Source organism: Larus michahellis, chromosome Z (assembly GCF_964199755.1).
Source record: "Larus michahellis chromosome Z, bLarMic1.1, whole genome shotgun sequence".
In the NCBI taxonomy this organism is placed as follows: domain Eukaryota; kingdom Metazoa; phylum Chordata; class Aves; order Charadriiformes; family Laridae; genus Larus; species Larus michahellis.
The window spans coordinates 18690148-18978505 of record NC_133930.1 but is presented as its reverse complement, the minus strand read 5'-3'; the positions used below and the strand labels follow the sequence as shown (position 1 = coordinate 18978505).

At 39.6% G+C, this 288358-nt stretch overlaps 5 protein-coding genes across 8 annotated transcripts; 2 read left to right on the top strand and 3 right to left on the bottom strand.

The window, feature by feature from the left end:
• Positions 1-60039: 60039 nt before the first annotated feature.
• MOCS2 (molybdenum cofactor synthesis 2) lies at positions 60040-63476 on the top strand. The gene is made up of 4 exons (XM_074569408.1): positions 60040-60169; positions 60496-60617; positions 63093-63239; positions 63339-63476. Exons 1-3 carry the CDS (start codon positions 60158-60160, stop codon positions 63217-63219), a joined length of 261 nt encoding a protein of 86 aa, XP_074425509.1. The 5' UTR covers positions 60040-60157; the 3' UTR covers positions 63220-63239; positions 63339-63476.
• An 845-nt stretch (positions 63477-64321) lies between these two features.
• Positions 64322-70226, top strand: LOC141735925 (molybdopterin synthase catalytic subunit). Its single transcript, XM_074569407.1, has 4 exons — positions 64322-64457; positions 65345-65498; positions 66965-67088; positions 68279-70226. Exons 1-4 carry the CDS (start codon positions 64337-64339, stop codon positions 68345-68347), a joined length of 468 nt encoding a protein of 155 aa, XP_074425508.1. The 5' UTR covers positions 64322-64336; the 3' UTR covers positions 68348-70226.
• Positions 70227-73176: 2950 nt separating this feature from the next.
• ITGA2 (integrin subunit alpha 2) lies at positions 73177-143876 on the bottom strand. The gene is made up of 31 exons (XM_074569406.1): positions 143766-143876; positions 125381-125504; positions 116357-116466; positions 115399-115490; positions 111443-111557; positions 110926-111053; positions 110332-110430; positions 109637-109785; positions 108350-108500; positions 107777-107942; positions 105101-105174; positions 103497-103635; positions 102097-102242; positions 100594-100737; positions 98263-98466; positions 97322-97458; positions 95698-95837; positions 94550-94701; positions 93422-93532; positions 92719-92801; positions 91756-91897; positions 90024-90116; positions 88942-89018; positions 88765-88848; positions 85336-85438; positions 84398-84508; positions 83783-83887; positions 82805-82918; positions 80434-80523; positions 76887-77003; positions 73177-76098 (listed from the first exon to the last, which is right to left on the bottom strand). Exons 1-31 carry the CDS (start codon positions 143809-143811, stop codon positions 76009-76011), a joined length of 3636 nt encoding a protein of 1211 aa, XP_074425507.1. The 5' UTR covers positions 143812-143876; the 3' UTR covers positions 73177-76008.
• A 13020-nt stretch (positions 143877-156896) lies between these two features.
• Positions 156897-232281, bottom strand: ITGA1 (integrin subunit alpha 1). Of its 4 annotated transcripts, none has more exons than XM_074568898.1 (30): positions 231768-232281; positions 202991-203111; positions 199942-200054; positions 198889-198977; positions 198682-198796; positions 197888-198015; positions 191720-191868; positions 189823-189973; positions 188064-188229; positions 183883-183956; positions 181069-181213; positions 179264-179406; positions 177818-177961; positions 176164-176418; positions 175600-175730; positions 174051-174214; positions 173724-173860; positions 172625-172735; positions 171979-172064; positions 171657-171792; positions 170597-170677; positions 168727-168803; positions 167953-168042; positions 166335-166437; positions 164768-164881; positions 163061-163168; positions 161832-161936; positions 160879-160971; positions 159273-159389; positions 156897-158462 (listed from the first exon to the last, which is right to left on the bottom strand). In XM_074568898.1, the coding sequence occupies exons 1-30, from the start codon at positions 231793-231795 to the stop codon at positions 158418-158420; spliced, it is 3519 nt and encodes a 1172-aa protein (XP_074424999.1). In that variant the 5' UTR covers positions 231796-232281; the 3' UTR covers positions 156897-158417. The 4 variants fall into 4 exon arrangements, with proteins under 4 accessions (XP_074424999.1, XP_074425000.1, XP_074424997.1 ...); XM_074568899.1 differs by having other exon boundaries at positions 163061-163165; positions 231768-232264; XM_074568896.1 differs by lacking the exon at positions 231768-232281 and having other exon boundaries at positions 202991-203268.
• On the bottom strand, positions 221473-226337 carry PELO (pelota mRNA surveillance and ribosome rescue factor). The gene is made up of 2 exons (XM_074568900.1): positions 225297-226337; positions 221473-224096 (listed from the first exon to the last, which is right to left on the bottom strand). Exons 1-2 carry the CDS (start codon positions 226020-226022, stop codon positions 223665-223667), a joined length of 1158 nt encoding a protein of 385 aa, XP_074425001.1. The 5' UTR covers positions 226023-226337; the 3' UTR covers positions 221473-223664.
• Positions 232282-288358: the final 56077 nt, after the last annotated feature.

Below are 288358 nucleotides of genomic sequence, written 5' to 3'. Positions count from 1 at the left end.
ATTTCAAGCATTGCCTAACCTAATGGGCCTTGATCGCGGATGGGAGCTTTAGCTCTAGCCACTTTTCTAAAGCAATTAAAAAGTGACATAGGAAAATAGAAGATGACAGGAATCTCACCACACAAAAGGATTAGAGCAATCTGTTTCCACTGCTTGGGAGCACTGAGCACAGCACCATAAGTGTGTAGGTTGTGATGTAAGGGTAGATGACATACCGACCTACCTACACACGTGACAGGGAGGCATAGAGGCACTTGACAAAATGTTCTTCTGGTGGCCAGAATATTCTAATGGGGCAATCAGAACTTCCTGGTAATGGTGAAAATATGTGAAAGCCAACTTTGTGGGATACTATGTCTTGGCAAAGATCTTGTATTGATTGTACAGGGGGGAATTAGCAAAATGCCTAGCTGCGGTTAATGCTTATTCCAGATGACAAAAGTGGTGCATACGACAGTGATTTTGGCAGCTAAGACAATAGAAAGTATACATGCTGTATGTGATTTTGCCTAAGGAGATCATATAGGACTGTGACAATCATTTGGGTCTGGATTTTTTTTTCCTGGGGAATATAAGATTTTCCCCAAAGGTCCCTGCCAGTTTAGCTTATCACTTAGCACCACAGATCGCATAAAGGCATTAGCAGAGAAATACAGATAGAGCCCTTAAAATACTGCACAATTGCTTTAGTTTAAAGGTCAGTATTACAGGTCACTAGACAGAAAACATTGTCAGAGTAGTTTTTAAATTACAGTGCTGCTTTGGTTTTATATGCTAAGACCAGATGCAAATGAAAAAACCCAAACCAGCAACAACAGATAGGGAGCTCACAGACTAAGAAATTCACAGAATAAGCTTCTCAGGGGTAAGTAAAACATTAATACCTTATTGACCTGTTGTTACTGGCTAAAGGATCACTTTCTTACTTGCATCTTAGTCAAAGGCAATTTGTGGTCCAATTCAGGGCTTAATGGCAACTGCTGAGCAGAAATACTGACACCAAGAGCATTGCTCAGGAGTAAATCCTATGGTCAAGGCAAAAATTGTTTAAGAAACATATGAATATTCAGGCAAAAAAAGCCACTACACAGGCATGGACTAGCCTGCAAAGCTCCTAATAAATCAGTCTTGCAGTCTCAGAACTTCATCATCCATCACAATCCAATTAAACAGTCACATCCTTCATGGGGGCTGCACACAAAGCACCAATTTAGAATAGTGGTCTCTAAGGGTAAAGCATTCTTGTTTCAGGAACTTGTTACTGAACTCCTTACTGGAAGTGATCAATCTGAACCCAAACTGACAGTGTTTAGATCAAACCATAACCTGTTCCAGGAACATGTTCCATCCTAGGAAGGATGTCTGTGAATAAATTCCATCAAATTAAAGACTGCGGGATGTAATTGTTCATGCATGACTGTAAGTATTGCTTAAAAATGAAGGTTATTGGTAGCTAATAAATGCCTGAAAGCAGTTTGAAAGCATTCAAACTGAGATAAATTTTTCCCAAGTATTCTTTGATTTAAATGCCCACATAAAAGTGTTTTTTTGTTGTAATTAAATGTAATTAATTTTGTAATTGTTATAATTAAATATTTCTCATACTGCATTAGCTGAATCAGTCCACAAACCTTACAAAGATACTTCATATTCTTCCCATTAATTTTCTTCTTAAAAATAACCCAAACTCATTTATCATTGGGCCAATCCAGGATTACACGCCAAGCCTCGAGTGAAGGCTGTCTGGTGATGTGCTAAGGAAACATGAACCTCCGGCTTCAACAGTCACCAGGCAGGTTTGCAGACAGGCACTCCTTGCAAAGAGGAGTACCTTACTTGGCCTTTTCCTTTTCCTTTCCTCCTGCAGGATTTGGGCTCTGCACCCCCATTAATCACCCCTGGGTAGCTGCATCTTTGGTACAGAATCTCCTTCCTTGTGGCTTGGACTTCCTGAACTCACGCTTTGTTTCTACTGCTTTAGATTACACACTGACTGCTTGTAAGTCAGTGTGGAATGAAGCTGTTATTAGAAAGAGATGCTCTTGTGATTCAGTATTGCTCCAGCAAGTGGCTAAAAGCAGACATTTAAATGTGCAACAGATGAATGAATGTGTCTTGGGATAAATATCTTATGAACTGGAAATCATCATCCTGTCCTTTCCAAACAACATTTCTATCTGCTTATGTGGTGAACTTCTGTGGTTTGTGGGCAGCTGATTTGGTAGGAGTTACGAAAAGCTCACAGATAAAGTTAGCATTTAATCTTCATTGCTTCACAGCCTTTATACAAATGTTCATTCTTACATATTGTGTGGATATATCACCAATGTCCATGCAGCATTTATGACCAAATGTCTACGTAAAGATTGCGTAATGAAGACTATATTTTGAAAACAATTGACACCTTGCAAATGTTAAATGGAAATGTCTTAGACTTGTAAAGATCACAGGGTGTGCAAAGTCAATAGCAGGCATTTTTTTATATTCCAGTATTCTGGAATCTCAGAGATACTTTATTTTTAATAATGTTACTGTTTTGTGGATTTATTTTTTTTTTTTCAAATTAACTAGTTGAAGTTGCAGGTCACCATATGCCTTTGAGATGCTATTTATGCTGTTTATACATGTCCAGATCCTGTTACAAATTTGCTGATGTATATGGACAAATTGCTTAAAATAGAATTTTCAAAGGCTTTTAGATACTTACAATGCAAAGCAGCATCTAATTAGATTTTCAAAAGCTCCAAAGCCAGTTTAGGGGTTAACTCCTGTCAGCCCCATTAGGCTGCACATGCATTTTTAGGTATTTGCTGTTCCCTTGACCATCCGACTCGGCGTGCCTGTGCTCATGGGGGCACCAGGGTTAGCCAGCATGCAGAGACATTAGCATGTACATGGCTGGGAGTCGCACAAATGCTCAGTCCAGTTCTCTGCCCTGGCAGCCAGCTTCATCATGTACTTTCATACATTGTGAGATTCAATTCATTATTGTACGTGAAACTTTCTAGGTGCCCAAAAGGAAAGAGTAAAGAGTAGCAAAGAAAATACAATGCATAATTATTGTATTTACTTAACAGTAAGCTAATTTAACACTAATACTGTTAATCTAAAGTGCATTGTTACGAGACTATAGTATCGATATCACGGTGTATAATGATATTATAATGATTCCAGTTTCCAAAATAAATGAGGAAACTCATTAGCTAGCTTTACCTTTGGCCTACAAAATATACCTTGAGTTGTTTCACATGTTCTTTAATTAACAAAATTTTGGATCTTATCTCTGTGTTAGAGTGATTCATACTTAATACTTTGAATCAATTCTGAGAAATGAATACTTCTCTAGTACTTTGTTATGAGACAAGGTATCAACCACTGTTACATCACATTAGTGATTCATTAGTCAGACTTCTGATGCTGAAGCCAATCTCGTGACATTCGTATGGAAAACTTCTGTTCTTTGTTGGTACAGTAGCTCAAACAGTTCAGTACACTCCAGTTTTCATTTAACATAACATTAGTGACTCATTTGTCTTCTCAGTTTTAAATCTGTTTGTCAGGGATTGAGAAATGGTATTCTTCTTACCTAGTAATTTGGTTTCTCTAACTTGCTTTCTGTCTTCCCAGACAGTGGTTATATTGCAACAGGAATGTCCAACATTATGTTAGAAGGAAACCCACCGTTTACCAACCCGTTTGAAATCAGGGTGCATGAGAGGGCTCAGCAGCTCTAAGGAAGTAGATTTTTATTTAGATGTCTGCAAAGGGGTTCATTGGAGAAGCATTTTGACTACAATTCCACAAATTTTTTAAAACATAGAAGCTGTAGTGACAACAAAGGCAGCCCAGGGAGTCACAAAGATGATAAAAAGAAGATGCATGTTTCTAACCTTCAGAGATATTTTTCATTCGGTCTTCTTCACTTGGAGAGCACAAAGCTGCTTCTCTTTCTGTCTATGCTAAAAAGAAGTCAGGGAACATGCTGTAATGTTGACAAGGATGTGTAGTTTTGGGATAGGCATATTGAAAGCACTAGACAAAGTCAATAGCAGTTCATGGCACTCCATACAAGGCCTCTGCCTTGTAATTTGGACTTTACTAATTAGAAATTGCAGGTGTTAACAATGACAGTGTGCCAACTAATGCAAAGCATTTAACTCTGATCTCTCCAAAGACCACAAAGGAGAAAGGTCTAACATAGGGTAAGTGTCACCTGTGGATTTTACAAGAGAGCAGAGGATATTTATTTTGCTTTAGTTAGATCTTGCTCTGATTTGACTTTTTCAATGGCAGTGTTAGAAAGTGTGATAGCAATATGTATACTATCATTCAGGGTGGACTATTTATTTTGTTCTGACCGAAAATAATTATTGACACAAAGATTCAACAATTCAAAGGTTATTGTGTAAAACTGAAATGGAAAGGACTCAGAACAATTTGAGAAAAACTGAAAATAAGCAGATTTGTCCTCCAAAGTTTTCCAGACATGGAACCCATAAACCTAGAAACTTAAATGCACTTTTTGTGCTTTCTCTGGCATTATATAAAACATAACACCAAATGTATTTTATATTATACAGTTCATCCAAAATATACCCTAAAGCAAGTCATAAAATGGAATGCACTTAGACACACCCAATTACACTATAAAACCAGAATGCTATATAACAATTAATCCAAGGTAATTCATAAATCTAAGCAAAACCACTGAGAATAAAGTAAATTGAACATGATAATTTTGATTTGGCATTTAAAATATAGTAAAAATAAAATATAAAACTCCAGGGCTACATTTTGAAAACTCATCCTTTGACTTGTACTTGTAAATTACAGAACCAAGTTGCTGTAGTAAAAGCGAAATTGCACCAAAATAAGATATGTCACAAACATGTTTCCTTTGAATGTTTAACGACTACACTGTGCTGGCATATCAAATACGTAGATGAGTAAATAGAATACATAGCAGGGGCTTTCTTGTATAGTGATTTCTGTCAGTAGCAAATGTCACCTTTTGACATTTGCTGGCCTGCATGCACCTGCAAATCAGAGACATCTGAAATCCCAGAGAACTGTGTGTTTGGGCCAAAGTCCATCGTAGTCAATGAGCATCTAACCATTGACTTTTACAGGCATCGGATCAAACTGCATCTGACCTGAATGGGAAGAGCAAGTCACTTTGGTGCCAATGTTGCAGCCAGACACAGTGGCTGCACCTAGGCTGCAAAATCTGTGCAAGCTTCAAAACGTTTCCAGGCACCAGGACATGGACACAGCAGTCCTCGGTATGAATGTGGCCTATCCACCTCATGCTCTCCTGAGTAATTCCTAGTCACAGTTTGACAGTTCAGTGATCCAGGGACTGCTTCCAACAGGCAGTTTTCATGCAGCCATCCTGTTTTGGAGGCAAAGGCATAGTCTCAAGCCACTTGATGCCAGTTGGCTTTAGTGCCTGGAAGGCTCCCAGGCATGAGTGTAGATGGAGCTGCTGTGGGTCAAGAAGTGAATTTCACAGAGGGTACAATAAGGTTGCCTTGGCCTAAATGTTCCTGAGGACAATGTATCTCAGGGTCATATGACCAGTGCCTCAGCAATCCTACCTAATAAATAGAGTAGAACTTGCCATGAAAATACTATCCCCCTCGGTACAAAAAACACAGTAAAAAAGTATATTAAGAAACTGAAGAACATAACATTGAAATGTGTAGCCTGCTTGAACAACGAGGGCTGGATATTTCTATATGAAGGATGTGGAAAATTAGCATATAATAGCTTGTTGGTACACACGCAGCATGTAAAGATAAGAAAGTATGCAAAGTATGCAGTGGCTGGGAAAAGCTGATCATCATACATCTGTTCAAAAATGGGGGCGGTCTGGCTGTGTAGTGCTGAATCAGCTATATTTGCACAGTGAGAAACTTGTGATAGCAGCAAGTTGAACTTGCAGTGATCAAGCCTACTTCTTACAAAAACCATGCAGCAATAGCTCTGCAGTACCAGGCAAAAGCTCCATTTGGTAGATATATGAACCACATAGGGCAATCCATAAGTATAATTCATTAGCATATCTTACGTTCATCTCTTTGTGTGTATGAATTAACCTTTTGATCACTATAAGCAAGCAGCAACATGAACAGATTAACACACTGTTTTAAACAGTAGCCAAAGAGACCTTTGTGAAAGACCACTCTGCTCACCTTGACTGGAGGTTGCTCACTGTAACCCCTGGGGAGGAAGCTGCTCTGCTGCAGGTGTCCTGGGTGGTGGAGGGGTTAACCCCATGGCCTGACACCATCAGACCCCACTGAGCTCTGCAAGGGTCAGGACAGTGCTGCCACTCATGGTGGGGTCTATGAGTGCTTTTGGAGAATAACAGGTCTGATGTGGCAAATGCTGGAACTCAATCACTTAAATGGGGCTTAGAGAGCTCAACACTTCCACATGAGAAGGTAAGGACTGGCTAGGCTTGGCCAAAATACAGGGAGCTCTGATATAGGGTCAAATTTACCAAATTAGACATGGAAGGCAAATATTTCATGATTCCCCCTATTTAGATAGGACACCTAATCTTTTTTTACAAATTCATTAGATTATTAGGATATAGGCCTAAAATAAAAACAAAAACGTATTTCTTCCCTTCCCTTCCCTTCCCTTCCCTTCCCTTCCCTTCCCTTCCCTTCCCTTCCCTTCCCTTCCCTTCCCTTCCCTTCCCTTCCCTTCCCTTCCCTTCCCTTCCCTTCCCTTCCCTTCCCTTCCCTTCCCTTCCCTTCCCTTCCCTTCCCTTCCCTTCCCTTCCCTTCCCTTCCCTTCCCTTCCCTTCCCTTCCCTTCCCTTCCCTTCCCTTCCCTTCCCTTCCCTTCCCTTCCCTTCCCTTCCCTTCCCTTCCCTTCCCTTCCCTTCCCTTCCCTTCCCTTCCCTTCCCTTCCCTTCCCTTCCCTTCCCTTCCCTTCCCTTCCCTTCCCTTCCCTTCCCTTCCCTTCCCTTCCCTTCCCTTCCCTTCCCTTCCCTTCCCTTCCCTTCCCTTCCCTTCCCTTCCCTTCCCTTCCCTTCCCTTCCCTTCCCTTCCCTTCCCTTCCCTTATAAACGAAAGGGACAGCAATTTAACCTAAGCTAGGACCAAGGCTTCATGGTGATCCTACATGGTTTTAGCATGGTCTACCCCATTATGCAGGCAAAAATCTGCCTTCGCTAGGCTATGCTGCTCTGGTGTGATTGCCCCCCTTCCTTACACACAGATGTAGCACCAGCCATATGGAGCACCTCTTCACAGTCGCTCTTCTTACAGCTGCTCTTCAGCATAGCTTCTGTTTTAGAAGAAGCAGGTGACCTTATGCTAACTCATTGTACCACGGTGAACATGAAGTTTCTCCATCTCTGAAGTAACTATGAGCGCTGAGGGCTTTGTCAAGATAATAAAATTAGAAGTGAGAGTTGTTCAGAAAGAGAAAAGCTGCATCTCATCTCAGGAAAGAGCCTTTCGTGGCCTGTGGGATCCTCTCTCCAATTTAGCATTGTTATCCACTTTTGTCAGAAGAGGTAAAATAAGGTCATACCTCCCTGCTACTCTTGCTTTCTTCTCTTCCCTCCCTTACCTACTGACAGAGGAGCTTTTGCCAGCCTTAATAGTGACATATTTAGTAAAATGGAAATTATCATCTGGAAAGCAGATAATTGAATTTGACCTATCGTTCCCTTAAATGCTAAAATCAGACCCTGAGTATTTCATTTAGCTTTCTAAATTGTGTTTGCTTTATATTGATTTTGCAGTGTGGCTTCAGGGTTCTTTACACATGTAGATCTCATTAACTAGTCGACCGATATGGAAAGACAGGGAAACACTCACTGTTTTTGTGGTGGCTCTTTTGACAGATACGTACACAAGCTGCTGCAACCATCAACAAGGACAGCAGATCCAGTCAGGTCATGAATCTTTGCTTGTCTGTGGGGGATATCTGTTAATGATTCCAGCAGAGAAAGCTTTTAATTATGCTGTCCCTTCTAAGATAATAAAGTAACAGACATACATTGCAAGGAGGAACTCAAGCGACAGGAAATGGAAGGCAGAAGCGAGCAGGATGCAACACAAGGGTCACCCATCATCTCTCCATGCCATGTAGTGGGAAAGTCCAAGGGCTCAGAAACCCAAACACTGTCAGCAGAGTCCTAACAAATGCTGCAATATGGATTTCACTGGATTACCAGCTCAATACCCAACCGCTAATTACCAAGGGTTTGTTTTCACAGACATGAAGCACACGGGTGTCTGCTGCCTTCGCTGCCCTACATATCTCAAAGCCACAAAGACAAATATTCAATGAATAGGCCAGAAAAGAGGTCAGAGAAAAGGAGGTCACTGTAAAATTACCTTGAAGCACACTGTGATCCAAAGATTACGGCAAATACGTATGTTTGCCATGAGTAGAGGTTAAAGACCTGGACATAGGAACAGAATGTGTAAGAGACAAACTCAAATAAAATAATGGAGTGGGCAACTAGTACCAGCTCCAGGTTTGGTCTAACAGCCAATGTTTCAATTCTACAGAATAATAACTCTGGAGAGAAACTTACAGGTAGCAAGAAGACTTCTGTAGGAAATGTGGGGTCACAGGGGACCAAAGAAGGGGCTTGTCACACCAGCCAGATAGAAATACCTGGCTTGAGCCATATACAAGTTGTGATTTACTCAGACACAAGTTTTTGGGCTTAATACAAAGGTAACCGAGGGAAATTTAATGGCCTGTGACATACAGGAGATGAATCTAGATGATCTAATGGTTCCCTTTGGCCTCCAGGCATTATGAAAGAAAAAAGTGGAAAATTTTACATTCCTATTTTTTTTATCTGGAAGAATATCAGATTTTTTTATTAATCATAGCAACCATCATATTTAACAGTTATGACGTCCTGTGTGTTTTTAAAGAAGCATTTAAAGGTGAACTCTAGAAGTGTGTATGTGTATATCTGTGTGTGTGCCTCTGGAAGTACCAGACTTACAAGTTAACCTAGACTTTAGGCTCAATGCCCAACATTTGATTCTCTTTCAAAGACTGATCTTTAATGACTTCAAAGTAGATGAGACCTCTCTGTTGCGTCTTGTCCAGATGAGATATGGTGCCTCCAGCATGCAATTCTATGAGTGCTATAAGACATCAGTTCAGCACTGGATCACTGACACAGCTTCTCAAATCAAAGATGAACAGATCTGTATGATACAGTCTTCTTGTATTTCATTGCAGTTCATGTAGGCTGGGGGTGGGAATTATTACACATATTTTTCTGGTCCCCACAGTAAGAATGCAAGTTGCACCCTGAGGTGGCAATTAGATGAACAAGTGTGCAAAACAGACCTAGAGTGGATTGAAAGGCAAAGTGGTGTTTGTTTATTTATTTTTGTAATGAAACATAAGCCAAGAAACTTATCAGAGAAAACTTGAAGACCAAATTATGTTGACTTGGATTTCTCTCATGTGTGCAGACAAAACAAACATTCAAATTATGCTCAGTACTCAATCCTCAGTGTTAACAAAACAGGCACTGAAGAACGTTTGTAACTGGACCTATCTACTGAGAGCAGTTTCAGTAAAAGAGTGCAAAACACGTGCCTTTTCCTCATGACATCAACAATACCCTATGGGCCACGAGCCAAAATACATATGTCAACCTGCACCTCTGTAATTGTGACATAAGATACCCAGTCACTTGAAATATAAGAAAAATCTTTGCATTCCTGAATGCAAAGGTTAAAAGGTCTGGGTCTAGGAACAAAGTCCAGGGACATTTCATCTATTACGCAGAAGCATGAGGGAAACAACTTTTAAAGTTACCATGAGAAATGCTTGTCAAATAATGAGTTTTTAGAAAAAGCTCTTACATGTCTTCTTTATTGTGCCAAAGCTAATGCTGCAATTATTGGCTTGCTCTGGCTAGGGTGGGAATTCTGCTACTTCTAGCTAGTTACATACAGTAAAGTATTCCTGTATATAGTTCTTATTACACACTGCTTCAAGTATGAGGAGAAAAGAAGCTAATCCCATCTAATACAATATGGTGCTGCATAATTTGTAGAATCCTTATAAAGAGAGCTGGCCAAAGGACTGCATTATCATGGTAATTAATGAGTGTGAAAATGGGTATTTTAGCTACTTAGCCACTTAACAGGTCATTTTTCTTGGATGTTATGTGCTGGAAAACAAAACTACATTACAGAAAAATCAGTTATATGGGCCCGAGAGCCAAAAATCAGAAGTGAATGTTGAATATCTGCCTATTGGACTGTACATTTGCTTGCTGTGTTTGTTATATCAAAGCATACCGAACAAGTTGGGGATCTTCTTTCAGGGCTATATTGAGTCTTTTCCACTCCTAAATTGTTGTTTTCAATTAAAAAATCTGTGAAGCCTCTCTCTATCTATCCAATCTGTCTGTCTAAAATGGTCCAGTGCTCTTGTAAGAGTAAAGATGACAAACATTAAGTAATCCCTCCAAGGTGATTCCTGACAGGATTTATCTTTTAACTTAGAGCATTCGTACCTAGATCGAGGCAATGCATACAATTGCCTGGGGACTTCAGGAAGGCTGCAGTGGGGGCCTGCAGTGTTTGTGCTAATGTGGGAGGCTCCACAGGCTATGGAAAAGTGACAAAAATCGACCTGCAGTCAGGAATTGCTTCACAGAACCACAGAGCTCAGGGCAGTGACCGGCACCAGTGAGATCCATGCCCAAGGAGGGCACCTGGGGCTGGTCCATTTCCAGCTTGCCCCTGGTTGCCCAGGAGAGGAGGCTGGATTTGGATGAGGACAGCTCATTCACGTCAATGTTTTGCAGTGGTTTGAATGGAAGTGGTTAGTGATGTTCTTAATTAAGACTAAACTAAATTAAAGTAACTAAATTAAGTGGTAGAAACCGTTAAACATCAGACAAGTCTTACTGATCTTGTATTGGTGTGTTAAATTGAGCAGGATGCGTACTCCTTTGGGAAGAGACTTCTTCAAAGGGCAGGTGATAGCTCACCAAAAATTTAATTCTGGACTATGAAAGTGCAAAGTCTAGCACTCCCAGCTACTCCAGCTGTCCAGGACCTTCAGATTTAAGCCACCTGGGATGCAATCCTGTGTCTGTGCAGGTAGCTGGACACAAATTACATAAAGAATTAATTAGGCTGTTGGAAGGAAGAAAGTCATTAGTCTCCTAGCACAATATGAAGAAAAAACGCAGCTTATGGTGGAGAAAAAAACATACTGCATTGTCAAGAACAAAAGTCAACTCAGGGAACGCAAAATACAACTCAAGGTTTAACCCAAAATAGCAGCAAGCTGCTTTGTTACTGACTAACAAAGGAACATGGCCGGGAGTGTTGAGAGCTAATGGTAACACTCTAATGCACACATTTAAAAGGTCAAAATTTAATTAAACAAATCCATAGCATAATTAGAACTCTAAGAGATAGAAAACATAACAATGTTCATCATTATCTTCTTTATTTCAGAGTTGTCCATATTGCAAGTAAAATTTTCATTTAGCTGTCTGGAACAGAATTTAATGTAGCAAATTTGAGCGTCACTGGCTTTCTTAAATGGCAACACAGTGATTCACAGTATTTTAGTTTTAGTGTCTCCGATAGAAAAAAAGTATGGGTACATTCACTTTTTCAAATAATCTGATTCTTAGCTTTCTTTTAAAAAACAATTTCTAATGATTCAAAGATACTCAGACTTAAGTTCAGCATCTGGTCTTGGTGTGGGTTGTCCTCCCCACTATTTCTTCAGGTGTATTATGTTGCCCAGTATTTGCACCAATAGCATCTTTCCAATTTGTCTTGACAGACACTCTTTACGTTATTTATTCCTACCATTAGGAAGACTTATGTTTCTTTACTATGCTGTAAGTCAGGTCCTCGTGACTTTCTGACTTAAATACACCATCAAATCCCATCTTCACTTCTCTTCTAAAGTACCTACAATTGGGCCTGATCCAGCTCTTCACTGAAATAGTATAATGATTTCTACAGATTTCAATATGCTATAGATCATACCTACAGGATGCAACCAAACATGATTTCTCTTCCACAACATAAAGAAGATTAAAGCAGCATTTGCTTTCAGCTGGTGTAACCATATTTTCTTAATATTCTGAGAAAAAACCAAAGCTATCAGATGCTGCATGATGCACAATCTGTGGATGGTATTTTAGGATTTTCATCTTCTATAAATATAAGCATAACATCATTATTTTTCTTGTCACTTCATAACTATTATTGACTTGGTTTCATGTCTCACACATAATTCTATTAAGGAAAAGCAGTTTGGTGCCTTTTTTTGTTTTGTTTACATGTAGTAGGAATGAGAGGATGTGTTATCGGTAGAGATAAAAATAGTGTTGCAATATTTGTGTCCAACAAATTGCTTTTAGACAAGAGGTGTTACTGTCTAGATGGTAGTGTGTATTCTTCATCTGCTGTTGTGTTATAGATGAAATTGAGTGGTCACAGAAAAACTTGGTTGTAAAATGCCATATGCATTCATGCAGGGTATTAGGATCACTCACATCCTGTCTGCATACAGGACAAAAGCTGTTATAGCGCTGCTGTTCTCCATCTGAACAAATACTCTTAAACTGGTTATATTTGGATTTTTTCCCCATAACCACTAGGGCTTCAGAACTAAAATCCATCTTTTTTTCCTTTAAAATGTAAATTGATGTTGTGACAATAACCACAGATAGTACCCAAAACACACGCTAGAGGAAGGAAAGAGAAGGAAAGAGCTATTAAGTAGACAGCTTTGGCCAAAACCCAGATGCATACACATCTGGCATCAAATAATTTAGTGTAAACTACAGAAGAAAGTTTTAAACATTTTGTAATTCCTGTAATTTCTGTGTGACAGTATGGTACTATCCTCTTGCCTGGCCTTGAGGTCTATCCACTCTAAATTGAGATAAATTTTTTCTTGCCTTGCCCAAGCAGAAGATGCTATTTATGATTGCAACACAAAATAACAGTAATAGCATGTGGGGCACATCCATTACACTGGTGCTTACAGACCAAATTCAGTGTTAATGAGATCAAGTACAATTCATTTCAAACAGTTGTGTCTCCTTAGCTGCAGTGAAAGCATTTAAAAAAATATTTGCTGCTGCATAGTTCTCCTTCCCAGCCTGAAATGAAATAACAGAATACTTCTTTTCACTCTTCTAATGACATTTAGAGTGTATGAAGTCATATTATATGTTACATGAACTTCTTCATGTCATTAATTCAGTTACTGTTCTTACCTCTAAAAGGGAATAAGATATTAATGAATATAAATTGCTCCAGTAGCATAGTTATGTATGACAGGTTTGGTGTTTTACTGTATACAGATTTTCACTATTTTTAAAAGTATTTCTGTAGTTGATTTTTTTTTTGGTAGTCATATTTTAAAATCGTTTTAATTCATTGTTAATAACAAGTACTGGCACTTGTCTTTTTCTTGGCTCAATATGTTGATAATGCAGTAATAGATCTATTGAGAAGTTCTAACATCCTTAATGTTTGCTAAGCTGTTTTGCCTCAATAACAACAATATGAAAAGAAAAAAATAGTCCAAGTAGGATAACGTATAACTTTGTTTAAAATAATTAAAATAATTCCTTGGAAATCTTCACCCCAGACATTCTTCATTTAAAGAAAGAACTAGGGAAAAAAAGGGAAAGAGAAAAAGAGAAGTGTCTACACAGGGCGCTCCTGTTCTTAATTTTGGTTGAAACCATGCATACCCCTTTGAAGTATTTGCTCTAGTAATACACACCTTATCCCTCTCTGTGCCAACCATATGAACCTATTTACATTGTAAGATTCAGCCAGAGGCCAGGAAAGAGATATGTACAGTAATTCCAAACACAGTCTATGAGGAAGTGCCTCAAAGATTTTCATAAAAGTCAATGACACCTATCAAATGGCATTAGAAACATGTAAGCAGGCATGGCCATGATTACCTCAAACTGACATGATAGTACCTGTCTCAAAGAAATTGCACTTTATTGAATTGTCTTTAAACATTTATATAAAGTAACAAAGTCAGCAAAGTAGTTTAAACTTCCACCAAAACAGATGTCAAAGAGTGACTATGCTTTGAAATATAAATGAAGTCAAGGGTCTTCTGTTGCTTTTGAGTAAGACAAGCTGACTGAAAAGCAAAACAATTTAAATGAAAAACATTGTTTTTCTGTTGTGGTCCTTTTAGCCATAACTATCTATCTGTCTGTCTGTCTGTCTGTCTGCCTATCTAATAAAAGTAATCTGTGCTCTTAGCGGTAAAGAAAAAAGACCAAAAATGCACTCCAAAGCCAGCCTTAGTACTTTGGAATAACAGGAGATATTATTTTCCATCCCTGGATCCCTCTTCACTACTGGGTACTGCATGCCCTTATAAGGAATTATATACATTTCAGTAAAACTCACCGAGTTACATCAATGCACGTTCTAGGTATGATGCTAAATATTTTGGAGATTACTTCAACTACCTAGCTATGAAGAATGACAGTCTGGTGTATGTCATAAATCTACAGTAAATCATAAATCTGACATAAATTATCATAGTAGAAGGGGAACTGAAATAAAGCCGTACACATTCAGCGGTAACAGCTTTGGATCACCACAGAACATATGCGTGTGCTTGACTTTAAGTACTGAAACCATCTACATTCTTCAAGGGAAATATGTGCTTGGGGGACTTTTTGCTTATATCACCAAACCTTTGGAAAAACTGTGTTTTTCAGAATTTTCCAGGACTGAATTTTCCAGTAGGTTTTTTTCACATTATACAATATTGACAGCATTTGTCACTCTGTCACTGTCAACAACTGATTGGGCATAGATCCCTGGATACTCACACTGCAGCACTTCTCTATCGTGATCTCAGTCTGTGTACGAGCATGTGTTGAACACATTAAAATGAATCATCAAAAGGCACCAGGTGCATGGAGTGAACGAAGCCATATAAAAAAGCAAGAAAGTCGTAAGTGCTATCATGCCCTGTTTTCCATGAAATAAACAAGGGAATACTGCGCCATTCCATATTTATTATGGTTAAGGGTTCATTTAGCTCCCACAGTAATCCAGACCATCCCTAGGCCAAAGAGTTTCATGTACTAAGGTAGGGGAGATGATGGAACTAACTTATAAAGTGCTAAATATCCATTGAGTAATTTTGCTGTGGGCTATGTCCGTACACACTTTTTAACCCATTCTCAAACTCCAGAATTATTTAATAGTGTTTCTGCTTACACTGCAATGTCTCCAATTAGAACAACATTTTTGTTCTGGAGCTTGACCCCCGCTGTTTTGGGATATTTGGCTTCGCCTAGGTTCTGGCCATTAACGAAAATCTGGCATTCCTGAACAACCATACGGACACAAAAATTGCCAGATTTCACATTCCAACTAGGAGCATCTCCTGATCTTGCTCTGCGCACATCTTTGGGTCACAGAGAGATGTGCAAGGTTCTTGGGTCGTTCTCTGGATCTCCAACCCTGTCCATTCAGCCTCAGCTTTGGATTGCGGGCAGTGGTTGTGGCTGGCGGCTGCTCTGTGAATTCTCTGCAGCTCTGGTCAGATCTCCGTCCTTTCACAGATGCCATCCCTCAGGTACCTCACCTGCTGTAACGCTGATGTCCCACGTGGAAGCCAACTAAATTCATAAGCCAAACTTATGGGAAAAAACTGTTTCACCAGGCTCTGGACTAACTTTGCCCCACCTGACAGGGGCACAAGTTCCACAATTTATGTCAGAAGCTCTGGAAGTGTTTTTTGAGTGCTTTCTTAAAAATTTTTTGTTTACTGCCTCTAGCATTACTACGATACCTCAAATGGATAATCGAAGTAAAAACTATAAATGCAAGATTAATTACTTTCTGAACTTTTTCTCCAAGTCTCAATAGTAAACTGTCTGGCAGTGACCAGCAGTTTGACATTTCATTTGCATTACACTGATATGAAAATCTGCTAAAAGTAACCAAAAAAAATCTGCATTTGTCGCTGTCAAAAATGTTCTAACACTAATGATGGAAGGTTAGCATATATATTGTTCACTTTGCTGGAGGCATAGTGAAATTTTCCGTATCTGCATACTGAACAGTGATTCTGAGAATCCTGTTGAAAAAAAATGCTGTTCCTTAGTATTATTACCATCAATTATTCCTGTTACTATTATTACTGTTAATGCAATACGTTATCATAGATGGCTGACATCATGGGCCTACCATCCAAGCTCAGGACATCAATACCAAAATTCAGAAGTAGCCAACACACTCCTGGAAATTCCCTCTGATTCCCGAGACTCAGGCCTTGGTACACATACCACAGAGGAACCGTGTTGCTGGTCTCCAACCTGAGGTCAGCTGGATGCTATGTAAACTTTGCTGGAGAGACGGGCAACAAATGCCAAGCTGGACCATTCAGGTGTCAGTCATTCCTACAAGGAGCTTTTCTGGAGAGTCATGCCTACATCATTCCTTCCTTTCTTTTGAGCTTTACACTGCCAGGTCTTCCTGAAATGTTGTCAGTGTAGTTCATTTGCTGGAAAATGCTTTAAAAACATGTTTTCTTTTCTAAACAATAAAAGTGAACACAGTCGTGCTCTCACAAAATGATAACACAAAGGCAGCAGCTCATGTGAAGATACCTGGAAGGAAAAAAGTTAGAAATCTCGCCTTTCTGTTGGCAGGCAGCTGCTAAGATCCCAGCCCTGGGGCAGGAAGGGCAGGGATCATTGCCCCACTGCTGTGATAGCACAGCCAGCTGCTTGCCAGCCTGCCAAGCTCCATGTGCCTCGTGCAACTGAGGGATTTGGCAGCCCTGCCTTGTCTATCTGCACCTCCAGTGCAATATTGAGAGAGGGTAACCAATAGCCTCAGGGATGAGGCGCTGAGCTGAAAATATAAGGTTTGGGCTTTACCACTTCAAAGGTCTGACAATAATCCTGTGTGCATCGCTAACCGTATTTTTGACACTTTGATATTTTTACATCCCTGCTGGCAGACAGGTATTGTTCTGACCCTTCCCCTTTGCCACGAGTTGCACAAGACCACCTCACCCAGCACAGGGAGCAGGTCCCAGGCGCAACAGATCCAAACCTTGTCCCGGTTTCTTCTCAGAAGGAATCAGCAAATCTAGAGCTCTGCTCATTCCGAGCATGTCAACAGGCAGGGGCTGAACCGAGACACCTGGACACGGACACGACCATGTTGCAAACAGCCCTGTAAACTAGCAGGGCGTGCTGGGTCCAACACCTGGAAGCAGGAGGACACCAAGGAGAAAAGCCACCTTCTGCTGTCATCTGTAGGGTTGTATTCTGTGTTGGGCATCTTCAGATGTGGGGTCTAAGGGGAAAATATTTGTAATCTGATGACGAAAGATGAATAATAATAGACTGCAATTGTAATGGACCACTGTTGCATGGCAGCCTTTCCCCAGGTCTGAATCCATTCTTTTAAAGGCTAAGTGAGTCTGCAATCATAAAAATCAGCTCATTAAAAAATGGCTTAAAAATCAGACAGGGAACTACACAAACCTGTGGCCGCTAGACCCTTTCTCTGCATGACCCCATCAGTTAGCAGGCAAGGCTGAAGCAAGCTTGTTACAGCCCGATATTAAATGAACAAAGAGACAGAGTCTGGTTGCACTATGGTGCACTTTGGAAAGGGAGAATGTGAAAAAGAAATATTCTTTGGCAAATTTAATTTAAACGGGCTTCAATGGAAATTTAAAGAATTCATTGCATGTCAGTAGCAGAAATACGAGTCCTGTATTCAGTCGTACACCTCTCATTATATTTCTATTTCTAACACTTCATTGTTTCTCAGACAAAGCATTAGCATTTCTTTCATTTCTGTAATAATAAAATATGATATTTATTACTAAAGGTAGGGACTAGAGACAGAAGGTGGGGAGCTTTCATCCAGGGGGACAAGACAAGTGCTCTGTAAGAGCATTACTTAATGTGGAGCCATGACTCACATGTAATGTCATTTTAAGAGCTTTCTGTGTTTAATTTCCTTTTCTTTAACCAGTAGCCTAACACAGCAGTGCTCAGACTGTGGTCTATGGACCACCAGTGGTTTGTGGGGCTCTCCCAGGTGGTCTGGAGAATTAAACGTTTTGGGAGCTATGCCATACCCAACAGATCTCAGAGAAGGGAATCAAGCGCTCCAGAAAGAGATATTTTTTTTTATTGTTGTGAGAATGGTCCCTAGAGGAAAAAAAAACCCAAAAAACGGGAAGCCATTGGGTTGGAGAGCCCTTTTACTTTAATTTTTTTTGGGGAAAAAATGCTAACAGTTGGTTTTTGGACACTGTTTTACATTCTCAGTGTCTACAGCAGTCAGAAGGCTTTAAGCCTCTGCAAGGGAAGATAAAACAGCCGCAGAAGATGCAGAGCAACACACCCGAACTGCTGCAGAGGGGGCTGGAAGACATGCAAGTTTTATCTGTCTGACACTTTGGGGAGATTTCAGCCAGTCGGATCTCATTACTTAGGCCAGATTTAATCTTGGCTTTGTGCCTTCCAGCTCCTGTGAGGTCCTGACATCCTCGAGGGAGAGCTTTCCTGGGTTTCTTCTTCCCTGTTTCTGAAGAGGAGGTTTGGCAGGTGGGGGGTGGCAGGCAATGGAGCACGTGGACCTGGTCATCTCCAAGCCCAATGCATCTCCCGCAGAGGGACTGCATGGTGGCATGTCTTGATGATGGACATGCTGCCAGTGGGGCCCATGTGGGGCTCAGCAGCCATGACGTCAACTCTGGGAACGAGAGAGAAGGCATTTGCCGCTCTGCTTGCGAGCCTCCTGGACCTGGTGGGCGACTTGAACTTGGATCACACATGTGGATCTGTCTAGCACCTGGAAGCGGCATTTCGGGGTGAACTCCAAAGGAAAGGGTGCCACCTACTGAACTGCCACCCGTGATTCCCGCAGCACCCAGCTTCTCCTTGGAGATCCTCTCTGGTACACTCTGACCTAGCCTAACCTTGCCATGGCTTCTGTGTTCCAGTGAGCTCATTGCCTAAGGGGGCATGGCTTCAGGCCAGATAGGAGAAATGTAATACTTAAATAATGCCTGTGCTTCAGTGTTCAAAAATGCAACAGTTTGGAGACGGCAAAAAGGATGGGGGAAAAGTGGAAATCTTTGCATGTCCAAAATTATAGTTTGCACCAGAAGCAAGAAAGAGGACAACATAACTAGCTAACAGGGAAAAAAACACTTCCAGTAAGGTTCATTTAGCCTATTTCTAGCAATGAAGTCTGTCCTGGGAAATTTCCATTGCATTATGATGGACTTAATTAGAATTGCTATAATCAAATAAGTGCATTTGGCAGAGCAGTGGACAAGGAGAATGCTACCATTGCAGGGTTAGCTGCATCCCCGTCTTTTGCTCATCCTGTCCAAAGGCACCTGCTCAGATATTGGGCTTGACTTTTCCTCAGGTGAAATTCGACCCATTTCCCAGGCTCAGAATCAATTTTGGGCAATGCTTAGTTCTGAGCATCAACCCCAAATGCCTGGCAAGTCCAAGTAGATCTGGGGCACTCAGGTCTTCTACAGACTCATTTGAAAAAAAAATTAAAATACAGAAACATGTTCTGGTTAAATTATTACGTCACAGAAGTGTTCTGTACAGTCTAAACCCTTTTACTGTCCCTAAAAGTTAGATTGACTTCCGTGGCTTCAGTTTGGACTCTTATGACTTCAGTGAGATTAAATTTAAGCCTCACGTAGTGATGTCAGATCTTGCAGTATTCCTGGGAATCTCATAAATGCCCCAAATTGCTAGATTAGAGTCCAGTGTGACCATTGCTTGCATCCTTACTCTTCGTTTCTCTCTTGACTCAGAGGTATTTGGGGAATGCTGGAGGCCAGAGGGAAGATGAAATGGCAACTGCAGGAGGCTGCCATAAAGAGGCGTAGTCTTTTTGAGCAAAAATTTTCCTACAACTACTATTTAATGGTATTTTGGCCTTTTATGTTATATGGGGTTTGAGAGGAAGACTAAGGTCTCTTTCTCCTCTCATTTAGGGCTCAACTCCACAAGTGTCTTTAGGACCCAACAGGTCCTATCTATATTACTGGTATATCTTGCCTGAAAAAAATAATTGAAATAATAATTCTACTTTCACAAAACAGATTTTTTAGTAAAACTGAATCAATTCTTCAGAACGTTTTTTTCCTCTTTCAAAGTGACTAAAAATTGCTCCATGTGAGAAATGCAAAGACCTCAAGAACAAGAACTAAGGGCCAACATCAGAAAAAAACAATTCAAATGTGTCAATACCAGCAGTTCTAAAAAAAAGTTCTTTGATCCCCAAAGATCAATTGGTAATTTTGATACTTATTCTGATTTGGCACCAAGAACTTTCAAAATTCCTTTTTTTTTCCCCTCCCCATTCTCAGTGGAGAGAAGAATTAACTTTCTTGTGTAGTCTTTCAGTCCGCGTTGAAGGTGTTGAGCATCTTACATGATCATGCTCTGGAACAACTCCACTGCAAGTCAATTGAATGATATTAGAGCAAAACTGGGCTAGAATAAGAGAATCAGGCATGTAATATACCCTGGGGACTCAGAAAGTTCGTTTCCTTTCCATATTCTTCCATTACTCGCACTAGTACCAATGCCATAAATGCCTTCAGAATTTCAATTGTTAACAGTAAGCCATTTTAATACAGAGATCACTTTAAAAAGGCTGTAAAACCAGGTGAGCATGCTGCTCAGCAATCAGGAGATTAGAAGATAACTAGCCAAGAAAACCTAGGAATATTTCACATTCGGCTTCTGGGCTGAGAATTAATATTTTTTGCCAAATTTCAAACAATTTTATTGTAGCTACTAAAACAATACACCAATAAGCCACTGAAATGATATTTTTGGAGTGAAATGAACTTTCAGTAAAATTTGATACTTCCAAAGTACTGTTTGCAATCACTTGAGAGAGAATTTTTTTGCCTCTTTTTTTAATCTTCTTGTGAAGTGAGAGGAATGTGCAAACCAGTATGGGCTAGTAAAGCATATGACACAAAGTTTGGCTCTACTGAAGTCATAATTGGATGAGGCTATGATCCACCCACAGAAATAACACAAATCCTTTAACAAGAGACTTAAGAATAGTTAACTAAAGCCAACATAGCAACAAACTTCCCCTGAAAACACACCTTATCTCAGGAAATGAAAACTATTGACTGCCTAAATTTCAATTAACTTTGTCACGCTTTTCAGAACCACAGCAGTTGGAAGCTTGATTCACGTTATGATGACAGATAATGGCTTTTACAGGTCTGGCTTGGTGGAACTGTGGAAAAAGGCTTGCCAGACTGTATTACATGAGTGAATAACATTAAATAGACAGCTAACATGTCTCATCTCTTCCTCTACCTCTTCTCTCCTTTTTTCCCTACCTTTTCTAACCTCTCATAGAGGTTTATGTGTGTGCATCTGTGTGTGTCTTTGTGTCTGTGTCAGTAAAAGCCCAAACATTAGATCACAAGTTCTTGTTTATATAAGCTTCAATTTACCCTTCAGGCAGAAACTTAGAGATTTCCAAACACACAGATGCTTGCCACTATCCAAATTCAATTTGAAATGCTCTGCACAACATCTCCTTTAACTTAACTAACCTTGTATTGTTCAAATACTTCATAACGTGTTTTGATTGCCAAACATCATTACTAGCTTTGCCATCGTTAACAAAGCTAATTGAAACACAAATAAATGGAATTCCATAAAATGCCAAATCTTCTGAAAAAAAAATTATATTCATTTTATTACGCACATAAATCTGATTTTACAAATATTTATTATGCGAAGTTATTATGGAAAAGCTACCACAAAACCAAGAGAAGATGTTGCTACCTGGTATGATCCAGACCCTGAAAAAGACCCTACAGGAATCTGTAGGAAGGGACCGTCATCTCCCAGGAGCCTCAGGACTATATTCACATAGAGCAAAACCTAAGGAAGGGAGGCAGAAACCCCAGGAAATAAAGCACAGTTTACGTAGGGAATTGCCAAAGAATGCTCCCCTCCAGGGAAGATTTGGAAGTCTGTGGATGACAGAGGGAGAAGCACCGAACCTAGCACGCTCTGGGGAATGTGAAGTCTTCAGACCATGACACCCTGCAGTTTCTTTTCATGGGCACGCTGTGGAGGCAGCCGTTCTACGCTCCAGAAGTAATTGAAATAGGAGAGATTCAGGAAAAGAGAATCAGTGTTGCTAACTTCCAAAAAAGCTCACGCTGCAAATAACACGGAGGAGTCTTCAAGATCTCACCCTTTATGAATTCCTTTCAAGAGAATACACAAAGCAAATGTAACTTAGTTACAGCCAAGGGAAGCAGAAAGTCTGTAATCATTAATCTCCATTTTGCCCCCATGTAGCCAGAAAGCAATGCTGCTTTTAACTGCGCCTTCCCTCCGCCTCCCCACCACCTCCTTCTTTCAGACAGAACATGGTTTAGAATGTGGCTGCACGTAACCCTCCTGAAAATCATGAAAGTCTGAGCCTGTAGCAATGTTAGATCTGCTAGATTATGTGCTGAATCAGGAAGCGATATTCTGCATGGAGGTTCTTCTACAGGATGTCCTCTCCTGCTCCTGCTTCACCCTGGTCCTCCTGCACCTCCTGGAAAAGGGATGTGGGTCCCCAGCCTTGAATATCCACCCTATGCAAGGGACAAGCTGATGCAATTTTACTGTTGTTTATTGTCTCTAATGAGCTATCTGCTGCAGAGTAAATTGGTGGCCGAGCATTTACTCTGTTACAGTGGACAATGACACAGCATTACTCTGCAGTGTCCTCTACCAGAGATGATGTTGTTTACATCTGAATGAACGATTGACAAGATGCCGCGGGTAGACTGCAAGATACAGCAGGTAATAGTGCACGCATGGGACGCTCCTGCAAACAGCTGAAATGCTGGAAGTTCACTTCCTAATTTACCCAAGAGTAACTTGCTCGTCTATCTATATGCGTTTGATGTATACTGAAAATACATTGTTCCATGCCCACAGGATATCCATATATTGTCCCTTTCTGGCACAACATAAATCTATTGCAGGAATTGTTGCATAGCTTGAAAAATGTAAGCACAGTGCGTTCTCCAAGATTCATAGCAACATATGTCTGTGTATCTTGTTCAGAGCTGTGCCTGAAACACGTTAATGTGCATGTACAAGTAACGGCACGTAAAGGGGGTTTTGGTTTAGGCACATTTTACCACTGGATTTATATGGGCATGAGGTAACACATACTTTTTTTTTTCTTCAAAGAGCTAATCCACATGCATAATTGAAACAAGTCCCTATTCTGCTCACTATAAATATGTACCAGATGTATCTCTTATAAATGTTACATTTTGTAGTGTGGTGGGATTTGCTAGTACCTGTGAGTTATGTCAACTTTGATCCGAATGGAAATAAAAAAGAAGAGCATTGCATTGTAGGATACGGTGTGTCCTAGACATGGTCAGAGGCAAGTCTGTAAGTACAGTAAACAGCTACATTATCACCCTATTGATTTACTCTGTGTAACATGATGGCTTCATTGCTGTAAACAGGAATCATGCCACTAAAATAACAAACAAAATTGATTGTACTGAAGCACACACGTTGTAATTTCCACTAGCTTTTAGGCTTGCTGTGGTATATACTCGCACATCATGGGGTTATGCTTAGCTGTTCTTCATGGTCTAACAAGAGCATAAAGACGTGAAAATGTTGTGAATACACTGCATTGCATCTTTAAGAATTAACTTGCAGTATTGGGCTCCTTGCAGTTTGAAGGCATTTTGAAAAGACTCATCATGTGACAGGGCCTTGGCTTTAGCTAAATAAACACTCTGGAACTCCCTTCAAAATCCTTCTGATAGATTATAAGTCGACCCTTTTCAAAATACAGACATACTGCAGAAAAAGTTGCTACCACTTTTGGTTCTCTGAAAATCTTATTTCTCTGAAAAATGCTATCACAGGATGTCAGATATGGACCCTTTTCTCCTGAGGTCCAGGTGACCCAATAAAAAGACTTTACACCCATGTTCACCAGCAGAAAATCCTGTGTGCAGTCCAAGAGATACACCAAACAAACTGGAGAAAAAACATAACACAGCTTCAAAGCTTTCTGAGATGTTTATCCTCTCATTTGTGCATCTGTTAAAAAGTCTCTGTTTTCACTTAATATATTAAAAAAATACAGCAAAAAATAGAAAAGCAACTTGTGAACCAATTACTAACAAGTAAAAGTATAACAGATGCAAACAAAGAGCTGCAGTATTTTTCACCATATGTTTCAAATCAATCTTATTCCTTCATCAGTTGGAAACAAAGCATAATGTTGTGGTTCTAACAGTAACTAACCTTGATCTATCAAACCATAGAAAAACTAGCAGTACTTTGACAAGCCATTTGTTCTATTTATCATAAATGGTCAATAGGATTAACTAAGATTCACCGTTCATTTATAATTTTATTATCTAATTATTCCCATTTCAACTCCTTTTCTAATTGCCCTCTGGTGTTCAAATTCCTCTATTGCTCATTTACTAGTTTTTGCTCTATTCCGCTGGCATTTTGTTTAACAACCTCCCGTTTGCAATTTCACGTATACCGGTCTGGAGGCGAACAGGATGGTGATGGGGAGAAGGACCTGGGGAAGGGGCTGTGCAGGGGCTGCAGCTGCTTTCCCCTCGCACGCCGCAGACGGCAGAGAGCACGGGGGAGCGCCAACGCTGTGGCTACAGTCCCTGAAGCCCTCCTGAGAAATCTACACACACGTACAGGCACCTGCACAACGTGGCATTTTTACTGTCTTTAAAACAAGCCATTCGTCTGGAGCTTAATGACAAAAAAAGCTCCACATACTTTGGTCACAACAAGTCTACCTGGGAACCTCAACGTGCATTTTAAAACTAGACGCTCTTTCCTGACTTCTCTCTTCCCCTCTCCCTTTTATTTTTTCATTTAGGCATTTATTTGGCTTTTGCACCATATAGCCCAAATGGTAGTCCACATCTTTGAGTCTGCCAGCATGCAAATGGCCTGAGAAGATACTAAGACTGAGGCACTGGAGACAAGGCCACGGTTTCAAGCTTCAGGTGTGAGGCACAACCAGATGATCTCTAGAGAGCCCTTCCAACCACGGTTTCTATCCTTCTCCCTTGCAGCTTCCTTGTAAATGCACAGAGACGTGTTAGTAAAAGCTGCAGGTGCATTTTTGTCACTGTGTGCTGCAGTGGCTAATATTGTGCAAAGGTGCTTTTGACGTGGGTGTTAGGGTCTCCTTTACCACCTGTAAGCAATCAGCCAGGGTGCCGGGATATTACCTGCTGTGCTAACAAACATCTCGCAGGTCTGTTGAAGTGCAGCTCCCTGTGCACACAATGGTTTAGGCAGTGCTAGGTCAGACTCTATGCTCCATCCTTCGCTCACGCTGGTGCCTGGTGGGGGGCAAAAATCTTGTTTCGAGTATATATGAGCAGTAGAAACCAAGCATTGTAGGTCTGCTAGATTTGCAGCTCTCTGAACCACCTTAGCTTGTGTTTGCCAAACTTCATGATCATTGGCTTATGTTCATGAACTCAGTGAACTTTTCACCCAAAACTAAGGTGAGAAAGCAGTGACTTTTAATGTAAATGCTGTGTTCAGACCTAACCATGACTTTGGGCCAGCTTCAAAAGAGGACTTAGGCACTTTATGTGGGATCTAGGAGCTTAAGTCCAAAATATGACACTGAAAATACCTGCCTACCTCTGGAGACACCTGGAGTTAACAGCAGTCAACTTTTTTAAATTTAAATTTTCCTCCAAAGCTGCTCAGTTTGCATATCTATATTGACCCATCTTGACATGGACAATCAGGTTTAGTTCCCTCTTCTTTATGAGATGATTCAGAGTCAGACCTCCTCCCTTAAAGGGAATTGTCTTGACACCAGATTATCAACTGATCTGGGCAGACGTACAGTCCACCACTACGACACTGCACTGACAAGACTTGAAGGTTTATGGGGCCAAACATGATCCAGTAGTTTAGTGGTTAAGTAGCTCAACTCAACAGGAAAAGTTCTGAGTTCTGTTTTTTATTCCCAAGACAGCATCTGCATTTTAGGTGAAAGAGCTAAAGTACTGGAACGATCATGGAAACAGGCAACAGAACTGTCCTCCCTTGCTGTAAGCCTAACCACTAGGCTTTACAGTCACGTTCTGCCTCAGTCAGTCTTTTGTATTTTCTGCACAGCAGCCCCATTTTCCTAAGGGGGTGAGAAGAGTCCTTCTACACCTCTTGCACTGGCCTATAAGGATAAGGTAACCTCCTCGTGATCTCCATCTTCTGGAAAGTGGGAAAAGAGGGATTCAAGTATTTTGACATGAGGAAAGAATTGAGTTTTTTTCCCCTGAGCACTCTCCCTACTTTTGAAGGGCACAGCACAAGTTCTGGCTACATTTTAAAAGAAACAAATGAGCCCTGCTTAGCTCTTTAGAGATATATACCTTCCAGAGAGGGTCCTGTCTGTGCATATCAAGTGCATAAAAGCAATTTCTTGCAGCCCTGAGTAAAGGGCAAGATCTAAGACACATGATATCCTTGGGGTTTCTTTTTTGTCTGGCTCCTGGCGGCTGTAAGCTGACTGACATTAAGGTAGCTCCTGGCTTAGCTTGCTCTTAGGTTTTTGCTGCCATTCTAAGCTGCCTAAAATTGCACAGACAATCTATAGACAACTAATTTGGGGTTCTGGTTTTCATGCTGGGGTACCAGATGTCTGAAAGGTTTTGAAAACCCAGGCTGAGTATTTAAAATGGATCAAGCCAACAGTATGGCAATACTAAAGTGTCTCTCCTTTCTCGGTCTCTACAGCCTTTCCTGCCCCTGTCCTGCCATGTGCCAGTGAGAGGGAGAATGTAGGCAAGATCATGGCTCCAGGACAAGTCCCTTGGTCTCTGCCCCGTTATTTTTTCCTTCGTTTTCATACTCATCTCTCTCTTCCCTTCCTCCCAGGGAGGGCAGCTGAGATCGTGCCATCAGAGGCAACGCCCCCTTTCTCCTCTCCTCATTTGCGTTTTTCCTTCCTGTTGGTTAAAACACAATGGTTCCACAATGACGTCACCCAGAGGAGGTGTGTCCAGGCCCCACTGGGCACTTGCATTGGCCAGTGCAGAGCCAGAGGCTTTGTTACATTAAAGATTCACACAAAGATGAATTTGCTGTCTGCCCTTGCAGGCAGCATCAATGCTTCCTGCTGGGTTCTGGTGGCCAAGAGTCACCAGAAAAGCCCTTTGTTGACGGCTGGCTGAGTGGTGAAGGGGAGATAGACAGATGGACTCGGTGTCCTGTATGGAGATGAAACTGGGTAAAACAGGGAGAGATTGGATTACGACCTCTTTTTGTGTTTGGTGTCAAGCCCATATTAGCCAAGCAAAGGTCCAGCAGGTGTTCCATAACCATCTAATTACTGATTATAAAATGGGGTCACACAGAGCACTTTCTGGCTCTACTTGTTGGTGTCTCTACTCAGTCCATCCCTGAACTGAGGCCCAACATCCTACTTTCCAGAAAAACAAACCAGCAGCAGAAGTGAAAACCCTGGTGCCTGGGTTTCTTTTCCTGTGTAGACATAAAGGGGGTGGCATTACAATACTCCCACCGGTGACTGTATGTAACTGCTTACTTAGGCTGAAAATGGACATGCAGTGGTCATTTATTTATATACAGCAGCAGAGAACCTGCTGTATGCAAGGACAGTGGGCTGCCCTCCAACAAGAGAATATTGGAGCTTGACCCCATGCCTTTGGGCGCATACTGTTCTTGTCCAATGGAGTCATTATTTTAGACTCTTTTCTGATTCAGCAAGACGTAACCACGTCTTCAATACTTAAATATTCTTCACAGCTTTGGTTTTCCTGAAATAAAAACCCTAAATACAATACCGTGACTGGAGTTATTGGCCCTTACACCACTTTTGACAGGTACCGTTATAGACAGCTCAGAGGATTGTGGCACTACCTGTGGATGTCTGACCCACCCTTGATCCTGTCATTGATCATTAATTGCAGTCCTTGATGCTGTCTTTAGAAACCGAGACAGAAAGCTCCATAGTCAAAACAAGGACAGTATCATGTCTGAAAGATTAATTTTTTTTCCACGTAGAATGATCTTACACACATAGAGGCTGCCCATCATCACACACTTGAGTTTCTCTCTGATTTGGTGTTCCTACCTACAGCACAAGTCCTGTGGTACCAAAAAGGAGATATGTCCCACTGTGTACTCAGAGGAAAAGTATCGCAGCTAAGTAACATGCACCCTGGCCTGACAGTTTCTCATCCAATCTCTGAGTGGCCAAATCCTGCACAGGACAAAGCTCAGGGTGGTGGCTGCAGGTGAAATTTTACATAGCTGAACATGTCATTTTCAAAGATGTGTCTGGAGTCAAATTATTCCTATTTATCACCTTATCATAACACAATAAAAGCCCTGCTGTATCTTTCACAGTTGAAAACAATGCAGAGGAATGCATAATGAAGCCGGTGAGGGCTTTAGAGCACAAGTCTTATGAGGAGTGACTGAGGGAGCTGGGATTGTTCAGTCTAGAGAAAAGGAGGCTGAGGGGAGACCTTATCTCTCTCTATAACTACCTGAAAGTAGGTTGTAGAGAGGTAGGGGTTGGTCTCTTCTCCTAAGTAACAAGTGATGGGATGAGAGGAAACAGCCTCAAGTTGTGCCAGCAGAGGTTCAGGTTGGATATTAGGAAAAAATTCTTCACCGGAAAGGTTGTCAAGCATTGGAACAGGCTGCCCAGGGAAGTGGTGGAGTCACCATCCCCGCAGGTGTGTAAAAGGTGTGTAAATGTGCTGCTTAGGGACACGGTTTAGTGGTGGACTTGACAGTGCCAGGTTAACATATGGAATTGATGATCTTAAAGGTCTTTTCCAACGTAAACAATTCTATGATTCTATAATTAATTTGTTGGTTTTTGGACACAAAGGGCATCAGAGTCACAAGACCATGCAGTGTCCCCGAGTAATTGCATTTGGATTGCTTTGAATGCTGTCTAAAATTACATGCAGCCAGGAAATTTCCTACTGAATCGGAAGATACTCATTTGTATGGCCCATTCCTTGCAGCCATGTGGGATAACTATACTCATTAAATGTGCTGCTGATAACACACTGCCGGGAAACGCTAGCTGTTGAGTGGGGGTAAAACCCACAAATATTTGATCAGAACATGTCTTTCATCGTGGCAACGTAGTCATGTATCAAAGCAATGTGATGTGGATGCTTTAGAGCAGAAATAGCAGTAGCCAACGCATGGTTTCACTACTAGGACAGACGTAAGAATTAATCTTTACAGTGTTGATCCCAAATAATCTTATAAGCACAAGCCAGAGCAAAGCACAAGCAATGTGAGCCCAGATGGCTCCACTGCAGGTGAGAAGACATAGATTTCCATAAATATTTTTGCTCACCAGGATTCCTCCAAGGTAGAAGTTTGTGATTTCTCTATCCCTTGACCAAGAATCATGTTACTGAAAGATACTTGTGCCCCAACTCAGCAAATAGTAAATACATGCTGGAATTCCTATTCTTGTTGACAAACTCACTAATTTGAAAAATTGGGGGGTTAGGGCTTTAAAAAATCCCCTATATAATAATTTGCACTATTTCAGCGGTATGAAAAGGACAAAAATCTGTATGAAAAGTCTTTGGTGTATACTGCTGCAAAGGTGGAAAACAGATATACAGTGTTTCTTCATAAGGAAAACAGATTTATTCCTAACCAAAACATGACTACTGCAATAGAACATCCTAGTGACAACAAGGCAGCTCATAGTTTTCACACATTTTGGTAGGTTGTACAGACAGCAAGAAAATCTAAGGCTATGGGTAGCCTACGTCACGCTAGAAACAAAAGCTTTATCAGGGTTGTCTTCATCAGGATTTTACCCTACGTTTGTTATTCAGTCCCTGGTGCTTGGCACATGAGCCAGTCACTGCAAGCACGGTGTGGGTACAGGGCTGCTCGTGATAACTATCCTGGTGCCTGTTCATCAGGAAATTCATCCCTTAATGGCAGCAGGAGTAAGTTTGTACTTACTGGAGAGTATGGTGTGTGAGGAACAAGCACAGAGCGGTCAAGCTAACGTGTGCTTCTGTGGTAGCAAGTTAATGGCAAAAAGTCCAGGTACAGGTGAGCTCAGGGAAATCACCTTCTTCCTAATGAAGACAAAAGAATTGCATAAATGTGCAACAGGTCTCTCTATCTTCCAGGGTGATCTCCCTGTTTACACCACAAATCACTCTTTTGACTGAAGTACATACTTATTAAGAAATCAGACACCATCTATTACAAACAACAGCTCATTAAATCAATGCCTGGTATATTGCTTATCTTCCTTTTAACTGTTGAAACTGTAATCTTTAAGAAACTTTCCTTAGCCAGCAAAATCGTCTTATTTGAGGAGATAAAGGTGAGCTCCTTTACAGCTGCTGAGAGTGAGGAGGAGGCAGCAGCTCCACCTCTTCCATTGTTGAGGTCCTCAGTGAAAACTCCCAAGCCTTCTCTGACTTACAGTAACTTGGGCATTCCCAACAGTAGGAATGAGTATTTGCAGGTAGTACTCAAACACTGCAAGTACCACTAATAATGTTAAGTATGCCCAAACCTCTTCAGACAATACTGATCAACTTTCATGGATACCCAGCACCTCTTAGTTCGAATTACGTTATTACTGGAGAAAGCTATGCTTAGAATTAATGTCCAAATCCTGAACTGAATCAGGTGGTGTCCTCAGTATAATATATTATACTAATAGGATGCAAAAGCAAGAAGGATATTGATGATGTGACTCACAAAATCCTGTAGAGTCCCAGACCCAGACTGTTGTTGTTTCTGTATTTCTGACCATTGTATGGCATTGCAATATTTTTAGCAGTTTGGTTCTTTCACTTCCAGAACCCCAAACCCAGGAGCAGTAACACTTGTCTACTGCAGAAAGGTATAGTGAGGTTTTATAAATGTTCTGTACTGAGAAAATGGAAACAGTGTAAAATATAGGAAGCCAGACTGTCACACCAGAGAATTAAATTAAAGTTTATTAAAATTAAATGAATTAAACTACCGGTTCTCTACTCAAGCATGTAGCTACACCAACAGCTACTGGAAACTGGCGTGCACCTGTAGCTCTTGGTGAAAAGTGAGGGACTTCTGAAGCTGAGGCTGTTAGCTTGGGTGCTCATACATTGAATTACATTTTTAAAATTCATAGAGACTTGAAAATACAGAGCTTATATTCTCCTTTTTTTATAGATACGTAGTACCATACACATATAATTTAGATATATATGAGATACATAATTTGCTCATTGTGCTCCTCCATGTCTGTATTTCAGAAATTCTCCTGCTTCCAGGAATGATTTGCAGGTGGCTCCAGCCTGCTTCAGAGCACACAGTAACATTAATACAAGCTGACTACATGTTGTTTAGTTTGAAACTGGACTGTTGTAAAAGTCCTGAAGCCCAGTGTCCTTCTATCCTGCCATTACTCTCACAGGTTCCCTCCTCGGGCCCTTTCTAGGGTCCCTTCCTGGTTTCAGTTTGCACTAATGAGCTTTTTTATACACAAGTTTACTTTAGTGCAGATGGTATTTGTCCACAGCCAGAAACACTTCCCAAGAAGTACCATAGCTCAATAAATAAGTTCAAAAAGCATCTTAGCGAAAATAAACAGTCAGATGAAATACTGCTTGGATCAAAACAGTGACTAGCAAGTATCAACCCCTGTGAGCACCATAGCTGGCCCCTTTTCACCTCGCTCCTCTTAGTTTTAACAATTTGATCTAGTATACAAGCAAAAGAAATAGAAAATTGATTTCATGACTATATATATATATATGATTTAATGAGACTTGGTAACTTGATCTGCCAACACCTGTGCTGCATTAAAAACAGGATATTGTGCGTCTCTCTAAACTGTACCAGATAAAACTGCTCACTCAGGGAGCCGCGTGCCTTGCGCTGCAGGAGTGCGGTAACACTCGCCTGTTACCAAGGACAGCGGAGAATCCACGGAGAAATCCTGGACATGGCCTTTTCCTTCTTTGCGCGCATGCTGTTAGTTTTATTTAATTAGTCTCCATTTTACATTTGCATGTAAAGAAAAAAAGCAATGCAGGCATACCATTGATACTTCATGATACGCATGATCATGAAGTGGTCAAACACTGGAACAGGCTGCCCAGGGAGGTGGTGGAGTCACCATCCCTGAAGGTGTTTAAGAGTTGTTCAGATGTGGTGTTAGGGGATATGGTGCAGGGGAGAACTTTGTCGAGTTGCGTTGATGGTTGGACTCGATGATCCCAAGGGTCTTTTCCAACCTGAACGATTCTATGATTCCTATGAAAATATGTCACAGTACCTTAGAAGGAACGATGATAGGAAGCAAAAATGAACTGTTTTCATTGTAGCTGAAAGACAGGCTATGAGATGTTAATGAACAGCTCATCATGCATTTTCTTCATATGAATGTCCAATTTACCTGTTTGTCTGAGTGGGCTTTAAGAGTAGGCATTCATCCCTTAGCACTGAAGACTTTGTATCAAGATTTGGCTCCTGCATTTGGAATGTTTGAGAGGAACAAAGTTGAGATAAAAATGTAACGAATACCATATCATCCCAAAAGTAAGGGATTGCTGCTAACGTGTACTGCCACCAAATGGTCGATTAAACGAAAAGCACCAGTTTCCTCTATACGCTAGGCAAAATGACCAGTATTCCCAGAAATTACTTCTGTGGCCTGTCAAAAAAACATGTTTTTGTTAATAAAATAATAAATTTGACACAGTACTTAGTATTGTATGAACAGAAAACAGGAAATCAGGTGTTTCAAATCCAAAGGGAATTATTATTGGATTAAATAAAAATGGCGAACCTTTTGAAACCCCTTTCCTCTCCTTCATTCTTTCTGTTCTAGTCTTTTTTACACTGTGCCCTCACCGACAGCTGAACATCTCCTGTCTAAACTGGGATTTCCCCCTTCCTTAATGCACCAGGGAGCCTTTTTTTCCCTTTTAATACTTTTCTACTGTTTGCCAAACCTATCAACATTAACTCGCCAGGGATTTCCTGTCCCTTCATTACAGCAATAAACTAAAAAAACCCACTAACCAAGCTATATGGCTCCCCCTCAGACTGAATGACTTTGTCTAATAAATTCATCTTATCAACTTCAAGTTTTGCTCCAAGACTCCTGGTGCAAAGCCTCCAAGAGACTGACACCGGCTAATGGCTGATGACAGAGCCACAGTGGGCCACTGACCGATGCTCTCCTGTGTCATAGAAGTCCCAGTGCAAGATTCAGCGCTGTTCTTCAGTGAGCAGTGCCAGCCTACAGCAACCAGTCACCCTGATGCCCATCTCACCTTGTTGATGATCCTGCATTTGCTTCCCAAATTAAATATTAAGTTCTGCAAAGCAAAGCCTGTATCTTCTTATAGGCTTGTATGGTGTTAAGCACAGCAGGACCCTCATTGGGACATCTGGGTACTATTACAAAACAAAAAATGAATCATGCCAACAATAACTAGGACTTAAAAAAAGCAGCAAAACTTATGGTCAGATTTTGGCGTTTGCAGCATGGGAATGTAAGAAGTGCATCTCCTTTCTCATGGTCTCACGCACAGACTGTCCTAATTTTGGTACTTGGGCTAAATTGAAAAACACATGGTAACAAAGACTGACTTATCTGGGGTGAGGGCTACTCTCGTACACTATTTATGTACAGTGCACTTAGCGCACAGGAGCTCAGAGGGTCTTGCAGGCTTTGCCCCAGTACAAAAGTGCTACCCCTGGCTCTGACACCCATGCAATGAGACAGAAAGGTCAAGCCTTGCCCGTGACACTCTTCTGCACCAGACATGGAAGAGGATGCTGAGCCGTGGGGAAAAGCAGCACTCTGCCAGCCTGCCACAGACAAAAAAACAGTTAAAACCTTCAGCCTGTGCAGTCCTCTGGGCAGCACCGTGCCTTCCTCTCTGCCTGAACAGGACTTATTTATCAACACTCACAGGTGTGCTAGAGCTAGAGCGGAGGGAGAAAGCTGGCTTGGCAGGAACCAAACTCCAACCAGAGTTTGGACGGGATAAGAAAGAAGTAAAGGGAAAGCAGAAGTGTTGAATGAAGAGAAGATGAAGGGCAAGATAAAGTACCGAGATTGCTGGTAGTTAGAGAAGGCATGTGACCAGCTTGGGATAATATTTTTTTTTATTTCCCAGCACTACTCTTTGCTGTCATTCTAGTCCACGTACAGTGGCCTGGGGGACACAACGGTGAGGACAGATTGAGGTGCAGCTGAGATCTGAGGCAATGTGAAAAACTGTATTTATGAGATGAATGGGGGATAAAAGCTGTCACTGCAGGAAGGATAGAGAGAGATAGCAATGCAAAAAGAGCAAATTTAAGTGCTCGACAGATGATTAAAATGGCAACAGAAGAAGAAAGTATCTATAAATCCCTTTTGTCTTTACACACAGAATAATTTGTAAATATGAAGTTAATTTTTTTATGAAAGGAAATGCCGGAATAGAAATACCTGTGGCCAGAAGACAGGTTCCAGTACGCCAAAAACCAAGCTCTGGTGTGCTGTTCCAGACAGCTTAGTCACAAAACTAGACCTGGGTTAACACAAATGTTAATGCATGTACTTAGGCATCTGAGCACACCTTATATTTTGTAGACTTATAAAGGAAAGTTAATTCCATTCAATTAAAGATAGTTACGAAAAATTATACCCTGGAGGGCAAGACATAACAAATACTGAGATCTTATCCTATACTTGTCTGTGGCAACAACACAGAGTTAAAAAAGAAATCAAGTAAAAGGCAGACTTTACGAAACCATGGAAAAATTAGTCTCAGTTCGCATATCCTCTGGAAAATTTATCACTGTGATGGTTCAGGATTAATTAGAGTTCTGACTCTGCTTTTAAGATAGAAAGCCAAATATCAGTCACAATAAAACAATAACCATTGTATATAATGTGATTACCTCAAATAGTCACAACTACTGTAATGCCCTGAGAGGTCTCTTCCAGATCTTTTGGTGACCATCCTACTACACATATAACACTTCTGCAACTGTAGCTAATAACATAGGCTTGAGCACCAGGAGCTCCTCCATATTGATTTATGGGCCAAAGAAGCATCGCCTAAAAAGTTGGGGAAATAAAGCCTCCCAGAGAGGACAATAGGTTTTCTTTACAAAACATATGTGCTGAATTTCCATGTTGTTACTCTTCTGTATTGGTTTCACCCAAGATGTATTGCAAGTTCTCATTTTTCGCATAGGAATATCACCCATCCTGGAAAATAATCTCTTCTAGGTTTCATGAAATAACAACATGCTTTTGCTTTAATTGAAGAGGGGGAAAAAAGGAGAAGAAAAAACAAGGAGCCTTAGTTGAAAATGAAAGACTTGTGCCAGACAGGCTGGATCTGCATTTGCAATACCCTTGCTTCAGGGTATTTGGATGTATCCACAGTTTTGATTCAGACCATTAGAGAGACAGAACCCAACTGTAAAACTCTAAGTGAGATCTGAGCAATGCTTAGAGTGTATTTGGATATAGAGTTTTGGCTGACCTATTTAAAGGATGATGTTGTGCAAGCGATTACTCCATAATCTAGGCAAGTGCCAAGACATTTAATAGGAAAAAAGTAGCCAAGACCTAAAAGTTTTCTTTTTTTTTTTTTCCATAAAAACTGAAAAAAAGGATTATATACCACACTGTAGAGTTTTGCAGATATCTCTCTGCAGACAAAGTTACCATTTTTCCTAGAAAAAACAGCATTCAAATTAGACGGGGGCAATTTAAGATTATTTCTGTAAAAAATGACAGATTTACTGTGATTCTGAAACAGCCATGATGGTTTCTTTTCCAGTAAGCTGGAAAAGCTTAGTTCACAACTGCCTAGTGATCTGTTTGGGCAACTTCACCTTACGGAGGATCAAAACCATGCCCTGCTCCCACGGCTGTGCTTTATCTCTCTTTCAGTTCTTCTGTTTCTGCACAAAAACCAAGAGGGTTCAGCCATTATTATTGTCGTTGTTAGGTTCCTCTGAAACGCTGGACCAAAACTCAAGTGCTGTAAGAAACACTGTATTGCATTAGCGTGCTGAACAACAGGATAAGTTAACAAGGAAAAGGCACCATCTAAATACCGGACAAGGAATCAGGATTTTAATCTGCCTTCTGCTAATGATTCCTTTGTGGCCTGGAGGAGTATCACATATTCTGTCTGCCTTTACTTCCACATCCTAGCTGCTCAGTAAGAGGATAATGATCTCAAAGCTTGTTGTAAGAATTAGTTAATAACAATAAGCGTGTTGATAAGGTCAACTAGCAGTTTTGTGTAACAAGAAAGTGATCTTGAGCTTGAATGAATCTTTTCCTGATGAAAATCTGTTTTAAAGAAAACATATTTAATCAAGAAAAAAATGCCCTTTTGTCAAACCAGACTGTTGAAAAGATAGAAACTCTATTACTGAAAAAAGAAGCTCCAGATTAGAAATGCAGACATAGTATTCGTTGGTAAAAAGCAAGGTCCTGTTTGTAAATATTTGTAAATGTTTGCACCGAGACCCAAATCCACTCAAACACAGATCCTGCCTAGTCTGAGAAAATAGGTCAAGTTTATAAATGTACTAGCTAACATAGGGATAAGCACTACCACACACAGAGCATCACTGCTAAAATACATTAGGTGGGCTGGCTGACACTGAGATGCTTCTCTTTGTGGTATGACATATTCATTAAATTCCATCCATGTGTGCAACAGCTTGATGGTAATGGGCTCATTTTGGTTTCACTTCTGAGAAAAACATCCCATCGTTCCCACTGGGATCTTCAACTCTCTAGTAAGCCCCAGGGCATACCTGGAGACATCTACAAATGTAAAAAAAAAACAAAAAGGGGGGGGAAAACATTCCAGGAAATGACAGTTGGGATTGAAATTCATATGCAATCAACTGAACAACATATATGTGCAAAACCCACGAGCTGTGGAAGTCAGCGTCGCGCAGGCAGGGGAGAGCTGGGAGGCTGGTGCCGGGGGAGGCTGCGCACCGCGCTGCTCTCCCCGCTGCAGTGCCACAATGCCTGCCTTCTATTAAACTCTCCTCCTGGTGGGGTGGGAATTCTTCTGTTCCTAAACCACTCATGGTCAATTCATAAGCATAATGGAAATTAAATTAATTGAATAAAATATGTGCTGTAAGTTAGGCAATTGTCTCTAGCATGTTCTCTGAAAGCTTTGTCCATTCAATTTCAAATGCTTCCAAGGACAGATATATGGATATAACTTTTGATTTCCTCTGGCCCTCAGGACTCTAATGTCTGAGTACTTTACCATCTGTAGCATATTTATTCTCACAAGACCTCTGTGGTGTAGAGAGGGACTATTAAATCCATCTTAAGGATGAGGAATGAGAGCCAGAACAACGCTGGGATCAAATAGGTGATCTGGGCTTGAGCAGGGTATGAATCGAAGCCTTCCTGATCATAGACCTAAAACCTTAATTACTGCATGTTTCCCCCCCCCGTATTGTCTTTGCTAGGAGCTTTTTCAAGCTCAGGAATTCTGTAGAGTTGGCAAAAATTCTATGAAAAAGATTTATTTCCTTTTTTACAGTCTATAGGGCTTTTTCCCAGAATGGAAGATTGGAAGGAGCTGGAGAGTGAAATCTGAGATAAGGGGAATAGGTTTACAATCATAACGAGAAGGTAACTTCTGTGATATCAGTGAGACAGAAATCCAAGCGAGCTCTCAAGGAGGGAGGGGATAGGAGAATTTCCATATAGCAGTGGGCAAAAAATCCACAGAGTGATGCTTTTCACTTTTCAGATCATATCAAACTTAAGAGCACTACATGGCTATTACCCAGCGCGGTCAGCTCTCCTGTCAGAGCTGCAGACAGGTTACGTTTTTCAACTTGATTTGTAACTCAGCCCTGCTGCCCCTTACTGCCTTCTGTTCTCCTATGAGTGTCTAGCCCTGAAACATACTTTTTATTTAGGCACTAGATCACATTACACATATCTTAACTGCTCTCTGTTGTTATTACCTTTCAGTTTTGCTAATTTCCAGAAATTCTAGATTCTTTAGTTATATTAGGTTGCATTTTTTCAGGCTGAATCACAGTTTCACACTTCCAACCTACATTCCTTACCCCTCAGTGTGGACTTTATTATTACTCCTGGCCTCCTTCATGTTTACTTCACTTTCCAAACCTAATTACTATCGTTTTACTATCCTTTTCCATTGAATCAATATTGGCATTCAATGAGACTAATCCCTGTATGGATAATTCACTGCCAGCTTAAGCTACTGGCATTAAGTGTTACCCTTCTTTTATAAACCTTCAGGTGATGAATACACCGATCACATGCTTATTTACTTCCTAGTCGATTTACACTACTTTTCCAAGTTTTCAAGAAGCAATGAACAAATTCCTTTCTCATATCTGGCTAGATTTGCAATAAGTATCAATAAACAGAGGATGCTATGATCCTTCTATCTCTCCCTAACTATTCTCATATGATCATTTTTATTTTTCAATAATTCTTTGCAGCAAGAGCACATCATCACATCAAATGAGCCCACCAATAGGGAGCATTGTTAGCCCACACCAAATAGACTTCATCTGCAAAGGAAAAAGTTTTTTTCAATGACTTTGCAACTAGTAAAGGCTGAGTGAACATACACAGTCAATTACCATGGCTTGGATGACTTATGGCAACTTAATTGTATTTTTGAATCAAGAGTGATAAATCTATACTGTAAATGCTTATAGCTCACGGTTCTGTTGGCTCTGACATTCACATGCCAATGTATACCTATGCATCACAAGCCATTGAGAGCAAATATAACAAGAGTTTTGCCACTGCCAGCATTGTATTGCACTGAATGACGCCCTCACTCAGATTCTAATGTGACAAGATTCTACCTGGACATACTCAAAATGCCTTTTTGTTTGAATTACACCAGATAGAAGAGTTAGAATTGTCCAGTACATTGTGAGAAAATGTGAGCATTTTGAAGATAGCTTTTAGTGACTAAGTGACATTTTCTCCTTTGAGTAAATTTTGAAATAATCCTTAAAAAGATTTTTTTCTTTTCTGCTGCTTAAGGTGCTGTTTCCGAGAAAAGGCAAAATGAAGTTGTAAGAACTTGTGGCAAATGAAATATTTATGGATACCCATATCCCTATTACTGATTCATGTATTTACAAGAAATCCTTTAAACACGTTGACCAAATGCAAATGCTAGCAATTAGATCAGGCCTCCCTAAATATTCCCATTATTGTTTCAGACGAAGACATTTTTCTTAACTTCCCTTACTCAAAAAAGCTGTTATTCCTGGCATGGTATGGTTACCCTATTCTTCTCCAGCAGTAACTGCATTCAGTGGTGGGTGAAGAATGATTTTTATATGTACAGTCTGTAAAACTCCTTGGGATCTGTCATGATGAAAGGTGCTCTGTGTACAACACTATTATTAACTTATTGTATTTCATCAGGTTATTCTATTTCACGTCATGTCACTCTACTGAAAAAGCCTTGCCAAAAATAAAAGCCATGCAATGTCATCAATTGAGAAAACAGACTCCTTCAAAAGGCAATGTAGCATGCAGATAGCACGGAAGTCCCCAAGGGTTCAGGCTGGCACTGCTTTAGCATGTAGGGACATCTGTGGTTTCAGAGTGCGTTAGGTGTAAAATGCTGTGTTTTCTAATGTACAGTAGAGATGAAGGATAAAAACTGAATTAGATTGTGAAGAATGCTTAATATATCAACTTTTGAATTAATACCTCTACAGAACTACTGGAAATGATCATTTATATTTTATTAGTTTATGCAGATGGATGTAATTTGGCAAATTCTGAAACAGTTTGTTAAGCTTTTTAGCAGTCCTAATAAAAAACATCTGAGTCTTCTTAAATGGAAAACTTCTATTCAATTATTCATTACTTTAAGAGATAAAATAAAACCATTTGTTATTTCCATTTATTTTATTGGAAAGTCAGTGCCTATTATCTTAATAATCTTCTTTTTTTTTTTCCTTGCTAGTTCTTTGTAACGCTATAAATTGTATCATGTAGTATTTGTAAAATTTATGGAAGACTGTTGCAGTTAAAGAACAAATACACTGAAGACCAAACTTAGGATCCGAATGATTTTTGAGAAGACTTGTGACTGTGACTCCTGAAATCCTAGTCACATTCAACCAACTCCTGGCTTCCTAGATGTATTCCAGAATAGCTCATTTTAAAGAAGGAAACTAGACCCAGAACAAGATCTAATGGACTTCCAAGTAAAAAAAAATCACATCAACGCTTTATTGCTTGTTTTGCAAATCTTTACACAAACAAACAAGTACTACTGTGATTAATTTATATTGTATTCCCAAGGCCTCATAAATCTACAGGCATTCTGTGAAAATATAATAAGTTTTGTTTTGAAGGTCGTAGCTAATATTCTAGCTAACAGACTTTCCTTTCCTTGAGGCCGAGTGGCAGATTTGTTCTAAGCCCTAAGCAAGAGGCCGTGCGTTTTGCTGCACTGCCACCAGCAAAGACCAGGGCTGTGCTTGCCATTGCAGGAACCACCTTCTGCTTTGGCCACCATGGCGCAATGTGAGGAGGCAGTGATTACACCAGGTCTCTGCCCTTAAAGGTTGTGTTTCATGGGAGGCCGGGCAGCACAGCACGCTGTCCCATCTTCACTTTGCACTTCCACACTTCCAGTCTATCAGATGCCCCTAAATTATTATCCTTATTTTAACTGCAAGGAAAAGAAAAACTGTCAGAGACGGATCAGATTCTCTGGTAAATCATGCTGTTCTGGGCACAGGGGAGTTTGAACAAAGGTGGTTCTTCTCCTCACCTTCCTAATTCTGGCCTATGCCTGAAAGTGGTCTTTCCTTAGTCCAACATAGGACAGTCTGAAAATTGCTCAAAATTAGACTAGACTGAAATAACCCTTTCATAGGCCGCTTTCTGGGGAAAGAACTAGCTAGTAAATACACCATGGCCACAGCCTCCGTGGCTGCACTGCAGCCTCCCTGCCAGCAGCTCAACACCTGCATTGCAATAAAAGTGGTACCCGAGTTAAAGTTGTTAATGTTGCTGCATGCTACGGGCAGGCTGCGCTCCCTTCACAGCTCTTCTTTAAATGCATAATAATTCAGTGTTAACATAGAAATAAAAACCTATGTTAAAGTAACATAGTATAGGTTAAATTAAAAACTAAGGTTTCCGATTTCAGAAACAGAGGCAGCTATACAAGAATACTTTTACCACACTTTTGTTAAAATCTCATAGGGTATTATTCTCAGCCCCCTGTGGCTGTAAGCACAATGGGTGGACTGAGCATTCACTCTGCATATGCTGCTTGGCTTTAAGTCAGACTTCTTACACAGTATCTCAGTGGCATTTTCCCCAGGCCAATTCCCTTTGTTGTGTTTTTTGGTTTTTTTTTTTTTTTTTTTTTTTACAGGAAAAAAATATATGTCACTGAAGAACCACATGAGAAACAGTCTTAAAATTGTGACATATCCTTCATCTCAATGGAAATGCCCCCAGTGTTAATCTTAATGAAAATATTGTAGGGCTGCATTGAAATGTAACTTCTTATAAGTAAATGCAAGCAAAACCCGAAAAAATATACTCGCTACCCTAGAGTGAAGTATATTAAATTCCACTGCTTCACTTTGTTAGAAATGACTGATGAAAAAGAAGAAGACCAGCAAATGCACAGCAATAAGGAAGAAGGTGAGGAGGTTTCAGCAGGAGGGAGAAGGGAATGCTGGGCAGAGGATGCTGAACAGACACCTGCCCCAGTGCCCTGTATGGAGGGAATAAAGGTGGTTTTGAGACATCTGTCCATTCAACACCAATAAAAGAAGAATCATGTATGACATGCTTTATTCTCCAAAAGTTGGGTTAAGCTAACCCACCACAAGCTTTTGCAAATAGCACTGACTGGGATCTTTTTGGTAAAAATTTGGGTTCTACTACTTTACAGAACTGACATAAAGAATTAACAATTATTTTACCTTTAAATCAAATAAATCTGCTAGTAACTGACACTTAATAAATATAACTGACAAGAAAACACAGTGCATAATGGTAATAATAAAATCAATAAACTCCATATATTCATATCCATAGAGCCCCCTTTCAGACCTTAAACCTCCTGGCTTAAGGGTTGATTACTCCACGCTACTTCTTACAAAGTTTTAATCTTCTACTAATGGTCAGAAGTTTATTTTTTGTTTATGACAATTACATGGTTTTTATGGGTCAAGCAAGAGGCTTTAGGAAAAATGCTGGGATGGAAGGGAGGGGGAAGTGCTTTGAAAGTCGATGAAGAATTAATTCAGAACTCAGTTCTTCCAGGCTTTTAATGATGTTTTCTTTCTGGAAAGACATTAGAGTTATTTAATTCTTGTGACCTCTATGGCATTGAGGACAATGCTTTTGTTGTTTTTTTTTTTTCTTTACTATGCTTTCTGTTTTGTCTTTTTTATCTGTTATATTTAGTGGTCTTTGTTACTTATCAGATGTGATGTTTAAACTCTGCTGTAATTATCAACTTTTCTTCTTTCTCACATTTAGTTTATTAATGTTGTTACTCACATCGGATTGTTTAAATATTTTGAGAACTCTTCAGGGATTGATAGAGGGCAATTTATATCAACTGTTGATATTCTCTTTTCTTTTTCCCGTGCTCCCAAGATTTTATCTTTAATCTAGATTAAAGGAATAGGAGAAGGAGAGGAATTCAAGTCATTTGGACCAGGATTTAGAATCTAAAGGTCTTCAAAGTTGTGCTCAGCTGTTTTGGTTTAGCCTTCTGCAGTGACAGGGACCATCTGAGGACTTTGGATTTGGATCCAGGTTTAGATTCCTTGGAAATGAGCCTTATACACAGAGGCAAAGATAAACACACAAACGTACACACAAATGTTCAGGCTGGACTGGGCCCACCTCTAGTTGCATATTTATAAAATTAATCTGGTATCATAACAAGGTTAATAGTGGAATAATCATAGACAAAAATAGATGGTCAGAGACAAACTAGGAAACCTCTAAGACAAAAACTTAACAAACACTGTTGCTAGAACTCATTCCCTCTTCCATTAGCCCCTCTGGCATATAAAGCCAGGATATTAATTTCACAGCATTTTATGGATGAAGCAAAATGTCTTCCAGAAAACACTGAAATTTAAAATGCTAAAAGATGCTGTCTATCTCTAATGAGATACATGATGGCCCCAATTGTGGGCTCAGCAGTTAAAAGGAGTGCAGCAGATCCACTTCACTTGTTCATGCACACAAGCTTCAGTGGGACAGAAAGAGTCCCAAACCACTGCAGAACTTGCTTTGCAGCAGACTGAAGTCTTTGCCTAGAAAAAATGTGGGCAAGACCTGATAAAGGAGCTAGAGGAAGCTCTCTTTGACCTCAAAAGTGTGGGAGGCTAGCAAGATGCACCTGGTATTCACTGATGGACAATTATTAAATATTGACAAAATGACAGCTAGGTACATGATCTGGAAATACTTAACCAAGAGGGAAAAAATAAATTCCTACAGAATCTGGGGCACGTCGGCTGTATTTCACCTCTGCTCTTCAGGCAACTTTGCATTTCTTCCTTCTTTTTATCTTCTTCATATTCCACCTTTTCTGTACTTCTAAATTAGTTTATTACTCAGTGTTTGGGGGTGGCAGGATCTGATCCAAATCAGGATCTGAATCTCGTGGATCATTTCTGAGCTACTCCATTCTGTAACAGGTGGAGGGGCTGGAGCGCAGGGCAGTGTGCACTGAAGCAGACCTCACACAGCTCCGGCCCCCACCAGGAGTTAGCGGTTCTACATTCCTCCCAAAAGCCCAGATGCATAATTTTCCCAACCCTAGACCTTCCACCATCCCCTCGTCTTCCTCTCTTCCTCTCATCGTCTTCCTGTCTTTCATCTCCTCAGCTCAACACCTCATTTTCTCTCCCCTCTGCCCACCGCTGTTCTGCCTCTCAAACCCACTCCATGCCTCTGCTCCCATCCTCTCTGGTCTGTGAACCTCCTTGTGGGCAGGCTTGGACCTTGGGACATGCCAGGTAGCTTGCTGTTGCCAACCCCTCTATAAAAGAAGAATGCAGTATTGTTGGGTAGGAGCCCGCACATTGCTAGTAAGGGCAGTGACACTGGCATATGATAACTGATGAACAGAAGAAAGGCTAAACAGGATGGGCTGGAGGGGTTGCTAGGAAAATAAGATTGTTGCTTGGACTGTCTGGGATTGGGCCTGGCCTTGTTCGCATTTGTACTCTGGCTGGTTTCAGCTCACCTAACCCCAGGCAGCTGGCCAGGTATCTTAATCTGGAATGTTCACTGTTAGCTCCCTTGAAAGAGAAGGGGAAATCTTTCCAGAGTGTTGTTCAGCTCACCTCTAACTTCCCCCTGAAAACATCTCTCTTAACAGACTATTAAGGTAGCCTAGAGCAAATATGCTCTTAATTTAAGTTCCTCAGTTAAACTGGGTGAATCAGACCTTTGCATTCAGCTCATGCCCCGCAAACCTTAACTCTACATGCACAAAACTGAGGAAGAATGAGAGGAAAAATTGTAGATCTGCAGGTAAGAAAGTGATGCAGCTGAATTCTGTGTGACACTTTTATTCAGCCAGTAGCATAGTGCATGTCGTTGCATGAGCTGGCACCATGCATTTCATAGAATCATAGAATGGCATTTTTATGGATGAAGGGTTTGCGTGTTGGGACATATGGTAACCAGAGAAGCCACTGCGCAGCTCGGCGCTGCAGGCAAAAAACGTGCCGGTCTTTGTTTCTTGCATCCCCAGAGACTCAGCCAGCAAGAAGGAAATGTTGAGAGGTCTGAAAGAAACCCAGACAAATGGGTCAAATAGTGGCACTAGGTCTCCTGCTCTCTGAGGAAGATACACAAATAATGACATTTTCTGCAACCGAACAGTTTGCAACCTAATGGGTTGAGAAAAAATCTGGGTAGGAAGAGCCCTGAATGTTGGGCTAGTTCCAGCTGTGGATCAGCGTTTTGTGGTCCAAACCCAATACCTGGACAGAAAGTCAAAATCTAGGCTGTGCCTCAGCTGAAGAAAAATATGAACTTGCTGTTTTTTTCTGTCTCAGGGCTGATTGCAAACATTTAACACCGCTGACCATGTGAAACTGCAGTCAGAACAGCAAGCATACAAGAGTATTTTGGCATCCAGGTTATTACGAAAAAATGACCTGGTTCTGATCTCAAGAATATCTAGATCAGTGTTAAACCCATCCAAGAAAGCAGTGTTAGACTGTTATAAGGGTAGTTTTTGTGAAAAGAAACTTACCTTCTATTATTGGTGACCAAGATTATTCAGTTCTTACCTAAGTTCCTATGAAAAGTGTCCCACTTTTTAAATACCCATTTAATTTGTAAAAATCCTCTGTCTCTCTCATTTTCTCCTCTGCAGTCAGTTCTTTTATTTTACTGATTAATAAGGGCCCATTTGTTGTCTGACAAGTTCAAGTAATCAATAAAAGTCCGGTCCTGAGCACAGGGATCCTTTGAGAACTGAAGTGCAAGAGTTGAAGACATGAGCACTTTTTGTGGAAATCCTCAAAATAACAGACTCATAGAGGAACTGACACTGGAAGGGAGCTCGGGACATCGCCAAGGCTGAGCACCTGCTCAGAGCAGAACTACTTTCAATGCCAGGTCAGGCTGCTCAGTGCCTTGCTCAGACACTTGAGTTTTGAATGGAGACTCCACATCCCTTCTGGGCCACATGTTCCAGTGCTTGCCCAATTCTGTTGTGGAAATATTTCCCTTAGCATCTCCAAGGGCTAATTCACAGAGTAATAGCAAGTGTCCAATTATCTTGAATGGATTCAGAGGTCCAGTGCTTGCTCCCCAAATTTAAAAAAAAAATTAAAAAAAATAATAAAAATCAAGTCTCGCCTACTCCTTTCCTGGAAGGGATGAAAAAAGTAATTTTTTTTCCTGGAAACTTTAAAAATGCATGTTACAGAACTATTATTCTCCCTTTTAACCCCTTGAGAAAGTTGTTTTTGGAAGAGCAGCCTCTTCAGAAACTGGTTTAGCTGAAAACTCTAGAGATGCCAGAGCAAAATGAAAATAAAAGGGGCAGATAACAGAGCTACAAAGATTTTTGTTTTCTTTGCATAAATCTGTTGCAGAGTAACCTACAGTTTTGTGTTTTACACTCAGCATTGTGTATTGGAATCAGGACAACAAACATCAAAAGAGACGTCATTGCCATCAATGGTGTGTCGAAATTCTGGGAATATTTACTCAAAACAACTACACTTCTGGCAGTTCATTCCGTTTCAAGGCTGACAAAGTTTCAGTGTCTCAAAAACAGCAAGGAAAATAAACGACTATTTTAACAGGCCCTGGCTGCAGAGCCTTGTGATGAGACCACTTTGTTGTCAGGGTCAGTTTAAATCAATTCTGCCATTGATCCCTGTTTCCAGAGACTGTTTACAGCAACTATCCCCATGACTATCTTTCCCCATGACTAAGTGTAACACTGATGTAATGGACAATACTGTTGTTACATGTCAACAGTTAAAGGCAAGCGGTATGAGAATTACCCACTTACAAATTTTGCCAAGTAAAGGTACTGAACTTGAAATAGTTGCAAAATTTATAATATGTATAATTGCATATTATCAATACCTACTATATTCCTGTTATATGCTCTGCAAATTTCTCTGTCCCACCAGATGGATCCTAGTCCCCTGGGACTGCTCAGTGAAATGAAGCTGGGCAGTGGCACGTTCATCCCCTGCTCTAGGGAAGGCTAATGAACTCCCAGCACATCAATGCCCAAGGTGTGCAAGTTCTGGGAGAGGTTTGCAATAGATTTCAGTAACAAGCGCGCACCAGCGAATATTCATCAAGATTTCTCACCTACAGACATGGTGTTATACTTCTGTTTCTTCTGCAGAGATACATGCTTTACTTAGAAGTGTGGCCAAAGGCATCTATTTTTCCTCAGAACACCTCTCAGTGTCACACCCTCCATGAATGCTAGCAGGCTGTGTTGCTTGGCACTTTTGTCCTCTCATGCCCTCTTTCCAGCTTGACATGTTTTTAAGCTTTAACATTACGGTTGATCTAGTCCACTTGAGCCTGTGTGGCAATGAAATTATATAAACTGGTCTTAAAAAGCATACTTACTAGCATCATTTTATGTATTTTAATCATATTTAAAGTTTCCTTTTAGGGTAGCAGTACTGTGAAAACCCTCATACACTGGGAAATATTTAATTTAAAAGATTATTATTCTGAAGCACTTCAGTTCCTACAGAATGAAGTACAATCTGTTCTTGATAATTTACATTGAAGGCCCAGTAGTCTGACTTTAACAATAAAACATCTTTGACAGTGGTCAAGACAGAAGTGAAGAAGTTCCAAGATGAATATGTAGGAACAGTGCTAATGCAAAGTCTTTGAAAAGAAGATATTATTCTGCTTTTCCATCCCAGGTTCTACTTGAAATTGTTGCTCAGTCTCATTCCTGTGCTGCTGATAAATGGCATATCTATATACAGTCCTTTAAAATATAGGTCTTTGAATGCAAGGACATGAATTTTCTTTCAGAGCTGCCAAAAGCAGTGTGCTATAATTTGCCCTAGCCTCCTGAAGAGACCAAAGAGAAGAAGGATCCACAGTTGGAAGAGGTAAAAAGACAAATCTCTGTTCAATAACACACAAAGGCAATGCCAAGGTGAAAAGTCTTCACAGCTTTCATATATAGCTAAAGTGGTGCTGTAATTTGTTCAAGCATTACATTTTCTTTATCTCTGCTAGGTCAAAGAGAATTATAAAAAGCTAAAACAGGTAGACATGGTGTACACAGGTGCCACATACCAAGAGAGTAAAAAACTGGACAAGACAGACAGTAGAAGTGATCCCCAAACCACGGTTCCTCATGTACACTATATCCCTTGTCACACATGCTGGTTTGTAAAACTAACTATTTTAACTAACAACTCCTACTCATCTTGCTGCAGAGAAAAAGCATCACTACATTGAACAACAACTTTCTGAAAAAGAAATCACAAACCGCCCCACTCTCTCTGTTTCAATCCAAGGGACAGGTCCAAAGCAAAATCTCAGAGCTACTATAAGCTTGTAAGCTACAGGCTCCCACTGACCATATGAACTTATGTGTGGATGAGTGTGTACATCATTCAGTCTTAGTAAGAAAGAGGTTAAAACTGGACATGACCAGTTTTAAATTGGACTGATGCTGGAGCTACGTGAAAATGAGATGGGCGCTCCGGAGGAGGGTCTAAAAAGAGACATTTTCCCTCAGTCCCAAGAAGCATTCCCAAGATCCTTTTACCAAAGGATAAGTAGCAACAGAAGCACCGAAGAAAAGAATGATTACCTTGGGGTCACTGGAGGAGGCTGTGTAGCATTTGAGCCCCTATTAAGTTTGTTATAGATCACATTCATTTCCCAGGTCTGAGATCTGAATACTGAGCCCAAAGGAAATTCCATATCAATTTCTACTTTGGAGAGTTTACTTTTACAAGGAAAGCTTTCTTCCAGATTAGTTGAGTAATCCATAGGCACTCACTTAATGGTAGGAAGTTACGTGATATTCTAGAGATTTTTCCTCATAACTTCAAATACTGCTTCTATAGTTCAAGTAATCACTTCTGAGTTTTTAATTTGATAAACCAATCACAGGGTCTAGACTTATTTTCAAAATATATGAAAATTTTACTTCCAAAGAACCACCCCTAGGTCTGCCCACAATCATGGCCTGTGTCTGGGGGTACCAGCACCTTGGCCCCAGCTGTATGGGTCAGCTGATGATGTGCAGGGACAGCAGATGAAATGCACCCAACTTCATTAACTTGCACCTTCATTTCTTTGACAACAGCATGCCCATCTTTATGCATGAATTTCTAAACTGTTTCTTTTTTGAATTTAATATTGAGTTAACAATTACATTCTGGTATTGGACACCTGAAGTTCTTCTGAAATCTGGTTTCACTTTTCTGTTCTTAAATTTATGAATGACTAACAACTTTATCAGTGTGTGTTTCCACTTACATATCATTGTTATATTGGCAACCCTTAGCTAGTAGACCCATGAGCAGTTTATTTTGGCATAAACCCCACACTGCTGCTGAAATAAATGATCCCACCTTCCACTGCTTGTTCCCACCCGTACCTTCTCTCCTGAGCTGGCATCAATGTCCCTGCAGCTGCATGGTGAAATGATACAATTTCTTTGCAAAGATTTCTTTTGGCTGGGGCTAGAAGGCTTTCCGTGGTTACCACATTTGATGATGAGGCTGGCTACACTAGATGGAATTGCTTACGGAATTAGAAATGCAACACGTGTACATAGTACAGCAACAAATGCTTTTGTTAATATACAAGGCCAGTAATCATTAGCATCAGGTTGATTGAAGTGTATCTGCTCATTATCAAAAAAGAGGTAATCGCTAACTGGTTATCTGCAAGACTTTAAGGGTATTACGATTTTTGACAAGACATATAAGTGCAAATTCTTCAAAAGAGGCTGTAAATGTACTCATTGCAGAAAGCGCGTAAAGCTGTGTGAAATTCAAGCCTCGATACCACACTGCTTGTATTAAGCAGACATGGTATGCTTCAAACTTTCTGGCTATTTTTACTTCTCACTGTTTAGATACACAGGCTTAAGAGGAAGTGACAATGACTATTCTTAGGATTAGCTATGAATTCTGTCCAGCCAGGAAAACATGAATTTCAGTAGTGGTTTTACCCTTGAGCCCAAAATGGAAAGGCAAAGAGACACGCCCTTGTTTTTATCAATATTTACTTTCCATTTGTATCCGTATCAGTCCTGCAAAATTTGATTGAGGGTCATCAGCTCTCTAAAGAAGACACAGGTTTGCAATTCCCAGAGCCCTATAAAGTTGCTGTACCTCAGTACAAAGTTTGCTTCTCTCAAGCTGCTACGGGCAGTACATGTACCACACTCTTGAAGCATTCTGCTGTGCATCTAGACACATTGCAAGGGGGCGGCGGGGAAAGGGCTGCTGCCATCTGTTCTTCAGAGCAAACCCCAACCAGGAGCAAGCATGTCCGGGTCCTGCTGCTGCCTGGAAAAAGATGTTGCAGTTCCCTGGCTGTGGGTTTATATATTTCTTGAATAACATTGTATAAATATTTTTTAAAAATAAAAATTTCAGGAGGCCAGGAGAGGTCCAGACTAAGAAAGGGGAGGCCAGAGGACTGCCTTCAAGCTGAAAGGTGCTGGGGCAAAACAACTGGGATGTGCCCTGAGCTAAAAAAAAAAAAAAAAAAAAGTAACACCATAATTCTACTCAAATATCATATCATTTACAGTAGAAAATGTTTGCTTTACCTGGCAGCTGAAAAAAAAATTGCCATAACTGAAGTTTGCCCTAATATCTTTACCAACCATACCACTACTTGATCTCCATGGTAGAGATATCTGGTAAGTCATCCAAGGTAATGCATGGAAAAAATGTTACTGCTTCTGCTCATAGAAGGATTATTCTTTTAAGAAACAAATTGTTGGGGTGTTTTTCTGTTAATTTTCATTTTAATTATCAAACAGCTTATTCCAAATACAGCACTGGAAAAGCAGAAGCCTTTTAGGAGACTTTATGGCTTGTATCACACAACTTTCATGTTGGTAACACATTTGGATTCAGTTTGTGAAATGGCCCATTTGAAACAATTTACTCCTTTTCTGAATTGAAAGGCTAAGAAAGTAAACAGGAAGATCCATACTCTCACTGAAAGTCTATTAGCAAGAGAGTGTTGCAGCGGAAAACACCACACGTGACCTCTGTAGTTACAACTTCTCTATTTTTATCCAGAGTCATCACAGAGTCATACAAGGACTCCTGTTGTGTGTTCAAAGCCTGCATTCTTTGTTCACGTATGCACGACTATGCATCTGGATTGCTCGTCTACATCACTGCTTTCTCCTGTCCCAACCCTGGTGGCATTATTTTGGTGTCACTTGTAGTACCTGGGTCTCCAGGTACTAAATACGAGAAAGGTTTCAACTATTAAAACCTTCTTATTTAGAGTTATAAGCCATTATTTGGACATGAGCTGCAAATGCACAGTAACACCCACAACTTGATGGGACTATTTCACTTAACTTCAGCTGTCTAAAAGTTAGGTGTCTAACCTAGTCACGGATGATCCCTCTATAGTCAGTGAAGCTCTGCAGTTGCCTTTAGACAGCAGACACCTTAGCCAGGGTAAGTATCAAAATTAGGCCGGTGTGAAAGACCTGAACCGCTTTCTGAAGATGCCTCTACCTTTCATCAAGTGCAGGAGAAGCCCAGGCAACAAATTAAGGCTGGTTAAATAACCCTTAGACAGCTAAAATTGGGTCAAATGACTCCCATCCTTTCTGACAGACCCCAGCTCAGAAGCTTCCCACAGAAGTCGCTGCTACCTTAGTCAGTGTTGCCACTGCTCTGCGCTACAGCTTCAGTTTATAGCCTTTTATTTTTTTCATCCTTGTCTTAGTTCTTGTAGTTCCTGTGAGGCCTTCGAAATCTCCTCTGAGTTGTCAGTACCACTTAGACTCAAGAGGCTGTGACTCACGCACCGAATGGATCCTGGCACGCAGAGTGTTACCAGCTTCACAATTCCCCTCAGGTATGAACACTCCTATAGTGCTTTGGGCACTGACCCTCTCAGGGTTTTATTCAGCAACAAAGCTACGTTTTTTGGATTATTTCTGTTGTCTCAGTGTGCATGTTGAAGTCTCAGGTTCCCTGTTATGCATCATTAGCTTTGTCATCTTCCTTCAGGACATGGAAATTTTCTTTTCTCCTATATTATCAGCTATCTTGAGCTAAATTGAGGTCTGACCTATGTTAAAATCAGTTATCCAGAATCTTTCGAAAACTTCCAGTGTCTTCAAGGCATCAGGGTTTTCAGTTGATGAATATATATTCACCTATTTCAGCTTTCTAGATAGCTGAACAAGTCCTTTATAGATCAACCAGAACCTCTTTTATTATAACATGTGTAACACTTGCTCTACTGAGTATTTCCCCCTACAAGTGCTTTGGAAAAAAAAAAAACAGTGCAAGAAGACAACGAAACAACTCTCATTCCCCTCCTCCTTTCTCCTGACGTACAGTTATCACTGAGATACCAGAGATACTTGCTGGGGCTTATAACAAACAAGCACCCATTAATCATCTCTTGCATTTGTCTCGGTAGCATCTGAAGAAAGGAAATAATCACTTACCATAGCGCTTGTGCTAAAACAATATCCCAAAATACTGGTCCATATAAACAAATACCTTAACATTTTCTGGCATGCATATTTGCATGCCATACTTGCTTGGAGAACTCTTTTTCAGTGCATAGGTGATGCAGGGAAGGATCTAACAGATATTAAGTTCCTCCTCTTTCTCAAAAACAGTCACTTGAGGATTTTGGACCTTGAGCTCTTTTCTAGATTTTGCAAGACTAAATTACTGTGCTAAAGGGAGAATATTGTCCTTCCAAACTATCATTTATTTCTTAGAAAAAATAACTTAAAGATTCTTTAAAGTCACTATCTTCCATCGGGGTTTCCAGTAGATTCACATCTTTACCACTTTTTAATGTCTCCATGCTCCAATGCTCAGGTGTGTTCTCATATTATGAAACATGTTTCTGCTTATGTATCTGCGTTGCAATGAAGACTGTCCTGAATAAATCCTCAGCTCAATACCTTTTCTGACTTTTCCAACTCTGTGCCTTTCTGCTGAGAAAAAAATTTCCTAGGCTTTCCCCACTCCAAAGGGCTATACCATACCATGATATCTCTAATATTTAAATAATGGAATTTTGTTTCTCTGTCACTAGGAGAGAGTATTCACTGAGACCAAGAGTAGCCCCAAGAGGACAGTTTCTCCAGACCACCCCAACAGTCAATGGAGAAAAAGGGCTTAGCCAGGGGCAAGCAAGAGAAGTTGCTAATTTGGTTCTTCTGAATCACTCTTTGGAAAAGCCTATGGGTTTCCGCTGCTTGGAATCCTAGGGAGATTAGTCTCACTAGGCTAAACCAGCTTTTGTGAATACCCTCTGAAGCGTTTTGGAAGTTCCTGACAAGTTTCTCTTTCCTTCAAAATGCTGTCCAGTTGATTTCAATGAAACAGATCCTTTACACCACTTCATGTTGTGTGTAGCCACCTCTGTCAAATAACCCCCACAGTCTACTTTGTGTAATCTTCCCTATTTAGCTAATATATTGTTATATCCTCCATAGAGATGCAGTCTGCTGGCCTCTGAAGGAAGCCTCTAGCCTTTGCAGTTTCTGTTGCTTGGCACTTTGGGAGCTAGGAGAGGAAATGTGATCATTCCTGTACTCTATTTACATTGGTCAAAGTTCTTGGAGTTCAGTGGGGAAAGGAAGTGGACAATCTTGGTCCTGAATCCTCAGACTAAGAGTAGAGCACCAATTACTCTGCTTTTTTTAAGAGATTGTATAACTTCTACAAATGGAATGGGTGTTGTCTGCATATTTTTGTGGATTTAATAAAAATGAGGCTAAAACCTTGGGATTTTTGTTCTCCTTTCAAAGCTAAGAAATAATAAACTTTACCAATTTTAATGAGTTCACTTACATTCCATTACGGAGCCAGGTTAAAAAAGAATTTTAATTTTATTACTTTTAAAAACTTAACATCCCCACGTCTCTGTATGATTAAGTTTATTTCAAGATTTCTGTTGAATGTAGAGTTTAGGGAAAGTAAAAGAATCAAAAAAGAATAAAAGAAAATTTGCGAACTGTAACATTTAACAGTTCAATCTTTACTCTAGCTCTGTAAGTATAAGGATGGAGTGACCATTGATTGACATGTTAATTTCAGAAACAGATTACACATTGGTCTGAGAATAAGATGTCAGCTGGTGCCCTCATGTGGATATGTGTGCTGTTATATATAACAGAAAATGAAACTTTTAGTCAAAACAAAGCCATAGAAACTTTAGCATCTGAGTTTTGCACACAGAATTTGAACAGTTTGTTTAAGACAGGCTTTCAGACAGGCTTTCATTATTTGCTTGCAGTGCGGGTAATCCCGTATTACTTAGTTGTAAGCAAAATTTCCCAGTTGGGTGCCAGGATATAGCATGGCTCTTAGTGTAAATTTGAAGTACAAAACTGAAACAATTCCCAACTGCACAGACACAATCCATCTCCCTCACGAGTTTTACTAAAAGTTATCAAGTGATTTGCTTTCAGAACTAATCACACAACTTTTTTCCAGGGCTTGGAAAAATTTCAACAGAATATAAACTTTTTTGAAAAAATGCCTTTCGTAGTTACAAAGAAAGCATTCCAGTTGTCAGCCAATACAGAGAAGAGCTGAATATGCACAGGACGTACAGCCTGGTGGAAAGGATTCCAGTCTGATCAGCCTCAGTGGAAGACATTATTAGAAGTCAAGATCCAGCCATGTTTTTCTGGAAATGTGCAAAACAGGTGAGTGAAAAGCATACACACTTCCAATAAGAACACTGATTCAGTTTTATATATTGACTGTATGATGGTGAACATCTGCAAACTGTCGGCAAGGGTCCTATGTATATGGCAAAGAGGTAGGTATGGTAACATGGCATGATGCACGCTGCAGCCAAGCCCTTGGCTAGGGTCAGTGCAGATTGACTCCTAGTGTCTCTTGCACCACCATCTCTTTGGAATGTTTATAAAAGTGTGTGCATTTTTGACTCTATTACTCAAAAAATGCTAAACTTTAAGTGCAGAATTAATCAGGATGTTTAAATACAAGCCCAGCATTCTACAGAATCAGCTAAATGATCTTTACATCTTAAGTGTAAGGAAAAGATTGAAGGCAAACTGACTACAATACTCCAACAGATAGCAAAAGAATTAACCAGAATCTAAACCTAAAATAGACTGCCATTTGCTGAATATCCTGTCACAATTGTGCTGTGTGTGCCCCCAGGGGTAGGTAAAGACACTGATCTGAAATACTGTAAAAACTTCAGAGAAACTTAAATTTTCAAGCTGAGCAAAGTAGCTACAATGATTACAAAGAATTGATAGGCAGGATAGCTGCAATCTGTAATCTGATATGACAAGTGTCTACCTCTAAACCCAAATTCTCAACTGATGGGTAAAAAGGTTGTTTTTATTTTCATCAGGCACCCGCATATCAGAGTAAATCCTGTGAAATTCCATTGGCTTCAGTAAATCCATATTGTGAAATGTTTCTTACCTTGTGCAATATTTCAAATTCTTACACATTATCATAATTAGAGGGCCAACAATTTAATCTGGGAATATAAATGAACACTGCATTTTTTATATGCAGGCATTTCATGTCTCTCTGTGCTAAGTGCGTTAAAAAAGGACGTAAACGCATAAAAGACAAGCAAAATACTAAATACAAGAGAGAAATTCTATCTTTTTAAACATAATATCAGAGACATGACTTGTAGGTTTGATTGATAGCATTCAAAATTCTTTGCCCTTACAACTACTTTGTTACACAAATTTGAGGCTTTTGCAGGAAGCAATGAATTTCTGATGTTACTTTTTTTTTCCATAATGACAGATGACAAATTTGATACTTTAAATATTTAGATTATCCAGATCAAATATTATCCAGGTAGTTCAGTACCAGGCACTTTAAAAAATATGAGGTTCTATGGGATAAAACTTGTGTTTTGCCCTGATATAAAAAATTGCAGACACAGTTTTTACCTTCGCGTCATCACTGAAGGCACGAATGCCCTTCCTCATCATTCTTCAGAGCATGCGTTATACTGCTTAATGATCATCCAAAACTCCATAGCTAGCTTTATTTGAATGACGCTGGTGTGCATGCTGGTTTAATATAACCTTTAGCTATCCTTTGGGCCAAAGGACAGTTTGGAAATGAAAGAGGTCACCTCTTTAGGAATACTGTAGCCATCAACAAAAGGAAAACACTTTATACAAAACCTGAAATAGACTGCCATTTGCTGAATATCCTGTCACAATTGTGCTGTGTGTGCCCCCAGGGCTAGGTAAAGACACTGATCTGAAATCTAAGAAGTTACATATTTCATTTACTGCTGTTGCTCAATGAAAATAAAAAGGAATTTTTGTAGAAAAGACTTGCCCATAAATGAGACAGCTGAACAGAAAGAGTTGTGTGCCTATGAATTATAGTTCCAGACTGCTTATACTCTGCCTTAAAGCTGTGTATTCTTTCTCTGTACTTGTGCAATGCATTTATATTGGAAGGCCCTCTTAAAACTGGGTGATCTATTGGTTTAGGGAGCTAAAGATTAATTCCAGATGTGGTCATGCTCTTCTAGCCCTTCAAAAAGTAACTACTGCACCATCTGTTTTGTAATAGACAATTTCAAAGAGTGCCAAGGGGAATGTTAAAGACATTGGTCAAACGGCCACATATACCTCACACACAGGAATCTTAGAGGTCATAGTGCCTCAGACAGATTCATATTTTCACTTTTTCTCCCCATTCTTCCACCATGGAAACTCAAGGAACAGCTCTCCTTCTTCCCAAAATAGGAAGGAAGTGTTTTTCAGATTATTACCAGCGTTGACAAGTATGAAGCCAAATTCAGACCTGAATTCAGTGGAATGACTGGAATTCATGCTGACATATCTTATACCTGCCCCACTTTTGTATCCTTGTAGATTAGTCCAAACAGCTTTGGTTTTTGTTTTAAATTAACTCAGTAGCAGGAGGTTAATGCTAAACTGACTTCAGATCTGGCTGGTCTCCCAAGACAAATGAAGGGTACAACAGGTAATGAAGGATTATTCCAGATCATGATCATTTTTATTTTTCCTGGTTATTTCAAGAAGCTTGAAGTAAAAGAATTGTGTCTGTTCTTCTAAATACAGTGTTATGCCTCAATATCTACATCTCGGGTGTATAACAAAGATGCACTTGGGTCTAGCACCAACATAACTTAAATTCTTCACAAGAGTCAAACTGGAGTAAAGGAAGTTCTCTGAAGACTTCCTAAGTATAAATCTGAACTTCAGAGCAGCAACTCATGATTTATACCAAATAGTCCTGAGAAAAGGTCTAAAATGAAAACAAAAGGAAACAGAAAACCTACTAGAGGTTAGACAATCACAATCTTGTGCAGTCCCAGAGAGTCGCTTTTGCTGCAGTGACATTAAGTAAATCATTGGTAAAAAGAAATAAAGATTAACAGCGTGTTTCCAGTTCATTCCTCTGGTTTTTTCTAGTGCCTACAGCTATGTTTTATACCAATTCTTGTAATAAGTTATTACAAAAATAGCTTAGGACTAGCAGACTAGTATACCTACTTAAGTTTTTTGACTTTTCTGTGGTTCTCTCCATTCAGGACCACAATGCAAAACCAGTGCCTTAGCATCTAGGTATACTCAGGCTAGATCTTCAAGTTCAAAGTATGCTGCTAGTAAGTAAGAAGTAAATTAATAGGAATAACAGCTCCTCACCATTTGCCCCTCCTTAGTGTTATTAGAACTGAATTTTTGTTAAGCTGTGGTCTGTTTGAGTGGTATAAGGGAATTCCATACAGTAAGATTTTCAGTATTAAACATTATTAAAGAAAGATTGGAAAGCACAATAGGAAATGTCTGCTTTAGTGGGCTTCATCACCGCTTTTAAAATTAAATACATCCAAAAGAAATACATTATGAGAGGCTAATATACTTATTAGTGTGGGAAAGGCCCCACGGCTTAGGACAAGATTTAATTCAAAATAATAGACTCAATGAATAACACTTAGAACTAGATGTTACACATTGCAGCTACTCCACACCAAACCAAAAGCTGCAAGAAGAAAATGGTGTCTGGAGAAAGGATCCAAACCAGAAAATATTATAAAGGAAAATCAAGTGGAGCTAGCCAATAGGAATCATAAAGAAGAGATGGTTTTGAGATCCCAATCTCCACAGAGCTAACATATCTGCTCCAGAGCTACAGAAACTCCACTCATTTCATCTTATGTAGGTATCCGTACTCCCCAAAACCCCATAAAACAAGGCAAACAAACAAAGCAATACGAATAAAACTCACTCTTGCGAACCAAGCAACGTAGTAGTCACACCTCTTGCTGAGGCTAGTGTTCCTGAAGAAAAGACCTCGAGAATGAAGATGTACTTAGAGAGAGTTTTGTTTTAGGTGTTCATATTAAACCTCAGCTTAATTCCTTTTTTTTTTTTTTTGTTTAAGAACTTTTTATCAGTTCTAGAACATAAGTTAATAGATTATTGGAGTCACAAATCTTACTCTATTCCTGTACTTTCTAGGCACAACTTCTGCCTTTAACAAATTCTCCTTTTAATTCATGCAACACAGGGCTGAAGACTGACCCATCCTTTGAAAAATACTCAAGCATTGGCTTAGGTGAGTCATTAGCTAGAGCTCAAATAAACAAAATACAGAAATTCACTAGCAGTAATTCCTCTCTTCTTATTCCATAGTGGACCTAACTCTAAATTCAACCCTAAATGTACAGATAAATCTTTCAAAGCTCATTGTTCTCTGAGCTGAGAGGCTAATTTGCTCCAGCTGAGCCCAGCACTCACCCATTTCACTCTAAGGACAGACACCTGTGGCACATCTCTTGCAGTGGAAAAAAAATACAAGCCTCTTGCTACCTACTGGTTGGGTCATACACACACCTTGTCAAAGTGATCTGTTTAATTTAAGATGTATACATCGAAATTACACAACCCAGAGAAAAAAGAAAGCATCATTTTATTCACTTGACACATGCTGTCTTGAGGAGAGTTCCATTTGTAATAGCAGTTAATCATTCACAAACAAAAGAATACAGTTTTAAAAAATAACTCGTTTGTTCCTCACAGCAGAGGATTAAGACATGGTGTACTGGATAACTGGTACAAAATACATGCTCCATGGAAGCAATTGTATTTCTATTGCACATGTTTTGTAAAACTATCACTTTAACTTTCATTGTCTTTGTACCTCAGAGGCAAGAATTACTACATAGAAAGGTCTGTTTCCTTTCTCAGCCATCTTTTGAAATGACTGGATAGTAGTTCTTTATTTGAGGAACTTTTTATTATTTTTCACTTCTTTTGCTGACAGTGTCACAGGATGGATGTTTTCCACCTGACCTGAACCACAATTACTGACCCCAAACTGCGTGTCACTGGTAATGACTGCAGTGTTCCCCCTGGTTCACTGACTGGAGGAGCTGCTCCTTTATTGATGTGAGGTTACAAGTGTTGCCAGGCAAACAGCGCTGTACAAATAACCCTGGCCACCTATGAGGATATGCTTTTGGAACACAGTTGCACCCTGAGGAACAACTGCTGGGGGTCTCTCCGCAGCTCCTGCTGATACCCTGCACCGCCTTCCCCTCCTCCCCGGCCCCAACCTGCAGGAGGTTTGCCAGTGTTCTTCCACCACGCTCTTTTCCACACAGGCAACTGCTGGAGGCCTCCTGCAGTTGTCCACAGGGAGGAGGGTACCAGGGCGATCTCTGCACTGAAACAGGACCTACCCCAGAAATCCCAGATCAGCATGTTGATGGATTGCTGGCTTTTATGTGCTACGTTATACATACTGTGTGCCCGTCCAGTGGAGGTATAATGCATGCAGGGCAACAGACATGTAATCTTTGCAATTATTTGCAATCCCCATGCACTCAGGACCGAGCCCACGGGAAAATCTGGCTTTCAAGGTGCTGTCCCCAAAATGACAGGCTGCGTTTGAGGGGCAAAGCCAAGCCACGGCGTCCCACCCCCTGCTCCCCAGCACCTTCCGAGGGCCACCTCCCACCTCCGTTATCCATCTGTGCGGGGCAAGGACCCCGGAGCCGGGCTGCGCCACAGCGCTAGGCCCTGCCCGGCGTCACGGTCCCGGAGCCCGGCCTCATCGCTAGGCCCGGCCCGGCCTCGCCTAACACTGCGGAGCGGGGCCGGGCCGCGCTCCCGGCCTAGGCCGCAGGGGGCGGTCCGGGCTCGGCGCTTCTCCTCCGGGCGCAGGCGCCACCGTGAGCCCGCGGCGGAGGGCTGCCCGCCCCGGGGACGGCGGCTCCATGAGCTGCCAGGTAGGTGCAGCCTGGGGAGCGGGCCGCGGCTAGAGGCGAGACGGGGGCCGGGGCCGGGGGCGGCGGGGCTCTCTCACCCCCTCTCCTCGGCGGGCAGAGGCGCCGGGCGGCGGGAGCAGGACGTGGATCCGCGCTTACTTACTCCCCTCGCCCTTTCCCCGCTCTCCTGACAAGCCGAGGCAGGAGGAAGGCGGCGGGGCTTGTCAGCGTGAAGCCAGGGAGCGCTTTTCCTAACGCTGGTTTGGTTTCGGTATTTTGCTGTGGGAGAAGTTAACGTTCCTTTCAGTCGGCCTCGCTCCCCTGACCGGCTTCTGTTCCGCGGGCAGGTCTCGGTGCTGTATTTCGCCCGCAGCGCGGAGCTGGCCGGGCTGCGCTGCGAGACCCTCCGGGTGCCACGGCAGGTCACCTCGCTGCAGCTCTGGGAGGAGATCGTCAGGGTTCACCCCAGGTATTCGGGGAAGCTGCTGCTGAGGGGTACAAAGCTTAACGGATTTGGGTGGTTTGGTTTTTTTTGCTGGGTTTTTTTGTGTTTGGGTTTTTTTTTTATTATTATTTTTTGGTAAATACCCATTCAGCGTTTAGCATAGAGCTAGAAGACGGATCAGTACTTTCACACCGTAAAAACAGTAATGTCACCTTCTTGTAACCTGCGGTGGGTATTTTGGCCAGTTGCAAGTGCTGTAGCTTTATGTACATGGCAAGGAAAGACTAGCTCCAATAAATGCAGCCGAAAGCTGGGCCTGAGGGGTGGTGTGGGACATGTGGCCCCTTGTCCATGGGCCACAGTGAGGGAACCCTACTGCCCATGAAAGCTCCTGAGCTGTGTTACTGACCTGCGGAGAACGTGAGATGTCGTAAGGAGTGATCAAGCACAGGCAGGGCAGTAAATAAGAAATTCGTGATAATGTGCAGGTGTTTCAGTTGCTTATCTTTAACTGCATTGTTAGCTGTTGTTCTGAGTTTATGGCACCCTCTGGAAGGCACGTCAGGAACCTTGCCTTAACCCTTACTTAGGAAATAGGCTCAGCCACTTTCAACCCCCTCTGCTTGGAAAAAAACCGCACCACCATTAATTGCGTTTCATAGGCAGTCTTGTCCCAAGAGAGCACTGTGTGCTGTAAGGACCCATGCGGTGCTAGTGCTCTTTGGGGGTGTCAGCAGAAATCCCCCCTCAGGTTAAGGCTGAGGGAAGGTGCTCAGTCTTGTCAAGAATGAGCCTAATAGACAAAGGTGCAACACCGTTTTGGGGTGGGGAGTAAAAAAAAAAAGTAAGATATAACAGAGGTTGAGGTCCTCAGGATTTAGAGCTGAATGCACCGGAATTTCCATAACTTTGGACTTAGGTGCCAAAGTCTTCCTTTAGGCACCACCCTTCTTTATTAGATCTAGTCTCAAAGGCTATGGAAAAAATTAGCTATTTAGCAAAGACATCTGTTTCCAAATGAGAAGCTCTATCCAAATGTTAGACAAGGGTCTTTTTTCTCACAGAGAATTGAGACCAAGTGTGTTATGGGGAAGGAAGCAGTAGGGAATGAGTGTATTTTCTGAATACTGTATATTCTGAAACCTCATAATACGAAGCAGGAGCAGCACCTTTGGTCAGTTTGCCATAGCTTGTCGACTTTGTCCTTTTGTGAATGATGACTTGGGGCAGTACATTTTGCATGTGCAGTTACTTCACAGTGGCCTTCTTGGAAAATACTTCTGTTCCTAGCTTTTCTGGAAAAACTCAACATAATTGTACGGCATTGACCACAGACTTCTATTCACATTGCTAATGGATATTCAAACTGCAGCTTGAGCGTACTTGACAGTGCTCCTCTGTTCCACCCATTTTCCCCAATGAATTAACTTGCAAGTGACATTAATTAAAGCCCATCCTTCTAATGGGCATTTCAGTTCCATGGTTGTGCTCAGTTCCTCAGTGGCTTGCTTTACTTTCATACGGTCCCTCCCTTCAGTCTGTCCTCTGAGTCAGTGCTACTGTGTTTTGCTCAGCCTCTGCCTTGCCTACTTTTGTCTGTCTGGCTGGTAGGAAATAAGACAATTTTTACTTGTACCCTTTTGGCGTGCCTACTTGTTTCTAGGCAGTACGGCCCTGTCTCTGACAGATTTTGTAGTCTGAAACAATAACAGTTATCATGCCTGCACCTTCTAAAGTAAAATGTTGGCATTCTTCTTCTGCTGTCTTACTGGTGTTGCCCTCATACTCACTGTGTGATTGCACTTAGTCATGAAGGCGACTCCCTGCCTCATGGTACCCAGAGCTGTGGACTCTTACAGCAACACCTCACAGATTTGAAATCCAAAAATATATACAAGATCTGCCAGAAAACCTATCGTATCTACCCTCTTAGTTCTGTTGCTACTCCTTATCAATAGCAAATTTCAGATGTGTAAGTACAAAAGACCCAAAGCCTCATATACTGTGAGGTTACACAACAAAAGCAACTCTGACCACTGAATCTTCATGAGATCTCAGGAACAACATCCCGCAATGCTTCTTGCCATGGAAGAAAATTGCTCCAGTCCAGCCAGACTGAATCGGGGGAACATTTCCTTCTCATCCCAAATTGGATAGTTGCTGCCCTCTTGAGTTACCTACTTGTTTGTTAGAAGCTGCTAAAGTGGGTCTGGTATACATTGGTTCAGCCTAATGTAGGCCTATGACAAAACCAATTCCTGACTTCTGAAAATTATACTGAGTTTGTTTCTCCTTAGCCACCAGAAGAAAATCCAAGAGTAGGAGATGGGTTTTTGTTGAGTTTTTGAAAGTGTATTGGAAGCAGAGTTGCGTAAGTCTCAGTGGTATTTACCTCAGCTGCCCTAGACTGTGCACCAGTTTGTTGTTTAATGAAATCTCATGGTTAAATGCAAACACTCTATTTAGAAACCTATTTGTGCTCCTGCCAATCCCCCTCAGGCTTGCTGTCATCCGGGATCAAGTGGTTTTTGCTGTTCGGCAGGAGTACGTTCTTCTTGGAGATCAGCTCCTGGTCCTGCAGCCTGGAGACGAGGTTGCCATTATCCCACCAATTAGTGGAGGCTGAATCTGCCCGGGTTCTGTTAGGTAGGTATCACTTCTTCCTCCATTTCCTATGGAGTGCCATCCTGTGCTAAAATATCTCACGGATTCTGTATGATGTTCCTATAATCTCTTTTTGTTTAGGTCCAGACATGGGATTGCAGTTCTCTTCCTCCACCCTGACAGTCTTTTGAGAGAGCATAACTTGTGTTTCCTGGTGGAGAGAGCCATTGTGCTGACCTGAAAGCATAAGCTGGTGCACTAATAAATGATTAACACGTATGCAGTAAATGGAAGAAAATTGTCAGAGAGGTCAGGCATTGTTTTGAATTTGGGGTTTGGGTCTTTTTATTCTTTTGTAGTTGTTTCTGTCTGCCGGTAGATACCCAGCTTGCCTAAATAAGATAATAATGAAAAACCTCCTACCACTTTTTAACAGAAAAAGAATTGACTGCTGCTTAACAAAAACTTTTATTTGTTTTGTTGCGGTCAAAGGAACAGGTGTCCTTAGAATAGCTTAATTTCTTTGCATGCTTTCAGATGCCAGTCTGTGTATTTATTACAGCTTGTTCTATTTCTGCTTCTCAAAATACTTCTTTTCCTCCTCATTCTTAGATGAATTGATGACTGGTTTCTACTCAGAGAAACTGAAACAGACCGATACTATGAAGACCTGAATGTCCTGGAGAGCATATTAAACTTTAGAATTAGAACTCTAATATGTGTTTACTAGAAATCTCCTTTTTAAACTGAGTTTGATTTCAGGATAAGATAGGGAGGAGGGGCTGACTGTCTTATCACAGGTACACAAGCACAGTGGTCCATGCTGTTGATTGTACTGTTAAACTGGGGCCTCAGTCTAGTTCTACTTTTGTCCTACTAGACCAGACTTTCCTACCAGGAAGGAACCTGTATGCATCAAAAACAGGGTCATTGCTTGATACTTGCAGTTAATATTCTCTCAGCAAGTCTACTGAGAAATTAATTTGTCATGGAGACTGGTCTCTTGTGGTGAGGAAGTAGATGGTGCACGCTTTCTGCACAAATTGGGGCATCAGCACTGGCTAAAAAGCAGTTGGCCAATGCTAGTATTGCCAAAACCAACAACAGCGTCTGTTTGGTTTCAGCTTTTCTAGTGAGCTATGGATGAAAGCGAAGATGTGCCAAAAGATTTTATCAAGCTCAAGTCTGAAAAGCTCTCTGTAGATGAAGTGTCAGAGCTGGTCGTTTCACCATACTGTGGGGCAGTGTCTGTGTTCATTGGTGAGTTTAATATTTCTGAGCTGGATCTCTGGGTGTGTTAATAGTCTAGTAAATGGAACCTAGATTGTCCACACCCCAAACTCCTGCTTCTCAAATAAATAAATTCCTGGGCTGAACCCAGGATGTTTAGAAAACACATTCTCAACTATTTAGAACAAGACGATGGCAGCTCTTAAGCAGTTGCACTGGGACAAAGTGGTGAGAAGCTTCCGTGCTGGTGTGCCTATCCTAGGGCTGAACGGAACAGCAGCTTTGGAGTACAGGGCTCCTTGGGAGCTATTGTCCCAGACCCTTGGACACAGCTTGTTCAAGGTGGGAAGTGGGATGTTGTAGCTATGCAAGTCACACGTCCACACCTGTATGAAAGCTTCTGCAACTCAGATCTTGGTTGAAAGTAAAATACTGTTTTACCCCTGGGCTGGTGAAGGTCAAGACTGATAGATGTGTCCCGTTGCTTAACATACATGGTACAGATCTTGAAACCCCTTTGTGCTTAAGCCTGAGTGCTCCTAGGCTCCTAAATACTGACCTAATACACTTAAAAGTTGCATGGATAAATGCAATAATAGCATCCTAGCAGTTACCACAGAAGATGTCCCAGGCTTGAGCATTACAGACTGCAGACTTATATAATGTGTAAACTAAATTCTTCCTTGTATATTAAAGATTTCTCTTGTTCGAAGAATCTCTTTACACAGCCGTGATTAGGGGAGGTCATTTATATTTGCACAGTGCTGCCCTTGACCATCGCAGGAGATCCTGAGTTTTACTCAGTATTTATCTATAATATGTTATTATATAATAAATATATAACACAAATGTTATAAATACATAATATATTTATTTGTTTACTCAGTACTTTTGATTGATAAATCATTTGTGTTTAGGTACTACAAGAAATAATTTTGAAGGGAAAAAAGTGATTCACTTAGAATATGAAGCATATACTTCAATGGCAGAGTCTGAAATAAAGAAAATCTGCAGAGATGTTAGACAGAAGTGGCCAACAATCAAACACATTGCAGTGCACCATAGGCTTGGGTATGTATGGCCAGACCTCATCCTTCTGCAAGTGGAATATTAATCCATGTCTGGTGCATGGCTGTGCTTACATAGTTGCTGGATGTGCAGGAGTCTTTATAAATCGTAAAACTGTAATGCAGCAAAGCTGTCTACAGGATCAAGCTCTTTCTGCGGAGCTGTTTCAGAAATCATCTTTTCAAAAATGTGTGTATTGGTAGTGTTTGCTGAGTCCATATTTACCCTGCAGGATCCTTGGTGCTGGTGTGATGGTTCAAAAGTGGGGAGAAGGGACTGAGATTTCCTTTCAGGGAAGTGGTGCCTATTGGTTTATTTTGTTGGTTTTTTTTAAAGACGTGAAGTTGGCAGCACTTTCTTTTTTTCTTCTCTCTTCCATTGAGGTACTGCAGAATGTTCTTATTGTCAGATTTAAGTCAAATTATGTCATAGGGAAGCTGAAAGCTTAGACTATGGGGAGGGGACAGACATGGTAATTGCCCAGGCATGCCTGCCAGAGAACTTCCTGTTGTTCCTTTAATCTTGGATAAGCATTTTCTGTTGGGTTCCAAACATGGAATACAAGTGTCTAACATACTCTTGAGCCTTCATGGTTCATCAGATTTCTCACTGAAACTAGCAGGATTTGCAGAGTCTGTTGCAAATGCCTGTTTCCTTTTCTCTCAGCAAGAAGGAACTTAGGGAGGTGATCGCAAACAGTAGCATTAGCTCTGAGGGGTAATTTCCTCAGATTTCCTCTATAGTCAACAGAGAGCGTGATTCTCTTGAGGGCAGCTCAGAGCATTAAGCTTAGATATTTCCTATGAACTGTTTGCCAGAGTAGTCTTAGTACAGAGGGAGGGTTTGGGAGGCAGCTTTTGGGAATACTATCCTTGTGAAGAGCAAAACAAAACCTTGTGCTACTCTGTTAAGTTTGGAAAATAACATACCAAACAGGAAAAACTTCATTATTTAAAATCAGAATTTGTCAAAAATTTCGTTTAATTGCAAAATCTGCATAGTTTGAGGGACTTAGTTTCTTCTTTCACAAATTTTTGTGCAAACTGAGATGATTTCTTAGGTTTTCAGATAAGAACTGGCTGTTCCTAACTTCTTATTGTTCGTTATTAAGCCAGCTTCCAGTGAGTTTCCTATGCATTGTTGCAAGTTAGCCATTTTCCCCTCTTAATTCCATAGACTTTATTTTAAAAAAAAAAAAAAAAAAAAGAAAAAGAATGGAAGAAAAAAGCCTATGTCTGGTGGGTTTATTTATTCTAAAGCATGGAATTCTCACATCTGGTACTGATTTTGGTTGTGGTTTTTTTCTTCTAAAAAGTGTATAATCTTTTGGACATGGCTTGACACTTGCTCAGTATGAATGAGTCAGGAGAGCGTGTGGCCAGAATACTGACGTGACATGGCCACAAATTTTGGGTGCTCTTGATGTTAAGCATTAGCTAAAGCTGCTGTTTTTCCTCTTCTCTCCCTAGTGTGGTTCCAATAACTGAAGCAAGTGTAATTATTGCAGTGTCCTCTCCGCACAGAGCAGAATCCCTTGAAGCTGTAACGTACTGCATCAATACCTTGAAAGCATCTGTCCCAATATGGAAAAAGGTATGTTTGGGGAGAAAATTGATTTTAGACCTGCGCCAGAGTCTTAGATAGCTGGGCTAAATAAGGGAAGGAGCTGAAGCATTATGGGCAGCAGTTGCTCCTCATGGGATGCCAACGTCTAGGACCAGTGAGTTTCCTCTAATGCAGGCAGCCTCATCTGTGGCAGGTAGGGCACCTGGAAGGCCCTCCCTTGCCTGTACCATCCAGCTCCTCTTCCTCTTAATGCCATCCTGGGGTCAAAGTGAAGGAACCCTGAGCTCTCCACTTTCGAGTGGCAAAACTCAGTTCTGCACAGGCTTGTGGAAGAACTTTGAGTCAGCTTTGCTTTGGACAGCATTGCAGTTTGCAAGTAAAGTGGCATTTCTTGTCTTTCCGTTTTCCCCTCATCCCCGTGGCCTTGAGAAATCACAAAGCATTAAGCAACAGCACACAATGAAGGGAAGAGCAGAGGTCCCAAAGCTAGTATGGGCACACAACAATGTGTGGAGAGACCAGCCCGGCTCTAGGAAGAGCCTTATTGCATAACCACAGTGTTGCATGTGAGTAATGAGCGTTACCTCTGCCTTCTCTCCCAGGCAGAACTTGGCATGTGCTAACAGTGATGTTCTCCACCTTCCTCCCCTTTTCTGGCACCTTTTTCAGGAGACTGGAGTTCTGTGGTCTCAAAAACAGTAATCAAGGGCTCTAAGCCCTGCTGAATTTGCTGCTTGTGACTGGGCTGCTGCTGGGTAGTCCAGTCTGTCCTGAAGATCTAACATTTACTGTATTTTGTCTATTGTTGTCACTTTTATTTTTTTAATATTCCCATTTTGTATACATTTAAATACACTCTTAAAAATGATGGTACAGTAGGTTAACGTGGCAACATGTGAAAGGGCAGTTTCAGATACAAGTGCTCTGTACTCTACAGCTTTTTACATCATTTCTTATAGATCTCTTCGTGAAATGACTTCAGTATAGATGGGTCCTTCTAAATTTAATGGGGCTCAGCCCAGGGTTCAGCATCTGCCCACATATAAGTCAGTGTGTTCTAAGGGTGCTGGCCTTTCTTCTGTTTGCCAGCCAAGTGCTGTGTAGTCCTGTTGTGATCAGTAAATAATAGCAGGATGGCTGTTGAGTTGTTTGGCCTGGCTTGTGGCTGTATGTAGCAGACTCACACAATATTTCCCATTCTTTGTTTATATTTGCAGGAGATTTATGAGGACGAATATTCTTGGAAAGAAAACAAGGAATGCTTTTGGGCAAATTCAGAAAAATAACTGTACTCTTTTAAAAATAAAGTGTTACTGTTCCTAATGAGCACATTGGTTTAGCTTTGAGTTGTTTTTACAGAGACCTATATGTCTTTAAGAAGTTGTAATAGACACTTCAATCTGAATAATTTAATTATGACTGAATGAAATGAATGAGCAGTAATTAGGGTTTTTAAGTGTTCTTGACTCTTCTTTTAAATAATCTCTCTGTGCATTTTAACATGGAGTCTGTTTTTAAAACAATCTTCCCTAAAATTCTTGGTTGTAAGGTGTTTAGTCCTCTGTGATAAATACTGCTTTAATGCCTTTGCACTGGTAGTGTGTGTTCACTGTCTGCATGGGAGGTCACAACAGGACAATTGAAGTTTTTTAATCTTGAAAACGTCCTGAGTAGCTTAATTTTACATGACTAGAATCAGTTTGCAAGCTTTATGCTATTTTGGCATTCTTGTGACATGAAAGCTACTTGAAGTAGATTAAACATTTTGGTACAAACAGAGAAGAAAATATAAACTATACCCCAGAGTTATTAACTTTTTAGTAGTGGTTATGTTCCAGTAGCTGTGTGTCACAGAAACACTTCTGTGTAGCTGATATTACAAGTCCATTGCATTAAAAAAATATGGACAGACCTTGATTCAAAATTACATCTAATACTCTACCAGCAACAAACTTGCATTAGCAATAACACGCAAACCTGTAACTACTTAATGATGTCTAGATGTGATTAATTTTGAAGGAGCTTTTTTTGGCTGTGTAATTGTATGGTGCTGCATAAAAAAACCCCCAGCTATTATTACAAAATAGACAACCATAAGTTTAATTAGTTTTAGTAGTTTGACTTAAGACATGTTATGATTCAAAGTTATCAAAATGGATTAGTTTTTCAAAGGAAAGTGAGTCTCGTGAACTTTTTGCAGTTTATGTATGCATTGATATTCACATTTATTATTTTAATATCATTTTTCTCTTATTAGTGTTTTGAAACCTAATTAAAGAAGAAGACTGATATAGTATGCCTGTGCTTACACTTGAAACAATGGGCCTCTCATCTGAGAAAGATCATTTTATTTGTATTATTGTACTGTGCCATCATGGTGTTTAGATGCTAAGAGCTCAAAGTCCCATTATGTATGGCATTTTTACTAATGCTGAGAGGCAGTTTTATCTGGCCATCATTATCAAAGTAGACCAGATAGATATAAAGGAAGGGAAATAAGGTAAAGAAAAGTAAAATTATTTGCTCAAGTTTATATATTATTACATCACACAACACTTAAGCCTCAGCTGTATAATCCATTTCATTGTGTCTGCGGTAAAAATCTACAAACGGCTGCTAGCTGTGCAAAATAAAATGAAAAAAATAGGCGATAATCTGTTTCCCCCCCAGTGATCTCAATCAGATACGTAGTGATGGTTACTGTATCTGTGTTAAGTTAACCCCAGTGAAACACACGACTTCAGGCAGAAGCATGGTCAAACCGTGCTTATGAACTTACTGGTGCGCTTTTCTCGGTGGAAGTGCGTGAGTGCTTCCTCTGCAGGACAGCAGTTGCTCCTTGTGTGCTTACATGTAGGCAGCCTCCAAACCGTGTGGGCCCTACTATCTAGGCAGAACTGATCAAGTTCAAGGTTGAGTTATCCTTCGCTCTGGAGGTTGGAGAGAAGCCCTCTGCTATTTGAATGTCACTTTCACCAGGAATTGTACAGAATCCTGAGTACAGATCATTTCCTCTGTCAAATGATTCTTTTTGTTTTTAGAAAAGAAAGAAGTACACAAACTTTCCCATTTTTGGTGTTCAGTTTTCCACGTTCATGTTTGCTATTACCATGCAACTAATTAGTGTATTAATTTCTCAAAAATAAATGGGTAGCTTGCTTTGTAGCGGATGGTTTATGAATGAATGAAGTAAAGCCTGTGCGGTGCTTGTGTGCTGGTGCTGTGCTCTGATACAGAAAAGTATTGGTATTTACAACAGTTAAATCATACTTGGGGCCCTGTGATGAGGGACAATTCCTGTGTGGCATTAGTGCCTCCCTAGCACTGCAGCCTCCTGCAGGATTTCTCCAGGGTGACCTTAAGTGCACCTTCCCCATCAGCAATGCAGCTGGGAAGGAGGGTGCAGAAAAGAAGAGAAAGAATAATTGTGTACTTCCCCACAGTGACTAGGAACAATGAATGGAAGAGATGTTGTACTGAGTCACAGCTGAGTGTTACAATGTGTGTACGCTGCCATGGTCAAAACAATGAAATGTCATTTTGTGTCCCTAGCTGTGCGTGAGGCAAGTACTGCTTTGTTCTGGAACAATGATGTATCACTCTTGTGTAACTTTGGGTTCTTCAGCTGGCATCTAAAAGCGAAATGGAAATGCCCTTAGGAAGGATGATGTGCATAATTAGAGGTAAAATGTATCTCACTGAAATTTAAGTCTATACTCCGGGCTTGGTATTCCGGCTCCCTCTGTAAGGCTACCCTCTCTGTTAGGGAGATATTAATCTAGAGGACAAATTACTCTGTTCTAAGATAGCTGCCTAAGGCTATGTCTGGAGTGACCCAGAAGTGCTTCCAAATTTCCAGGCCAGGGGATGAATCACAGCTGTGTTTGTCAGGGAAAGATGTGGCTGCACATGTCCTGCTTTCCACACATGCAGGGACTAGGCTGCTGGATGAGGGCTACCTTGTGTTCTGGTGAGGTCCATGAGTGGGATGATAGGCACCTGCAGATCAATAGACACTGCTGTCCTGGCTTCCTGGGACAAGTCCAGCAGTTTCTCTGCCTTGGCTATAGGGGAGTGTATTCCCACCCCTCCCCGGCTCTTCCAGCTGTGTCACAGTGTGCTGCAGAGGTGGTGTCTCCAGGTACAAACAGATGTTCCCGGGAACAGCTGCCGCAAACCAGAGGGTCATCCTGTGAATCCTGTAGAGATCTGCCAGACAAGGAGCGTTTGTGGAAGGGCAAGAATTTGTCCTGAAAAATGTCTCGGTCTTGGCTGGCAACATTTGAATGCACTGATGCCTTTGTCTGGCAGAACGTCCATATAGCAGCCTTGCTTAATTTTAGGAGTTTGCATTCCCGATTTTCATCTTTCGTTCTGCTTTGTTCTCAAGAGAAGGCGGGCCCGACGCGCACTATGCAAACAGTAACCGATGGATGGCCATGCAGTAGCCGGGGGCGGCGGGGATCGTGCTGTGAGGAGCCGCCCCAGGAGGTGGCAGCCGAGAGACGGCTGTGCGTGCCGCCTGCCCCGCCGCTGGCTCGGCCGGCAAACACGGGCCATCGCTCCCGGTGTCCTTCCTGAAAGCGCCGCTGTCGCTCTCGGGCATGAAGCTTTAGATTGCTCAGCGTTAAACTAGAGGTTTTGGGCTTTTCTCTCAGCTCGCTTTTCCCGCAGCTGTTCCAAGGAATTTGCAATTTTCTAGACTAATGCATTCATTTGCTCCGTCAAAAACATCAAAAAAAAAAAATAATCCCTGCTAAAACTAATTTTTAACAAAGTGATATCGTCTGTGAAAGCAAGACAGTGCTATCCCCCAGTCCCCCCAAAAGCTCTGAAAATTCAGTGTAGAGCTCTTTGATTGACTGTCCTGTGGAGATACTTGAAGAAGGAGAATTAAGAATAAGCTGCTGTCTATAAATCAGCAGTTTCTTTGAGTACCTTAGACCTGTTTTTTAAAAACAAACCAACCATACAATTTGATTTCATCGTTAGAAAAATTAGCATCCTGATGTATCTGTATAGCAGTTGTTAAAAGTTCCAATTTGACTATTTTAAGAGGCAAATACAATTTAAAAACTGCTAGTATGCGAAAGTCTGTGAGTGCCTATGAATAACCGATCATAAATGACGGCAGAAAGGTTGACTTAAAAGATAGGACTCAACTTTTCTGAGGCTGTGAAAATTATGTATATTTTATTACCTTTAAAGGCCATAAAACATTGAGGGAATTAGCTATAGGTTCTGAGATGTATTTTCGTACCTTTGGTTTTTTTAGTCTTTAATTTGCAAGCTTTTGTTGTACCTCAGTTTTGGCTATAAAGGGCAATACATGCAAGTCAGTATATGAGGAATCTGGCTTTCAATTCTGCAGAACTCGGAGACCTCGTGAAAGGTGGAGTTTTGTGCCTTAAGATTACAATAATCTGACTCTGTATTACAGAAGTGTTAAAGTTGGTAGCCTGAATGCTGTTGTGCCATTGTTAAAAGTATGGAGGAGTTGAAAGTGGGGAAAAAAAAGGAAGCTCTGTGAAAGTGGTTAATTTTCAGATGGTTACTGCCATGACTGTCTTCCTATTGTCTTTCTATTCACAGGCAAGTTCCTCCCTCTCTTCCTTTCCCACCATGCTCCTGCTGAAATATTGCATTGTGCTTTTCCGACACATGGTGAGGAGTAGCCAGAGCTGCTGTCAGGAGGTGCTACTGCTGACCAATTCTGTACATAGTATAAAGTGCAGGGCATGAGACCGGCAGAATACAGTGTAATTTTAGATGCCAGTGATGATAACCCCACGTTTATAGGAAGATCTGACCATGGTAAGGTTTTAACACCAACTATTCAACCAGAGCTATTCAAAGATAGATATTTTGCACTAACGTGAACTGAATTCCAGCACACTATAGATCACCAGTAGTGTTATACTCATGACTATAACCTACAAGACTTCGAGTGCAGCTTCTTTGTGTACCCACATCTTTGTGTACCCACATTCCCTTAGAGTTTTCACTGTGTGTGTCTGGAACAAAGACATATTTGGCCCCGTTTTATGAAGGGCTTTTTCAGTAGCATTTCTTCTCTTTAGGGTGCTGTTTAAAAATAAATGATCCTGTGTTCGGCAGTATTGTTTTTATTGTAGTAACGCTGTTAGGCCCTCAGGCAGGCACCACAGTGATACAGTCCCTGCTCCCATAGAGCTTACATGCTAGCTTTCAGAAGTCAGTTTGATTATAAACTCTCTTGTACATCCAGAATCTATACATAGGCTCATATGAAACTAACTCCGATTTTGGACTTGATTCTAGTACTTCAAGAAGTAAGCAGTTAGATTTCAAGACCATAATCGGATATAACTTGAGTTTGCCAAAGATACTCCTGACTTCTCTTGCTGCAAGCACAAACAGAAGCACATGCTGAAGCTCAACATTTCAGAATATTATTTCACCTGTAACGTGCTGTTTTGAAAAGTAAAACTAAAAAAAACACATCCCCTTGCGCATAATACAAAATATACATAATATTTCCAGCATTATTTGCGGCTGTGCCAACTTAAAAGTGCAATAAACTCACCCATTACAAAAACTGAATTAGCCATTTAAGTATTAATTATAGAAGAAAAATAAACTAGTAACTGGAAGTGGTTAGGATACAAAAACCTTACCCATTGCTATGCCTTCCTTTTATTTTGGGAAAAAGTAATATGTCCAGGCACAGGGGAAAAGTCTGTTGTCTGGGACAAAATAAAACCCAGAATTGAATCATTGCTACCTAATCAATAAACTGTTAAATCCCCAAAGAAGTTGTATGTCAGATATTGACCTGTACCTCCCACTGAAGGTGACAGAAGGAAATCTGGCTGAATGCCTAAATTTCCCTTGCAAGCAGCACCAGAAATGGAAGATGCTGCCATCTGCTGCATTGTGAAATTCCCCCTCTGGCCTGGAGTGCATGATCCTGGTTATGTACGAGCTTCCCACACATATGGGTGTAGGGTTTTGTTTTCTTCCTCGCAAGTTTATACAAGAATGGAGGCAGACATATTTTTATCTTTACTTTCAGAGCATTTGCCCTCAGGGTTTATAATTACAAGTCAGGAGCTTATTCTTTAGCTTTATGCAATTGCTACTTTTTTTTTTTCCCCCACTTTTTAAAGAACTGTTTTGGTCGCAAACTCAGCTGATGGCAACAATCTTGTTTGACAGTTGAGATCAGAATCTGGATTGTTTTTCAGAATGTTAAAGGAAAACTCCACCCCAAAACATAACATTTCATAGATACAAAATAAATCCGAAACACATATAAAACTACACTGAGCACAGTCCAGCTGTCACTGCAAATGAAGCTGTTATTTGCCAAAGAGATGATTGGCTCCTCACTGATTAAAAAAGACAGTAAAACTTTCAAATGTGCTCATGTGTAGTTTTTGAAGAGTCTCCTTCAGAAAATAATCTGAAAGGTGCCTAAGCATAATTACAGTCTAGCTTTGGGGGAAAGAAAACATGTTTTACTCTTCAAGTAAATCACCTTGAGTTGGAAACAATCTCACTTGCATGGCATGACCACACACGCATCGTCTCTCACCATTGATTATGAGCATAACTGCCAGCCATGAGAGAGAAAGGCAGCCAAAAGGCCACGTCCCCTGACTTTTACCACTCTTATAGCTTGGGCCTTTTTAAGACTGAGCTTTCATTAAAACCAGGCAGCATAACAGCATGTGATAAACTTGAGGTGTGTAACCAACACAAAGTCACCCAAGTGTTGTGCTCAGAGCTTCTTCCAGAGCACTACAGTACTTTTTACTGTACAAAACATAAGTTAACTTCATCAAGACACGAACACGTGGGACCAAATATAAGGAGGTCATACTGAACTTTGGTCTCCTGGAGGCACTGAGATGCTGAAGAAACAAGTGCAGTAAACAACTTAACAGAGCTTAGATCTTCACTATCCCCTGGCCTAATGTGCATACTTCCTCAGTCATCATCCCCTTTAGATCACTTCATGCTCTTAGTCTTGCAAAATCTTTCAGTACAGAATTAAAGGCAAGATCTTGATCATCTTCCCTATTTCCATGAGAAGCCAAACTGACGCCAGAGGGACTGCAAGCACAAAATGCAGTGTTAACGGTAGTGGTAGTGCTTCCCAAGATAAGATTTGAGAAGCAATCCTAACATTGCAGAGAGCATGCTGTGATTATGAAATTAATATTTTCTTCTCAGAGGGAAAGTATGCAGAAGGCAGTTACACACACCATTTGGTAATATTTCCCCTAAACAATATACTTCAGTAATTTAGTTGTGACCTTAGTGCAAGGAATATAGTGAACTTTTGGAACAGTTTGCCCACCCAGTTGTCCTGTAGCACCCAGACAGGCATCTTTATACACAGTTCCCACTTTATAGATTAGTTAAGACAAAGGTTTGCTGGTGCAAATTATTTCTCTAAAACAATAAGGATGGAGCTAGTCAATGAAGAAATGAGTTTTCTTCCCCCAGTCTGGAAACAGTATTCACCACACATTCATCATCAACTTAATAGAAAATGTCCTTTACACATATGGTACTTGTCAACTGAATTATGAACTGATGCTGTTCCACAATAATCTGAAATAAATTGCTCTGTTTCACTCTGCAGTGGATCAGGAGAAGGGTTGCTGGCACAATATGTTACTGTAAACTCCGGACCTGCCAGTTCTAAGGGCTAAGTCTGTTTGAAAGGAAAAAATTTACAAGAAAAGGCACTATAAATCATTTTTGAAAAAACCAAACTGTCCTGCAGTTACTCTTATAATAGAGTAGAATCTGTAAAATATTTTCATCTATAAAAAGACACTTTCATTAAAAATGTTTAAATGTTACTAAGCTTTAAGGCACTCCAGCTGAAGAACCGACTGGATCACTACTGTTGGTGGCTCAGATCTCCTCTCTTTATCCACGTAACTCATCTTTTTCAGTCTTTGTCCTTTGTGAGTTCTGTAATTTCATCGACATCTTCTATATCCTGTGTCATTTTCTCATACTGTCTCTTGAAGAAGCCAAGCTGTGAGAAGCATTAAAATAACACCAGATCGCAGTCAGTCATCGATAATTACATTTCTCAGCTAAACTAAATAGCGTGATGGAAGAAATGCACATGTGTGCATGCACACACACACACACACAGAGTGTTTTATTTACAGACAATTTGTAACTCCAAAATGGAAGGAGCTGGGCCTTAAATTTCTGCCTGGTGCAACTAAATGACAAAACATTTAGCTTAGTAGCCAGTTGTCCCCCTGCCAAGATACAGGCACCTCCATGCTGCCTTGGTGTGCCAAGGAGCCCTTCAAGCACTAATGCCTTGGCACATAGAAGAACTTTTCTCTCCTCTTCATATAGGTATCCTTTGCAAATGACTTTTTGCCCTCGCCCTGCTCTGTTCTCCTTTTGTCTGTTCAGTGTACATCCTCTCCCTCCTTGCTTATAATCCCCAGCCTTGCCTACTGGGAATACCATGGGAGTTCAGAGCCCAGCTGGGGAATTATGGAAGAAGGCAGGCAGTGTCAAAAGGAAAAACAGTAAATGCCACAGCCCTGGTTTTGAACCATTGGAAACTCTTTTATCATCTCCGTGTTGCCAATTTCTGTAGGGACCCATTTCAGAACTTTAATCTTTGAAGTCCTTCTAAATGCTCCCATCAAGGGCGCAGTGCCAATGCAGTATTATTCATGCCACCAAACTGCATGTGTAGTTTTGTTCAGCTCCAGAGAAGAGAGATTCCAAAGAAAATAGCCCAAACGTGTTTATACTTTTCTGCTTCTCTTTTTAAGAATATAAACACCTACTTACTTTCCACAAAACTGCAACCAATACTAACAGCAAGAGGAGTCCAGCCAATATACTGCCGATCACAACACCAACTGGTATTTCAGCTTTCTCATCCGGCTTGATTATTGTAACTGGGATCTGAAAGCAGAGAGATTGTGCGTTAGGGGTTAATGTTAACTGCATATAAAGTAGGATTTTTAAACTAATTACTTCACAAATCAAGAATAGCTGGACTGCACACATTTCAGGATCAATGACTGGAACACACCATGCAATTGCAGCCCTTTCACTGGTGCCCGCAGGTACCTGGTTGCACCACCGTGGCACACGGCAGTGCTAGCTAAGGATTAGAGGCCCTCACCACTCTTGGCCGTACAGAACAGCCACAGAAGCAATCTCTTCCTGCCAGCTTCCTGCCTCTCCAGCAACAGGAGGTCTTTCAGAGTTGTTCCCATGGTGCATGGACACACCATCATCACTAGGTAATAAACCAGACATGCTTACATGCAGGCAGGCAATAGCCTGGTGTAGAGCCCCATCTGCTCAAAACAGACTTCTGCTGCATCAGCTGGAGGAGAACTACTTCCAACCGAGTGCTGTCAGAGCCTGTTATCGGTGATGGGCAGCTGTAGGAGGCAATACTAATCATGGAGGCCAGACAGCACCATGCGCTCGCTGCGGCTGCTGAAATTTCTCCCCGCCTGCTGAGCAGGTACCTCCGTCTCCTTTGCCTGCTGTTTCTACCTGCTGGGAAACCACTAACAACTTGTTAAATCTTCTCATGTTAGCTGTGCAAATTTGCTGTAAGATGTATGGGTCAAACAGGAGTGTTTCTAGCACACCTATGCTTCCTGAACTACAACCAATACCCGAGAGCTCCCAGAACAGCATACAGTGTCTGGAAGTTAGTTTTCAGGTGATACCCCATCTAGTTGGATTGGGTATACCAACTATATAGTTATGTATAACATAGTTGCTCAGGGCGACATTGCTGCAGTATTTATGAACTGTCAAATCTTTGGATTTAATCTTGGAACAACATGCATTTAGCATGAAGGTTTTTTCCTTCCTGAAACATGGTAAAAGAAGTCACGTTGGTTTACTTTCTCAGGGTTGCTTGCTCAGTGCATTTGTCTGGTGTAATTTAATCTTAAGCTTTCTGGGAAACTTGCACTGGACTGACATGTCAGTGATTTAAGTCATTTCTGCTGGAAGGCTCCAGTGTTGTGCTAGGTGTGGCTGTGTGTATTCATTTCACTGAGGCAGGCTGGCTTTGCCTATTTTCTAACCGAATGGCCATAATGATGGTTATAGCAGGTTAACATTCAGTCCTCCAGCTGGCAGTCCTTTACAAATGGAAAAAATCTGAAAGCTTTTACGCAAAGATACCTAAGCAGCTTCCCCACATAGCATCACAAGGCAATATTAATTCATTTGGCTACACAGCAACCCAGCTCATCCAAACTAAAGAGCCAATCTCATATGTAAGTGCCGTTTGCCTAGTAATGCTTTCTCCATTAGATTAACAGTGAAGTGGCACTGTTGGAGAGGCAAATAAATGCCTAAGAACAAGTATCTTCCCTGAAGTCAAACTGTGGTCAGTAAGACACCACAGCTGGGATTCACCTTATCTAGATTCACCTCATCTATATCTACAGTATAGCTCCTTGGCTTCCAGTGGAGAAATATGGTCTTTTTTAGGGCCTATGTATTTTCAGAATCGTCTTTAAGATGAGATGAATTGCATTTAAGAAATACCTACTGTTTTCTATGGATTAGGGTTTATAGAAGGGCTAACTCTGATGTGGATGACTAATGTAGATATTAAGTTAAGTTGCACGAATCCTACCACCCTCGTCTAAAATAACAGGGTAAGTAGGGAAATAGACTCAAATTGCTTCTGCACTGTCCTATTCCCAACAAAGTGTGAAGGGCAAAGACTGGGTATATCACTGATGGCCTGCCAAGAAGCGTATGCAGTGCTGGGTACTGACTCCATCACTGATGCGTCAAAGGAAACCATCTGCCCTAGGGAGAGTGTACCTCTACCAGCCGGCACATTTTCCAAGACTTCTCACAGGGCAAGAGGCTGTAAGCCTCACCAAAAGCCACCGTGTTTCTTCAGAGCCCCGTGGATAACTTTCAGGGTCCGTTCAGCCACTGCCTTGGAGCTGCAAAGTCCCAGGTGCAGATGTGTCAATGGCTGGCTGAGGGATTACCTTTTATTTGTCAACTGACTTAATCAAGTAATTTGAATAATTAAATTCTTGTTCTCCTGAAATCACCAACAGAACTGTTGGTAATGTAAATTTGGCAGTATCATGCTCCAACTGTGAAAAAATACCCTGTAACACATGGTTTATGAGCTACCTAAAAGCCTGTGCTATTAATTGGAATATTTGTATTGTGTATTAATGACTTCCATCTTCTAGCAGAAATAATACTGTGCCACAAAGCTGAGGCACTCAGCACACTTCAAATATAAGCATGTAATTATTCTACAAAAACATGGCACTATTTCCAGAAGTACACATACATTGCCTTTGCTTCTTCAGACACTGGAGGTTTATTTATTTAGAGGTTCTTCAGAAGAACTGAAGTGACCCATGAGAAAGCAATAACAAAAAATAGTCCTGAATTATGGTCTTATTTTCAGATTGAGACAGATTAATCGATAACTGCCTTCGTACATATTTAAGTGAATTTTCCATTGGCTGTGAATGGGCTATGCTACACATTCTCACAGATATTTGATTCCCTTACTAACTTGCATTTTGGTCTTCAATGGCTTTGGTTATTTTTATGGATAAAACAGGCTGGTAAATCCTGTAAAAATAAATCTAAACTTAGTATTGCAAATGGAAGAGTGTTCCCCCCTAGACAGGCCAAGTGAACAAGGTATATTTTTATTACAACAGCACCACAGCGCAAATACATTCAAGTGTTGTTTATGTTTGTATATAGCAGATGGCGACCTTGGGAGAAGGATTCTACACTAATAAAGAGGTGGAGTCTTTTCTTGAGATTAGCTGTGGCCATATCGTCCATGTGACAGCCATTCCAAATGCAAAAACCACTCCACGATATTTTAGAAATGAGATTATATTTACTGGAGACCTGTGCCAAACATCTGTCTACAAACATCAAACCAAATACACTTACAGAAGTGAGACTATAAATCAGACTTGCAAAAATGTTTCCCAGAGCTTGTTTATCTACAACAATTAGTTCCATTGCAGAAGTCAGTCCAAATTTTGATCTTTTCATGAGCAGGAAGCTGAACAAATTTCCTAAGTTTCTAGCTGAGTTTTACTGATAGTTCTACAATCTATTTCAGGTACACAGATTTTAAATAAGTCTGGTTTATATAGCAGTTGGCTGAAATGAGAACATTTTAGTAACTTAAGGGAGGTTGTATAGAGCCAGGATACCTTAGTTCAACATAATCAAATATCATTAGAGTTTGTAATTTGCTATGTATTCCTAAAGGACACTGGAAATTATATCTTATTACTTTAATACAGTTAAAGATAGAGAAGTTGAAAAAGTATACTTGTCTATCACTTACAGTTAGGGTATTCTCTCCAATTATAAATAACTCAGGGTTATGCGTATCGATTTTTGCCTCTGCAGAGAGTTGTAGCGTCTGGAAAGTTAACTGAAAGAGAAGATTAAAAAAAAAAAAAACTACTGAAAAGCTCTATTATATGGCAAATTGATTAGAACATAAACATCCTAAAATAATTCTCTTGCTTTGAAATGAGGATTTTAGAACCAGAAAAGAATCACAGTATTAAGAAAATTAAAACAATCTTGTTATTTGTCCCAAGCTAACATGTCTATGAAAGTAATAATGTATCAGTAATCCAGACTTAATTTTGCTGTTCTTATTAGCAATGAAACTGGAGAACTGGCCCTTTTTCCTTGAACTGATAGTTCAAGCAGAACAGAAGAATTTGATTATATATCCATTTTTATAATTATTTCAAAGCTGTCACTGCTGCTAGTAGGGTAGACATGGGAGGAAAAATAACTGTGAGAAAGGGAGAAATAGCTCAGCAACAAAAGACAGACAGGGATGTACCTCTGGCCTTTGAAAGAGATGGAAACTGGATGTTCTTTCCCTTTTTCCCCCTCCCCTCTATCCAATGCTTCTGTTTTTCCCCATTTATTTTTTTCCTATCGCTATCTGTTCCTCTCCACTGCTCAAATCCTGACACCGCCCCCTCAGCTTAAACAAAAATGACAAAAATCTTGAGCCAAGTCCCATTTGAAAAGGGTCCTTGTGCCAGATCCCAGTTCCCCCTGCGCATGTGTGGAGAGGCAGAGGAGGGTGGCTGTGCAGACACTGCCAGCTCACTGATGCTCTTCTCCCCACGCGGCGGGCACGGAGAGCCCCCTTTCCGACAGCACCACCGGGAACGGCCTCATGGGAGCACAGGAGCACTTGCCAGCCGTGCTCAATGCAATGCCTGCTCTGTCATTCCGCCTCCTCAGCCACTTCTCTGTGGCGGGGCCAGGTCTGTGGGCTTGACACAGGGAACGTGAGCATCCATGGGTCCGCAGCAGCTGATGCACACCGAATTGGCTGTCCCTGCAGCATGCAGTTATTGCGTGCCTGCACTGTGTCCATCTGCCGAAGTGGTCTGTCCTGCCCTCCTAGATGTTTAGAAACCTGCCTGAGCACTATTCAAAACACCTTGTTAATTCCTGAACACATCTTTCTTTGCTTTGCTTAGCAGGTACCAGCAAGCCTGCTATCCCCTTCTTGGATGATGGCTGATTGCCACTAAATAAAAAGGTTGATTATGTGCATTACTGAGTGCTTGAAAGACTATTTACACTGAACATTGACAATCAAATAGAGAATAACAAAACGGGAGATGAGAGGAAAACTGTGACTCTTTCCTTCTCATCGCCCAGTGGTAAACAAATTATTTCCACTCACTTTCTTGCGAGGGTAGCAACCTTTTGTTCAGGTCTCCACCTTCTGCGTACCTGACAGCACTAACAAGTGGTCTTGACCCAGCTGATTTGAAAAATACAAACTTTAAAGGCAGACAGATGCTTTCCTTCACACGCTTGCATAAGTATGTTACATTATCAACCTGACCTTTTCCTTTTAAGACCCGAATGCTAAAGCGGACAACAGCCCTGCTGTTAAATGTCAATACCTGCCATAAGACTCGCCAGACAAACTAAGGAGACTGCGTCATGTTCCTGACACTGTAGGCAAACTGAGGACTCCAAGACAGTTTGGTTGGTTGCCTAGCTAAGAAGCAAACACGGTCTCATTTCAAAAGTCTGGTAATTCATGATGAGTTATACCCTGGAGGACACACGGCGATTTAAAGTGGGAAAGTCAAAATATTATTGATAGATATTTTTAAGCATCCTGTAGGTCTTTAAGCAAGGACTGTTTCCTTGACACTAACTGTAATAAAAACAAAAATTCAATTAAAAAAATTTTCCACACCTTTTCTAACAAATGTAACTGGCAGCACTAACAGGCTTTTGTTATTTTGATGTTACCTAAAATGATCACTATGTAGGCTGTGTGTTCAAAAGCTAAAAGCAACATTATTTTCCAGGCTATGATGATACTGTATTCTGCTGTCCTATGTTGAGTTTTGTGGAAACTGTAGCTCCCCTCAAATTAATTTAACAGATGCAGAAAATGTTTTTTTCGGCTGCGAAGATTGCATTATCACAGCATTTTCTTAGGTTTTGTGCTGGACTGAAGGTTATCAGCTTCATTTTGCAGCCTTACAACTTACTTACAGGTTCAAGTTTCCAATTTGGAAAAACACACACAGCAATGTAAAGTCAAGAAAGATCTTTCTAGATTGAAAGGTCTCTTTACTGAACTTTGAGAAATATCAGGAGTTAGGCAATTATTTGAGTATTGGATCCTTCATGAAGACGCAGCTGATACTCACAGCAGCAAAGGTTCCGTTCCAGATTCGGGTGGACACGTTCACAAAGTACTCTCCCTTCAGCATAACATCTTCCAGTTTGCATGAGATGGTACTGCACTTCACATTCTTACAGTTCTTCCAGGGGAAACAGCAAGAAGAAGCAACATGCATGGATTAAACATAAACTTTAATAAATGTTCTTTTAACGTCCAGATTTTTTGCCCTTGCCCTTTCCATTCTGTGCGTACAAATTTGATGCTTGCAGGCTGTGAAGAACCTTTTCTTTTATCTAAGGCAGATGCAGTATGCATGAGAATCATAGAATAGAATCATGGAATGGTTTAGGTTGGAAGGGACCTTAAAGATCACCTAGTTTCAACCCCCCTGCCATGGGCAGGGACACCTCCCACTAGACCAGGCTGCTCAAAGCCCCATCCAGCCTGGCCTTGAACATCTCCAGGGATGGGACATCCACAGCTTCCCTGGGCGACCTGTTCCAGTGCCTCACCACCCTCACAGAAAAGAATTTGTTCCTGATATCCAATCTAAATCTCCCCTCTTTCGGTTTGAAACTGTTACCCCTCATCCTATCAATACACTCCCTGATCAAGGGTCCCTCCCCATCTCTCCTGTAGGCTCCCTTTAGGTACTGGAAGGCCGCTATAAGGTCTCCTCAGAGCCTTCTCTTCTCCAGGCTGAACAACCCCAACTCTCTCAGCCTGTCTTCATAGGAGAGGTGCTCCAGCCCTCTGATCATCTTCGTGGCCCTCTGGTGGACTTGCTCCAACAGGTCCATGTCCTTCTTGTGCTGAGGACTCCAGAGCTGGACACAGTACTCCAGGTGGGGTCTCACCAGACAGAGCAGAGGGGCAGAATCGCCTCCCTCGACCTGCTGCCCATGCTTCTTTTGATGCAGCCCAGGATGCAGTTGGCACCCCGCTACAGCAGTGGGCTGATAAGGATCAGCCCTGCGGTACTGCAGCCCTGAGTCTTACTCACCAGTTCTTTGGAAGCTCTGAAGTTCTCTTTCGTGAAAGATGCAGTATAAGGTCTTTTCCCTATTTGCAGTGGGTTTATCTGAGCTTGACAAGTAACACCTCTGGCCTAGGAAAGATGGCAGGAATGAAACTGGATGACATCATACTTGTGAGTTTATAGTCATCGTAATATATATTTCTGGGATGAGATGGTGGCTGTGCAAGGCTAGATTGTGAATTATATAGCACTGCATACCTAGGAAACTGAGACTGTATATGGTTTTGTTCAGAATTAAATGGCTCTTACAGTAATTTTTTTCCCCCTAGACTGACCTGAAGGCTTTGTCCCAATCTAAAAATTCCACTTTTCCTAAAACCTTCCCAGGAACTTGGAGAAGGACCCAGCTGAAGAATTCCACAGACATATGAAAAGTCAGTTACAGATAATCCACATCTACCAAATAATAGTCTAGTGTACTGCTGACATTGTGGTCCTCCCCCTTCCCTTTATGAGGAAGGGACAAGGAGAAAGGACATAGATTCTCTGAGTGTCAGCCACATTGTGAGTGAGATAATTGATATTTATGGTACTGATTAAACCCCAAAACACAGCAGTTGTTGTAATTCTGTTCTTCACCTGATCTGTGGTGACTGCAGTTATGTACAACAGCGGGTTGTCTTTACTGGTCAATTCTGGAAGATAGATTTTTACAGATGCCATCTTTACTGGAATATTTCCTGTTGTTATCTGCAAAGCCAATAACTCACAATTAATTCAGGTATCTATACTTACATATGCACAAATTATTTGGTATAGCAAGAAAATCAGAAATCATGTACGAGTATGGAAGAATTAGACTCCTTTTGCATCAGTGTTTTTTGTACTAAGACACCTACCAGGGTAGTAATTACATTAAGCCAATAGTAAAGTAGAAAGTGTACTGTATAGCTTCAGGTCCCTGTCTGTTTCCTTAGCAAAACTGCTATTAACTGCATGAAATATGTTTTGAAAAGCAAATATTCTGCCACAGCCAATAAGCCTGTTACTTAGTCCTTTAGAGTAGCAGTTACAGGAATGTAAATGGAATATAATTTAAGTCTCTTCCACGTTGCATAGTTGGATCTCAGTTTTTCTGAGTTATGTAGTAAATGCTGTGATCTGGCTAGTTCTTGCATCTGGTTTGAGCACTTAACCCTTGCCAAACTTCAAGTTTCAAAGTCCAAGCCTGCAAAGACTTGTTTTCCTTTATCAAGTTGGCACCAGACAAATAGCTCTGTGAAAAAACAGCATAAATCGGCCTAAAGTTAAGCATTAACTATCTTCTAAATATGTAAACAGCGCAGGACCAATCCCTCTCCCATTCTACTTGTGCAGTAAGTGCAAATTTAATATTTAACCTCAAAAAGACTGTAAGCATTTATCACCTAGCTATTTGCAAATTTTTTTTTCTTAATTGCCTGGTTCAAAAGCAGCAAAATCAGACAGTGAAATCAGGAATGTTTTTTCAACTACGTTTTGGGACCAGGCTACAGGAGGAGGTAAGGCAGCTTCTCGAACCAGAAACATTTACTAACCTTAACCGAGAAGTTGAATGCAGGGCCAATATCTTCAAAATTATTCACGATGGAAGGAATGTTATGACCAGAGTATACTTCATAGAAGTTGATGTTGGCAAGCCTAGTTAACAACCATAAAACAATACATTTCAATTTGGCAGCTGCTTTGAAAACATATGTTACTGGATGTGTCTTCATGAAACAGGTCAGAAGTACAGTGAGAGGAAAAATCAGTCACGTGTACTGCTGTTTGAATTTTACAAAGTTGGTTAAGAAAACACACAGTGTACTGAAGCCCAGACCTGGAGTGAGGACGTGAAGCAAAGACAGGAAGGCTGCGTGAGATGCAGGCTCTGGCTCAGCCTCCTGCACCCTGTGGTGTTTCAGTGCCATACTGCAAACTCCCTTCCTGGCCACAAACTTCGACTTTCAGCCTTGCAGTGGTCTCCCTCCTCCAAAAGGGCCCCCAGTTGTCCCCCTTGGTACATCTATAACAGCAAATACGAACAGACTCTGAGGGAGATCCTGGGCCCTAATGCCACAGGCAGGCTTGTTTTCACACTGCCTGGGTGTAGAGACACACACAGCATCCTGCTCATGTGCATGGTACATACCACGTAGCCCTCTGTCTCCTCTGGGCCATTTTCTTTAATATTTATGGGTTTCAAAATTTCCAAAGTAACATGAGGGTTGCTGCAGCCCACCACAGGGTGAAATTACAGGTGTGTGATGGAAGGATGCGGTGCAAGGGCCTGTGGATGCTTGAGGGGCTCAGCCAGCTGGGGCCACGCTCAAAGACAATGAAAGCATCCCTGTGTAGTGCACCGCATCCCTCTGCTACCTGGGAGCAGCTCCTCTGCTGAACGACCCCAGAACTGTGTCTACTTTTCATCTTATCTTTCATTAGGAGGCTAATTTGAGCAGTCAAAAAGCAAACAGGGGAGTGAGTTAACAAGGCGCAGGGGCTATCGTGATTCCTACATCAGCTTTTCCATTAGCACAAGGTGCAAATCCATCCTCTTTACCAGTGCTGCTCTCCCCATTTAATCTGAGTAACATTTATGTGTACAACCCCAAATTAACACGTGCAGTCTCACAGAGGTGCTTCCTCATCAGTTGTGCTCCTCCATTCTGCATTGTGGATCCTTTTCCATCCTCCATACTTCCTCCCGTGGGCCCTTTCCTTGAAGGGCCTCCTCAGAAGGACTCCTAGGAAAACCCGTGTGATGCCCTTTCTGCTTCCTTATTGCTCAAATCTCCAAACCTTCCAGGATGCACAGTGTCAGCTTCCTGTCCTTGCAGGAGTCACTGGTAAGACTGATTCCCACCTCTTCTCCCGGAGGTTTATTTATATCAGGTTTTGAGGTTATATTATTAGGTTATATTATTTATAGTAGGAGATTTTCCCTAGAAAGCCTTCACTTCAGCAAGACAACACTTTTTTCTCAACCCCTGTATTTTAAGAGGTTGCTCCTTGGCTATATTACCTGCCTCAGAAGGAACTACCTCCAGACAAATATTTCCTAAGTGGGAGAGTATAAAAATGAGCTAACTCCAAGGCAGGCATTTAAAATTGTACCTTGGCTTAATGTGTACTTCCTTTAGTTATTTTAAATTGATTCATCTCCAAGAATAACTAATCCTTTTCTGGCAGCAGGGATTCCTTCATGCCTTGACTTGCATGTGAAATTGCATTTTCTTATACTCAGGAGATGCACCTGAATTCAAACCCCTATTTTTCCTTGAGTAACTCTTTTATAGACTCCATGCCCAGCCTTTTCTGAAGCATTGAGTTTCTGTTAATATTTCTCAGCTAATTAAATTTGCTGATTCAAGTTTGCACCATCTCAATTTCCTAGGAGGCTGCTGAAGTTGCTGTGCTACCCACCGAGTCAGATGCTCCTGTGGTCTCTGTGCCGATGCTAACTTTAGGAACAAATACTCTGTTTCTGCTGAAGTCTCATGTGAGCTGAAAGAACTTGCATCGCTGACTCAAATGCTTCTCCGCAATTGAAATAACCTGAAAAATTCTGCACAACTCCAAAATTGGTGCACCTAGCTGCAGTGAATGCAGGACCTCCCAATGTTATGAAGCTGCCGCTGCAAAGCAGGTTATTATTATAGCTTCTGTGCTGTGGCCCCTATTCCAGCTCAGGTGATACTTTGCAGCCAACAGTTCTTGTAGTTACGGTGGTTTTCGAATTCATTGCTGCTGTGCATTTTTAAGCAGCTTCCTTTTTTTCAAATTTCTGCCATTCTTTGAATAATTGCTGTTTATTTTCTATGAGTTTATGCTTACTACTTTTGGAATGCTTCGGGATGCAAAAGCATTTTTTTCACCAAGAAATGGTGACCAAGTGCATCAAATATAACTACATGTAGTTTATCCTCGAAATTCAGTAATTGGGAAAGATAAACCAATCTTTTCTTTGATGAAAACTAAAATAGGCCGTCTTCACCTGAAAGTCAAACCAGTGCATTTTGTGTCAGTTCTAATTTAAGTTGAACTGTAACTGAAATTATTTTTGTTTGGAACAGTAACAGACTAATTACTGTTACAGTGCATCCCAAACCACTTGGGGTTTCCAGGGCTGAAGATGAGAGGTTTCAAGGGCGTGATATGATCAGTCTTAAAGGGGTTTTTGTCTGTTCCTCTCCCCCTGCCTCTCCAGCTGTCTCTCTTTACAAACTGCCCATCCTGGGGTAAAGGATCCTTCTTGGAACAGCCCTGACCTGGCTTCCATGGGGAGGGGAAAGGGCTGACACCAGAAGGGAAGGTGGCAGGTGTGAGATGAATCTCCAGGCGGGCACGTGGCAAAGCAGGGTGTGCTGCTCCCCATGCCAACACAGCAGCAGCAAGGGGCAATCTGCCATGGGCCACCTCAGGTTTTAGTTCAAATCACTATCTCAAACTGCTAACAAGCGTTTACATTTTTGGTCCAGGTTCAGCAAGTATGTCCATAATTATTCCCCCCGTGTCGTCCATTCCTCCCCCTCCCCCACCTCTTGCTGAGACTTTGAGCTGGAGCATTTTTTTTCTCTTTGTTGTTGTTCTTTTGTTTAGTTTTGATCACTTTTCCTCCAGTTTTGATCCAATGGCACTATGTTTGAGCGCAGAGGCCCAACCTTATTACATAGTGTATACTAATGATATTATCAAAACCACAAGCACTGTTTGGTTTTTATACCACTTCCATTCACGTAAGCATCTGTATCAATTGTGCAGAGGTTATCACGGATCTATGGTTTCTTACTACACATTCCATAATTTTTTACATGCAAGAGTATTGGAAGAACATAAAATTGATGAAATGGGCATTTCTGATGAAATGACAATTCCCCAAATGAAAACAAAGTTTCACTATCTTTTCAGTGGCCTTTCAAGACTGCTACTATATTCAAATGCCTTGGCAAAATGACAGTGACTCTTTACATTATGCAGCATACCTTGTGAAATGAATTTCTGCATCGTATCGCAAAGGAATTGATAAGCTGACCTGGTTGTCCAATTCTTGCTCTTCCTTACTTTCACTGTTCATCAAAACACATTTAAGTCAGGTGTTATTATTTTATACAAATAAGGTATTAATACCTAACTTGCTTTCATACGATTATATACTTTACCTCAACGCATGAAAACTTAGAAGTGCCACATTCTGAAGATTTTTCAGGTTAAAATCAAAACTGATATCAAAAGATACCTACAGAAGAGACAAAGAACAGGCAGTAAATGAGCTGATGGTACAACATCCAAAGGACTTTACAAAAGCAACACAATTATTCATATGTGCAACAATCTAGAATTGCCTTCTGTATCTGAATTCTCCACCAATTTCTGTGTAATATTTCAGTAATTTATAATACTCCAGAATTGCTTTGTTCTCACTTTCCCCTACAAATTGGCATTGTTACGTAAACATGAGCTATTTGCACTTTTAAATTGTCTCTAGCTAGCTATAAGCTGCAACAAAAGGTGTTCAGGATTCACTCCTTTCTTCCATTTGTTCCAATGGGTCCACTTTGGTGCCATTAAAAATTCAGAACAAACTTAGCTTTTCATATGTAATTAATTTTTTTTATTTTGCTCCCCCTGACACAGAACATCATGTTTCTATTCTTTCTAGCAAAAATCTCATTACACCAGTTGATTGTGTTAGAGGCTGGAAGCCTATTTCTCTTCTGCCCTTGAGGGATAAGAGATTAAGTTGCATAAAACCACGGATATCCCGTGGTTATGGTATATGTGAGAAAAAGGATATACCACCTATCATAGGGCTGTGTTGGCCACCCCTCTCCCCTCAAAGCAATGCTGCTTTTTGGAGAGATGAAATTCACAGAGCAGGAGAGGGAGCTGCCGCAGGTTCACGCAGCAGGAGGGGTTTGACAGGAATTGTGCTCAGTTACCAGAAGGCCACGCATGGTGCTCTCTGCTTCTGCCCCCAGCCCTCACCCTCCAAGAGTTACAAAGCTACAGTAGCTTTTCAAAGCTGTGGGTAGGGACAAATGTGCTTCAAGAGCCTTTTTTCCCTTTAATCTAGAAGCTTAGCCCTTAGTTTGCTTCTTTTAATGCCTCTGAAACCCAATGGGAAGTTAACTGTTGCCAAATCTAAGAAATCCTCACCAGCAGTAAACGCAGATTTAGGGTAAAACAACAACAAAAAAGCTTCTGGGTATTATTCAAGGTTATTTAAACACGGTAGCTGTACCTGTTGTCCTGTTCTGAAAACAGGATAGCTTATTTGGCAAATGACAGTACTTTGTGCTGTTCCTGTCTGACACGAGACTTCAGTCCCATCGCTCTGCAGAAGAAACAGACAGAAAAGTCATCCTAGTATCAGGTTTTGGTAAAGCAAGAGAGGAAGTTCCCGGTTTGTATCTTCAACAGGACACGTATTACACTAAGGATTAGTACAGACAGGTGTTATGGCAGTAATTCCTAGAGTTGCAGGGGAATAGGCAGGGCTAGGACAGAGGCAGGAGAAAGGTGGGACAAGGACCAGTCCCGTGAGATTTCTTGTGAGCTGTCATGATCTTGTTAGACTTTTGTGTTGGGCTTGGAAGAAGGAATACAGGCTAAAGAGTACAGGTCACCTCCAGCATTAACTCCTATAGTGCTTTTTACAGCATTTTTACAAAACTTTTGCAGCCATATTTACATGACCTGAGAGCTACTGAAGTACTCTCACTATAGAAGTTAGTGTGCAGAGGGGAACTTTATCGTACTTTTTATAGCAAAATCTACAAGACATAAGAGTTTAATTACTACTTTTCAGAATATGTAGCATGTCATTGTCCTACATCAAAGACAAACTCATAGACCATAGCCAGTTATCATCACTTTGACAAGAATTCATTAAAATGTACTGTCTTTTGTTAAAAGTATCCCTACCGGACATTTACCATTCATGAATTATGCTACCAAAACAAACCCCCAAAAGAACACCCATACATTGCCAGCTTAAGCTTTTCTTCCTGCTTGAAGCAGGCACATTTTTGGTCAAAAGCTTCATACGCAGGCTAAAATACTTCTAAGCAAATGATCTTTTAAAGCAAAAGAATATCCTAGCTCCAGTGTGGTCTTTTGACATGAGCGCAATGAGCAATTCTGCTGCACAACAGGATGGGGAGGTAGAGGGGCACCCTCAGTGCTGTGTGGAGTATTTCTGCCAGTTCATTGTTCAGGAAAATGCTGCTCTGGGGCAGTGATGAATGCTCCTATCCCTCCTCTCCCTTCAGTATAGGGATTGCTCTGGATTTCACCCCTAGGATTATCACGCACCTCTCCAGTAGCAGCCTGACCACATAAGCCAAGCACTGAAGTCTGGATTTCATCCTTCATGAGTTGTTTGGGAGCAACAGTTTAGATTATAGATTTACTGCATTCCCCAAAATAGTATGCATAATTCCCTTCTTTTCCCTTTCCTAAGACAAAATTCATTAGAAGAGAAGCTTCTGGTATAACAATCACTTCAATCTGATTAACTGTCTAGCTGGAACACATGGCCTTGGCAATAACACTATTTCTAGATCCAAAGTCTGTGCTTTAAGGCCGCATCATCAATGCTGCATGCTTGATTTATCAAATACAAATTCCCTGTGTCACAGCAACTTCATTCAGGCATGTTGCTGGGAGTCAAGCAGAAGATGTGGGTGCCAAGGCCTAAAGTGAGGAAAAGATGACTGAAATACTGAGGTGAGGTCAAACTCAACAGTTTGCCAACTTTTATGCTGAGTTGGCAGTGTCTCTTCTTGACCTAAATAAACTGATATGCCGAAGGGAATAATTCTGGTATCCAAGAAAATAAATTGGGAGAGAGGTTTGCACACACATTCTTTCCTGGGACAGGCACTACTAGAAAGAAAAAAAAATAATAATTTCTCTGAGAAACTCAAAAATCAGTGGCAATAACAGAAACAGTGAGGCTGGGTATCACATACCGGCAAAGAAGATGAAGCGAAAAACAAGTTGTCAGAAAATGTAGCCTGGATTCTGGTGTTATATGCATTTTCCTTTTTATTTCCCAATTTCACATTGAACGTTAGTCTTCTGTTTTTGCTGCTGACAACAAACTGCTGTTTGCTGTTGGAAAATAAAGTCCATTGTTGTAAACAGAGGTACTAGAACAGCTGTGGATCATGAAAATGTGTTCACTGTAGTCAACAACAAATAACAAGCACAGCAAGGCATTTCCTACATTCTACGCACTTAAACACTCTGCTTTCTAAACCCTTTGACATAAGAAACGCTCTGATGGTGTTTCTAAAAACCAAATGGAATTAGCATCTTCTTAAAGTGCAGGACCTTGATTATGTATGTTCAAAGTAACTTCGCTGAATTTTCAAGGGCTCTAGACTGATGGTAAGGTGGGCAGTGAGTGGGGAGCGGACTTGGATGGCAGCTTCATGAAAAGCTAGCCCTGTCTCTCTGTGTACTGTACATGTATGCGTATATCTGCACATGGACTTGGAATATGTGCTGCCCAAATGGCTGACCTTGGCTCCCCAGTGGCACAGTCTGCTGCAGGATCCTGACTGCTCCCCGCGGGAGGGACCAAGACGGCTGCTGCAGCCAATGATGCTCCCCCCGCGAGTTCCCGTTCTCCATAGCTAGACACGATTATTCTGAATGGTCACCGCATCTTCAATCCCTAAGGTACCAAAACTTGGGTTTGTCTAAGCTGACAAGAGTCCTACTTCTGTACCTGTGTTCCTGCTATACCTCTTTTTCCTTGATTAGTTATTTAGACAGAAAAGCTATTGCCTTTTTTATCCCTGCTGTTTCTAAGTAGATGTTGAACTAGAGAGTCATTCTCATCTAGAAATTCATCCAAAGCCTACAGACAAACCAATTGGTGAAAACTTAACACCCAATCCCAACAATTCCACAGATTCAGCTCTTACCCATCATCTGCCTTCCGCTGAACATTCAGGACAAGATCACAGATACAAAGTTCATCTTCACCACAGTCTTTAACAAAAGGAATCTATAAAAACCAAAAACATTTCCTGAATGACAGCACTTCAACTTTAAAATTATCTATAGACAGCAGAGTGCAGGCACCTTTGAGATGAAGCGCATTCTTGGTCTGCACATAAGAAAATCCCTCTGAAGGGCATTAAAAACTCTTGACACATGAACAAGTTAACACTGAATGACACGTTACTGTATGTCAACTGATCCATAAGAACAGTGCAGGCAGGTTATTGTTAACCCATAACAAATATGATGTAATCAAAGGGGTTCCATCTCTCTTTTGTGTACTCTTTTATTGTACAATAAACTCACCTAAAATAGTTCATCCTTGCCATCAACTAGAAGTTCACGTCAACAGTGACATGGCTCAACCAACATGTTCCTTATGCCTATGGTGGCTGATGTATGCGTATGTGTGTGTGTGTGAGTAAGCCCACAAAGTACAGACAAAGATATAAAAGGAACCAGGGGACAATCCCCCTAGCCCACCCCAGATGCCTGGTTTCGGCCCAGTGACTTAACTAGAACACCAGTTTTCACATGCATGTACCTCTCTGGTGTTTGTGGGAGCCACATATTATGGATGTGTGTACAGCCATGCATTTTTCAATAGTAAGTCTGCATACTTACACTATAGGCCACAGATGCAGGAGAATATTTATCAAGGACAGGGCTGGAGCCAGGATTTGCAAGGCCAATGTCAATGCGCAAACTAAGGGAATTCACTGCATCGGTAGGTTCCTGCAAAACACATGGTTCAGATGATAGCTGTCAGCACAGCAAACGGGGTAAAATCAGTAATTCTACTGCAAATTGAGAATGCATAGTAAAATCAAACTTGCTCTAAACAAGAAAAAGTAACAGTGCAAAGCTAAATTTCTCAACTGAAATAATTTTATGAGACTGCATAGGGTGGGCTCCTCCTGCCAAACAGCTTTTAGTGCCATTTCCATGATAAAACTTGTTTTCCTAGGATTCTTGGAGACTCTATTCATCACCGTCAGTTCTAGGGCTAAGGAACATGCAGATTCTCTTGCAGCTGCAGAAGCTGGTCCTCAAAACCCACCACCAGGTGACTTTCGTTCTCACCTGGCTGCAGAAGTCAAATTCCTATTCCACTCTGCCTTGCCATCAAAGAGAGCAGTTGGGCCTGAGTGACACTAAAACACACTGTACCTAATGTCTCCTCTGTTTCTCAGTAATGGGTGCTATGGCTCATGGCTCCACAATGGCACTAGATGCGATCAACAAGTCAAAGATATCTGCATTGAAAAGCAGAGCAGGAATTGAAGTCTTCTACCTGACCTAGCATCATGCAGGGGTCTTAAGGCAACTCTCAGAGATATGTTCAGTCTTTGATCCTATAGAAAGATGGGAGACTTTCTTTTTTCCTAAGTGTATTTCCTAGGCCTAGCATACACCAGAAGTCTGCCTGAAATGCTATTTGTTTGTGAGAAAACATGTGCACCTATGTCAGTTCTTACAAAAGAACCTACTCAGAGGGAAATTAAAATCTATTGAAATTATGGTCTATGGGCTCTGTGTTATGTCAGAGATGAAGTACATAATTAAGAACTTCGTCTAAAAAGCTGTGTTGAATTTGAGTTATTAGTTTCTTTGAAATCAGAATCTTACTAAGTATTTTTCAGTTGTTGGGGATTTGAGAAACGTGAATCATTGAGTAAACCATGCATCAAATTCACCAACATCTTCCTGTGATCATTTTTGTTACATAGGACTGCTTGCAATTGCACTTACCTGTACACTGAAGACATCATGAACGCAGTTCTCCTCATGACGTACCACAAGATCCCTCTGCATGTACCTTTCATTATTTTCTTTGAACAATCCTCTAGAAGTCACTCTCGAGGACTGGAGATCTGCATCCAATGTTGCATTGTACTTTATAGCTACAAGAAGAATAACAGTACATTTTTTGCTGGTTATGACTGCCCATGATCTCATTACTACGCTCAACGTTACCAAATGACCAGGCTTTCCAAACCACACTAAATATTTAACTTTTTTCGTAGCTTGCTAAACACAGCGCAGTCTCAAAATGATAAAATTTTCTCTTGTGTTTTCCAAAGCTGTCAAACAGGTTTAAATCCTGACGTAAGTTCTCATCCACAGAGAGCACATTAAATGGCAATCAATCCAGTCTCCACTGCAGCTGTTTGAGCCTGCAGCTCAGGCAAGAAGCCAGTCAGCAGGGCCAGGATTACACTAGATAAAGGGGCCTTGCAACTATATCCCTGAACTCTGAGGAGACTATAAAGAATCTCCATCTTCTCTTCAATCACATAATAATTTCTGTCCTCTTCATCTTATGACTAATACACTGTGGAAGTTCACTGTTATTTTCTACTCACAATCATGAGTTCCTAAAGGCACTACACATAGCACTGACGCAGTCCAACTGGTGTTATCCATGACGTGTACTTTTAACTAAATAGCTTCATGAGAGGCCAGCACTGGTCTCAGAAATATTTGGTGCTCTCCTGTCCTCTGAAAAGAAGAGCTTCTCCCCACTGACATCTGCACTGAGCCTACAGATATATTTTTTTATTATTATTACTTTTTCTGAAGAGAGAAGAAAAATGTGCAGCCCGCTGTTGAAATCAGCAGGTTGGAAAAAAATCAGCTTCTCACCAATGACATTTTCTGGGGTTTGCTGAACAGGAAGGATACAGCTCTCCTTTATACTGTTAATTCCTCACTTTTGAAAGATTATGGAGCTAGTGATGAAAGTAGGTCTTAAAAACACTTTCTCAAGCACTTCAATTTTATACTGATTTTGCCTTTTTTGACATTCAATCTAACACTTCTTTAGAATCTCCACTACTCATTTGAATAATGGACTTTTGCAGAAATTAATATAAGACAAGTTATTGAAATACTCTTACCCACTTGATTATTTCTCTTAACAGGTCTAAATGTAGCCTGAAAACATATTTTGACAGTTATTTCTGTGTTCTTGTTCAGAAGACTGATTTTCTCAGGTTTAAATGAGGCAATTATGGAGACATTTGCAATGCTTCGTGACCTGCAAAGTATTTTAAAAGGTTACATGTGGTTTTCAAGAGCCCTGGGTAATGTACAAGCTGTTGTCTATTACTACCTGTAAGTGTAACATTGATTTGCTTGGTTCCCAATGTAAACATCTTTTAATGGCACTGGTAAAAGTATTTTTCTTTGCATATAAGTGAATTTGTTGATACAGTAGTGTTCAGTAATGACAATAAACAATTCGTCATGTCAAATTAATGGATAATCAATGCCTTTATCCCAATGCTCTAATCTTTCCCTTAGGATAACAGAGCATGAAGCCCTTTTCCTGTTTTCCCAATAAGTAACGTTCTTCTGCTCCTTTAGGGAAGTTACTGAGCTCCTCTGAGAAGGCGAAAAAGGGCAATTCTTCATCTTAATTAATAGTCCTATTTTCCAGAAAAACAACTTTCATGTAATTAATCAAGATTTTGAAGAACAGTTTCAAAAGAACCCTGCATGTAAAAACAAACACTTTAATCAAAAGTGAAACTCATTAATCAGACCAAATGCCAGAGTGAAATAAAAATGAACATCTTCATTAATCAAATCTAAATAAATGCTGGTACTCCAAGGAGCATAATTTTCTTTAATGCAATTCCCACCAGCACCAGCAGCAGTTCTGTTGTGGGTCAAAGGTCCATACTGACCATTCATTTTTAATAATCTTGTTTCATTATGAAATAAGTAGCAATTCAGTCATGTTTTTCTTCTTACAATGGGGAGCCTCAGGCAAGAAGACAGACAACAGATAGAAAAGCAAGCTGCATTTTAATTTAGCTCCTCAAGGAAGCAGTGGAAAATACACAGTACTTAGGGAGGCAGAAGATTTGACTTCTGTGAAGCCTTTCTTCTTTATTTTGTGGAAGTATTCAGACTGCTCTGGCAAAGGCTACATGCCAGAAAAGATAGGTTTCTTGCCAGAAATAGGTGCCAACTCTCTTTCACCACGCTCTGTCTTTTCCCTGCAGGACAACTCTCTCCCACACATCAGCCTACCACCCAGCAAAGGTCACGCAGGTTGTGTGGGAAGTGGTTTCATCTGTCTCATGCTCAGCTATCAAAATTACACTGTAGCTACTGAAGTACAACCTGCTCTGACAAACACTCTCAAGCGAGCCCCACTCCCCCTGGACCAGGTGTCTGCACAGCAGCAGCAGCCATGGGTGTCTCCTGGCCCTCCCCATCCAAGCCCAGATCCTTCCTGGCAGCCCCCGCCACCTGGCTTCCCCCCACATGCCCTGCCTCAGCCCCCCACCACTGCCTTGGCTTCAATAGTTAGATGCTACATGCTTAAAAGAGGTTTAGTCTAATGCTGTTTTTCAGCTAGCTACCATAGCAGCGATGAGGCAATAAGTGTGTTAGCTCTGAACACATGGAATGAAAGAGCTTTTTGGTTTGCTTCTTTTGCTGTTTAATTAACTAAATGCTCAACTTGCATCTGAATTGTTAAGTGCTTCCTTTCTAAAGGAGTTTACCAACCATAGCAGAACCACATTTCCATCAGCACCAACGGATACGTCAGTAATGTCATCGTCATCTAAGTCTCTATGGCCATCTACTGATCTTCCAAAGAACTGGAGCCGTTGTCCAAAAGCAGAATCCAATCCTAAAATTTTCTGTGGAAGAGAGTTTGGTTACTGAGCTTGCCACAAGAGTGCTTAAGTCTGTAGATAGCAGCCTAAGCGATGGATTTTCACTGATATTCCCTGTATACGCAATGTATTGTTTAAACAAAACGCTTTTGTGGATGTTTTCTCAGACGCTTCTAAGCACTTTTCCCTGCCCTGTTGGAGCACACAATGGACTAGATTTTTCTGTCTTGGGAGTAGATCAAGTTACTGACTGTGTATGCCAGCTAGTACTCACTGTAAACTTTTTCCATCTCACACTGAGCAGCTCAAAGAATAGGAAGCTTAACAGGACTTCTAACAAACACTTGTCCAGAAAGTCAGAAAGTCTGAATGGAAAGTGACATTAAAATTACGATTATAGTAGCATATAGGACATGCAAAGGCCCTTGAAAGTCTTTTCCTTTAATACTACATATTTATAATTTACAGAGCTGGGATTTAGCTAATCTCCATTGCTGTACATCAACCCTAAAAACCTGAATAATGGGTGTCAGAAAACATATAGGAAATTAGCTGACTTCATACATGGCCACCAAAAACTCTAAGAAGCTCAGACGGAGCATCTTGCAAGTCCTCTTCCTCTATATGCTTCAGTTATAAGCACCGCAGCATCAGCCAGGGCATGCTGACAGCTGAAGGAGAGGCACAAAACTTGAAATATGCCATGAGAAAAACAGTAATCCTTCACGAGGATGAAACAGTAGCCAATTAAAAGATACAAAATCCTTCTCTTTTCTTCTAGCAGATCTAAAGGCATGGAATACAGCGCTATGCAACAAAGTTAATTACCTGAGAATATTTGGTACGTATAGTCTTTTGAAATCCATTGTAAATGTAAATTGCTCCAGAGTTTTGGTTTTCCAGTGGTGCACCTATTACAACATCATTAAAACCATCCAAATCAATGTCTGCAAGCGTTGCGATCGCTGATCCAAAGCGAGCGTTTTCTGACCCCTGCGGACCTTCCAAGAGTTCTTGTTGATCCAAAATTCCCTTTATAAGAGCAAAGAGAAGAAAACGCAAAAACACAGCAATCACTGCACCAGTTTAGACATAGAAGCAGTATCTATGTGCATTGTTTTTTATTTTTGTTTTCCAGTACATTCCCCTTGGACTGCTCAACCCTGAATTCCTTCCCCATTGTATTGGCCATTCAGTTTGCATTATGTCTCAGAGTCTTGGCAAGCGTTACACAGCAAAATTAAAGCATGCTATGCAAAGCACTAACAGCAAATATAACCATATGTATGAAGCTTAAATGCTCTCACTGTCCTCATCTGACTGTTCTGAAAGTTTCACAATACATTGAAAAATACAGTTTCCAGTTTTGGATTACCAGTTTTTATGCAGAGGGAATGGAAATTATGTAACTGGACATAATTCTTTGAAACAGAAATGGAATTTCCTAACTAAACTAATGCAAAAAACATGTGTCCAAATGCTAAACTCCTGACCTCTCCAGTGCCAATGAAGCAAGAAAGATTGGAGATCTTTACAGTTAAATAATCACATTCACACTAGGTTAAATTCAACTCTCTGGCAAATACTGTTCTCATCTTTAACCTCAGCTATCATGCTGTGCTTAATATTTTAGAAATACCAGCCAAGTTATTTATTAAAAATGACTAGAAAAGTATTATTTGCGCAACATGGGTAAGTTGCACAAATCCAGGTTCTTTAATCAAAAAAAAAAAAAAATTATTTCATTATTCTTACTTTTTAAATAATTTTAAACCTAACATTTGACAAAGAATAAATGTTGTAAGGATAGTCTTCCAATTTATTCAGTTTTCAAAACATGAAAAAAAAAATTCCTTCATTTTTACTTCCGTATTTCATGTCTAATTCCACAGTCACAAAGACCAATATCAGCTGCCGGCAGGACTACTTCCAGCACCTCCATCTACTTTGAAATTGCCTTAGGGTACAGTTTCCTGTTGCTCCAGGATGATCTGACTGTGAGCTGCTGCTGAAAGGGTGGTCCTTCCTCTCTATTTATTTGATTGCAATTTACCTAGTAAAAAGGACATGTTCTGTTTTCTCTGATGGATGGCAGGTATTAATTTACTTTGCATATCCACACACCCAATGATTGATTGAGAGACTGTTCAAAAGTGCCACAGGCTTCAGGACTGTTAATACCGGTATTCTGAAAACACCTACTACAAGTCTAAATAAAAAACGCTGTCAGTCAACCATTAAACAAATAACATAGCTTCACTGAACAAAGGAGACAACATGAGTAGTAGTAACCATCCAGCATGAAAGTCTACAAAACAATGCAGAAAACTGGCAGAGGAGCGTTTATTAGAACTGTTTTGGGAATACTGTTAGGTGTTGAACAGATTTGCCAAAATCTAGTGGCAAACAATTAATTAGCAACAGCCTCCAGCTAAGTTTCTTAGAGAAATGTTCAACTTCGTGTTCTACTTGTGTACAATGCCTAGCACAGTGCCTAAAACCAGGACCAGGGACCCACCTAGAGCAGCAGGTCCCTGGTCACTAATAGTCCTTAACTATTGACTGCATTTTGATGTGTTCCAGCTGGCTTATTCCCAGATTACATGCACAGGCAGTTCTGGGGAAAGTTTGCAGCCGCTCCTGAAAAGCAGAATGGGCATGATTGCACTGGGCAGGGCTCCCGGCTCCATCTGCAGTCCTCTGACCAGGCAGGCTTGGCACCATTTACCCCTGCCCTTATGCCACACCACACAGGGCACATCCCCTGTTTCTCGTTACAAAAACACCGCTCGCAATATTTTTAACACTTTGAAAAAGACACACTAAATGGTGACTTAGAGGTCTGGAAAAGATCCAGGGCCAAAGGCTTTTTAGCATGCATGTGGCCAGTGTACTTTGAAAGAACTTAGCAATGCCGGCTTGAGCGAGTCTGCTGCACCAGCTGGCTGTGGGGCCCAGATCGCTCTTCTGATCACCCTCTGATTTAACAGAACAGACACTGCCACTAAGTACTACGGCAGTTTGGACTGCTTTTTCTTTGATAAAACTGTAGTCCAGGAACAACAGTAAATCCCTACAGCTGCAAATGAAAATATCAGCACTTATCATGGATGGAGAGGCAGGAAGCCGATTCCAGCTGTGCTACAGCGCCATTCTTACCTTTGTGATGGAAAACATGTATACTCTCCCTTCCTCTTTCTTCAGGTCATTCATAAACATGGGTGCACCCACAAGCAGCACATCTGTCACAGAATCCCTGTCAACATCCACTGAACACACCACACTGCCAAAGTAGGAGCCAATCTGAAATCAGCAGTAAGAGAGTCGTGTTTGTATGTGGATTTTGTAAAGCATAACATTTCAGCACCTGAGTCTGAAAACCTACACCCCAAAATAGTCCAATGCTAATGAATGAAACCGCACAGTGGGATGAAATGACTATATAGCATATTCCAGTGTTTTAAGAACCATATCCTTATCATATGTCCACTGTTTCTGCCCAGTAACTGCTGCTATGGTTTTACCACTCGATAATAACAACGCAAACAGAGATTAAGCTATGGAAGGTATACTTTTTTATATTAAACTGTGCACATGAAACTACACAATCTCTGATTTACTCTCAGATTTGTCTTACAAACAAAACCAAAGCCACCTAAACTCGCCGCTCTTTTCCAAGGGGAGAAAAAGAGAATAAGCGTCCAAATCTCTCTTGATGTCATCTACTTCACAACTTCTCAGGCAGAGTGGAGTTCACTGAGTATCTCCCAACTAGAAGTGTTGACAGAATCATAGAATGGTTTAGGTTGGAAGGGACCTTAAACGGATCATCTAGTTCCAACCCCCCTGCCCTGGGCAGGGACACCTCCCACTAGACCAGGCTGCTCAAAGCCCCATCCAGCCTGGCCTTGAACACCTCCAGGGATGGGGCATCCACAACTTCCCTGGGCAACCTGTTCCACTTCCTCACCACCCTCACAATAAAGAATTTCTTCCTAATACCTAATCTAAATCTACTGTCTTTCAGTTTGAAGCCATTACCCCTTGTCCTATCACAACATGACCTTGTAAAAAGTCCCTCCCCATCTTTCCTGTAGGCCCCCTTCAGCTACTGGAAGGCTGCTATAAGGTCTTCCTGGAGCCTTCTCTTCTCCAGGCTGAACAACCCCAACTCTCTCAGCCTGTCCTCACAGGAGAGGTGCTCCAGCCCTCTGATCATCTTTGTGGCTCTCCTTTGGATCTGTTCCAACAGGTCCATGTCCTTCTTATGTTGGGGGCCCCAGAGCTGGACACAGTATTCCGGGTGGGGTCTCACCAGACAGAGCAGAGGGGCAGAATCACCTCCCTTGGCCTGCTGGCCACGATTCTTATGTTGTAGCCCAGGATATGGCTGGCCTTCTGGGCTGTGCACATTGCCACCTCATGTTACACTAAGTAGCTTTGTATATTATCTTTTACCACTAATTGGATGACTTCCTAAAATACTGTTTAAGAATTGCTGTTAACCTCATTGAAATAGTCTAGGAGCAGAGAAGAGTTCAAGTGGATCCTAAATGCATTGCAAGAAAGAGGAATTTTCAGAACAAATGCATTGCGATTTACTTTTGTGTCGATAAAAACAGATGCCTGCAAAATCTGCATCCATGACCAAAATATACGTGCCTGCTCGCCTCTCTGGGACTGCACAATTGTGATATTACCATCGCTGTCAACATCATAAACCACTACTCTGCCAGTGTAGTTGGATCTTGGTGCACCAGCAACAAAATAAACGGAGCTCTGAGTTGAGAGAACAGCAACAGAATAACCTGGGGAGAGAAGCCAACATTTACATGTGTGAGAGACCATCAACTACAAGTCGTCAGTTGGTTATCCATAAAGGCACAGAGAATGAGTCAATCTGGTACGTTAGTTGCAGAGAATGATGCTTCCAGATGGGAAGTTAAGCTGTCGCATATGCATAAAATTTGTGATAGTCTTCTGGAGAGAACAACGACACCCAGATCAAGTTGAAGCAGGTTTGCAGAATAGCACGGACAATAGTTTAGCCTATTGAGTAAAATGCAGACCACAAAAACGTCACGCTTATGAAGGCGATAGGAAAAAGAGTGCAAAGAGTATCCTTGGAATGAAGAAATAAAGAGAAATATGAGATGAACATTTGGGCCAGCCTTCAAACTGGGAAGGAACACCTAGCTTCTGCAAAGCTTGCAGTGCATTTTCCCACAGCTCACTAAACCACAGCCCAGTGTACTGGCTGAATACAACAGGCTATATTAATAGCTTGTCAGCTGAAGGGCTTAGGTTGATTGAACTTCTTTCAAGATTTTAATCCTCATTCCCATTATTCTAACATTATTTGCTTTCAGGAAACATCTTTTAATACCTGCAAATATTTTAAACATGTATTAGCACTATAAAGCTAGCATTACTACATATTTTACATTTCTGTGGTTTAATTACAGCAAATTTATTTTAACAGAAGAAAACAAAATCATCATTTATAAAGACTATAGTTCAAACTAAACAACAAAATCCCAGTGACTGGGCAGAATATGCAGGTCTTTGGCAAGCTCCATGTGAGGAGCACATCAGAAAAACACGCATCAGAAAATATATTGGGGTTATAAATAAGACCTCTGCTAAACTGCAGCAATAGTCTTAAAACTATAAACTGAACTGGAAAAAACCAAGAAAAGAGTGAGCATAATTGAAACAACAGCAAGCCAATCAACTTCTGATCCACATGTAATTGGGAAGTACATGCAAATACTACGACAGAAGGTACCCATAATGATCAGTAAGATACACTAAGCAGCCTTTTCAAATCCCATGACTTCTTACGTCGCTGTGACAAAGCCTGATTCAGCTTATATCACAATAAGGATTTCAAAGATTTCATGCAATGAACTGTTGACCATTAAATAAAATCTTTTGGGATGCAAAATTCTTTCCATTTTCTCAAATAGGTTCTTAACAGGAGTCTGGCTAGAGCAGAACTTCCCAAGCTCTTTAATATCTTAATAAGGGTTTCATACACTTCCAGATTTGTATTTTTGTACCTAGGTAAGAGCTATGATTTCTGTCTTGTAGAATTTTCTCAAACACATGGCTTGGAAAGGTGGTGATGCTCTCCGAAGACTCCTGAACTACTGTTCCACTCCAGTCATAGGCCCCAACAGCACCCAGCAGCAGAACATCCTTTAAAAAATAAAACCCAGTATTTTAGAACTACATATTTCAGAAAAAAGTGTGACTGAAGCTGAAATTACCATATGTAATTTCCTACATCACTGTGTTTAATGCAGTCTAATGACAGCAAGCAGTTGACTGGAGCTACTTACAGTTACCACCTACAAGCAGGACTTTACTGCCCTATTAAGAAGGATTATCACCCCTCTGCTGCGAGAGCGTGAGTGACTGCTTTAGCTCCTGGGGCACTGTAACTCAAGATAAAATGGGTTTATTTAAACACTGTGATAATTTCCTAAGCCTGTCCATCCTGGGGTTGGGCTTGCCAAGTCTCTGCTTTTATGCTTTCATGATCCTCAGAAGACTGAGGATCAAATAAAACTGTAACGAAAAGCTAAAGCATCCTTTTTGCCAACAAAGGTGCCAATGACAGCATGCAAAAGCTGTTGGAAAAAGATACAAAATTTCATTCTTTAAGTGTATTGTAAGGAGATGTTCTTGAGGAACAGTTAAATCTAATATTCAAATTAGTATGGCTTATTATACCAAATACGTGATACAGAAATACCTAATCTCAGACTTGTACACATAAAGCAAACATGGTTTAGATTATTCACATTATTAACATTCTTTACTGAATGGAGACAGTGTTATAGAAAACTGCAGTAAAAGTAGTATATGTAATTTTCCTGAAGAAAACCCAACACAAAATCTTTCTTGATTTTTGCCATTTCCTAGCGTCAAGTGCTTGGTAAATTAAAACTTCAATTTCTGCAAATACAGAGGACTTTTAAAAAATTATTTCATTCACCTTTAAGGGCTATGAGAAAGAAACAACCTATCTGTATTTTCATGAAATTCCTGAAAACAGCTTGAACCACACTTGAATTTTACAAAGAAGGCCTATTTGGTCAAGATAAACTTAAAACTGAATAGCAAGAAAAATATATCTGATTTATTATTCCTTTTAATTTCTAAGTGAAATATGCTTTAAATAAATATTATTAACTTTATAAATATTAGACAAATTCTTTTCAGACATGTTTTATTTACATCTCAATGACCGCCTAGAAATATACTAGCTTTATAATATGGTTTCAATTCTTCCGAGTTATTCAACTACAAAATATTAACTTGGAGCAATTGAATTTTTCACGCTACATGAACTCAGAAATCACCGAAATAATTGGACTAACACCTCTCAAAATCATTACTTGAAAGAAAATATTACTCAACTTCACATATTAATGTATATTTTTTTTCATTTTAGGTATTTAGAGCATCTATTAGAAGGAATTTCTGTGGTATTCAAATTAAAAAGAAAAAAAAAGACAATAATTTGACATTGTCCTGATTATAAATAAATCTTAAAAATGAACATTGTGTTTTATCAGTATTAGTTTGTTGCACTTCTAAGCATTCATGTCTATGTAATTACACCTATATGTATCAGTAAATAATTAAATTCACATACCTTTTTATGTGAGTAATACGCACTGAAGCCCACCTGTGACATTTCCATTTGGAAAGTATCACCTTGATCTGTACCTGATAAAACAAATATTCACATATGGTTAACCCTATAGACCCACACAAGAGATCCGATATTACTGCCTCTGGGTGTAGCTATATAAGGACTGTATGATATTTTTTCCAAATCCACCAATTCTGCTAAAATAATTCCAAGCAACAGAAATCTAAGAGTTATTAAAGTATAGAATATTTGGAGGATTTAATGGCAAATTGGCAAGATGGAGACATGATGCTATGAGTCTCTTCCAAAAAAGGGCAGAAGATGCTAAAGACGGCTGGAATCAGCCTGCACTGTGTTGTCAATGTGGCTTATCTCTTCTTATGTTTCCTAGGAAGCACTAAAAATATACTGAAATTAGCAGCTTTAATAACTGTATATTCACAACTTTCAAATGAATGTTTACTATCATATAGGATTTATAAAACTGTTGTAATTGTCCTGAAAAAATACTGTGACATGCAGGAATATCTCCTAAAATAGATGGATGGGACTCAGGTAATAGGAATTCAATGGGAGTATATAAAACCCAAGAGAGGGAGATCACCCCGTCCCCTTGACTCGATTAGCAGCACGGGTCTGGTAAAGAACAGATGGAGGCGAAAGAGAAGATTTCACGCAGAGCGCAGGAAGGTTGCAGCCACGAAAAGCTCCTTAGGGAGGGCTGAGGACAGATCACGAGTCTTCCAAGCATTTTTGACTTTAAAATTGGACTTTAAAAAGCTGGGTTTTGGGGGGATACGAAGTGCCTCTGAGCCACCTCTACAGCACCTTCCTCCAAACAGTTCACAGAGGACTGTGGCTGATGCTAGGGACAGCACCTGGCAAATGCCACACAGATTGCATTACTGTAGTTTTTCAGTTCTGTAATCAATAACCTAGTCTTCTGACTTGCTTTTTAAAGTCACAGTTGCTTAGCATTAACAGGAAAACACAGGTGAATCTGACAAGCACGAAGATACCGTTACTTATCTGGTTGTAATAGCTCCAAGTACATTTGGATGCGTATGGACAAGCCCTCAGTGGATACCTGAAGCCCAGGACTTGATTGAAATTTTCACCAACTGGGAAATATTTCCCACAAACTGCAGAAACTAACTTGAAGCTCAGGCTCATTATGGGTGGAGTAGATGGGGAAACCTGTGCAAACCAGAGCCCTACCAGGGAGCAGCCCACAGCTCCAGCTGCCCCTCGTTTTCACAGTACTACACGAAGGTGAAGCTAAATAAAATCCTTAGCTCATCAGCTGTAAGAATCAGGTCTAATTGTCATCTCAATTGTCATCTTGAGTTGTCATCTCAAGGCACGTGGAGGAAAGGAAAGCTATCAGAAGTACTCAGCATGGATTCACCAAGGGGAAATCATGTCTGACTAATCTGATAGCCTTCTACGATGGCATGACTAGATGGATAGATGAGGGGAGGGCGGTAGATGTGGTCTACCTTGACTTAAGCAAGGCGTTTGACACAGTCTCCCACAGCATCCTCATACGGAAGCTTAGGAAGTGTGGGTTAGATGAATGGACAGTGGGGTGGATAGAAAACTGGTTGAAAGATAGAGCTCAGAGGGTTGTGATTAGGGGCACAGAGTCTAGTTGGAGACCAGTGACGAGTGGTGTTCCCCAGGGGTCAGTACTGGGTCCAGTCCTGTTCAATATATTCATCAATGACCTGGATGAGGGGGTAGAGTGCACCCTCAGCAAGTTTGCTGATGACACCAAGCTGGGTGGGGTGGCTGACACACCGGAAGGCTGTGCCACCATACAGAGAGACCTGGACAGGTTGGAGATCTGGGCAGAGAGAAACCTTATGAAGTTCAACAAGGGCAAGTGTAGGGTGCTGCACCTGGGGAGGAACAACCCCATGCACCAGTACAGGTTGGGTGCTGACCTGCTGGAGAGCAGCTCTGTGGAAAGAGACCTGGGAGTCCTGGTGGACAACAGGACGACCATGAGTCAGCAATGTGCCCTTGTGGCCAAGAAGGCCAATGGCATCCTGGGGTGCATCAAGAAGAGCGTGGCCAGCAGGTCAAGGGAGGTCATCCTCCCCCTCTACTCTGCCTTGGTGAGGCCGCACCTGGAGCACTGTGTCCAGTTCTGGGCTCCCCGGTTCAAGAGGGACAGGGAACTGCTGGAAAGGGTGCAGCAGAGGGCTACAAAGATGATGAGGGGACTGGAACACCTCTCTTATGAGGAAAGGCTGAGGGATTTGGGTCTCTTCAGTCTGGAAAAAAGACGTCTGAGGGGTGACCTTATCAACACTTATAAATACTTAAAGGGTGGGTGTCAGGAGGATGGGGCCAGGCTCTTCTCAGTGGTGCCCGGGGACAGGACAAGAGGCAATGGGCACAAACTTGAACATAGGAAGTTCCACCTAAACATGAGGAGGAACTTCTTTACTCTGAGGGTGGCAGAGCACTGGAACAGGCTGCCCAGAGAGGTGGTGGAGTCTCCAACTCTGGAGACATTCAAAACCCACCTGGACATGTTCCTGTGTAACCTGCTCTAGGTGACCCTGCTCTGGCAGGGGCGTTGGACTAGATGATCTCCAGAGGTCCCTTCCAACCCTATGATTCTATGATTCTATGATTCTAATTTTTCAGAGATATTGAGTATTTTACCTTCTATGCTAAAAATGCGCTCTCCAAGTGTTCCTGCTTCTTCCAGTAGAGCAGCCTCAGATGACACATTAAAGAAATACTTCTCCGTTGGATGACTAGCAATTCCTTTGATTTCTTTAATTAAGTTTTTAGTATCAAGTTCATGCCTGATTAAGTATCCCAAAACCTTGTGTAAAAAAGAAAAAATAAGAGTGAAGGAAATCATGGCGTTCCTTCCTTTCCTTCTGTATTTTTGAGTAAATATTCTACATATTAAAAAGAACAATTACCTTAATTCATACTACTGAATCACTTATCAGACTGTATTCCCATACAAGGGACCATTCATATAGGAATGGCAAAAGAGAAAACCGCTGAAGCTGCCTTGGTAATATTGTTTTTGCTTTTTCAGCCAGTTAAAGACAACCAATATTTCACTAGTTCATAAAGATTAATTTCACATAGTTTCAGTCTCACCAGTGTAACAATGTATGGATTATATCAGCTTATATATAGACCATGCACTCTCATACACACACAACAAAATGGTGTTTCAAAAACTGCAATAATATATATAATTATAGTATTACTTACAGCGATGCCAAATCTGGTTATATTGTCTTCATTGCATTTACCTATCACTGCCTTCAAGTTGGAGCCATCGTGTGATTCACCGTCTGTCACAACAACCATTACTTTTGTGGCTGTCGGACGTCCTCCCGACTCAGGTGAGAAGGCATACTGTCTGTTATAAAATATTGGATTTATCACACGTCAATTTATAATGGATGGTATTTGGTATATATACGGCAATGAATATGTTCATCACTGACTTAGAACATGGTGCATCTGTAGTGTTTTTTATTTAGAAATTAACAACCTGCAGTAAGATTTTTCAAGTATGCTCCTGATGGCTTCTTCTCAAACTACTGCTCAAAGAGACATCAGAAATGTAATAAAGGATGCAGAACGACAATAATGAAAAAAAAAACAACTAAAAAACCCAAGTAGGACTGTATGATATTTCTGACAGAAATGTACATTCAGGGAAAACAATATTTTTTGTACAAATAAATGTCTAAATAAAAAGTTTTGTTTTGGTTTGGTTTTTTTTTGTCAGAATTATTGTTTTCTAACACCAGACTAGCCAGGAACTGGCCCCACCAAGTCAGACAAAAGGGGAAGAGTAATAAAAACAGGTTCCTCAATACTACTGCAAATACCGACTCCGTTGTAGGCTGAGTCTGTCCCTAAGTATGATTTTCAAGGCCATTTGATTTTGCATGTATTTTGGCTTAGAGTCCTGTCCTCGATTCAACTGCAAAATAGCATCTTCCTATTGAGAGACAGACCTGGTTTATATAGGAATTCAGAGTCACGGTATATTTTTTATAAGTTTTTCCTATTTTTCATGTTGCTGGTGCTGCAGTGACAAACTGCAATCAAAGTTGATTTTCTCTGCAATCAACCAAACCCTGACCTGCAAACATGGATGTTACTGGTCCTGCTGAATCCTGGGATAAACTTCACTTCTTTCAACAGTTTTTTATCTTTCCTAAAAGCTTGCCCACCGTCCTCAATGCACGGTCATGTTCAGACATCCGTGACAGCCCAAACAATTCTGTCAGGTACCCGAACTACTTTAGTGTAGAGTTCAACCCAAATGGCTAAAGACATGCGCTTCAGCAAGTTTAGTTTACATATGCTAGTTCTGTTCTGCATAGTGCACTGTAAATGTAACCAAAGGGTCCTGCTTGGTGCAGAGATCCTCCTCAGAAGCTCTGAGCACATGCAGTCCCAGTAGGAATGAAATTCAGGATCCGACCATTGCCTTGTAAGGGAAACTACAACAGCTGCATAGTAACCATTGACGTGTTTTACCTCGCATTGTCAATGGCTTTGAAAGTATTAGTTAGATCTCCTCCCTTCTGAAATGTTTCCTCCATTGCTTTAACCACCTCTTCCTTTGTTTGATATGTATTCAAGTTGAACACCACACGCGGATCGTTAGCATACTGAATTAAACCCACCTATGCAATAAAGAAATTATGTTAGATCATCACGCATTACAATCATTTACACAGAATCATAACACTTACTTATTTGTCAGGTTGGAGTAAAAGATCTGCAGATGCACATGGGGTTATAATTTTCTTTCAACACAAACAAAACCAATTAATACTAACATGTTTGGAAAGCAAAGAAAGCTAAAATGCTCTTGCACCTTATGTCATTTATTATGGACTACAACATGTTAATGCAAACAATCTGAAATAGGAGGCATTAAATGCTTGGTTACTTCTGGAAGAGCTGATGGATAGCAAAAACACAGGGAGCTCTGGGAAACATGGAATATAGCAAAAATTCTACAAGCTGACAGCACCTCAACCTGATCTCTTCTAAGGAAATGCTAAAGGTTAGTTACTTGACAGCACTGTAAACCCTATTTATTTTTAATACAGGTGAAACTAAAGACATATGCTACGATGTACATTTAGTGTGAAAGAAAAAAAGTGGAGAAGATGCTAAAGGTGACATTCAGAAAGGACTGAGCAGGAAGCCTAGCTTTTAAGCACCTCACTTCCAAAGTTGCCCAAGGAAGAAAGCAGCCTTTGGGAGAGAGATTTCCAGTGCCCCAGTCTTTGTTCCCAGAACTGTTTATGGAAAATGGACAACTGTAAAGACAGAAAATGTTTAAAAAAAGGCAGTAAAATTTTCCTTACCATCACCAAATTAAAAGGAAAAAAGAATTCAAAGATCAGACAGTAACCAAGCAGGAGAAAGTCCAATTTTAAAGATGCAGCAGTTGAGAAGCAAGAGCCATATGAAAAGCCCGTTAAAAAATCTGTTCTACTTTTACCACATCCCCACAGACTACATTTTAATTACTTTTACACCTAATGCATGAAAAAGATCTGACTCCACTAGATATAATCTAAACATCTCCTTCAGTTGGTTTATGTTTTGAATCAAATTACTAATCCCTTTTAAAATAGGTTAGCTGTGAGATAAAAAACTCAATACCAAAATTTACAGGACAACTGCGTAATCTGTGGCTTTGGGGGAGGTACTATAGTTACACTGAAGCACACTTGGTTTCCTTTAAAAATGCTAATAAAAGCCATTGGCTTTTTTTTTTTTTGTCTTTCTCAAAGATGTCTTTGACTTACCTGGGTTTTGTTAAGGCCTATGTCTAAGCCTTGTACAAATTTTTTCAAAAATGCCCGCACTGCATCCCAGGGATAAATGCTGTTTGACTCATCACAAACCACCACGATATCTATGACAGAGGAACACTCTAAAACAAAAATAAAACTGGAGATTAAATGCACTTTCAACCTCAATATACTTAGAACTCTTTGGCTAAATCCAGAGGTGCATATTTAGGTGTCACACAGGCAACACTTCAGATCAGGAAGGTTTTGCCAGAATGAGGACTCAATAGATGCATACGCAGATTCTAAGCCCGCACTGGTGCAATGCCTCTGAATTCAGAGCAGCGAGTCCATATTTACATCAGCATTGGATCACGATTTGTCAGTCCTTACGTGTGAATTACAGGACTTTGCTTTTTGCATGTACGTTGTTTTTTTTTTAAATCCCAAATTAAGAGTCCCCGACACAACATATCTCAATTTTGTTTGATATGGTTTTTTAATTGAATCTGTTTTGCACATGTTGCCTTACTTTGAACAGCAGGAGAAAAGCTTCTTAGGATCTGGAAACTTGGACTGATTTCAGAACAGACTCCTGTTGCATAGTATTGGCTTCCACACTGCTGTGCCCACAAGGGACCACAAGTCTTTAAAAATAACAACAAAAAAGAAACTATAAAAATAACAAATAGTTGTCTCACTCTATGTCATATACAAAAGCACAATACGCAGGACTACAGGCATATTGGATCAGAGAAACCCTCTTAGGTTATCAGGCCAAGCCCCTTGCAATCACGGCGACAGTGTAATAACCCCTTTCATAGACTTTCTTATGTAAAGGACTTTCTATTCATGACCATCCTAGTGCCTCCTTCTGCAAGCTGGTCCCTCTGCACTATGCGCAGCTATAACATCGAGGGAGCGTGACTTGGTCCGCAAGGAAATCTGTGCTGCTTCAAGCCCCCTGCTCCACAAACTATTGGTTTGAAACTAGGGTTGCTACTTGCATATCGCTTACAGGCATGCAGAGAAATACTTCCAGTAACCAGGAGGTGGCATCCGAGCCATGGGCATGCAGGTCCCTGTGAGCACGCAGAGAGGAGCTTTTCTTGCCACACGTCCGATTGCCACCAACAGCGTGACCAGACTGAAGAGTTCTGTGATCAGTGCGCACACACACACACACGCATATTTATTAATTTGAGAAGCCTTGTTCCCAAGGGAAATTCACTTTGACAAAATATTTACAAGTTAAACTTCATCATCTCCGGTGAGGGTGCAGCCTCACGGCATGCACTGTCCCGTTTAGCTGCAGCTAAAAGGACAAGTTTGGCCCTGGCTTTGTGTCATTGCCTTCCGGGGAAAATAATCTTGCCTGAAAATGATCTCTGTAAAAAGAAACATTTTCATCTGGATCAACCAGCTGGCTGCATGACAGCCACACCTCTGATATTAGAAGGACTTTTACAAAAGTATCTAGACAAATACTGAGACAGTATTTTGTCATGAGGATATCTGGGGTCCGTGTGGGGGTGATTTTCTTTTTAAAAGAAAATCATGTTAGGAGCTCAAGGGAAAAACAACCTCTACATAAACTCTGACCAACTGTTCTGAAAAAAACGATAGCTGCGTTACATATACTTTCTGATTGCTCTATCCAGTCAGGAGAGCCTGGAAAACAGAAAATGCACCATCTCTACTTAGGAAGAGAAGAGAGAGTGAACGGCACTATTGCCCTTTTCTCAAGAATATTGAAAAAAAGGTAATTAAAGAAGTAAATGGAAAATGAGCTAAATCACATATCGGTTCACACATTGGTTCACCAGTGGTAGGCTGCATCAAACTATCTTAACATCTTTGACAAGCTTGCAGATTTTCTAGACAAAATAAAGGAAGTCTATTTACGTTATCTGATCTTGAGGTAAGTGCTCTTTTAAGCTGCTACATGGGACATGGTTAGTTTTACTGGAAAAGATGGATATTTACAGAGGTGAGAGGGACAAAATAAATCATCTATATTGCTAACTATGAAGCTGGAGGAGAGTTACTAGTCTTTAATTTATTTTTAATTTAAATTTCTTTTTAGATCAATCTCACTTGCTCGTTTTCTAGTTTTCTTCTGTATTAGTGGTAACTCAAAATTGTGATGTTAATCTTGGAGCAAGAAGTAGAAATGTTCTAATAAACTTTACCGATCTTCACTTTAAAAAAGGGAAAAGCTCTAATGTTCTTGCATTGTTACAGTCAGAAATTTAAGATGCATCATTAATGCAGGGGGAAACTGGGAGATCACATATCAAGAACTGATGAACTTGAAAAGTGGAATATTAGAAAAGGGTGTAGACTTTCCCTTAAGAACTAATGCTAAGAAAGGACATAAACTGGGAGTTCACTGAGTGGAAGAGAGAGTAGCAGATGGATTGGGCGCTGGCTGAGTGCAGGGTGACCACAAGACTGCAGCCAGCAGGCAAAGCAAATACGGCCTTAAGATATGTGCCAAGAAGCACTTGCAGTTGAGACACGGAAATACCAAATACACTATATCTGGAAAGCCTTGGAAAGGCTCATGTGGAATACAGCATAGATCTGGTCATTCACATTTGAAAGAGGTGTATTTTAAAAAAGCGCATTTCAGCCAAAAAACGGAGTGTTTGTTTATCACAGCTTAGGACAAAGCAGAACAATTGTGGGATGCTAAATACAGAAGGGAGATTTTACACATGGGAGATGGGAGCTGTTCCTTTCAACTAAAGGCATAGCACTGTCCCAAGAACAAACTGAGAGAAACTTTCTGGAGAAAAAACAGTTCTTAACCACCAGTGAAATTCTTAAGCACCTTTCCAACAGTACTAAGCATGCCTCAGAAAAACATAACGAGGGTGTAGAAATGACTGCCCTCTACTTAGGATACCTGTGGGAAGCAACAACATGGCATCAAGCCGCTGAAGCAGGGGGACTTGTGAGCTATGGCATGGACACGCCAGGCTGGGTCACGCTCCAGCCAAGCAGCCCAGGGGATGCAGCACAGGCTGCTGCAAGCCGGGGGAGGCTGAGAGAGAAGCAGCTGCAGGAGGGAGGAGGAGGAGGACACTGAGCTGGGAGGAGGAAGCCCTGAGCATATCACAAAGAGCCCACCACAGGGGGCACCTGCCAGAGACAGCACCTCAGAGCCAAGCCCTGGCTGGCAGCAGCTTGCAATTATGAGAAGTTAGTTTCCGCTTGTTGTCTAATTATTGCCACAACTAAGTCATGGGGCTTTGGATATTTGTTGAGGCTGAGCCACAGATAAGCACCTGTCTCCAGCACCCCACTCTCTTATGTCAAAAAGAACTCCTGCTGCCAAAGATGTGGCTAACTGTTCATGTCTTGGCATTCAACTTTTTTTTTTTTTAGTTACTTTATGCAATTTAAGGCGAATCAATCAATAACATGGATCAAGAAATTATTCTTGACTGAGAGAACGTAAAGTATTACTAGAAAATACCAATTTTTCTGCATGAGATATTTTAAATTACTGCCCTTACTGACACTGATTAGAAGTGGTATGCATGGGACAGCATTAACAGTAATTAAAGGTATTATCTGAGAGACAGCATAAGATTTTTTTAAATCAATCCCTTCTCAAACAAACTATCAAGAAGAGCACTGTTGCTGTATTTTGAAGTTATGATTGACTTTACTAACTCCAAGAGAGCTGCTGGAAGGGCTGGAAATTTTTTTTAAGTACTTCATTGAACTGGGCTATGTAGTAATGAAGATAATAAACACTTCAATACTTTTGCAGAAGATGCAACAGAAAAATACAAAGCTTAAAAGTGAGCCTTAAAGCTCTCTTGTCTGTAGTTTATTGTTTCAGTTAATTACTGCACATGCCTACAATGTACGCACCAAACTGGAATACACCTTCACTGGAACAGTTTTCATGCTTACAGTTAAGATTGTCAAAAAGCATATTAAACAGGTGTTAACTTCCTTTCAGTTATGACATCTGTTTTACAGGCTCCAAGGACAGTGGTTTGCAGAATATACACACAGCAAACACATCCTCCTCCAGCTCACTAACAAAATAAAACATATCGCAGTTCCACATGACTAGAAATCCTAACATCTCAGGAGAACAGTCACTCTGCGTATGGTAGAGGAGATACCCCATACTGTCTTTTGAAAGCATAATCAGAACTATACAAGACTGCTTTAAAGATGTCCATGGTGGAAATATTCTTGCCTATGTCATCTTGCCTTTAATTATGTGCCTTTTTGTAGGATATTTAGATAAATTATGACGGAGAGAACTCGTAATTTTCCTGATTTTCGACTGTAGGTAATGACAGTAGGATAGAATATTTTAAAATATGTAAAATATGTATTAATCTATGCTGCATAATAAAATACATTCAGCTTGGAATTATCAAAAAATGTGGAGAATTCTAGTTTTGTTATTCTCCTCAGGAATTTCTATGTGTACTGAATAAGTCCTTGTATACATACCAAAAATCCTCCTGTTTTTGAGTTCTGTATCAGAGTCAAGCCAAGGTTCATGTCTTTCTTTATCTCAGTCACATTTGGGATATTTATTAAAGCTGAAATAAAAAGAGATTAAGTAATGACAGAATAGTGCATCAGATGTAGAAGCAATTTAGTAAGTTAGAATTCCTTTTTGAAAGCTTGATTTCTCAGCATCCAAGACGCCTCTTTCAAATGGCTGCATACAGATCTGAAACAAAGGAAACGAATACTAATCTTTGTCAAAAATTTGCTAACCATTAACTACAGACATGAATTAAGCATGGCCATTTAGAGTACCTGCCCTCAAGAGAGCTGGAGGCAAAAGAAAGGAAGAAAATGTCTACCTATTGAGCATTTTCGGCTGGCTGAGTAGCTGCAGCCAAGCAGCTACTGCTACATTCCTCAGGACACCAGACTCCTCTGATCCAGTATCAGGCTTTGGACAAAAACATGGAAGGAGCAAGTGGAGGACTGAAATGCTCCGCACCACAAATAAACATAAAGCAGGCATCTCAGCACATTTTGCTGCCCTGTATTTTCATTGTATCCAAAAGCGAATCCCATTTATACTGAGTCCACAAACGCACAGGGGCAGAAAAGGCCTCATATAATACATATTCACTGAGTGTGATTCAAAATGAGAATGTAACAAGTGTTAAGTGATGTTAAGAGTGTGACAGCCTCCTCCAGCCGCTCCGGCTGTGGGAGCCCAGGCTGGTGGCCAGGGACTCTGCCCAGGCTGAGGGACGTGGCACCAGCCATGGAGCTGAGAATGTACCCGGGACACACACACACACACACCACCACACACACAAACAGGTCACAGGCTGAGATTATGCAGAGAGATGGTTAAGAAAAGATTTCATGAGGTAGATTGGCCCAGTACAAAAACAAGGGAAAACACAGCAACTGTAGCAAGATATTATTTGTTACAACTTACCTTGCAAATTCAATTTTTTACATGTGGTTTTGGATGTACCAACAGGACACGCATAGATATCTCCAGTTCGGTTAGCCGGATAGCCGCTCCAGGGTGAACCAACCAACAACCTGAAGTAACAGGAAGTTCATTAGGTCTTTGGTGACACTGGAAAAGTCCAGCAGCATTACTGCACAGCACTCCGTAGCTAACAGATAAAGAGGCTTTCACCAGATACAGCACCTAAGACACCCAGGAGTCTGCTCCAGAGCTGTTCAGCAGCTTTACTTGCACGTGAACACACCGGGTTCACCAGGGACAACGTTGGTGGAGAGGCCTCTGGGCATTAGGCTGCCTCAAATACATACACTGTTGTTCCTGTGACAGCATGTCATAGTGCCAGAAGAAATATGTCAAAGACTATTAATCTAAGTGGATGCACACAGATCTAGAAATACGTACGTTGGGGACTGAGAGACAAAAAAATTATTGTTCTGCCACTTAATGGTTAACTGGTTCCTTTTAAGTTATTCTTTTAGCTGTAAAGAAGCATTTGCTACAGGATCTGCTCAGCAACAGTCACATGCGTATGCCTGAGCTTGAACATTACCACACCTTGACAACACTGAGTCAGAAAGAAAATAGTGCAGGTGATAACAGCCTGCTGTGTGAAGTATTTAATCCTGAACAAGAAAGTTAAAGACTTATGATAATTTGTGCCTACGACACAAAGTGATTCACTTTCTCTGACTCACTCCCTCATAAGGTGCCACAAGGTTTGCACTCCCGTATCTGCTCCTCAAGACCCCTTTAAGTTTTATCTGAAAGCCTGCACAAAACAGGTTAAATCGGCCCCTGTGAATACTGCTTAAGATCACCTATTTTTCAGCACAACTCTCAGCGAGTGAAACCACCAGACAGTGTAGGGCCGTGCAGGGCTGGAAGAGAAGGACAATTCTTTATGCCGTTTAACATGCAGTGCAATAAGGGTAAGGCAAGACATGACCATTGGCAGATGATCTCAAAGGGTTCGAAAAAATCAAATGGATGATTAGAAAGGAGAGACTGTGGGTATTTGCCCCAGCAGCAGAACAGTTTATGGTAGAAATTAATGCATTTATGGGACAGTAAAAGAACCAAGCAATGGGAGCCCACTACAGAATATGGAACTTTGTAAGAAACCTTCTTTTTTAATTGGTCAATAAGTTGCTAAAAGCAAAACTGTTGTCCTCTAAAATGTTACAGGTAGGTAATGCAAATAACTTACACTATATAAAGAACACTTTTAATGAAATTACTATGTTTCAAAGCAATTGCTATATATCATATTAACTTTCCAGAGATCATCTGATTTTACTGCTGCAATTTTATAACTATTTTGAATAAAACGGCTTTGATAAAAATACATAGTTTTAGATGCACAAGCAAGAGTTTGAGTCCTTTTTAGCTTTCTCAAAGAAAATGCTACTCACTGCATTTTTTTAGTTTATTTCACCTCAATTAAACACAAACTTAAGAGCACAAATTATTCTGTTATTCTGTGTTACCAGTTTGGTTGGAAGTAACTTCAGACACTATCTTCTGTGTGTAGGAATATTTTAAAAATACCTACCTCCTTCTCAATTACCTTGTTGAAAAACAGTGATTAGGCAGGCAGCAGGAATGGGATTTTGTGTACTTTTAGCATCTCTAAACCTGCAATTCAGGTTCATATAAATACCTCTCTATATAAAAACAGTGTACGTTACACTAGCTGTGAGGAGGCCTCTGATCTTCTGAGGAACATAGCCTCTTCTGCACAGACGAAACCAGAACAACCATAGCTCGGGACCAAATAACCAGAGCTCATGAGAAACTGCTCCACTGGTCATGTACCAACAGATGATACAACCTGCAAACACCTGCAGTGACACAGACGGCTGGAGCCGGTCAATAGCTATTGACAGGAGGAAGACATGATGTTACAGTCTGCCCCCTTGTTAGGTATTACAGAGTTATTTACAGTTATAAAATGCTAACTGGGCTGGCGGGAGACAGAAAGTTTTAGTGGAAGCAGAAAACAGTTTTCAAAAAGGATGGCAGCACTGCATATGTTGTATCTGAAACTGGAACGGCTTTTCAGCATTAAGTGTCAAGCTGCACTGTGTACATTTATAAATATTTGTATGTTTTTTCTAAGTTTCCCAGAAGGCAAATGCATTTCAGAGTGCCTGCATGAGGACAGCTACTGTTCAAAGAATGACCTTAATGGATCTTGAAAATACCCCCTGCATCACTCTGTCAGGTCACAAAACCCACCGTAAATCTCTGCACCGCACTGGCATCGCGGTGCAGCCGTGGGTTATCCTGAAGCACATAGTTTCACACACAAAACAAGTGAGAAGGAGAAGATGAGAAATGTGCTTGAGCACTAGCTGTCCCCAAATCCAAGCCTAACTCTAAGCCTAACTCCAACCCTCATCCTTGCTATTAGCATAAACTAGAGACAAACGCCATCTGCAGAGCTTAGAAAAAGCAGTTCTCTCCCTTTCATCACGCATATTTGCACTCATTCCATGGGCTTTATGTTGTAATGTGGGCTCTGAAACTCCTGTTTCCCCCAACCTCAACATTAATTCCAACCCAGACATCTATTTATACCAAGGAATCATCACTCTTTATACACAATCCACTTGATAAGTTGTAAACTTAATATTCACAACTGTATTTTACTTTTGCTAGCCCTAAAACTAACCTTGTAGCTTTTGTGTGGTACAAACAGAAAAAGGTAAGCCAAACAAGACAAAATCTTCTGGTTTTAAACCCAAACATAAATCCTTGCCAACTGTGCCCACAGCAAACTTAACTTTGTCTTTCATTTAGCTTGCACTCCTCATACTTTACTGGAAATTATTATATTACCTTCCCTTTTGCTGTATTAGTCCTCCTTGTAGACTTGTAGGGTCCATGAATCCAAATGCCAGAACTATGCTGTAGGCCAAAAAATGCCACTCCATACACATAATCTAACACATAGACCTTACTAACACTGTGACTTTCAGAAATGAGCAGAGATATTAAGCCCCTTCCCTTATTTGACTTAACTAGTCTAACACGCCATCAATACGCTCCTGAGAAAAAGTTATTAACCAATTTCTGCCAAGCCTAGCCCTGTACTTTTAATTGCAAACCTTAAAGGTCCTAGGAAACAACTTAATTATTATTTCTCTCATATCCTGAGCCTTACTTAAGATTAATATGAGCCTTAATCTATATTAGACATCAGCAAATCCTACCTGCCTTTGAAAATTAACAAAAACCATTACAGTACATTTACACAATACTGCTCTGGGAAAATGCATGTGTATCTTTCTGAAACATCAGAAGCGAAGAAAGCAAGGCAGTATCTGGCTAACATCCTGCTAACTACAAAAATATTTTTTTACTGTGATTAAACGGGATACACATGAAGCAGAGTGAAACAGAATGTATCTGGAAAGAATGCAACAAATGAGTACTAAAATACTTGAAAATGCTTGTTTCCAAATAAACTGTATCATGTACAGTGTATTAATTAACGGTCTTTTCCAGCCATGAGTTAAATATTTATTTTTACAAAACTTCTGTATGTGTCCTTGTAGACTGTCTTTACACAATACTATTGTGATTAACATGTAATATTGCCACTGATTTTATTATTCAGCTCCTTAAGCAGTCTCCAACATTGTATACAAAGCGACGGAACCACATGAAGTCAAATAAAGTTCAGCAGCATTGCCATACCACACAGACTGCAGGAGTGGCAGATCAAAGTGCAACAGGAATTATTTCTGGGAAATTACACCATGACAAAGCTAGTAACTGGCAAAGTGTGATGTAGCAGAAAAAATCAGAATTCATGGCAAAAGGCTAAATTCCCAGCTGTTGTTAGAGCACATTTTATATCTTCTGGTTTCTTTTTTTCTTTTTTCTTCTCTTGCATTTGCTCTTTAGTGTGTTTTTTTAAACACAAAGATGGCTAATAGGAAATAGGAAAATAAAAGTAGAAAGGACCTCTTAAATCATCTGGACCTTTTCCTTACAATTACAGGAAGCGATGAATAGATATGAAAACCAGAAAACTCTTCACTCTCGTACATGCTTCTCTGCACACCCTAAAACACTTATCATCATCTAAAACTTTCCATCCTTTGAACAAAAGACTCAAAACTTCAAAAACTTCAGTGAGCCATGGCAAGAGAATTTGACTGACAGACTTAAAAGGCCTAGAAGCCAGAAGCCAGAGCTGCTTCTCCAAGCAGGAAAAAGGCAAACTGTAGGGCACGTAGTCAGGGAAGCAAAATCTGGGCAAGGAACTCAGTGTTAGCAGCGGTGCTGGCACTGAAAAGATGGAGCTGTAACCATGGCAGCATTTTGTTAAAAAAAAAAAAAAAAAAGTTGGCAGAAATTACCTTACTCATTAAAATCAGGTTTTGAAAATGTATTGATTTCAACAAAAGTTGCTGCAGAAATGTGTCTTTTCAGCAAAACATCATTTTAGTCTGAAGTAGCAACACTGCACCTCAGGAGAAAGGCTGCTGTGCTTTCATGACCGGTGAGTGGCATGCAATGATTTTTAAAACTACCCAGTACTGCAACAATTATGTGATACATCAGCAGGGGCAGTGCATATTAAGGTGTCATTACTGACATAATATGGAATGAAACAAAATACTTTAAAAAAGAAAAATCCCGTAACATAAACTCCAAAACAAAATTCAAAAATTCCAAATCCTAATCACACAGACACAACCGAGCAGGGTGGCTGCAACTTCATACCAAACAGTACCTCATCAGCAGACTGACATTTTAGCTCTGTTGTGCAATATATCTACAGACTGAAGACACGTATGGGCAGGAAAAAGCACTTTAACAGCTATATACAGCTATTTAATCTTCCACACCTGAGACAGATTTAAAACCAAGTGTCAGCACAGAGTAAGTACCGTTATCTTTGCAGAAGGTACTATCAGATGCTGTTCAGGGCATGCACACTCAAGACAAACTTGACAGGGTAGAATCCCCCTTTCTAAAAGATTATGCTTATAAAATAACAGAGAAATTGGTCTCAAGGTCCAAATACAGATGATCTCATGACAGGATGAACCAGAGTGTAAACTGAATGATGTTTCTGTTGTGGCTAATTACTTGTGCAGTGCCTGAACTTTTCTAATTGATGAGTTTATTTGGTGTTCACAATTTTCCTTGAGTTCACTAAAGAGCTCCTGCTTCAAAATTCCTACCAGGCACTGTGAAAAGCTTGGGCTGTGTTTGACTTGCAAGTTTGTCCTTATTTACAAGCATCACATGCCATCAATGCACAGCAGACCAGTGTCCAATTATCCTGGATCATCTGACTCTACACAAAATGGGCTCCCTTGCTGGTTTGTGTCATAGCTTCCCAACACGTACCAGCCCCCTCCATACTCTACACGCCTGGCTGGACTGTCCTGCCGCTTCGTTCTGAACTCGTCTCAAAGGAAAAGCGATGACATACTGCTGCATGCAGTCCCAGTTCTGCAAAAATTCTCTTCTTTTTATCATTTTCTATAGCCTTTATTGCCTCTGTACCTCCCAGAAATACAGCTGAATAATATAACTAGCATCTGCTGTTTTTTTCTATATCTCTCTTTTCTGTGCTTTGAGAAGAGTACAGGAGGATTTCTAAAGCTGTATTTAATATAATGCCATGTGATTTTATTAAAAGAAGCAAGGTCTAGGAAGTGATAAAATTTCTAGTGGATCTCAGATTCTGGATAGCGTCTCCCTTGGAGAGAGGTGCCACCCCATCAGCGTTTGATGTGGCCAGCAGCCCCGCTGCACCTCAACAGAGTTCTCAAGCACATCACACGCTTGCTGCACGATGACGATCTCTCCATAAAAGCATACGCTCGGTAATAAATGCTCCCCTCTGACAGAAAGCAGCATCCCCAGCAAGGCTCAGTCTGTTTCTCTCACTCCCAGTTCAGCCATGTCGACAAGTGCTCTGCAGATGGACTGCTGCCTCTGCGTTCCTTATAGGAGGAAGCAGCTCCATGCCGAACATCTTGAGTGTTTTGTGGTGGTTTTGTGTTTTATTTTTTTTAAATAATTCACACAAGAAAAAGCTCTATTGTCCTAAGGAAAAAAAAAACCCACAACCTAGAAATAAAGAGAACAAGAGAGTAAAACATGACTGACTTTTTTTTTTTAAGCTTGTCTTAATGATTTCTGGAGAGGAAGACTGAAAAGAGCTTTTCTTCACTGAAGAGACTCTAACAAGTCATGGTTACTCAACCAAGAACTGATGAAATCCCCCTGACTTTTGGAGATATGGTCAGACACAGTGCAGTGAATGAACAAACGATGAAGTGCCTATCTACAGGAAAGCTTCCCAGATTCATAATATTCATATAGTTGGGAGAAGAGAGGAGAAGTTAATCCAAAGTTACTCTTTCCCAAGCTCCACCACTCGTTATTCAAGAAAGTGGTAGTGGAGGAGTTTTTATATAGGAATTAAAATAAAACAGGGAAATACAAAACATAAATAGCTTGAGTGACTCTGAAACCTAGTGCTCCTGTTGCAAGCTTATTGAAAAACTTAGAAGAAGTACACAACACCAGACATAGTTTCTCCATGTATGAGCCAAAGCATTCATTTCACTTCAGGCAGACATGCTTGTTCTCCTTCAATGGCTTTACACAGAAGTTTTAAAAAAGAGAGCTCTGATCTATGGGTGACTAAACACATAATTAAAGCAGACAGAAACGCAGTGAGAAGCCACCACAACATCAGGCGAGGAGTGGGGATAGGTTGGGAGTCTACCCAATGGAGGGAGAGGAAACGCCAAGCTCCTAGTTCGGAGGATACAGCTCTGCTCTCCACTTATTTTACCTCCTGATCACTGATGGCAAACACAGTAATGCCAGAGATGCAATGGGATGTAGGTAATCTTACATCTCTGCATATGTATCTCTGTGCAGGGCTATACACAAATGTCTCAGCTAGCTCAATATTTTCGTACGGGCTTTTCCAAACTTTAATTGTAACATTTTCACATGCATTTTCATGGATTTCTGATTTTAACATCTTACTTTCCTCTTACAGAAAAGAGTTCAGTTACTTGCTCTCTGTCCATCATCAGCATTTGCTGATGCTAGATTATGGCTATTTTGGTGTCCTGGTTTGAGGTAAAACAGAAACAATTTTCTGTTTTGTAATTTTGCTTTTTAGCTGGGCCTCTTCTAACTGACTAATCTCTGAAATTAACAGCATATTGTTCAGAAACTGTTCAGTCTGGGAGTGATAAGACCTGATTATACCAAGGAATGGTATGCACAGAGGCTCTTGCTTAGACTTGTTGCTATAATAACCAAGGTCAGCTCACTTCGTTATTTGCCCCGTTAGAGGGTCGGAAGCGGAGAAGCGTAGAGGGGTCACACCTGCAGGGAGGAGCGGACAGGACAGGTGATCTAAAACTGACCAACAGGGTATTCCACCCCGTATGCATCACGCTCAGTATAAAAGCTGAGGGATCAAAGGTCAAGTCTCTTTCTTCAGTGGCCGATGTCCGAGGAGGACCCTGTCTGTTCATCTTGCCTTTAATCCCAATCCGAGCACTCCTGGCTCCAAATCTGGAATTCAGCTCCTGTCCGTTGCTGACTCCAGTCTGGGACTTTCCCTGTGCCTGCTGGTGATGGGATCGTCATCCTGGGAGCTGGATGCGGTTTTGTATATATTGTATACTTTATTATTATTAATAATAATATTATTATTTTTTATAATATATATATATATTATAAAAAGTCAGTCATGTTTTACTCTCTTGTTCTCTTTATTTCTAGGTTGTGGGTTTTTTTTTTCCTTAGGACAATAGAGCTTTTTCTTGTGTGCATTATTTAAAAAAAATAAAACACAAAACCACCACAAATATAATAAAATTTATTTTATTTATAATTCCATTATTTTTTAATATTTTCAGTAAAGTAGTTCAGTTCTTTCTCTAAACTCATAAATCTCCTTATCTTTTCCTCTCCTCTCTTTGGAGGAGGCAGGGGGGCATCTGTCATTCTGATTGGCCAATCCGGCCAAAACCACGACATTTGGTTCTGACACTGTATCAATCTACGGAGAATGACACATCTAAAATGCCATCTAGGCTTCCGATAATGTAGATAACTTGTGTGACTTTCTGCTATAGACTTAAACCCATGTATACACAAATAACCACTTAAAGTAGTTGAGTACGACTGAACTCGTTATAGACATACAGTCCTCACCATGAAAGACACCTTAAGCTCAGTTGCTGAGGCTGCAGAGGAGGAAACACTCTGTTTTCCACTAAATGGGTTTACTCTGGCTTAATAGTTTAAAGTTATTTTTGAAACCAACAGCACTAGAAAAAATATTTTACTAATTACTCATCAAGCCCAATGTTGTGGCAACAGCGGACTTCTCATCAAATTTTATGGTTGAAGAGATGCAGCGGACACAAGGCCTTTGCTAGCCACCGTGTTATGAAACACATTCCGTCCCTTGAGAAGCGAAGACAATACTATGTCAGACACAAAATGACACAAATTTAAGTTCACTTAATTTTAATATTCATCATTACAACTTCCCAGCCCTAATCATTTGTTTTAACCTCAACAATGTTAAAATGAAAAAATATCCCACAAATGCGCAATGTGTAAGAGAGATGCTATTGGCAAAAGAAGGAACGAAAGGAAAGCTAAAATTCCACAGCAATTGTGAGTCTGAGGAAACTTGTATTGGAGATGAAAGTAAAAGATTAACAGAAAGGAAGACCTCAGACAGCATTGTGTAAAGGAAAAAAAACTGAACATTCGCATGCATAGGTCTTTAGAATATTTTCACTTTTGTTTTGAAAATGTAAGTACTTACTAGCAAAAAGATAACTCTAATATAAAAAGGAATTAACTGGAACACATTTAAATGAAATTTGGAATTATAAAAGAAAAAGCAGTTGCAACATTTTTTCCTTAACTTTTTAACTGGACATATAACAAGGTGTTCAAACTGCTTACCATTTGCCTTGTTCATTTATAAACTGTTGAACTGAATATCCAAACTGCTCTCTTGATGGGCCGGAAAATATTTTTGCTTCTAGGAGCCCAACATTGTAGGCTTCACAGCAGTTATGAAGAATGCCTGTTAACAGAAAGATTATGATTATCAGAGAAGCAATTAAAGAAGAATTTTAATCCCAGTGAAGAAGGTTCTTCATCTGTGCCAGCTCCCCCGATAGAAGAAAAGAAAATGTAGCCTCCGACATGTGCAAGAAAAAACCCAGCCTTTTCCCTGCATTACCCATCTGCCCATGTGTAATGCCTGTCTATCACTGTTTATAGGTGTTATAATACTGTGGGCAGAGATCAATGATGCGTTCACTGTTTGCATTAACAAAAGTTGCGGCATTACTAATGGGAATGTTTTAGCTGAAGGGAGGCAAGAAATATGATTCAGAGATCTGTTATCCTCCTTTACCCTAAGGCATAAGTTAAGTTTATGGCACAGCAAACACGTAACAGCCTGCTGAGATACATTAAAACGAAAATGTACTAACTGTAACTGCTAATACTGTTTGTATACTGGTGTCTATCTGCAACTTAATGTTTGAAGCACTGGAACACAAATCAGACTGCATCGGAAAATCTACATTTTTGAGTAATTTCATTATCAGGCCAGAAGCTTTTGTTTTCAGTCCAAACAGTCTGAACAGTTGTCCAAACAGGAAAACTTAGAAATATAAACAAGCAAGATAGAACTGCATTAATAAATCATGACACTTAACACTGAAACTCCACTTTGCTGTGATCATAGCATTAATTGCTTTTCCTTGGGCACTTGCGTGGCTAGGAATAAGGATATGTCACTCCATTTTTTTGGGAACTGGCAGTGTGGGCTGGGGACAAGGTCCTAAATGCACCAGTTTGCTGTGGGCGTGGGGGCCCACTCCTCATTCACAAAGGACCTGAGTGCTTTCTGATCAAAAGCTGCAGATGGACATCCTGGAGAACACCTACTAGAGAAGCTGCAGGAAAATGGACAGAGTCCCTTAATAGCCAGGAGTAGATAACTCCTCTCCCATCTTGGAGGTGGAAGGACTGACACACCAATGGGATCTCAGGAACAAGTTACACCCCAGCTAAGACACACCCTGGGGCTCCTGAGAACCCTCCAAAAATGTCACTGACAGAAGAAATCATGACCTGTGGTTGCACTGCACAGTTGCTGCCTGAGGTTCCCAGGTGAGGCAGGTTCATGAAGTTGCATATGGGTTAAACAACATCCCTCACATTTCCCCTCCCTTCCTGTGTGCCCAGACAGAATGAGTTTTAACTGCTTTACACACAAAATACGCCTCACCGTAGTTATTTGTTATGAGTCATTGTGAAGTAAAGTGGCAGCCTTTATGATAATCCCTTATAACAGGGAACTTTTAAGGAGACATGAGCCTATTTTTGGCATCTTAAAAATATAAGCTTAAATTCTAAGTGTTTCTCTAGTTTTAATGGGCAGCGAACTCATTGTTGGTATCACTCTCTTCCAGGTCCCCAAACCAGCTTCAGAAGAGAGGTTAAGAGGGATTATATTAGCATAAAGCAGTCCGTCACAGTAGCTCAGCTGTAATAGTAATAACAACAACAACATCATATTGAAAACATTAAAATCACAACCGCAGGTTTGCAGGCAAAGTTCACGACATGTAAAAACTTTCAATGAATTTTGTACCTTTGCCCATAAAATAGGAAACACACACGTTACTAGCAGAAGACTAAATAGAACTCACACAGTTACTGCTTTTTTAGCACAAACTCAAAGCAGGAAATCATATATTAGTTATTTCAAACAACCACTATCTACAGCTGGCCTCTGGAAAGTGAGCAGTCACCCTTTGCTAAAAGTATAGTTCCTTGAGAAACATCCTTAGAGATAAATATATTTCCTGAGTCATGTTACTTAAGACTGGAGAACACAACGGGTACAGACATATCACTCTGTGTTTTGCAGTACTGTTGACACAACCATATATATTCATTGCTCAAGTCTGGGTTTTGGGGAGAGGGAAAAGAGGAGCTGAGATAGATACCAACAGTCATAATTTTGTGATCTAATATACTGCATTGTATCAAAATATTTTTCTCACTTCACATCCTGTGTTTAGTTTAGGGTCTGTGGTTTCCAAATTATATTATCCTCAGCCAGAAATCAAGCACAATTTAGCAGTGCCCCATTCTCAAAGGCCACAGGAGACTATACTGCAATGCCATCCCGCATGTAAATACAGAAGACGACTATGTCTCCAAGTTATATGGTGCACATGGAAACAAACTTTTGCTTTTGAGTCAAGAGCCAAAAGTATCCTAGAATTATAAACATTTCCAGTGTGACCCCAAATTCAATGACATCTAGAGAAAAACTCCTGACTGCCTGGACACTGTTACACAGTTCTTAGTAAATCACACCTCTCGCCAAGTGGTAACATTGCTAAATGTCTTTTGACTAAGTCCACTGGCCAACTTCGGTGCAAATGCACGGAGGATCTTTCAAATTGTGTCCAAGGGGAGAGTTTTATTAAATGCTACGGCCAGGGCAAAAATTTCCAGAACTGGATAACACTAGAGAGACCAGATAACACAACCAACAGCCTGAAGGGAAGTCCCTGTGCTGATTCAAATTCCCCTTGGGTGCTGTGATGAGTCAGACATGGGTCAACACAACATGCGCTGGGTTACTCCTCGTCTGTCCACCTCTCCCCCTCGCCCTCCCACAGGCAATGCAGCATCCTTCCCTGGACCTTCCACAGCCGCTCTTGTGGTCCTGCTTTCTCCAAGATGGGGGCTGATTCCAAGGAGCAAAGACACTGCCTGGCCCAGCCTGAAGATGCTTCAGCTCCTTGCAGTTTCTCTGGGCCTCATCACGTCTTAGGGGAGCAATGCTCTTTTCTTCTCACCAGCCTCCCATCCCATCTCCTCACTGAACCGTTTCACTTGTCCTTCCCATTTACCACTGGGGTTTGGTTTTATTCCTGTTAATCATTTGCACTACTGCAGCATCACAGCACTGCTCTTTGAGGGCAAGAATTTCTACCTGCAATAACGAGAAAACTGTTTGACAGGCCACAGGTCTCTTCTCAAAACTGCTTCTATCATCCTCACTTTCTGGCCAGGCAGATAGTCCAGGACAGCAAAAAGAAAAGCGCAAAAAATCAAACCCACCCCTGAAGACACACTGTCATCTACAATATCCTATGGACCAGCTTTTCCTCCCATTCATGACTGCTTTGCAAAATCAAATTAGAAAGGCTTGGCAAATACACTTTGACTGATCACGAACATAATAAAGTGAACCACAGTTTCAGCATATTTTAATCACAGTCATTTTAAATTCCACATTTTTATAACCATTAGCAGGTTTTTGATTTTTAGATCTACTCCACGCAAATCTTAATGGGTTTGGGCCTAACAAGTATAGGCTTGCAGTAATATACTAGGCATTTTCCTGCCATTTTCCTCCATCTTATATAGTGCTTACACTATAAGGACATCTTTTATCCATTTTGTACATCTATCTAAATACAGTATTCAGAATGAGAAATTCAAGCATTTGTAGCCAAAAAAAGAGAAAATGCTAAGTTTGCTTCAAACCTATTTTAAGCCTGTGCCAGAATAAGAGGGTCTCTTATGCGTTAAAAGGGTGCCAATCATTGAAGCATCTAGGTTCAAAGTACTGTATATTCTAGGCTGGAAAGATTCAGTATCTGTTGCTGCCTTCAGGCAATGAACTTTGATAATTTAAGAATCTTGAAATAAAAAAAAAACCTAATTCACTATCTGGATTTTAATAGCTTTTGGTGACAGACTTCTACTTTGTGACCTAACGATCACGATGGGAGATTAGTCGGGCAAGCAAAAATCCACTTCCTAACTTCTGTCTGTAAATGGCACTTTATTTACAGTCAAATAAACAGACCGCATGGAACAAAGGAAGCCAGATACAAGCTTAAAGCTTCTGAAGGACCCTCTGAAGACTTCAAAAGCAGCAGTTCCTCTCTGCCAATTGGGTAGGGGGCACAGGCGCTTTGGTTTAAATAGGATAGCTTCATTCAGCAGAGTAGCTTCTAACATAAAGCTTCAGACAAGAAAAGTTAGAAAAAATCCTTAATGGGATAAAAGGAACTGTAAGCTTTCCAATAAACTCCACTATCTCTTTGCATGGTGGTTTGGTTTTTTTCTGGGAATTCCCAGAAATTCCAGCAACTGCATTATTGCAACGTATACCACAGGAGCTGCAGTGTAGGATTATAGCTGCTTTTAGACTTCTGCACCACCATTTTCTTGCTCCTACTAGGACGAAAAATAATACATGTTCTGACTGTGCACCTTTAAGCCTGAACGTGTGGGAATTCTTCCATAACTATAAATGACATGTCTAATGATGGCTATAACGCCTTCTGTTTGCTGCCATTGAAGTACAAGCTGAAACAAGTTTATTGAAGTAATAGCTCATATTTCTTTATGAACAGCCCAGTTCATAACTGTTTTGATTTTTTAAGGAAAGCTCACAGCTTAAAGTGAGCAAGCAGAAAATGTCTGTTGGGTAATCAGTCATTTCATGTCATGACTATAATAGTTGTCTGATTGTAACCTCTTGTTCAGGTTAATCAGTATAACAAAAAGATTGTTTGATTGGATGAGAAAAAAATGAAATCAGATTTTGTGTGTTTCATTACTTGGTTTGCGAAATAAGTTTACAAAACTTTAATAAAATATACTAAAGTATTATTAGTCTGCATTTTATGTCATGTCATAAACGTGTCATGTTGTTTTCAGTCTAAATAGCAAAATTGAATTTTCAATTACTTTGTTTTACATCGCAAAGTTGATGCTCCAATAAGATGGCAATATATGACAGAATCCCATAATCATACAGACTCAGTTATGTCAACTCTCATCTGTCGTTAAAACATCCAGTCAAACAGAGGCATTCACTGCTGCTGTTATTTATAGCTTGCATCAAACAGGTCTAGCAATCACAGTATAAAGAAAAAAGAAGACAGGACAGATCTTGACCACTGAGTCTATAAGGATCCACCTCATGCTAAACATTAGTTTTACATTTGTTTAGAGTTAACCTTGACAGCAGGAACTTTACAGTAACAGTAAATGTAATGTAAATGTACTTTACATTACTTCACCACTTTTTTTCCCTTAATGGTATTAGCTATAAACCAGAAAAGGTTTCTTATATAATGCAGCTAAGCAACCATTTGTCTTTGTGAGTGAGCAGTCACGCCAGTAACGGGAACAGAAAGAGCCCCCGTGGGCAGCTTCCCTCTGCTCGGCAGCACGGGCACGGGCACAGCTACGGCCACGGCCCCTTTGTGCCCCTCCATCAGGGCAGCGGGCCCTGACAAACCCAAAGTCATCACCCAAAGCTGGGGGATTTGGGGGTGGAAGGGGGTGAGCATGTAGCCACTAAAGAAGAGCAAGGCCATGACCTGGCGTTACGGTAAAACCAAGACTGTGTAACATGCATTCTTGCATGGGCTTTTTAGTGCATGAATTGTTTTGGAAAAAATATCAAGAAAATCCCACTGGATTATTGTCTGTTTCCTGAAGCAGTTTCGTAGACTGGCAGCCAGTAAGATGTGTACAGCCTACATTGCCTTAATTGCTCCGTCTTGCATTTTTTGAAGTATTTATTCTTTCCAGAAGAGGGCTTTAACTTTGCCCTTTATGTTACTTCGCTCCAAGAGAGTCACTACAAATTCCACAAAGAAAATTTTCCCCTTGGTCTCAAAGATTTCTTCCTCCAAAGAATACACATCCGCAGGGCCCTGAAGCCTGTCAGACCCTGCTGGGGACAGAGAAAGGAAAGGGGTGAGAGAACTCCTAAGTCCTGCTTTACGCTGGCTTCATCTCACAGCAGATTGTGCTCTCTGGTTCAAGCTTTCTCCATGAATGCAGTATTTCTAAGCGCTCTTTTTGGGGTGGATTTTCTGGTGTTCTGTATTGTGCAAGGTCACACTGGCTCTCCTTCGTTGTGAGGGAACTTGTAAAAGCACTTTTTTCTCACTCCAGTACCCAACGGGTTATTTTTTTCATCCCTCTGCAAAAATTTGCTGAAGATTGGCTCACTCAGAAACAGAGTACAGGCATCTACAGATACCCTTTGCACTATAATCACCTACTGTCCTTGAAATATTAGGCAGAAGGTGGAATGAAGGCAGGAAGGGAAAGTAATAAGGTTATGAAAGAGGGCGGTCAAGTAGTATTTGCTTCATATTAAACATATTTAGTGTAACTTTACTGCTTTATATTAAAAGGCAACAACATTTTGGTGTAAGAGTAAAGTTACTCCCGTATTTTTCAGAATCTATGTTATCAAAACAATAATCCAACTGTAATTAGTCAACTACTCTTACAGAATGAGCAACCCATAATTTGAACAGCTTTCACAATAAGTTGTTTTGAAGATTTTATTGACAAGACTGTGAACACATAAAGAACAAAAAAAAGCAGCATGCAGTTACTTTATTCTATTGAATTGTAGTACAGATAGTCTTCATTGTGGCTTTCAGAAGCCACTGAGCAATTCTCACTGCAATGAGCTTGTTCAGGGAACAAATGTGGCCAAAGCAGGAAACACTTTTTTTTTTGCTAACATATTAGTCTTCAGCCTGATCCACTTTACTGTATTGGTACATGCATTGTGTGCATACACAGGTAGTGATATCAAGTCAAGTTCTTTTCATGTAAAACAAATAATTCTATATTGATTGCACCGCTTGGGGCTTTTTTGTAAATGATCATAAATATAAAACACGTTTTTGGTATATCTTTAGTATATGTGGTCAGGGCTATGTGGAATCCAACCCACTTAATGCAGGGAAAATAGAGGACTACTTAGAATTCAATCTGGAAAGGTATATTAACCTTTACCCAATAAGTCAATACAAGTAGAAAATATTTTCTCATTCGTTTTCTCCTGTATATCTACTTCTCTATTTTTTTGCCATTTTTTCTTAGTATCTAAATATCAGTAAATTCTCCCAAAGGCAAGTAGATATCTTCAGCTCATGTACTGAAACATCAGTTTTATCGTTATAGTTAGTCTGTTTTTATTTTAAATCTAACAAATTTGTTATTGAGAACAACCTTCTAAATAAAGACAGTGTGAACCTCTGAGAGGAATCAAAAGAAGCAAAGAATGCGGTTGACAAGACACTGGATTTTTTGCACTAAAAGTCAGAGTATTTTATAATCCTCACGTTAATTACTTCGTTGATACTTCATTGTGTTTACAGAAGCCTTAAAAGGCAAGTCTCCATTTTACCACTTCATCTGTTTGGGTTACTTTCTTTTATCTTGAGACCGACGTTTTCTTCACATCAGCTACAATATCTCAAGCTATTTAATAATTAACAAAGACCATAACATTTAGTGTAGAAATAAGTTATAAGCCACCAAAAAAAAAAAACCCAACAGAAAAACCAAAAAAAGCCCAAACCCAAACAAAACCAAAACAAACCCACCCAGAAGAAAGGAAAAACAATGCCTCATTTAGTAACAAATCCTCCCTCCCGCCTGTCTTCCTCCCCTCCTCTCCCTCCCTCCAACAAGTTTTCTTGGCTTAGTTGGCCGACTGCTTCTTCCTGGAAGTAGGTCAGCTTCCAGCCTGAAAGCCTCCGAGTGTGTGAAAGCCTGAGTCACTGCCTTTCAGTTACAACTGTTCAGGATCCAAGAAGCTGCACTGAAGAGTTACCAATAACCTGCTATAAAAGCATCCCGAACATGATACGACACATACGTTGTGAATGAAAAGTTGGAGAGACTGGGATAACAGGACTAGGCGATGTCTATTCTTCTGTTCTGGCATTGCTGCAGAGTAAGGGATCTAATTAAATTTACCCACAAGTGCACTAGTTACTGCAAAAGAGTTGTCTTTCTCTTGATAACTCCTTATTTGTGGCCCACACATTGCCCTCTTTGGCAAAAAACCTGCTTCTTATCTGGAGTTAAGAAATCTCAACAGCCTACTGTACACACAAAGGCTGATTTCAAAGTAATGCTTAAGAGCAGTTCCTGCAGGACCGACAACTTCCTATGTGTTTTAAATAAAGACAGCAAGAATTCAAGCCTACTCAAATTAATTATCCTGGCATGTTTCCATCATTAAGTGAAGTGGCAAAAGCTTTCTTTTACAGAAAACTCACATAAATTGCATCTTTTTAAACTGACCTGCAGTTTTTCTTTTCTTTTATCTTGGTACAACAAACAGGATTATTTCAACTTTCTCCTTAGACTACCACAATTTGTCCTCAATGATACCACAAAGAGATTAAAAGTACATGAGGCTAACAAGCTGTACACAGTTACATGCTTTATATGCAGTTTGGTTGCTGGCTTCACAAGCAATAAAAAAACCTTCATGTGCTTCCCTGTGATAAAACCAACTTTCAATCCAGCAGCATTTCACCCCAGCAAATTCTCTTCCCTTGTGTCCACATTATCAGTTGTTGGCCCTGTTTTTTAAACTGGCAATATTTCCAAATACAGTCAGAGAAGCATGACCCACGTTAGGACTCTAAGAAAGGAAATGCATGTCATCACACATAAACCAATGTGACTGCTATCTCTATACCACATGTGCTACATTTTCTCATCTCAGCTGCTATGAGAATATTTTTGTACACAGATGAAAACGCACGTTTGCACACAGGTATCAAGAAGGTGGGAAAGCAACTGAAGGCATCTGTATTTCCCTACCCATATCGCACTCTAGGCTACACGAAAATTTCCGTGTATTATAACATAGTAGTGTATTATATCATATTATATCACTGTTAAATGTGACCTGAGAAGGCTAAATGAGAAAAAGGCTGAGGGACTCCCCTTTGCCATCGATCCCTCTGCCGCTCCAGTGTCACAGCCTGCAGCGCGAGGTCTGCAGCAGCTCGAGAGTGGCCCTGCCATCACACCGTTTAGGACACTGCGTGCAGGACCCTGTTCCTCCCGCAGAGCTTCTCAAGAGCTAGCTGGGAGCTCAGCTTTCTGTGCTCTACACCCACAGCCCCAGAAACAAGAACAGCCTCAGCTGTAAAAAGTTTGCTGCATCAGCTTCCTGCAATAAGAAAACCTCCAATGCACCACAGGATATATAATACAATAGTTGGAAGAGCTATAATTATCAGAACTTTTCTTTTCCTATAGCAAACTTAACCACTACTTCTCTCCCCTGATTGTAAAGGGAGCTCATGGCCTGGCAGACTGAATGGTATGTAGGTGGTCCAAATCATTCACTTGATATTCCTCCTTAATGCACATTGAAATGATCAATTCTGGTACCAGACAGGGCCTAAGCAGAATTTGGGCTCATTAAAATCAGGAAAACAATCCACGAAGCCCAGTCTTCAGTAGCTGCCTAACCCAGAATGAACTTAAAATTATCTGTCACCTAGGTTTCATAGCACAAAGTCGCATAACCATTTAGAATGTGATACAGGTGTAGAAGCACCCCTGTCTGAGAGCCAGGTAACCTGCCCTACTGTAGACCCACTCTGGTATTACGGCCAGAGACGATGAATGCTTACTGATTAAATAATTTCTGCTCTAAATAATTAAATGATCTAACTAAATAGCTAAATAACTTCTTTTCATGCACTGCCTATTTACCAAATGTGAATTGCATGAGCAGTCCAAAAGGGCCAACTCGGAACTCCTCTCCTCCCAGCTAAGTGCCCCAGTCGTTAGGCCACAGGCAAGACATGTCCTTGCTTGTCTGCCTGGAAACTCGAATAGGCATCCCGGGATGAGCCTAGACCTGGTTTCAATAGCAGCGGTAGAGTGCTTCTCTGACTATTGTATTGCCTGGTAGCATAGATGCTTCTGGAAAGTTGGAGACAAAGTCTACATTGCCATGAGACTCAAGGGAGAACAAAGCCCACGTTTCCCAGGTGACTATTACCAACTCTGCTCAAGCAGCTGCTTCTTGAAAAAAAGCTGAACTAGACACCTCTCTCCTTGACCTCAGGGAATGAGGCACCTCATGCAGATGCCCAAGAAGGATGGTGTTCAAACACCCCCCTCAACCCACTGCTGCACTGCAGGAGCCTTCCCGCTTTGCAAGCAAATATTTTTCATGCACTTTAAAGGCACCTAAATGTCTCTGCGGAGTCCGAGGCACCTAGCTCTGCACTGTGGGGCGGGGAGACCAGGTTTCAGGTGAAGTGGGGCTGCAGCGTGTACTCTTCCAGCCCGCGCACCAGACTCTGGCATATCCAGATGCCTGTGGCCAGGTGGCTGACAGGCTATCTCTAGTCAGAGTTTTGAAAAAAGTTATCTTTTTTTTTGTAAAATGCAGCCATTGTACATTTTGCGGTCAGAGAGGCGAGTCCATGTACATTTAAGAAGAGTTTTCTGGAGATAATACTTGCTTCCACAAAAGCAGAACAGTTGCTTTTTGTCTTCAGAGAAGCAAAGTCTATTGTAGCTGTCAGCTTCTCAGAAAGGCAACTCCAGAGACTCTTAACGTATTTTTTTTTTACTGTTTAATATGATGAACTAGCACTGGGCAGTTTGGAAAAGAAAACAAAAACAAAAAGAGAGAGCTGAGACAGTGAAATGGAAGGATATTTGGCTAGAGTCAAATGAATAACTATTATTAGCAGAGCTACTACAGGACTACTATCCAAACAGTACTGCTGGATTTTTCCTCTGTTTATTGTTTTGCCCATCTTATTAAGAGAGTTACTTCATTTTCAGTCATTTCTGCTGTTCTAAATTTGACCTATATGTATTTCAGGGAACTCTATTTCATGGGCATAGTTAAACGAAGCGTCAGGTCACTTACATTTTTTCACTTAGGAAAAGTTAGGTAAATTCTCATTTGAGATATTACAGCTAAATCTGTGTTTAGTATCTATAATAAATCACATCAGTTCTATAAGCATCTGAAGTACTGCACATAAAGATAAGTGAATTTTATACTACACAGCAGGAATACTGGATTAAATCGCTCTCGAGTTCATTATTAGAGCACTCTTCTTACTGTCCTATTAGAATACACAGTTAAGAAAGTTGAATTGATGAAAAACTATTTAATAAAATGTTGTGCCTTTCTTCAGTTAGCAATTACCATTCTCCTCAAATAGAAAATGCAAATGAGGATACAAGCACAGAAACATTTGAGTCACACACTCTCCACTGCCATGGTACTTCGTGACCATCTAGGACAAATTAGGGACAAGATACCCCACTTGCTTCTGCTTCAGACAGGTGTCTATCAGGTGGATTCTTCTATGTTTTACTTTCCTTATTGTAGCATGCTGCTATTAAGAAACCAGGCCACTAACTCTTGACACAAGTTGCCCTGATTTGTACACTTTAGCTCACTAACAGAATGGAACCAAGGCTTAAAGTTCAGTAATTTACTGATTTGTTGTTACAGCAGATTATGCCATTAAGTAGAATTTCCTCCCCAGTGTGCTTTTGCAGTTGAAGGGAGACGTGGAGACAACAGTCACAAGAAGTGAGAAGTGACGAGAAGTGACTGCTGCGTACGAGGAGAAGGCAGGCACCCCGTTAGCTAATCCAGCTCCTTTACCCGTGGGCAGCTGCCCTTCCCCAGGCAGCACGGAGCGTGGCACAAGCACATCCCCAAAAAAAGTCCCAGCTTCACAACTTCTCGTAGCGACACCCACCGCTGCACAACATTTATGTGAGCTGAGCGCAGGTCGACTATTCCTCAGTCAGATAAGAAGTCTGCCCTTGCAGTCGGCTGAGGTAGCTCTTTACTGGGTAATCCAGTAAATCCAGGCAGTTTCGGCATCCACTGTTTTACCACTTACTCACTCCATACGGCTTTGTGCCGCAGCCTTAATACAGCACCAACTGCTGCTGGCTTTCTTGTATGAGCATCACTTATATTTGAGACAGGTAGCTAGACAGGCAGATAGACAGACAGGCAGATAGACAGACTGGTAGACAGATATAAGGTAAAAACCTAATTCAGCCTTCCCTCCCTCCCCCCCATTCTCAAACTCCGTTATTTCCTCAGGTATTATCGCCACTGTGCAATGCGGTCCCTTCCAGAAGTCTGTTGTTAACAGTAATTTTCCTCAAGATTTCTGTATTATCTGTTCTTTAAAAATAACCAATCATACTAGCCAAGGAGATTCGTATAATTAAAAAAATAGTCTTTATGAAACAAAAGAAGAATGGTGAACTTGGAAACAGGATTAAAAGGGTAAAATAAATCAGGAACAAGGCAACAGAATTCCACCAGGGCTGTGCATAACTTCCAAGCCCTTCACCCTGTCTACCAGTAATTTGAAAGGGACAAAAGAATCCGTGACATTCATCATGTGTGACATTCAACCATGCAGATGCCATTCGGTTATACACAAAATGTGTTTGCTTGTATGGCATTCAAAGAGTCTGTGTTTATCTTACTTCTTTGCCTGCATATCCACTTTTTAACTCCTGAAAAATATGGAAGCCTTATTAGATTTTCAAAGAATATGCATCTTCAGAAGAAAATAAAACTAAATTAATCCGCTGAAGATCCCAAAATGCTATCAGGGACTTACTGAAAAAAACAATTACTAGCACTCAGAATACTGAGTTTATCTGGTAATTCAGAACTCCCATCCTGATTTGGAAGTGATGGAAATGCTCACACAGCTTGTTTTGACTCCACTGATGCCTTTAATATTCTCCACCTCCAGAAACTGAGTGCAGCATGAGCAGGAAGAAAGTTATCGCATATTGCTTTACCGGGATACACACTCACACTCAGCTAACATAGACAGAAGGTCCACATTATCCCCTGTAATTCACATTCATTTATTTTTATTATCCTTTTATCAGTGCCTTCAAAAGGGGGTGTGTTCATGTAACTGTTTAGCACAGATGCGTGTCAGTCTTTCACCTAAATGTTTATAAATAAAAAACTTTCTCCGTTATCTTTTTTAACAGACATAAAAACCAAGGCTGAGACTGTTCTCTGATGTCCTCGACTAACTTAGCAGGAACAGTTCAGCCAATTTATTTACACAAAACATAAGCCCATCAACTAGCTTTCTCCCGCTGTACAGGGTCTGAAATCCTAACACAGCGCAGTATCACAGGGCCAGAGATCACTTTGTGAAAAAGTCTTAAACATTAGAACTGCTAATGGAAATGTCCTAAGCCAAACAGATAACGTGTGTTGGTATGCAAGTGCATGGCTACGCTGACGAGAATCCAGCCTGTGTCCTGTCTGCATTTCGGCATGGTCACCATGGAAATGGGAACTGGCCTGCACAGAGCCTAACAAAGGAAACCTTTAAATGAAAATAACAACACTGGATAGAGACTGCCCAAGATTTCTGCTGGGGAAAATGACTTGCTTTACTCATCTGAAGATGTATAAACTCCCTTTTACCTGTACTAACCCTGAAGGAAAGTACTTTATTCACATTTAGCTGTTTGGACACTAAGCCGTTGCGCTGGCAGTTCCAGTTATTAGCCCTCATGAAAATACATTACATGAAGTACATGAAAAAACCCACTTTCATTTATTCAAAATTTACAATAGTGAAGAAAGACCACAGTGAATAACATTTGCATAGTGCCCAAGAAACACAATAAAACCAAGGAGTATCATCCCTTTTACTTCTTTGTCTTCTTAAATGAAAATTGTGTCACTGAATCAAAAAAGCAAAGAACAATTCAAAAATTGTTTCAGAGCCTGGCAGCACATAGTTAAAACTTATTGGAGAGGTCTCATGTTTACTTTGCCCAAATTATGCACAAATAAATATTAACTGTTAATGTGTTTAGGAGTGTGATGGCAATACCCTGTATGCTTTCTAAAATAAACATAATTTGTACAAAATACAAGTCCTGTAGTACAGTATGAATGAAGCCTTAATTCAATGTGCAATGCTGTGAAAGGCAAAACTCCAAAAATAATATAACAACGCTCCTACTACCTGACAAACTCCCTTAGTAAGAAAAGCTAGAGATAGTTTTAGTTTAAGAAGAGTTCACATTTGGGTCCTGCTTTCAAACAATCTCTAGATTTTAGAATGGTTTTCAACATTGTCACTACTCACAAATATGATAACAAAAAAGCAAAAGATGATCACAAAGAAAGAGAAAGGCAAAAATTAAGATGGGTTGTGCTTTAAGTTGGTGAGTGTATGTGTGTGTTACGATCATACATGGCATTTTCACCTGGACTTCTGGCTCCATTTATTGCACCAAATGTTCTTCACTTGCTGTTCAGTTTTCAGTTTAGTCTCTGCTGCTCAGTACATTGCCTTGTACTATTTAGGTATATTATTTTAACATACTGAATTAGCAGCTCAGTTTCCTTTTGGATTCATCTCTACAAATCTTGACCATAAGCATGTAAGTATTTGCAAGAGACAGAGAATTTATTTTTCAACACTCAAGTGAAATGAGAAATCATCCTTAGCCTCATTTAAAAAAAAAAAAAAAAAAAAGATTAAGGTCAAAAGTACTTACCACTTTTGGATATCTAGTGATACAGTTAAACCTTATTTTTTCAGAATATTTAGCATATTCAAAATACAATTTCCATTGACTTCATTCACAGCTGTGAATACACAGCAGCTCTGCATGTCAAGATGCACTTTCACAACCAGCTCAAGCCAGTAGAAGTGCTGGCTCCCAGTGAAAGGGACTTTTCCAGCTTCCCTCCCTCCTTTGGCCACGAGTCCTGACTGTCCCCTATGCCAGCGCTAACACTTAAATAAATTGTTCAAGTGAACAGGATCAGTTCATCTCCAAAACTAGCCTGGCCCAAAAAAACCCCAGAAAAAATTATTTGGGCAAATGTGTCCCTGACCTGTTCCCCAGACCAAGGGCCCGTGGTAGCATGGGGAAACTGGTGGGAACATGCAATCAGGAGTGGACGAAATGTCCTTTCAGCGTCAGCCCCACATTCAGGTCAGCTTAACCAGATCGTGAAAACGCAGCTTCAGTTTTGAGAACCCCTGGCTGAGCAAAGAGAAAGAGAGGAACACAAAAGCTCCAACCACGTGTCAAAGATTTGATTTAAATGACTCGCCTGAAATTGCACTCAGCTTTTGTGGCAAAAAAGGAGAGAAAGAATCCCATTTTGCAACGGGGAAAAAAAAATCCTCCTTTCTCTTCATCCTACCTTTCTTCCTCGTTCATAGAGCACCTTCAAACTTCAAAACTAAGCAAGGCAGGAGGCCCAGCCTCTTCTCTGATCACACAACCTTCCCCTGTCCACAGGCAGCCACAGCCACACAACTGTGCGTGTGGACCCAAGGGACCGCGTGATGCATTGATTTGCAGAAGGGACAAATACAGGCTGCTAACTTATTTCAGGCACTTCCTAACTTTTGAATGTTTAACAAGTATCACAACTTGCATCCCAATTTAAACTGAAGAAAAAGACATTAGCGAGATCCTTTCCTATCCCTCTATATAGCTCTACAGCCCATTGCCAACAAGCTCCCTGGGACAACAGGATGTTTTTCATCAGCAAGAGTCAGATATGTACCAAAGACAAAAGGGGACACACTTGGAAAATCTGTATTCTACCCAAAGTTTCAGAGAAATGTCCCCTCCCAATTTCAGATAGGGCTGCTTTCTCCTTAAGCCTGCCCGGGTCCCCACAGGCGGGGGTGAGGACTCATGGTCCTCAAGTATTACACCTGTGGCCCAAAAAGGCATAGCCCATATTTGGCTGTGATTTTTCACTTCAAAGTTAAATAGTGTGAGGACTGTGTTCTTCACAGACTGATTCTAAGAATGTGTCAGGATTACATCGTTCACGTCCCGGGTTGCTGGAGGAAGATGTGTGGTGGGCTTGAATGGGAGGGGGGCCTGCTGAAGACAGTACAGGTGAGGCCATGCTAAATTTGATTTCCTCCACTAGGCATGGTCCTTCAACACTATCACTTGAGAATTGACTCTGAAGTGAATTATTCTCATAAAAGGGAGAACAAGCTGATCGCAGAGCCCAAGAATCAGCTAATGGCATGCAGTACAGACAACTAGTGGACCAGGATCCAGAAGTAAACCGGAAAGCAGAGTGCCTCAAACAACAGAGATTGCTGTAAAAATACCAAATAACATGAGAACACAGGAGAGAGGGTTTCTACATTTTCAGGTGTAGACGTAGACCTCAGACAGAAACAGCTATACCCCACTACAGCTCCAACTATTGTCTGACTGAGCTCCACACCAAGGATGGACAGAATTAATGTTAGAATCAAGCTGATAAAAATAGATTCCTTTCCAGAGGAATGCAATTTTCCAAAGATTTGTTACTTGGCCAAATTTAGGCAGATTTTCAAGGCGACGCAAATAGCACCTTCCTGCCAAATTTCAAATATCTCCTCTGAAGCATGAGGGCACTAGAGCTTTCCAAAGAAAATGTTACCAGAATTGAGCCCAGGAAAGCTACTGTATTTTCCACTGGCCTCACTCGCAGAAAGATCTGGACTATTTTGGCCCTGATTTTTAAGAACAGGCTAAGGAAAAAGCTGTATGCTTAAAATATAAATTTGAAGAACTAGATGTGGCAACCTATAAGCAACTAAGAGCAATTACACTAAGTTACAACAGTTACTATACAGTAACAGTCACTATAAGCAACTAAGTTACAACAGAAAGCACGAGGCTTTGTTGTATAGGTTGCCCTTAGGACTTTATTAAGTCCTTCTCTTGTGGTTATTCCTCGTATCTTAATCTACTTCTGTGTGCTATATACTCTCTGGTCAATGACTACCAAGGTTGGTAGCAAAGTCGTATTATCAAAATGGTAGTTCTGTTGCATTTCTATTCCTTTCCTCTTGTAGCTTCTACAATGTCTTACTGACTTCCCAAAAACAAAAGTACACACTAACAATGAGTAAGCCACATTTTCACTAACCGTTGCATTACTTTTAGTTGAATTTGGGGCCACAACAAAGCAATGCCCCTATGCGGTTCATTTAATATAGATGATTAATTCATACACTGACATAAAATCGTGTTTTAAATAAATTTGGAGTATTTTCCTTAAGTATTGAGTAATTCAGCTAAGCTAGCCCTATTAGATTCAAGAGTACCGCCTTTGACAGTAAAACAGTTCATTAGAATTCAATCAGTTTGACAATGATTATGGGAGAGCTACAACAGCACCACCACAGCAGGACTCCAGATCACTCAAAGAAAATGCTCCCATCCTGAAACTTTCTTTCCCCACCTACTTCTATAAGATCAAAAAGGCCTAAGCAAGTATTAACTCAGCAATTACATCCACTAGCATCAAATCTCATGATACATCTGAAATCAAAATTATGACAGCTTTCAACTGTGTAAATGAAGAGAAATCATGGATAGCGCCTGAACAAAGCAGACCTATCCCACTTCTGTCAGTCTCATTGCCAGAGGAATCCTCTTGAAACCAGTTCTCATCATCTGCTTTCAGCACCACTCCACAAACCTTCGCAAGTCCTAAAACCCCATGAATTATAGGGCATGTTAATGGTCCCGGTGTACTGTGACTGTAGCCAGGAGAATAAAGGATGGATTAAGCAAAAGTGCAGAGTGAATGTTTTGCCCATTGATACTTTTAAGACTTTTTCTTTTTTAAAAAATTACCAGGTTGTTTGTAGACTGTATATCTCATCTCAGGTTAATACTTTTGTATTTGATTTCATACCCTGCAGCCGCACATTCCACTGCAGTGTTTGCTATAGTTACTGAAAGAACAAGTTGGAACAGCTCATCAGTGAAAACTTGTTTTTATGCTGCTTCTTCAGTGACTTGCTAATTAAGGGTTTGTGAGAGTGTACAGTAATATTAAAACTCTGAAAGTGCTTGGGAATTCGCTCATGGCAAGTGAATATGATGGCTTAGAGTTCCCAGGAAAATATATGTAATGGTAATTTAGTCCGCCAAGAGAAGGAGGAGATGGTTCAAGTTTCCCTGTCCTTTTCCAAGGAGCGACATCTGCCCAGCAGGGTGGGAACAGACCTAGAGGACTCTTGCAAATTAGGAACAGCATTGACAATGAAGATTATCATCTCGCCTTTTAAAAACGCATAACAACCATATAAACCATAAATTCACACGCCAAACTGCACCCATTCCCTCCCCCCTCCCCACAGCGCGCACACACTCCATTTTATGGCAAGGTGAACCCCACGCCAGTCCAGGAGTTCAGGGCTTTAACCTGCTTCAGAAACGGATGTACCGCACCGCACGCACACGGCCACGGCCACCCACCCTCCTGGCCCCGAAGCCACGGAGGCTCCCACCAGCCGGGCACACGCCGCCCGCCTGTGCCCCGGCGCCGGGGGCCGCCCCCCCGCTCCGCACCGGCGGACCTGCCCGCACCGGGCGGGCAGGCAGGCAGACAGACAGACCGACCTACCCAGAGCGAGGAGCAGCGGCGGCAGCGCCGCGTCCGCGGAGCCCATGGCGCTGCGCTGCGCGGTGCGGAGGCCGGGACGGCACCGCTCCCGAGCTGGCCGCTTCCCAGGGCGGCACTGAGCGCCACCTGCTCCTCGCCGCCCCGAAATACCCCTCCTCCTCCTCCTCCTCTTCCTCCTCCTCCTCCACGCCCCCTGCACCCCCCTCCCTCCTCCTGCCCCGTTCCCCCCCCACCCCCGGCGGTGCTCGCCGGCGGGGTCCCGGCGGTGCCTTGCGGACTCCGCAGCAGGGTTGTCCCCCGCGGTTCTCCCCCATTTTCGGTCCCCAGGGGAGACTCCCGCGCTGCGCTGGAAGGGGGGCCGCGGAGCCGCCTCAGCTCGGGGTACCCCGAGGCAGTGCTTGGGGGTGGTGGTGGGGGGGTGGTGTGCGTGTGCCTCCTTCCCAGTTCTGGAGTCAGAAAAATGTAGAATCGCCGTAAAAAGTGGATTGATATAACAGCGTAGAGTGGCTGTCTTCCTGGAGTATTAAATTGGACGTTTAATGACATTAAATCCGTATCTTCTCCTTTAAATGGAATTCCTGCAGAATATCTCCTCAGCTATGCAGGAGTGCAACAGGATCCGAGAGCCTTGGCACACAACTGATCCAAAGTTGGCAATGATGGTGAGGATGTATTGCCTATGCAAAATGCTGCCTACGTAGTCTTAGATGCCAGGCCAACATCCAGGGAGACAATGTGAATCGAAGCCAGTAAAAACAGGGAGGTGAGGATTTCAACTTGCTAAGAAATCAGGAAGAAGTGCAAAGTGGAGGGTACCTGTGTGCTGCGCAGCTTTCAGCCTACCTAGCCTTGTCAGCACTGTTTGAATACTGCATATTCATTTTCCCCATCCTGCTAAATATCAAAATCTGTGGGGCTACCTTTTCATATGGGATGTATTCTATTTTGTAACAATGGTTTCTGCTATAAATTTTTAACTTCTTGGCATTAATATTGTGTAATGAAAAAAACAGTTTGCCTGTAAAATTGAAATAGAAATATTTCCTTCTTTCCCCCTTCTCAGCATCTAGGTCATGGTCCTTAGGTGTGACACAGACTGTAGCTTTTATTTCATGAGTGCTTTAATGTACATGTGTTCTCTCAGTTACTTATTTCTTTTTAATACTCTGAATTGTGAATTAAAATTAAGAGGATTGGCAACAGGTGGGGTTGTTCAACAGGTATTTATTTGAACATTGGTTCTTTATGAACATAAAGCTCTGCCAGGACATTAATCTAATTGATGGAAGGACAGCAGGGACCCGTCCCTGTATAACTCACATGGATTTCTTTCATCTATTTACCCTTGTAGGACACACAGACATGTTACTCATCCTAGCGCATGAACTTGTGCATGGACTCACTGTTTATGAGCACTTCCCAAGACACCGTCACTTCCGAACTCTGAAGCCCTCAGTCAGTCATTACCAGAAATGACTCATGTGTCTCTCTCAGAGCTGTCCCTGGGTTTCCTCTTCGTGGTGTCACAGAAGCCCTGCAAACAGATACTTCAAGGTGCAGCTACCTAAGGCAGAAACGTCAGCTTCAGTACCGAGCACGACCCAGTAATGACCAGTGGGCAGATCGTGGTCAGGAGAGCAGCTCTAGCTGCTTCTGCACCGAGTGTATAAATATGTGTGCAGCTCTGAGTCAAGGAGGAAAATCTGTACTTCTGCAAGGAGGAGGAACACTAATTAATTGATACTAATGAAAGGACAATAGCAAAAAAAAAAAATAAATTAAAAAAGTCCCCAGCATAGAGAAAAGTGTTTTCTTGATAGATGAAATAAACCTAGAATCCCCCTCTGCCCCACCCTAAAATAACCTCTGCAGACTAGGATGTCTCAGTTTCCTAAGAAACAATGTCTTTGATTCAGTTACATCATTCTAATTATAAATATACCCTAAGGATACGAAACTTTCTTCCTCATCCAGACACAATGTTGAAAAATAGTTTCTCACACACAAAGACTGTCTCCCAGGATGTTGCTTCTCAGACCAACATTTGTCTGTATCTACAAAGAATAGGTCATAGGAGAATAGATACTGTGAGAATTATTGTATTCTTCAACAATATTGCCTTAGATTAACACTTCTGTCTTAAATAGATTTTAAGGCATTTGATATCAACAGTCTCAGATAATCCTGAACTGTATATTGCATATTATAGAAACCAAGATTTTCTATATTTTGTAGTATTTCACCTTTTTGACTCTCTACAGCTGCTTTATACATATTTTAGTTTTTCAGAAAAATTATTCTTTATTACAGTTCACCTACAGTGATTAAAAAAAAAAATCTAATTCAGAGAATTGTTTGCTTAGTGCTCTTTATATTTGCAATTTAAAATGCGGCATGATACACACCCTTTGCTCTACATGTCTTTGCTCTTTAATGATGTGTTTTATAGCACCCTGTTGTGTCTGCGTGTCAGTGATCACAGGGGCACTTGCCAAAAGCATCATATCTACCAGAGCTGGTTTGGTTTCAGGCTTGGTTCTACGCACATATGGATTACTTGCACATTAGAAGAAGCTATTTTGTTGGCAAGGACCAAACAAACTTTCTTCTTCACAGGAAGGACTGTGGGAAACAAGTAACTTGATCAGTTCCACTACAGAAAGATCACTAGAATTTTTGTGTTTTCAAGAAAAATTAAAAGTTGCAGAGGGAAGATACTGAGAAAACATTTGATTTTTAAAAGAGATTCTTTTTTGTGGAATTTTACAACTAACGTGTGTTATCCTAGCTTTTTAATGTGGTGACAAAATGTAAAATTAATGCCAACCTTCTCAGCAAAACATTTGGGTATTTCCATTTTTGTCATCTGTGAGGGGTGGCCACAGAATCAGAGTTTCTGTGGTATGCAAAACTGAGTTTTTTGTTAATGTATTTCTGGGAGGGGCTCTTGCGAAGGTGACATAATTTACACACAGGAGGCCAAGGTGTATGGTTCCAGGTTGCTCCTTTGATATGATTTGTCTGAAGATGTTAGTGGGAAGGGCTACCAAGTACCAGTTATTATTTTTGGCAGACACATGATGTCTGTGACAAAAATGTTGTGGTAAGGGCTGCACTGAAGGAAAAAAGAATAAGCTACTAAAAAAAAAAAATCTAAAAAGGAAATGTTAAAATTAGCTGTGAGGATGTAGTTTAGACATTAGCAAAATTTCAGTTTCAGAATTAAACTGGAAAAGGTCAAAAATACACAAACGAGATTTTAGGAATTATTTAGGCAATTAGTAGATAATGAAACAGAAATTTGCTATGCTACTGTCCAAATCACACATTTTTAACACTTTGTGCAATTTTTGTTCAATCGTCTCAAAATGCTATAGTAGAACTAGAAAAAGTTGAGTCAGAGTAAGGAAGGTGGGAATGGCCTCAATACCTATGGCCTCAATACCAAGGTAAATTAGGACTCTGCTCTGGAAAAAAACCATGCCTTTAAAAGGACATAGTAAATATATAATAGAAGGCGCATGGATCAAGCTAATGGGGTCAGTTGAACTCTCTTTTACAATACGTGAGGGAGGGATGTCTGATGACCACATAGCAAGGTTAGAAGACACACAGAAGACGATTCTTCTCCCAGGGAGCATGCAGGTGCAGATTGCAGGGCTGTAGGGTGGCTGATGTTTAAAGTCGACCTGGGTTCCCAGTCCAGATCAGGGAAGAGAAATCCACCAAGAATTGCTAAACACATTGAAACCTTCCCAGCCCATGAAAACCTTGAGCTGCAAAAAAGGCTGGAGGCTGGAAGAGTGCTTTTGGAAAGCTGGTCTTATGCTTTTCCCTTGGTATCTGCTTTGGCTGACATGAGACAGGACATGATACTGCATAGACCTGTGGTCTGACCCAATGTTGGTTCTTTTATGTATTTCCGCTATTGGGCCAATGTATTGTTTTCTATGCAATTGATTTAATTATAATGAATAGTCAGGAAGACAGACTTAGTATAAGGATTGGTTATTTTTAGTATTTAGCTCATTCTATGATTATTGAGAATATCAGGGCTGATTTGACTTCAATAGATATATTTCGGAATTCTTAATATGATATTAGTACCAAGATAGTCACCTTCCCCTACTGGGAATCTGCATAGAAGGCAGAAAACTAGTGAAGGCTGAAAATATCCTATAGTCTCGCTTCCCTTTGAAATCCTCTGCATGCAAAGGGTGGACAGCTAATTCAGGCAGCAAGACTCCCTCTATGTAGATTTCAGAAACACCTATGCTACTGTCTTGAAGGAAAAAGAAGTCCTATAGTTCAGGAGGACTGGTGCGTCAGACACCTGAAGTGGTGTGTAATGTGTAGGGTAATGTGTGAAGTGGCGTGTCGAGCCCCCTCCCCAGGCACACGCACACACGCACACCCTGTGTGAGGCAAACTGAGCCCCACGGTTAGTTCCCATTCCTAGGCTTTGTGTTCACAGTTGAAAAGCCACAAGGTACAGCAGTTAATGGATCACACCTGCCATAGGTGATTTATTCTTTCTGTCTCTCTCTTTGTCTGTGCTTTTAAATGAAGGCAAGTCTGGAATCAGTTTCCTCTTTGCCCAGCTGTGCGTTCCCAGCTCCACCTCCTGTGGTGGCACTAACACTTGTACAAGGGTGCAGGAAGGCAATCGGGGGTTGGTGTGGCTGAAAACTAACACACACCCACAGGTAGACACAAAGGGAGTCACAGATAAGTTACAAAAGCAGACAAAAGGCAAATTGGTTTAAAATCCATGGAGTTGCCTCCTCTACCTTGCCATGCATCTCAAACCCACTGAGAATCATCCAGACCCACTTTGGGAAGCTGATTTTCTTACATGGTGATCAACAGTAACCTACCTTGTTATACAAGCCATCCCAGAGTAAAAATTTTAAACCAAGTAACCTGTTTTCCACAAAAGCTGTGGGAGACCTTACAGCAGCCTTCCAGTACCTGAAGGGGGCTACAAGAAAGCTGGGGAGGGGCTGTTTGCAAGGGTATGTAGCGATAGGACGAGAGGCAATGGTTTTAAACTAGAGCAGGGCAGGTTTAGATTGGACACTAGGATGAAGTTCTTTGCAATGAGGGTGGTGAAACACTGGAACAAGTTGCCCAGAGAGGTGGTGGAGGCCCCATCCCTGGCAACATTCAAGGCCAGGCTGGATGAGGCTCTGAGCAACCTGATCTAGTTAAAGATGTCCCTGCTTACTGCAGGGGGGTTGGACTAGATGGCCTTTAAAGGTCCCTTCCAACCCAACACATTCTATGATTCTATGAAAAAGGGCTAATAGTGATGACAAAGACTCAACATAGACCAAGACCGAAGGTCTGAAAGTCCAACTGGATCAGCATGCACTTGCTTTCTTAACCAGGTAATATGAACCTCGGAGGGACTAAATGGGACTGAATATTGAAGAAGTCAGGATTTTAGGGAGAAAACACAGCAACCATAGGTAGTTTAATGCTCCTTTTCACTACAGACAAAGACAAGTATGCCAGAGTTCTGATCTGAAGAGCAGTCCTGCAGGAATAATATTCATGTCCTTTAAAGTGATTCTATTGAGACACTGGAACAGGTTGCCCAGAGGGGTGGTGGAGGCATCCCTGGAGACATCCCTGGAGACATTCAAGGCCAGGCTTGATGAGGCCCTGAGCAACCTGATCTAGTTGAAGATGTCCCTGCTTACTGCAGGGGGGTTGGACTAGATGGCCTTTAAAGGTCCCTTCCAACCCAACACGTTCTATGATTCATTGTATGATTCTCTGATTCTGTCCTCGGAAAAATAAATATAAAGGTGATATTCAAGACAAGGTTCAAAGTAAAACCACTAAAAGGCATCTAGAGCGGGCATCACATGCTCAGCAATAGCTGTATCACTCCCCAGTCCTTCTCCTAATGCACAGCACTGCTTCCTACTCTAGACATGTCAGCACACATTTACCTATTTCATCCTAGCACAGAGTATCTACATACTTTTGCTGAAGGAGAGCAAAGCTTGTACCTGTCATAAGGAAATTATATTAATGGGTAATAAGGTAGCCAGTGAAAAAATGTTCCCATTCACCTGTGATCCCCAAAAGTGGGAACCTATATGGAGCCTGCTAATGCAGCCTATATAATTTCATGCTCTCTGGAGCAGCTGGTGTGCTACCCCAGCAACTGCAGCCTATTTAACAAAGCATTAACCTTGTTACAGCTCCAGTAACCACTCGAACTCATAAAATAGTGGATATCTTGAAAATATTTCTCAGACAGGAGTTATAAGTACATGATGAGAATCACACAGAATCACAGAATCACACAGAATCACAGAATGATAGTGGTTGGAAGCAACAACTGGAGATCATCTAGTCCAACCCCCCTGCCAGAGCAGGGTAACCTAGAGCAGGTGGCACAGGAACGTGTCCAGGCGGGTTTTGAATATCTCCAGAGTTGGAGACTCCACCACCTCTCTGGGCTGCCTGTTCCAGTGCTCTGCCACCCTCAAAGTAAAGAAGTTGTTCCTCATGTTGAGATGGAACGTTCTGTGTTCCAGTTTGTGCCTTTTGCCCCTTGTCCTGTTGCTGGGCACCACTAAAAAGCATCTGTCCCCCTCTTCTTGACACCTGCCCTTTAGATATTTATAAGCGTTGATGAGATCCTCTCTCAGTCTTCCCTTCTCCAGGCTAAACAGACACAGATCTCTCAGCCTTTCTGCATAAGAGAGGTTCTCCATTCCCTTGATCATCTTTGCAGCTCTCTGCTGGACTCTTTCCAGTAGGTCCTTGTCTTTCTTGAACTGGGGAGCCCAGAACTGGACACAGTACTCCAGATACGGTCTCACCAGGGCTGTGTAGAGGGGGAGGATGACCTCCCTCGACCTGCTGGCCATGCTCCTTTTAATGTACCCCAGGAGACCACTGGCCTTCTTGGCCACAAGGGCACATTGCTAGCTCATGGTCAACTTGTTGTCCACCAGGACTCTCAGGTCCCTCTCTGCAGAGCTGCTTTCCAGCAGATCTGTCCCTAACCTGTACCGGTGTACGGGGTTATTCCTCCCCAGGTGCAGCACCCTACACTTGTCCTTGTTGAACTTCATTGGATTCCTCTCCACCCAACCTTCTAGCCTGTCCAGGTCTCGCTGAATGGCAGCACAGCCTTCTGGTGTGCCAGCCACTCCTCCCAGTTTTGTATCATCAGCAAATTTGCTGAGGGTGCACTCTGTCCCCTCATCCAGGATGTTGATGAATATTGTGAGCAAGACTGGACCCAGTACTGACCCCGGGGGAACACCACTACAGGTCTCCAGCTGGACTCTGCACCGCTGATCACAACCCTCTGAGCTCAGCCATTGAACCAGTTCTCAATCCATATCACTGTCCATTCATCTAACCCACATTTCCTAAGCTTACCTGTGAGGATGTTATGGGAGACAGTGTCAAAAGCCTTGCTAAAGTTGAGGTGGACAACGTCCACTGCTCTACCCTCATCTACCCAGCCAGTCATACCATCACAGAAGGCTGTCAGACTGATCAAACATGATTTCTCCTTGGTGAATCCATGCTGAGCACTCCTGATAACCTCCTTTTCCTCTACCTGCTTAAAGATGACGTTCAGGATGAGCTATTCCATTCCTTTTCCAGGGTTGGAGGTGAGGCTGACTTCCCTGTAGTTTCCTGGGTCCTGAGAACATGAGAACCTCTGTCTCCTCAGAACATGCCTTTATTTACATTTTTGACCATTTCTATTTTGAAAACATAGTAGTTGTTTTCTGTTTTTTGCAATTAAGACCTATCTATTCTTCCTTTTTATTTGCCTGTCACAAAAAGTTGCTCAATCATTTCATAGGCATTTTTTAGTAAATCTGGCTCCCTTAACAATTCCTACTGAATCACACTGGATTTTAAATTAATTAAGAGAGATGAATTTAAGTCTTAATGCACTGTTGTATTGTTGGGTTTTTTTTCTTTTTTTTTTATATATTGATTGCATTGTAAATGTTTTAAGCTAATAAATAATACTGAATCGAAAAAAATACCCTTTGTTATATACATTGCTGCGGAATTGGAGCTATTTGCAACTGATCATTTGCTACATTATCTACCATTAGCTACTAAACCTTGAGTTAAAGATGAAATATCAGACAGGTTGATGGGGGATACAATGTGGTAACAGAACCAAGAGTCATCTAGTTGACCGGATGCACCAAAGTGCTTTATATCAGATTGCAGAAATCTTACTCACCATATAAGAAAAATTCTCTTGGGGGCGTGAGGAGAGGGGGGCAAACAGGCCAACCCTCAGTAATTGGAATGAAACCTGAAGGTGCTTTGCATTTAAGGGATGAATTATGTTGCAGTAGTATCTTATAAGACATATATTGCTCTCTAAATATACTTACTAATGGCTGTTTGCTGAGAGCTTCAGATGTCTTTCCAAATACTGGAAATTCATGACATAAAGGAGGCCAGAGACTGTGAATTAATTTTGGCGGATCCCTCAAATAAACAGCAAAAAGCAACTCAGTAGTTTTTGAGGTTCCTGAGACTCTCAAAACCTACAACACCAATACCACCAAACCCCATTTTTCTGGCTAACAGGGTAGTGGGAAGTTTCATCAGAACCCTAGAAGTTTTGAGATGTAATAGCATCTGTTGTGGCATAGTGCAAAATGACTGAGGCCAGAGTAATAGGCTCTTGTCAGTGAGATTTTATGATCTGGCAAACAAGAAAGTGAGCTACTGATGGCTATTAATTTAGACCATGAGATGAGAATACGCAGCGAGATTTGTGTCTACAATTCCCCCAAAGGAAAAGCATTATTTTTCCCAGACTGTATCTACCGTCGCAAAATTGCAAAACTTCCAATGCTTTTCAGGGAAAACTGAGAAGCTCCTCTGTTTTTCATCTTATCCTCTCTGGTAAGATGAAAAGGCTCCTTAATGGAAGACAATATGAAGAAACTTTCACAAGAGAGAAAGAGATTTTATTCCTTTACCCCAGGAGGAAGAATAAAGGCACCCTTAATATGAATAAACCTTAAGGACCACATGTAATACTGAATCAGATACTTGAAGCTTTCCAATAAATATTAACTTCCAGTTCCAAATCAAGCTGAAGCTTTCCAATAAATATTAACTTCCAGTTCCAAATCAAGCTGAACCATAACTGGGAAGCAGGATTTCACCATGGCCACTGCTAAGAGTGGACAGAGAATATGCGAAGGCGATGGACAAAGTATGCCAAGACAACTGGCCCGCTAGATGTAAATGTGCAATCCACTTTGTATACTTCTCCCTCTCCCATTTCTTTGAAAATCCCTAGGAGGTGCAACATTCAGTGAGCCCTTGAGGAATGTCTGTCCTTTCTGAGAAGACTTACAACACTGAGAAAAGGAGACGGGCAGAAGCATAAGTGCACGAGAGGGGCAAAGCAATAAAGGAGCATTATGCCCCACCATACTAGAGTCAGCAGAAAAATCTGCCTGAGGGTCTTTTACTCACCCTTTTGTTTGAATGAGCAAAGTCCAGTATCTCTGAGGTGTCAGCCCTTAGTCTTTGTAATTAAGACATAATTGCATTGAGGGCAGTTCACTGTATCATACACTTCTTTAAACAGAATCTGGTTGTGCTCTCTAAACTGTGGAATCGGCCAGTTGTTACTAAAACTTCATCAGTGCCTTCATCTTTAAGACTTCATTTTTACACGACTCAAATCACATCCACTGCATGGACTGCTATTGCCTTTGAACTGTGAAGCCTTAGGGCTGCTTCTGCTGAATGCAATGAATTACAATCTAGTTTTGTGCAAGTGATACATAATATTACACTTCTTGCTGTGAGAAAGTGATGCTAAGTCTTTTTTAATTCCATTGAAAAACAATGTAAAACAAACAAAGAAAAATAGAGGTGACTTTTTTTTTTTTTTTTCCTTTCCTGATTTTCATTGAAATACTCCCATGGAAAATGTCCAGCAACTCTAATGATCAGATATATACAGAGTAGGATATTTGGTGAGCACTCCCCACTCCCCTATGACTGGACAGGATGTTGCTATTAGAGAATTGTGATTCACCATCAAAGTAGTCTCTGATGAGATAACAGTTAAGTAATTACATGGTTTGTAATGTTTTCTTAAAGCTAGATGTGATATAAAAGGTGTAATCTTTGTCTTCTAGGAAGTTTTGATACAAGTGTTTACTAGGCTTTAAGGAAGATGATCTGAATCATTTACAACTATGCAAAATAACGGACTGTTTGGGTCACAGGAATAATTTGTACAGAAGAATCACTGGATAGGAAGAATGGTTAGATAACTGAATGTGTCTTCAACTTTTATGCACGTAATGTTATGAAAACAAGTATGTGTCAGGAAGTCATATGGTCCTCTGGAAAGCTTTCAAATGTAGCTATTAAGTACAGAATCCATACAATTAATGGCAATGTATTTCTGACAGCTTGACTACATTTGAGGTTTCCTTGATGTTATACTGTGCAAGAATGCTTATTTCTACAACAGCTTTATATTGACAGCTAGATGGATTAGTTTTCAGGTACTGAGATGCCTTGGTATTATTCTCGCATGAATGTAAAGCAAACAAACTGCAAAGGAGGCTTGTTAGACTCTTTAAAATTTTTTTTAATCAATAAAACACATGGAATAATTTTACACAAAAAATAAAATGCTGTGCAGAATGTTGTGTTTTTCTTACAAAGGATGCGAATTCCCTCTTATTCCTGCTAAGTGGTATAATTAACAATGGTACACTCTGATTCTCTTGCTCTGCTTTTATTTTTTTAATGGGACCATCACCTACACAATAGTTAATACAAGAAATTAAAACAATTAAACAATGTGGAATTCATTAGATGAGTGTGACCCTAACTCCAGCCTCTCGGGGCCAAGTGAGATGAAAACTCTTGGCTCCAGTTGAAGGTGGGTTCCCCGGAGTCAAGCTCTGCAGAAGAGGAATGTCATGCTCAAAATGACTCAGCACAGGATATGTACTAAAGGGCTTAGGTAGTGGGGCAGGATCATTGGGTGGCGCAAAGCCTCCTAATACAGACCCAGGGTGACACCAGACAAGCACAGGAGCGTAAGTGGCAGCCCAGGGAGATTGCTCTAACGTAGCTGCTGTTTTCTGAGTCTGACGAAATTACACACAGGATCAACAGCCTCTGGACCAGCCTCAAAATGAAGCAGGAGTGATGGTTTAAAGGTCTTGCGCCTTTCCAGGGAAGTTCTATGCTATAGAACTTCTATAGCATAGAAATTTCTGTAGAATAGAAATGTATCTTGTCCATCCCCTCTAAGGTTAGCTGCTTCAGCGATGAAGTTTGGAACTGAGGTGGGCTAGACTCCGTCCGTTGCCTAAATTCTGGTTATACACCCAATTTATTATTACTGTTTTTTTACAGGCTTTTATTCGAATGAAAAAATGTTTAGTGTGTTCATTATTGGAATCATTTTACAACCCTAATGTGTCTTTTTATAGGTACAAAACAAATTACATGCTGTTCTGATGTTTTTTGTGCCTGCTGAATTTTGGTAAGGTGTTCCTGATGTTTGCAATATTGCTTTCAGGAGGCTTTTCTGTTGTATATAGTGAAAAGCAGCAAAACACTGCTCTTGCAATAGTGTGTGGAAAGGGATTTATGGATAAAAATAATGATTTTACTAATTTATCCTGTGTAAGAATAATGTGCTATAGTGCTATCCCCTTTATATAGTTATATTTTAAATAGATACTATAATTGAAAATCTGATAATAGAACAAACGTGAAAAGAGAAAAAGCATCATGACAAAGACAAAAGCAGTGTGGTTATACGAAGCTTATTACTGCTTTTACAGTGCAAAGCAAGTCTAAAAAGAATGGAACACTGATCTCAAACATACTTTGCATTGATAAAATACTTATGTATCTAGGGAAATAGACTGTTCTATTGACTTATATTTTTTCAGTTAGGCTGATGCTTTAAAATAAGACATGAAATTTCATCAGAAAGGTAAAATGCTCTGGTTAACAGCTTATCATAACTAAAATGTGAAACACTTAAACAAAATAAAAGTATGCTGCATAAAATTGATGTGTGGCTTGCACAATTTGTGAGTAATTTTATGAAGCCAGGAAAAATTACCTCATGGTTAACAAACTGGCTGAATAATAATAAATATAAGCATTTCCTCTGCTACCACAGACTTTCTATGTGTGCATGGGTGAGTCAAAATTCCTTCATAATTCTGTTCCTTTACAAAACCATAATAGGGTAACAGCACTGTTACGCCTTTACAGAGATACTATGAGGAAAAAAAACATTTACAATTCTGAAGCATTTGGATGCCACAGCAACAAGTGCCATTTAAGTCTTTCAAACAAATTGGCAAAATCATACAATTTCTCAAAATAAGACCTGCATCTCACATGGGACTGAAAACACCTCTGTGAATATTAACTTATCTTCACCCTTCAACAAATGGATTTTGCTTTCCTTCAAGGCCTATTTAACTCTCACGGTGAATGAAGCAGGGAGTTCTCACCGCACAACTCCTCCATCTCATTTCTTTGCCTCCGTGCCTGTCCTCCCTCTGTGCTCAGGACCAGGGCAACTCACCTCCTACCCCTTCAGACAGGGTGCGCTTCCAGGCGTGCAGAGGAGGACAGAAAGCCAGCCTGACGGCTCGGTGGCTCTGCCAGGCTCCGCAAAGCGCAGCCACCCACCGCGTTCCCACGCAGGGCTCTGCCTTCTCCTCTGAGTCACGCCGCCACCTTCGGCAGGCTCCTCTTACGAAATAACCACCTTTCCCACAGGCTCGAGGAGAAATTGCCAACGCTTCCAAACTTAATCCTACTCGCTGCGTTCACGTAAGTCCAAGCCTTTCCCAATGACTACTGTCTCTAATTTAGGACCTAAATTGAAGGGACTTAAGAGTGACGGCATCTTTCAAACAATAAAGCACCTTCTGGCACGCTTCCAGAGTTGTACTTGCTAGCACATTCAGCTCAATCTATGGTCTCTTCTTAAAGAAAAAGAAGTCTTTATAAAATATATTACTGCTATTTAAGCTATTACTATAAAATCAGTGCTAAGTTAAAACCTCTTGGCAAACTGCAGTGATTTTTTATTTTTTTTTTAATTTCAGTGACATTTGTACCAAGAGGAAGAACAATTTTTCCTGGCTTTTTCCTGGCAAGGCAAAGCTTTTCTGCAAACAAGTATGTATTATAGAACTTAGTATGTCTCCTCAACATCTTCTGATCTTTTGGCAATCAAAACTGAGTTGTCTCATGCTGAGGCAACATCGCACTTTGCCAGCATGCCTGCATTTTCCACTGTTAATTTTGTGTGGCTGCAAGTAATATAGGAAGCTCTCAAGGACAAGGTACAGCCCAAGAGCCCCGGGGAGAGGTCGTCGTGGAAGGAAGACAAGTGCGTGAAAGAAAGGAGGAAATTGGATAGTCTAAATAGAAAGAAAAAAAAATTCTTAAGGAAATCTTTTGCTATCTACATTTCAGTGTATTCTTGTATAAACTTTTAATCTTTGTCACAAAATAAACATCATTTGTTAAGTGCTTATTCAGTATGCGAGTTCTTCTTCACTTCTTAAACTCTTAAGTAACAAAGATGATAACGTGACTTATAATACTAGTAGAAGCTTGTCAGTGCTGAATTTCCTATCTGTGTCTTTTGTTAATTATAATTTTGTACACTTTAAACTCATTGGATTAAATAGCTACACAATAAATTTACAGTGACAGCTTATGAAGCACCCTCCTGGCTACTCCAAGATATACAGTAAGAGTCAAACTTTCAGGGTACCTCAAAATATTTTCTGCATAAATATGGACATTTCAATTTGCAGATACAATTGTGTCCCTGCTTATTTGAGTACAGTGTGCAATCAGGTGGGCTTGAATGTTTTGTGTATACATTTTTAGGCCTGCCAAAAAATCTGTTTCAAGTTCAAACAGTTATGTAATCTAATGGATCAATCCTTTATGGTCTGTTTGACCATAAAAATCTCTTTCTTGGGGTATCCTGCGTTCATCTGGATGTGCTAAAACCAGCAGAAAAGAGAAGTCCAAGGTATTTCAATATGCAGGTGCTTCTATCTTCTGAATTGTCATTACATCAGTTACCATACAGTATTTGGTGCATTCCCAAAGTTTGGGTGTTCCGCTTTGTGAACTGACAGTCTGCTTTCACAGAACTGACATAGGGAGGAAATTTTTAAAATTATGCTTTTTCGTTTTGAAAATCATAAGGTGATAAAAAAGACTGGGATTGCTACATACAAGCTGACGTGTTGCATAATTTGGAATGAAAAGTGATTCCACATGCATTTGTATATAAAAATATGATTACACATTTTCCTTATTAAAAAATGTTAGAATCTTTGAACTCTGTTACTCTCCAAAAATGAGTAACACTTGAAAGTATGTCCTTGAGTATCACAAAATGCCGTAAGGCTGTTTATTCTTCCTTTGCATCATTCCTTTGCGTGTGTGCTTGATTTGCTTCTTGTTGTTCTGCTTCTTGTTTTTTTTTTAATGCACTAGAGTTTAGAAAACATTGTGACCGCTGCATTTAAGTTTATAATTTTACAGTAACATTTTTGAGGCAGACCTGAGCAAAAATTTCTCCATCTTTTTTCTTCATTTTTCCATTTTCTTCTTTAGTGGTCTCTTGAAAAACCCAGCCTGCAGAAAAGAAAAAAGTGACTAAGAACCGCTCAAAGCATAAAACCTGTATTGGTAGCATTCATGTGCTGGTTCTTACTTCTATTTTAATACTTTCAGTAAAGTAAAAAGTCGTTTACTATTTTATCACTGAAGTACAACATTGTTTTTCCTGGAACAGAAAAACTAAAGAGACATGTCATGACAGCAGACAAAAGGAGTACACTTAATATATAGTGAGCGATTGCCGAATCATTGTTACGCTTGCATAGTCTCAAAGGTTGAAACACTTAATAATATTTGGTACTCAATTGTATAAATAATACTTAATTTTGTACTTGTCAAATTTTTCAAGAGATCATGCATGTTGAAATTTATAAACTGTAACCTTCTAACGCAAGCATGAACTAAATATTTAGCTTGGAGAAGAGTGCCCACTTGTGGCAATACTTACACTACAGGCCTAGCATCTCTTGCACAAAGAGAAAACCTGATTATCAAAGGCCACAGTCAAAGCTAATAAAAAACTCCCTTAATAAACCCTTAATGGTACAAAAATCTCTTTCTAGTTTTCTTTTCATAATGTACTGTCCATACAGATTTCAATTGGTTAGCATTGCACGTTACACATCAGAAAAATGTAGTGTTATTAGTTATTTTGTCATTTCTACAAGATTTCATTCCACTTATTAGACAATATTAGTGTCTCTGAGGGTGAGATACTAATAAATAAAATTGTCTCTGAGACAATATTAGTGTCTCTAAGAAGCATACGGCACAGAATTTAAACATATTTGTTTAGTTTCATGAAGACAAGAACATGCAGCTTACCTTCCACAAAGCAAATATAAGCAGTGCAAGTATCAAGAGTCCAGCGAAGATACTCAGGAGGATAACCCATAGGGGGACTGTACCCGGTGGCAGTTCTTTGGAAATCTTAATCATGGTCTACAAAGTGTTCAGAATGTAAGCAATAAGTAACTCATCTTTCTAAAATATCAACAGCGCAGCATGACTTTTATCAGTATGCAGTGATTTTCCAGGGTACCACTTCATTTCTAAGTATAGGAATTTGTAGGAGGGAATTGGGAAAGTAATCTCCAACATGAAACCCTATGTTTACCTAGTTATCTTGCACTTTGACAGTGCATTCATTTCATGAGGGTTGTCCCTGCTATAAGTCAGTAGTCATTGGCTACGGGACCAAAACCATGAGTAGCTGAAGTGTATGTTAGGCAGTTGCTTTCGAGTATTCTTCATTACTCAATGCCTGCGTCCCTTAAAGATGGCTTCTAAAGCAGTTACAGGAAATAAGTGTAAGTACTAATTTGATTTTAAAGCAGTCATACAGTCATATCTGGTGTAAACTAATCTGAAATAAGGAATATTCACATTTAAATAAATGTGACGACATAGGAGTTTGAATTATTTTAACTTAATAATTTATTAGAGACACAACCTTCAAAAAAGCATTGAAGAGCTGAACACTAAACATTCAATTTGACATTATATCTTAAAAAAAGTTAATTCTGAAATTCTTTAGTTTGTAAAGGCAGGTCTCATTATCTGCAACCCTCTCAGCTGCATTTTCACTCCTGGATTGAATTTGAATCTATCAATCACATAAAAGAAATGCCTGGATAAAATACCAGCTAACACTTGACCTGTGATGGTTGTATTTCCAAAAATATTTTGCACAAGATGTAGTTCACACTGAATATTGCTTTGCTCTAAATTTTGGGGGTACTAACAACAATAACACATAATAAGACTTTTGCTTAAAAATGTACATTGTAGTAAATAACTCCCAGCATGTACAAGTTATCACAGAAAAGCAATGCATTAACCACTATAAATGGAATAAAGAGTATTAAAGGATAAATAACAACTCTAACAAAAAATTAAAGAAATTTCTCTTTACACCTGACACCCCTACTTTAATGTTATATAGTTTCTTATCTAAGAAAATGATACAGAACTTCTGAAAAATAAAAGATGCTGTTTAAAATATATATCTTGGGCAACGAAGTGGAAAGAAATAATAAATAAAGAAATAATAAATAAAATACAATGTACAGAGTAAGATCACTTCTAAATGACCCAGGACCAGTATTTTTAAAATACTATTAATTCATTAAAAGAATACTAATTATGCTTTTAATTTACATAGATGCAGAAAGCACTTATGCTGCAGCAGACAGAAGTACTTCAGATAGTACTTCTTACCAAGGTTCATTGGTGGGTAATGGGATTTTGGTATCATCATCTGACTAATTATGACATTTCTACTGTAATATGAAATCACTTATTTTTATTTAGAGTAGGACAATACATTACAACCGGTAACAATCAGTTTTCTAGTAACGAATGCAAGTGAATGAATCAGAGGCATAAAAAATCCTATGAAGAATAAACCCATGAATTATCATGTTCTTACCTCCAGTTTTTGATGGTCATTTCTCAGAATCAGTGATGAGTTCTCACTCCTAAGTAATGCTTTCACAACAAGGGTTAAGCTGTGAATACTTGCCTGGAAGAAGAAAGAAATGGCTATCATTCGTAATTAAGAATTTTGAAGTAGAAAGCTTTGTAGAAATGAGAAGGGTGAAAGGAAAACTTAATGCTAAAGTTTTGGGAGATGCTGAAAAATGTGAAAGTCAGTGGAGCTGCTCGTGTGTGTCACCTTCAGCACACACATCACTGTTTATGAGACAGCAATACACCTTTGAAGGAGTAGAGAGCAGAGATTTCAAATAAGTTCTAATAATCCTGGAATACTACTTTGGCCACCGGGACAGATTTGGACTTCCTAAAGTTCTGTTGTATCTCCCCTCCTGTCCTGCTATTTTCTAGAGAAAAAAAAAGGCACAAACCAGGAACTCAGTATCAGAAATTTATCAGCTGAGGAGAATGGACCACAGCCTGGTCGTTGTTGTCATCAGACAATACTGAGGTGTGGTCTGAGGTGGACCTCTCCTCTCTGCTCTTTTTGACCAAGTAGTCCTTTCTAGACTTGAGAAATCTTTCCAGATTAAAGCTTACTTAAACATTATATGCTGCTCTGTACCCCTCCTTACATCTGCTGAATTAGAATTTGTGGATGCATAATTAGCTATTAAAAAAAATGACCATCAATACAGAATAAGTAAGAGATGTATTCGTACCATGTTTTGAAATTTCTGCAAAGTTCTAAGTACTTACTTTAAGGATAATAAAATGCATGTAACTTAGTTTTGAGGAAATCTTAAAATAACAAGAGAAACGATATCAAAGACCAGGGGACTGTGGAGGCTTAAGAAAATGAAAGGTATAATTTTAATAGACGTTAGAAACATTGGCTTAAGTTTCTCAAACCCAAGAGTATTCTGAATACAAACAGGATTGACTTACTTTTATGATGGTAGGTTTCCATACTCTTAATGAAACATTGACTTGATATATGTCAGATGGGACCAGGGCACAATTAATAGATGCACAGCTGTATGTATCACAGTCCTGTTTAAAAGGCACCAGAATGAATTAATAGGAAGAAACTTTTCACATTACTAAAGTAAAAACATGTAAACTACTATATATAGAAAACATAGTCTTGCTATGACACCAATGCTAAACTGATAGTAATTACTGGGTCTTTTGATGTAAAAATGACACTGCAGGATATAAAACGAGTTGAGATATTCATGCTGTGGTGGAATAGGCTCAGTTTTGGCAGGCTCGCTTAGCCTTGAGGAAGCTCTGTTACCGTAGGTATGTAGCAAAAGGCACCAGCAGAACTCCTAAAGGAGGCACAGCCTGTAACAGCAAGTGTTTTTCTGCCAACACAGTTATGGCTTCTCTGCAGTGTTTTTTGATCCTTTCAAATCATGGGATACCTGAATCTTTCAAGCAGGGCAGGATGTTTGTGTACAAATTCAAGTATCTTTACTTCTCAGTATCACTTGCTGAGGGCAGCAGAATTATGCCCAAACCTTTGGAAACATTTGCTCAGCCTAGAGGTTTATCACCTCTGTGAAGGACTATGATAAGCATGGCAAAATACTCTCCCCACAGCATGGTTTCATTTGCACCAGAAACTCAACTTGTGCCTCTATACTGGGGAGGCAGCATGACGGATTTCCCCCTGACATGGCAACATAATGCGGCAGCAAAACTACTTTGCAACTCTTCCATCTAAAAGTGAGAGGCTAATTCTTTCCAAATGGGATCACCAATTACATTTCTACCAGTTGCATGGAAAATCTGTCAGATCAGAGTGCTAGCACTTGGAAGTATTTTCAGCTGGTTGTCTAAAAAAGTTGCAAGGGAGATGAGAAGCTTTTAAAATATTACTATTTATTAATTACAATGGGAATATAGAAGGTGAAGATTTACTCAGCTGTCAAATGTGATACTGCTATTTACATATTTGCTAAATTAAAAAAAAAAACCCACCCCAAATTCAGTTCCACATACAGTTCTGTAGCCAAATAAAAACTATAGCTAGTCTACACAAAGATGACTTTTCAGGCTATTAAGACAAAGTGAGTTTCCACAGGATACAGTTTAAAAGAAGCTTTTACATATTTATTGCAGATAAATATAATATCTGTCATGAATATATATACTATATCTGGGCTTACCATAATTGTATCTTTTGTAGGTTCTTTTATTTTTGGCAACACAAATGGTTTCCCAGCACCGATCTTTAAGGGATCTACAGGGTAACTAGTTTGGCAGATGGCATTCTGCTAGCAGAAATACAAATATTATTTTTATTGTCTGAATATGCATTCTACTACAGAAAAATGCTCTGGAAACAAGCCAACATTAACAATATGGAATATTTAATAACAATAATATTTACTAACAGCTAAATGCAATAAACTGCATATTGCAAGAGCCCAGAACAGGAAATTCACATGGTGTAGGTATCGAAATATCATTATTCAAACAAAAAAATGAGCTTTTTATGAAATAATTTAACCTAAACTCTATCCAGCAACCTAAACATCTGTAGAAGCAAACGAGCTTCCTGCAAGAGGACCACTACATGAACCAGGAAGAGCTGGCTATTAAAGGAGCTAAATAGCTTTTGCACGGGAATCCACAGAGGTTCTGCCTTAGCAAGCAGACAGGCAGGTTAAGCGCAGGATTCAGGAGCCTCTGCTGCAGTACCCAAAAAGGGGGAGTGTGTGCTGGACCTCCATGGCTCCTTCAAAGGCAGCCGGGAAATCTTCGTGGGTGTCTTCGGTGCAGGTGAAAGTTGACTTTTTTTTCAGCCCTCTCAGATTACTAGCATGAAGAGGATTGCAAAGCCCCTGCAGTGCACTTTGGCACACTACTGTCACTAGGGTGTAGCTAGTGGTTGATGAATTATACCCACAGAAAAAGCAGAGATTTTTTGAGCTTATGTGCAAACTTGGGTCAAATGTGGTGATTGCCTAGGGATGCAAATAATGGGGGAAGGAATTCTGGGGGGTTTTGATTATTTTTTTTTTAATTTTAAAGTGAACCTTGAACTTTAATTTAGACCGTTTGGTTTATTTTTCAATGGTGTAACACCTCAAAACTAAGTGAAATATTTGCATAGACGTGCTCATGTGTGTGTGTCTCTGAGGGAAAGACTCTTTTTAGGTCACCCCTTAGCAATATTTGCGTTCTTCAGCCATCCAGTTACTGATATAGCTCTAATTTTAATATCTACAGATCTGGAATCATGGGACTTGCTGGAATTGTGATCTCCTCCAGCTGCTCTCGAGGAGTGAAATGGAAAACCTCAAATGAGGGCTCTGATGAAGAACATTTGAAAGACATGACCTACCATCCCCTTCAAGATGTCTCAGTGCCCCAGAGAAGGAGGAAGCCAGAGGACTGCTAGTGCTGGGGAGCAGACGTGCAGGAAGGCTAATAGCAGCAACAGAAAGAAGAGGACTGAACAGCAGATTGAGCTCTAGATGTACACAGCAGGACCAGAGCATTTGCAATAAGTGCTGCTGACAACAGAGATAATTTGAGGCTTAGTAGGCAAAACTAAGAAAGAAACTCCTGTCACTCATATCTCAGTCTAGGCCTGTCATCACTTGGCAACATATCAAATTAACCGTGTTATAGTCCAGTTACTGTTCAACACCATTTTAAATTTGCTTGTTTCCTTTTAAGAAAACTTATCTCTCTGTATTCTCATGCATAGCTGTACGTACTATTAAAACATCAGCACCTTGTATTTTAGACTGGAAGCAATATCTACCTTGAAGCAAGGCATAATCCCAAATGTTTTCATTTTACAGTTCTTTACAACAAAATCTTCACATTTAAATTAATCATAAAAATACGAATTCCTGGCTTACTTGGGAATGGGACAATGCAGTAAGATAGAGAAGAGTGTTCTTGGCTGCTGTTACATTGGGAAATAAGATCTGCAGTGTGAGGTTTGGCATTGGAAAGTGTTCACCTTTTTCAATCTAGTAAAAAAAAGAAAAATATTTTTATTAGTACTTTCCTTATTTTGTTGGTATTTGATTGTTTTTTCCTTTCCTGTATTTTTCTTTACTTCTTTGTTTTTTTTTAACTTTTCTACAGTCAGTTATGCAAAAGTAGTGTGATGAACTCTTACTTTTTCCCCAAGAACAGCCTGTTGTGAATTAGCAGACACATGCTTCTGTGGTCTTTGGTCTTGTTATCTTGTTTACTGCAACCTTTTATCATCATGAACTTCTATCTAACATAATTTTGTTTCAATTTTTAATAAAGCCCCCCAAAATGCCCTAACATGGGGGAGGAGCCTCTGTACCAGCGGTGGCTCATGCTGGTTCCTCCTCATGTGTGCTTAGACAACAGCCCTCCTGCTCCCCGGCGCCTCTCCCCTGTTTTCCCTGGGAAGCTCACAGGGCATATCTGTGTAAGCTGCTGCTCCTTCTGAACAGGCCTGCTGTGGCCGAGGATGGAGAAAATGGCTAGGTGGAATTACTGGCAGGAGAACTGACAATCCTCTGTCTTCAGTGGATGAGCTTAATAAATACTCAAAAACCTGTTTAACTTTTGTTCTTCTGAGTAGTCATTTGTGATAAGCTGCTTGCAGAGGTGAGTTTTGCTCACAAGATCATAAGTGGTATGCTCTGCAGTCCACCAGCTTTTACATTCAGAAAGCAAAGGTTTTGAAATGAGATGAATAATGTCTTAAACAGCCAAAAAAGCCTCAAGATTCTGGATTTTAACTTTTAGACTAAAAGAAGTAGCTGACTGAAACACTGTAGGTGGGCTAAAAAATAGAAAAAAACCCTTTGCCATTGCTATTTAGTGAAAGTGAGAACATTCCCATGGTCCATTTTTTTTCACAGAGAGAAGTTGATTCAGAGACTTTTATCACTTTTATATGGGACCATTGTTCAGCTTTAGATTTGACACTGGGAAACAAGAATGCTCTCAAGAGAACTAAATTCAGTCCTACTGCAACTCGAGTCTGGGCTTCTATTCCATTCAATATCTTTTCTATGTGATTTTAGTTTGCAGTATTCATTCCATTAGGAAGACAACATTCTTGGAGCATGGCATTTGCCTCTTTCAAAGCTGACTGGATTTTGGAAATAACCTGTTCTAAACTGCAATGAACGTAGGTCAAGTTGTCATTTACCAGGGCATGCTTTCTTTACTCTGTTGAGGGCAGCAGCTCTAAACCCCACCAGAACTACTCCACAGAGGTGAACCACTCTGAGAACCGCTGACTCACCTTATTCCAAAGAAAGCAAGTGAAAAAAAAAAAAGGTGTTAAACACAAAATACCCATGTAGACAGTTTAACATATTGCACAGCTGCTATTTAAGTAATAGGCTATCACATTAAGTGATTCAAACCAAATGAAAGGAAAAAAAAAGATTAAGCCAGTACCTATATCATACAGTTTTAATTGGTTCTTACCCTATAATGTAGAGTAACTTCATCCCCAATCTGCTCTGTTGTGTTAATAGCAGTAGGGACGGTATCATTTGCTGCAATTATAACATGGTGCTCTTTGAAAACACTGTGGGTTAAAAAAAAAAACCACATTAAAAAAAACCAATAAGCACACAAACTTAATAAAAACTCTATCAGTTAATAACATAGGTCTTTTCATTATTTCATGAATCCTCCAGGACTAGTCTTGGAATTAAGAGTGCACTGCTACTTCTGCTGAATTTCAACTCATCCATTTTCTAAGTAGTACTCACTTTTTATGATGTGCATTTTAAATGTTTTATTCAGATAAAACTACAAAATGAGCAAATGTTGTTCCCAAAAATAATACATCAGGGCCTGATTTTGCTGTTCTTATTCAGCTGTGCAGTTCCTTACCCTCAGTATTGCCATGTAAAACAGGCAGAGTTCTACAAAAGACAGAATCAAGTAATAAAAAGCAAACAAAACCAGCATGTTCTAAATTCAACATTATTCCTTATGGGACAAAGGCTAGATTTGAGCCATGAAATGCATCCAAAATGAATTTGACTTAATTATTTACACCTGCACACCATACAATATAGGCTACTTATAATATTTGTAATGCTTTTCAGGGATGGAATTTAACTGAGTTTTAGCTATTTCTGAAAATAAAGTGTACTACCATACCTGCATTAAAATTTATGTCTGAATTGATAAAAATGAACCCTAAGAATCTAAAATTAAGGCTAATTTTTAAAGCTGGAAGTCAAACACCACACCATGAAATATTATAGTGATACAGACTCATGGCCATCAGGAAGCTGGAAGTATTTGCCTTCTTATGTACCTGAAACACCTTTGAATGAATAGACCAAAGTACAGGAATCAACAAAAGCTGCTGTTGTACTTGCAAACTGCAGATCAAATTTAAATAGATAAAATGGAGATACGGCAAGATAGGGGCAGTAACTGCTCCATCGTTTTGTGTAACTCTGTGGGAAAGTAACGTAAAATCAGTGAGGAGGACTGGAAACACGCTCAAGATACTCGCACGTGGTGTGCTGGAAAACACATATATCACACTAATTGTTGTTTAGTCTTATATGCTCAACAAGTAGAACATCTGCACCTAGATAAAGTGGGCCTGTGTGGTGGACTCAGGGCACCTTATCAAACATGCCCGAGATTCCTGCCCTGCTGTTGAAGATGAAAGCACAGTGAAAAACTATGCCTGCCTGAATCCTTGAAATACAGGCAAGAACAGCAAGTCTGAGCTCTCGCTCTCTCACTCTCATGCTAACAAGGACTCTCTCTCGCTCCGCGGTGCCTTGCATGCCTCTGCCCGGGTGTTGCTTCGGAGATTCCACGATCCCCGAAGAATTGAGATTAAATTTGCTCTTTGCCTTTCATGCGTGATTTTGTGGTTGTTCCCGTGTCCTGCCCATGTCAGCTCACATAAATGGCTCTTTTCCATCAAGCCTGTGCTTCCTGTTCATAAGCCTAGAAGCTGTCATCTGTAGATACTGAGCACAGTTCAACAACAAAACCATACTGTATTCTCTTTGAACACCTGTTATTTACTGTGGTAGCCAATAAAAGTACAGAGAAGCACCAATACCTTACAAATATTAATCCTACTTCATATTTTACTGGAATTGTAACGTGTCCTCTGTTGTCCCTCAAGGTCTCAGGTGGTTCTTCACTGTCACTAAAATAAAACAACACATACCACTCAGATCAGACTGTGCAGACGCAACAGGTTTCTCAAGAAACTGAAATACCTACAGCTCTGGGTATGAAAGCACACTACTTGTTTCCAGTTAATTACTATCTCCTAAAAATAAATTAAAAAGATTATTTCCAGTAACTAGTTAAGTCCTGCACCAGTCCCAGCTCAGAAACACATCTTTGTTAAAATTACAGACTGCAGTTGGCTGAATGAAAATGGAGCAAGTAAGGACCACTACTTGCACACTATCCCTGGATTTTGCATGGACAGCAAGCACTGAGGGCAAGCGCATTCCTTTATCACAGACAACTTCTGCAACGCTCTTCCTCTTTGAAAGCCAGACTTTTTTGTGTAGTGTGTGATTCATGCTAAAGTATGCAGTAATTTTGTAAGAGAATAAACCTTTTCTGAAGGTAAAACTACTGGAAATTATGACTCATTAGTGACTGTCAGGTTCTAGGGACAAACAGCTGTTTATTTAGTCCACTCAGTCCACTGCTGGACCGAGTACATCTGTAAAGCTGCCAGCTCTACAGATTGTTTAACAATAACTGAGTTCAGGAAACTCATCCTTGTTTTACTACGAAACACAAAGCTGTAGAGCTTTCTAAGAAAAAAAAAAAAAAGAAATCAGAAGGTAAACAAGTAATGATTGTAACTAACCTTGTTGCATATACATGAACAGTAGCATTTTCCAGGAGATAAGATGCATTGAATTGGAATGATATTTTGAAGGAAATCTGTTTAGAGAAATACATTACACATTTTAAAGGAAAAAAAAAAGAAAAAGAAAGAAAGAAAGGAAAGCACACTAATAAGGTTTGATCTGATGAAGAATGAGCAAATTTTTGCTACTTTTATCTATGGAATCCTTATTCACATTTTAACACTTTTCTATAAATGAATCCATTTTTTTGAATCAGTTCCAACCAAGAAGGAAATCTAATAGTTATCACTTATTAAACAGAAGCCTCAAATTTTCAGAACCGAGAAGCCTCAGTAAAACTTATTATATGGTATATTATTAATACATAACTAAATAATTCTTAATAGAAATCCACTGGTCTTGCAAGCAATTTATCAAAGCTATTTTGTTTTCTCTAATGAGGAAGAAAAAAACTTCAAAGCCTGGCAATTACCGTGGAGATGAGCTGTCTATAGAATATATAGTAAAACACATAGAATATGGAGCAGAAATGTTTACAATGTAAATAAATGACTACTAGGTCTCACAAAAATTCCCTACTCATTGTAACTAGGGCAAATCTATCGCAATTTGGGACTAACAGGATTTGGGAACATTGTCCCAAACATGTCCCTCTTCATGTCCTGACACTTAAGGGTAATTTTATATGAAGCAAAAGATTTTTCAGCTCAGACTTATTTTTTCCTATAACGTGCACAAATCTTTATTACAAAGTGACCCAGACGAAGCTGTCTTAGATATTTCTTCATAATTAAAAAAAAAAAAAAAAAAGAGCTAGGAAGAGGCTTTAAAAAGGGATGTATTAGGAATGCTTATCGGTGAATCAGAGATTAATTGATTTCTGAATGCAAAGGAGAGTATGAAATTTCTAAATTTAGGGATCTATAGCTACAGGCAAACTAACAATTAAAGCACGAAACGCAAATGTGAAAAACCCAGTAAATCTGGCAATGGAGCATTGTAGGCACTGGCATTGGGTCGTATGCTTACTGGTCTGAAAGAAAGTAACAGCTGACCTAATTCCTACAAGTCAAAGGCACAAGCCAGAACATGTTTGTGGGAGGCAATGTAAGAGGACATCTCTCCTGATCGTCCCTCTGTTATGCATCTGCAACACAGACCTGATATGACAGAGGAACAGGCAAGAAACTGCCAGGAAAGACAGTTGGTCTTATTTGCATGTAATTTGATATTTTCCAATTCAATAGTAGAACTGTTCAAGTGAGGCTTAGATGCATATCTTCAAAGGCTTAGTTTAGCTAAAGCTCCCTCTCTATTCCAGCAAGAGATGCAGCTTTATCACTGGAGCTGTTCAAGCTGGAGCTTGCCTTTAATTGGACTGGCTGGAAAGGCCCCCGATTCCCCACCAAGCGGAGGTGAAGTCTTGATGCCTGGCTTTGGAAGATACACGTTAGCATTTCCACATACCAGCTTATTCTCTTTTCAACCAACTGACTAAATTTTATATATGAAATAACTAGAGTCCCAGGCTGCAACTTGTGGAAAGCCACAGTATCTAATGTCTTATCAGTATGTCTTAACCAATAGCCTCTACACCTGGAGACAGACCCTTCTGACCGGGTGTAGCACTTGCCTCCTGACAGTGTCAACGATGGCAATATGCACCTATTACCTCCTCACATACCACAGCTGCCTGCCCAGGGGCTGGAGAGCTGATGTTTTCCTGTCTGGCTCAGTGCAGTTCATATCAAGGATAGCTTGGGAAACTTGAATGGACAGATTTTGGGGTGAACAAGAGAGAAAAGAAATTCAGAGGTGACAGGGACCTCCCTGGCCTTAGAACTTGCATGCAGGGGGACCTTTTACCTCTTCTGAAGGTTTTAGAAATGGATATCCCACTTTACAGGTGATGTTGTGATTAGATTCACAGCTATCTTTCTGTATATCCTAAAGGAAAAAGAAAGTGAAATTGTGACTGCGCAAACTCTTTTTAAATTTTGACTAAGCATCAAGGTCCTGTTGAACATATATACCGTTGCTGCTTTTCATCATCAAAACATTGTAAGAGTCAAAGCCTTAGTTGAACTAGAACAAAAATGGGAAGCCGCAACTTCTGCAAAACAATTTCCACCTATGGACATCTCCATCAATTAGTAGCCATTATTCCATTCCACTGAAAGTGTTTGGAACATTAGCAATTATATACAAACTGGATATCATGCAAATTAGTCATGGGGTCTAGCAGATCAACTTATATATAAATACACAGGTTTTACATGTAATTTCGTAAATGTGTTCCTAACTTGTCAATAAAAGTGACATTCATTCTCCATAAATGATTGCCACAGGGTCAGCAACAGTGCTATGGATCCCTGACTTCTCCTAATGTGCAACGTCAGGACTGCTGATAGAAGGCAAACCTCTCCTAATGTTTCCCACCTGAAGTGAGGCGAATTCATAGCATATCTGCTGAGGCAGGCAGGAAAGCAGCTATTTTGGAAACGCTGTCTGAGGAAGGGATGAGGCAGGCACTGATATATGGTGCCCTACCAAGATGGTGCTTTTTCTGTATATGTGCAAAAGGAGAATTCTAGATGCTCGGGAGCTGTACTGGTGAATAACACGGCATTTCTGGCTCTACAGATGTACAGATGATTCATGGTGCTGACGTGCATGCAGGCACTTACTGCCTAAGCGTCATTGTGAAACTTGCGTCTGTAGTTAACAGAGGCTAAGCAAGAGTCCACTCAGGTCAAAACAAATACACTCTTTTAGAGGGATAAGCGAGGACAGTACTCCCACGGAATCTCTTCCGATCAACTGAGATCATACCAGAGCAGTGAAATTCAGGCTTAATAAAAAGGCTTCCTCAGATCTCTCTAGCAATATAGGTGATGAAAAACGTGATAATGTGAAAAATTCCTACCTCAATGCCAGCAAAAATAATATTTGGAGAATACTGAACCAAAACTCTGGTATTATAAGCACTGTCTTTTTTGTTCTTCACAGAGAGCTGAATGGTGAACTTATCATTGCGTGACTTTACAATGAATGGAGAAGAGCTGTAAAATAAATTAAGAATGTTTGACACCTTAACTTTTGAATCTGTTTTTAACACAATGTCCAGACTATATTGCTTGTGATTTGGAAATTATGCCACAGCATTATCTTAATAGACTACAGAATTTATAATTTACTTAGAAATTTTGTACAGATATAACGTGACACAATAAACCCAGTGTAGTTACCTGTCTCCAGCTATGCTTGCTTTTACATTCAGAACAAGATCTGAAATGCATTTATTTTTGGCTCCACAATCTTTTGTGAAAGGAATCTGCAACAATAGTATTTTTATTCTCAATTTTATTACATTTATTATTAAAATTTAATACTTGCATTTTAATTCATTATCTAATTTTACATAAGGTCTTGCCTTTGACAATCAAAGAAGTCTTCCCTAATATTAATCAGTTAAACATGGCAATATCCTGTAAGATGCGCAGGTGAAACATAAGCTTTCTACATGTTCCCTTTTAAGTTATTCATATATATTAGAAAAAGAGGCAACAGTGGACGTATGAATCATGCCAAGCACCCTCAGAGTAAATGACTAACATTCCCCTGCTCCAGCTACGTAAAAAATGACAATAAAATTGCTTGTACTCTCTTCTATCTTCAGTTAACACTGGACAGCTTTAAAACCCCCGGCTGGTTCCCAAGCACATTGAATCAAGCTTTTCACCCCTGAAGACTCATTTAGAGGATACATCTTCTGGACAGGCTCAATGACCCTCCCTCTTTAACCAATTTGTGGACAATACTTTCATTTCTTGTGTGGGCTATGAATTTTACCTTCAATGCTTTGATTATTAATACAGAATCTTGCTGACTTACATATTCAGATATTGAATTTGGCAGGTTGCTATCAAGAACAGGTCCACTCTCCGGATCAGAAAAATTGAACTCCAGCAAAACTTTTACAGAGTCCTGAAAGTCAGGTTTATCCTAGAACATAAAGAAAACAAAATTGCTGTTATGGACATTCACTTCAATATCTAAGGAGGTTAAAAAACCCCAAACAATGCTGAGGTAAAATATTTTTCAGTCACACTGACGCCATCCTTGCTAGAGAAGCATTTGAATGCTTGCAACTGATGATAAAGCATTTAATGTGCAAGCCAATCCTTACAAGTATCTATTAATGTTTTTGTGTATCTCATCTCATCATAAACATGTCCCATATCTCAGCATATCCAGCACAGTTTCATTTAAGAATGTCTCAGAACAGTCAACTCATAGACTTTTTCCTCTTTTAGTTGTGCTGAGAGGATCAGTAAGGCGAAGAGCAGTGGTATCACTTTGTGGGAAGTCAAACTGAGGCCTGCTGTTTGGAGAAGTATTGCATATTCGAGCAAATTCTGGGCATCATCTATCGTTAGTTTTGAATTATGATACATCTGTGAAGTCACTAAACATTTTAGAGATGGGTAGGTTATAATACACGTCTCCATTCACTCTGCACATTAGTTACAATCTGGGAAATTTCATACTCACAGTTGCTAATTACATTTCTGTTTTCCAGTGAATAGATATCCTTTATCCCAAAACTAATTTGTGAGGGGGTTTACTATATTTATTAGGAGGAATTGCACCAGTATGCAAACTAGACTTCCAGCTCACATGCTCCTGCTGAGTTTTGATTGCACCTAAATTACTAACCACCATAGCTGCTTGGTTCCTCTAAGTGTGTTGTGCACTTTCTCAAGACAGACACAAACAAAGAAACAAAGGTAAATAGACTACACATATAAGTAAATAGTTTATATCTGTATACATATACAAATCAATAAATCCTAAGTAGTAAACAAATTTTATACGTATTTCTTAAGATTAATTCTGGAGGCAGGTTCTGTTGTCTAATTTACAATTAATGGAATGCATTTGGGTTATTATAATGTCAACACAAGAAAAACACTTTAAATGATTTACTTGCCAACATGTAGAAGTTATGTTTAATACATTCTGACCCTTTGATAGTTATATTTTTTTGCATTTTCCTCTCATGGCTTTCTATGAACAAGCTTCGAGATATTTGTCTTTGTGCATCAAGAGTAATCCAATACTGCAGGTCTGCAAAAGAAGTTGAGATCAATATTATGAACCAATTTGCCTCTACACATTCTTTTTTCCTGAAGTATCTCAAATGCGCTTTGAATAGTGAATTTAGAAGAGCTGTATTCCATTTTTGGAGGAATAAATGAATGCGACCATAGCAGTTTTACAGTGTAAAGATTCCATAGCTTAGTGCTTATCTACTTACTGGATTCAAACGTATCTTCCTTTGACTTTAGTCTGGTCTTAAAACAAATTGTGGCATTTATGCATATTGTTTTCCTTTTATTTATCTGACAATTTTGTTGTTGGATATTGATGCTTTTGGGTGTAAATTGCATGGAAACATTTACTTCAGCCACATCACGAGACCTTAAAAACACAGAGAGAAAGTGCCTTGAAAATAATAGCTGTGACTTTTTTAAACTTAAGAAGGAACTTACAAAATGTGCAACATTCAACATTAAAATACACATATGTGATGGTCTAGACAAGTAATTAACTATACACTCGATACGTAGTACCACTAAACAAAAAATTACAGAGAAAAAGGTCACAGGGTTTCTCCACAGAGCTGTACATGTTTTGGAACAGATACCGGATGAAATATTTTCCAAAGCTTTTAAGCAAGTCACATTTTAAAAGAGACTGAAGGCCTACACCCATCCTTGGGGATATCCACAGATGAACATATTCTCATACACGGGCTGGAGGGTAGTGTGCCACCTCTTAGGCTGTGGGTAGATAAACAGGCTGAGATTCACCACCACTTTGCTTCCCCTTAACTCCCCTTTGCCCCTGTCCCTGCAGTGAATTCCTGCCTCTCCCTTTGCTCTGTCTCAGTTCCCTTTTGGCCTCGAGACAGAGTATGCCAGTGTACTAAACCAGCAGAATATTTAGCTGGCAAAATAGCTTTCTTCAGATTTGTGATCTAAACAATGCAGTGAAGGGGCACCTCATTGCGTTCACACGCGGAGCTTTTAGAAAGGCAAACTAGCAGGTGAAGGTGAGGAGAAGCTCGCAGCTTGAGGATGGAAGCAAGACCTCAGAAGCTTTATCACCTAGCAGGTGAATTAGGTGGAACAGCAGGACAGGGAGAGGAAGGACCTGGCTTAGTAGTTGCCTTACGAGAGAGATAAATAGTTTTAGTTGTCCTTTAGAAATGAGGGAATACATGTTAACTTGTTGATTTTTCCTAATGGTATTTTTGTCTTCTCCCTTAAAAAATATGTTGCTCATTTTGCCATCTGAATCATGCTCTTTTGTAAAAAAAAAAATAAAAAATGAATTCACTGTTAACCAGAACATTTAGTCAAAATTTTCCAAGATTTTCTGGTGGGAGTCAAGCTAGAGTTTTCTTATTAGGAAATCAAATTAGTTTTCTTAGTGACCTATTTACATTTCAACCTGTCCTCCATATTGCTAATAAGATAATATTCAATATACTGTGAAAGAGAGAGCACTTAAGGTTTTTTTCTATTTTACTTGGTGAACAAATGGAATAATTTCTATTTTGAATATTCCAGGAGGACAAGGCCTTCATACTAGGCTCACAAGGTTTCTAAAACATTATCCAGTAAGTTTTATATTCGTTCCTCCAGAGAGAAATGAAAACATGAAGATTCACAGCCAGTGTCAAAGCATGAGATGAAACCAGCATCTTCACAACAGTCCAAACAGTAGCGCATGCAAGTTACATCAGTATCCCAAGACAAATGGTTGTTTTCTGGCCTGACAGCTGCTGTGAGTAACCGTACCAGAAGAGGGCAGCCCCACCAAGGCCTCCAATGGTGACATCAATGAGCCCGTCATCATTTAAATCCATTTCACCGTGCACAGACTGGCCAAAAAATTTCACTTTTTCCCCATCTCCACCTGACGCAATACGCTGTAAAAAACATTAAGAAGTTTATGCAGTGCATACTGAAGGATTTTTTAAGAACATTCAAGACGCATTTGTTGGCAGTTAGATGGCTTTTAGACTCTTCAAATACATTAAATTTTCATCACAATACTCCTAAAACAGTTACCATGGTGATGAACACACTACAAAGTTTCAGAATTTAAAAATATCTACTTTTCTGGCTCAACAGAATGTTTCAGAAGGTTTCTAATAAAAACATGCAAACATATTTTCTAACAATAGTAGAATAAAATTTGTTTAAATCAGTATGAGTTTAAAAGTACAAAGCATTTTAAAAAAGAAGGTGTCATGATAGGTCAAGTCACGGTTTGATATGATGTTGGGAAGACACTGGAAAACAGGATTTAAGCTACATACTCTTACCGTGGCTGTCGATCTGTAAAGTTATACATCATACCTGCGAATATTTTTTACTGATTGTGTTGCCATGGCCATGATAAATATAAACAGCTCCCCGATGATCATCCTCTAGGGGAGAACCTATCACAATGTCATTATATCCATCAAGGTTGAGATCCTTCACTGCAGCAATCGCAGTCCCAAAGCGTGCACCGCAAGGCTCATTCTTAAGAACTTTGCAGGTGTCCTGTTTTAACGGCGAACAGCATGTTTGCTTTATAGGTTCCAGACTCATCTGGTATTCAAACTTTGTCTGTGAAAGAGCAGATTTAAAGTTTGTGGATTTCCATCAACATTTTAGCAATGCAGGCTTTAAAGAGCTCTTGTCTAGAAGACAAAACGATTAATTAAATGAAAAAATTACATCCTATTCTCAGAGATTGACTGCACTGTAGAAACTGTGATTCTGTAATTATAATTTAAATGTTCTTTCTGAGCAGCAGTTGAGAAAGACATTCTTGTTCCCTCTCTTTCTGCATCTAGATGCTTCTGCATATTTCTTGAAGTTAGAGGCTCACAGGAAAGCATAGTATTACAATATTTGGATGTTATTGCTAGTAAACCACTTCATTCTTAAGATAGTGTAAAGAGTTTTTCTAAAAGCATTCTCTTAATCTGATAAGTAAGCCAAGTTTCTGATGAAACACAGATGGCAATTTGTTATTCCAGAACAAAAGACAGCATGTCTCTTACATAGACTGAATTATGTCCTCAGTAGACACATACTCCATGGCCTAATATATATATTCTTCTGGTCCAGTATGCATCCTAGACCAAACACACACACAGAGTATGGTATGTAACCAATCTTTCCAAGAGGTTGGTCCCATGAGTTCCATGTTAGACATCAGCAGCAGCAAGCAATGGCTGCAGCTCCTTTATTTGGAGGTGGATAAAAAGAAGCACAGGAAAAACAAATTTCAGACCCTCACATTACTGGAGGACATGGAATTCTTGTTTTCTTGTCATCCGTATTCACCAGCAATTTGTTGTTAGCAACATGCATGTAGAAACTGGAAGAGTTCTTTGTCAAAGAGATCCAGTCTCTTCAGGTCATTTTCTTGTAACAGTATTTTAGGACACCATCATTGCTAGGACATATTTTGGTAACTGTTATGATACAGTATGGTAGTGGACTAAAAGAAGAAAATAAGAAGAAAAAGTATGCATAGACATTGGAAGGAGACATTTGTCAAATTAAGAAGCTGAGGTGTAGCTGCTATGTTCCTCAATCTAGTTGCGACGTGTTTAAAAGCTGTTGGATGTATGGGGTTTACCTCTAGGTTGATAAGGTTGGTAAGGATACTGGAGTACACATTTTTAGGATGGATGAATCCTACTGTTCCCTAAGCCATGAAAGCAAGCAGAAAATGTGATTAATCCTATAAATTTGCATCCATGCCATATTTCAGCTTACAGGATACAGTGCTTATCTATATAATACACTCGGTCAGAAAAAAAAGGTGAGAAGACAATAATTTGAGAAGATATTTTCAAAAATAATCTGTATTATACTCTCAATTGTCAAAATAACGTTTCTCTGTTTTCAACAGATCATCTTCCCCAGCTCAACTTATCATATTTCTTTGAAATAAGGATATGAAGACAGTAAGGAACATGTTCTGTTACTGGTCAATAAACACCATCCTTACCTTGTTCAGTCCATAAACATATACTTTCCCTTGCTCCTCTTTCTCAGTTCCCATATACGTAGGAGCTCCAACAAGAAGAAGGTCTGTAAATGAGTCCCTATTGATGTCGATTGTGGTAATAACACCCCCAAAGTATGACCCAATCTGCACGAAAATATAAGGTATAAATCAGAGACAAAGTCAGCAACATCATGCAACATTCCTATTCAGAGACCTGTTTTATGGTTACTTACACAATGTTGAATGTTAATCATGAGGCAGAAATTTTCTTCGCTACCTAGATCTTTTTGGTCTATTTGCCTTTGAAGCTTGCTTTCTGTTTTAGGGTTTGTTCTCAGATTTTTTTATTTAAGAATGGTCCATTCAACTTTCAACTCTCCTGAGTTTGAAAGGTACAAATGGTGCCTTCCACCTGCTAAGGGGAGTAGGACCTCTTAAGACAGCATTTGAATAGAAGTGTCTTGGGGAAGCTAATTTTCTCTTCAGTCCTGACAATAATACATAGAAGGAGCAAAATCAATGGTCTTAGGCTTGCCACTGGAAAAGGTAGGATGGTGGACAAAAGCTCTGAGACAATGCTGTGCAAGTAGTCTCCAAAATTCCCAAGTTGCCACTGAATGCAGAGGAGAAAGATCTACACAAAGAGCTAGATAGATTCATAGACTGGGTGCAAGGTCCAGGATTTATGTGGTTACGTTTACATCACAGCTACCCTAGACACCCTGCAGTTCCTTTGCACTCAACATGAGAAGCAGTCTCTTCTAACGCAAGATGCACGTCATCTCACGGAAGATGCTTCAAGTCAGCCAGATCCCTCAAACCTTAAAAATGCTTACTTTCCTTCATTGACTCTAAAAGGACTGATTGATTAGCTGAGTTGCTGACATCAGCTATAGGTGAAAACTAGGTAACCTGAATTCTCCTGAAAGAAGCTGGTACTGCAGCCTGGGGAGACCCTAATAGGCAGGACTTTCAATCCTCATGTGCATAGTATTATACTACCATCTTTAATTATGTGATTACATGTTGTTTTCTTCCTGCAGGAACAGCTCCCAGTGAGCTGCTTCTCAATATAACAAGCAGTTATTCAATATTTCATGCTATTGCAGCTGATGCTTTTGCACAGAACCCTGCTTGTCGCACCTGTTTCCTGCCAGTGACATACCCCTTCCACTCAGCAGAGAGAATTGCAAATACAGAGATGGCTACAACCACTTTGATGCTGGTGAAGACTTAACCCTCAAAGAGAAAATTTCCAAGGGTCTGACTACTGCAGAGTTCACTTTCCATGACTTACTATGCCAGAGCATCTACCTAACCTTTCCTTCTGAACTTGTAATAAACCCAATTTCATTTGCTCTTCTGATACAGAGTTCTCATTTGAAATCATTATTTCTATTTCTCATGCCATATTCTCTTATATGTTAATAATGAATGCATACTTACTTGTTCTCCATTTAACCTCTGAAGTACTCGTACCTCTCTTCCTTCCATTTTATAAATGATAACTTGGCCAGTGTGATTGTATCGTGGCTGTCCTGCTATGTACAGCACGCCTCCAGGTGTCAATGCTGAACTCACAGTATATCCTAGGAAGCAGAAAAGAAGTCAAGATGCAGTACACTCAGGATGAACCAGAAATCTTTGATGTGATTCAGAGCCTTTTCGAGGCTTATGCTACAACTAGATGTTTAGCCCTGCTTATGCTAGATCTACCAAGTTGGTGGGGGGTCTGGAGACCAAGTCATATGAGGAGAGGCTGAGGGAGCTGGGCATGTTTAGGTTGGAGAAGAGGAGGCTGGAGAAGAGACCTCATTGCCCTCTACAACTACCTGAAAGGAGGGTGTAGAAAGGTGGGTGTTGGCCTCTTCTCCCAAGTGAATAATGACAGGGCCAGAGGAAATGGTGTGAAGTTGTGGCAGGGGAGGTCTAGATTAGATATTAGGAAGAATTACTTTACTGAAAGAGTGGTCAGGCACTGGAACAGCCTGCCCAGGGAGGTGGTTGGGTCACCATCCCTAGAGGTATTTAAGAAATGTATAGATTTGGCGATTCAGGGCATGCTCTAGTGGCAGAGATTGTAGGGGTTTGGTTTTTTGTGTCTGTGTATGGTTATACTCGATGATCTCAAAGGTCCTTTCCAACCATGAAGATTCTATCATTCTATGATTCTATAATAGAATATAATTAGAGTTAATTAAAAGGGCTGTGTGTGTATTGGACTACAGTCTCAGAGTCATGAGCACCACTGTGTTATTAAACCTGTTCACAGGCTGGTGAGTCATGTTCACTTTGCCATTCTTACACACTTTAAGAATGTGATGATACTGATGAAATAATTCGCAAATAGCTGGTTGAAAAGCTACTTCCAAAGAACAGTCGTTACCGGCTTATTGTGAAACTGATCGAGTCTTCCAAATGTGATTCTGGGGGAATTTTGAACTTAGGTCTGTTTAATATTAACAACCATTTAACAACTTGCATGAAGGAAGACTTAAAAAATTTGCAGGTGGATCAAAACTGTGGCAACGTTGCAAGTATTAGGGAAGATGGGACTTATTTAAAATTACTTTACCAAATTTGAGATAAAAATAGCTAATAGCATTTTACAAAGAAGGCAAACAGTGTACTTAGGGGAAAAAAAAAAAGAAGTTATTCTAGGGAAAAAAAAAAAAAGTTATTCTAGTGTTGACTCTTCATCAGTGAAAATGTAGCTTAAATGAGATATCAGAACAAACCAAACCATGAGGCATACAAAGCAAGAGCTAGAGGAGAGAGATGCTTTTTTTGGTAGAAAAGGCTGAGAGGAAAACAGCCTGTCAATATGCAAAACATTATTATAAAAAAGATAGTCGTAGACTGTTGTTCTTCTTCATTAATTGAGAGAAATGAGATTAATTTTAAGCAAAGATTTAGACAATGTTGTATAAAACTTCTTAACTATCAAAGCATAGAAAAACTTGATAAGAATACTAGAATCTGAAATCTTGCCTGAACAGATTAGACTTTTCTATTGGGGAAAGTCTAGATATACTTAGGTCTATAAGTGTTTGAATTTTTGATTGTAGAAGCAGTAATTGTTTTAAAAAAGAACAAGAAAATCACACAGTAGACATGTCCATACATTATAAATTTTCCCAAACTCCTAGAATATAAGATAATATTCCGTAAGAAACTCTTTGTGGATGATACTTGAGAAAGATCTTGTAGCATTTGTTGGAAAGTGTTATAAGATGGGCTATTTCTCTTACCTAGATAGGCTGCAAGGGGTTCATTTTTTTCTGAAAGCCTGTCACGAAAAGTGTCATTAGGTGGCATCGAAATACCACTGTCCTTCACCATGAGCACTGTGCCATTCCAGTCATATGCTCCAACTGCTCCAAGCATGATCCAATCCTTATGCAGAGAAAAACAAACAGCCTGTTCTCTGTGTGAACCATCTTTAGACGTTCATTGATCATGATGCTTACATTTGGATAATGATTCCTGTACACCTACATACTTAGCCCTGCTTTTCCTATTACAGTATGGCCTCTACAATCATAGTATGACTCCCACTTTTTGTTAAAAATGCACCCAACTTTAAAAAAAAAAAAAAAGGCCATTCAGGAAAAGAGGAAAAGCAGCAGAATGGAATACAGCTCCCACTACTTCATCCCACCGTTGCAGGCCAAACCGAAAGACAAAAGGGATTTAGCAAAGCTAATTAGAGAAGACAACACTTAAATGCATTTCCCAGACAAACTTTCAGAAACCTGAATCTTTCTCTGTTGTATCTGTGAATCTTGTATATTGTGGAAAAGCATTTGGTCAATGAGAAATGGTATGCTGACCTTTCTTACCCAAAAGCATGAACACAGCCTTCTAGATAAGGCAGACACCAGAGACACCGAGCCTGTCAATGCACCAAGGACTGAAGACTCACTTCTGAAGTGAGGTTCTGATGAAGTGAGGTCAGTTGTTTGTGAACTTCAAAAACATGCTCTACCAAATGGCTAACCTTACAGTCCTTGTGCTCCCTATCAGGATAACATTTGTTTCTAAGGTATGATAGACCATCAGAAACATCATGGGTAATGTAATGCAGAGAGTAAAAATGAATGGAGAACACTTTTGCAGTGTTAACATAAACACAGTGTTAATGTTAAATCATATTGAAGGTTTTTTATTCTCTTTTTTACCAGTGATATGCTGAGTTGTAGGAAAAGCCATGTTGAAGGTTTTCCCATGTATGTCAGTTTGTCTTGGATTGCTCAGTGTTTGTTCAGTTCAGTTACTCTCCTATTGTGCTCTTTTCCACTGTCACTACTATTTCATATCTTCAAACTTTAACTCTTACCAGTTCTTTTGATCTCATGTTAAATTTTAATTCAGTTTGTGATGATCTGAGCAGATCATCACAATGGATACTTTTTGATTTTTCAAGAATAAATAAAATATGTAGGGAGCGTTTTTTCTGCTAATACAAATCCCATGGATTTTTGCATCCCAGTTGAACAAATATTTACCCCAATGAGAACTGTGGTATTCAATGTGTTAACAGAACTAAGAATACGTTGTGTTACTAATACTGCAGATAATCTCCATTGCAGATATATCCTATTTCAATAACTTCTGTCTCAAATTCACCAATACAATGCAATATCAATTTATACGTTAATATTTAGATAGAACAGTTTTATAGTTCATAGAATCATAGAATGGTTTGGGTTGGAAGAGACTTTGAAAGATCACCTGGTCCAATGCCCTTGCTATGGGCAGGGACACCTTGCACTAGATTAGGTTGCTCAAAGCCTCATCCAACTTGGTCTTGAACACTTCCAGGGAGGGGGCATCCACCACTTCTCTGGGCAACTGTTCCAGTGTCTCACCACACTCATTGCAAAAGTCTTCCTTATATCCAATAGAAATGTACCCTCTTTCAGTTTAAAACAGTTGCCCCTTGTCTTGTCACTACAAGCCCTGGTAAAAAGTCTTTCTCTGTCTTTCTTAACATATTGTAGACCACTATCCTGATAGAAAGTGCTATGGGAGCATTAAATTTAGAGTTCATGTGAAGAAGGTAGTTATTCTCTTAAACTTTCATTGCTTATAATTATTCTTTACCTACATGAAATTCAACAAAAGCAAGTGTAAAGTCCTGCACGTGGGTAAGGGCAATCCCAAGCACAAATACAGGCTGGGCAGAGAATGGCTTGAGAGCAGCCCTGAGGAGAAGGCCTTGGGAGTGATGGTTGATGAGAAGCTCAACATGAGCCAGCAACGTGCACTAGCAGCCCAGAAAGCCAACCGCATCCTGGGGTGCATCAAAAGAAGAGTGTCCAGCAGGTTGAAGGAGGTGATTCTGCCCCTCTGCTCTGCTCTGGTGACACCCCACCTGGAGTACTGCATCCAGCTCTGGAGTCCTCAGCACAAGAAGGACATGGACTTGTCGAGGTCAGTCCAGAGGAGGGACACAAAGATGATCAGAGGGCTGGAGCACCTCTTCTATGGAAGACAGGCTGAGAGAGTTGAGGTTGTTCAGCCTAGAGAGAAGGCTCCAGGGAGACCTTCTAGCAGCCTTCCAGTACCTGAAGGGGGCCTACAGGAGAGATGGGGAGGGACTCTTGATCAGGGAGTATAGCAATAAGATTAGGGGTAATGGTTTTAAAGTGAAAGAGGGTAGATTTAGATTAGATATTAGGAAGAAATTCTTTACTGTGAGGGTGGTGAGGCACTGGAACAGGTTGCCCAGGGAAGGTGGGGATGCCCCATCCCTGGAGGTGTTCAAGACCAGGCTGGATGGGGCTTTGAGCAACCTGGTCTAGTGGGAGGTGTCCCTGCCCATGGCAGGGGGGTTGGAACTGGATGATCTTTGAGGTCCCGTCCAACTTAAACCATTCTATGATTCTATGATTCTTGATTCTACATTTTACAAAAAAATAACTGGATTATGGGAAACTTCAAAACTTCCAACAGCAAACAGGTCTGTACAAAGGATTCTGAAATAGTCATTCCAAATTCACACCTTCACCAACAAACATCTACTTTGTAAAAGAACTTCTCTTTTCAAACAGTTTGCTTACCTGAGAATAGTGAGCACTGAAACCAGCTTGAGACATTTCCATTTCAAATGAGGCTGCCTGCTGGTCTGTTGTTGCTATTAAACAGAAAAAATTAAGTTTCCAAAATAAATTAGTTTCAACTTGAAAGAAGTGTCTGAATAGTGTAATGAAAATGCTCATATGATAGTAAAGGATAGCATAATTAGCTAGAATATTCAGTGCATATAGCTTGCCATAGATTTTTATAATAAATACAGAAATTAAGATCTGTTATAAATGCCACCATTAAGTATGAGAGTTTCCATTTTAAGATCATGTCTCAGAACTTGTCCAAGAAATATTTCTGGGCTAAAACTGACCAGATTTGACCTCAGGCTGATGGTAAATATGTTTGGAATGTTTGATTAATATGGTTAAGCCATTTTCCGCTTGAACTAAGTGAACAATAAAACACCAGCCATGTAACCCTTGCCTTGTATTCAAGCAACTAAAAATTTGTAGGCAGCTGGTAGAACTTTAAATGAAAAACACTTGATGTTTGTATGAACCTTTGTAAAAACAACATAGGAAAATCTCAGCTATCCAAGATTCAAAAGCCTTCAGGGAAGGGCTTGTGCACTATAATCCTACACAGAAAGCTATATGAAAATCTTCCTGTTTGTCTTAAGTGACTTTGAATAAAAAAGGTATCAGGTGATTTAGTACTAGTTTCAGTATCTTGTCAAGTTGTCACATGCTAGTTATTAAACTCTGACGGACTGCTTTGCTCAGAGGTACACTTGAAACATCATCAGGAAATAGAAAGGTCTGCCTCTTCCTCTACTTAAAAGCAATACTCAAGGACCAACAATATTTTGCCACCTGAAGCACCACAAGTAAGGTAACTATATTCTGCATATTGATTCCACCTTGAGAGCAAAATACGGTAATGGGCAGTAGAGGGGAACTAGAGAAATCTGTTCTGATATTTTTCTAGGAAGAGTTCACAATTTGCCACCAGCTGGGTGCTGAGGCAAATCTCCAACTGTGCGAATGAAACTGAGGCATAGCAAGCCATGGCTGCATGAATTTCAGGCATCTGGACTATTAAATAATACTGAACTTTTGACCACAGAGGTTGCTCCCTGAGACACGATGTCTTTGCTAATTGTTGGGATTTATAGGCAGTCATAGGAAGGAGACATGATCTCAAAATATTTGACACAAACACAGGCCATCATGTTTCACAAGATGTAGCTGCTTTGCAAAGTCTGAAAAAGTCCATTTTAAGCATAAAACTCTTAAGTTGCACATTTGCTGATAAACAATATTTTCATGCATTAAAGGATGCTCCTTAATGAGCTGAGAAAGACAGGACTCTCACAGTCTGAGGCAGAGGACAATGCTGGTACTGTTGGTGTGTGCAGCTCTGAATGCTGCTTAGATAATGGCCCCCAGTCTAACTTTCCATTAAGTTTCAAACTGCCAAGCATCCCGCAAAGGATATTTTGTGAAAAAACATTTGTGCCTGCCTACGGGTTGGATAAAACATAAAATTGCTGTTAAAACCAGAAGTCCATGCCATGAGACACAGAGGCATATGAAAAAGATTATGTGTAAAAATCCACTGGCTGTCAAGTACGGGTTTTTGTTGGATTTGATTTTTCAACTCTCTCTCAATTTTTCTTTGCATTTTTTAAAGGCCAAAACCAAAAACAAAGCAAGAAATCCAAGAAAAAAAATAATCAAGTGTACTACTGTACTAGCAAGAGACTATTTGGATTGAGAATTTAAACAGATTCAGATATAGAATTTCAAGAATAAAGGTTCATGTGACCTCCATGTTATGCACAGAAGTTAATTCATCTACAGTGTATGGGGTCAACTAATCTTTTCCACATAGCACACATCCAATAAACTGGATTGTCACCAGAAAGCTGGATGGGGCAGTATTAATATGCTTTTCTCCCCCTGACACAAAAATGCATCCATGGACACAGTTGCAAATCTAGAATAGCTCCTGAAATGCTTTGGCAAGGGACAGGAAACCATGCCTGAAGAACTGACAGAAACTGATTTAGGCAGCATCTTTTAGCTCCAGCCTTACCAACACATTGAAGCAACTCAAACTTGTTTTGTTCTGACAAAAACTTAAGATGCATTTTCAGTTTCTATTCTGATTTCCGTGTAGCCAGATTATGTGATTTCCAGGACTTTCACAGGTGGAGGAGACAACATTTCTTTTCTCATATTTGTTTCAACTATATATTTTTTGCAATACAGACAAGTCTATATAAAATAAAATTTTTACATAAGGCAAATATATCAAGGCACAAATACCCTACCAGTTTATAATAGGTTTATACTACCTAAAAAGTAATAATATCCAAGAAGTACGTATTTGTTACTGCATCTTTTTCAGAAAATTAAAGACAAATTCAAGGAGTCCTGCAGAACTTTTTGATACTTAAAGAGGTACAACATGCTTCAAGTACCAAAATACTGAAGGACATGATGACGAGGATTAGTCATCTTAAGAGCTGACTATGATATAAAGAGATAACATTTATACAATTTAATCAAACAGTTAGTTTCACCACCAGCACATTTTTTTTATATTTTATCAAGCTACAACACTTTTTTAATGTTCAAATATTTTGTAATTTTGTCTTATGATTAGAGGAATGAATTACCAGTCAATGGAAGGGTTAGAACTCCACCAGCAGGGAGTTCAAGCCAGCGCAATTTACTCCACCATTTGGAGGCTGGGCTTTCATGTGACAGACAGGAACTATCTAATGGCTACTGATAGCTAAAAGGGACAAAGTAGTGTGTGACAAAGTGAGACCATCTCTTTGAGTGGCATCTGGTTGTGCAAAAGGTTGAGCTATGGCATGAAACCTTGAATTTGAGTACACAGATGTCCAGAAACTCAGTCATGTTAGGTCTTACATTCTTCATCTTTTGTCATAATTGTCAATTGGTTAACTTTTTTCTATATCTGTTATATTTAATAGCTGTAACTAACAGATTTTATTCTACTAATGAGAGACAATGATTTTTCTCACTTTTCTAGAAGTACAAAACCCAAATTGAAGACTAAGTTTTCAATTTCTGTTTGAAAAACTATTTTTCCACTGAAACTGTATTCTTTCTAGTAAACAAGGACTTAAAAAAGGAACCCCTTATTCAATGAACTTGAAAGTACTCAGTGAGCTTAAGTAGGTTAAATTTTGGGCTTCAGAGAGATTAAACTATCCTCAAATTAATTTGTTTCAAAAGTAAGGAAACAAAATCTTCCAGAATGTAAAAAGATAAGAACAGAAACTGGACAAAATATTTAGTAATAATCAGCTGAAAATGGCAATGTTTGATCAAGCTAAATGATACACTAAAAAAATACCTAAATATGTCTGAGAAAGATAGCTCCAATTCAAAAAACTTTTAAATACTCTCTCATATTTGTACTATTTCCTGACATTTAAGTCAACATTATCCTCTGTTCCAGCTGTGCTACTTCCAGCTACTTGGAAAGTTGAGATGTTGAAAAAAATAAGTCCAAATAGATGGATGTTTTCTTTGTATAACACGAATCCCTTCAGAGTTGTCCAGTATAATTTATACCTAATAAACTCAGTCTTCTGTTACCAGTAGCATGCTTGAAACAAACAGAGATTTGAACATCATTGCCTAATTTGGATGGAGAATGTAAGCAGACATTATGAGAGAATGACTTTTCTGTGCTAAAATCTGAGCATCGTGAACATTTCCAAAGGAAAAATATATCTTGTCAACTCTATACACCAAGTCTACATTAACTTGTACAGCAAAGTAATATGCTGTAATCAATAACGAACCAAAACCAGAAACTAAAGGTATATGCAGATGAGCCCAGGATTATAGGGTAATTGGGATATGGTATGACAATGGGTTTTTTTACCTAAGGGAAGGCAACTTAATGTTTACCCCAGCTAATCCAGTAATGGTTACTTGTCATTTTAGGCTATTGTCTCCATAGCTCTAACCCATCTGAATATATTTCACATCATTATCTATGTTTTTGATGTCTATTGTAAAATATTTTTATGATCAGTATGGAAAAAATGCCTGCGTAATATATTTTATGTAGCAGAATACATTGCAAAGGAAGATAAAAACAGGTGGCCGTCTATTTACTTCAGTTGTAATGCAGTCATGAAGTGAAATTTTAAATAATGTCATACCTTCCAGGGCAAATATTCTCTCTCCAAGTGCTTCAACAATAGTTACAAGAGCTAATTCATCTGAGACATTGAAGAAATGCTTTTCAGTAGGCTTACTGGCAATTGATTTTATTTCCTCTACAAATTTCTCAGTACTTAAATTTCCTCTACTGTAGCTGCCAAGAATCTAAAGAGAATTAAAAAAAAAGGAAGTCAAGGTTACATTTTATAACCTGTTAAAAAATACCTTTGATGCAGATTTTCATAGAATATTGGGAAATAATATCTAACCTTAATTTTTTCTGTTAAAACCTCCCTCAAATTGATTTGAAATCATTCTTTTCCAATGAGAACAGAACTGTATGAGGGCTCAGTTGTTTTTCTGGAAATATCAACAATAGCAAACAAAGCCACTGTATGGTGTAATGTCTGCTATCCTCAACTGTCCTTTTTTTCCGTCTTCACAAAATTCTAATGAGTTATTTTATTTTTCTAGAATTTGTTGAAATAGGCCCTTATTTAGGAAAAAAACAACACAGCAACACCCAAACCAGAACACACAATTGCACTCGTTTACGCATAGGTACCACCAGTTCCCTGAGAATGAGGTATATAAGCAATCAATGACAAGTTAATTAGGCACAGAATACTTATTTTAATAAATTAATAAATGAATGTAACAATAACACTTGCTTTCAGTGTTAACAACTCCATCACAGTATAAGACTTTAGATTTGGTTTGCAGTTTTAACACCGCTGCTGTAAAAATTCACGATGCCTCAGAAAAAAATTACTCACTTCTCCACTTCTCAGAGAGACAATTATTTTTCATAGAAAAAAGTGCTCTATACACTTAAGTTTCTTTGAGAGGGAAAACTCTCAAAAACCAAACTCCCATGTTCTAGCATTCCTCGACACTGGAGCAATTAAAATTTAGTTCTAGATAGGGATTTTATTGCTAAAAATCACTGCATCTCCAAGGATGACTTTTTCTTTAATGATCCCTAACTTTATGAGGGAAAACACTGAAAATTTGTGTGCTTCTGGATTCAACTTTGGTTTTATGTCTTTCTTTAAATTAAAGGTTACATCTTTCTTGAAGTTGTATAGTTCAATACCACCTCATTGTACCAAAACAAAGAAATCTAGGAACAGAGAAGCAAAAATCCAACGTACATTCAAAATTAATGAGAGAAAACAGATGATCTGAGTATAGAATACACAAAGGCAGTGGAGAGTTCACACCAAATCTAACATTAATATTTCCATATTTCTTGATATGTGTTAACCTCCATCATGTTCATCCCCTCATTCAGCTACTGAGTTTGCTCAACATGAAAATGATGACTTTAGAATGCTAGCACAGAGAACAGCCGTAATAAACTTGGGTTTTTTGTGATGGTTTACATTTGCCTTTTTTTTTTTTTTAAAGTAGGTAATGTGTCTATAAAAATTGCTCAGAATATTTGAATTAATCCACTGTGTTCAATATTCCTCTTAAGAAAAAGGATTTGATTTTATACTGCCCTCAAACTCCTTCTCCTTTTTCTGCACATACGCACCTGTCATCACCAGGAAGACAGATAGATTGCTTTTTCTTATGTGCTATAAAATCAGAAAGCAAATTTTTAAGGTTTTTTCAGCTTTTTTCTTTTTTTCCTCTCTGAAATTATTATATTCCCATAAAAATTCAGTGAAAGGGGCTTTTTAAACAGAAATTACATTTGGAAGATGAAACATGCTTTTAAGATTCTGAATTTTCCCATTAAATATCACTTACAGCAATGGCAAATCTCTGGATGTTTTCATCTTCACAATTATCAATCACTTCTTTTAATCTGTAGTTGTCATGTGATTCCCCATCAGTCACAATAACCATTACTTTTTGTACTCCTCGTCGTGCGCCATGAGCCTCAGTAAAAGCCTCTTTCCTAAAGGGAGCATAAAGTGTTTGGAGAAAGGCAATGTCAGCAGATAGCACATGCATTATGTTTGCATAGTCAACCATAAACTGAAAGACTTCTTATTAACTAAGAAGCAAGAAAAGGAGATTAATATTAACCATGAAGAAATACAAACAACAACAATTTGAACTTACATGACACTTCACAGACAAAGAGTTTCACAAGCATTCATTCGTTATACATTCATTTGAAAGCAACAGCAGAAAATACAGTGCTGGAGAGTGAAGAATTCTTCCCCTCTCTAACTAAACTTCTGGCAACCTAAAAGAGCCCTTGGCAGCTTAAAAAAACCCAACCAACACCCTCCCATCCCAAAACTCACATACAAAACCCCAACCGATTTTCACCCTACAGCAGCACTTCAAGTGGTCAAAGTAATTTCTCAGCTACCAGCACACCTCTGCATGCCTACAGTAAATGTGGGTGTCGGGGACGTGGCAAACATAGGTTGCAGGTGAGCAGAGGCAGGTGGGAGTGAGTGGTTTAATTCTACAGACGCAGATGGGCAAACGGGCACTGAGGTTTTGGGCAGCTTCTCACCCAGACTCTGGAGGGGACCAGAAAAAGTGAAGCTGGATTAGGGCTGTGGAGCAGACGGAAGGAAGCAGGGCTTCCTCTTTCAGAAGAATACCGCAGAACGCTAAGACTGGCCACACGAGTGAAAGCTGACCGCCTACTGCTGACGATGGCCAAAAGTGGGTGGATCGGAAGATGAAGGAACAGAGGAAGCTTTTGCTGATAGTTTCTGTATATACAAGCCTGCAACAGTTTGTGGTGCACAAGGACTTTCTGAACCACATGTGGTTTCTGAGTATTTGGCAATTTCCGACTGGCTCTGCTTTCATGAACTTATTCAGAGTCCCTCAAGCTTCTACTTGTATCTAAGGAAAACATTACCAGTGAATATGTAAGAATTTCATTGGATTTAAGATATTACATCAACAAAACCTTAGTCAGATAATCAAATAATTCATCAAAAGATACTGCCTATTTCACTAAATGGTTCTTCGGAAAAGTTGAATGCAATCTTTTACAGAAAAAAGTCATGCTGTTATGCTGGAAAAAAAAAACAGAGAAGAAAAAAGATACCAAGACAACACTGTACAGTTTGAAAGTGTCTGAGAGATTTTGCCTTTAGTGTCTGTTCTACAAAAGTCAGATTTCATTTTTCTCATAAAAGAAGCATTTCTAAATAATGTTATTGCTACAACAGGTCTTTAATCTCCCAGTGATACAGAAGCTTCAAAGACTTCGGATATAAAATTTCTAGACTTTCTGACAAGTGTGTGCTCAAACCCCGTAATAATCTTAACTTTAGAATAAAGAGAAATTAACATTAAATAGTTCTATTTTTTCCTGTTTCCTCTGAAAAACTTAATATCCTTCATCCCTCTACACACACAGCTCCTACCTGCTCTGTGTGGACATCAAAGATTGTCAGCCCTCTGCTTAGGACTACAACCTTGCTCCGTGTCTCTTCTCTTTCCCTATTTCCTCCATTTGAGAGACAGCTGCCTTTTCAGGGTGATACATACAAATGCTCCAGATGCTGGACAGTCTATTTATTCACCCTCCTCCTAAATTTTGTTTGCTTAAGCTAAAATGAAGTCAGATGTCAGACATATCATATTTTTAATTTATACAATCAGAACCGTCACCATATCTGTTTATGTTTGTTCCTACCATATGCGGGACGATATTTTGTGAACGTACCTTGCTGTGTCTATTCCCAGGGCTGTCATAGTTTGCGTGCCACCCCGCTGGCTTATTCTTGTGGCTGCAGCCATCACATCTTCTGTTGTCGAGTATGTATTCAGGAAAAATTCATGGACTACAGTTTGTCCGTACTGGACAATTCCAACCTGAAAGACAGAGTTCATGGTAAAAATCAGCTACCCTTAAAGAAAGCAGCTGTGTCTCCTGCAGTGGGGTAAATGCTCATCTGTACCTATAGCCAAGAAAATAAATGAACTCTGTGTGTTTCCCTCAGTATGAAACACCTGTAAGTATTAGAACCAGACTGGCTAGAAGACACTCAATCCCCTGAAACATTTTGAAGTTTCTAAATAGTTTTTACTGAAAATAGGAACAAAGCCAAAAGCAGGCTCAGCTCCTTGCTCTTCTTGACTTGCGGTAACCTGTGCCACAGCTCTGCTCTCCAAGGCAGATCGATGCCCTAACTGCCAGTCACAACTTCTCAAAATAGTTTTCCTTACAGCATATGAGGCTACGGTTCACTCACAGGTCTCTTCATTCCATCCAGATATAATATTCATACATCTGATAGTTTATTTACCCTAAACTTAGTCTATAAACAGCACTGCATTGACAAGTGTAGGCCCTCAGGGTGAGTGGAAGAATGAAGCGCCCCTTTCTTGATGAAGACAGCAGGGCAGTCCAGGACATGACTGTTCTCCCAGCACGACGTAAGCCAAAGTAAGACACCTGGCCAGTGCCAGAGGAGACAATGTGAAGAAAGTTGTGGCTTCTGGGATGGGGAAGGATGATGGAAAGATCCTAGATGACCTCAGCAGGACAAGTCTTTGTGTGAATGTTCAACGCGTAGGATTGGAACCCAACCACAAATGCCTGAGGGAACCTGCTGCAAAAACAAGTGTGAAATAAAAAGATGAGCAATATTCTTAAATATTAATTAATTTATCTCATTCGTCTCTGTCATTTTTAATGTTTTGGCAGGTTCCTGACAGCTTTTACTGGGAAGACTCCACACAATGTTCCATTAGCATATTTCAATTTTATGTTACACATGACAATTTATAGGTGTTATTTAGGATAATGCAGTATTACGTGGCATGTTTATGTCTCACTCATCTATTATTAAAAGCACTCTAGCATTTAGGTACTGAAGATCAATAAGTCCTCTGGGATGTTTATGCCGTCATATTATTTTAGAAGAGGCTTAGTATGTACCTTGCAATTGCTTTATAAGTGGTTTTTGACATACTTTCATAGCCTCTCTGATTCTGCACAATGTTTTTTTGCTTGTAGTAGGAGGGTTAGAGTTGGATAAATATTTGATACTAAACGTCAATATCACAATCATTACAAAAAGCTAGTTACATACAATTATGGGACTACAATTATAATGGTATGTGGTAGCAAAATCTATCCCACTTAATTTTTGTATCCTTTTGAAAATACAATCAAAACCAGAAGAACTGATGTAAGTTCAAAGTTACAACAAGTTTCTCCCTTTTAAGACATTGTAATTCTCTCTCGCAGGCATGCCATCCCCCACCTGCAGCCGAGAGCATCCAGAGGCTGCACGTTCTCCTAGGCAGCAGCCTATAAATCCTGCAGAGTGTTTACACAACAGGCTGGGGCACATGCTGTTTTACCTACCACTCACAGCAGTCATGGGACACTCGCTAAACCCCAAGCTGAAGATGAAATTTTTAACCCGCTCCCTCCAAGGCAACTATTTTGTGGCACGCATGTAAAAAATGACACACAGCATAATCTGAACAGAATGCTGCTACTCATTTAAAAAGACTGCCATTAACTGGTGATAGATATGAGGTTTCCATAATGTTCGGGCTTTGGAGGAAGATGTGTGCCTCCAGCATTCCAGGACCATGCGCAAGTGTAGCCAGAGACAAACGGCGTGCCAGGGAGCCTGCTGCTGTGGACTCGTGGGCTCCTTATCTGCAGCTTAGAGGATTTCATCGGTACCAAGGATTAAATCAACCATTGACTGCTGCCAGGGTGAAAAGTATCTGCTAGTCTTTCATGATTCTAGAGACTCATGTTGGTGGTGTCATTTTCCTAAAAAAGATTACAGGCTAACATTGAGTTGTATCATTTCCTATGTGAAGGGAAATGTCATCCATGATCACAGCAAGTAAACATTTTGAGCATTTCCTTCTCAGGAAGTGAATGGGAAGAACATCTGAGTCTGGAAAACTGCACTGTGTTGCATACCTTGTAAATCAGGAAGGAAGGGGGGCATGTGGTTATCTTATGGGACACAATTGTTCTGTGGGACCCTTCCTTAGCACTAGCTTGAAAACACTGATCATCATGTTCTACATATTTCGTGGCATCAAAGATGAGCCATTCCTCAAAAAAAGGTAACAAAAATCTTCCCAGAACCAACAAAATACAGGATCACAGAATCAATTCCACCTTGTAAAATTAGAATTGTATTCTGTTAGATAGCAACAAAGGTTTGAGCTTTTGAGCCTTTTAATCTAATGGAAAGCTATAAATGACACATCTATGTGATGCAAATGCGCCTTTATGGGACAATAAACCTGTTCACACTGCGTAACTTCAGCAAGCCTCTAAAGATGAGACTTACAGGCGTTGTATGTTTTGATTTGCTTGTTTAATTAAAATCTGGAAAATACAACAGTACTACATACTTCTGCTTTACTCCAGAAAACCTAATATTTTTCCCAGCGTTACTGACCATAATCTATTGAACATCTTTGTAATTCCTAAGTTTATGTTCCCTTCCCTAGCATTCCAGGGCTTTTATATTACACAAGGGAATAGTTCTTTAATTGTCCCCAGTTCCTGTGAAAAAGCGTTGTACAAGAGAACAGGCAAGTAAAGGACTGTTCTGCTTTGGGACAAAACATTTCTGATGGCCATTATTTACTGTTGTTCTATAAGTGAATACAGCCCCTTATTTGGAAAGTACATTCTGACTTCCCAATAAATTATTAAGATAATCTATTTGGTAAAAATGAACAACAACAACAAAAAAAAAAGGAAGGAAAATCATTTAGTACATGAAGATGATATGCTAGGATTTTCACCATTGGGATGTGGTGGAAAATCAGAAATATTTTTGGATGTACTTGAATAATATTTAACATTAAAAAAAGCAGAGATGCCTTGGGAAGAACTAATGGATAATATATTTTGTCATATGTAGAGCTTGCTAAAAATAGCTGAATCAAAGCAAAGCTGAATTAATTCTCCTACATTTTGTTTGCTCTTCAGGACTCCCTATTGCAAAAGTCTTTCTTCATCCTGAATCTTTTAAATACCTCTTTAATACACTTCCATTCTTCTGGAGATAAAACTGATCATAAGGTATGAATGCCATGGCATGACTTATTAGTCCACTGATACAATCCCTTTGAAGATATAATAAGGTACAGGCCAAAGACCTATAACTGCCTATGTCATATATTAATGGAGAAATAAAACGCGTATGAAAATTTCTGAAGGCCATTCCCACATAGCTTTAAAGCTGGAATTGAACATATCAAAGTATTCTGCCTTCTCTTTTGCTATTCTTCAAGGTAACACATTGCTCATATGTAAAGGATTAAAAAAATCGCCCTCGCATTAAAAAGACAATTATCTCTACAAAAGTTTAACGAAGAGAAAAAAACCTATCTTGCTTTGGAGTTACATTAAAATGTTGAATAAGGCTGGGAGAAATATTTTGTTCCTACTTGTACCATTTTTTCTCATTTAATTCCTTCTTCCTTTTTCACTCTTCTATCATCACTTTCCCTTTACTTCTGTCCCTAAGATCAGGAGATGCAGCTTAACCATCAGTATGGTGGTGTGGATTTTCTGGAGAACGGAAAGAGGAAGGGAAGGAAATACTTCTGAAAAATTACACCATAAACTTTGGCTTTTTGCATCTAAATATTCTGGCTTTCACTTTCAAATGTGCCAAACTTAGGAGGAATTTCTATTCTGACTTGCCATAAATCTAACGACCATTGTTCATGGAGTGGCTAAGTGGAAAAAAAAATATCTCGCAAACCTCTAATCAAAACAAGGTTTTGAACAAGTCACACCCAAGCTGCTAAGGAGTTATTCTGTAATCACCTCATTCCTTTACCGTGCAAGAGGAAAACAAACTGAAGTAGTGAAAGTCTACTGATTTCTACATACCCAACAATCCCCAAAAGATGAACATGGAAAAATCAATTTAAATAGACAGGAAATAAACAATTGTTCCTTTGTCTCTATTCTGTGCTCCCAGAGGAGAGCAGAGAAATAAGCCTGCTCTGTCATTTCTCCACTTCCCCATTCAACACACATTTAAACACAGCTTCTGAGAAAGGAGACAGTGTGGGTGGAGGAGACGGTATAAACCCGTTACAACCTTTGGCTGTGCCAGGGTTTCCAAGCAGGGTGCTTGGAGGAGAGGAGAGGGATGGGATACACTCTGGGGATGGGGGGAAGGTAAGAGGAACCGAGAACATTCTAACTAGCTTTTGCCTTCCATTTCCAGTTTTTCAGCCTCTGTCTCCCTTATCCCATTCTTATCTCCCTCTCAAATATTTCTGCTCTTTAGCAACCAGATGCCAAATATGACGTTCTGAAGTGAATAAGTGTACGTGTGAGAAGAGGGGTGGCTGTGCCAAATCATGGGTAGAACGGATTTTGTAGGTGGAGATGGCGGGCTGCTGGAGTGCAGGCCAGCAAGAGATCTTTTGTGTGCGAGCTGAGCCACACAGACGAGGCAGGATTCCAAAAACAAACATAACAGAGGTGTGGCAATGTAAAAATTTAGGAATTTCAGGGTGAGCAAGAGGGGTGAGGGTGCAGTAGAGCTGATTGCCCTGTGTACTATTCCCATGAAACTCTGTGAGCAGAAGGTAGTGATGATTTCCCTGCAGCCGTTGCCCGTACTGGGAAGTTCAGGTTTAACTGTTTTCCCAAGAGGGCACATGTTTGAGTAATGAGCAGCTTAAGGGACCAGAAAGAATTCATTTATTTATTTATTTATTTTACTTTCTGTTAAATTTGACAAAGTGTTTTTCCTTCTTCCTCACAATATCTGGAAAAACCACGTATTTAAAATAACAGGACACGATTGTAAAGTTGACAGTTTATCGTATCAGTCAATGTTCAGTACAGCCAACAGGGGAGTTGGGTGGTAATTCACAATCCCCAATTAATTTGTAAAGTGATGGGGACGCTCTCTGAAGACAGAGGTATCCTTTACACCTTCTCAGAGTCTCCTTTGTTAAGGCAGGAGCTTCAGGTTAGGAGCTAACCTGAAGCAGCAAAAAAGCTAAGTATTGGCCTGCAGCATATCAAATATCATACAGGATCCCAGAAAATCCTTGATTTTGGGAGGGGCAAAAGGGAGAAGAGAAAGGAAGACCTGGTTTCTTCTGTTGCTTTTAATAAAGCTCGTTGCTTTAAAATGTATCCCAGCGTCAAAATGTATCCCAGCATCCATGTTTCCCCTTCCCCGAGTTCTGCTGGAATTGCTATTTACATACTCTGTTCAGAGGACTGTGAAACATATGTCAGATCCTCAGCTGGGGTAGTTGGTTGTAGCTCCATTAATTCTGGTGGAACTGCACTGATTTATAGCAGCTGGGAATTTGGCCCTCTCCACTTATTATATAAATGTAGCTTCTGCCATTAATAGCATGCAGCTTAACAGACACTCGTTAATTATGATTTCAAATGTTTAAAAGCTGAATGCTCAGTGCTCCACAGTACAAAATATTGAACGCTGTTCCAAAAAGCTTATGACCAAAGGCTGTTCGAACCATGCATGTGCGCCTCGGAGAAGGAGAAATGACCTTTGAGCTACGAAGTACAAAAGAAGACAAGAAGTGGTTGTGGAGAGGAAGGAAGTGGGAAAGGACAATGTTCAAATGGCCTCACTTAGCACACTTAACTTTTGTCTCTAGGTTAGAAAGCTGGTTTCTACAGACTGCCTGAGTGGTGGGGGCGGGAGAGCCGCCCTGACATCGCTGCTTGGCGGCAGACACTGACTTAGTTGTGGTTTCAGCTATTTTATTTTAGCATCTCTTTGCCGTAAGTTCTTGCAATTGAAGAGCTGCATACATGATGCTGTGATCCCATTTCCTGTAAGCCCTTTTTTCCCTCGCAAATTAAACAACCATAAAATATCTACAGCATTACCTGTGTTTGCTGAGGACCTATATCCATGTTTTTCAAAAGGCTGTTTAGAAAGGCTGTGACACTCTCCCATGGATAAATGCTGTTGGACCCATCGAGGACTATGACAATGTCCAGCTGGCTTTTACACTCTGCAACACAAATTGACACAGAAGAATTGATACTAACAAGGATCAAATATATCTCACAACTGCAGTTACTTTTGTGATTAGTAACAAATGCATATCCTTCTGCAGTGGGGCTGAACAGACATGTTTGACGCCAAATGTCATTCATCAGCTTTTGCATCGTATTTTACATCATTTGTGTTCCCTTTATCAGCAAGGCACTTTCTTGCAAGCAGAAATTTAAGAACGGAATTAGGAGATCACATAACTGGAGTATTTAGCAGTGACCCCTAGCTTCTTCAATGCCAATCTGTCCCTCTTTGATTTTTCCAAAGGACAAGGTCTTTAAGATTTTTATCTATATTTCTAAATTGGGTTTGTATTAGGTCTTAACACGCCGTCATTATTTTAAAAGAGTCTTTTGGCCATAAGTAAAAAACATAAGCAACTATTTTTAGCAATTGTGTTTGGATGTTACATAGCACTCTAATGATTGTTTATACCAAGACAAATTCCAAAAGTAGCAAGAATTTAGGTTATATACGGACAATGAAAACATTTACTTAACTTGGTAATGCTGGTAGCTAAGTCAAGCAGTTTATACTTTTTGGTATGCCTATGTGTATACATTCTTCTTGTTTGGTACTTTGTATTTTCGGACACACAAGAGAACTCCTGTGGCATGCATACCTTGCACAGATGGAGCAATTGCCTCAATGGTTTCAAAAGTGGAGCTGACATTAGAGCAAACTCCAGTTGTGTAATGCAGACGCCCACATTTATAAGCATAAAGTGGTCCACATGCCTTTAAAAGATGAAAAAAGGTGAAATGCTTTTGTTAGGGCACCTGAATAAAAAACAGACTTATTTTAAAATTGGCAAAAAGTCCTTTCTTACCAGAAAGCCTCCTTTTGGGTTAGTCACTAAGGTTGTTCCAAGAGTCATGTTTTCTTTTACTTCCACGACGTTAGGAACTGAAGTAGCAGCTATAAATAGATTAAAATGTTAAGTATTTGGGAACATGAAAACAAAATGTTAAAGTATATATCCCCTAGCATTGAGCTTCCAGCTTCTAAAATAAAACCCAGACTGACACTGGTTTTATCAAATATTTTAGCACCCTTCCTCCTCCTTCTTCAATTGCAACAATCAAGAAAAATTTCTGAGACTGGCTTTTATCCCAGAAAATTTGTCTGGGTTGCTGTCTCAAATAGTTTCTTGAACCGCAAAAAAGAAAAAAAAAGTAAAAATAACAGCACGTCATGAAAGCAAGGGATTACTGTTCACACAGTTTTCTTAATTAGAAAACAAACATTTTTTACCCTGGCCTGCTATAAATGACTTAACAGCTTTTAGATTCGTTACTGTTGTGTTACTTTACTGACATTGAAGAGAAAAGAGGAGATAAAAAATACCACAACAGGTGTACTTAGTGAAATTCATATGACAGGAAGTCTCTTCCTGTCCATATTGCGCATCACTTGACATGAGCAACTTGACAAGTATCATATTAAGATGTGTCAGCCTGGTTCTGGCTAATTACGTTCTAATCAAAAGCTTACTGATGGCATTATGAAGGCTCTTGTTGACTTCAGAGAGCTTAAATATATAAATCTATATATTATATATAAATCTGTGCTCCATGGCTTTTCTGGCTCCATGGCCAGGACTGCCAACCACAGTCAATCAATGCCACTCAAAATAAATTTGAGATAATACAGCCAAATGCCCATTCTAAAATTATGAGCATGTTTCCCACAGGACAATGAGAAGCTTTAAAATACAATTATTTTTGATGTCACAAACACAACTTCCTTCACATTTAGCTCTGAAGTCCTAAGTAAATTTTCTCTGCGGAAACAATTCTAATGCATATTTATTAGTTAAAAACCTCCTAAGATCAGACCTCTACTATTTCTCCATGTGACACAGCTATATTTTGTTTCATACCTGGTAAGTTCAGTTTCATGCAGGGTGATTGGTTGTCCCTTCCTACAGGGCATTTGTATACATCTCCTGTTCTTTTCTCAGGCTGGCCAACTAAAGGTGAACCAATAAGTACCCTGCAAATTACATAAGTTACCTGAAATTTCTTGTTTCTTACAAGGCACAAAAGTCAGCAAACAAAACTTACAGAGAGAGTGCAGCTGCAGCAAACTCCATACAAAGAGTACAGGATGGAGAGCAAGAAAAGTACCTATTATGCTAGTTCAGATACAAGCAAAAGCAGCCAATCTGTCTCTTCTTTAATAATGACACAGGATGGAAATGTGCCTATATACCAAACTACACAACAGAATAACATTTTAAAAAATTCCAGTGGAAAATAAAAGCAATATTGCTGGGTGGATGACAAGTATTAAAAGTAATACAGAAGGAGATATTGGTTTTATCTAATACGTCCTTGATCTTTAATATATTTTAGAAGAAAATGTATTTTCAATGCTGAAAGACCAAATGCCAAAGGCGAGGCTCACAAGGACCCAGAAGAATAATTCAGTCTTGAGTAATGTGAGCCAGCACTGTAAAATACATATTTTTTTCCAGGCATTAATGAAAAATAATGTTATTAAAAGGGTTACTAAAAAAAATTTTGAATTTTTAAAATGTTAAGGATATTTATCCTTTGCATTTTTATTCAAAATTTGGTGTGATCAAAAATTGCTATTCTCATATAGCACTTTCTAAGCACCACAAATTAACATCCACTCCTAAATCCAGTTTTAAGCAGGAAATGCTGTTTGGACATGGACACTGTTTTTGTTTTCAGATCTTCATTAGGTACACTACATAGCCTAGCATTACACAGCAGATAACAAGCAGCTCCATTAAATGTGCAAGGAAGAACTTGGATTAAATTAGAATTCACAGCACACACTGGAAACAGAAATCCTGACATTAAAAGTTCAGTAAGATTTGCTCCTGGACACTTAGATGATTGTGAAGAGTTATTGAGAGAACCATTTCAATCTTTAATCATAAATTAATGAGTTCAGGCAGAAGATATTTGAATAGAATGACATAATAGGTAAAATGTAGCCTACGGATTTAAAAATGACAGAAAGGAGAATTTAAACTCAGTACTCACTCCAGCTTCTAAAAAAACCATACTGGAACAGCTCATAACATTCCATTAAGATTTTTTAATTAATAATAAATAAATTAATTGTAAAGCAAAATAAAATGCTCCAAGTATATACAGGATCTGACTGCTCTTTCAATCTATATGTGGTAATGTATGTATTTTTTGCACCAAAACTTACACAGAAACAGGCACCACAGCCTATCGTCCTTGAATCCCATTTAACTGCAGAGAAGTTGAGTATGCTTGATATCCCATGGGAGCTAATCAATGCTCCACAGGATAATGTCCCCATGCTGCTCTTTTCTCAGAAAGAGCGAGACCCATGAACAGAGAGAGGCGGTCTGGAAGGCTCTTCTGTCTTTTTTGCGTGGGGTTATTTTTAGTGGACCCGTTTTATTGAGAAACAGCCGTGGTCAGGTTTACAGAACATCTGTTGCTGAAAAGCTCTATCTGTGGTATCTAGGTAGTGTTATAGATGTTGATAAAGCACCACAAGGCTGCTTTGTATATTTATTTTTAACTGTCAACCTAAAAATTTCTTGCTCAGGGTGTTGCTATGCCGACAGCAACTTGAAAGCTTGACAACTGTCAAGCAGCTCTGGAGTTTAATATCAGAGATGTTCAGACCTACCACACTAGTTTAGATTCCTGCCTTCCTTCAGCTACTGCAAGAGTTGCCATTTCCAGCTCGTCTTATTTTTTGCTCTTGAAAAGTTTCAGGACAGTTTACAATGACACAGCTTACTGTGCAAAACCCCAGCTCCTAGCATGGATACCATTTCCTGAAGGTCTAAATTAGCTCAAAGAAGGTCATTAACAGTCTCCCATGACCCTCATGCAGATGTGTATTTTAAACATCCTACAACCTGGGCAATCAAGATCTAGCATTTTCAGAAGCAGGCTCTGCAATTTTGCAAACATCCTCCATGGCTAACAGTGAACACTGTTGCCATGGTGGACAGACTCTGGACTCAGACAGCCCCGGCGCTTGCGGGGACGATTGCTTGGGCAGCGCAGAACAGTCTGACCTGGCTGTCACACAGCTATGTGCCTGTCATCCCAGGCTGCCCACAGGAGTCCCTGGTTTTTCCCAGGAACGTCAAATTACTGGCAAAGCTCTGTGACAAGCAGAGCAACCTGTAAAGAATGATGGAGATCTCAGGATTCACGAACTTTTACCATTCCATTGTTATTTCAGTCCTCCAGCCCAGTGGTTGGCCTGTGAAGTTTGTTCTTATGAGGGAAAAGCTTAAGCAGGTGTTTATCAAAAGACTGAGAAGCAATGATATCAGTAAGCACCTCAAAACGCAACATCTAATTCAGAAGAAAAATGAGAAGGAAAAAACAGATTAAGAAGAAAGCTCCGAGTCCCAAATGCAAACGTGTTACCACCTGCAAGACAGAATTATTAGCCCTCCAAAAGGGAAGGTGGAGTACTGTATTAATTGATATCTCGAAAGGGAAATCTTTCCACCAGTTAAAAAACTCAGACAGAAAACTTTAAAAAAAAACCCCAAACATAATCAGATTAGTTAGGTGAAACAGGAGCAATATCACTGCCAGTACACTAACACAAGGGAAAGGTAAGTAATGATTTTATTCTGTAAATAGAAAAAAGAGGGCTCAGGCATAACACAAAACTTTCTCAGCTCCATCAACAAGAGAATTTACCCACTTTCTGAACTCATGTATGTCTTTGATGAAATAAATATATGATTATGATTATATACATTTGGATCTTGCAGTCCCCCAATCTTTCCAGGTTTCCTTAGGACTGTGTATTAGTTTAAGAAATATGACTGACAGAGACTGACCCTTACGTATGAGGCATACTTACAAATAATAGTACAGCGCCTGAGTCACTGAATACCTGATAATTTGGAGTTTCCGTGTAAGAAAAGAAAAACGGCTTACCATTTCCCTTCCTCATTTTCATACTGTTGGACTGTGTACCCGAACATATCTTCCAGAGGCCCGCTGAAGGTCATTGCATTTTTCACATCAACATTGGAAGAGGTGATGAGGTGAAAGAGAGCTTTAAAAAAAAAAAAAAGTAATATGTAGCAATACACATAAAACTCAAGACTTTTCATAAATCAAGGTTCAATCATGAGTTAACTGAGGGTACACGACAGGAATTGAAAGTTGCGTTTTGGGCATATTTATCACAGCTGGTAAGAGATTTAAAACGTAATTCCTCACACATACATACTCAGCTAAATTCAGAGATGTTAGCAACTGGACTTCTGTATCCAAAACCTATTTTGCAAAGTCCATCATTCATTTGTAAATCACAATTCAAATAACATTAAGTAAAATATTACCTTTAATAGTAAATAAAACAACTTTTTAGTTATTTTTACTCCTTTTAATTCCATGCATTTCTAATCTAAGAGTTTTACACAAAATGTTCCTTCCCTCACTCGAGGTAGTAGTTCTCAAGTTTTCATAAATTTGAGAATTAAATAATTCTCAACTGTTTTCAGAAGACATACATAGGAAAAGAACGAGGAAAAACTTTCAGATTTATTTAATTTTAAACTACAGTAGAGAGAAAAAAAAGCATATATTTTTCTCTTAATTCTATCCTAGAGTACCTGTAAACCTTCCATATTTGGAAAAAAACAGAATAAATTTTTAATGCAACCAGATGCTGTTATTGCAAAAGTACCAGTATGTGCCTAGTTGCAGAAATCCAGCATTTACCCATTTAGGAAAAGTTGCTCTACAATGGTGTTGCTGGACTATGATGAGATCAACCATGACAGCAGATGCTTCCTTGGACTAATTGCCCATTCCCTAAAGCTCAGTGATCATCATCAGGTGAAATACTGTAAAAATATTATTTTATAGAGAGTTTCAGAAAAATGAGGTACATAGGGTGAAAACTCCAGCTTGAAGTGATAATTGTAACCCACCGAGAGGCTCATTAAGAAGCCAAAATTACTATTTATAGATAAAAATAAAGCTCTAATTTTTTTTTTATTTCTTATAGTGGTCTCTTCCATCTTTGTCCTGTTGAAGTCAGTTTCAAAAGCAACCACTGACTCTGCTGCTGCAAAGATATGTATTTAATACACAAGAGCCAAATGAGTTGAATTTGTAGAACATCAAGACTGCTTGAAAACACAATTATACACAACTCTAATTTCATTTCAATGAAGCATTTCATGATCATTTGCGGACATTTAGCAGTTACATAGAAATACCCAAATTCATAATACTTGCTGCATGTCAAAGAATCTAATATCCAGTTACTAAAATACATCTGTGTTATTCACTACCGAGACAATGATATTCTCATAGAAAGCTTGTTACTATAATTAAGCTCCCAAGTTGTCAATGCTAATCTCTCTCTCTCTCAGCATCTTATTTCCTGCTTAATGCAGTAAAATTGTCACAAAAGACTATTTATCACTTAGTAGGCATTTCCAGTCTCACTGGACAGCAAAAGAGGAACAGTTTCGTTTGTGTTATTTTAGTTCTTCTTCCTTCAGTCAGAGTCAGGAAATATAAAGAAGTGAACTTACTAAAACAGAGTTTGCTTTTGTTCTTCACAAAAGATTTATTGCAAGCAATAAGAAAAAACTCATGGCTGATGGTCTGACAGGAAATAATTTGCCGGAAAAGTAATCCATGAGTCTTTTGTCTTCCTTAAATCTTTATGTTTAAAGAAATTCTGCCATGCTTGTTCATGTGCAATTGGTGTTTTCCCTCCCTACTGTCTGTCATCAAAGCATAATTAAAATGAACAAATTTGATTTTTAAAAATTTGGTCAAGTTATCACCGGTTCAAATCTTCTCCTATTAAATTTCAGAGTAAAAATAATTGCTACTATTATTTTTGACACCATGTGTGGGATTCAGACCACATCATTTAGACTCCCAACCTACCGGCTAGACAATGAAACAGTTCTAATGAAATCACCTGCTAAAGTAGGTGTCTAAGTTCATTATTTAGTTGAAGAAGAAAGGTAGATGCAAAATATTTCCATGTCAACTTTCCTCTTAAAGATCTCCAGAAGTCTGTTTACTTTAGCCTCTGAGTAAGATGGACAGAACATCATTCTAGAGGTCTTCAGAGGCATGTTTTTTTCACCTTATGATGATATTTAAAACATATTATGATATGAAATATTAAAGGTCACAGATTCCAGCTCATCTCTTCCAGTTTACTTTCTCCTAAAGCTACTGAAGGTTGCACATACACTCTGTGCTTTTTATGCTCCATTGTGATACCTTCCATCATCATTCCATCATTTGCTGACAGACAAGGAATTTCTTCACAATGATGCAGTATTGACAACTACTGTGATTTTTACTGTGCATTCACTATACTAAGTGGTCTTGAGGTTTCCTGAATCTATTATGCGATACACTCAAATCTCATCATTTTAAAGAATACACTTCTAATCGTCGTAGCAGTAACAAAAAATTTGAAAATGTGAAATGCTAACACAAACAAACTAGAAGACAAAAAATGCCAGCTATTTGCTACTAACCCCCCAAATCCTTGTGCTTCTGAGTGAGGTCAAATTAAAACCAGCAATAAGTGTTCTTCTAAAAAAAAAATAAACCTAGAGGAATCAAAAGAAGCTAGATAGGTCATACTGGTCAGAAGTAAAAAGAAGCTTACTCCACACAGGAGGGAATAGACCTGTAGACCTTGTTGACACAGGATGTTTTTGATACTAAATGTTATGTATTCAATGGGTAACTGAATAAGTCAATGGAAGACAAAACCACTGCAGGTTACAAACCATACCGAACGCACATCTGGTTCAGGAAATCCCCTCAGCTGGAAATACTTGGAAATTGGAAGAGGAATATTATGTATGCTTGCTCAGTTATTTTTTTGTCTCTAGCTATTGGCTTACATGTACTCCTGCAGACACGATACTGGACAAAACACGGTCTTGATTTGATCCAATATGGCCATCCTTTTCCCCTCTCATCTTCCTGTTCTATCTTAGCCAGAAATCAGTTGCTTTGAAGTTTGACTTCATACACAAACCATGTGGCATATTTTACTATGCAAATGTATTACATGACCTTCTGTGGCTTCCGTGTGCTATGAAACATCATCAGCATAATGTTTTTGAATAAAAGGAGGGGTCATGATAAGCACTGTAAAATTAACTAATAAAAAATTAATAGATTTAAGGGTATCTTATTACATTTTCCACAGGTTCTGTAAAAAAGGAATCTTACTAGTCAAAGATATGTTCATATCTTCAGATGGTAAATGCAAAGTGGAGTTTACAGTGACCCACATTACACTGTTAACTAACAATAATCTACTGATTTATGGCAACCTGGCTTTCACATTTTGTTTCATTTTTCAGTATATGGAACATTGTACATGAGCTGATGATTCAGAACATTTAAAAATATCACCGATTGTGACTGTAAAAATGATGCTTTATATTTATAACAATATCTAGCTTGCACTCTTCCAAACTTCCAATTTCGGTCTAAGATGCACAAATTCTCATCTGTTTCTAGCAAACTTGTGTATATAAATTAAAAAGACTATTGGCAGAAGCAGTGGAAAAAGAAGAGCTACAGGGAAGTTAGGGAGGATTCTTTTGAGAGTTATGAGGATTAAGGAGAAAAAAAACATTTCTTTTTGGTAAGGTACATCGTATTGGACTGTATACTTAATCACAATGTAGGTAAATTAAATTAAGATTTTGAATTATTTCATGCTGTGTTAACAGAATGACTAAAAATACCGATCAAAGCACTGATCAGAAATGCAGAATATAAATGTTTATCAAAGGATAAAACTGAAGTTCCAGCTTTTAACTTGATGGTATACAAGAAAGGAGGCACTGTAGAAAACCTGTGACAGCATCCCGCTAGCTGCCAGCTTAAACTGAGGAGAGAACACTAGCTGATGCATGCGGCATTCTTTGTTGAGCACAGTTTGTACCTATACGTGAAAGGTTAACACTCAGTCACCAAGACAACAACACAAATATTATTTCTATTACAAACCTGGGGTAGTAGCTCATACTTGTCCAGTAGCCACTAATGAATTTTTTTCTGTTTCATTTAATGAGATCTTTTAACCAAACGTTTGTGCTGTCTGCCTGGTTATTCTGACTCTAAACCGTGGAAAACTAGATTTATCTGGCACTTGTCTACGTGCTTATTGCCTGGCCACTCTAATCTTTGCAAACAGAGAACTGCAGAATAGGCACCCTTGTTTTCCTAGAACAGATGGATATAAACATAACCCGAGCTGTAGAATAAAGCCTAATACCTGTCTCTTTACTGATGAAAAACAGATTACCAAAAATCATCCACAATGAGTGACGTTCAGTTAGGATATTTTATCTGTGTATGCTTTGTAGCAAATAACAATTACATCCTCTACAAAATGGGAACAAACAAATTTGCACTTAGCATTGAACAGGAATTACACGTTGGCCACACACTACTCCTCCCCACCGGCATGTGGTCAAAGTGTTAACTTTTATTCCATTTCACACTTACTGCTGTAGCATTTCAGGTGTCCTTATCAATTCCTCTGTGTTTTGCAAGAAGAGACTGAAACAAAGCAGGTCTATGTGCAATCAAGGAGGACAGAAACCAACTAGAAATGTCTTGCAAAAGTATGCACAATCAGAAAATATTGGGAAACTCAAAAAAAAGGTATTAGCAGAAAAAAAAACCAGACACCTTCCATCCTGGAAAATAAAAGAGGACAGAGAAATTTAAGCTGAAGATTAAAATAAATTTAAAATGTTTTATGCAGTTCTAATATTCTTGGACCTCTTGCATAAAAAAAAAAAATTGCTTTAGTGTCTTGTACAGCACATATTACAACCAATGATGTAGTAAGGATATTTTAGAGACCTGCAAACAACATAGGAGTGCAATACAGCAACACAGAAGAGTGCATCTGATCAAAATGTACTGAAAGCTAAGTGATATTACGAAGAATATCCTAGTTTATAAGGCAATAACTGATTGCTTCTAAGTGTATTTTATGCTGATATTGCAAAAAGCTACCTGTTTCCATTGGGATCTTAGAACACATATGAAGCAAATAGCATAAAAGGAAGCAGTTGGGATGCTGGTGACAGCTACTCAGTAAGGGGAGAAGGATTAGGAGCGTTGGCTTGGCCTCCCACAAAACCTTATTTGCAAAGCGGCGGCACATAGTATCATCCTCTGCAATTAGAAAACTCTTTCACTTGAAGGAAACTGATACCACTGCATGTTGGCGTTTGCAAGCCTGTGCTGCTGCTCTCAGCTAGCTGGAATCAAGCCAGCAGCAGAGAATTGGCTGCGTCCTTCAGTAAGTGCAGCACTGAGCCTCAGCAAATAAAACCTCCTGAAAGCTGGATCTGCTAGCTGCATCAACACAACGCCACGGATTTGGGTTCAGGGCTGGACTGCATCTGGCTGGTAGCAAGAGAACATTAAACATGCATCTGCTTGCAAAGACATACCTATGATGATGCTACTTTGTGAAATCATGGCTCAAACACGTGAAAGTGGATTCTTTGCTGGTCCAGCAAATTGGACAGTCTTCACATTTTATTTTTTTACTTCATTTGCGATAATGTCACTGCAGTATTATTCAGTCTTGTCTTATGGAAAAGAGATTTAGTCACAGACGTGCCAAGTGGAAGAAAATACAATGGCGTGGTACAATTGCCATCTGTGAGCTCGGGGGCCGCAGTGCTCTGGCCTTATTGCGGAAGGCCAAGGAGGCTGCAGTAGGAGTTCCTGCTGTATTCAGTTCTGGCTGGCTAAATTTCAGCGCATTTCAAATAAAGCTGTATATTAAAAAAAAAAAAAGTTTCAACTTCTGAAACTTTTTCAGTACTGCTTAAATCAAGCCTTTCATTTTTCAGGGCTACAAAAGAGCATTTGTATAATTTTGCCTCCAGCATTTTTTCTTTAATCTTTAACCTTTGAAGAGTAAAAGACTGACTTTCTGGAATGAGACCAAATAATTTAAAAAGAGACTTATTATTAAAAGTAGATAAATATCCCCAAAAGACAAAGAAATATATATTTGAAAGTGGTTCCAGATTCAGTAGCCACATGCTTTTCAAAACCAATTAAATGCTTTTTACAACCCATTAAATAAGGCTTCCTTTGCTGGTTTTGTACTGAATAATTTGTACTGGAAAATAGCTTTCTAATGCGGTGTCAAGCCCGAAAATATACTGAATCAACGCTTTGTAATGTGGTCCCAAATGAGTAAGACAATGCAACAGGCAAAACTTTTGGAAATACAATAGCGGTGACCAAGAATATGTACCCCACTCATCTGACAGTCATCAGAATAAAACTATTTTGTTCAAAGTTTGATAAGTAGTCCTCTCATTGGCACAATTCTTAGCATTTTGCAGTTTCTCACAGAAGGGAATATGCCTTGGGAATATGCAGTCACATACACAAAACTGTGAGGTCAGCTACTAGACTTGTAGAGATGTTCAGAGGCTTAGCAAATCTAACAGCTTGATGGAAGTGAAACAACTCCTAGAAAATATTTTGGCTTGTCTCCAGTGATGTCCAGTCCATATTTTGGATGTAGTTCCTCCATCAACACTTAATTCCATTCAAGTCCCTACAATCTTTGTGTTCCCCTCTACACCCACTCTTTTCTGCTGTCAAAGACCGTTTCCTCCTGAACATCCCTCTATAACTTTTGTTTCCTACCATCTAGCTTTATCTGTAAGTCCCCAGGACCCTTCATCTCTTGACCTTTTTTTTTGAGATAGAAGATATTTATAGTCATCTATAATTAATTCAGATTTCACACAGAAAGCACCATTAAAATGAACGTGTATGTTATTTTCTGGAATAAACCCCAGAAGCTTAAAAAGGAGCAAGAGATTAATTTAATGCAAAAAATGAATGAATAAGAACTCTTCAACTTAAAGAAAAACATGCTCTTCACAATACTCTCCAAAACTGCACATAGACCTGTAGGTTTCCCTCAGCACAAAGTTCCTCTAGCTTGATAGGAAGATTCAACTATGATGTTTCATCTGGTTTTCTACAAGCTTTCTACTTGCTCATTTATGTTGAATCCCAGTTTTCCAGGCTGATGTCCTGCTGCGGTAAGCTTTCTGCTGTGTAGCCTTGTCGAAAACAGCATGCTAAGCCAGGTTCAGCTATTGATGTGGGAAACACACATTAAAATCCTTAGCAAGCCCCAAAGTCACTTTTTCCATAATGGTTTTTCATTTGACTTCACATTGTTAACTGGACTGCTTTTCCCCCACTAACAGACATACGTCTTTACGTATTTCCAATTAATTTTGTTGCTCTCAAGCTAAATCAAAGGTGAAGTAGATTCACTGAGAATCTTTCTGTTTCTTTTAAACAAGTATGATGCTGAGTATCCAAAGCCTTATTATTCTTATCATGTGAAACAATTCCTAAATATTTCTAAGTATTCTTTTCAGATTTCCTAAGAAATTAAATTCTCTAACACTTGCAAATGGGAGGAAGCAAACCCTAATTTTTTTCATTCTTAAGCAAGTCACTCCCATTCCTTTTCTAGCATATGAAATCAGATAAATCACCTCTCTTCAAGCAATAGTTCCTTCCACATTATGCCTATGATTCAATCCAAAAATGTAGCTGGACTGTGCAATAGGTAGCACAACTGGTTAAAGAGGTCAACTCGTCACTACCTGCTTAAAAAAAACGGTATGACTATCCTCCCATAGCACCATTCTATTATGGTTAATGATCACTTAACTTAAATGTATATTTCAATCCTGTTTTACAGTATCAGTTTTGAAGCTCATCATAAAAACATGTGAAAGCTTGTACAAATAGATCAGAAATTTTGAGGCAGAAATGTTAGTGTGATACGTGTTCAACAGTGTCATGCCTATTCTCCACCCAAAGTAGGTTCATTTTGAGCAGATGGAGACTGGTGACTTTTGTCATTATGCAACATGGCCTACGTCTTTCATAATCTCAATATACTAATATAGGATTAAGGAAAAAGAAAGCACTGAATACTCATCACACTGGCCAGTCCTGTGAGCTGGAGTAAATTACTACCTGTCAGTGTTCAAATGTGAATTTCAAATGTCTACATATTTTTAAGTTTCTTTTGAATCTGTGGTGTGTACTTGTTTTGCCCTGCCAGCCAGCAAGATACCTTTGAAAATTAAAATAAAAATACTCTGTCAAAAAATCGGAGAAAACTGCAAAACACCACAGACAAATTAAGGTACTTCTGAGGGTGGCTGTATTGCTACTATGCTGTTATTTACACATAAAAAGTCTATTTTCTTTTAAGACAACATGAACCACAGCACACATACACACACACAAAAATAAATAAATCAGTCTATCTGATCAATCTAGACTTCATCAGTCTACCTCATCAGACTCAAAAACGCTCATCTAAAAAACGCCTCAGGACAGAAATTCTTTGTGAACATTCTGGGAAATGTTCACTGGGAAACAGATACTCCAGGAACCGATGCAAAATCAATGCCTAGCTGGAAAGTCGTGTTACTATCTCCCTACCAGGATGAAGGACAATTGTTATTTTTCTTGCCTTCCTGACTTGGTATCATTATTCATTAGTTTTTCCCTCCAGTTATTTTCAGGGATTGTTGGGTAATTTTTCTCAAAGGTCAGCAGTCTTAAGGCTAAAATCAGAGTGGAAATGCTTTGGTGGCAATAAAGGCTTTCTGAGAAGCAGCAACTATTTCCATTTCTTTATTTCACAATGGCTACAAACTCCTGTCTTTCACTGCCTTATGCTGAACATAATCATTGGCTTGCTCTCAACTGAATCACTCAAGGCTTCAGGAAGAGAAGAAATCCTCCAAAAGGAAGGGCAAATATCCTGATATGACCCTCTCACACCCAGCTAGCCAGAGCACCACAAGCCAGTTTTCATAGAGTACAGCAAAAACATATGCAGTCAATATGCATGCTAAAAGCCAATAGCTCATATTTTATGTCTATAAAACACATTAATACGAATTCAGCTGCGGACCAAGAAACTGTAAAAAGTGCAGTGGGAAGACAAGATGGAAGCCTACAAATACCTACCTTTTCCTTTGGTCCCATACTTCTCTGATATGTAGTGATTTGGGGGAAAAAAAACAACCCCAGGAGCATGCAGAGAACTTGACCAAGCAAAAAATTCCAGAGCCAAGTGGGGATCGACACACTTCAGAATTAAATCTCAGACATGTATATTTAAAAGAAAAAAAAAAATTAACTTGCAGACTAGTCAAGTTGTCATAGAGACAACAGTCAAGTTGTACAGAGAACACCTTTACTATTATTTCTGCTAATACAGCATCTATAAGAATTTTCAATGGAACACAACAGAACATTTATTTTCTTTATCTGAGCCATCTTCTAGTACAGTATGAGGGGAAACACTATGTTGCTTCAGCTTCTTATGTCATGGCTACATAAAAAGGAATTCCATGTTTCCCAGTTCACAATATGTACTCCCATACTTCAACCAACAGGGACTTGAAACTCTTAAACTTTCAACTGCTTCGTAGCACAAAGACTTATATTATTTTTCAGACGAAGTTGTTATATAAAACAAACAGATTCCAGCAAAGTGTAAATCAAAAGGATTTTTACAAAACTGAACTCCATTTAAACGACACAGGGAGAAGATACAACTGTCCAAGTAGAAAAGAGTATTACAAATGGAAGTATCCTAGTAAAGTTTAAATGATTTTTTGTGTATTTAAATAATCATACTTGCAGTTTTCTCACGGCAGAACTGAAGAGTAAGGGATGAAACGTACTGTTGCTAAAAGCAAATTTTGAAAGGTTTAAAAACGCTTGATATTGAGCTTAGACTGAAAAAAACACCATCATCCAGACAATTCCTCTTTTCTATACACATGTTAATTCTTTGCAATAAATCAATTGTATTGTTAATAATATCATTTAAGATGTTTTTTTAAACTTTTTCTCCTATCAGCAACCAGAAAAATGACTACAGTGAGAATATAGCTGATAAGAGATTGCCTACAGGCAGTAAAGGAAAATAAGTCACATATTTGCTGAAATGCTGGAATTCCACCATGAATGGTCCCCAGATGCTAGGGCTGTCACACCATGAGGTCAGATGGAAGTGCCTCTTCATCCCCAGCTGCACAGCAGCGAAATGCCGCCGGGAATGCCGGCTCTGTCCTGCAGGAGCACGGGTAGCAGGCGCTGCCTCTTTGCACAGATCAGCTCTGACCTGCTCACTAGAAAAATCCTGAGCGTGTCTCAAGCACGCACTGGCATGGGTAATCACGGTATCAGCTCTCTACCAAGACACGCAGAGCTTTTCTGGTTTGAAATTTATGACTTCTCACTGCTAAAAGAGAAGATAATCCTCAGCCTGTATGTTTCCTCACCCATCTCTATCTATGAATTGTTAACAGTGATAAGGAATCTTTTCTTGCACTGTACAGTTTAAAGAATATGGCTCATTGATAACATAACGTTTTACATTTTTAACTGAGAAATCCAAGCAGACAAGAATGTGGGACTGCACATTAAGGAAACCTGAAAATCATCAGTACAAAGGTTTGCTCATTTGGACTAAAAATCCCCGCAAGAACAACTGTTATTGCACTAGGCAATTCAGAGTGCTGCTACACTTATTTATTTACTTTACTCAAGCAGCTTTACTCATCTCATGGTTTAAAACAATCACAGGGACTTTCACAGCCTCACTGTTTTGTACGTTAGTAGCTAATCTCCAGTCTTTCTGTCAATGGATTCAGGTACCAGTCAGTCAGGAGGTGGCATACAGTGTTCACCTGATCATCGGAGAAACTGACAAAGCCAAAAATGCCACGCCAGTATTGCTCAGATAAGAACAAAAGACCTTCCCCCCCCAGTGTATGTTAGAAACTTATTCCCTGAAAGAATGGTGTGTGACATGTTTGAAGTGGAATATGATCAAGATTGGTGCCTCTACCATTGTCATTTCACAGTGCAGTCAGTATGGGAAATAAAGTAATTTTAAAAATTGCATTAACAGTTTATGGGGATTTAATATTCTTCTTTTATGTGGTATATTTTTATAGTCAAGATACTTTTTTTTTTTCAATTAAAAAGTTAATCAATTCTCCACAAGCCAGTATACGACCATGAATCATCAATATTGAACAGCAACATATTGTACCGAAACCTTTAGCATAACAATATGCATCATCAACCATATCTACTCATTTTAAAAGACTAAGACACTCAAGCACCAGTAAGAGCATTAGCAGCTCTTTTGCTGTACTGTTGGTGTGGGGATTTTACTGGTAAACCAGTTGAGAGCACTACGGAACTAATCCTAGGTCTTTTTACTGCAAATGTTCTTTTTCACTGGTCAATAAACAATTCAGGGAAATTTGCAACTAGCCATGAAGAGATTATAAGAGGAAGGTTTGTTTCCCTCCCCAAAATTAAAGCTGGACTCTGGAGGTACAAAAACATCCTGTTTTTTAGATGCAGTTTAAGATAGAGCTATCTACATGAATTACTGGCACTAATAACTTACATTTCCCACCCACAGCACATGAAATACACCCATGATTTTAAGATATCTGTCCACCCCAGTCCTGCTCAGAAAGTATCCTGGTGTTATCAGGAGTTCCATAAAGAACCTGTTACTCTTTCTTTCAAACATCTGCATCAACTTCGGGAAAGTACTGTGGAAGCTTAACAGTGAGGAAATTTTATCTTCTTGAGTAGATGCCACTTGTCCAGTCTAAACTGAAGTTTGCAAAGCTAAAGTCAATTTTGGTATTATTTAAGAGTGACTCATACTTCTAAAGTCAATGGGAGCTGTGAGTGTTAAAAAAAGGACCTCATCAAATGGCACAAAAGAAACTTGTGCCACCACCTTACGTCCCACAATACTCCTTTTGCAAATATGTGCAACCGTATCATAGATTTAATATGAGCTTTATGCAAGTAGCACCTCAACTACTGTTTCAGCAGCAGAGAGTGGCAAAGGGTCACTTCCAGCTTTTCCTTCCAGCCCAGCCATGAGGCAGCACAGCAGTGCTGGCGCTGCGCTCTTTTTATTCTTCTTTGGTCCATGGATCTTTGGATACCACAGTTGCCTTTGTCTGAAGCAGACTTTTCTAAACTGTGCCGATACAGGCAGAGGACCAACTCACTGCAGCTCTCTTCAAAATCATTGAAGAAAACATGCTTTCTAAAGGAATCACTTTTAATGATCAATGACTTGAGCCTGATGCCTGTTTACAAATAAAACGCTCAAAAATTATTTTTTAATAGGTCTTTAAAGCTCCTGGAGGACATCAAACTGGCAGAGATCAAAAGGAAAGCACTCATTAAACCCGTATCAGGTACCTAATCTAAGCATCTTTGCACAGCCAGCTCAGACAGCTAATCCCTGTCTGACACGAGGTCAGTATTGCGGTGCAATCTGGAGCCTCTGCTGAGATGGGGTGGGAACATATGCCCTAAGAGTTGGACTGACACACATGGGGCAACACAACGCTCTGCTAAAATAACAGCAGCAAGCGCTCTGCTTCTCTTCAGAGCACAGGGTACAGGATTGCTGAATTGATTCCTATCTATTGCTGGCAACTACCTCATATTTTTCAGGGTAAACAAACTCCATAGAAAAGCGACCTTTTGCTCTGATTTTTCTGACTGGAAGGCTGTTCCAACTTCTCATTTTTCCAGTAGTAGGAACTTTCTGCTCTCCAACATACATTTATTTCTTGCCAGTTCTTATGTCAAAATAAAAGTTCTCAAGCTAGGGAACAAAGTAGTTTTAAAAGTGTTCTAGAAGTAAAAGCGAAAACTTCCATTTCAAGCATTTGGGCTACTGCTCAAAGCTCTAAACATTTTTCAGTGATAATGTCAACACTCTCCCCTGGAAAAAAAGACGACTATTACAAATTTATATAATCTATTTAGGCTAGAAAGACAAGTCTTCAAAATTAGGAAAGGTGAGACTCACAATTATCAGCATTAATTGTCCACATTTTTTTCTTTATGAACACTTGGTAGGATTTTTGTTCTGATAACAAAAATATACAGGATCATGAAAGTAGACTTGGATAAAACATATGCAGACAGTTTGCAATTGCTTAAGCAATCATAAATCTGTTGTTTACCAAGATCACAATGCTTAACTGTGTATTAATAGAGTTTTAATAACTGATTTCTGAGGCTTCTAAAAAAAGAAGTCTAAAAACTTGGGTTGGTATGACTAGACTTACTAGTATCTTAAAAAACAAATCTTTAGTAGAAACAACCAGAAACACTGTTAAAAAAAAACAACAAACCTTTTAACATTATTTTTTTTGTCTTTCCCATAGTGTTTCACTACGCACCCCCTCAAAAACTGTGGAAGGTTTATTTCAATCAGCTGCTGTTGTTGTTTGTTGTCTGTGTTTTTTAATGTCTGACTAGAAATTTTTCCTTTGTTTATCACACTGAGTCCCAATGCAACACATTGAGGTGTTTGTTTCACAAAGCACTACATACTACTTTTGAAAAAGAAGGCAGCTTTCAGACAGGTATGAAAGGAAAACAAAGACCACCTTTCACAAGCCTTAGATACAGCAATGACTCCAGGGGTGACATTTGTGTAGCAGGCTTGTCAGAAATTAGTTACTCCACAGTGACAGGATTAGCAAGGTCCTCAATTTTATCAATTTTAGTCTCGGCCTTAGGCTCAAGGTTCTTGTACCTCGGACACAAATTTAATCACATCAGACAGCATCTTACCCTCAAGCTGAGGACGAGCTGTCAGAGCTCAGTACAGATATTTCAAACATCCACTGCAGCTCTCCTTGTTGAAGAAGCCCCACACCCAACAGACCATCTCACGTTTTCCATTGAACCAAAGCTTTTCATCTTTCCTCACGGCTCTGGAACTTGGAAGAGCTCCTTCATGAGGCAGCTGCTCCATTTCTGCCCCTCACCACTGTTGTCCCAGCAGCTCCCAGGTACAGCCTTGCAGCGAGGGCAGCTGCTGCACCAGGAGGCACTGCTGTCCTTGCAGACATCTGATGTTCTCCCAGCACCGTATCTGAAAAAAGGCCATTTCAGCTTCTTTTAGCCACCCTATCGCAGAACAGCAGTTTCCACTCGGGAGAGGAATAAATCACATGGGATAAAACAGTTCTCCAAAAGGAGTGGAAGTGGTCTTTTGGCAACTATTTGGGTAAGATAAACAAATGCAATTATTTGTCTCACACCTAAACTAAAACATCTACACCAGTATTAAACATGTTAAGTCACCAGGCTGAACACTGCAGGTCAAAGAAAAGGCAAATTCTCTTCAGCAACACCCGCTGCAGCTTTCAGAGCTTCAGAAACGGCTGAAGGAGACCTCAATGAGCATTCAACATCCTAAATGTAGCGCTTGCTACAAAGCTCCTCCTACCATAAACAAATCTAAGGCCTGAAGATAACTACCTAGCCTGTGCCCCTAGTCATTCTTCCTTCAGCTACCAAAGCAACTACAAGCTAAGAATAAAGTGACCTTTATTTTTATATGAAGATACCACATTCTTTGAGGGTACTGCATCTTTAAACACACACAGACATATCTTTACATACATTTTGTTCTGAAGTCCTTTCAGTAAAAAGTCAGCTGAAAACTTTTGTACTAAGTGAAGTAAAGGTCTAAGGATTTGTATTAAGGCTGAAATTAGGCTGTATTAAGGCAGGAAATAATCTGCCTGTCTTCAAAAGTAGATTTGCTTGGCTACCACCAGGTCCAAAATCTTTTTGAAACATGGAAGCCTACTCAGGGCTTTTTTCTGAAACATGGAGACTACCGCTGGAGTGTGTTAGGTAGGAACAGTCCCACTGTTCAATCACTTTCCTGTCTCATTCAGATCAGAAATCTGAAAATTGTCTCCCACATCCCAAGAGACATCATACCTGAGTCAGTTGTCATTTAGCTATTTCAGACAAAATATAAAAATATTTACTTGGTTATACAATGTGGAACTATACTCACTAAAGACACTGACAGAAAAGGGAGCATCTTTAGCCTAGTGTTAACAATGAAAGAGAAAAGGGTCATAAGCTTCGTATCTTCTGTCCCATATGACTCTTTAAACCCCGAGTCTCTTTCTTCGCTATTCTAGGCTTGGCTTTGATTAGAAATTCCATTTCAGACTAGAGAAAAAACTTCCCACCAAGTCTGGTATGTACATTCCTAAAAAGGAGGACTGGCTTCAACTAATTAACGTTCTCTAATGGAACCGCTATTTTGTCACAGCATTCATGATCAGCTCTAATTTGACTTCTAAGTAATTATTAGAGTAGCATGACAGTAATTACATTAGCTGTGAAGACAGCATTTCCCAAAAAGAGGGCAATAAATTAGATATCGATATAGCAAAATCTGACAAGAGCTGGCAGGGCTTGAAAGCTGCTGCTTCGTGTTGCATTTCCCAGAAGACACTGATTTGGAAGCAAGTACTGCTCTGCTATCGGCCCCCTCTGTTTCTTGTACAGCCCTCAAGTGGGACAAGAGGAAGAATTACTTTCAGACAACAGAATAAACAAGTATGATTTCAGAGACTTTTTCCTCACACTCTGTTTTAGGCTAAGACACCTTAGGAAACAATTTTTTCACAGAAAAGCTATACGACATTTCTATAACAGTCAAGTTCAGAAGTTTACAGAGGATATGCACTACAGTTTGGTTGTTAGACGAGAGAGATTTCTTTCCTTTACATTCTGTATCATGCAGTTATCCTCAAATAGAAGTCAATGCCTTACTTGAGTCAAGCATAAAAAATGTGGCAGGACTAAACATTGCGCTTATTAAGCAATTCTTTGGGCAACTGTCACAGAAGCAGTTCCACAGCCTAGCCTATGTTTACTCTTTCCACTGCTGAAAAAGCACAGGCTTGATCCATGTCAGAGCCTGAATTGAGAACTGTAACAATAATCAGAAGACTCAAATGCTTAGGCATTTTCTTAACTCTAAATTAGGAGAATAATGAGTTTGCAAAATACTATTTTCACATGCGAAATCTGAATACAACAGTCTCTAAAAGCAACTTGTGTCTGTTATAGAAGAAATATGGATACTGCAAAATAATCTACTGCAATGCCATGTTGCTCTTCTGCTCCCACCCTGGGCTAAATCAAACCAAAACTGAGAAATCCTAACAGCACCAAAACTTTTATCATTGACTTTGTAACAAGTTGCAGGTGTGTACTTAACAAGAACTGAGAAGGGAACATGTCCCAAGCCTGTATCATTCCCCACATTAGCACAGCTTGAACAAAATTCTTTTTTGTTTAATAGTCATCAACTTGAACCACCTCAGCTGCACCTAGCTCTATGTTTTAAGAACTTCATTCCAAAATAAACATTTTAACTTTATCTTAAAAAAAAGGGGGAACTGATAAAAGCAAATTCAAGTCTGAAGTTGTGCCGTATCTAAAATGTACAAAGACAAGTAGTTTTCTGAAGTCATTCCTTCATTTTTTTTTGTTATTAAGTGTCTTGCAGGAATTCCAATTTTGGGTTATAAACAAGGATTCCGAATTGCAGACCACCTAATTGCAGTTTCACGTTTTTAAAATTGCTTTCTTAGCTCTTTTGTAAAAGAAATAGGCCACACACTGCACAAATGTGACTTCAGATAAATCAACACCACAAACATTACGAGAGCATGTCGTTTTCATGCAAAACTAGACATCTACTCCCTTATGAAACACGCTTGTCTTCTTTAAAAATAGAGATATGAAAATCTGAGATAAAAGTGAAAGGACTGGGTGACTAAAAAAGATTGCATGCACGTGATACACCTTTTATCCCCACTTTGCCTTTATGAAACTGAGTGTATTTTCTGGATGGATATTGCAGCTTCCAGAAAGAGGAAGAGAGGCTCAAGCTGTAAAGCAAGTCCACTGAGAAGGCAGCTATAACATACCTTCACAGAAAAAGGCAAACCATGGTCAGCAGATCAGAAGTTAAACTAAGAAATTTTCAAAGTGTAAGTAATATAGTTTTAATATTCAGGGCTACTTAACCTTTGAGAAAACAGTAGCAAATGAAATTACTTCATACATTTACATGGCTTTAAAAACATCACGCTATTTATGTTAACATGTTATGTTAACAACGCTAGTTATGTTACAAATTAAGCTGAAGAGTTATGGGCTCTTATCACACTGGTGGTCAGGGAGTGGTCAAAAGATCATTTATTACCAGCATTTTACTCATATAGTGTTCAAGGGTGAAGACAGGAAGGGAGGGAGATGAGGAATTCCATAGGTCAAATCCTGTTAAATGCTTTACAGTTTTACTAAAAGTTTTATCTTTTATTTTGCTTTATAGCTAGTAGGATTATTTCGATCTCTTGCTGGTGGTGACCTCATGTTTTGCATCAAACTTTATTTGGTAAACAATCACAAAATAATAACAACTGGATTCAAATGCCAAAGGTGACAAAACTAACAAACTGGGACCTGTTCCAAACTGTAAGTTTGCAAGAGAGGCTTTCTGAACTAAAGTAATGAATTTATTTGAATCTTTGAAGCTAAGAGCACAGCAGGGTTCAGGATCAAGCTGATTTCATGATACTTTTTAAAGCTTTCTTCCTACCAAATTTAATAAACATTAAGAAGGCCTACAATGTGTATTTGTCTATTTTGAAAACTGAAAAATTGGAAGATAAACCATGCTACTAATTCACAGAATTGTTAGAACATAATCAGAACCTGAGACGCTGTTCAAAATTACTTGAATATTTTATGGTGCAAGAGAACAATTTTCATATTGCGGACTGGTTTTAGTTCCTGTATGTTTAGTTCCAAAGAGAAGACACAAAAAGTATTTTCCCATGGCTCTAGCACTTAACTCATTTGATCTGCAGATAACATGCATCTTCCGCGTAAGTGTTATCTACACACAGACATTAAAGTTTGTGTTAGACAAGCATCTTTGTCAATCTGGACTTTTCAACTATTCAAAATTCCTTTAAATGTAAAAGATACTAGCAACCCTGGAAGTTTGCCAGGTCAAGCATCTGCAACTACTGAACACAGCCTACTTTCAATACCAAGCCCTTAAGCTGTTTCCTGAAACAGGATGTATTTGTCTACATAGTGATTGTATATTTATTTTACTACAAAAATGCTTACCAAAAAAAAAAATCCCACCCTTCCATACTTTGGGCAACTAGATGTGTATTTCTTTCAGAGACTTAATGCCATGATAGAAATAGCTAAAAAAAGAAACAGAAATTGTAAAGTCAGTGCAGAATTTTAGTTCTAAGTGTAAATAATTCAAAGAATCACTATGAACATGTTTTCTTATCAGATGTTTGCTGTTATACCTTAAAAAAACCAAATAAGCAGCAAAATAGCTGCTTGTTTTCCTTGGTCATACACCACCACAAGCACAAAACTTAAGACTTGCAGAACGGCCATTGTAATCTTCTCATAGTATACATCAAAAACTCTTAATTTCTTGTTTAAAATTGAACAACTAGAATCAATTTGGTCTAATAAAATAGCAAACCATTCCACAATCAAGAAACAGTTTGATTTGTCTCTCAGTTTGCTGAGAATGAAACTAAGAATTTCCTGGTATATTACAATTTTGAATCTAAGTTTCATTTGTGTACAATTTTAACAAATTGGCATTACTTATAAGAAGAGAAATACCAGCTTATCTTAAAGAAATTAACAGCTTTTAGACACCATGTACCTGTTTAAAGCTATAATTTGCTGCATATAAGTTACACTTTTTGAAGGTCAGATTCTTCTACCTGTTTCATATAATCTCTATATTTAAGTCCATATACAGCAGGGATCAGAGTGCTTTCTAGCTGGCAAAGTGTATAATCAACTTAGGCAGATTTATAAAAGAAAAAAAGAGAAATTTTAATTTAACCAGTCCTGACTGCTGAAGGAAACCTACCCGAACATTCTGCAACTTCTGGCACTCAACACCATTGAAGATAAAAATGTAAAGCTCAAGTAACATAGCTTATCTGTGTAAACTGACTCTAAACAATTGTCTTAATGGGCTTGTTTGTCTTCAGTGAGAGAAGAATCAGTATTAATAAAGTACAGCTCTAATGTAAGTTCTGTTCACTCGCTCCTTAGACTGTGGATGATGGGAAAAGGGGAGATGGCTTTTAATCCCAAAGTACTTTTCTATCAAGGAGTTTAGGCTGACGTTTCAGCTAGCAATAGATAACACCAAATTCACAGAGCTGGCACACACCAACATATGGCAGTACTATTAAAAATGCTTTTTCTAAAATTATTCTACCCAGCCTAAAAGTTTTGGTGTTTTCATTTTTAATCTTCCATTGCTATGTCCCTTTCTGTATTTCAGCAGTCTGTCTTCCACGTTTTTCTTAAATGAAATTATTTTTGGCAACTCTCTCCTGTTGCCTCCCTCCAACCACATTTAAAAAAGGAATGCTTATTTGAACACACAACCTACACAATCAAACATTTGTTTAAATTGAACAATCCCCTTGCAGATATGTCAGAATATGAAATCTTAGGCTGAGAAAGAAAAACTGCTTTATTGTCCAGTGAAGAAAAAAAACTTTATAGTGCCTCTCAATACTTTGAGCAGATCACATAATCGGAAAATTAATTTTGATTTTTACAGCTGTCATTATCTTAAACTGAAGTTTGATTTATAAATTTGTAATCCTTCCTTCTGTATCACAGCTTATGTATGTTTTTAAAGAGGTACACAAATAGACAAATACCAGATTATGAACTGTCTTAAACTATTTGTTGTCAGAAGATTCCTCATGGAAAATAGGGTCTTGATTTTGAAAGCCTTTTCATATACCTTCTCTGACCTGAGTGCTAAATAACCCCAGTGCCAATTTACCAGAACACAGTTAATGACAAGATACTTATACCTTGTTAGCCTTCAGGACAATCCCAAGATAACAGCATTCAGAAAGATAAGTGAAATCGGTGCACTAAGCTTCACAATTTATCTAGCACCTACTACCATATTAGGGAGGAAATGGTTATTTTAAAGGGTCTAGTTTCTGAAAGATTGCTTCAGGTGTTTAACAGAAATATTTAAGTGCTTAAACTCATAACGCCAAAAAAACCCCTAACAGATTATGTTGATCCCACTCCTTTGCCACATTTTACGAAGAACGTTGAGTTCCTAAGAAGATGAAGCACAGCTTTTGTAGGTCTTACATGAAGAAGTTTACATTTGTTTTACAATATGGTTTTCAAGCATTTAAACAGAATTAGACAGTCTGACATAGTTTTCTCCCTTTTAGTTTATTATTTTTTCATACACATTCCAAAACAATAAGCTGCCAGTCTGCTTTAAATGCAGAATGAGCAGCTTCAGAAGTGAAATTAATTTCTTGTACTGCTGGAGGTCCACGGTATAACCTGCAAAACCAGTTAGCTCCAATGCACAGTATACCAATAATCATTACCACAGAACAGGTATCCATTAGTGTGCTGAGCAGAGCTACATACTGTGAGAAATACTACCAAAAACACGTCATGGCACATCTGCACACAGTATTTAGGAAGGGAGGACCTTTAATGTCATTTCAACATGACTTGGAAAAGAAACTGTGAAATGAAGTCACTGTTATCAATCCTCTTCAGAGCTAGATTCATCTTCCTGGTCAGAAAGCTCAGCAACAGGAAAGCGCAGGATGGCTGCCACCCCTGTCAGCTGGCCAAGCTGCTCTCCAGACACATGAAGGCTGGAGAAAATGCGTACTGTGCCCATGTTCTCCCGTACACTATCTACCAATTTAACATATCGGGCACGTGTAGCCACATCCTGGTGTCGGAAAAGCTCATCACTGATCAGCAAGGTATCGATGGCCATGGCTTCATTGGCCTTCTCCACATGTTTTAGACCATAAAAAGCACGGTCAGGCTCATGCTGCAGCATTTTATAGAAGTCATCTAAGGCTTTGACCTCACCAGCTGCCTTAGTGTCAGAGAGACGGCTAGTTACAGCTGGGTCGCAGAGGGCTTCCTTCAATGCGTATTTATGTCCGGAGGAAGAGTGGACCTACAGTAAAAAAAGTCAAAGATTTGGGTTGTGTTTTTTTTTAAATAAAAAGGACCATTTTCTTGATTAGCCAACCACAAACAGCTTCCACTATACATAATCTTCATCTCGTTAACTATTCAAGGAAGTTACGTCTTTCTTGAAATCTACATGAATCTTTTCTTAAAAGATCTCTCCTGCAACATATACCAAATCCCTTAAACTGTAGTTTGAGAAGTGCAGGAAAGCTGTTTCTCTTACTCAAACATAGGGCCACTTGAAACAAAAAAAAATAAAACTTAAGCCTCTTTTAAAGCGTTCAAGAAGAGGAATACCTCTTAAGACTGCACACATACAGTGCAAAAGCATCAAGTCTCGCACAACTGCATAGCTACTATGCTTACAAAGCTGTGAAGTACATTAAAGCTTCTCACACTTATTATTACCACTTTGCTACAAATGCAAAAGCAGGCTTATTGGATCAATTTGTCTCCTATGGGTTGTGGCCATTAAGTATTGTGACACATTTCGCAGTCTGCTCCCCCCCCACCGCCCCGCCCATCCTGCCCCGCCCTTTTGCAAGCATAGATTACTTTTATCTATTAATTGTATCATTAATTGGATCTATTAAACGCATCGTTTTAAAAATGATACAAGTATCCTTAAGAAAAGGAAAACTTATTTTAGGCTCCGAGTGTGCCTACTTCAGTGAAATCAGGCAAAAAAACCCACCCACTCAATCAATGAGACGGCTAAGGAAAAAATGCTAGGGCCTGCACAACCTTTAGCTGTTAACACCACAATTAACTAGCCTCTATCATATCCAGTTTTTTTCTTCTTTAAAAAGCTTTAGAAAGCTGTTATTAATTATGCATGCCATATGCTATGACTGTACACAGATTAACATTACAGCTAAACTATTTTCCAACTTGCACTTCACTCTTGATTGAAGATAAAATATGCCCTTATAGGGAATCTGAAATATTTAATACTTTCTCTGCTACACATTAAGGTATCCTAGGAAAGGACCATCCCTGTATCTTGCAAAATTACCTTATAGTTTGGGAGACATGAGAATAATTTCCTTATGATGCTCAGACAAAAAAATGTATTTTCTCTAATAAGTTAATTCCTTCCCATCACCCTTGTAATTATCTTCTATTATCACAGACAGCTCTTAAACGTCCTTTTACCCACTCTGGAAGCTCCTTATCTCCTTACCTGCAGGAATTTGGATCTGTTCTCCAGCAGAAGCTTGTTGTCCGTCTTGATCGCCTGCTGGAACATGTAGTCACAAAACTGCTCCCGTACGAAGCCCGGGCTAGCCACCAGTACACACTTCACCACCTCAAAGTTGATATGCCGCTGGATGGCTTGCACCACCTGCTCGTAAAACCTCTCCAGGGCCCGGTCGTGCTGACTGCAGTTCCCTTTCCGTTTGCGGGGGATGTTCACCTCCACCTTGGCACGGGTAAGCGTCATGCTCGGCGTGACCAGGCAGACATGAGCCAACCCTTCCTGCATGACCACGGCTGCGACATCGGCGCTCCAGGCTGGGTCGCAGGCCTGCTCGATGCGCTCCAGCACCACGCTGTCCCACTGCTTCTTTGCCAGCGTGAACTGCCGGTTGGGCTCCAGCTCGATGGTGTGGTAGGCCCCCATCTTGACATACTCGTTCTCTTGGATGTTAGTGCCCTTGACCCGCAGCTGGCAGGCCTGTGAGTCAAAGTCGATGGTCTCCACGCAGAGGGTGAGGGTGGTGCGGATGCGGTTGCTGCCCACGCTGCCCGTGGCCGACTCGGTCTGCACCTTCCGGATGGTGGAGGCCCGCAAGCTGTCACCCACCTGCAGCAGGTTGTAGGTGTGCCACATGTCCTCGGGCTCCTCGGGGATCAGCGTCACCTGCCCGGCATTGTCCTTCTCTAGGTCCTTCCTCACCAGCTTCATCCTGGCGGTTCCTTGCGGCCCTGCTTCCCCTCGGCCGCGGCGGCAGCGGCCTGCAGGCCCGCCCGAGAGGCCTGGCGGCGGAAGGCGCGCGGACAGACAGCCTACCTCGGGCCGCGACGGACGGCCCTTCGCGAACAGCGGCGTCGGTCCCGCGGCGAAGCGCGGCCCGGTGCCTCAGGCGCGGCGAGACTGCTCCTCCGCGCACCCCACGGCGCCTCGCCGCCCCACAGCGCGTGCGCACAGCCCGTCCTGACGGGCGCCGGCCGGGGGCGCGCCTCCCCCCCCCGCGCCTGATCGCCTCTGCGCCCGGCACGCATGCGCGCGAGCGCCTTCGCCTCCGGAGCCGGCGCATGCGCGGGGGCGGCGCGCGCGGGTGGTGGTTCTGAGAGCGGTGAGGGGAACCGCCTCCCTCCGCGTGCCGGAGCGGGCTCTACGGAGCGGAACCTTCTGCGGGGGTAGGAGGCGGCAGCCGCGATGCCCCTGTGTGCCGAGCGGCAGGAGAGGGCTGGAAATCGGCGTGTATCTGTGCGACAGCCCCTCCGTGAGGGAAGCGGCGGGGGGGAAGGCCGCTCTGGCCCTTCCCCTCTAAGCTGCTTACAGCGACGATTCAAACTTCCCAAGGCTTCTAGCGCGGCCCCTCACGTTTGAGACGACAGGAAAAAAAAAACCCGCAAACTAAGTAGTTGTGGAAAGTTATGGTTAAAGACCGAGAAAGGTACGGCCGAGGAGCCAGTTTTCTGGGGGCGGTGAGAGGAAGTGGCGGTACCTCAGGCAGGGGGCACGGGCAGCGCCGAGGAGGCGGCAGGAAAACCAGAGCCGGGCGCCGCCAGAACCCGAGCCGTTACTTTGACATCGCTCTTATGCTGAACTTCAGTTTAGAAGGTTTTTTTTGGTTAAACTTGAAAGGTACACTTCAGCCTATACCGAAACTTGACCTGAGTCCGCTAATTCTCAGTCAGAATGAAGCAGTTCTGAGAAGCTTCAAGAGGCAGATGTGGATGTTTCAAATGAAGTTCGATGTTGACAAGTGTGAGTAATATGCCTCACAGAAAACTTTTAATTAACACACAGATTAGTTCACTGATATTTGCACGGAAAAGGGACCTGAACAATAACTAGACAGCTCAATTTGCAGCCTAGACAAATTTATCAAGCCAGAAATAACATAAAGAAAGATAATGTCATTATGCAAGTACTGCGGATTATTTTGAAATGATGCAAGGCAAGGAAAATTGGATTTCAGAATGAATGTTGCAAATTTAGAAAGAGTGAGAAAAAATGAAAAGAATGGATGATAGAAGAAATGCTTGTATGAAGAATGACTCAAAAGAACAAAAATATTCGAGAAAGACAAACTGTCAGGGCAAGCGGAACAAATACAGTAAGTTTGGAATGTCTACACATTCAGTCTGGTAACTGAAAAGAGGACATCCTATTAGAGATAAGAAAGTGGCAAATTTAGAATTGCTAAAAGGACGTTTCTGGTTTCTTTTAGTGATTTTTTTTTGAAAAAAGAACCAACCCTAAACTACTCTGGATTATGGAATTTGCCAACTTGGAAAGGGTTTGGAGTCAAGGATTTAATGAGATACAAGGCTACTGTGAGCAAAAATTATCCCATATCTCACATTATGGTGTACATATAAATTTCTCTGAAGTACTTAGGACTAGTCAGTTGTTGTGACAGGACACTGAATTCAGATCTCACCCCGTAATGTGCATTCCTTGTTTCTGAGCTTGATACTAATGTAAAAACAACTTTATCAGATATTACATAATAGGATTTATTTATGAGTCTTTTCCTGTGAGTACACATGCTTAACTCTGTTAGCCTGAATAGTTTCACAGAAGGAAGCTGGACCACCCAAGGGAATATAACATAAGCACACATGTAAATAACTGTTTAACTTGGGCTAGCACATACTCATAATTTTGTATTAATGTTTTGTGGTTTAAGTAGAGTGTGCATTCAGCTTTTCTTTAGGAGTTCATCTCACTTATCTATGTAAATGCTGCATGGTGAATTTGTGGTGAATTTTTTTCTTTATGTTCTTTGCAATTATAAAATTGACTTCATGCTATTCTTTCAAGAAAAATTAGTCTTAGTGCATATTTACTTTCCACATTAATATTTATTTTAATTTTTATTCTTTTGCTGCTGTGTATTTACAAACTTTTCTCTGCTTGCTGGTTCCAGTCTAATTATTACAAGCAGCCTTACATCCCTGGAGATGCAATATATTTTAGATAAAGGTTTGCAATTTGCATCCAGTACCATCCAGCAGAAAATAAGCATTCACTTCATGTAAGCAAGTGACTCTCTGCATTAAAAAAAAACCCAAACAAAACCCAACCCAAAACAAAGAACAACCACCTTGAAACAAAGTTACCACTCAACATGTTGACTGTTGTGTAAAGAGAGGTGTCGAGATTCACTGAAGTCCTTTCTTAAACAAAAAAATAATGATTGGCAACTGTAAACTTCAAGGGTGTATCCACAATTAGCAAGACCATTGTCAATTTATAAAGGAAAACATTTACTAGTGATGATACTTTGCCTACTCTGGCAAAAAGTAAGTACTGGATATTGTTATTCGTTTGAATATGTCAAAGAATGGGCAGTAGAAGAAAAACATTTCCAAAAATTTAAGAACCATATAACTGCAACTTTGTAAGTTCATACCAGTTTTGCTAATGTCTGGGAGAGAGATGAATTTGGCTTTGGTAGAGCCAAAAGAAGTGGGTACTTTTAACTCTATGTGCAGTTTTAACATGAGAGTTCAAAATTCGTGGTCTGTTTTCAGTCTTGTTAAAGATTAAGTGTGGAACCTGACAGTTCTTACCCTTATCACTTTTAAAAAACAATTTTATATATACTAATAATTGCAGCAATTTGGCATCCTTCTCCAGACCTTCTTAAGCACAGTACAAGACAAAATAAAGATTATGATAGTGTATATTCATAGGGATTTTGAAGCTATGCTGTATTTGTAAGATTATTACTTTGAAAACATTTGCCCTACATCTTCAAGTCCTGATCAACTGCTTTATGAAGCTAGGTTATGTGCAGATTTTAGACAAGGGTTGGTCAAGTTCATAGGAAACCCCCTCTTCCCCATATCATAGCCATTTTAGCTAGAATTCATGCAAACAATCTTAAGTCCTGGATAAAAAAAACTAGTGGGAAAGAATCTCAAAGATAGGGGGAAATCTGCAGAGAAGTGTTGGACATTATTGTTGCAAAAACAAAGGAAGATAAAAGATAAAGATGGAGAGAAAAACTGGGAAAATGTATTTTTTCATGTCTTCCCTTTATCCTGTGTCTGTCCTGCCTTTGCAGGCTCTGGACAGAGACCACTTCATTTTTTGCATACCATTCTGTCTTTATGATTACTGGTCTTTCCTATTATAAAGATGAATACTCTTAATCAGTACCAACAACATGATCATCTCCAACGAGGAGAGAATTCCAGGAAGGTGCAGACTACCCGTAAAAGTATAAGTGAAGAAGCATTAAAAAGTAATGGACCCTTTGGATTGATTTCTTCCTTTCTCTTCTGTTGAAATGTAGAGCTGGAGAAAAACTTCAGTAAATCCCTAGTCAAACCACTTACACGGAGGCCAGGTGAAGTAAACCTCAGCCATCCCTCACGGGTGTTTATCCAACTTCATCAAAACTTTCAGTGAAGGAGATTATGCAGGGGTCGGGGTTTTTGCCAGCCTGTTCTAGCAATTTATTACCTGAAGAGTAAGAAAGTTCTGAATATTCCCTAAGTTTTTTGCATAACAAGTTACCTAGATTTTCTCTTGTCCTTTCTTGGACATGGAGAACCAACTATGCATCAATCTCTTTATAAACCAACATATACGATACAGAAAGTCATGATTGACATGACAAAACAAAAAAAACATTGACATTTGGAAGAATAGTGTCACTAATGATACTTTGGTAAAAACATACATTTGAAATGCTCAACACTTTGCCCCTACTTTTCTCTCTTCTAGATAAACAAGCCTAATTCATTCAGTCCTTCATAGATCATTTTCCTCAGCGCTTATCAGGCTTGTCACTTCTCTGCACACTTCTGCCTGTTTGTCTGCATCTGTCAGACTTCCTGTACTCAAGGTTCTCAGAGGCCTCACCAAGTTGAATTAAAAAAAAATAAATCTGCAATAAAATACACAAACATATGCCTGTATGCACGCCCTTTATTCTAGAGGTGCTAATTTTGTCTGCTAATGCATGCCAGATTATTTGCCTTTTTTTTTTCTTTTTAAGGAAGAGGAGCATGTAATTAATTTGCATTTATTTTTTATTTCACTGTAATTCTAAAACTCCTTGTCCTTATTTTTGTGACATTTTGATTATGTAGGAGTACTTCTCTTACTTATCTGAGAAAATTTGAATCCCATTCCTGGTATCCGTAATGCCTTCTCTTACTTCTAAGCCTATTCTATTTCATACCAACTTTAAAAAAAAACAAAAATCACCCCACAGACTAATAAGCCCCTGACAGATCTGGATGGGACCCACCCTTGAGTTTCCTATCTGTCAGTAAACTCTTTTTTTTGTCATTACTAATGAATTATCTGTCAGCAGTACAAGTGGCAACTTCGCAACCCTGAAGGAAAGTTGTGGCACGCTAAATTGTTGCCACTTTACAACGCCTCCTTCTGTGAAGGAACACAAACAAAAGCATATTTTGGCCAATATCACTGTGTATTAAACGTAATAAAGACACCTATGTGGAAGGGATAAATAGTGCACACTAAAGCACTACATTCAGATTGTCACATTTTTCTGTATCTGTTCTTTCTTGCACAGTAAGTATGGAATGAAGAGGGAAAAACCCTAGTCTTGCCTTTTCCCCACTTGCTGCCGCCTGCATTTTGACGATTCTTGTGAAACCGAGTTCTTCCTCTGCACCGCCTCAGGTTCACTGTGCGTGCTGGCTGCCCGCGCAAGAGCTGCTGGGGAGCACAGTGTCAAAGTCTGCAAGCACACGAGTCCCAGCGTTGCCTTACCCTCCTCCCCACTTCTTGGATTCCCCTCGTTTCAGGTCCAAGATGTTACTACAGACTGACTAGCTAGGGGGATATTGTTGCTTGCTATATTTGTTTTACTAGAAAAGCAATTAATTCCCTAACAATAAATGAAACCCTAAAAGGAAATATTACATATTCCGTCTCCGGGTGATCTCGTCTGTCTGAAGTTAGTTGTGTGCAGTTAACCACTTCCTCACTTCCCTTTTACCACTCAGAATATCTGAAAGTTTAGCAGAGGAGAACAGAAAAGCTACCCTAGTTAAAAAAACAAAACAAAACAAAACAACCCACAGAACAAAAAAAAACCCAAAACCACCAAAACAAAACACAAAAAAACCAACCACCAAAAAAAAAGTTGCCAGGTGCACCTCTTTTCCCAAGCCAGATTCAATTATATTATTTCTTCTAACCCATTCATCCTCATCTAGCAACATTTCCGACCCCCCCCTCCGCCCCCGAGTTCTAAAATTGGTTTTGGGATTACAGTTCCCAGAGAGAGGCAAACCGAAGAACTCCCTGACGGGCTCCAGCTGGAGGGCAGTTCCAGGCAGGGCATTCCCGGAGCAGGGGTCGGGGAGTGGGGGACGCAGTCCCTCGGGTGCCAGCCCCTGACAGCTTCACCCCCCTCCCGCAGCGAGCAGAGCTGCTTTCGGGACCCCGGGTCTTCAAAGCAAGACAGAAAGGGGGGCTTTTCCTCACCTGTCAGTATCCAGTAGGAGGCAGCCATGCCTGGGCTCCTGCGAGTCCGGGGCCGGGAGCCCGGGGCGAGGGCAGGGGTGGCGGGATCGGTCCTGTCGCCGGCGCGCCCGGCGCTGCTGCGCTGCGAGCGGAGCTCAGCGCTCTGCGCCGCCCGCCCGCCCTGCAGCCGAGTTAGGCATTTCCTGTTTGTTATTCAGTCTTTACGTTGTTTCTTCGCATCAAGAAGAACTTAGCTTCCTCCCCCCCGCGCACAACTTTCCTCCCACCCCCCAAAGACCTCTGAGCTTTGGAAACCTCTCCGTAGAACTAGCCTAGCGCTAAGATGTACAAATAAAGCCAATTTTTTCCCACCCTCAAGCCTCCGGCTGTAGCCCTTGGAAAGAGCAGCAGACCTTAAAGGGACATCTGCGCGCTCATAATTAATTTAGAAGTGTCTCCCTCCAGCCAGCCCACCTCCCACTATGGCAGGAGAGAGCTGGGCATGCTCCACAGCCACCTCTTTCGACCTTAGCAGGAGAAACACATTGTTGAGGTAGGGGGTGTGCTTGGCTGGTCAAGCTTAATTTCTCTTACATCACGCCTTAAAAACGTACTTTTTTTGTGGCCAGTCATTTGCCTGCAGGAGGAAGCCAGCAACCCCCTCCCCATTCTCAGCGGCTCTGGGGATGCAGTAACTCCCCTCGAGTCTTTGCGTCTCTCTGGGCTTTGCTACCAGGCAGCTGCCTTTGCCCTCGACTACCAACCATTTGCATGGCAGCCCTTCCCCCTCTTTCCCTGGCCCCTGAATGACTTCATTAATAAATAACCAAATAAATTGCAAAGGTAATCATCAGCCAGATTCAGGCCTGCAAATAGGGATCTTCAGGGTTCATTAAACACTCAGTAAAAGAGCAGTTTACAGGGCTTTTGTGTTTTCCAGAGTGATGCTCAGGTGGAGTGACATCCCTTCAGCAGTGTATGAGTTCTCACACTGGACCTGGTGAAAAATCGTTTCCCATGGTCCCTCAAGCAAGAAAAAGAGAAATCAAAATACTCTATAAGGATTTGGAGATTTTGGTGCTATTGGAAAAATCCCCCATTTTTCCTTTGAATTGGAGCAAAGAATTTGGTGAGTAAGTGGAAGTGAATGGATTTTTTCTAAGTTCCTCTGACACTAATAAACTACAACAGTTAATCATCACTATAACAGTTAAATACATCTTCCAACTTCTGTCTTAATTTTATGAGAACACTTTGGGTGCACCTTTACTTGTAGATCTGTGGAAATTTTAGAAACCACAATTTCAAAGCTGGGTTTCAGAGAAAAGGTCCTCATTCAGTAATAATTTATGCATATGCTTGTCTTTATGTGTTATGAAATACGTTTAATTACCACAGTGGGACTACTCAAAGTAGCACATGTGTAACTTTTGATGAATGAGGGTCTGAGCTCTGTTGGCACCAGTTTAAAAGACTATACGCATTTTTCCAGTTAAAGGTTTTATGCATAAAATTAAAATAAACCAAAATGGCATTCAAATTAAAAGAAGACTGAGATTTTGGAAAAAGTTGTAAATTAATTTTTTGTAAGTGAGTTGTATTACTATTGCCGGTTTTACTCCAGCTTAAAAGGTGGCAGTAACTTACTGTGTGTTTTTGTTTTTTGTGTTTGTTTTGTTTTGTTTTTTAAACAAGCCTTTATATTCCCTTTCTGTCCTTATACTTCAACGAAATGCACATGGAGAAGTTGAGCTTGCTTTCAAAGCATGGTGAAGGATTTCTTTCTGTGATACAATTAACTACACCAAAAGAAGAAACTGGGAACCTAAGGACTTTCGCATGGATTAAAATAATCAGTTCAAACCTGTTTGAGATATATGTGACATTTGGTGTGTATGTAGGGAATGTGCATCATGTTGGAGAATAATGTTTCTTCAGAATAAAAAGAAACATTCCTGAAGTAGGATTATTTCTTATTTCTTCTAAATTATTCTTGCTATTATTATTTATTGATTTCTTTTTTTCCATGGTGTCTTGCATCAGGCAATGTCAAAAGGAAGACATTAGAAAAGATGAACCGCCGGAGTGAGATGGCATTTCTTATTAATTTGCACACATTCAAAAAAGTAAAATATATTACAGAGTTACAGACCATTATTTATTTTGGAATGCCAAACTAATTCAGAAAAATATTTAGTCCAGAAAAATGTTTAATATCTTTATCAATGATCTGGATGAGGGGATTGAGTGCACCCTCAGTAAGTTTGCAGATGACACCAAACTAGGTGGGAGTGTTGATCTGCTTGAGGGTAGGAAGGCTCTACAGAGGGACCTGGGCAGGCTGGATCGAAGGGCCAAGGCCAATTGTATGAGGTTTAATAAGGCCAAGTGCCAGGTCCTGCATTTCGGTCACAACAACCCCAAGCAACACTACAGGCTTGGGGAAGAGTGGCTGGAAAGCTGCCCGGCAGAAAAGGACCTGGGAGTGTTAGTGGACATTCAGCTTAACATGAGCCAGCAGTGTGCCCAGCTGGCCAAGAAGGCCAACAGCATTCTGGCTTGTATCCGGAATAGCGTGGCCAGCAGGAGTAGAGAAGTCATCGTGCCTCTGTACTCGGCACTGGTGAGGCCTCACCTCGAGTACTGTGTTCAGTTTTGGGCCCCTCTGTACAAGAGGGACATTGAAGTGCTGGAGCGTGTCCAGAGGAGAGCTGCCAGGCTGGTGAGGGGTCTGGAGACCAGGTCATATGAGGAGAGGCTGAGGGAGCTGGGCATGTTTAGCTTGGAGAAGAGGAGGCTGAGGGGAGACCTCATTGCCCTCTACAACTACCTGAAAGGAGGGTGTAGAGAGGTGGGTGTTGGCCTGTTCTCCCAGGTGAATAATGACAGGACCAGAGGAAATGGTGTGAAGTTGTGGCAGGGGAGGTCTAGATTAGATATTAGGAAGAATTACTTTACTGAAAGAGTGGTCAGGCACTGGAACAGCCTGCCCAGGGAGGTGGTTGGGTCACCATCCCTAGAGGTATTTAAGAAATGTATAGATTTGTTGATTCAGGGCATGCTCTAGTGGCAGAGATTGTAGGGGTTTGTTTTTTTGTGTCTGTGTATGGTTGTATTCGATGATCTCAAAGGTCCTCTCCAACCATGAAGATTCTATGATTCTATGAAAAGTGAACTCCTATTGCTCGTAGGAGCTTCATTTTTTTCACAGTTTTTGTTGCTTTGGGTGCATTAATTCAGGCAACTCTTCATAACGTATTGCTAAATGCTCTTCTGGAGTTTAAAGTTTTATACATTAGTAGTAAGGAACACATGTATATTAAGAAGGCCTAGAAGAGGTGTGCCCAGGCCCAGAAGTAGTTAAGATATTAGGTAATTTCAATATCTGTGTAAAAAATATTATTAGTTTCAGTGGATCCTAATAGTATAGAAAATATAAAAAACCTACAATAATGGATAAAACAGAAAAGGTCAAATTAGTTTAAAGACTATAATTGTTTTGCATATTCTTTTATGCCTTTGTAAAATGTCACAGTATGCTGAGGAAGGATTTTTTTTCTAGTGCTATAAATTAAACATGATTTGTCATTTTGAACTCTGCCTCCCAGTTGGATTTCAGCAAAATATTTTAGAATACACATTATAGAATAACTATAATAGTAGTCCCATGGAATCTGATAGAAGCATTTGTGGTTAAAGACAAATTTAAAGACTTTGGAAGATTAGGCTGTGAAAAGACAACAAAAAAGGAAAAATATCATTAAGACCCAATTCTTCTCCCTTCAAGAGGGTGGGTGTTTTTCCTGCAAAGAACAGTGGAAATATGTTCTGCCCCAAAAGTGAGGGATGAAGGAGCAGGAATGAAAGCTTTTCAACTAGTTTCAGAGGCAGACAGTCTTCTAATGTGACTATAATGTACATAGAACTCATTTTGTATGGGAATTGTTCTTCCACTCTTATAGAGGATATTTTAATTTAATTTTTAATTTTAATTTATTTTGATTGTTAGGTAAAAAGGATCTCTAACCTATAGCACAAGACAGCAATGAGTAATGCAAGACTTTAACTTCAAATATTCAGAAGCATGCTCAACTTACTTCCATTAAAGGAATAGTATGACAACATCAATAATTGTAAGAGAGATGTAACATGTTTCTGCAGTGTTCACTGTTGTTATTACACTGTATTATGCACTGCATGGAAAATACTACAGAGCTTATTCATATAGCTTCTAAGTGAAGATTTGTCATTCAAAGCTCTTATTATCATCTTTGATGCTTTACATTGTACTGTAGATTAACGATAATTTATATTTACATTTTTTTCTTACACTTGCTTATTCACGGTCTCCAAGATGTCTTTCACCTTGATTACTCTGTTGTTCACTTTCATAGTCTCCATTTTTTCCTATGTGATGCTGGGACCATGCTAGAATTCACTTGGCAGAACTTGTGGGGCTGTAATCTTATTTTTATTATGTCTGAGATACTCAAGGGCTCCTTCTTCAAGTACCAGAACTAAGACCTTGCAGGATTTGATATGGTTCCAGCAATACTCGATGCATAAATCTTTTCATGTTTTACAGCTCAGCTTTTAGCTGATACTTGATATTCCTGGAGAATGCCCATGTTTCTGCTCCATCTGTATTAACCAGTGGTACAAATGTGCCAAAAATCCTTTTTGCTGTACAATGGGATCTTAATAAAATTTTTGTTTTGCGGCTTGCGTTAGTTTAATTAATGTTGGTATGAAATGTTATGGAAAATGCTCTTTGTCTTCTGTGTTCTGTTTGTTCTCTACAATCTTTTATGTCATCTTTGTTGGCTATTTTTGGATTATATACTAAGAATCACAGAGTAGTTGTGAACCAAATTAATATACTGTCTGTATTCCTACTGAAATGAAATAATCTGATTTTCCTCCTTAACGGATTTAAAGTATCTCACATCCTCAGTCATGCTGCTTTTCCTTCTGCATTTTTTCCAGATGCAATTTTTTCAATATTCATCCTGAATTTGTAGAGATCAAAACTATCTGTATCACAAAAATACAGGAAGACCGTGAAGAGATGAGTTTGTGTGGCATCATTTGCTGTTATAAATCTTCCACTAACTTCTTTATTTTATAATTCTTGCTTTACACCCATGTAGATGGATTTTTATATTAGAATAGAATTCAAGACTTCTTTTGCAGATGATACCTCTATTCTTTTCATCTTTTCTTATGCCATTTCTATTTCCTTTGAGTCAGCTTCTTACAATTTAAGTTGCAGTTTTATATCTCCTGTAACATGGAGGAGATTTTCTGCTTGCTCATTTACTTATCTATTTATCTATTTACTATGTCAACAGTAAATCTTTGAGCTCTGTAGTACATTACCAGACTTTAAAATTAATCTATATTTCTTCAAAGTGTACACTACAAATAAGGCTAGAAAAACACAAGATAATTTATCTATTCAACTTGAATGAGGTACTGATCTCTCTGGCCCGAGTATTTCAGCCATTTTGTGCTGAAGCACTTTTTCTGGCACAATGAAGTCATTGGAGCTATGCAATTGAGTCTGAGGGGAATAGGACTTGTAACTTCAAGTGCAGGGAGATGAAAGAAATAAATTTTATTGTACAAAATAAAGGGTCTGAAGTAGAAATTGAAATATTTTTATAAGTTTTTGACTAAAGGTACATATAACATGCCAGCTAATGTTGATCCATCAGGGCATTAGTTCCATGCATTATACAGGTGAAGTTATTTGAAATGAGGTCAGAATTTAGGGGCAGAGGATTAATTGATTCTTATTGTCACCTTGGGTTTTCTGCCCTCTACCCACACTTTTTTTTTTTTTTACAGCTGCTTAACAATTAAATGTCTTTTTTTTTTTTTTTTTTTTTTAACATGCTGCTCATGGTATGTTGCATAACCAATATTGTTTATTGTTCAGATAGATTCCAATTATGAAATTTTATAAAAGAATAACTTACTGAGAGCGTGCTGTGGAGGGACACTAATAGATGACAATAATTTCTCAAAGTAGTTACTTAATCTGCAGAGTTTTACAATTGCAATGCAAGTGTATTGCATTGCACTGCATTCATTGCCTTCACAGCTGGTCTGCATAATATAATTACTTATTACTGTTTGGTTACAGAAAAAAGGTAGCTGTGACTGCAATAACCATAGTGAAAACTCTCCGTTTATTTTATTTTTTTTCTTTCTGTTCTATATAGATAAAAACATTAACTCTCCCCTTTTTCCTCGATGCATGCACACATTTCTCTTCCATTTCAGTTATTTTGCTCAGTTAGTGCAAAAGCAACATTTAAATATAGATCACTGCCCAGGCTTTCCTTTGAACTTCACGATCAGGAATAAAATCTTGCCTTTTGCAGGAATGTGAGCCTGGTCATGATGCCAGTACATGTTTTATGGCATGCATTAAAAACAAAAAACAAAACAAAAAACCAGAACAAAACCCCCTAACAAAACAAAAAAACCCCTAAGGCCAAAAAAACAAACAAAAAAACCCACCCCAAACCAAACAGAACAGCATACACACAAGAAAAATATTCCTTTAGTGCAGAAACTTCAGCTTTTGCAATGATTACCTTTTTTGACTATGAGATTTTAAGACAAATTACAAGTTTGCAACAATCCTTGTATAATGAGCTACAAATTGCTACTTCTTTAGTAGTTGTTGCAAACCGGACTCCTGCTGGGATTAGAGTTTCTGGAGGTTGCTATAACTCGTTGTTTTATGGATGCTACAATAATTTTTTCTGAGACCTGTAATCTAAATCCCACTGCTCCACCTGCCTGCCCATGTGGACAGTTTGGTTTTGCGGTCTGAAACACTTTATGGTTTTATCATAGAGGTTAGGTTGCTCTGGTCAGAAGGCAGTCCTGGGCTTCATACAGAAGCCCATATTGGGTTTTATTACCCCATGTTGGGTTTTCCAGAAGTAAGATGATTATTAAACACATGGGTAAGCCTGAAACCCAACCTCTTTTTCAGGTGTAGGTATTTTAGTGAAAGACACAGACAGAGAGGCATCTCTGGCCACCTCCAGGCCGGAGTAAGGAACCTTCTAGAAGTGAGTTATATAGAAGCAGTGAGCCTTTTTTACCCATGCAAGCTGAGTTACATAGCTCTTCATGTCATGAGATGTGGTCTCCTCAATTAATGAATGTGTTAACATGTCTGTCACATAGCTGCATACACATGTATATGCCCTGTCAGATGACTACAATGGAGATATTCCATTACCTTGTGCTTTTGCATATCATGCCTTTTAGATATGATAGGCGTGCGTGTGATCATGTGATGAAAGAGGTGCTGCCAGGCCCTCATGAAAGAGGGTGACAAAAGACTATGCTGCCTACTCCATCACCATATCCAAACAGCCTTCAGGTAGCCAGGAGGGAGGCCTTAAATGTGGCTGGGTTGTTCTGGTGGTCTGGATCCACCCAGTCACATAGGAATGTCCTGAGCTGATAGAGTCGATATGGTCCTAGGAGAAGGAACCAGAGACCACCCTCTTATCACCACAAGAACAATTTAGCCATCTTGTCAAAGGACTCAAAAGTTGGGACACTTTCCTTGGGGTGTAAGGCATTGTGAATCTGTCCAGACTAGGAAGGGAAGTGTATCCGATTAATGCTGTAAACAATAAGCTATTACAGAAAAGGATGTGTGCTGGTTTTGCCTGGGACAGAGTTAATTTTCTTCACAGTAGCTAGTATGGGACTATGTTTTGGATTTGTGCTGAAAAAGTGTTGATAATACTTTTATCAGGGGTGTTTTCTGTATTGCTGAGCAGTGCTGGTAAAGTCAAGACCTTTTCTGCTTCTCACACAGCCCCACCAGCGAGTAGGCTGGAGGTGCACAAGAATTTGGGAGGTGACACAGTTGGGACAGCTGACCCCAACTGACCAGAGAGGTATGGAATACCTCATGTCACGTCATGCTTGGCTTATAAAGCTGGGAGAAGAAAAAGGAAGGGCGGGATATTCAGAGTGATGGTGTTTTTCTTCCTGAGTAACTGTTACACGTGATGGAACCCTGCTTTCCTGGAGATGGCTGAACACCTACCAGCCATCTGGTAGGTGGTGACTTGGTTCCTTGTTTTGCTTTGCTTGTGTGCACAGCTTTTGCTTTATTTATTAAACTGTCAACCACGAGTTTTCTCACTTTTACCCTTCCAATTCCAAGAGTGTCTGGTCTGGAAGTCTGATCCAGACACTAACCTGCTTTCAAAGCACAGTTCTAGCCATGCAAAACCAAAATGCTAAATGTCTTGAGAACCTTATGGACTCAAACAGGTTAGCACCCAGAGTAGTTATCTCCAAGTTCAGAGAAAAGGTGACAGAACAATTTTTTGATCACAATTTTGGATTTAAGTACCCAGTTTAATTTAGGAATTGCTTTGTTAGTATCAGTGGATCTCGATCATGGGGAAAGCATAGCTTTGGATTTAATTTAGAGAGAGAGATTTCGCATAGTATTTTAATCAAATGGTGGCAATATTTGCTGATAAGAATATTAAGCAGCTGTGTTCCATTTCTGTAAAATGATCCTTGGATAGAACAAATATAACTTTAGAACCCAGAAACTGTTTAAAGTATATAGTCATAATGAAAGAGGAAGTTCTTCTCTGACAATAGGAGTTTGTGATTAGTAACTTCTTTTAAGCCTGAAAACTCATTTACTGTAAAACACAGTGAAGTTGCTCATGCTGTATTATTCTCCTTTCTAGCTTATCAGCAACAAAGCTATAAATTAATAGAAGCTATACTCTACTGTGTCATCGTTATGCCATCTCTGTGATGTCTAAATATTTTGTTGGCTGTAAAAGTATAATCTGAAAAAAGAAAGATGCAGATATTCCCTCCAGTTCACAGGAAATTTAGAGACCAGAACTAGCTCAAAACTCAAACGGCAAGGAGAAAGTTCTCTCTTAGCTGGAAATTTTCAGAACTGATGGTTATCACTGTCATAAACAGGAATCCCATGGACCAATGTGCAGTGTTCTATTGCAGCGTAGTGTTGACTCAGATGATACAGCATTAATAGAGGCAGCCTCAGAATGACCTGGGTTTTGTACACAGGTGGAGGTAAAAAAAATCTTATTTCATACACATTTGTAAGGTCTAAGGAAACAATTTTCCTTCATCCTCAAGGTATTCTCCAGTGTAACAAGCATGAAAAAATCAGCTTGTTTCTCTGGACTATGCAATATGCTTTCTCTTAGAAGAAATTGTGTCACCTTCATCAAAGATGTTTTACTAGGGTGTAGCAGAGTCCAATCAAAAAGGGACGACCATGGGATTGTTAAAATAACCAATGTATCTGCCAGAGGCACAGTTAATTTTATTAATAACAGTGTGCTTATTGGTGAGTCAGTGGATATGAGTGTTATGTCTGGATTAATTTGTGTTTATTGTCTATGGAAATCTTGTTTCTCCACTAGGGCTGGGCTCTGAGCCAAGACCTCGGTTCAGGTCAGCACCCTTTGCAGGGGCTTTAAAGCTAGCTCAGCAATCCAAATAACTCCCTGTGGAGCAATTCAGGAGAACATTCCCCCCAAACTCTGCAGCCAACTAGCCTTTTTGACCTTGTCCAGAACTCATAGGTTGTAGCTTCTTGATTAACTCAGTCTGGCACTGTTGTAAAATACCTGTGCACCTAACATGCGTTTATCTGTCTGGGATCTTCATCTCTTTTAGAAGCCTTTCAGGCTCTAATGTGAGGTCTTGTGTCACCAGGATGTAGTTTAGTTTTGACTCCTAGAAGAATACCATTTGTTTTCTTTCATGAGTGCTCTCTGAGTGCTCTTATTAAAGTAACAGGAATGGTTATATCCTTGACCATGTTTGTTTTCATTCCCATTTCGTCTCCTGTTTAAGTCTCATGGCCTTTTCTGAAAGTAATTTACTCAGCCAGGGTGGCATACGTGTCTCACAGACATCAAAACTTTATTTCTTCTAAGAACCTCTTGCCTCCATTCCCAGATAAGTCATTATGGCTCCTGTAAAGCCGATTGAAAAAGCTGTAAGAAAAATATTTTTGGTAGGGCTTTGTGGAGATTTTGAAGTATTCTGCAGATGAGATAATTTTTCCAGGAATGGTTGAAATTTGGTATCTCACCAGCTTGTCCACCTGATGTTTGCAGCCCACTTTGTAAGCTGATATGGGGCCAGCCACCACAAAGTTCCAGCAGCTGTATTTTGTAGATTCACAGCACCTTATTAGATGTGGTTCCTAGGCTACTGGATTATTGGCCTGAGAAGGAGCTGAAAATATAAATCCCAGCTTTCAGGTTTATAACTTCTTGAATGACATGGATACTGGTGTGTGTAGATGCAAGTAGGCTGCCTGATGGACTATACCAATTAGGAAAATGAGGCTTGTGGCGGTATGGAGATATGGGCTGGTGAGTTGTACAGTGATGACAAAGAGGTACAAAGATGAGTTGTACAGCATAAAAATCACCTTTTCACACATAGCTGAGTAGATTACACTGTCTGTACTGTAGTGATTCCTATAACTCATTGTCCCAGTTGGAGCAACACAGGATTAATTTCTCTTTCAGTAATTTTGCTTTTCAGTGAAGCCTCTTCTAATTCTTGGGAAAACTGCATTTTTAGAAGACTCACATGTCTGAATTTGTGAAAATACTGAATTTATAGGCAGTATGTGGGTTTCAGGGTCTCAGTGTTTTCAAGCCTTGCCAGGTGTGGGGATGAGGAGGAGCAAGACCTGGGCACTTGACCCAAGCTGACCAACAGGACTATTTCATACCATGAACGTCACATTCAGTGTAAATTAGAAAGTTTGCTGAGGAGGCTTTTTCTCTCCCTTGATGGCTGCAATCCTGAGAATTGCTGGACCCCGGAGACCTTCCCTTCCTCCTGAAGCTGTAGGGCTTACAGCGCCCCACATTTGCTGTCCACTGCAGGGAGTACACAGCTTTTACTGATAAAATGGGTCGAGCATGATCCTTGTGTATTTTATATTGGTGTCAGGATCAATATCGATTCTTTAGTATTATAATTGTTACTTATTTAGTCTTATTCTATTTAATCTGTTTATATTCCAGCCCTCGTGTTTCCTTGTTTTTCCCAATTCCCCTATCAGTTGGGCAGGGGTTATTGGGAGACAGAATAATTGTCTGAACGACAATAAATTGCTGGGGGTTCTTCAAACCCTAACACTCATGTAGACACACCTGGAAGTTGTCTTTTATAGCAGGACTTTTAGTTACATTTAAACTAGCTATATTTGTGTGTTTGAGCCGTGTAGCCAGCTAGTACTTAGAGCAGCATGGAGACCCTCCTAAGTAGCAAGATAAAAAAAGACATGCAGAAAGAGCGGGATTTAGACCACAGTGATCACCACACTGGTGTGCCTTGTAGTCACAATATCTAATTTTAGATAAGAGCCATCTTAGCTGCAGCTATCACAACAAGATTCATAGTGACTACAATGCTGAATTAGCATTGCATTTCATGTGGGAAACAGCAAAGCTGTGGAGAAGCGAACCTTGAAGAGTCACAGGGTTTCTAGTTGTCAAAAGGAAGTCACTCAAACTAAAAGAGAAAGAAACTTTGAGAGCAAATTTTTTTAGTGTTATCAGTAATACGTACAACAGCAAAGGAATTTATGCAGCTCGGTACGTAATAGCAGTGTAGGTACATGGTAAGATTTTCTGAAAAGACTGAGCTTTCAGGTTAATGAAACCGAGTTTGCTATTTGAAATTTTGCACATGGTATAGGCATGTGTTTTTTGTGAACCAATAAAGCTATGAATTCATGTCAAGAATATTCTGAACTTGATGATTTTTTTTTTTTAAGTTACTGCTTTTTCCAAAATTTGTCTGCATATAGAACTTGACTGGCAAATTGGCAAGGGATTGGTTTTTGAATCGGACTGATAGTAAATTCATGCATTTAGTAGAATTAAAGTTAGAGTAAGTAGTATAATGATGTAAGACCTATAATGATACAAGCACTGTAATGATAACATTATATAACAAATCTGTCTTCTTATAATTTGATTTAACCCTTCTTGATACATTATATTAGATTAATTATTTACATTTATTTATTACTGTTTGGACTTCAAAGACTATTTTGGTGGGAAAAAATAGCTTTTAAATTCAGCTAAGTGCTCAGTTTTGTACTTTGTTTAGGCATTCAAAATCCAATATATAATACAATTTTAAAAAATGTTTGAAGCTATTCAATTAGTTTGATTTGATACTTTGCATACCATATTGTCTGCAGTCCTAAGACGCTGTTATTTTATGTTACAAAAGTAATTTATTGCATGTGTTTCAAGACATATTTTATTGACATTCTCCACATCTCTAGGCCTGCAAAATCCGTAAGAAAACCTGTCACACTGGACAAAATATATTTCCAGTGAGATGGTCGAAAATTTATTTCTGAGTGAACAGACTTTAAGGCCAAGGGCATTATCATGGTTGCTTAGTCTGGCCTACTGTAGAGCGCACAGTTCTGGTTTAATATTCTCTTTAGGTCAGATAAAAGTATGAAGTACATTTACATAGTATTAGACCAAATACAATTCCACCAGTTTAATAGACAAATTTAAATTATTTTATCTGAGATCTATCCAACCCCCTTTTCCACCAGAGCTGAGAATTTTCAGATGGGGCTTCAACTCAAGCCAGTAGGGTTGAAGGAGAAGTTAGCGAACCTAAAAAGGAACAAAATTAGAGCTGATATCCATTTATATCCATTTGTTAAAACCCTTGCTTTGAACGTTGCCGATGACTTTTGTCTAAGAAGGCAGTGAGTTTATAACAGACTTAGGTCTATTTTTCAACTTTTTCATGGATTTCAGAAGGCAAGCATCAGCCAGTTTATGACAGCTAATATATTCTTAAAAGTATAAAAAGGCATGGTATGTTCTTGTTGAAATGCAGCTTTTTACATGAAAATATTACAACCAATCCATAAGCAAGCTCAACAAGCTTTATGCTGTTAACAATTGAGTTACAGTAATGACTGTATTTTGACTGTTTTTAGAAGGCATGATGAAAAATCAGAATTTAAAGATATAATGGTTGTTTTGGAGTACAAGTGCAAGTTGATTGGATTGGAGTAAGTCTTGTGAAATTTAAGAGGGAAAGTGAGAGGAACTTAAAGATAAGTCTTGTAATATCTTCAAAATATAAGGAATATTGTGAAGAAAAGGGCAAAGCAGTATAATCTTACATAGTGGGAGCTAAAGAGTTAAACTATAAATAGTAACATCATTAGTCCCGTGTTTATTATGAACTCAACCTATTTTCCTGTTAACAAACTGTTTTCTTTCCACTCCCCAGTATAAAAAAAAAAGTCACAACCAAAACATTAACTTAACCTGTGTTAACGTTTATTAGAGTTTCACATGTAAAAAATCCTATTAAATCAGCTGAGGAAATAGATTAACAGATGTGCATGTAATATTGAATATTTCTGACATTGTCTCCTGTCATGGCCTCATAAAATGAGTTCCTAAGAAATGGAGTCTGAACTCCATAGTCATAGCATAGTCAGAGCATCCAACAGAAAGGATCCTTAGTCCCTGTGAACTAAAATTCTATTTATTTTTTCTTTTATTGGTTTGTTTAAATGATAAAGTTTACTTAGGAATGACAGTTAAAATGATGTTGCAAGAGGAAAACTGTGACCATTTTACCTGAAGAGGGGAAATACGGCTACAAAGAAGTATACACTTTACACTGATAGATGCTACTTGTAGTTCACAAAGAACGTATTAGTACTGTCTGTCTTTGCCTGCAGCTGAACTAAGTCCTGTGAGTAAAATTTATCTGAGTAAATGAAGATATCTTTATCTGAACTAGTCATTTCAGGCTTTTATTATAATCAGTGAAGAGAAAAAGACTTTCGCAGTATGTGAAAGATGTCATATTTAAGTCTAAAATGTCTATGTCTAAAAATGTTTAGATAACTCATGACCCAAACCACCTTTTTTCTCTTTATTATCTATAAGGCATTCTGGTGGATAGCTGAGATATAGAAGTCTCCACTGTAGACATATAAACCAAAGAGGTTCATCTGTCCTGGGAATTAAATCCTTAATTTAGAAAAATCCATGAAAAATCTTTTGATAGCTACATTAGGGACAGGATGTCAACATGTGTTCTGAAAAGGGATGTACGCACTATATGGAGGGTAGCTAGGCTTACAAGGGCTGGTTTTCTACTTCTAATTTTCCACCTACACAATTGATGTAACTGCCAAACATTCATTATGTGTTTATTGGTAGGGAGAAAATCTTTCTATTATGTTGTGACCTACATAATAAACACAGGGGGATTTCCTTGTTCAAAGAATCATTACAAGAGAGAAACCACTTCTGACATGCTTTGTTCAAAGAATGCTAGTGGGTGTTTTCAGGGAGATAAGTCAGACTTAAAATGTGCTCGATGTGTATCTATAGTAGTTACTAATCTTTTCTGCATATGTTGATGACAAAGGAAGATTTGTCACTATAGTTAGGAAGGGAGAAAAAAATCCACTTGCTTTAAGATAGACTACAAAAAATACTGTTTTCACATGTCTTTATAATGGGTGACAGTATGAAGGTTCATTGTTGGGATACATAGGTATTGGTCAAGTGTTGTTTGGCAGTGAGCTCTCCTGCCACAGAAAGAGAAAAAGGAAAAAAAAAGAATTAGTAATGAAGAGGAATAAAGGTGTCATAATATGGAAAAGGCATTGGAAATCCACCAGGCAGATTTTCCATTCAACTTTTACATGTTTATTTGGGCTATATTGCTAGTCTCAAATACATGGCTCACATAGAATTCACATAGTGCCTAGTCTTTTATTGTATCCCTTAAAGGATGTTTTTTTTCTGTTTTCATGTCTTTTTCCTTACAAGGGCCCTTCTAAAATGCAAGAGAATAATGTTGAGTAACAATGCTTACCCCATTTGGTCAAGAAAATGGTGTTTTCGAATGATGACATATCCCTTTTACAGCTTTTAATTTTCTGATTATAATCACCTTTCTAGATTTGAAGATTGCGCAATTATTCTGTCAGTTTATCAGTTTGATTGCATATGTGCCATTTTGGTCGTTGAACCTATCAGTCACTTTCAGCTGATTTCATTTGAGGGAGAAGCAGAGGATTGAGCATGGTCCCACAAGTTTGGGGAAGTGTGGGCATTAGTCAGAGCAGTAGGGGGAAATTAGAGCCTCATCTTTTCTACTGGTTCCCCTGCAGGATGATGTTAGAGCCTTGCTCAAGTAGTAGATATTATACCAGATAGCTAATTATGACACTTAAAAGTTCAGTGTAGCAACAGCACTGTTGGTCTCACGCATGGGAAAGGTGTTTGATAGGAGATGTGGGCAAAGGGAAGGAAGGGGAAGTTGAGATTGCCACAATAGGGAAAGAGATTTACAAGATAAATTTACAGAAAAATAGCGATTTTTCCATTAGTTTTGTTATTCAGACAGCATTATTTTTTTTTTTTAGATTAAAAGTAATTAACCTCACTTGTATTTAAAAAAAAATAATTAAAAACAATTAACCTTTTTGGTCTTAAATCAACTTTCAGTTACATATTGAAAGTGAAAGAATTTTGTTCCCTTTACAAGTAACCCAGTTAAAAGAATGAAACTTGTGGTAAGTTTAGTGGTATTCTGTGGCGACATCTTGGAACTGACTGAGCAAAGCTATCTTTTCAAAGTTAACGAAGAGTTTGGTACACTAATGAAAGAAAGGTGTTGTGACTTTCCAGACACTGTTGTGGAACGTAGGACTATATTGCAAAATTTTGAAGAGATATTGACCTCCTGTCATTTATACTTATAATATTGAAGAAAAATCAGATCCTTTGAATGCTCAATTCTGTCTACTAGAATTTTAAAGATGCTATTTTGAAATAACAATCGTTAATTGATATATAATACATGATTTTTTTTCTGGTTTTGTTTCCGTTGATTTTTTTTTCACTGTGAAATAGGGAGTGAAACACTATAAAGTAAAAAAATGCAAGAAAGAATCTAGAATTTAAAAGAAAGGATAATTTCAACAGTATCATTATAGTATGATTTTTTTTTAATAGTTACACAATTTGAATTTGGAGTACTTTTACTATTTAAGTACAACATCTATAATTAGAGGTATAACTGTAATCCCTATTTTTAGTTATGAGTCAAATAATTATATAGAGTTGTATCATCTTTCTAAACAACATTTGTGTACTATTTACTTATAAAAATAAGATCATGAAGTAGTTTTATAAAGTTAATTTTCAGGTCCATCTTAACAGCTTCTTTCTCCAGCAACTTTCACATAAACACACAGATTTCCTCCAGTGACTTTCAGCAGTGGGACAGTGTGAGTTACGCTGTGACACAGGCCATTCAGAACTGCAGAAAGGCCAACACAATAGCAAGAAAGCAAGATGTTATTTATATTTTTTATCACCAGCTTTATTGGGTCACTTGTGCTCTATTTCCTGTTACAGAGGTCAGTATGAAAGCAGATGCTATAATAATTAATAGATTATTTTTCCCACCTATGAAAGGCAATGCAAATTTTCATACCAGCTTAAGTTCTACCTAGAACAGAAATATTTGAGGCAAAATCATATACTATATTTTGCTGTAGGAAACAAAATCATTGGGAGATGTATATTCCCAAAAGAACAGTGTTCAATAAGAAGTGGAATGGATTTAAAAGCTTTATAACAAAGCAAATTCCTTGTAAACATAGTTTTCAGGAAATTTCGTATGCAAGCTATCCACGCCTTTTCCTGACAATGCATTGTATGATATCTCTGAAACTACAGTTCTTTATCCCAGGTCTAATACTTGCAAGCATTTTAGTTATCTCAGACAAATGGAGGGTCAAGGTTTTTAGTTTTTTTTCTTTAAATAAAAATCGCTGAGGACTTTTACATGAAAGATAGGTGGATTTAAAAGAATGTGGAGAGGTCAGTGTGGAGAGTGCCTGATGATTCAGTGCCAGATCACTGAATAAATGTATTTGCATCTCATGCTGTCATATACTAGACAGTTCAAGCTTTTCACACTGGTTGGAATATAAAAACTGGTTTTCTGAATCAAATTTGTACAATATCTGCCGTAAGAGATAAAAACAGTTTAATGAAATTTCCCTGGCTTTGTTTTTTACTGAGTCAGAGAATATTTTTTATCTTATTTCCCCAAAATGACAGCTTAACTTTTAAAAGTCCTCTTTCTATTGAACAGTTAAGTAATTCTTTATCTTCTAAGAATCAATTATCTCTAAAATGTGCACTATTTGGTTGCTATAAAGTCTCATCTCATTTTTATCTCACATGATAAAATCATTTGACAAAAGCCAGAATCCTCATATGCAACCAAGTGAAATAAAAATATGACCCTTTGAAGGCTGGAAAAAGGACATAAGATCTGAAAGTCAGGCACAAATAAATTGGATCCAACCTTGGATAAAATCTACTGCCAATACAGTGCATATAAGATACAGGGGTTTTGATTTTCATTTATGTTACATTTCTAAACAGCCTTGATCCTGAAATTCAGTATTGGAGTGGATTCCTTAGTAAGTGATGCCACTGCATTTTGTTAAGTTAGATCTTCTGGATTTAAATTGTGTCTGTCTAATCTAAGCCATTTGTCCAGGCTTGTTTTACCGTCCACGAAATGAAGTACCCCCCTAGCTGTATCTAGTCTATTTTTCTCAGAACAGCTACAGTAGCTCTCCTGTACCCTCTTTTATCCATCAACTCTAGAGGGAGCCTACCTGCCATCTTAGGTTAAGAGTATAACATTTAAATGGTTAAAGGTAGCGGAAGTGATGTCTATTTTTTTGTTAACTTTCTATGTCTATATATAGTATGGAAGTATCACCATTTTTATTATGAGGAAGATATCCATTAGTATCAGCTAGATCATGATTTGCTATGTATGGGCATTTTTGTTTATTGCTTGTTTCCTTCTCGTCTAATTCTCTAGCCTTGGGGTGCTTTTTTCTCCTCTTCAAATCCTTTTTTCATTACCAAAATTTGATTAATGTTTTCTTGGAAATTGTTCATAAATTTGGGTGTGTTTCTTTTTGTTCAAGTTAATTAAATTGGAAGTGAAAGTAGCTAAACAATGCATGACCTTGAATAAACTAACATGATTTTAACACAATGTGAGTGAACCTCACATCCAAAATAAACAATGGGGCAAGTTCTTGAAATGATACAACACATGCTGTTAACCACTAAAAAAGCACTGTGTGCATAACTCCGTATTTGAGCATTCAGTATAAAACCATTTAACACCTTTTCCCAGGTGCTTCAATGTTCAGGGATGCAAAAAGACATTTCATTGCTTGTCTTCCAAGAAGGGAGCTGCAGTTTTATAAAATAAAAACAGGTTTTTATTTACTGTCAGGTTTCTAGCCTGGCAAATAGACTGAAGATAAGATGAGACAAAAAATGTATCTGCCGAGGTTTTGCCTGCAACTATAATTTAATCCATGGGTGGTTAGAAGCTGGATTGCCATAGAATGAGGTACTGTAGGAGAGTTTGAGAGGTTTTCAAGCAGCCAAGCAGGAGATTTGAACTGGAATTAAAGGAATTTTCTCATCAAACATCAAGAATTTGCAATATTGTCTTTTCTGTTTCAGTTCTTGGATAGATCTGAAAAGATTTTTTCCTGACACAGATACGGTAAAATACTACACTCCTTAATCCTCAGGTTTGTTCAGCCTCAAACTGACCCAGGGGTTTTATGTATATTTTGCCAAAAATACGATTGATTGTATCTAATTTTTGACATCTGAGAATGTGGTGAAAGCTATTTTTTTAGCCCTCCTCTATAGTTAAAGAAGAGGGAGAGTTTCTCCAGGAACTGATTCTTCCCATTTTGCAATAGGTGTTATGAGAACTTATGCTCTGGAGAAGCTATCTCTTGGGAATGTATGCAGAAGAAGTCGTCTATTATACGTGTTATTCCTTGACAGTATGAATCTCCTCTTTGCCTTCAGGAAACGACCCTGTTTCACATGTAAATATTGTCCCCAGACTAACCGGGTCCCTTAGAGGAGTTCTACTCAGAGATAAAGGAATCTTATCAGAGATCCTTTGTCTTCCTTGAGAACTGCCCAACAGCTCTACTACAATATTATTTTTAGACTGATAAATCCTTTCTTACTCCGCCTGTGAGTAATTCCATGGAGAACTATATAGTAGGAAATTCCTATTAATAATAATAATAATAATTAATAATAAATAATAATTATTCCTATTAATAAAATAATAATTCCTATTATTATTCCACTCTGACTGGAGTACAGGGATTCATGGCCAACCCATGTATCATTACAATCTCTGACAGATCTTCAGAAATCAGTGTACATATTCAGCAAAAAATGCACATTTCAGAGGTCAAATACCCTATCTGTGAGGGTTCTCACCCAATAGAGCAGAAAACTATTGTCTCTAAATACAGATGTTTCAGAGAAACCTCTATCTCCGTCTTAATATGAGTAGGGATTCAGGGCTGGCATCATTTGCTTCCACTCTGGCAACCAAGTGTGGGCTCTGCCTCATGTTCAGAAGCTGTGTCAGTTTCTGTTGTAATATTGCTACAAAGAAAGAGGTGCTTTAGATTTCTTTCAATAGCTCGCATTGGCTGTCACAGTTTCAGGTGGCCTTCCTTACAGCTGTTACAGTTTCAGGTGGACTTCCTTACAAAAGTGGAGGAAAAAGCATCTGTATTTATTACAGCTTGGCTGGTGATTACCTAATGATTTCTTTTGGAGCTTGGTAGGAAATTCCAGTGGTTTTAAGGACCACTGCAATACGAAATTACAGGGATTTTTGGTTTGTTTGGTTGGTTTTGACTTCTTTTTGTTTGTTTGTTTTTCAATGGAAAAAAAAACCAAACCAAAAAACAATGCCCCAAAACCTTAAAGAACTGGTCTTGTTATTTCTGCCAATATCAGTACAGGTCTGAACATTTCCCATTTAAGCAATGGGACCACCAGCCTTCAGTCTTCCTGTTAAGTCACAACCTTAGGAGCATGGGTATGTAATAAGCAGATATTTTGTTTCATCCCTAAATGGACTTTAATTCTAGAGAACTGTAATAATAATTCAATAATCTCTTTCTACATAGTTGACAATACTGAGATTCTTCAAAAATAATAATTTGAAATAGCATATGAACTTTAAGAGCAAGAAGAACATTTTAGTTCACTGCTGACTGCAGCGTGGGAACTCTCTTTGCTGAGTCAAGTGATGACCTCTAGTTTCCTTTTAGCAAGAAAAGTCATAATAGATCAAGGTAATTTTTGCAGTCCTAGTGTGGAAAAGACCAGTTGGCCTTCAAGCTTGCAACAACAATATACTTCCTTGTAATTTCTGTAGTGTAATTAACACATATTTGTTCTCAGAGCATTTCTACTTGGAAGAATTACTTCTTGCTTATGCAAGTAGTCCTTTCAGAATAATTTGATTTATTCACTTGAGTAAATATTGTTTTAGTAAACAAAGACTACAGGGCTAAACTCCAAATACAATTTTTGTTCCTCAGTTTTTATCTATACAGGATATAAATAAATGATAAATTTAAGATTATTGAAGCAACACAATATTTTAAAATTTCTGGATTTTAAATGAAATTTTCTCACATTTCCATATTGATTTGTATGTTTGTTACAAAGACTTTCGTATATTGTTGTCTTCATCCAAAAGAAACAAAACAATTTACAATGGGAATTGATTCCTATTAACTTCATCCCACAAAATCTTAAGTCTGTTCTTCAGGTGGCTATAAGGCTACTATGAAATTCTTCCATACGAGTGAAATTTAAATTTATAAGGTGCTTAGGTATTAGCACAAAGATTAATTTCATTGTCTGTAAATTGCACCTTGGTGCGTATGAAGGATGAAGAAGCAAAACTGTAGCCAAATACTCTAATAAATGTCTTTTTAGCGTCTCACACTTTTAGAGATTGGCTTGGATTCAAGTCCTGTTTCATGGTTCGAGTATATATGAAACCTGGACTTTTCCTTGCCTCATGACAATTTCTTTGATATGTTACCCAAAAGAACCACTTCTGTTCAGACTACTTTTATCCCACATCTTCACTAGGACATGCATGTGGAAGGGCCTTCCATTTCTTTGATTCTGGCTCTTCTCCACCTCAATGACATTAACAAATGGCCAGAACAGCTGGACACAACAATGCTGACGAAAAAACATTGCCACTCAGTTGGAGTTGAGCTCTATGACAGTGCAGACTAGTCAAATTCCCAAGTATTTTTCATGATCCTAGCTGAGGACTATAGATATAGGACTATAGATATAATTCAATGTGGCAGGAATATCTGGATGGAAAGTAATTTTTAGGAACAAATGTCATTTTGTTGTCTAACTGAAATAGTGTATTTTGGAGTTACTAGGTATCTGAATCAATTCAGGCCCTGTTTTGAGAAGAAAGCAATAGTGAACACCTTGGAGTCAAAAGAGAGCCCTTCTACCATACGGGGCAGCTGCATCTGGGAGAGTGACATCACAGTGGAGTACAGCACAGCGTCTGTGAGGAAAATGTGGGATGATCTCTGAGACCAGCCGTCATGTGTAATTTTCATGTCTACTGGGGACTGATGTAGTCCATTTGTCAGAGAAGGGGAAGAGCATCTTCAGTAATAGGTTTGCCAAGCTGGTAAAGAGGGCTTTAAACTAAAATTGCTGGCGGAAGAGAACCTCAATCCATCCCACTCCTACCAGTTTGATGCCAGTGCCAGCATGGGGAATAAACAAGAGGTGCTAAAGACATGTGCATGCCTGCAGGGCTGTGACCTTATTGGCATCACGGAGACGTGGTGGCATAGCTGGGGTGCCTCCTGTGACTGGAGTGTTGTAATGGAAGGATACAGACTCTTCCAGAAGGACAGCAGGGGAGACGAGGAGTGGATGTTGCCCTCTGTGTCAATGACTAACTGGAGTGCACGGAGCTCTGCTGGGAATGAATGGAGCTGAATGAGAGTTTGTGTGTCAGGATTAAAGGGAGGACAGGGACAGGTGACATTATAGTGAGGATCTGCTACAGGCCACTTGACCAGGAAGACTGAATAGATGAGGCCCTCTATAGACAGACAGGAAGAGTCTCATGTTCACGAGCCCTGGTCCTCATGGGGGACTTCAACCACTCTGATATCTGTTGGAGGGACAACACAGCAGGGCATAAGCAATCCAGGAAGTTCCTGGAATGTGTTGATGGTAACTTCCTTCTCCAAGTGATAGACAAGCCAATGAAGAGAAGTGCTATGATGGATCTGTTCTTACCAACAAGGAGGGACTGCTGGAGAACACGAAGCTTTAGGACAGCCTTGGCTGCAGTAACCATGAAATGGTGGAGTTCAACATAAAGTCCTGGAGGGAAGAGGGGACGAAGAAAGCTGGTTAGTATTCAATATATATAATTAATATTCTATAGGTACATCAGTGATAAAAGGAAGACTAGGGAAAACGTGGGACCTCTCTGGAAGGGAACAGGAGACCTGGTTACCCCGGATATGGAGAAAGCTGAGATACTCAACCACTTTTTTGCCTCAGTCTTCAACATCAAGTGTTCTAGCTGCACTGCCCAAGTTGCAGAAGGCAAAGGCAGGGGCTGGGAGAATGAAGAACTGCCCACTGAAGGAGAAGACCAGGTCTGAGACCATCTAAGGAACCTGGAGGTGCACAAATCCATGGGACCTGATGGGATGCATTTGTGGGTCCTGAGGGAACTGGCAGATGAAGTTGCTAAGACACTATCCACATATTTGAGAAGTCGTGGCAGACTGACAAAGTTCCTGCTGACTGGAAAAGGGGAAACATAACCCCTGTTTTTAAAAAGGGGAAAAAAGCACAACCCGGGGAACTATAGGCCGGCCAGTCTCACCTCTGTGCCTGGCAAGATCATGGAGCAGATCCTCCTGGAAACTATGCTAGGGCACATGGAAAATAAGGATGTGATTGGTGACAGCCAACATGGCCTCACTAAGGGTAAATTGTGCCTGACAAATTTGGTGGCCTTCTATGACAGGGTTGCAGCATTGGTGGCTAAGGGAAGAGCAGCTGACATCATCTACCTGAACTTTTGCAAAGTATTTGTCACTGTCCCGCATGACATCCTGGTCTCTAAGTTGGAGAGACATGGATTTGATGGATGGACCACTCAGTAGATGAGGAATTGGCTGAACACTTGCACTCAATGAGTTACAGTCAATGCTTGATGTCCAAGTGGAGAAAAGCAATGAGTGGCATTTCTCAGGGGTCAGTACTAGGACTGGTGCTGTTTAACATCTTTGTTGGTGATTTGGACAGTGGGATTGACTGCACCCTCAACAAGTTTGCTGATGACACCAAGAGTATGGTGTGGTCAACATGCTGCAGGAAGTGATGCCATCCAGAGGGACAATGACAGGCTTGAGAGGTGGACCTGTACGAACCTCATGAAGTTCAACAAGGACAAGTACAAGGTCCTGCATGTGGGTCAGAGCAATCCCAAGCACAAACACAGGCTGAATGGAGAATGGATTGAGAGATGCCCTGCCGAGAAGGACTTGGGCATGTTGGTTGGTGAGAAGGTCAACATGAACTAGCAATGTGCATTTGCAGCCCAGAAAGCCACCACATCCTGGGCTGCATCAGAAGCGGCATGGCCAGCAGGTCAAAGGAGGTGATTCTGCCCCTCTACTCTGCTCTCATGAGACCCCCACCTGGAGTACTGCATCCTGCTCTGGGGCCCCCAACACAAGAAGGACATGGACCTGTTGAGGTGAGTCCAGAGGAGGGACACAAAGATGATCAGACGGCAGGAGCACCTGTCCTATGAAGGACAGGCTGCAAGAGTTGGGGTTGTTCAGCCTGGAGAAGAGAAGGCTCCAGGGAGACCTTCTTGCAGCCTTCCAGTACCTGAAGGGGGCCTACAGGAAAGATGGGGAGGGACTCTTTATCAAGGAGTGTAGTGATAGGATGAGGGGTAGTGGTTTTGAAGTGAAAGAGGGTAGATTTATATTAGATATTAGGAAGAAATTCTTTACTGTGGGGGTGGTGAGACACTGGAACATGTTGCCCAGGGAAGGTGGGGATGCCCCATTCCTGGAAGTGTTCAAGGCCAGGCTGGATGGGGTTTTGACCAACCTGGTGTAGTGGAAGGTGTCCCTGCCCATGGCATGGTGGTTGGAACTGGATGATCTTTTAGGTCCCTTCCAACTCTAACCATTCTATGATTGTATGAATACTGAAGAAAACTAGAATGAGAAATATCTGCAGTAGAAGATTCCAAAGGAATGAAGTCTAAGAAAGAGGTAGGAGGAGAACTTCTGGGAACCAGGAACCTTAAAAAAGATGTCCGGAATCTATAAAGTAACCTGCCTGCCACAAAAGAGGAAAAAAAATCACTTCTGTGGACACATTCTTCCCTCTCTTCTTTTAGCCGCCTCTTTTTTGTGGCTTTATGGTACATTTTTTGTATGTAACTTTTTTGATGGGAAGATGCTTCTAGTCTAGGTTCCTTGTAAGCTGAACTTTGTCAATCATAGCTTGCATTATGCTTTCTGGAGCTCCCTAGTCACCTCTACTATAATGTTCAGGTCACACAATAGCAAGTTGAAGGGATCAAATGGAACCACAGATGTTCTTGGTTGACCCAAAGCATAATTTCTGTATGAGTGAAGCATCTTGAGCCAAAGTCAGCCTGAATTAAGAGCTATCGAAAAAGTAGTGGTTGCTTTTTAATTGTGTTGCTCACTGTTAACCTTTTGACCCCAAATGAGTTTGTAATGAAGTGGGATGAATATGGATTACTAGATTCTGAGTGATCAAATCACCTTTTTAATGCCTATTGGCATGTTGGTTTCATGTCTCTCCAAGTAAGGATCTTGCTCAGGGGCAATCTTCAAATTTCACATTTCCTCTCCTTCAGTTTTTCCTAATTTGGTGGTCTTCCCATGTTTTTAGCTTTTGTTCCTCTGATTGCTTTGCTCAGGTTTGCTCTTAGGACTAGAGTTGATAACTATGGGCAACAATACAACTAAGGGTATACAGGAACTTGGGGACTGTCAGACTGGTTACCTTCTTTCCAGAGTCCTTACATACAGCCACTTCCAAATGTGATTTCTGATCCCACCAGCCTAGAACCTGAAGGAGCTGAGGAATACCAGAACGCATCGTGTGGAGAATTCTATGTCAGACGCAGACAGAACTAGAGTAGCTTGAGGACCTGGAGTAAGAGTAGGCTGTCCACTATAAAAGATTGCTGCATTTCCACCAAGACCATGCCTTCTGCAGGTACAAGACCTAGGCACGGGTATACTACTTCTGATGCAGATATACTCATAAGCTAGACAGCGAGGGATGAGACAATGGAAGCAGATATTTCCTTTGGGATGTGTTCAATTCTGAACCTGCAGCTCTACTGCTTGCTGTAGGCACTGTCGACAAGGAGCAGTCTGAGTATCAGAAGAGATGGTGATTCCTCCAAGAGAAAACGGGTTGTTTCTGGTTGATTTTACTAGCTGTGCAATTCTGTCCAAATTTGTATGGACAAGTGAGCTAGTAATGGACGGAACTGATACAACAATTATCTGAATGTTGCCTGAGCCATGTTCACCATGAGCTAACTGAGGGATATGTACCACAAAACTGCATGAAACTCTAATTTGTATTTAAAAATTTGTTGCTGGAAGAAGAACAGAGAAAGTAAGCTTGCTGGAGTTCTCTGTATGCGACAACTTTGTAATGCAGGATTCTGGTTCCTCTTTGTTTATTCTGAAAGTAATATACTTGCTAGGGTTCTTTTGTGAGTGGTTTGCTTCATTGGTAATGCTGTTTGCTGTTTTAACACTCAATTTTATTTCTGTCAGGACACTGGCAGAAATAACATAGCAGCAGTTGGAATAGAATCATAGAATCATAGAATTGCCTAGGTTGTAAGGGACCTTTCAGATCCTCAAGTCCAATCATTGACCTAACACTTACAAAAGCCATCACTAAACCATATCACTAAGCACTACATCTACCTGTCTTTTAAATACCTCCAGGGATGACGATTCCACCGCTTCCCCGGGCAGCCTGTTCCAATGCTTGATAACCCTTTCAGTGTAAAATTTTTTCCCAAAATCTAATCTAAACCTACCCTGGCGCAACTTGAGGCCATTTCCTCTCATCCTATCACCTGTTACGTGGGAGAAGAGACTGACAGACCCCTCTCTACAACCTCCTTTCAGGTAGTTGTGGAGAGCAATAAGGTCTCCCCTCTGCCTGCTTTTCTCCAGGCTACACAATCCCCACTCCCTCAAGTCCTCATTAGACTTGTTCTCCAGACCACTCACCAGCTTCGTTGCCCTTCTCTGGACACATTCCAGCAGATGGAAGCTGTAATTAAAAGAGTTACTGAAATTAACTGCAAGGGTGGGCAGCATCATCTCAGTGAAGAATACATTTATTTAATCAAGAAATATGTTACACACCATTTATATTTGCTTCCCAAGTCTGTGCAGTAACTTGAAACAAAGTAGTAATGCTTGTCTTCCCAACCCCCTTCTCATAGCATTGTAAAACTTTTCAGATCTGGATACACGACTCTCAATATTGCTGATAAAAACCAGAAGGCCATTTTAATGAGAAGAAATCATAAATCTAGGATTTAGCTCCCAAGGAAACAGATCAGGAGCTAAAGGAGAGCCAGGCTGTTTCTAGTTTAGCTAGGTCTAACATTTTAAAAAAAGAAAAAGTAAAGTTATTCTACCTCTGTTCTTTGCCAAATACCCAACAAAAAAATACCACTCTGCATAGAGGAGATAGTGTTTTGTCTCCCGTGAGGAACAGTGGAGGTACCAAGCCTGAGGACAGCTGTTGTGCCGATAGTGGTGAAAGCCGAGGTCCATTCCTTTGGATGGAGTCTGTGTTGCAAAATTTTCTCTGTACTTCTGGGTAGGGGTGTTAGAAGGACTGTTTATACCTTCTCCTTGTCTCTCCTTCAGCTCAGAGATGAATAGTTGTTCCTTTAGCCTAAAGCAACCTGTTGCAGTCCAAGAACTTGTCAGGAGTTCCTGTTTGATGTTGTGACACAGATATCAAGAAGTACCTTAGTGTCTAAATCTACTATGAACTAACGAGGCCGCTACATATGCCTACAAAAATGAATCATTAAGCCTTATAATTGCCTAATCTAGAGGAAATGCCTTAGGACAATAGATGGCTAAAGATTTGGTGAGCTATGCCAACCATGTTTCTCTGCAAATACAGTTTTGCAGATTGGAAAATTCTCAAGTCAGGCAAAAAGGGCTGACGTAAGGCTTTCTGAACCACAGACTGGTTGGGTCAGCAATGACTCTGTGATCTGTGGTACATGCTTGGGTCAGGAAAGGGAAGAGGTGGGGATGTTATATGATATAAATGTGCAGAAGTTCCTGTTTGACAGATGAAGAGCTGAGGAATAAGAAGTGTTGGGGGGGAGACGGAGAGAGAGAGAGAGGAGGGACCCAGAATTCTGGGGACATGCCACATACATGGTGACATCCTGCCCGCCTCATATCACAGTTTTGTTTTTTCCCGTTACTTTTTAGCATTGTATGGAAAGAAGGCAGAGAATGTGTTACCATGAGATTTTCAAAATGTAATTTAAATGTAAATTATGTATAAATATACTTTTGTTTGAGTGGGGAGGCAAGTGCTGACTGAGGGCTGTGGAGTCCCTGTTCTGTGAAGGAACATGTCAGGCTGCTAGGAGAAACAGTAATGCTTCCCTTCTGGGCCTGGGGAAACTTCAGAGCCCAGAGGCCCTGTAAGCCAGAAAAAAAAAAAAAGAAAAGAGAAAAAAAGGAAAAAAAAGGCCAGTATTTGGATTATGCATCAGGAGAAATATAACAAAGGCTTTAATCTGTCAGAAGGAAAGATCTTTTAGCCTGAGCAGGACCATTGCTGCTAATAAGAGTAATGACAGCTCATATAAGATGGAGAGGCAAGATTTATTACTGAACTCTGGGTTTGTTTGTTTGTTTTTTAATAGATGTATCTATTTATTTTTAACTGTTTTAAAACAGATATATACTACTTGAGTATAGTAATGTGTAATGTCATTTAAAATGTAGATGCCAATGAAGCATAGAGTTAAGGGACAAAATGCCATTAAATAAATTGAGGAAAATGACTCTACTATCATTACTGATGGAGTGACAATAGTGTCTATAGCATGTCAAATATTTTTGACATTTCTAGGTCCTCTCAGGTCAGATTCTTAGGCAACTTTCATAATCAGTGACATTAACGGGGGCTATATTTATTGATGGCCTCTGTGGGTTTGTCACTTCATAGTTTTGCCATGAAAATGTGAGTATGTCTCCAGGTAAACCATCACAGTGGCCAAACTTTTTCTTTCAGTATTTCTTCTTCACTGTCTCTTGTGAGTAGGATTCCCAGAAAAATAAAACAATATAGTAGGCCTGATACCAAGATTGCTGACATCTAGGGAATCTGTCCCTTCCCTCTCCCCTCTGCCCCAACATGGCTTTCGGATCAAACCTTTAACTTAGGAGAGGAATATAATGTAACTGTGAGTACCTGCTGAGTTGCACCAACTCTTGTTTTGGTTGCTAACAGGAGAGATGGATTTTATAAACAAAGATATTTTTCATCACTTAGTTGTCTTCATTTTCACATACAGCTTCTTTTTCCTTTAGCCTCAGTTATAAAATCTAGGAGTTACTGTCCTCACTTGCTAGATAACGTTCAATTCCAGTATGAACGACAGATTTATTAGGAAAACAATCAGGAAATGTCTTAAACACCATCTTTAGTTTTAGCGCATTATTGCTCATAGTAATGTATTGCCTAATTCACACCTTTTTTCCCTTTGAGGGACAGACTGAGGCACAGGTGAGTAATGTGAACACGGAATGATGCCTGCAGTATTCTCTGAACCCCCTAACAAAACCCACTTTATTCTCTGAAATTACAATTCACTCGTTTCTGCTCTTCCCCATCCTTCTTGGGAGACATTCTGAAATCTTGAGCACCCGGAGACTCCCTCAAGCTTGCCAGTGCTTTTCTTTACCCTGACCTCTACTAACTATTGCAACCTGCTAAAACTTTCACTGACATTTCCCAGGCTCCCTCCCACCTCCGGAACTTCATGGACCCCTCTCAGTTACTTGTACAAAAGTACTACACTGCTGGGCACGAGGCTGGCCTGTTCAGGTAGACCATTACCAAGGTTTAAACAGCAATATACTGGAATATAAAACTTGGATTCAGAAACCATTCACAGACTGCAGAAAATGCTAAATTTTTTACAGGTGCTTCCTGGCTTCCATTAACTGGAAAGCATAAGGTGAGGGAATTCTGTCAGGAGTTACAACAGCTATTGCCATACCCCAAATCTAAAAAATAGAGCTTGTTTTAATGTTCAATGGAACATATATATTTCTCTGTTTCAGTAGACACCTTACTTAAAGGTTCACAGCCAGAATCACTCTGAGGAATAGAAGGCAATATCCAGCTATTCTTCAAAATACCTTGCTTAAGAAGCAGTCCGTTTTGGGTCAGATCTCTAGTACCTGACATGACTGCATAAAGCAATTGTGGATCTTCTTTAACGCAGAAGTTGTGAAGTCTTCCTGGTGTGTAAGAATACTGGTTTTTGAAAAGCCCTTGAGGCTTGTTCTGCTCCACTACATGCTGTGGCAAACTGAATGTAAGATTGGGATATAAGATCTTACATCACTGTGGTACTAGTACAAAGACAGGAACACTAATGGACTTTCCATAGAAGACAACTATTTGCATACTGGAGAAAATGGAAAAAGAGGAAGAAACATAAGGGTGATCAGAAATTATTAATCAGCTGGACAATAAAGTTCTTTAACCAGCTGCCCACTCAATATTGTTCTTAATACAGAAGGGTTTTTTAGAGATATAAAATTTCTGTCTTCAAGAAATATACGAGTAATAAAATTGGCCATTTTTGATTTATAGTAGGTAAAGTCATTCAAATATTAAACTATTAAAACAGATTGATAGATAAGGAGAGGAATAGTAAAGGCTTCATTCAAACTAGCATGGGAACAGGACAAAAGAACAGAAAGTGAGACAATGAAGCCATAGGCAAAATAGGTGTTTTAAAACTACAAAACTATAGGAAACATTGTAAAAATTAAACAGAGCTAGAGAACTGAGTAAAATATTTTCAGATATATGAAAACAATCCAGCAGTATCTCCTTATTTCTGCAAAATGTCTCTCTACCCTGAAACATAGGGCAAATGAACTACATAAAAAATAGATTGATCTTGGATATTAATCATAGACGAGTTTATACACTGACAATGGATAAAGCAATATGTACTCTGAAAGTTTAGGATTGGCATGAAGAGGAATGGAGATAACAAATGAACATCATCCTATTGGGCATTCGCATTCAAGGAGAAGGAAAAGAAACAACAGGCTGTTCGAGTTACTTGAATTAATGTTTTGCCTATCATTCATGAAAATACATTGTGTTTATGTTCTTAGTTTTTGTAAATTTATAATTTTTGCAGAGACAGACTCAGCTATGATTCTAATCCAGAGATACTGACTCTTTTTTTATGTCTTTAATATAATTGAATAACACTATTTCCTAGAATCTTGACTGATATTACAGGAACAGTGAGATTCTCGGAAGTGTTTGTTGGCAGGAAATAGTGTGCAATCTAAATACCAAATTTTTCTGCATGTAGAGAGGCCAATCAATTGCACTGTGCTAACAGGCATCACAATTCTAAGCCAAGGCAAGATGTCTAGTTTGCTTGGGATGATGTGCATTTGTCCTCACTTCTATGTTCTTTGTACTTGTTCTAAATCTTATTAAAATAACTGGAATTGATTTTTTTTTGGACATTTTCTTTACTGCTGCCCTGTCAAAATGTGTGTCCTTGAGAAATGAGTTCAAATATAGTAAAAACGTGGAGAGTTATATTCTAAATAGCCAGGACCGGTTAGTTCTTTTCACGTCAGTTCCCCTACAATCTATAGCAGAAGAGAGTGCTCAGAAGTAGGCTTATTCTTAACTGGTTTTCTTCAACACTTTACATCAGGGAAAATGACTGTAGTTACAATAGTTTGTGCTTCCTTTTCTTTACCTGTTGCAAAAAACTTTCTGAATTGTAGATTTAATAACCAAACCAAACAGCAGAATGGCACTTGAGTAGCATTGCATTACCTGGAATGGCAGTGGAGGAACTGAGATCTGCCCTAAAACCTCAGTTGTGTGTATATTAGCATGTGTGTACGCCAGCCTTGCTAACTCAGTATTCTGCCCTTATTTTTAAACAACTTCAGTGCTCCACTTATAACCACATCGTGTGGCTTGTGTGTAGGAAAGTACTTATCAGGAATTCGAGCTTCATTTCCTGGGAATGCAAAGAAAATACAGATACAAATCTACCTAGAAGAATAGTATAATGGATTCTCCTTTTGCCTTTAAATGCCTTTATATCAATGTATCCTCATTAGTATAAGGGGAACCTCAGTGGCTGTGAGGGGACAGTCTTGTTTTTTGTAGAAAATATGACTTATGCATTCCCCTGTTCTGCCTCCCATACCTACTGTTATACACTGAGCTGCTGATACAAGTCCTGGGCAACAACTTCAGGCTTTTGAGATGGGGAAGTGCAGGAACCAACTTAGTATAGGATTTTCAGGTACTCTTTTGAAATGGTTGGTATGATTTTATTTACTTTTGATTTGTATTTTGTTCACAGAAATAATATATTCATCAATCATGCTCATCATTCCATCTTGAAAATGTCACCCCAGGAGATGACAGATATGACACAATTACTCCTTGGTCTTTGAACTTTACATGATTGTGGAGTTACTTGCAATTTTGAATGGGGAATAGAATAAAGAACATCCTGAATAGAAGTACTCTGGGCAACTGTTGAATATATCTAGGATTCATATTAATGCACTGTGTATATCTAAAAGACTTAATACAGTGGAACTGTTAATAACGACCCTGCAGTAGTCCTTATTCATACCGACATGAATTTCAACAGGGATTTTTTTGGATGAATGTTTTAGTATTTAACAAAAAATGTCTCTTACTAAGACAATGCCAATGATATACTATTGCTATTACCGTATGGTTTCTTTTTTCAAGTGTTCTATAATTTCTCTAAAAATACCCTAATGTTTCTTAGATTCTGGCTGATCTTTTATGTTCTACAGAGGAATCCTATTCTGCAAGAAAAATGACACTAGTGCAATTATTTTTGAAATGTTAGAAGGGCCCCTGGTTTGTCATGTCATACATCATTGTGTTTGTTTATATACAGATCCCCGGGAAGTATTACAATTTTTATTCTCAGCCTTTCAATACACCAGGAAAATGGATGTGGGAACCACCATGCTAAATCAGACCAGTTCTCCACTGAATCCGTGTTACTGTACAATCTGTAACCAACACCAACTGGTTCAGAGTAGGATATATAAAACCTACAGAAGATTGGTGATTATATCTGTCCTCATCTTCTTGACTATGAAGGTTTGACCACATCTTAAACCTCATTGTTAGCATTAGCAGTCTTTGCTTTACATTTGACAGCTGTATTTCAAACATTCACTCTCTATAAAGCACTACCTTCTTCAGCTTTTCCAAAATGGTATCCATTAAAAGTAAAATAAGAATTGAAGTGGTGGAGAAATCAACATGGTATTCAGTTTATTGTGTTTTGCCTGGACTTGGGAAATCCTTAGTTACCAAGTATAGGTGTTCTCAGGAGAGGTAAAACATTCTAGACTATGCTGTCAGGCCAGCAAACAGTAAAATGCTATATTGAGTTTCTGATTAGATGTGTTTTTCCCTGATTATGGTTAACTACCACCCAGCTAAAGTACTTTGGGGGACTCATACAGAATTAGATATGTAATTGTTTTTGTTAAGGCTTTAGTAAGTTGATATAGGATATAAAACTTCTAAGAACATGCACAAAATTTTGAGTGGAACTTATAGGGTGAGTTAGGCCCTATCCAAATGGTAACTGAACAGCTCTGACATTTGTGTATACGGTATGCCTTGTTATATGTATCACTGCAGTACAAAATAGCTTCTCCAGCAGAGCTGCAGTTGACATTTCCAGTCGCCCTGAAGTAGCATGTCAGCTAGATCGGAAGGTAGTTCATATACCTCCAAGGAATTAAGTTGAAAATCAAATTAAGATTGTTTATTTCTTCAGATACAAGGGTCCATATAATATCTCCAAAGACAAAGGTACAGATAATACAGATGCTTATTTTGCCATCTACTGGTTCTCTTTTTATGTATGAATAACAAAAAAAATTTTTTTATGTACATTTTCTATGTAATAATTTTCAGAAGTTGTAAGTAGAAAACAGTTGTCACTTACTTTACCTGTATTATATATTAAATCTGGGCTATGAGATTCTGCAACATTTTATTTTTAGTTACTCCATTATTGACAATTATAATGGTGCACTGCTAGTCAATTTAATATTAATTTCACTCTTTCTTATGTATACATTGCCAGTACTTCCTAGATATCTTTATAAGGTTATGAGTTTGGAAAATTTGCCATGCCCTTTGTAAACAGAAAAGGGATCAGCAATTCCATAGCATCAAATAATGTAGTAAGAAACCTGTTTTCTGACCTGGCTGAAATGATAATTTATGCAGTGTTCTGACTGTATCAATAGACATAAATAGAAAGAGAAAGAATGGGAAAGGGAGGGAAAAAGAGAAACCAAAGCCTATTCTAAACATCAAACGCTAATTGCAGCTGAAGACAAGCACCTGAATTTCTGCCACAAAGGGAGAATAGTGTTGCCAGGAGCATTGCAATGGCCATTTGGCATTTCATCTGTCGTCCCTGCAGCATATAATCACAGGGTGTATTTAAGTTCCCCAGCAATTGCAAGTCTACTAAAAATGTAGTATTCTGACATCCATCAAGCTGAAGGAATGACAGGTAAAAAATACATATGAATATAAATTACTTTCTTCCTGAGGGTGCTTTTTGTGTAAAAAGTGATTGAGCTTGCATTTGAGTAAGGTTTTTTTCATTCTTCTTCTTTGCGATCCTCAAAGTCACTTGGTAACAATAACACAGTGTAATTGTTTTATGAAGCTATTATGAGTATTTAGCTTCATAATGACTACCTGTGCACTATGCAAAGAGAAATTTTCCACTGCCGCAGTACGAGAGTCTCTGTGCATGCCTTTGAAAAGTGCATGCCATTTCTCTCAATGTATCAAACAGTTTTAGGGATGGTTGTGAGGGTTTTGGAAACCATAGCTGTCTTTCTTTCCTGTTCCTTTGGAAGCTATCTGTGTTAACAATAACCTTTGTTTCCTTCATTCCTAGAAGAAATGTCTTTTATGCAATAGCTTCCAGGTCATAGAAAATAAAAGTTACTGAGTGGCCTATGTGGCAAAACCTAAAGGAATGAAATACCAGCTTGGTGAGAAACCTACGAGTGGAAACCCCATATCATAGCCAAGTAGCAGTTAAGCCCCTATCATCGTGGGTGTCTCTTTGAAAGCTTATCTTCAAGAGCTAAGATATTAACGTTCCTACCCAACACAGCATTTATACATAGGCTAAACGTTAAGTATATTGGTAATTCTACTGAGTCAAAAATAGTCTTCATGTCATACAAGAAATTTCCAGTTAAAAGTCTCAAGTAGACAGTGCTATACAGGCACAATGGTGAAGCCAGTTTTAAGCCACTAAATCAGCAACATTTTTCCACTGTAGACTGAAACATGAATTTTCTTTCTTTTCTGGAAATATCTTCCTTGAAACAAGTGTTCTTCAGCTTCATCTCAGTAGCGGCAAAGGGACAAGTTTGAAGGTCAGACCTTAAGAAGATCCTTCATTTCAACACCTGCAAACAAAACAAAGCTGTGCTGCAAGTCAGTCTCCTATTTGGATTGGAGGCAGGGTTATTGGCAGCTGCCTAAACTCATTAAATTATTTGTTCTCTTGGACTGAATATACCTTGCTTACCTGGATATAACAGCTTGATTTTTCTGCATGGCACTTTATTGGATTTTGGAGGTGTAGTTTACACAGCAAAACCTTAATTCCTTATTCATTTTGTTGGAAGTCGTGTCTACATAATGACAAAAAAATGAACTTTCTGCTTCTGGATGGTTCACCTAATTGAAAAAGCACAAAAACTCTCCACCCTGCCCACAAACCTGGCTCAACATTATACACATTCATCTGAGTTTACAAGGAAATATACAGCTAAAATAATGTCTCCCTAGAAAACTGCTGCTGCAAGCATTATGAGAATATCTGCATCAAGACATGCCAAAATAATGACTCTGGACCATCTACTGTAACACTTTTTTTCTTGAATAGCAAGAGGATAAAGAAAGTACACCGCCTCCACTATAACCTTCATGATTTCTCTAACAGTAGGAGCACTTGAAAGCTCAATGAATTTTAGTATTAAGAACAGCATGAATGTAAGAAGACACATCTTTTGTTCTGATGTGCGTAGAAAGTAAATTTTGAGAGCAGTCACAGCTACCACAGACCCAAATTCAGGCCAGTTTCAGGTTTGACTGAGTAGGAGATGTGTTAATTCAGTGTAATAGCTAGAAAGCCTCTGCAAACAAGACTGCAATGGAGAAATAAAAGGAATGTAAAGCTACTTCTCTGATAAAATAATTAAGAAAGAAATATCATATTAAATGCAGGACGAGAGGCTACATACAATCCCATAGCTAAATATTCCTGAGGGGGAAAAGAAAGGAAAAGAAGCGCACATGAAGAGGTGCCCTTAAATTAGTCTTTAATCAAAAGTCTGTGGTGACCACTGATCCAAGATTATTTATTCCCCATCTCAAGCTGTTAAGTTTACAGATCTCAGCTGGGCCCATTTGGTATTTATCCTTTCTCTAGGGACAGAAGGGAAAAAACAGTGTACAGACTTCCCAGTCTTTGAAAGCCCAAAATAATAGCTGTTACCCTTCACATTGGCTGACCTTTGTGAGTGAGGACATGTCTCCAACTGTCCCAGCTATTTTCTCAGTAGAGATGTTAGTGTGCTGCACATACTCCACGTTACCAAAGGAAACTTTAGGCACATCTTAGTAATCAGGACTCCAATGAAAGCAGATTTCGTTTTCATGAGAAGATTCTTTCCAAACTGCACCTGGAAAATTTAAGAATTGTTTGGAGTTCACTGTGTTTAGATTGTGTGACACTGCTAAACCTAACAAATGGTATTACTTCATAAACTAAACACATGTTTTAATGTAGGAATGCATCAAAAGATGATGCCCTAAGACAGTCCTTCACATGACTCTGCAGGCAGTATAAAATGATTACTTCAAAATATGAAAACATAAGAAAGACTGTTCTTCATAGCCTGTGCTGTAGATGTTATGACCAAGATGCATCTGGTCTAGCCATTTTCTTTGAAATTCAGAACTGTGACAATGAATTTGGCTTATAACTAAGATTGATTTTTGTAATGATACTATGGCTGCCTAAGAACTCTTTTCTCCTTGATATTGAATCAGCCCCTATAGTAAGGGCTGGGATCGAGTTTAATAAGGCTGTGTCAAAAAAAACCGAGGGAAAAAAAGCATGATAAAAATAAGATATGCTTCAGAAGAGAAGTGTTTCTTATTCCAAAATGCTCCACTGCCTGGACCATAAGAAGATCACAAGGGAAAAGGAGGGCAAATAAAAATAATGTTCTTTCTTCTTCCTCTGTGCATGATACCAAAGACCTTAGTATTTGGGTAGCAAATTTGTAAGAAAACAAACCTTGGAGACCTTGTGAAGCACCTAAACTTGTGGATGGATTTCAAAGCATGGAGAGTAGTGGAAAAGACTTTCCCAGTATTGGCTTAGTGGTAGGTTATATTTTAGGTCCCAATCCACAGGAACTTAAGAGAGGCTTGGAAGCTCCATTTAGACTTCCATGTGAAATGGCTGGACTCTAGATAAGAGTGCTGTGAGCAGAACGAATGAAGTGGAGCCTTCTGGGTTTGGGGTGTGAGGTATCAGTCTTTTACAGTTACTGGTCAGAAGAATAAGTTCTAGTTTGCAGCTGCCATATGGCCACCTCGTATACATTTCCAAGTCCTGACAGCAGCTGGTGTGAGGTTCAAAGTTATTTTTGTTCTTTCTTTACTTATTAAAACTTTCTCTACTGCATTTGAGATTTTAGAGGTCAGAATTAGAGACGGTGCTGAATTCTTCCTGTTTCAACCAAACACAACAAAAGTTGAAAGCATGCAGTTTGGACCTTTTGAAAATACCAGTTGAACGTCTTGTGGGAAAACTGTTTGTGCTTACATGATCATGCTGCTCTGTGTATTATGCATCTTAGAAACATAAGATTAATGTTGTGCAGAAAATACTGTAACAGGCCAGAAAACTAAACAAACAGCAGTCATTCCCCACTCTCAGTTATTTCATCAGCTTTCTGCTATTGTTACAGATGGTTTGACTAAAAACAAAGAGAAGTGAGTCTGAGCACCCCTCCTACAGGAAAACCTGCGGTGCAGCATAATGGGTAAGGAAATCTCTGTGCACTCTATTAGAGGGTTCTTCTCCGTCATTCCAAATGGGGAGGGGAGGAGGCAAGATTTGCTTTCCTGTAAAGAGACACAGAAAATTCCTGTGGTTATCGGCTACAGTCTGACGTCACAGTGATCCTAGGCAATCAACTGCAGACCAAACCATTCAGCCATGGAGGTATCAAAAAACTTGCACAAAGGCTTCTTCCTGGGGACAAGCCTCTGCAATAATCACACACATAATCCTATTATGAAAGAAGTCCCTTGTAAGCTTTAAAGGTTAAATGACAGCAAGGCCCTCCCAAAACAAAACCAAAGCAGATCATCAGGGAAATTGTTTCTGATTGTTAGCATGTCAGAATAGTGTTGCCAGTGCAAACACTCTAAGGGACATTTGTCTGAGAAACCGTATACAATTAATTGGACAATGACCTGCACACAGAGCAAGCTGCTGTCTAGGTGCTAATACTGGGGTCATCACGATGGGAAGAAAAAAATTTCTGTGAAAAGAGCCACCATAGGATTGCAGGCAGAAAATTCATCAAATGAACTAAGGTCTTGTGGAACTGTGATTCACAAAAAGATAACTTATTTTCTGGATTACAGACTAGGAGAGGTGTATGGGTTCCTAGCTGTTAGAGTTTCAGGTAGATATGATGCCTCTGCACTGAGAATACTTCACAGTTTACTGAGTATGAAGAGTACTCATGGTATTCCTAACCAGTCATGGTTTGATGTGTCTGAAGCAGGGCAAAATTGTGTGTCTTTGTTTAGAACGAAATACAAATGCTGCAGCATGACAGGAAGTTCAAAATGAAAGAGAAAACATAAAAATGCTTTCTTAAAAAGGGTGGACGTGAGAAACATGCAAACACTGTGTGAAACAAGTGAAAGGGAATGTATTCTGAAAGAAAAGGCTGGCTGCAATGTGAAGTCTTGTCCTTTCATGAACATGTGTATCTGGAACATATAAACTGTCAATAGCACATCTAATTACTACTCTGCTTATTTAACTAGGGCTTACATCCTCCAGAAGAAAACCAGAATGTTATAAGTTGGTCATCAGGCATTTGAGTTCCTGCTGTAGTAATGGCAGACTGATCCACATGCAACACCTTACAGCAGTTTATCCTTTATTTTACCTGTTTTGTAGTTGAAGTTCTTCTTCCTACCTTCAGTTGCCCCAGGACTTCAGCTGCCATTACTCCGTTGTTGACTTTTCAAACAAGCACTGCTAGATCTTTTCCAATCCTGCCATTTGTGTTTGGAAGGAGATTTCCAAGATAAGAATGCCTCTATCTCCAGCCAAACCCATCTTATTGTTTTCCGCTGTGATGTCTACAAAAGCTTCTGCAATTGTTATGTTACTGACATGCAGACCATTGCTTAGGATGGTAAGACAGTATCTTTGTTGCCTGTTACTGCTTCATTTGGCTCTTTCCATCCATTGATATCTTGTAGACTGCAAGACATTTTCAGCCAGGATCATGATTTTCTTCTGTGTTTGTAAACAGCATAGAGCTGGGACTCCAGCAGGGCTCCTAAGAGCCCTGGTAAACAGCAACAACACCAATCAAAAACACAACAATGCATGTGGTAGAAATAATTTTGTGGATGACTATGTGTTTAATGGAGAAGACAACAAGTATTTTTCTTAAAATTTTTTGCATATTTTTTTATGAAGTGAATGGCATTACCAATGTAAATAAATTAAAAGATTTGCACTGAAAGGATTTATAGTCAACTTGATGTTGCAGACATGAAGTTTATGAGTTGCTTGGATTATTTTGAGGGAAATAGCTAAATGGAAGTTGTGGTTTTTTTAGTGAATTATATGATAGCTGGATTCCATGCAGGTAGTCTTTAATGAATGGGAAAGGAAGTCAAGACACAAGGGGGTAATATACACAATGAATGAACACAGGAAGGAAGAATGGTCTGAAGTAAGCAAATGGTTGACAGAAAGAAAACTATATTAAGTAGTGAAACAGACAGATTTAGGAAGAACGAAAAAAAGAAAGAGGAGTTTTGAGGGAAGAACAATCAGAAAGTAGAGATAGGTATTGGGTAGTTAAGAGCTTCGGTATTTGAAAATGTTTAAGATGCTCGTCTTTCAAAAGAATACATGGGAAATGCAATTAAATAAATCGAACATGGAGTACTTTAGCAATCAATTAAAAAGCAGCATGACTAAAATAATAGTAACAGTGTCTTTTTTTTTTTTAAACAAAACAGTCAAAGGATTTTGCAAAGAAAAACGTGGACAAACGAAAGATTTAAACCATTATTACTGTAGGTTGCTATTAAAAAGGAAAAAAGCAAACTGATTGCCTTGTATGTCACTGTAACCTGGAAAACCATGTTCAGAAGCTAAATTCAAAAGGTATAAATGTGGGAGCTGAAGCACACTAAACAAGTGTGAATTGTGTTACACATTTTTCAAGTTACAAAACCATCTGATTCTGTGGCATGCATATGTTAAGATGCAGTTATTCGTACTGCTCCATTGGAAACTTTAATCGGAGATTTGATCTAGCATTTCTGTGAGGGGTTTTAACTTAGTAACAATAGAGTTGACATTCTGCATCAGGCCCGTGATCCAGATCTTTCTGACTGGACACCAAAGACATTTAGTTCAGGAATATTAGAACTAAAACAAACACTGAGCAATACTTTCTGTATATGTATACAGCATTCATTTCATCATTGATATAATGATGTTTCTCCTTTACTCCCTGTTTCTTTCCTAACTTTGTTTTTATTTCTTGTGTTGGTTTTTTGTTTTTGTTTTCGTTTTTGTTTTAATTTTATTTTGTGCTTCAGCCAATCATTGAGTAGGCATTTCTCAGTTCTCTGAGAAATGGTGGTTCTCTTTTCTGACCAGTAAGAGCTGATTCAAAGGCCAGCTGTTTTTTCCTGGATACCCTTAAGAAGAATCGGGCGACGAACAGTCCCACAGGAATGCCTATTCTTTCCCCCTGTAGCTTTGTGAAGATTCTCATAGAATAGTCCTAGCTGGTTTTTTTGATGAAACCTTGTTAAAAGTGAGTTTGTGACAAAGGGCTGCCAAAACCTAGGAATAAATCCAGTAGGCTTATTGCATGGAAAGGGCACTGTATGTGGCAAAATGCTGACAGTATGACAAGACATATACAGAGTTTGTGAAGTGTCCCTGTGGTCTACCATGTAGAGCCTATTCTTGCTTTCTTGATGAAACATGTAGGGAGGACATGTTTCAAAGAGCTTTGCTCTCTTACCCTGAATTTTGCAGCTGAAAAGGCCAACTGAACCTTTAGCACAGGCAATCACAGACATGAAAATGTGTTTACAAATACAAAGAAAGTAGGGATATAAACCTAGGGTAATTTGTACATTTGCGCAGGGACAAATTCTGCTCTCAGTTATAGCTAAGACACAACCTTGTTGACCCAATTAACACTACCCAAGGGCCAAATAGGCCTGAAGCTGAGCTGGGCCCTTATTTTTGAATAACATTATTATGGGGAGAGGCAGCTGTAGGGTAGTCTTAAAGCAGAGGTTAATAATCTAATTGTATTACATTTTTGGCTAATAAAACTGTAGCATCTGAGTGTGATGAATTATTGAAGAAGACAGAAGATCCTGGGTGAAGTAATAAAGGAGAGATGATAAACATATTACAATTAGTAAGTATCACTGAGGTGACACATGGTAGCTTATGATTAGTTTACTGCAAATGAAGTTGGAACAGCTACAGTCAGTGAAAAAGAAAAGTAATGAAGTGAAAAAGAAGCATCCCAGGTATAAATATGAAGCATGAAACGACGAGTACAGAAGGTTATAAGATGGAGCATAAACAATTATAATGCAATCAGAAATTAACAATATTTAAGAAATAAGTGCCCAACTAAAACAAAACTCTCCTCATTACATAAGGAATAAAGGTAAGTTAAAAGAGACAGCAGGCCTTAGGATGTGATATACTGACAGGAAGAAGTATACAGAATCACAGAATCACAGAATCACAGAATCACAGAATCTTAGTGGTTGGAAGGGACCTTTGAGATCATCAAGTCCAACCACATAAAAAACAAAACAAAACAAAACAAAAAAACCCCAAAAAAACACACAAAAAAAAAAGCACCCACCAACTAAACTCCACACCCACAACCCCACACACAGCACCCCACCACAAAACAATAATCTTGGGCACTAGAGCACGCCCTGAAGACCCATGTCTACACGTTTCTTAAATACCTCCAGGGATGGTGACTCCACCACCTCCCTGGGCAGGCTGTTCCAGTGCCTGACCACTCTTTCAGTAAAGTAATTCTTCCTAATATCTAATCTAAATCTCCCTTGCCACAACTTCACACCATTTCCTCTGGTCCTGTCATTATTCCCTTGGGAGAAGAGGCCAACCCCTGCCTCTCTACAGTTTCCTTTCAGGTAGTTGTAGAGGGCAGGCAATGAGGTCTCCCCTCAGCCTCCTCTTCTCCAAACTAAACATGCCCAGCTCCCTCAGCCTCTCCTCACAGGACTTGTTCTCCAGACCCCTCACCAGCTTGGTGGCTCTCCTCTGGACATGCTCCAGTACTTCAATGTCTTTCCTGTAGTGAGGGGCCCAAAACTGAACACAGTACTCGAGGTGAGGCCTCACCAGTGCCGAGTACAGAGGCACGATGACTTCTCTACTCCTGCTGGCCATGCTATTCCTGATACAAGCCAGAATGCTGTTGGCCTTCTTGGCCAGCTGGGCACACTGCTGGCTCATGTTAAGCTGAATGTCCACTAACACTCCCAGGTCCTTTTCTGCCGGGCAGCTTTCCAGCCACTCTTCCCCAAGCCTGTAGTGTTGCTTGGGGTTGTTGTGACCAAAATGCAGGACCCAGCACTTGGCCTTATTAAACCTCATCCCATTGGCCTTGGCCCATTGATCCAACCTGTCTAGATCCCTCTGTAGAGCCTTCCTACCCTCAAGCAGATCAACACTCCCACCTAGTTTGGTGTCATCCGCAAACTTACTGAGGGTGCATTCAATCCCCTTGTCTAGATCATCAATAAAGATATTGAACAAGACTGGCCCCAAAAGTGAGCCCTGAGGGACACCACTGACGACCAGCCGCCAACCAGATTTTGCTCCATTAATCACAACTCGCTGGGCACAGCCATCCAGCCAGTTTTTTATCCAGCAGAGGTTACACTTGTCTATGCCATGATTCTCCAGTTTCTCCAGGAGAATGCCGTGGGGGACGGTGTCAAAGGCCTTACCAAAGTCCAGGTAGACAACATCCACAGCCTTCCCCTCATCGAGAAAGCAGGTCACATGGTCATAGAAAGAGATCAAGTTGGTCAGGCAGGACCTCCCTTTCATAAACCCATGCTGGCTGGCCCTGATCCCTTGGCTGCCGTGCACTTGCCTTGAGAGCTCACTCAGGATGATCCTCTCCATGATCTTTCCCGGTACCGAGGTCAGGCTGACAGGCCTGTAGTTTCCGGGATCCTCCTTCCGGCCCTTCTTGTAGATGGGCGTCACATTGGCCACCCTCCAGTCATCCGGCACCTCTCCTGTTGACCAGGATTGTTGATAGATAATGGAGAGAGGCTTGGTGAGCTCTCCTGCCAGCTCCCTGAGAACCTTTGGGTGAATCCCGTCCGGCCCCATAGGCTTATGCATGTCCAGGTGCATAAGTAAATCATTAACTACTTCCTCCTGGATTACAGGGGAGTTGTCCTGTTCTCCATTCTTATCTTCCAGCCCAAGAAGCTGACCACCCTGGGGGTAGCTGTTCTGACTATTAAAGACAGAGACAAAGAAGGCATTAAGTATCTCAGCCTTCTCCTCGTCCTATACATAGCTAGACTTATAAAAAGACTTATTTAAGTGAGAACTGCCAAAAGAATATAGGAACAGACCATAAAAAACCTCATTCCCCAAGGGGTGAAGAAGAAGAAATACTGGAAAAAAAATTAGAACTTTCCAACAAAGATGATCAGGAAATTAGAATGTCTGAAGCCTGTGAAAATGTCAGGACAGACAGATCCATTACAGATCTCCCAAGGAAGTGACAGGAGAGATAGGGAAGGTTTTAGCAGATACACAATAGGCAAAGCCAGTCTGAAGGAGACTGGGAATAGAGCACTGGCTTTACGTAATATTTTAGAAGATATACGCGGAAGATTGAGATGACAACCAACCTCTGAAATTAAATCAGTACAGTGTACATCTGGAAGGCAGCACTGACGAAAATAAATAGCACAGTGGGTGTTCGTGCATCTCACGGCTATAACAGGAAGTTGTTGGTGGATATTGGCAAAAACTCAATTTATGCCTCAGTTTCTCCATCTGGAAAGTTAGGATATTTATATTTATTACAAAAAATTCTAATTGTAGCTAATAAATTATTTACAACCCTTTTTTTTTTTTTTTCAACTTAAGAAGAAAGGAAGCCTTCCGTTAATGAGAACTAGTTTGTCATGATTTCACACACTTTGGAGAATCCCAGCCTAACTTTTCTGTAGTTTCCACAGGGCTGTGTGGTTTGCTTAAAGTATTTTTGATAGAACTTCAGTAGCAAAGGTCTTTTTCATATGAAATCAGGGAGGTTCAAATACTCTGGATTTTAGCTTTGTTTGGTGTTACGATCCTATCCAATCCAATTGTTTCTGGTGATTTAATACAGAGGAGAGGCTCCTCACTTTGTCAGCACTAGATGATTGTTTGCTTATGCAATAACATTCAGCCAAACAGGAGATGCAAAACACTGACTTCTCTTTCTAAAATTCAGTCAGATCTATTTTTTTGAGTCAAACAGTGAAGCTGTAATATATTTGGTTTTCTCTGTCTTAATTTCTATTCTTAAGATTACAGAAGTTTATAATAAGGTGATTTATTGAAAATTGCTTTGGTTGTTTTAAGGATCAGTGGGGTCACGACAAACACTTAGAATTCATATTGGAGTTGAGGGTTTCTGCAGAGATGTTATGCTTTCTGGTAACAAATTAGGAGTTTACTTCTATTTATAATAACAATAGGTGCACTGCGAAAATATGTATCACTGTTGTAGTGGCTTCACATTAATTATTTTCACAAGAACATGTTTCAAAATTGCACAGCAATAAAAGAATGTAGTAAACAAACTGAAATGCTTCCACAAGACAACAGTCAGTATTGTATGTAACCCTGAAAAATTCAGAATACGGCAATATTTTTTAATGCATAAGTTACTAAAAAGTAAAATGGGAATTTTGTGGAGAACTCAGGGGTTATTTCATCAGCTTTAGTCAGTTTGGGATAGGCCAAGACAAAAATCTCATTGTGAAAATAACTGTATGCTACTGGAAAAATAGCAGAAGCAATTAATAGAAATACAAAAGCTTTTGAATGACAGAAAATATGTCTCAGAAATCAGGTCTTTTAAAAGCTGTTCAGAATTGTCTGCTTCTATCTGTGGGGACAATTTGGTCAGATTTCAGCTTTAGAGACATTCTTCTCATCGTGAAGTCCATATTTAGGCACAGATTCCCAAGCTGATGATTTGCTTGAGAGAAAAATTTATCTATCTCCAGCTAAAGTGATTTGAAAGGTTCCCATTGGCTCCAAATGGGAGTTGGAGCTGGCTATGTGTAAGAAGGTAGGCCCTAATCTCTCTAGCAGACTCTGCTGGTTTTTAAATTAAGTTTTCTAGCACTGCCAGATCAACCAGTTTCAGTTGCTAAACATGATATCAAACGGAGAGATTTCTAAGCTAGACATACTAGAACAAGGCAACCTGGTTTAAATAGCCAGCACTGAGCAAAATATAGTAAAACAGAGACAAAACTGTACGAACAAAATAAAATAGGATCAACCCAAAATAAAATTAGCCTCAAATCCTCTCTTGCTGTTGTTCAAAGTAGCACTTTGGCAGATATTAATGAAAATAGATTTCTATCAGTATAGTGGGGAATTTTAATACAGTCAAACAGGGAGGAGCATTTAACTTTTGTGGTGTGACAAAATATTTCCTTTCTCTGCCTCATCCCTCAGTTTTTGTGTATAATGCTATCCTTTCCCCACGTACACTGTTTTTCAAAACAATGAAGAATATTTCCAAACATTAGGAAAATTATATGCTAAACACATTTTGTATTGAAATGGCCTCAGTACATTTATTTGTTGTGCAACAGTGCTGTAAAAATCTTGATGCAAATAGCAACACAAAGTTATGGGGAAGCAAACCAAGTGGTCATTGATCCTTGGCTGGTACGCTTTGGCTCAGTGTCCGACTCTTTGCAGGATCTAACCTCTGCAGTGGATGTCAAGCTCTGTAATTTTGGGTTTGGAGATTGTCCCACTTCACCACATTAATTAATGTCTCTCAAGCTTCTGCTTCATACAGTGCTGTTCCTAGGAATGATTGAGATGGAGGAGTAAGACGATCATTCACAGAATTGCTATGCTTTTGCAGAGTGAATTTACAGACAGTGTTTTCATTTACATTTCTGTTGAAATAAGAGGAGAAGAGTCGGAAAGTTTCCTGACAAAGCAGATGTGCCATTTCTTCGTTACAGACTTTACAAATTGGTATCTATTCATAGATAAAGAAGCAGCCAATTTTAGGGGTAGTTACAATCCTCATATGTTTACATTGGCATAAAGTTTAGCTATCTTGATTTCTACATCTGAAAGGTGAGAACAATCAGTCCTTTGCAGCTGACGTGTGTAATAAGATACTGTGCTGCAGCTGTGTTATGTATTATTAATTCAATTTTGATAATGCTGTATACTGTAGATAATGCCGTATATAATGCTGTAGGATACAGGGGGAATGATGGAAGGAGGCAGAGAAGATCAAGTGAAAACCGATTGGAAGCAGTTTCAAAACAAATAAAAGAGGTAGTTCTTTATGCAATAGGTAGTTTACTAGAGCCACTCCCTGCCAAATGATGCTGTGGATAGTAAAAATCTACATAGATTCAGGAGGAAAATGGAAAATTTAATGGAATAGAAATTCATCAAAGATTACTAAATGTATAGAAACCATTTCTAGCTCATGAAGAGCTGAAAATACTTGAAGGCTGGAAGGTTTTAGGGAGAGACAATGTATATTCTTGTCCTGTTCTTACCCGTACTTACATATCTGCCTGCGATCCCTGACGGAGACCAGGTTCTGGGCTTGACAGACTTTTGTTGTCATCCAGGATGGCTTTCTAATGTTCTCATGTTTTAGGAATCAAAGTTTATTATTTATTAAATACAGTAAATAATTTTAATTTACCATAAATTATGTATAAAATATCAATATATAAAATATAAATGTATAAAATATAAATGTATAAAATATTCCTTACCTGGAAAAGAAATATATACCACAAATACATGTAGTCCCTCATTTTCTTGTGATGTAATATTCCATGAAAGAATAGTGATCTCATTTTTTCACTGTCTGTCTCCCCATGAACCATAATTTAATTAGAAGGAAAGCTTGAACTGACAGTGCTTAGAAGTAAGATTTTCACATGGGAATTTAAATCCTCTGCTTTGCAGTGGCTTCATTTGCCCAGAGTGGGTAATAAGAGTTCTCTGAACACCAGGTGTCTTCACCGTGTCATTGAAAATAGAAACATTAGAGAATTTTGGTGACATGACATATGCTTTTTCTAAAAGAAAACATTTGTCCAGCCTAAAATGAAATACGTATGGACAAACCCCAATTGTCTTACAGTGAAAATCAGTGCAGGCAGAAGGCTCCACTCATATAGATTGAATTGTGGGATTGGATTCCAAATATGTAACCCCCTCATTTCCATGTATATCACACTGAAGGTTTTCCAAACACAAAACATGTGCTCAGTCATATATCATTTTGGATGCCTTTCTGATAGCATCCTATGACCCCTTTAGCAATTTTTCTGCCTTGATATTATAAACAATGCCATGCATTATGGGGTGAGAACTCTTTGATTTATGAGCATTTCAAAGGAGCGATGTGTACTTGTTCATTTCGTATATGCAGGAACAAATTCTAGAAAAGCCTGTGTGTCTTTTGCTTTAGTTTGTTTGGCTGAAACATTACAAAATTCAGTTTTAATATTTAAAACGTGCAAGAAAAAAATGCAGAATTTTATTCTTTTCAGAAGGCTGGTCCCAAACTCCTTGGAATCAATGGGAGCATTGATTTGATTTTCATTGGTCTTGGATCAGCCTCTTAGTCATCACAAAATAAAGATAGATTCTTTTACAATCAGGACTTATTAGCACAAACCTTTATATTTAACTCTGTACTTCAGCATTATGTTGGTGTCTTTTGAAATATATTGTATTTTAATGCTTATTATGCATTCTGTATGTTTAAATTGATTCCTTTTATTCACTTTTCAATTATTCATCTCTAATGTCTACTAAGTTTCTGCTGCTTCATGACACTAATTCCTCTATTTGTGATTTATTCTCTTTTTACAAATAGTCATTCTATTTTGTCCGTGTAATACCCTGCTTATGTGTAGAAACATTTGTAGAAGACTAAAGTTATTTCACTGTAGTATTTATGCATGAGGAATTATGTGGCAGTAAAGTAAATGGTGAGTGGAAAGAGGTCATGTCTTTACTCTTTCCTTCTTTAAAGCGGGATTCAGTGGTTGTGATTAGCAGCAACTTTTAGTTCAGCATCTGCATTTAATCAGAAGTTATTTCCCCATTTCCTAGACTGCTTAGTGTAACACTTCACCACTTCATCTCTCTTGCCTACCAACCAGGCAATAAAAGAAGGGTTTCTAACACTCGCCTCTTTTTTTTTGGCCAACCTTGATAAAACTTAAACAGTTGTTTTTCTGTAAAGAAGTGATAACACAAGTAAAGTAAATGACTAGACAAAACTTTTCAATTTTTTCTGAAGTTTTTGTACAGCATGGTGCAGGAGTGAATCAACAACACAGGATTAACAGGTTTAAATAATTGCCTACATTTCATTTTAAGTTCAAGTATTAATTTGAGCTTACTGTAATTAGAGGTGCAAAGAAGCAGGGTTTTCTTGTTTTCTGGCACAGTGGTGATGTTTACCATGTACCAAGACTTATGAGTTTGAAGTAAGGAATCCTCATCCCTGAATCTCCCCTCCGTGGTGCTACAAAAGTGCTTAATCTGATCTTCCATGTAAGCAGTGGATCAAAAGCAATTCATATATCCATGGGAAATCACATGAAGAAATTATATAAAGCTGAAATAAATTTTTGCCTTTTTTTTTTTTTTTTAAGAAAAGAAGCCTCCCTTTTCCTCTCTAAGATTTGTAGACAAAAAAACCATTGACATTAAAATTCTACTGTACGTAATTCTTTATAAGGTACAATTGTGATTTTCTTTTTTGGTTGTTGTTTTTTGGTTTTGTTTTGCTTTTGTAATCAGACACCAAACATGAGTTTGGTTATGTTGAAAACAAAGATGGATAAAATATCTTTAAAATGATGTCTTGCATGAAAATCTGCCAGCAGGTTTAATATTAGTATTAGGCAAGTAATAAATTAAAAATTAATTCCCTATTGCTTTTCTTTCAGCTAATCTTGCATTAGATTTCTAATTACATTCTGTTGCCCTTCTGCTTCCCAAGTTTTTGCTTGCCATTGTGCCCAAAAGCTATGCAAAGTTTTTTATGCTATATATTATTCTTATAAAATATCATCACCACCAGGATCAGACTGGATAGGACCATATGGCTATGCCCAGAAGCTGCAGGTAAGAAAAAATCAGTAAAAATTCTCAGTAATTCTTACTTCCTGTAGGTGAGAGGTTTGTGTGAGCCTGTGCAGTTTGATGCCAGACTGAAGCTAATTGCTTGTTCACTTACAGATCGTGGGAACTGGGGAAGATTCCAAGAAATTAGTAAAATACGGAAAAAAATGTTTAACAAGTTTACAAGTTAGAAGTTCAGAATCCTGTATCAACTGTTACAATTTTAATAGACTTGTTGCAGAACTGTCCTCTGTTTATGAAAGTGAAGGATTTTAAAGTGTTCTGCATGGGCGCTAAAATAAGTCTCTAAATACTTATAGAAGGTGATTCCTGTCATCTAAGATCTGAATTGCCTCAGAGCTCAGACTCTTGAGGAAACCTGCCCTCGAAGTGCAGTAGTTAACATTAGGTAAAGTACAAACTAAAACAGAGAAAAAAGAGGAAGTCAACCTAAATAGAAGTATTTTTCACTCTGCAATATATTGCACAAGCACAGACAGTAAAGCAGCTAGTATTCCTTAGAAGTCTAGAATAGGATTGATTGATAATGATATTTAGCTTCAAAATCTTTGTTTCCCTCTTAAGAGTTTAAAGAGAGAAAAAGAACTGTAGTTCATGGGTTGTGAAATACAAATGTTAAGTCTTTGTCTTTAATGAGATTTTGTTACACATCACACAGATTTTCCCATCACTGAGCTTCCAGGCACAGCTGAATGTTACCATTTATGTCATTAAGGAATGTCTGGTGGCTGTTTTTTAAGTGTGGGAGGAGAAAGCTATGTGTGGTTGTTTCTTTTTTTAGATATATGCTTTTCTTATCTGTTCGGACATCCATTACATCATATAAGTGGCTCAAATTAAAGTTCTTCTGCTACCTTGTGGCAGTAACTTGAAATACCATATCCTCAGTGGTTTAATTTATAAAATTCTACATTAAACTGATACTCGTTCCACTTGGCATTTGTTAAACTGCATCCAGAATACTATATTCAGTTTTCAACCCCTCTGCAGTAGGAGAGATAACTCTTGTACCAGAGGCTGAGTGTCAGAGATGATTAATTCTTTTTTTTAACTCATTCTTGTTTCTCACCTTTGAAGCGCAGAAAGAGAGCACGGAGGAAAAATCTGCACTGCTGCTGTTCTTGTGCCTGAATATATTTCAAACTTTGATGAGAGCAGTCCAGAGACGATGGAGAATATCATACATAATCCTCGAGAACTAAAAAATGTGACAACTTTAATGTTTAGATGACAAAGAAACTGCATGTCTTCAGGATCAGAATTTTATGTGCTCCTGTATTGTGTAGATCCAGCCTTAGATACCCTTTTTTAGCTCTTCTTACATATTCTCCTTTTGAATATTTTTTCTTTTCTTGAAATAAAAAAGGCATTTAGTTCAGATAAATCATCTTGCAGTGACCATGCGTGTCAAACTTCTTCGTCAATCGTGGGCAATGCAGAGCACAAAGCGTTTATCGTCTTTATGAATAAGTGACCGATAGCTATCTTCAAAACACTTCTCAAAAGGCCTTCCTGTGGACCTTTAGATGTGAGAAAGATGTGATTTTGGAAAGCTGAACTCTTCCATTAGCCTCTTCTCTCTTTTCCTGAGGGCTTTGTAGTGTGATATCCATCATGTGCCCAGACATACATTTGTCTAGTAGTAAAATGAGACTGTACATCCCATTTTAACTGAAACTTTTCCTACCCTAACTTAATTAAAATGAGTATAAATGGCTTATCATAAGAATTGCTATGCTGAGACTTAGAATCTCTGGGCCTTTCTAATGACATAATTTTGAACATATTATGCAAATGTTATTTAAATTCCTAAGTGTTCGGAATTCCTGATTTGTGGTGTCTGGTTGTAGACACAGGCACATTAAAACATCACTGGCTTAATACTTAAATAGCATAGAAATAGTGAGATAGTCTCTAGCCTCAGTCTTACCATAATAATAACAACACTACGACAGTTCAAATATCCAGGGTCTCATTCTGTTGCAGATATTTTGAGAAATACTTTGTATAGCTCTATTTGCTAGACCGTCTTCAGATGACCTCAAAAGACTAATTGTCACTGAATACAGCTTTAGGACTGTCCTGGTATTTTTAGCTATTCTTAGCAGGAACAGTTTGAATCACTCAATTAGCTTTCAAAATAGAGAAAAATAATGTCAGAATAGCACCTTAATAACAGGAACTTTCAAGCCATATTTTAAGCTTGAGCAATAATTTATTTGTACTAATATTGACAATAATTATAAATTACTGAAATGAATTGTTATTGTCTATTATATTCCAGAAATGCAGAGAAGCCTTCCTTTAGTAATCTCCAAATAGTGCTGTACTGAAAAAGATTTCCTGGATAAACTGTCTTCGCCTTCTATTTTATATAAAAACACATTAACTAAACTTCTCAACAATGTTTTACAGCAAACATTTTTTTATTATATTAAGACATATCAAGGGTCATGCTGGATAAAGAGAGAGCTTTAGAAAATCTGTTTAACATAAGAGAAGAAAAAGGCCTTCATTTTTGAGTTACCAGTTCAAAATTCCATTAAAGGTCCAAAATAAACACTTTAGTGATATTTTGTTCTTTTAATATTAAACAGATTTTTGCTTTTGAAACTGAAAGACAAAGTCCCACTCTATGTTGACAGAAGCACATCTAATTCAAAAGTATAGATCAATGTCAGATAGTAAGAAATTAAGGAAACATTATGTAGTGTAAGTTGTTTCAGGAAGTGGCTACATCCAGGGAAGCTGCTGATAGAAAAGGAAAAAAATCTTCCATTCATGTTACAACTAAGTCATTTAGGTATGGAATGACAATATTATGTAAAACAGAAGCCTTCTGTTGTTTTGTAGATTTGTATGGGCGGACACTGAACAGCATATTTGTACAAGAATACAAATTTGTAAACATTTTCTTATATTTTTATACTAAGACGATGTTCAGCTGGCATACAAACTATTGTTTCATCTTACTGTAGGAGACAAACACAAAGTATAGTCTTTACCTTGCTATGGAATCATATTTATGTCTGGTTACTTTCGGTGTCAAGATACTTCTGCAATATAGAAAACAAATCTTCTTAGAGGGGAGTGGCATGTACATGATTTAGTACAAATTAACAAATGCTCTTTACTGCCATTGATCAAATCACATACCAAGTTATTTTTAATAGCTACATCATGTTGACAAAAAGAGAGTTATTTATTGTCAGTAATGTTGAAAGTGGCCAAAACTCCACAACTAAAAAACCTTATTTATTTTTCTTATAGGAAATGTGTAGCTGTAACTTTATTGATAATGGCAGGATACCAGAAATACTCAGACTGGGATGACAACACAGCAAATCCGTGAATCTGAAACTGTTGTTTTCAAAACTTTCACAATAAATGTCTTCCTTAAAACATAGCTGCTGGCTGACTTGGATTAAAAACTGCTATGCATATTAATCCCATTTATGTTGATGGGATATGTTAGTATAGAAGCTTATATGCCTCACTAGTTTTTGACATAGCATTATGACTTTTCTCTCTTCAGTCTACACCAGGAGTTCATTAAAGGGAGACAGAATTTTTTTGTGTGTGGATGTCACTGGACAACAACAGGACAATGCTTGAGTTTAAACTAGTTATAAAAGTTACGTATGACAAAAGAGAAACGAAAGATGGAGGGAGCTGTTGCTGGGTTGAGTTCCTTGGCTATGTAGGATAAGAAATAGAACAATATAATGTCTGGAAAGATTTTCCGGAAGTCTACAGTACTGGAGCATTTTGTGACTATTGTAGATGAAAACTGTGTTTATGTGTTTTTTACAGCTATGAGTGTTTGATTTCTGAGAGAAGGATGTATATAATTTCCACTCAGGATGGCTTTTATGTTGCTTATGAAAAAAGTCTCTAACTCTTTCTTAAGCTTATGGTAGGCAAGAAGGTCCACTTTCCTCCTTTGGCCTGGTACCATCAATGGCCAAGAATTGGCCAGCTGATTCTTGACCAGAGAGCAGCTTTTTTCTATTGTATATAGGACTGGCTGCAAATATTTGAGTTTTGATCATTTATTTTCCAATGCAGTCTAAAATTGAAGACCAAATCTGTCCAAGTGGCTGCTGGAATTGGTGAGGCTGAACAGCTGAGTTTGGAACAAAAAAGTTGAAATGGGGACTGGATGATTCCATGCCACTGTTCTGGAATATCCCAGACTCAGATACAGTCTTGTCTGTGCAGTCTTGGACATCATTGTGAAATCAGGACCCAGATAATGCTCTCAATCTAGCAGATAAGATATTGTAAAGAAAGAGCAGAGATGAGTCAATCAGAAAACAAAGCTGGCAAAACAACTGTTAACATAGGTTAAACAGAGAAGAAAGAGATCTAGAAAGACTGTTAGTGTTACCTAGAGTTCTGACTAGTTGCTTTTTCCCTGAGAAAATCAGCTAGGTGATTCAGTCCCTTCATACCTTTCTTCTCATCTGTTTAGACCACCTTTGCTTGTCTAGTTTCTGCCTTCTGTACCTAACCATGTATACGCGGTCTGCAATGTTACAGTGCATATTGCTTGTATTTATTTTTTTTTTCTCCAGCTTTTCACTTCTCTTGCCTGTGTGGAGGTGGTGTTTATAGACCATCGTTTTCACTATGGATGGTCCTGGTTTTGTTCTTACAATTAATAACGATACAGAAATTACACAGTATGTTAGCCCACACATGGCATAAGGGTAGAACAGTACAAACTGTCATTTTTTCAGTTCAAAGGCTCAGTTGAGTATGATAATAACAGCCCCATTTTACATTGAATAATGTAAAATTACTAATCTCAAGAATAACATTATGTTTATATGCATAATGGAAATTATTATTCAAAGTTTCCTTAGCATTCAGGGTTTATCTGTATACAGGTAGGTAAACTTATGTGGCATCTAAGCTACCCTAAGCTCTGTGAAATAACCACAGAGGAATGCAGTGGTTAATGTCATTCTAAAATAGGTGTCTAAAACCGGTCAGATGAATCATGTCTTAAAAGTGACTGTTTCTCTTCATGAACTATATAGAAAGCCTACAAGGCTGAAATGAGGTGAGATGAATCACACCTGAAAGATTTTGTTTACATTTTCATTACTATTAACAAACACAAAGCCATGAAGATGGAAAACTAAATCTATATACCTGTCAAAAAACCAAAAGGTGAAAGGGAAGCTACAATCATGACTTGATAAGAAAACAAAGCTAAAATACCCAACAGCTGATTTTTAGGATGCCACCCACCTGGGGTACTCATTTCAATTAGGGCCATTGTTTGAAGGCTTCCCACTTTCCAAGAATTATGGTCATTCATAGACTATAAGCTTTGCGTAGTGAAAACCTGCTTCCACTATTATTGTTGATGCTCTGCCGTTGTGAGTGGCATACTTAAAAATGAGTTGCTGGATACTTAACTTCTGATGGACTGAAAATTTTTAACCTTGTGAACACTGGCCTAATGTGATTATGAAAGAGACAGGTATGTTGTACTGCTACACACTCAGCACCCACAATATCCTGTCTCAGATAAGCAAGAGGGCATGTAGTTTTTCGTTTCATTTTTTCTGAAATGTCAGGTGAAAGAGTGAACAAGCATGAAAATCCCCAGTAGCATGTTGAGGAGGAGCAAACATTGCCAGTTGTCTGTTTCAGTTCTACCAAATGCACTTGTTTCCTCCTCTGGAGGAAAAAAGCCTCAAACAAAACCAAAATAAAAACACCTACACGAGGAGAACAGAGATGAAGATTTCACCAAACCTAAAACTTTTTCTTTGAGTTATTAAGATCCTGATTTCATAACTGATAGGTGATCTAGTAATCAGATCAGGTTTGCTTCCACGTTTTGCATGAAAGCACAATCTGACTCTATATGATCAATGTAATCTCTTGTAATAGAGTTAACCCTGTCTATCAGTATCAACTACTGTTTAGTAATGTAGAATTCATGTTGCACTTGAAGATCTGAAACCTTATGGTACTAGCAATTAAATTCAACTTCTATTCTTAGCATAACAAGTTAGTAACATATTAGTAACATAAGTCAGCAAGCAGGAAGCCTTTTGGAATTCTGTACTTCTAGGAAGCAGTTGTGTGCTAATTTGTTCATTATGTGTATCTCCACTTGGCATATATATTTCAACAATTGCTGGAGTAGAAAGTCATGCACGTAAATCTTGAAGATATGTCCTCAGGAGCTGTCTCAGGCTGAAGAACATTATATCTATTACGCTTACTCCTTCTAAGAACAGTTACATCCTGAAAAATCTATTTATCTGTAGCACATTACAGATGCACAGTACTTTTCTGATGTAATCTTTTCTATGGGAAGAACTATTCATGAAAATCTGTGTGTTCTGTAGGAATATATTAATATGACAAAAACTGTAAAAGTTGCTTAAAGGAAGTTAAAGAATTATGACTTTTTCTGGACTTTCAGTATTCCCTACCTATATGAAGATGAAACACAGCCTTCTTCAGTTTAAATAGTTTGTCACTTGAAATAAATGACAGGCTATAAATACAGCTTGTCTGACCCAAAGTAACATTTTGAAAAATTCTGTTCCCTGGAAGAATTGTGTTTTGCTCTCAGGAGCAGGAAGAAAAAAATTTGTGCTAAGAATTTCTTCTCAGCTGTATTTTACCTCTATTGCATTAATGCTATGATTAAAATTAATAAATATATATTAATATCAATATTTGTATTGAGCCTAGAAAACAAGGCTTATGTAATCGACAGTTTGCTCGTACACCCTAGGCTTTGAATTTGCTAGCTAATTTCAATCACATTTGGAGGAGGGACAAGTCCCAATAATAAGTGTGTTTCTACCAATGTTACTAGCACAGCAGCTGGATGGGGAAGTGGAACCCAGGTCATTGTGTCCCCAGAACAAAATGGAGGCAGAACTCAACTGTTAACACATTTTATTTGGCATCAGATGGCTGCTGACTAGTCCTACAGACCAGCCACAGCACTGCTGATTCTTTCCCTGGTGAGGATATGGAAGATGTGTGTTGAATAATACAAGGAAGCAAAGAAAACTCCTGAAACAAAGCTTCACTAGTTCTGCTGACCACAAAACCAGTTTTTAATTGTTAAAGTAGCATTCTTAGCCTATAGTCAGCAAGTGAATGGTTAACCTCAGTTTATCTTTGACATCTATCACATTGGACTAAGGTTTGGGATACTAGATTGGACTGGCAGAGAAGCTGTGCAAATTGCCTTTGAGGTTGCTGTATCTGTATCGTAGAAAAATTGATGACTTCTATTTACAATGCTCCCTCATATGAGTTAAGTTCTATTCTGTTTA

Coding starts and splice junctions, on each gene's coding strand:
- MOCS2 (XM_074569408.1), top strand. Junction 60,618..63,092: donor ATCGTCAGGGTTCACCCCAG/GTATTCGGGGAA, acceptor AATCCCCCTCAG/GCTTGCTGTCATCCGGGATC.
- LOC141735925 (XM_074569407.1), top strand. CDS start 64,337: ATGGATGAAAGCGAAGATGTGCCAAAAGATTTTATCAAGCTCAAGTCT. Junction 64,458..65,344: donor GGCAGTGTCTGTGTTCATTG/GTGAGTTTAATA, acceptor ATTTGTGTTTAG/GTACTACAAGAAATAATTTT. Junction 67,089..68,278: donor CTGTCCCAATATGGAAAAAG/GTATGTTTGGGG, acceptor TTATATTTGCAG/GAGATTTATGAGGACGAATA.
- ITGA2 (XM_074569406.1), bottom strand. CDS start 143,811: ATGGGCTCCGCGGACGCGGCGCTGCCGCCGCTGCTCCTCGCTCTGG. Junction 107,943..108,349: donor TAACCAGATTTGGCATCGCT/GTAAGTAATACT, acceptor TTTTTACACAAG/GTTTTGGGATACTTAATCAG. Junction 102,243..103,496: donor AAATCATAGCTCTTACCTAG/GTACAAAAATAC, acceptor TTCTCTCCCCAG/GTTATTCTGTTGCTGTTCTC.
- ITGA1 (XM_074568896.1), bottom strand. CDS start 203,169: ATGAAAAGTCTTGAGTTTTATGTGTATTGCTACATATTACTTTTTTTT. Junction 166,438..167,952: donor GTAGGATTAATATTTGTAAG/GTATTGGTGCTT, acceptor TTTAACCCACAG/TGTTTTCAAAGAGCACCATG. Junction 159,390..160,878: donor ATGACCATCAAAAACTGGAG/GTAAGAACATGA, acceptor AACACTTTGTAG/ACCATGATTAAGATTTCCAA.
- PELO (XM_074568900.1), bottom strand. CDS start 226,022: ATGAAGCTGGTGAGGAAGGACCTAGAGAAGGACAATGCCGGGCAGGTG. Junction 224,097..225,296: donor ACAGATCCAAATTCCTGCAG/GTAAGGAGATAA, acceptor TTTTTACTGTAG/GTCCACTCTTCCTCCGGACA.